The sequence below is a fragment of the Diplotaxodon limnothrissa genome, linkage group LG7 (assembly GCF_057381915.1).
Source record: "Diplotaxodon limnothrissa isolate DT_005_m linkage group LG7, D_limnothrissa_male_GT1.1, whole genome shotgun sequence".
NCBI classification, from domain to species: domain Eukaryota; kingdom Metazoa; phylum Chordata; class Actinopteri; order Cichliformes; family Cichlidae; genus Diplotaxodon; species Diplotaxodon limnothrissa.
The window spans coordinates 51,070,166-51,358,523 of record NC_140602.1 but is presented as its reverse complement, the minus strand read 5'-3'; the positions used below and the strand labels follow the sequence as shown (position 1 = coordinate 51,358,523).

The 288,358-nt window shown below is 39.6% G+C and overlaps 12 protein-coding genes and 1 pseudogene across 18 annotated transcripts; 5 read left to right on the top strand and 8 right to left on the bottom strand.

Annotated features, from left to right (window-relative positions):
- The first annotated feature begins 4,212 nt into the window (after positions 1 to 4,212).
- rxfp3 (relaxin family peptide receptor 3) lies at positions 4,213 to 5,457 on the top strand. The gene has a single exon (XM_085358372.1). The coding sequence runs from the start codon at positions 4,219 to 4,221 to the stop codon at positions 5,455 to 5,457; it is 1,239 nt and encodes a 412-aa protein (XP_085214498.1). The 5' UTR covers positions 4,213 to 4,218.
- Positions 5,458 to 13,204: 7,747 nt separating this feature from the next.
- slc45a2 (solute carrier family 45 member 2) lies at positions 13,205 to 36,420 on the bottom strand. Its single transcript, XM_085358371.1, has 7 exons — positions 35,796 to 36,420; positions 33,071 to 33,247; positions 21,839 to 22,200; positions 20,428 to 20,571; positions 18,373 to 18,496; positions 17,691 to 17,896; positions 13,205 to 13,426 (listed from the first exon to the last, which is right to left on the bottom strand). The coding sequence occupies exons 1-7, from the start codon at positions 36,265 to 36,267 to the stop codon at positions 13,205 to 13,207; spliced, it is 1,707 nt and encodes a 568-aa protein (XP_085214497.1). The 5' UTR covers positions 36,268 to 36,420.
- An 11,009-nt stretch (positions 36,421 to 47,429) lies between these two features.
- Positions 47,430 to 68,695, bottom strand: amacr (alpha-methylacyl-CoA racemase). Of its 2 annotated transcripts, none has more exons than XM_085358368.1 (6): positions 68,631 to 68,695; positions 65,059 to 65,315; positions 64,493 to 64,636; positions 62,023 to 62,183; positions 53,064 to 53,250; positions 47,430 to 48,847 (listed from the first exon to the last, which is right to left on the bottom strand). In XM_085358368.1, exons 2-6 carry the CDS (start codon positions 65,303 to 65,305, stop codon positions 48,438 to 48,440), a joined length of 1,149 nt encoding a protein of 382 aa, XP_085214494.1. In that variant the 5' UTR covers positions 65,306 to 65,315; positions 68,631 to 68,695; the 3' UTR covers positions 47,430 to 48,437. The 2 variants fall into 2 exon arrangements, with proteins under 2 accessions (XP_085214494.1, XP_085214495.1); XM_085358369.1 differs by lacking the exon at positions 68,631 to 68,695 and adding an exon at positions 68,031 to 68,091.
- Positions 68,696 to 104,688: 35,993 nt separating this feature from the next.
- Positions 104,689 to 132,456, top strand: LOC146629141 (lysosome membrane protein 2-like). 2 transcript variants are annotated; one of them, XM_085359882.1, is made up of 13 exons: positions 104,689 to 105,150; positions 118,616 to 118,773; positions 120,592 to 120,739; positions 120,922 to 121,113; positions 121,261 to 121,352; positions 121,858 to 121,977; positions 125,333 to 125,511; positions 127,355 to 127,473; positions 127,577 to 127,650; positions 127,744 to 127,795; positions 128,678 to 128,830; positions 128,975 to 129,016; positions 129,328 to 132,456. In XM_085359882.1, exons 1-13 carry the CDS (start codon positions 105,028 to 105,030, stop codon positions 129,436 to 129,438), a joined length of 1,563 nt encoding a protein of 520 aa, XP_085216008.1. In that variant the 5' UTR covers positions 104,689 to 105,027; the 3' UTR covers positions 129,439 to 132,456. The 2 variants fall into 2 exon arrangements, with proteins under 2 accessions (XP_085216008.1, XP_085216009.1); XM_085359883.1 differs by lacking the exon at positions 128,975 to 129,016 and having other exon boundaries at positions 104,690 to 105,150.
- Positions 132,457 to 135,528: 3,072 nt separating this feature from the next.
- nup54 (nucleoporin 54) lies at positions 135,529 to 145,706 on the top strand. 2 transcript variants are annotated; one of them, XM_085358366.1, is made up of 14 exons: positions 135,529 to 135,598; positions 135,981 to 136,088; positions 137,927 to 138,010; positions 138,695 to 138,775; positions 139,541 to 139,705; positions 140,021 to 140,238; positions 140,320 to 140,507; positions 140,607 to 140,803; positions 141,403 to 141,457; positions 142,056 to 142,149; positions 143,406 to 143,513; positions 143,779 to 143,898; positions 144,585 to 144,695; positions 145,168 to 145,706. In XM_085358366.1, exons 1-14 carry the CDS (start codon positions 135,556 to 135,558, stop codon positions 145,294 to 145,296), a joined length of 1,701 nt encoding a protein of 566 aa, XP_085214492.1. In that variant the 5' UTR covers positions 135,529 to 135,555; the 3' UTR covers positions 145,297 to 145,706. The 2 variants fall into 2 exon arrangements, with proteins under 2 accessions (XP_085214492.1, XP_085214493.1); XM_085358367.1 differs by lacking the exon at positions 135,981 to 136,088.
- Positions 145,707 to 149,151: 3,445 nt separating this feature from the next.
- On the bottom strand, positions 149,152 to 154,457 carry ppef2b (protein phosphatase with EF-hand domain 2b). 3 transcript variants are annotated; one of them, XM_085358363.1, is made up of 18 exons: positions 154,406 to 154,457; positions 154,300 to 154,317; positions 154,169 to 154,177; positions 153,954 to 154,081; positions 153,417 to 153,471; positions 153,062 to 153,237; positions 152,860 to 152,974; positions 152,214 to 152,260; positions 151,956 to 152,122; positions 151,740 to 151,776; positions 151,261 to 151,410; positions 150,799 to 151,149; positions 150,535 to 150,720; positions 150,315 to 150,457; positions 150,001 to 150,107; positions 149,722 to 149,885; positions 149,531 to 149,618; positions 149,152 to 149,336 (listed from the first exon to the last, which is right to left on the bottom strand). In XM_085358363.1, exons 1-18 carry the CDS (start codon positions 154,455 to 154,457, stop codon positions 149,152 to 149,154), a joined length of 2,178 nt encoding a protein of 725 aa, XP_085214489.1. The 3 variants fall into 3 exon arrangements, with proteins under 3 accessions (XP_085214489.1, XP_085214490.1, XP_085214491.1); XM_085358364.1 differs by lacking the exon at positions 154,169 to 154,177; XM_085358365.1 differs by lacking the exons at positions 154,169 to 154,177; positions 154,300 to 154,317.
- Positions 154,458 to 160,493: 6,036 nt separating this feature from the next.
- Positions 160,494 to 162,735, top strand: gsdf (gonadal somatic cell derived factor). The gene is made up of 5 exons (XM_085358362.1): positions 160,494 to 160,738; positions 161,203 to 161,360; positions 161,464 to 161,556; positions 161,646 to 161,749; positions 162,430 to 162,735. The coding sequence occupies exons 1-5, from the start codon at positions 160,629 to 160,631 to the stop codon at positions 162,577 to 162,579; spliced, it is 615 nt and encodes a 204-aa protein (XP_085214488.1). The 5' UTR covers positions 160,494 to 160,628; the 3' UTR covers positions 162,580 to 162,735.
- Positions 162,736 to 168,527: 5,792 nt separating this feature from the next.
- Positions 168,528 to 186,803, top strand: aff1 (AF4/FMR2 family, member 1). Its single transcript, XM_085359881.1, has 19 exons — positions 168,528 to 168,756; positions 173,143 to 173,263; positions 174,118 to 174,957; positions 176,846 to 176,887; positions 177,026 to 177,112; positions 177,767 to 177,800; positions 178,927 to 178,984; positions 179,418 to 179,559; positions 179,636 to 180,535; positions 180,626 to 180,714; positions 180,802 to 181,015; positions 181,137 to 181,231; positions 181,316 to 181,379; positions 181,475 to 181,611; positions 182,353 to 182,424; positions 182,756 to 182,849; positions 182,972 to 183,009; positions 183,108 to 183,322; positions 184,401 to 186,803. Exons 1-19 carry the CDS (start codon positions 168,740 to 168,742, stop codon positions 184,520 to 184,522), a joined length of 3,381 nt encoding a protein of 1,126 aa, XP_085216007.1. The 5' UTR covers positions 168,528 to 168,739; the 3' UTR covers positions 184,523 to 186,803.
- Positions 186,804 to 187,773: 970 nt separating this feature from the next.
- LOC146629136 (uncharacterized) lies at positions 187,774 to 206,361 on the bottom strand. Of its 2 annotated transcripts, none has more exons than XM_085358360.1 (50): positions 206,319 to 206,361; positions 205,323 to 205,468; positions 205,113 to 205,225; positions 204,705 to 204,838; positions 204,038 to 204,261; positions 203,854 to 203,960; positions 203,663 to 203,781; positions 203,415 to 203,550; positions 203,149 to 203,231; positions 202,916 to 203,035; positions 202,706 to 202,807; positions 202,472 to 202,630; positions 202,289 to 202,371; positions 201,952 to 202,096; positions 201,814 to 201,858; positions 201,561 to 201,728; positions 200,544 to 200,663; positions 200,333 to 200,443; positions 200,217 to 200,249; positions 198,739 to 198,876; positions 198,460 to 198,606; positions 198,203 to 198,337; positions 197,917 to 198,074; positions 197,617 to 197,761; positions 197,467 to 197,521; positions 197,270 to 197,336; positions 196,882 to 197,015; positions 196,750 to 196,793; positions 196,445 to 196,618; positions 196,169 to 196,323; positions 195,935 to 196,048; positions 195,711 to 195,826; positions 195,184 to 195,338; positions 193,690 to 193,895; positions 193,423 to 193,600; positions 193,108 to 193,332; positions 192,789 to 192,958; positions 192,640 to 192,710; positions 191,491 to 191,591; positions 191,260 to 191,379; positions 190,992 to 191,129; positions 190,744 to 190,898; positions 190,518 to 190,617; positions 190,151 to 190,386; positions 189,526 to 189,709; positions 189,157 to 189,405; positions 188,869 to 189,048; positions 188,671 to 188,727; positions 187,904 to 188,046; positions 187,774 to 187,818 (listed from the first exon to the last, which is right to left on the bottom strand). In XM_085358360.1, the coding sequence occupies exons 1-50, from the start codon at positions 206,359 to 206,361 to the stop codon at positions 187,774 to 187,776; spliced, it is 6,486 nt and encodes a 2,161-aa protein (XP_085214486.1). The 2 variants fall into 2 exon arrangements, with proteins under 2 accessions (XP_085214486.1, XP_085214487.1); XM_085358361.1 differs by having other exon boundaries at positions 198,742 to 198,876.
- A 2,729-nt stretch (positions 206,362 to 209,090) lies between these two features.
- Positions 209,091 to 222,233, bottom strand: klhl8 (kelch-like family member 8). Its single transcript, XM_085358359.1, has 12 exons — positions 222,176 to 222,233; positions 219,890 to 220,109; positions 217,382 to 217,443; positions 215,783 to 215,948; positions 215,283 to 215,603; positions 214,892 to 215,078; positions 212,737 to 212,880; positions 212,166 to 212,277; positions 211,813 to 211,981; positions 211,566 to 211,725; positions 210,700 to 210,901; positions 209,091 to 210,099 (listed from the first exon to the last, which is right to left on the bottom strand). The coding sequence occupies exons 2-12, from the start codon at positions 220,085 to 220,087 to the stop codon at positions 209,976 to 209,978; spliced, it is 1,845 nt and encodes a 614-aa protein (XP_085214485.1). The 5' UTR covers positions 220,088 to 220,109; positions 222,176 to 222,233; the 3' UTR covers positions 209,091 to 209,975.
- Positions 222,234 to 223,075: 842 nt separating this feature from the next.
- sdad1 (SDA1 domain containing 1) lies at positions 223,076 to 229,914 on the bottom strand. Its single transcript, XM_085358357.1, has 22 exons — positions 229,733 to 229,914; positions 229,525 to 229,629; positions 229,346 to 229,444; positions 229,137 to 229,247; positions 228,033 to 228,104; positions 227,841 to 227,941; positions 227,685 to 227,742; positions 227,349 to 227,423; positions 227,074 to 227,175; positions 226,863 to 226,932; positions 226,650 to 226,753; positions 226,345 to 226,402; positions 225,824 to 225,882; positions 225,656 to 225,732; positions 225,093 to 225,190; positions 224,930 to 225,006; positions 224,455 to 224,584; positions 224,275 to 224,366; positions 223,954 to 224,135; positions 223,691 to 223,775; positions 223,364 to 223,525; positions 223,076 to 223,268 (listed from the first exon to the last, which is right to left on the bottom strand). The coding sequence occupies exons 1-22, from the start codon at positions 229,820 to 229,822 to the stop codon at positions 223,221 to 223,223; spliced, it is 2,055 nt and encodes a 684-aa protein (XP_085214483.1). The 5' UTR covers positions 229,823 to 229,914; the 3' UTR covers positions 223,076 to 223,220.
- Positions 229,915 to 231,765: 1,851 nt separating this feature from the next.
- On the bottom strand, positions 231,766 to 236,583 carry LOC146629133 (uncharacterized; annotated as a pseudogene).
- A 2,954-nt stretch (positions 236,584 to 239,537) lies between these two features.
- ptpn13 (protein tyrosine phosphatase non-receptor type 13) lies at positions 239,538 to 287,869 on the bottom strand. Its single transcript, XM_085359866.1, has 49 exons — positions 287,807 to 287,869; positions 278,030 to 278,149; positions 274,403 to 274,569; positions 272,584 to 272,649; positions 270,196 to 270,381; positions 269,844 to 269,931; positions 267,223 to 267,855; positions 262,001 to 262,093; positions 260,287 to 260,386; positions 259,563 to 259,752; positions 257,741 to 257,815; positions 257,471 to 257,642; positions 256,954 to 257,104; positions 256,699 to 256,837; positions 256,395 to 256,547; positions 255,791 to 255,973; positions 255,476 to 255,638; positions 254,825 to 255,248; positions 254,160 to 254,266; positions 254,005 to 254,058; positions 253,465 to 253,554; positions 253,027 to 253,134; positions 252,735 to 252,866; positions 252,186 to 252,640; positions 251,648 to 251,779; positions 250,713 to 250,806; positions 250,525 to 250,610; positions 250,243 to 250,417; positions 248,076 to 248,290; positions 247,876 to 247,974; positions 247,422 to 247,792; positions 247,164 to 247,323; positions 246,899 to 247,054; positions 245,283 to 245,454; positions 244,922 to 245,132; positions 244,676 to 244,761; positions 244,403 to 244,464; positions 244,016 to 244,171; positions 243,584 to 243,749; positions 243,431 to 243,487; positions 243,228 to 243,331; positions 243,058 to 243,113; positions 242,867 to 242,964; positions 242,628 to 242,776; positions 242,450 to 242,540; positions 240,531 to 240,868; positions 239,920 to 240,135; positions 239,774 to 239,836; positions 239,538 to 239,673 (listed from the first exon to the last, which is right to left on the bottom strand). Exons 2-49 carry the CDS (start codon positions 278,142 to 278,144, stop codon positions 239,596 to 239,598), a joined length of 7,635 nt encoding a protein of 2,544 aa, XP_085215992.1. The 5' UTR covers positions 278,145 to 278,149; positions 287,807 to 287,869; the 3' UTR covers positions 239,538 to 239,595.
- Between the last annotated feature and the right edge of the window lie 489 nt (positions 287,870 to 288,358).

Sequence of the window (288,358 nt, the reverse complement as noted above, 5' to 3'; positions counted from 1 at the left end):
CTCTCTCTGTCTCTCTCTCTGTCTCTCTCTCTCGCTCTCGCTCTCTCTCTCTCTCGCTCTCTCTCTCGCTCTCTGTCTAGCCGTCCTCATCTGCCACCTCTGAGTTTCTCCCGCTGACCTTATGTCCCAAGTTTGTTTGTTAGTTTCACCCAGTTTAGGTTTATGTTCAGTTCTGCCCTCACCTCTGTTATTTTCAGTGTAAATAAACTTCCCCTCGCATCTCCACCGCCGTCTGCATTTTGGGTCCTCATTTATTCTACCACATGACTGCTGCCTCAGCCGCGACATAAAGTTAGCTTAAAAATGTAGAGCACTAATGTCAAGCAGTCCTAGTGCTCCTAAACTCCACATGAGGTTAAGAACTAAAAGCTGAATTGCCTTCAGATTTTGTTTTCTTGGAATAAGAGATTAAACTTGGGTTGCATTGGGTTTTCTGCATTAGCAGCGGGTAAGTTGCTGTTAGATCACATTAAAACCAATTTTATCAGGTGGTGCCCATCAAGCTAAATGGGAATGTGTCCAACGTAATGGAAAATGCTGGCAGTGAATTTGATTCATGGAACAATCTTAGTTTGGTTAATTCAAATCTTACCTTTATGAAACAAAAGTTAAACGAATAAAGAAAAAAGGAATAAACCCTAAACCAGATTAGCAATCTGCAGGTGTTTCACACCGAGAACAAACAAGTAAATGCAGGAAGAAGTTGCTGTGTTCTGGCATACTGGATTACAATTTACATTAATTTTATGGCTGACTGTTTGTGTACGCTGCACATCTGTGGCAACCTGCTACATCCCAGAATGCAAAGCATACCTGACATTGGGAAGGCATTTAGTCTTTTGGAATTGGACTGAGGCCACCTTCTCTAAAGGTCTTCTTGGCCCTGTGGTTTTGGTGCACACTTAAGTCCAATTACCGTCTTCACACCTGCCCACGTGAATCACACCAAGGTGGAAGACAAACCAGAGGTAGATTTAAATGAACCAGATAGTTACTACTACTAATGTAACACAGCCGTCGGTCCGTGAACTCCTATTATTAAACCTTAAGATGAACATTTTTTCATTATCGTTTTGATGTTTTAAAAACAGACATGGTGGAGCGAGGGATCTGCAGAAACCATATGCTCATTGGTTAATAACTTGTCAGTTAAGAGTCAGTGAGCATATCACTGACAATTAGGGTGATCAAAATATACAAAATGGATAATTTCTTAATCAGTATGACCAAAAATGAGTCACTGAAGCCATGAATTTGTGAGAGAATTCTGTTGCTATTGCCCCCTGGTGGCCTTTAAAAGGAATTCAGGCTTACAGGCACTTCTGCATTAGCTTCTCTTTTGAGACGCTGAAGCTACGCCCATCTTTTATATACAGTCTTGGTATTGAAACGCAAACTTGCTGGTAGAAACTTCTCAAGTATATATAGATTTTTTCTCAGCTGCTTTGTTTGATGAAGTTCGCCAAATAATATACTAAATATTTGCATACTTAGGCATTTATTAATGCTCTTTCTGCTGTGCCTGGATTGTGTCCAGTGCTATGTAATTTATTTATTTATTTTCATTTTCACAATTTACAGTGCACGCTACTCTGTTTTTTGTCAGACTTGAAATAGCCGAAATACCTTCACACTACGGAACTTCTATGGCTCTTCCGTTCGACAATCTCTCCGGCATTGGAACCATCATCTGTTTTCTCTTCGGTAACCTTCGGTCACGCTCGGTTGATTTTTCTAGTCGGCACACTCATTTCCTCCATTACCCGGGCGGTAGGGTGGCTGGCTGCTTCCCAAACAAATAAACATGTGCGGCTTGGCACTTGTGCTGTACGTAACAAGTCACGTGACGTGACGCTGCGGCTGTGATTGGTTCAGCTCTGCACTCCGATGCACAATAGCAGTCACTTCTACTCATAATACACATAATAGTCAGATACAGCAGGAATTTACTGTTAGTGAAAACCAGAGATGGGCAGTAACGCGTTACTTGTAACGCGTTACTGTAATGCGTTACTGTAATCTGATTACTTTTTTCAAGTAACAAGTAAAGTAAGGGATTACTATTGCAAAAACGGTAATTAGATTACCGTTACTTTCCCGTAGGAACACTGCGTTACTAAAACCGTGATTTTGTGCGAGAATGTCTCACGACAGTGACGTAAGCGAGTGCGCCGTTAGTGACAACAGCTGTGTGCAGATCAACAATGGATCACATATCGATTGTGGGAGAGAGTATGAGCGTGCAGCGTTTAAAGCGTGGAAGTACTGACCTTACTTTGAGTTTGATTCCATAAAAAGTGACAAAAACATTAGTGTCCATCGTGCGTGGGAAGAAAACTTCTTTTTACAGCGAAAAAACCCCTAAACTTCCAAGCAAGCACGGAGTGCAAAATGACGTAATGGGAAATTCACAGAGAAACTCGCGGATTCTTCAACTGACCGCGGCACACCTGCACCAGGGTAAACCTCCGCCTACCACAGTCCTGCTTTACTGGTGAAAATAGAGCAACAGGACCGCTAGTCTTTGACTTTATTTATTTTCTGCTGTGTTTTACTTGCATCTATTTGAAAGAGTGAGTGTAAACACTAAAAATATTTTATTTTATGTGCTGGAATGTGTAGAAAATAGGTTTAAATCTTAAACTAATTTATTCAAGTCAGACAATGTTGCATATAATTAAATTTTTGCTTGATGCATAAAGTTAAAAGATTAAAACTGATAAAACAAGTTTAAAAAAAGAGACTTTTCCATTTGATTACATTTTGTATGATGGATTATATAGAAAAAGTAGAATTGGGCTGAAAGATCTATCACTTTATCACCTCTTCAGGTTGTAAATCGTGTTTTAAAAAAGTAACTAAGTAATTAATTACTTTTGAAAATAAGTAATCAGTAAAGTAACGGGATTACTTTTTTGGGGAAGTAATCAGTAATTAGTTACTGAAACACGTAGGACGAGACTGTCAGCAGTAAGAAAGAGTCTGCTGCGTTCTGACAAAAGATCTAAAGATTCTTTACCACTGTGGATTACACAACTGAGGAAACGTGGCATGCAAGTGACACTGGCTTGTTCATTCCTAGAAAAAATTCATTTCGAAAGATTTTTGTGCAACTTTCTGAAGGTTAATTTTTGTTTTCTTTGAAGCTTCGATGAGCTGATGTGGGAACTTCAAAAATGTGCAAAAAATGAGTCAAAATTGAGACTACAAGGTGAACTCATAGAAGATCCTTTTTTCCATTTGTCTTTTGGAGTAATAGCTCACATTTTGAGTAATCTATTTTGTAGAAACGGGTACAGAATTGGTTGTTTATCCCCTCAGTGGCTACTTTTTGATGAACGGGAAAAGAAGAGGTGAATTTGATACACAAGTTGATCCAAAAAACTGGCAATTATATCGTAACTACTCTTTTTCTCGTTCAGCTGCATGTTGAATAGCTGTGAGGACCACTCTTGTGACTCTTAATGTAGTGCAGGAATAATAGCAGGTTCCAGTGATATTTAAAGTTTATGTTGCCAAGCGCGTGTCCTCGAAACCCCACACGATAGTGTGTCTTTGAAGGTTGTGCGACTGTATGATGAACGACATTGTCGTGTCACATGCATGCGGCATTAAGGCAGGTGACTCTCTGACTTTCAGGTTACTTGCGCACAAGGTTGTTCTGAAGTGGAATCAGTATAAGAGAAAAAAGATTCATAATAAAACACTGCCTTCAAGAAATCGTCTTTTATTGTGTCTGACAATCGGTGTTTATGTTTGTGTGTAGGGTTTGTGCATGATACAGAGAGTGCGATGTGAGGAAGAAAATGTTCCAGATGATCTGAAGAAATAAATACATTCATGCATAAAATAAAGACACTTCAGTTTTTTTTAACAATTTATTTCCATGCTCTGAATTTTCTTGTCCGTGGAACACCCCTCCACCCCCACCCTCTTCGTGGTATCTGCACCAAGGACCAGAACCAAAGACAGCGCCACGTTTATACGTGAGCTGCGTCAGGAAGCTTCTTGGAGAGATGAGGCGCACTGACAAAATCTCAAAGCAACACAACAAGCTCGTGAAGAACTGTGTCGCCTGTGCGCACAGAAACATTTTATTTGTTTTTGTTTCGCAGAAAACTCGCACATAGAGCCAAATACAAAGATTATTTCAGTGGTGCGAGTCATTTGGATTTGATCATGACTTAAACACTCTCGTGGATAAAAGTTAATTAAAAAATGTCTGGAGAATTTAGCGACACTGCTTATGAAGGCTCGCCAGGGATTGTCTATGCTGCTTCCTTTAACTTGAGCTATGTTTTCAACACGACCAACAGCTCGTACGAGGACTACCTCCACCTGCCAGACTCTGAGAAAGCGGACTCTGTGGGAGATGGAGCCGCTGTTGTAAGGATTATCATCTCGATCATTTACTCTCTGGTTTGCGCGCTGGGTCTGGTTGGAAACTTGCTGGTCTTGTACTTAATGAAGTCTAAACATGTGTGGAAAAAATCCTCCATCAACCTTTTCGTAACTAGTTTGGCGGTGACTGACTTCCAGTTCGTCCTGACTCTGCCCTTCTGGGCTGTGGAAAACGCTTTGGACTTCACTTGGCTTTTCGGCAAAGCGATGTGCAAGATAGTGTCCTATGTGACGGCAATGAACATGTACGCCAGCGTTTTTTTCCTGACCGCCATGAGCGTGGCGAGGTACTGGTCACTCGCGTCTGCCCTGAAAGGCAGGCGGAGGCGGGCTCACTGCTGTTCCGCGCGGTCCATCACCGTTATCATCTGGGTTTTCGCCGTCTCCGCCGCTCTGCCGCACGCGGTTTTCTCCACGACGGTGACAGTTTCCAACGAGGACCTGTGCCTCGTCAAATTCCCGGAAACCAACGGATCGGCGCAGTTTTGGCTCGCGCTCTATCACTCTCAAAAAGTGTTGCTTGGCTTCGTGGTGCCTCTGGGCATCATCTCAGCCTGCTACCTGCTCCTTTTGCGCTTCATCACCTCCAAAAACATCAACACCTCGAGCGCCAAGCGACGCGCCAAAGTCACAAAGTCCGTCACCATAGTGGTCTTGTCCTTCTTTCTGTGCTGGCTGCCCAACCAGGCTCTCACAGCCTGGGGCATCCTCGTGAAACTCAACGTGGTTCACTTCAGTTACGAGTACTACAGCATGCAAGTGTACGTGTTCCCCGTGTCCGTGTGCCTTGCGCACTCCAACAGCTGCCTGAATCCCATCCTGTACTGTCTTATGAGGCGGGAGTTCAGAAAAGCGCTGAAAAAACTCTTCTGGCGGATGACCTCGCCGACTCTGACCACCTTAAGACCGATCACAGCCACCACAAAGCCGGAGGCGGACGAGCAAGGGCAGGTCCTGGTCCCCGTGTGCGCACCCGAGGAGCCCGCAGTGGTGTTTTATCCTCCCGGGGAAGTGATTTACAATGACAGGCGAGACCTACCCCAGAACAGCGCTTAATCTAAGGCACGTTTTAAATCCTCTGTGATGTTGTATTCATACACATTTACATCAATCAGGTCAGTTTTGTTTGCCTCACAGCTGTCCAAGTTGGAGGAGGAAAAACGTCAAACAGAAGCGCTTATGACTCATGTTTGTTCACAGAAATGCTACTTTGGCTTCACCCTGGTTGAGATTTTAAAAAGCCAACTTACTGGCGTTCTTACCTATAAGAAAATACGCATATTTTAATAAGGTGTCAAAACATATATTAAATGTGCAGGTAAGGTGCATCAACAAAATGTGAGACATTTACTCATCTTCGCCCCGTCCTTATCTTGAATGACATTTAGTTGTTAAATGCCACTATAATGTTACAGAGAATGTTTCACAGACCTGTGCTGATTGTGTGTGTGTGTGTGTGTGTGTGTGTGTGTGTGTGTGTGTGTGTGTGTGTGTGTGTGTGTGTGTGTGTGTGTGTGTGTGTGTGTTGGGGGGGGGAGGGGGGTCCACGGAGGGCTGCATAGACTGATGTTTTGAACTGTGGGAGGCAAAGTTTGATTGATGCATATGGAGAAGAGGTGTTAAAATTAAGTATGACGGACACTGCATATATTTGTTGCTACTGCAGAATTTACTGAATTTTAAAAATAAATTAAATGGGAGATTCATTTTTATTTAGCTGCTTTTTGTTTTGATTTTCTTTTTTGCAATTTGATGAATTTAGAAAAACGTGCTTTTAAAAGTGTTTTCATTTCAAGCTCCATTATTTAGAAATCAAAATACAAACGTATACCTTTACATGCCAAAATGAGAGTGACCACAACCTATCACAGAATGAGTAATAATTCCTCTAAAAACACCACCCCACTCAACCCCACCACTTGTGACTGCTAGATGGGAGCACATAATCAGATCTCATTTACTCACATCCATTCGCTGAGAGGGCAGCGATGACTTTCAATAAACAGAGAGCAAAGTTCTCAGTAAATATAAATCGAATTTAAAAGCAGTCAAAAATGGCATTTCACTGACAGCTTCAGTCTCCTCCCTCTCCTCCCTTTCTCACGTGTTAATGATGCAGTGTGAGCAGAATAAAATCCTCCCTGAAAAGCTATTTATGTGTCCACATTGAACCCCCCCCCCCCCCCCCCCCCCCAAAAAAAAAATAATACAGTCAATTAAGTGCTTAAGACCATTTAAAGACTCATTTGGTTAATATGCCTCCAGAGCCTTCAGTTCGTCGTCTGTTCAAGCTGTGAGCCCATGACAGAAAACAGTGACAGAAAAAGAAACAAAAACACCGAAATACTAACAGGTGTCTTGCAAACCCACAAAAATAACCAACATTATGGAATGAAGAGAATATATATACACATGGCAACAGGCTAATCTAGTGAAGTGAATGCCAAACAGCTCCAGGACCTCGGTTTTAAATTAGTACACCAGAGAAATGATTCATGTGGGTGTTCAATCTGAAACCCACAGTGCACGCACACATATCATGGGACCTGTGGAAAGTAAGTAAAATCCCCTTTGATGGAAGTAATAAAAAATGACTTGAATTAAAATTATGATTAGAAATTTTAATGTAATATTCATTGCTCAGAAGGCGATCTAATATCTCCTCCTCACATGGGTCTGGATGTAAAGGACATTGATGCAAATATGATTAGATAATCTGCAAAGGCTTTTTTGTTGTGAACTCTATTTATCTTATTCACTCAATTGGCTATAAATGTGCAACACCAATTTCAAAAGTTGGGACATTGTGCAAAATGTAAATAACAGCAGAATGCAGTAATTTGTAGAGCCATATTTTATTCGCAGTAGAACGCAGAAGACATAATAAACTGAGGAAAACTTGTCTGCATCAAACACATGTCTAAAAAGTTGCCACAGTGTGGCATCCTCTCTTCTTTTCACATCAGTCTATAAACAGCTGGGAACTGAGGAGAGTAGTTGGGAGAGGGATGCTGCTCCATTCCTGGCTCTTCTTTGTCATATTTTCCATTTCATGTTGCATTAAATGTTCTCAACCGGTGAAAGGTCTGACTGCAGACAGCTCAGTTCAGTGTCTGGACTCTACTATGATCAATTCTGTTGTAATACATGCAGGGTGTGGTTTTACACTGTCTCGCTGAAATACATGAGAACCTCGCTGAAAAAGATGTCACCTGGATGGAACTCTAAAAGCTTTCATCAATGATGGTGTCTTTTCAGATCCGCCAATTTCATAGGTACTAATGCACCTTAATTCCATCAGAGATGCAGACTTTTTAAATGAGCACTGATGGGAGCACTGAACAGTTTTCCACTTTGCCTCAGTCTAATTCAAATCAACTTTTCTGATTTTATTAATCTTTTTGATGATATTATAGACCAGGAATGTCAAACTCATTTTGCATTCAAGGCCATGTACGGCCAGACCAGTGAAACCAGTAAATTTTAGTATAAGAAAAAGAAGTGCAATTTCACCAGTTTTTGTCCACGTGGAACTTTTCCTAAGACGCTCATTTTATACCCACTCAGGCTACAGACCTGTTGCAAATGAACCTAGTTAGTTTATTATGTTTCTCCAACCGTTTCTTTTTAGCACCAAATGTTTTTCAAGCGTTTTATTTTTATTGCCCAGCTTTTTTGAGACATGCTGTTGTTATCAAATCCCAAGATGAACTAATGTTTCGCTTGAATGTTTTCTCAGTTCAAACACTTGACATGTTTTCTATGTTCTATTGTGAATAAAATCTGGATTTATGGGATTTGCAGATCCTTTTTTATTTACATTCTTCCCAACTTTTTTGGAATTACCTCAAATCTGTGAAATACTGCGTTTGTGTAGGTTTCAGATGTAGCAACTTTCCAGTTATTATATTTCACTAGCTGGGCTCACGTCCTCATTTTTAGGTTTTAGTAGGTAAAGGTGAACGCTTGGACATGAATTGAGCTGCGGTCTGGGGAAGGCCCCGAAGGGGGTAACCTATATAGATGACAACCGGAAGACGCGGGTTTGGAGGCGTGGCCCCGCTCCTGAAATTCCAATACATAATCTCCAAATACATATAGGAAGTGGGTAAAATAAGTATTTAATATGTCACCAATTTGCCAAGTAAATATATTTCTAAAGATTCTCCCCAGATGTTGGTGACAATCCAATCCACACATGCAATGAAATTAAACCATAGATGTCGATAAATTATGTTTGATAATGAGAAATGACACAGAGAAAAAGTACTGAGCAAGCTTGATGAAATGTATTTAAAACTTTCTAGATGACAACCTAATTTTCTTTCTCGGAAACCATTTGAGAATTTCCTTGGCTGTGCTTTTGGGATTACTGTCTTGAAACGGGAGACGTCCACCTTCGTTTCATCTTCATCATCCTGCTAGATGGCAGCAGATTTTTATCAAGAACGTCTCAGTGCATTTTCCGTTCATTCGTCCAGTTCATTCACGTATGCTGAAAAACAGCCCCACACCGGGGATGTTCCCACCTCCAAACTACACTGTTGGCTAGAATCAGAGCTTTTGGGGGTGCTGAGCACCCAGAGAGCTGCCCATCCAGGCAAGAAAAACTTTACTCGTCATGATGAGCCTTCTTCCCTGTCTCTGTCAGTCCCTGCATCCTTAAATGTCTCCAGTTTCCTGAGTTCCCTCTGACTGTCTCCTTAGTGCATTTAAACCCCCGTTCCTCCCTGTCCTCATCGTCTGTTGTCTTCATCTCCATTATCAGTCATCATAATTTTACCATCTCTGTGCAAGTCTGCAAATTTCTTTATTAAATCATAAGATTCTTAAATTCATCAAGTCTCTCTGTGCCTGGGTCCTCGTCACAAAACATGACATCACTGTTTTGTACATTTTAACACAATTTAATCCCACATTTGTGCAAGAAAAGCTAAACACTTTTTTGACCAGTCTGTAACAAAACCATCAAATCTGATAAAGGTTATTTAAATGCTGCTAAAGAAGAAATTTGGAATTTAAAAACAAAAAAACAAAAACTGATGATGAAAATGATTCTTATAGTGAGTAAAAAGTAAACTGAGTGCATTTTTTGGACAGAGATTCACTTTTAAAGTGTATGTATGATATAATACAGATATATAAAAAATACAATCCAAAAATAGAGTCCTTGAAATGTACAAATGTACAAAATACTATTAAAAAATTAGAAAAATGAGACACCTTGGCCTTTGGTACAATGTATACAATGTATGAAAAGATGTTTAGTGCAGATGCTACTATGGCTCTGCAGATTTCTTTCTTTTCTTTTATCCTATGTCGCCTCACATTGAGGTTGGCAAATCTGTCTATCACATTTTGGTGGTCAAGTCTCTCAAGCATCTCTTTCTCAACTGACATCACAGCCAGGTGCTGGAGTCTGCTTTGACCCATGGTCCTTCTCAGCCAGGTATGGAGCTGAGTCAAGACACTAAAAGACCTTTCACAGCTACGGCTGCTAACTGGGTTTGTTAGGGCAACCTGAATAACAGTTTTCAGTGTGGGGAAGATCTGATTATCCAGAAGATTGTACAATGTTAACATATCTGGAATGGCACCAGCCTCACTCTTGAGATTCAAAAAGTTTTTGGCAACCGTGACTTCCTCTGACTGAAGTTCAACATGGTAATGCAGTGCTAGGGCTGACAACCCAGTTTGTTTTGCAGACTCTGTATAGCAGCTTTAATATAGGGAGAACACAACTTCCAGATTGTACGAGTAAAATTAGTTGTGTTTTTTTTTCTTTGGCAGTTTAACAGTTTCTGTTGTGCCTGTCACTGTTCCCTGTCTGTTTTCTTACCTGGTTCGTCCTGACCTTGTACTTTCTCCTCATGTTCTCCTCTTTCCTCTCTCCCTCTTTGGACTGACAATCATACACAAATAGATTGTATTCAATTAGATTAAAAAAATATATTTTTAAAATCACTAATAAAAAAGTCCTCTCTCAGTGTACTTTCAACCAAAAGGCAAATAACCAAACCACATGCACATCTAATAAAAGATATAAATATTGAAACACTGTTATCTATACACTGGGTTATCTATACTTTTGTTGTTAAAGTGTTCCATCTCAATTAAGTACTGTATGCTTTTTATATTTTTAGTAGTGTGTTTCACAAACAGCAAATATTGTCAAAAAAAGTAAGAAATCTTTGGGGTGCTTTCATTCATTTTTGGGGTGCTGAAGCACCCCAAAAATGGGCTAAAATCGCCCCTGACTGTTGGTATGGTGTTTTGGGGGTAATTTGCAGTGCCTCTTGACCTCCAAACGTGGTGTATTATGGCATCTAACGAGTTCAATTTTAGTGACATTTATAGTTTGATTTCTTTGCATGCTTGGATCGAGTTGTTACCGACATCAGGTGAAAATTTAATCTCAGCAGCACCTTTAGAAATATGTTTTCTGTAAATGGGCAAACATACGCGGGTCAAATTACATTCTCTTGAGTTTAGATTTTCTGTTTTATTTATCATGTAATTGGTGAACCACAATATAACAGAGCATTTGTCTCTACCCTTCTTGGGTGTGCACTAAATAAATAATAAAAACAATAACATAAACACGAGTTGGTTTGATTCAAAATGCTGTTACTTCTTTATTTGATCATTTTAGACAGTGGTGTGATATTTTGTCCTAATGTCCATATTTGTTGTTAAAAATTTTCACTGTGTTCTGTGTGGGAGTCACCTTGATAACTAACTAACTGTAATCAGTTCATCCTTGAGTCAAAAAAATTGTCTGTTAGATTCAAAAAATTAACCTGAGAGCCTTTGAGAAATATTTTAAATGGTAAATGGCCTGTATTTATATAGCGCTTTACTAGTCCCTAAGGACCCCAAAGCGCTTTACATATCCAGTCATCCACCCATTCACACACACATTCACACACTGGTGATGGCAAGCCACATTGTAGCCACAGCCACCCTGGGGCGTACTGACAGAGGCGAGGCTGCCGGACACTGGCGCCACCGGGCCCTCTGACCACCACCAGTAGGCTACGGGTGAAGTGTCTTGCCCAAGGACACAACGACCGAGACTGTCCAAGCCGGGGCAGTCTCGGTCGTTGTGTTACCAATTACCTAAATGGGACATAGCTTTGGACAGTAAATCGAAAATATGTCAAAATTTGACATGATTTCTAATGATGCAGCTGCAAATTTAACACTCCTTGCAACCCGAATAGAAGAAAAAAACAGCAGTCCATAAATGAATAGTTTGTCATGAAACTTGTTAACACTCTCTTTCTCAATTGTACAACACTGAAAGGGCTAAAGTCACCAGTTGTTCGGCTTAGCTGAACATGAACACTAGAAAAAAGGGATAAAGACAAGATCTCTAATTAAAATCAACTATGGTGAATTACAGGTATTTGTAGGTAGATTAAAATTAAATAGATGTTATTGGATAGTTTTACTGGGTAGTATTGTTTAGTATTGCTAACTGCAATTCATCTGTAAGTCCCAGATCTATTGTACGTCATTGGTGATTGATCAACTAACATGTTTTCAGGCACAAATTATTGTAATTTATGTGTGCTGATAATATAAAGCCTTGCTTGCTAATGTCTTAACCTTTTGCTGCCATGTCTTTGCTAGCGTATGCTAACTTCCAGGAGAGAGGCTCCAAGATCCGTCATTGCCGTAAAAACTCCTAGTGATAGTATTTACAACCATGTCGTGCATCAGTTTGCAGGATCCTCTGCTCTTATTGGCAATGCTTTATACTGTTGATCAGTACACCCACAAAACTCCTATACAGGAAGTTGATTTTGGCTCTCTGAAAAAAAAAAGTCTTAATCTATGAATCTTACCTTGTAGATAATACAGGGTTCTGGAGCTGATGTGGGCGAGCCTGACTTGACATCCAGGTGTCTTACCCTTTGTCCAAAAAGCTCTAATTGGTTGTTCTAGCCTTTAATATCTTCCATTGGGACCAATTGTACAAGCCTGTAAAACCAACCCACACTAACAAGTGCCACGATCTAGGAGACGGGAGCTGCATTAACAGGTGTGACTGATAAAATTTGACCTGCAAGGCTACTCTGGCTTTTTTGTAATACTGAATGAAATGAAATGAAATGAATGATATTATGGCTCAGACGTGGCAGAGCAGAGATGAGTGAAGTTATAGCATACAAAGAGCTGAAGCAGAGTTTTAAAAGTAATGAAGTCATCCACTGCAACCACTGTCTATACTTCTGCTGTGCTGTTGATTTTTTCGATCTTATTGATCTGTTCCTGTCCAATTCCTTCACTATTGGTCCCTTCACTATTCCGGGCCATTTGTCAACCAGTCATGCCGGCGCACAGATCATTCAGCAATGTGGATTTCAGTGAAAACCCCTCTTGGTTTGGTGTCTTCATGTCATGAACCCTTTGCAGATGGGTGGTGAAATGTCTCCAAGAAGCTAAAAGAGATCCAGATGCCTGCAAGCACTTTAGACTACTGCTGTGAAACTTTGTTGCTTAATGAACTAACAGTATCAATAGCTACATGAAATTGTTTATGTGCATTGTAATGTGGCAAATATCTGGCCTGCAGCACCACGAGACAAGAGCTGAAGAAGATATCAGTTGCTGTTTTAGCCAAAAAAGACCATTTTTAGGATCTATCAGACCAGAGAAACCTAAAAAAAATTGTCATAATTAGCAGTTAATTGGCCACTGAGGTAAGATTAAAAATTGCAGACGTTATGATGATATAATTAGCAATCATTGTTTATTTAAAACAATATCATTAAAATTTGTATTTGAGCAGAATCATTCATTCCACATATCTGATGAAGAGGACAATGAAGATGCAGCCGAGCAGAGACATGGTCGAAGCCGAGAGGACCACCACGATCACACTTCCTGCCGCGTTGACCAGAGCACCGAGCCCCACGCCCACGATGATCTGAGCCAACTGGACCATGCAAGTGAGGGCGGCACAGTCCATTCCCGAACCTCGAGGACTTTTATTGCTTCCGTGCAGCTTCAGTTGTTGCTGGAAGCACAGGAGGTTGTAGGTTTATTAGAGAAGAGGAGGATGGCGGGGAGGGGAAAACAAGAGAGCAATATATGGAAACATCAATTTCAGTTTAATCAGAGAGGCTGTGGCAAAAAACACAAACAAACAGCTGGATAAACAGACGGCTCTGAGAATATGAAGAAACAGCTTCTTAAAAAGATAGATTCTTTTCAGCCTCGCTTCAGTTGTTGCAAGTTGAATTCCATCAAACTCTCACCTGATTTAGTTCAATCAGGTATTGATTGACCGTGACAGAAAAAAATAAACAATTGATTTTTGAGGAAACCACTTATGAATGACATTGCAGTTTATCAGAATCAGAATACTTTATTGATCCCTGGGGGAAATTATTTTTTGTTACAGTGCTCCATTATAAACCAATGTTTTATAGATGAACTATATAAACTTTTTTGAGAATGTTGCAGCAATACTATAAGCGGTATTAAAACATTTATGTGGACACTTAAAAAAAGGGAAAAGAAGTTTAGTGTTATTCCAAACCTTTAAAATGAAAATCTGATCTTTTATTTTCCGTAATTGTCGGGCTATAAGCCGCTACTTTTTGCACAAGCTTTGAACCCTGCGGCTTTTAGTCAGGTGCGGCTTTTCTATGGATTGTCCATGATTTTTGTGATATCGTAAGACGATTTGTTTTGTTTGTTCCGCTGTTGTACGGCACTACGTTGCCTGGCGGAAGGGCATGTGATCAGACACACAGTATCGGGGTTCAAGAGTGGTATGTTGGTCACATGTCCATCCGCCAGGCAACATAGTGCCCTACAAGTAGCGCGAAAAACAAGCTTCAAAGTAGCGCTACGCGTTCAGCGGGAGGCGTGGATGACGAGCGGCAATAAACTTGCGAAAAGCAAGTTATGCTCAACTTCGGTGGAATCTGACAGCGTGGAAAAGTGTGAAAACATCCACGATCACCAACGGATTTCGAAGGGCTGGACTGCTGCATGATGGAGAGGAGGACACCGCCACGGCCCTTCAGAGGGTGTTCGACTCTGACACTGACAACGAGGATTTCTTTGGTTTTGAAAGTGACAACAAAGGAGAGAAGCGGAGAGTGGATGACGAAGCCACCCTGAGCCTGTTCATATCCGACACTGGAGAAGAGGACTTTGGTGGTTTTAGTGCGCAGGAAGATGGTGGTGAATGACTGACTTTTCTTGAGCCTAAAAGGTAGTCCGAATCTATTTTTCTGGTGTGCTGTAGGTTATTGTTATGTACTACATTTGTTACTCATTTATGAAGCACAGCACATGTTTCGTACTTGTAATTACCGCTACTTTTACATATACTTAAAAAGTTGTGCAAATATGTACCCATAACTTGTTTTTCAAAATATTAATAAAAGGGATGTGTCTCCAAACAGCCATCTCTTTCCTGACAATTCCCTTTGTGCATATTCTCTTACATATGATAAGTCAACATTGAAACACCTGCGGCTTTTAGTCAGGTGCGGCTAATGTATTGTAACGTTCACAAGAACCAGACGGTTGGGGTCTCAGTTTGTCCGTTTATTCGGCACATAAGCCAGCGGGTTGTTAACTCAGGGGGAAGCGCTCTCGAACTACACCTCTCTTCAGCCTGGCACCCACACAGAACAACCAGGTCCCCCCACCCCTTCCTGTACACCACCCTCACTACTTCCTGCAGCCCAACCAAACATGAATCTTAAAGGAACAACAACAGTGTGCAGAGAAAACCAACATGTCACTGTCCAGTAACACTTAACCATCGTTACAGTATGTACAAAACAGGATTTTCCCCTGATTTTAGCTTGTGCGGCTAATATTCAGGTGCGCTTTGTAGTCCGGGAAATACGGTTATTTTTTTGGTATTTAAATGCATAAATGTAACTTACATAAGTGGCAAAATCTTGCCAAAAATCTTGTTCTGCAGAACAGCCTCTAACAATGATGTAACACTGAATGATGCAATTTCAAATTCACAATAAAATATGAATGCCTGTGTACTTGACTGACAGATGATTGCTACTGTTTGATATATTTAAACCAATTAATTCCCCATTTAACAGGTATAAAAGGTGCATTACAACAATTTAACACAAAAACGTCAGTTCAGTCGTTCGTTCTATTGATGAATAAATAATGACATATATTTATGGTTTTGGAGAGCCTCGTGAATATCTCTGGTTTCCATTAGGACTTTAAATACTTCTACAGAAAACCGCCAGAAGGAGTAGAGTCAGTTGTGTTATGGGATTAATAGTTAGGATAGTTTTTTCGGGGGCTTTAAAGTGCCTCATTCTTGATCTGTCTTTTGTAAATACTTGAACTTTAAAGGAGTAAAATATGGGACTGTGCACAAGTCTTAAGCCACACCTCACTTCTTTATATGTTGCTTCCAAGGAGCCAGATTTTCCTGGAATAGTTCTTTAGACTTTCTGAAGATCTTTCAGAGTTTGTCTGTGCATGCTGGCTACCTTTTCACTCATTTTCAGTCCACATTTTTAGAAGATTGACTGACCTTGTTTAAGAATACAAAGAGACCTAACTCAAGAGATGAACCAGCGTCGTGTCTACACATATCAGACAAAAAAAGAACCAGTTTTTAACTTGTTACTTTAAACACTTTGTTACCAGCAGCCTGATGAAAAAACTTTGGATTGTTTTCCTCATTTCCTTAGTTGAATCTATGAAAAATGCCAAAGATAACACAGATACACAACATCCAAAGACTCAGAATATCTCACCATGGCGTGCAGTTTGTGCTTAAGAAAACTATACACCAAGTTGAGGACAAAAGTTGCAGGCCTAAAGGAAAAATAAAAAAAATCTGCAGCAGATGTACAGTATCTGAAAGTCATGTCCTTAAGAAATAAAAAAAAAAAAAAGAAACCAGCAGAGACCTGACATACCTGACAGATTTAGCAGCCTCAATGCAAATGTTCTCAGTCGAAGGTTAGCAGGAAGGGAAAAGGAGAAAAGGCAGAGGAATACCAAATTATAAAAACTGGAAAATCAGTGGCAGCAGGTCTTATGCAGTGATGGATCCATATTTGAAAATTTTGGTTCAAATCAGAATGTAAAGAGGAGGTCAGGAGGCATGGTCAACAGTGACTGGTACAGCCATCTGTAACAACACAGCGGAGGCTCTGTGATAGGTTGCATTTCTGCATGAGGTGTCTGGGTTCTTATCAAAATGAATGGAATTATTAATACAGAAAAGTACCCTCAGATTTTAATCCTCCATGGAATACCATCTGAAAAGTTGCTTATTTGCAGAGGCTTCATTTTCCAGCATCAAAATGATCCCAAAGACATTGCCAGTGCAGGGTAGAAAAATCGGATAGAAAAACACAAAATAAAATCAGCCACCAAGGACCCCCCTAAAGCCAAGACCTCAACATAAATGAAGCAGTGTGGGATCATCTCAACAGACCATGGAATAAAGGGCAGCCAACATCCAAAGAAGGGCTTTGAATGTCCTTCAAGGCGCCTGGAGAACTTGCCTGAAGACTAAGAAATGACAAGAAAGCCGCCTGAGAGAGCTCAGGCCCTATTGAAGCACCAAAGTGGTCGTACGAAACATTGACTTTCAAACGAATTAGAATCAGACACACTCTGTTTTTGCCTTACATACCGTGTTCCCATGTATATTGACATATTTTTGCACATTTTCTGACGAAAATATAAAGATTGAGGTGTGGCTTAAGATTTTGCACATCACTGCAATGCTTTATCTTAGTCTCCAATTTTGATCGGAAAGCATGATTAAAGGAAGTAGCTACGCTAAATGTTCCAGTCGTTATGTACCCTTTTAAATCGAAGTTTTCATTCACATCATTCAGAAATGTTCGATCATCTTAATTCTTACAGTATGCTTCTTAAAAAACACCAGAAATAATCATTTCTTTTTATGTTTTTACTGTAATCTGCAAATTATTTTCTTGATTGATTGCTTGTCAATCAATTTGTTCCTGTTACAGTTTCACATAAGGACACATTAGGGCTACATTTGATTCATTCCCAAAACCAAAAGTTATACTAGGAAAAAGATAATTATTTTGGAGTATGGGGTTATTATTTATCTGCAAACTGACAACAAAACATGTTTTACACTGTGGAAAAAACGGAAAATCAATACTATAGTTATGCAGTATCGTGTACAATATACAAATGTGCTCATTTAAGAACCATGTGATCCTTTTAAACTGAGGAAACCTGAACAATTCCTTAGCTAGTGAATGTTTCTACTGCCAGTTTATTACCTCCTCCTCACGTTGATACTCTGCTATCAGGTTGAATGGGATGGTGTAGAGTGTGCTCGACATGACACCAAACACACTGCAGAGGACGAGCGTTGCTATGATGTTGGGGAAAAGGCCAATCAGGCTGGTGCCCAATCCAAACACAAGGTAGCCCATAAAATATAATCCCTTCAGCCCGATGTATGAGAGGAGGAAGCGCTGCACATCTGAAAACACACAGACATGTACGTCACGGAAAGTTAAAATTACTGGTGGATCAACAAACCCGCATGAGGCGTGTGGAGTCAGGGTAGATAATTATGTGAACATTAGATTAGCGTACATTAGATGTACCAAAACCGTCTGTACATATAATTGGACATTTCCTAGAAGCCAAGACTCCTTCTCAACAGCAAAAGACTAAAAAAGCTGAGTTCATGCCAAGCCTTCATTATTTGGCTGAGCTTTACCCTGTATGTAGCACAACAGTTCTCTCAGGTTCACATGTGCTGTTTAACAGGGGATGTTTGAAGCATACATGTGGACTTACGTGTTCAGAATAACGCAGGTCAGGATGCCTTGGCAAAAGCATGCTAAGGGAGTTCCCTGCAATCCCAAAGCAAAAGCAGTAATTTCCCTTTGTTATCCATTTCCACCTGCCACTCTCTCACATAGCTTCCCCTCACACATTACTGCCACTTACATGAGTAGAGAGCAGAGGACACTGCATTAATGCACAATCCCCAGCAGCCAACTTCTACTCCCCTCTCATATGTGGCATAGGCGGTAGAGTTGTGATCGGCGTACGGATTCCCCTTATACACAATCTGAAACGAGAGGAGGGTCATTTAAAAAGGAAGGATTTGTATATCAGATACTGGCCAACTTCTTGTTAAAATCAGGCTTTTATTTTTTATTTTCCTTATGAACAAAACATCTGTAGCCCTGTTGCAGAACAGGGAGCCTGACTATGCATTTCTCATTGCAGATAAGAAATAAGCCTGCAATTTTAGATAAGTTGGTGCATCTGTGCTTAATGAAGCGAGGCAGAGTCATGGTGTGAAGAGCATCCTTTGATCAGCATTCACACTGTGACACTGAAAGCATTCATCATAATGGCGCATGTCAACAGAGGATTGCACACAACAATAACAACACGCCGCACCTTCCTTCACCCTCCATCTGCCCCCACACAAGCAGGCAGCTTAATGGAGCTTGAACGCAGATACATGTTGCAGTATGTTGCTTTTCCTCTCTAATGTTGTTGCTTTGAATTGCTTTGAACCTTACCTCATTTGAACGTAAGTCATTTTAAGGGATATCACATAAGTCTGATATGATTTTTGTTAATTGTTTCTGCCAAAGACTAAATTGCCATATTCAAACAAAGCAAACCAAACTAACTGAGTAAATTAGATAATTATATGTTATTTGTTTTTGTTTTGTTTGCTTGGATTATTGAGACGGTTTCCACATGCAAGGATTTTCTGTTTTTATTTGGAAAAATTATCGCTGTTCATATGAAAATTCAAAAAAAATCACCGTCAAGAACACACCAAGGCCATTGAACAGGTGGTGATTAAACCCTGACTCCTAGATCTGATGGCCAATCACAAAAATCATTGCTAATGACTACGTTGTTAGCCAATGAGTGTGAAGGAAGGAGTCTTCCAAAAGCCAATGGTCACCTATAGACAGACCACTAGCTGTAACAGACTGGAATAAAAGCAGCACCTTTATATTTTACTTGACACATTTAGATCACAACACACACACACACACACACACGCACACACACACACACACACACACACACACACAAATTGTAAAACAATTGATAAAATAGAGAAAATAACCTTATATTGGGGAAAAAAAACCCTCTATTGTTCAGATATTGTGCATATCTGTTTAAAAATTGACACTTGGATATGCAAAAAATAACAGTAGTTCTTTATAACACCACTTGAGTTTATCCACCAACAGGTACTCTGCAATTTCCTGTCGGGAAGACGTGTTCAGAACACCACGAACAACAAATGGTGTGTAATATCGTGAATAAATAAGTATTAATGTAAGGGGAATCTTTTTTAGGTTTCCTGTATCTAAAAGAAGAAAACAGCAATATATCAAAATATTTGATTTTTAATTCATCAAATATTGCATGTTGGCTGGGCTCTATTCATGACCTTTTTAAAAAATGATTTTCTTAACTTGCTTAAATTGCTTGTTGGTATGTAAATTGATTAAAGTAATGCATCATTAAGGGCTTTGAGATTGGTAGACCTTAGAAATCAGCTCAGTTAATTTGAGAAATTGAACTGGATCCATTTTTGTTAGTGCCTTTTGTAGCATTTTTAGTGCAAATATAACACTTGCAGTGTGGTTAATTGGACTAATATCCAGCTGAAGACATCTGCTCTGAAGTTTTATTGGTACAGTTTATAGTTGCAGCTGTCTAGCAACAGCTGGCATTTTAGCAGTCCTCATTCAAAAACGTTGTGGTGAGTTGGCTGTAATTCTAAACTCAAGGCTTTAGAAAAATAAACACTTTTTTCTCATCTATTCCACCAGACAAAGGCCTTGGCGAGAAACACAATCTGACAGCAACATGTGAAAGAAAGGACGCAGCGATGATAAATATCAAGTAGAATTGTAACCTTTATGAGGTCGCAAATGGCCCAGCTTTCTAAATAAGATTATTGATTGGTTACTATTTGAAATTCTAAAAAGCTCACTGGAGACACATGCAAATCAATACCTGTCCCATGAAATCGGTAAAGAAAAGCATATTGCAGAGGAACGCTGTCCATCCCAGCAGGTGGCTGACACACAGGCAGCGGTAGTGACTTGGCATATTGACAATAGCTTTTATCAGCAACCTGAACGTCATCTTCTTCTGGTCCTGCAAATACACAAAAACATCACAGACATCAGTGCCAGCAGCTAAAAAACTGACAGGAGGAAAAAAAACCCTCTCAGAGTGCTCATTAGTCTGCTGGTATTTCACGGCTAGTGGTGTTTTTAGCCCATGAGTGACAACACTTCAAAAGACTCTACAATTAAAAAAAACATGCATGCCCCATAAAAGGCTGTAATTAGATTGAATGAAGGGATTCAGCATAAAGGACTACTACTAAGGAGTTGGCTTTAGGATTAAGGATAGGAGATGATTAAAGCAAAAGGAAGACTTGAAAAAGAAAAAAACAACTACGCTCTTTGGAACAATCATCCCTTATTAATTTTCTAGTGTAGCAGATATATACAGAGCAATTCTTTTAGCATCTTTTTTCTTAAACCTTTCTAATATAACAGGCAAAAAACAAACAAATGTGAAGCATCAATGGAAAGCTGAATCTACAAAAGAAGGAGGAAGAATATTCAGGCAAAAAGTCGACATCATAGAGATAATTCATCAAACACTTAAATGAAAACTGTAAAGGTGATTTTGAGGAAGGTGATCACATCAATCCCTCTGAAATGTAAAAGACTGAGATCACATCAGTCAAATATATAAGTCTAGAAAATCTTTGGAAAGTTTGGATATACTTTTAATGCAGGAACTTATAAAGTTGGAAGTTGTATTGTCTGCACTGAAGCAGTTGTTGAGATGACACTCGGGCAGATGTGTTCTATTGGTCTTTCCTGAACACTCCGCTGACCCCAGCCTCACTCTGTACTTATAGGGGTTCTTGAAAGGCATTCCTGCATCTCAGCGGCCTTTGGGATACTCTGTGGAACCCTCTTAGATCCTGCTGGGATAGCATAGTTTTTCAGGATTTATACAAACTTGGAGAGTTCATGCCAGCTGCATGGCTGGTGTCAATATAGCAAAAAGGGGGGGGGGGGCAAATCAAGTACTAAGATATTCTGCAAAGCATTCAGCAAAGCAGGAGTAGTAAGATGAACTGGCAGGTGTATCAATAGTCTTGAAACTCCCTGAATACTGCATCTCACATCATTTACTACTGTAGAGAAAGTATTCAAACTCCTATAAGACTCAGTGTGTTATTTCCATAGTTGCCTCTGCCAAGCGTACCCTGACTAACCATTTGAATCTCAATATAGTCTGTGGCAACTTCAAGGTTTGACTAGTTTTATTGGCTCTCTGTATTGTGTAATTCACTTAATGCACTAAACTCTCTGAAAGACTTTTTATGCATGTTACATACCTCTTTGTTTGGCTGTTTGACACTTGAGGTCACTGAATTGGCTTCTCCCAGGGCTGAGAAAGATCTGGGCCTGAGATCTGTGACAGATGCAGAGACTACAGCAGAGACAGGCTCCTTAAGTGCTCCATAACTATTGCTATGAGAGCTCAGCAGGCGAAGAGGGCTGGATGGTGAATCAGATGGAGATGGTGCCTTGCCCAGAGGTTGCTCTGGAATACTGAAGAGGTGCACAGTGAGGAAGATGCCCCAGGTCAGCGCTGAGAAGAAATAGATGACCTGGTACTCGGATCCAAAGAGACGGCCCAACGCGGAGTGACCCCAGTCCATAGCTCCCACCAGGTAACCACATGCTCCGCCCAGGCCTGGTGCACACAGAATGAAAGATTAAAACAATGCGTAGATCCAAGAATTGTTCTAGAAGCATGGCTGAGAGCAGTGAGAGGTAAAGGGGAGGAATCAAATGCACTTGTTCTCTATTAGTTATATACATGGTGACTAGAGCGGTGACTGATGAAATAACTACTATTTTCAACTGCTTGGGGACAGCATCAAGAGTTGGGAAACCTCCTTTTGAACTGATATGGCGAAGTAGCTAGAAAACAGTTATTTGCACTGACATTTATTGTGTGTTGTGTTAAGACCAACTAAAGAATGCAAATCAAACATCTCCTTGATTCTAAGCTCTGTTTTTAGTCTCTATCGGGCTTTCTGTAGTTGCTTAAAGCTGTAATAATGTGGATAAATGACTCCATGACACCTTTGACAGTAACCAAAGCAGTTAAGGTGTAAACCAACTAGCTTAACTCAACTAGCTGTAACTAGTTTATCTCCTCTGATAAACCTATTTCACATTATTATCTAGTGCCTTTTGTTATGTAGGCAGTGGAGCCCATCTTTTTTAACCTCTGACATCCAGGGCCTACTGTTCTGGTAATGTCATCATACCAAGATCTAAAAATCTCTATCTGATCTTTTATCCAGGCTAAAAACATCAGAAAAAGTGGGCTTCTGCTTATTATTAAACCAGTTTATCCAAATTCAAATCAAGAGCATCCAGAAGAAGATTCATCCCAAAATCTTCCATCAGGTAATTCTTAAATCTGTATGTCATCAGGACTAGACTGGTTAAATTTGACCTCTATGGAAAGGGTGCAAAGAAAAAGAAAACATTTGGTGAACATGTCATTGAACATACAATTATGTGACTCAATGCCTTGACATTTCCTTTATAATGGTAGAAATGTTCTGGTTTGTTGTTGCTTCAGTGCCTGAGGGGCTGCTGTGTTTGCGATCTCTGAAACGACTATGAATTTTGCATCATATCAAAGAGTGAAGAGAGGAAGATGATTAGAGGCCATCTGCAGGAAAGTGTAAGGTGATGGATTTGAAACAGGCAGCACATGAAAGACATTCCCCTCCAAAAAACCCTGAAACCCTGGGAATTATGCATTGAAAAATAGTCAAAAGAAACAAGCTACAAAAGCTAGTTTTTGCTAACAGCTTCTGGTGCCGAGAATAAACGTACTTTTTCCCATAAAAGAAAATTAAATTATTAAATCAGTTGGATCAAATAACCGATTCAAAAGTGGATTTTATCTGAGATATTATTCAAGCAAACCGCATTTATCTGTTGACACTCTTTAAAAGAACCAAATGTGACTGTACATACAGTATGTTCCATAAATGAATAGAAAAGTAATTTTATTACTTTTACTGGCACACACCACTGGACAAGCACATTTCAAAACTCATGACAGAAAAAAATTGAATATTTTCAGATGTGGGAAAAGTAATATGTTGTTACTGTACTTACATAGAGTTTTTGGATACCTGTGCTTTATTTGAGTATTTAAACACTTGTTACTTTAGGTTTATTCAAACGGGAGCTATTTGACCTCACTCACCTTCCAGACATCAAACTGATTTCACTGTAAATGGAGAAACAGTAACATATAAAAGGGAATCCTTTTGGTGTATCCCACATCGGTTCTTATGACACATGACGAGATGAAATAGCGCTGCAGAAGAGGAGCGAGCACAAAGGGAGTAATATTTTTTTAAGTGGCAAGTCATTTTAAATGCATCTTTTAAAGAGCTCAACAAATGTCAGCAAACACAACAGTCTGTGCAGTTTGTCAGACAGTGTGAAGGATCACTGCTGTATTTCCCAGGGTGAGAAAAGAATGAGAGCGAAGTTTACTCAACGATGAGGAAAGAGGAGAGGGGGAGGAGAGATTGTTTTTAAGTGCTGCTCAGTGACATTTGATAGACTCAGAATTTAAAGCTTAAATGTCCTCAATTTCATAAGCTTTTGATATCAGCTTTATACCTGATGTGTTGATGAAATTAGTTGTTGTTTTTCATACTGTGAAATATCCTGCAAAACAACTTTAAGTATATCTTTGCGCTATTCAAAGATAACATGAAAATACTGGGCAATTTAGTGCAAGATACACTGGTTACTTTTCATTGCTGTGGTGAAGTTTACAGTGATGCACTGTTGAACTGGTGCAGAGAGTTTGGTTATACCAAGGGTAGTAGGCATCAATATAAATTTAAGATGATAATGCTTATTAGATTTACTCACTGAATCCCACCTTTATACAAGGTTTATGCTGTCTAGGGACTGGAAATCACCCACTGTGGATCGTGTGGTTATATCTTGTTAAATTCGGTGGGTTAAATCAGACCTAAGGCAGCGCTGCTCAACTGATCACGTCATGCACACAAACTCCACTGGGACTCACAAAAGAAATGAATGTGACTTACTTCTAGTGTTTTGTTTTGTTTTGTTTTTGTCCCAGGCTGTACCACTAACATTGATCTTTTAACGTTAGCTTAAAACTTTCATTTTTGCTAAAGCATATAGTTAGGGCTGGATCAGGCGACCCTGAATCCTCCCTTAGTTATGCTGCAATAGACGTAGGCTGCCGGGGGATTCCCATGATGCATCGAGTGTTTCTTCTTCTATTCTATGTGTTAATAGACCTCTCTGCATTGAATCATACTTGTTATTAATCTCTGTCTCTCTTCCTAGCACGTTTTTTACCCTGTCTTTCTTCTCGCACCCCAACCGGTCGCGGCAGATGGCCGCCCCTCCCTGAGCCTGGTTCTGCCGGAGGTTTCTTCCTGTTAAAATGGAGTTTTTCCTTCCCACTGTCGCCAAGGTGCTTGCTCATAGGGGGTCATATAATTGTTGGGTTATTCTCTGTATTTATTATTGTAGGGTCTGCCTTACAATATAAAGTGCATTGAGGTGACTGTTGTTGTGATTTGGTGCTGTATAAATAAAATTGAATTGAACTGAAAATTGATCTTAGTGTTCCCACAACTTCTGAATCCATTCCTAACTTTTTCTGTTTAGGCAAAGTGGCCCATCTATAATGTAGGTAACAGCAAATAGAGTTTTTTTTTTTTAATTCCCTTGTTTTCCTCTGCTTGCGTTCTACATAGCAGATGTTTAAGCAGAGTACATTCATTAGAGTCAAGGCTGAAAAAATATTCCCACGAATTAATATTTTTTTATTAACTCTGCCAAAGTGTTTATGTTTTTGGTAGCATGAGTCATGTTGTCTGTAAACACGATAGCTTTTCACAACAGCTTGAAAAGCTTTGAATGAATTCTGGTAAAACTGTGTAGGGGTGTAGAGTGGGGTCAGGCTAACAAATAAAAGGTCTTCAAGGTCAACTTAATGATTTGTTGGTCAAAAATTGACAAAAAAGCTTTACAACTTAGAAACTATGATTCTTGCAAGTGTGTACTACAGGTTTTAACTGTTTAAATACATTATACAGACTACAGTATAATGCTCCTGAATACATTTTAAATTTATTTTATTGTATTGTTTTTTTGGAAAACCAAATAAGCTGGTGAGCAAAAACTTTCACTTGGCATTTATTATTGCATATTAAAAAAATACTAAATGAATGCTACACATGTACTATATCCATAACAATAAAATTGATAAAAAAAAAAAAAAAAAAAAAAAATATATATATATATATATATATATATATATATATATATATATATATATATATATATATTCTAAATTTTGTCAAGTATATCAAAATAGGTTTCAACAAAACGAACAACAAAAGCCTGAACTTTGCAATTTTTTTCACTGCACTACAAACGTCTGAAAGTGTGTTTAAAAAACCCCAATGAAAACAAAATGAATTCATAAAAAATACAACACTGTTTTCTTAAATACAAATACTGCCCAGAGAGTGAACTGCCACGGTGAAGGTTTGCACTCTTGCAGTGTTGCTTGTTAAATGAAATTGGCAGGTGGAGGTTCAATGAGGTTTGCACAAAAGCTGTTTGTGGAGTTGAAAAAGAGTTACTTTTTAGTGTTTCACTTTTATTTGCATGAAGAACCTGAATCAATACTTCCATTTTTACCAGAGTATTTCTAACACAAGTGTTTGTGCTTAAGCTCAAATGTAGATTGTCTGTACTTTAATGTCAGTGTTAAGATTAGATGACATAAGCTAAGCTCAACATCCAGGCAATGGATATATCTCATCAGGAATCTGGATTTAGCCTGTCTGTCACCGTCGCAGCGTACTATTATGAAGCGAATTATCACCCGCACACAACGCTGGAGAGACATATCACACCAGTCTTTGATTAACGACACAGCCTCCACACTCGAGATGGACCGCGTCATTATCGAGCATTTTGCTTAATGGAGACAGCTGTCTCTTTATGTCAGCGTCATAATTTTGCTGAGCTATGGATAGCTCAGTGAACCTTCAGTGAACCCTCAGTGAATCACTGCCTCTCTATAACTTGGTGGCTTTTGCAACACATAAAAGTACACCACTAATAGTTTTTATAATGTGATGAAGTTATTCTTATAAAGCGCCTATTCTAAAATGGCAGGAAGAGACTGAGTTTTCTTTTTTAACGTGATTACGTGTTTAACTGACCACATGCCATAAGCAAAATAACCAAATAACAAAATTAAAAAGACAGAATTACACAGCAATTCAAAAAAAATGTAGGCAATCACTGTGTAACATGTTAATCAAAAAATAGATTTCAGTGATTTACAAATTTCATCAATTTTATTTTATTCACATTAGCACACAGAAAACTTGTTTAGAATGAGGACAAAGAAAGATGTAGGGGCCATCCTACATTAGAAAATCCCATGATTTTCTAATTTCCACTTTGCCCGTTTGAAATGAGCTTCGATCATGTTCATATATGGCTTTTTTGTGCGTTTCTGAGCCCCTGCAGTGATTTCAATGATCGCATCATGCCTGTTTTTAGTGTAGTGCAGTCTGAGGTCCAGACGTTCACGGGCAGACAGTATTGATTTTCAGCCTTGTCCTGTGCCCACAGAGATTTCTCCAGAGTTTCAAATCTTTTCAGGATGCTATGAACTGTAGATGATGTTCTCTAAGACACTTTTTTAAATACCCAATCGTGTTACTGACATATTTCCAAATAACCTAATTCATTGTAAAATGTTCATTCAGCTCTTTCTTTTTAGCACCTCTTACTTTGAACATTTTGAGATGTGTTCAAAATGAGCTCATATCTTATAGTAAAATGTTAAAATGTTCTTTGTGCTCTATTGTGAATAAACTTTATTAGACTTGCAGACTGTCTCATTTTGTTTTTACACAGCATCCAAACTTTTTATGAATTGGTGTTATAAAACTACTTGATTGTTTTTGTTGAATCACTAACTTTGTCCACTAACTCTTGCCTCTGCAGCCCTCTATAGTTGCTCACCTCAATAGAGGCTATTTTTCTACATTTTAGTCATTGGCAGGTACAGTAATAACCACTTCAGGAGTCACGCTTCACTTATGTCTGCATGACTTGAAGATTGATGTGGGATCAATTCCTGGTTCAAGAGAGTTCCTTTCTTTTCTTTCTGGTCTTTTCTACCACTGTAATAGTTGAGATTTCTATTGTCTGCACCTACAGTTTCACTCAAGTAAAAAGTAAAAAAAAAAGGCTGAAGTGGTTAGACTCAAGGCTGATTGTTCTCAGTCGTGATGGTGCTGCAAACAGCGCATAGATTTATTGTAAAAATGTAAACCCATGGTTATCAAACTTTTGTCATCATAAATACTGCATCCCAGCGTGAAGTATTTTATTAGGACAAATACCCCCTTGCCACCACAAAAAGTACAATAAAGGATTGAGCCATTGAGCTTTTTTAAACAACAAACCTGTTATGACAATCACTTACATACAATAGTTCAAAAAACATCTCCTTATTTATGACAAAGAATTGGCTGTATAATCTAAAAAACAGGGTTTATAAAGTCTTTGTCATTCTCTGCAATGATCACATGCTTTCTTAGGTCTTTTTCTTGGTCTCTTTTATTTCTTTGCTTTCTTTTGTCATTGCACAAAAAGGCCTCATACAATTGCGTTCTTTCACTATACTCTGAATACTGTTGTAACATTTAATCCTTCATTAAATATTAGAATCAAGGGTTCCTACTCACACATTGCCGTAGCAATGAAAACAAGAATGCTGAATATCAAATGCAGTTTATCAAAGCTACATTTAAAAAATAATCCTAATTCGTTTAGGAATAATGCAGGACTAACATTGTTATAAATAAGAAAAAAACCCAAGTTTCACACCTTTTCCAATTCTCCAAAGTACCCCTGGTGGTACCAACAACCTCATCTGAGCAAAACAGCAAGCTTTAAAAAGCACTGCTGCAAACAAAAGGCCACAGATAAAGTTCATCTCCTGACATTAATTACAACCCTAAAACTCATATCTTTGCACTAAATTATATCTTAACATGCAAATTTGTCCTTGCCTAACCCTCCCCTGTCTCCGATGGAGGGAGTCACAGCTCCACTGTGTCTATGTTTTGTTAAGTAGGAGAGGAAAACCCAGAGGTTCATTTGGAAATCAGGAGGTCTACACCCACAGAGAGCACGCTGTTCTGGTGATTCAGGGCACAGAAAAAGTCCGAAAACATTAGAAAACAAATCTTTATAGATTAATACTTAACATGCACATAGAGGTCTTAGCCTTCAGCTTGACTAATGACTCGTCAAACAGTTATTAGTATGTTGCTGATAAACTGGATTCATATGACCATCTCAGTCTTAGCTCAACCCTGCTATCGATGGAATTATTTTTTTACGAAATCCTGTTGTACAGTAATAATATGCATGTTATACTGATTAACATGGTTTAAAAACGTGACTTTCAGATGTAAAAGTATTCAGTACAGTACTAAAACTTCACATACCAGACATGGCAGTCATGTGCCTGGCTCCGGTCTCTCTCAGCTAAGACCCATGACTGTAACACATGACTAGCTCACGGCTGGATTACTGCCTCACTCAAATGCTCACACCACCCAGTGCCTGCTGACATTTGAGCTGAGCACACCACTACGCTCACACCGAAAACATCATCATCATGTCCATAAAGAAACTTCCTGTCTGTCTTTCTTTGTGAGTTACTTTGGGAAATATTCTTTAAGTTTATAATGCTTCATTAGTGCATCGGAAATAACAAAAATATACAAAGATATCACATTTACTGCACTACAATATGCTGCAGGTTTATCTGTTCATTGTGAACTCATCCAATGTGAAAATATTATGGGTATCGACATGGAAATTATATTCAAATTATATTCAGTTCAAATTATTAAAAAGAATTACACTGCCTTCCAGAAATGTTGGAAATGGAAATTGGGGGAAGCAGGGGGGATCTTAAAGTCTGCACATCAAACTATATTCAACTTTATATTTAACTTTAATCTTCAAGCAGGCTAGTATACATACTAACTTTTTAAAGGATATTTGAATTTATACCTCCAGCAACGTAAATAAAGTGATAATATTAATCTTTTACCCCTTTTCTTTGAGGTGCAAATGAATTTACCACACTGAAAAGCGTTTAACTCGCCCTCCTGCCAAAGAGTCTTGTCAAAAGCACAGCAGCAGCTTTGTGTGCCTAAACGTGTTATTTAATCAGAAGTAAGGATCAGACGGAAATGAAAACTGATAGGAGAAACTGATGTGCTGGTTGATGTCATGCTACATCCAATATGTGCCTGAGAACTTTTTGTAGTGCAAACCTGCTCAGCAAAAGGGAAAATATATTCATCAGTTCAACCATTTGGCCATAACATGAAGTGCTGGGTAAAAGCTAATGTAGTGAGCAAAGTTATGAAAGGCACGAGAGCACTCACACAAAAGCTCCTCTGCACTTCCATGCTCTGGCCTTGGACAAGAGGGTTATGCCCCAAAACTCAAAAATCCCACAACCTGCGCTGAGCACCTCACAGGTTACAGCGTTGCACCTGAGTGAACTACAAGACCTTTGAAACAGAGCAGTCCAAAGTGAAGATGTTTGGTCATAGTGTACATTGCAACATGCAGAAGTAGTGGAAGGCTGATGATTTGGGCTTGTTTTGTAGCCACAGGGCCTTTCAGTCATTGAGTCGACAGTGAACTCCTTTGTATACCAAAGTATTCCAGCGTCAAATGTCAAGCCATCTGTCCAACAGCGAAAGATTAATCAAAATTTGGTCATGAGACACTGCAACGTTTTCAAGCACAACAGCAAATCTACAACAAAATAGCCGAACAGCCCAGACCTCAATTTGATTAAAAATGCTGTAGTGGACCTTTAATAGAGATGTGTGTGAATGAAGGTCTGCAAACCTCAATAAACAGAAACAACTATAAAAAGAAGACTGGGCCCAAAACCCTCCATAATAATGTGAGAGACTGATAATGATCATCTCAATTTATTGCTCCTAAAAGTGGTTTTACAGGCTTTTGAATGATGGGTTGTGCTCAATTTTTCATTCACCTGTCCTGCATTTTGGTTTGGTGTTCGACTTTTTAACTGTAAAACTATACTGTAGAATTGAGCTCAAAAACACTAAAACCCTACAGTTTTCACAGTATTTGAGCAATCCCTTATGAATACACACAATCACCATCCTTTGTTAATGCTTAGACTTTTCTTATAGTAGTAATGAACAGTTTATATTGGCGTGTTTGCAATTTTTAAATTGAGCAGAGCATTTAAACTGTAAAGAGCATTATCCTCTCTACTAAACACAGATGTTATGCTTAACATGAGAAATATCATCAAATGAATATAAACAATAAAGCAAGATGCGCTGGAGACAGTTTTTTTATTTTGTTACTTTCAGATGCATTATATTGCCAAAAGTATTCATTCACCCATCCAAATCATTGAATTGCAGGTGTTCCAGTCACCGTGGTCACAGGTGATCAAGCAGTTATGCATGCAGACTGCTTCTAGAAACATTTGTGAAAGAATGGATTGCTCTCAGGAGCAAAATGAAGTCCAGTCGTGAAATTTCCTTGCTACATATTCCACAGTCTTTCCACCCAAGTGAATTGGAACAACAGCAAATGAGCCACAGAGAGGTAGGCTAGGTAAAAGAACAAGGATTTCAGTGTTGGGCTCTGCCCCTTAGTTTCAGTGAAAGGAACTGCTAACGCCATGTCAACACATTTTGGACAATTTCATGCTCCCAGCTTTGTTCCTCTTCCAACATGACTGTACGCCAGTACACAAAGCAAGATCTTAAAAATGGGATGTCACTTAAGTTCATATGCATGTGAAAACAGATTAACAAATGCTTTTGGCAGTAGATCCTGACTGATACAGAAAATTTGAGACCAACATTTGGTGATTTAAAAATTTAAAAAATTGGCTGATATTTCTTTTCTTCAGGCACATGACACAAACATTTGTGTAGATATTTATACATCTTATGTTTGGCTTTATATGAGTATTGACAGGTGTCCCAACCCTGTAGGAAAAACAGGGAGCAAACTGAAATTCATATGTGCCACCAACTGCATTTTGAAACATCCATCACATTGTATTCTTCTGATACGTCATGTGCGCATGGTTCTCACCAACAGCCTTCAAAGAGGGCAAAATACACCACAATTAAAACTAGAAGGCAAACAGTCAAGCAAGGACAGAAACACCAAGAGGCACTGTGGTGGTTCATGCCCTGACGACAAGAGCCAGGCAGTAAGCGCTGCAGTTTTTGCTGTTAGCCAGTAGCTCTAACTTTGTTAGAGCTCATACTATGTGGAAATATCATCACACTGTTAATCAAAGGGTGATTTTTAGAACACTCGAGCCTAAGATTAGCTGGCATAATGTTAGCTTATAACGAACTGTTGCTATTGTTGTTTAGCCAGCTCGCTGTCAGCTGTCCGGAGATGGGAGGGTAAATCTAATCTGCTGACAGCTAGCAATTATGACATTATCAGTAAAAAAAATAGCATGTGCATGCATGGTTCTGTTTGTCACAGCCCTGAGATGAGGCGTGAGGTAAGAAGAAAGAGGATTTTAAAATTGAAAGGAACTTATGGATGTATTATTTATGTGGTTGGTTTCTAGCAATATACATGAAGCATACAGTGATGGAATTAAAGATGACAGCGCAATATGATGGCAAACCGCATGTATTTTTAGTGAATTATTTCCAGAGTATGCATTACTTTATTGAAAGACAAAATTACACACAAATCAATGTATATTTATGAGTACAACATTCTTGTTTTCTATTAATTAACCTTAAAAAAATTTCTTTCTGTGTCATAAAGAGTGCCCGCTAGTGGGAAAAGGCCCAAACTCATAACATGGTTGAAGGACATTTATACCCATCTCTTCTTTACTTTTTTAAATTTTCATTTATTAGTTGATGAATGAAAATTATTTATCTATACCATTATATTGGCTAATATCATCAGCCAGCTGTTTTATCAGTTGTGCTCTTATATTCGTGCTTCATCCAAGCCTGACCTAACTTTTATTGTTACAGACAAATTTACTAAGAAAAGCATATATGTATATATCTGAAATTATCGAACATTTCCCAAGTGAACTCTTGTTTGCACTCACAAATAAAAAAAACAGACATAGCTTCCACCCACAGTTTAACACGCTGACAAACAGACACAGTTCACTGAAACTTTCACACTCCCTCTATATGTGCATCTCCGCCCACTCAGTCACAGCAGGAGAAGTTTTGGAGGCTTACTTCCATAAAGCGTTACTGTGAGTTGCTCAGATGCAGAATGAACATAAAATTATTGCCAAACTAAAGTCCAAATCCATCAAAAGGAAACAATCACCAACGTAACCGGCATTAATAAGTCTAAACAAAACACAAAAGCTGTGAGTATTGAAGCAAGAACCAAACAGTGTTTGTGCTACATACCTGTGAGGAGAGCATGGTAGTGTAAACCTCTTTCCTTGTCTTCATGTGAACATACATCAAACAGGTAGGCCTTGATGGGTCCATCGATGAAGTCTGCAGCAAAGTCAAACAGCACGACTCCAAACATCACCACCACGATGGCCCATATGCTCTTCAGAGACCTATCTCTGACGAGTGCTGGAAAACAACAGTACACATCAGCACTCAGCACGTACCACAGAGAAAGATTAAAATAATAATACACTGACTACATCAGTACACTAAGGAGCCTTATCTGTCACATTCACAAGTTTAATTAGGCTTGATACACATCACAAGAACCTCAGAGGACTAGCACGTCAGAAGGCACTTAAAATAACAATACAATAATTAAAAAAAGAAAACCTATTACAACTGACGCCATAGCAATTATATTTTAAAACCTGAATGCTTGAACACTAAGCTGCTCTTTTAGAGATATGAAAGATGTCAAATAACACCACAAGAGAAAGTGTAATTAGAAGTTATTAAAGACAATTTTACCATTTCATTAAGAGATACAAGTAAATACTGAAAGACAGGTTTATCATTCCATTAAAACTATAGGTAAAGGAAGGATTTTTAACTTGTCACTTCTTTAAAAAGAAAGTCTGAAGTCGCAAAAAAAAGAGAGTAAAAAAACAATTTAACACCAAAAGAGCAACTCTGGGAGATGCAGGCCAGCGTTAGGTTTTTCATCTTTAAGAAGAGGGCAGCTACGACAATAGAAAACATTATGTCACACGACCGCTTTGGCATTTACTACGGCCCCGGGGAACATGGAGAGATAATCAGCTTATCCAGCCTACGTCAGGAGACATACTTTATAGTTCATAAGAGCGCTATAAGAAAGCCAGGAGCCTTTATCTTTAATTCCTTGGCTGTTTATTTGTCTATTTTTGTAATTTTTGCCTGAAAACACGCACAAAAAATCCTCTAACAGCTTCAGGCTAAACTGAACCACCTTGAACACTTTGGATGATATTGAAGAAAAACAATTCTCTTTGTGTGTGTATATCAGAACAGAGTGGGTTTTTTACATTTATTTTTGCACCATCAAAATTATAAATGAAGAGGTAAAAAACCCAACAAACTCATAGCAGTGACTTGTGAATGTGATGTTCAGCATGGTATAAAAACTCTCAACATCTGCGCTACTAAGTTTGATTGAAAAGGAAATTAACCACGACAATACTGCATCTAGTTTAATTGTGTTTTGACAGCTGATATCCAGGCAAAGACGGCACAAGAGTGAAAAAGGTTCAAACTACACACAATTAAGACACTTAACGAATGTTACTGTTGAGCTGATTGCTGCATTTTAAATGTACAGCTTACAGCAAATAAAGCTGCCCATACACACCGATTTCCATTATTCCTCACAAAGCAAACCTCTGAATCTGAGTTTGTCACATTTTTGCAGAGTGTTGCTTTCATGATTTTTCAATCAAAAACAATGATTCGGGTTAAGTGGATGATGTGCTTCAAATCAGAGTGACTTCAATTATGGCCAAATGTGCATTTAATCTCTGAATGATTCCACAGGATGCTGAACAATCACACACACGCTGTCACTGCCAGCAGTGAATCAGTTAGTGTTTCTGTTTTTTAAGAGAAGGCTTTTTACCCAACCTAATATTGCTTTTAATGGTAACAGATTCTTTCGTGTGCAGACGCTCTTGTGATGCTGTTTGGAGTCTAATGCAGCGGTCTCCAACCTTTTTTGCGCCACGGACCGGTTTATGCCCGACAATATTTTCATGGACCGGCCTTTAAGGTGTCGCGGATAAATACAACAAAATAAAACTTATACCAGGCTTATACCCCAACCCCCGGGGGTTGGGGACCGCTGGTCTAATGGATTCAAATGGAGCATCTCTGGGCCCTACTTTTTCCTTTCATGATGAATGTATCATTTTATCCCCCAAAATCTGTGCACAAGTAGAAATTTGGATTCAGAGTCTTTAAAAGTCTTACAAAGAGGTTGAAACTTGCCCTTAACCTTGTCCTGAAGGTAAAAGAAGACAGCAAAACCTAAATCAGTTCAGTTCATATGTATTTATATCAAACCAATTCCTACAACAATCACCTCAATGCGTTTTATATAAGGTATGTAACGTAAAGAATCTACAATATTCGAAAGAAACCCAATGATCACAGGAGCATTTGGTGACAACGGGAAAGAAAAACTCCCTTTTAACAGGAGGCTCACACCAGGCTCAGTGAGGGGCAACCATCTGCCCTGACTGGTTGGGCGTGAGGGGAAAGAGACATTCATTTATTGTGGAAGAGAGCCATAGATTAATAATGGCTAATGATTAGATGCAGAGTGGTGTATAAACACAGAGAGTGAAACAAGGTGAATGAAGAAAAAATGCTAAGTGCATCACAGGAAGCCCCTCCCAGCAGCCTAAGCTTATTGCAGTGTAACTAAGAGAGTGCTTAGGGTCACCTGATTCAGCCCGAGCTTTATCAAAAAGGAAAGCTTTAAGCCTATTCTTCAAAGTAGAGAGGGTGCCTGTTTCCCGAATCCAAAGTGGGAGCTACAGGAGTGGAGCCTGATAGTAAATCTTTGGAATACTTTTAAATCAAAGCTAGCGTGGCCTCAAAGCATTTTCTGACATAACAAGATTACAGATAGCACACTACCTCCACTCTTGTTCTGTCTGAATTCCTCACCCTCAAGTTTTCTTCACTGATCCCTCACCTGAGATGACAGCATCTCCATTAAGGAACAGGGTGATTCCCACAAGCATGAGGATGCCCAGTGCCAGGATGTAAGGCCTCCGCCGGCCCCACGGCGAGCGGCAATAGTCGCTGGCTGAACCGATGATGGGCTGGAGCAGGAAGCCCAGGATGGGGCTGATCAACCACACCAAGCTGTACAGACTCTGGGGCAGGCCCACACTCAGGAGCACCGGCGTGACAAAAGCTGCCTCCACGGCATAGCAGAATTCCCTTCCAAACATGACCAGGCCGTGGAGAATAAGGCGCCCCCGAGAGCGCCTGTGAGGCTCCACAGCTCCAAAGACAGAGTCTTCCACACTGTCTACGTAGTCCACATTGCTGCCATTGCAGTCTGTTGAGTCCTGGTGCAGAGAAGTGCTGATGTGTTTGCCAGGCTCAGAGATCCGGCAGGGTTGGGGCCTCACAGACTGATCTTCTGATAACAGAGTCATAATTGAAAATGAGGGGGGTAAAGGACAGAAGGAGAAAAAGAGAACAGGAAGGGAGTAAAGAGGAGATTTAGATGAAGAGAGGCAAAGAGGTAGCTTTTGGTAGTCTCTCTCCGTCTGCCAAGGGATGGATGAAATGCCAAAACTGGCGCTTGGCTTGAGTTAATCCTCTTCACTACTGCATAGCTGAGCAAAGAGTTCAAGCGCCACACAGCTTTATTTTGCATGTGAAGGTCTGAGCAAGACTCGGCGAGGAGGAGAGAAAGACAAGGGAGGAGGAAAAAGAAGGGAGTGTTTTAAAGAGATTACAGAATGGCTTTTCCTATTCTGTCTAGTAAAGGCCTCGGGCAGCTCATGGGGCTGAGTTAGTTTTGGCAATGGGTGGCACTACTGGCCACTAATGACTGGCCAGTAGTGTTTACTTTAAAACAAGTAAAGATGACTGAATTCACAAAGCTAAATTCATGTTTTTCTATCCAAACGTGAGCCGGCACACTAGTGTGCTGTACAACTGAAACAACAGCTAAAACAATATTTATCTGTTTAGGAGTGCAAGTAAATATTTGTAATGTGTGATCTTAATCCAAAAGTGTACTTTACTGTTTTTTATCAGCATATTTGTAAAGCAATTAATTTGAACATTTGTGGACAACAACACTAATTATATTTTGGCATTAAAAATAATACATTTGAATAAACAGCTTGTGCATACTGATGAATGAACAATTACAGAATGATTCTGGTCATTCGAAATATTGTTAAAAAATTAAATACTGTTAATTTATGGCAGCTATGATGTAAACCTAATTGTTGCAAATCTAATTTAGGGGGTTAGTTTAATTGACTGATTTTTTTTATGCAACTCAAAACTGAATAAATGTCATTTTGTGCAGGTATTCAGTTTTTGGTTGGAGGCAGGGTAAGGAGAGGGGTGGTAATTGTACATTTAAGCAGCCTTCCTTTGTAACATTACCGGTTAACTCTTGCATTTTGGTTATATTTCATGCCTCCACAGTATTATTGCCTCTGTGTATGCCAAATTTTGAGCTACAGATCAATTTAGAATAAATAAACACAAAATGTATGACTTGACATCAATAAATGTCAAGTCATGGGGGTGGTTTTGAAACACTTGGAGAAAAAGGCCTATTATGACATGATATCATGTGCTGTTTTACTTAAGACATAGCAGCCGTGATAAATAGATTTGATTTCTTAAATCTTCAATAAGGGTTTTTTGTATAACCATTACAATCATTAAACACTGTCCTCACTACTATATCATAAAAAAAAATCCCTATAACTGCAATCCATAAGTATCAATATTAATTTAGCACTAATGGCAGCTCAGGTGCTTTTGTATTATTTTGACCCCCTCCCCAAACCTCTTGATTTTGTTTTAATCTCAGTTTAATCATAGTTAGGTCAGAATAAGTTAACTCTCTTTTTTGTTAGTTTATTTTGTTACAATATTGTTACATTTTTCATCACCCCTGTTGCTTTCATATCTACTATTTTAAGGAACATCTCCTTTTTTCTTTACCATTTAGTTTCAGTTCCATCCCTGCTTTAATTTAAGGTTATATAAATCACTTCTTGTGTAAACATTATAAATAACAATTGGGATTTTTACTTTGTTGTGTGGATCCACTGTCTCTCTTACTGTCACCATCTCATCATGTGCTTATTGGAGCCAAGTTTTTATTGGTGTTGTAGTAAAGAAGAAAAAGGCTGATTGTCAAGCTCTTCAAGTGTGGATGACGACATTAGATATAGCAGAATCTCTTAGAATGCTGTGACCTCTAAATACTTGGCAGTTACAGTTACCTAAGGCTGCTACCTAAAGGGCAGTCTCAAAGTTAAGCGTCTTTCTCAAAATTAGCATCTTGTGTGTATCATCAGAGGACATGAACCAGGAGACACGCAGTCTACATGCAAGTGACACACAAACCATCCTTTGTTCGTACTTCAACCATTCAGACTTCATCCTGAAAGTATATCTTCCAGCAGTTGTCCCCAGTATGTATAAGTCCCCATCTCTATAATAAAGGATTCATCTTTTAGGACAAATCAGTGCTAAGCAGCGTGACAGGACACCCTGCAGTGACATACCACTTCCCAGAGGTCCAGTCCAGAATAAAATGCTAACAATTACATCAAATGAAGTTAGGAAATCCTGAGCTATTTGTACTTGTTTCTTTTTTATGAGTTTAAATTCATTTGAAATAGTATTTCATGCCCCTTATCTCATAGCTGAACTTCTCTTGCAACATATTATATCATCAAGATTAAGCGGTTTCCAAACATCTTGAGTGATCAGAAGAAAAAAAACCAGCATAGCATTTGATTAACTAAACCGCTTGATTCAGATTTCTGTGAATTATTAGCATTTCCACGAAAAAGTCTTTCATGTGGTCTTAATCAAATCTCCATGACATCAGAACAGGCTCAGGAGAATTTACTTTGACCGCCTGTTTCTTTAATAGTCACCACTCCTTTAACCTAAAAACAAACAAATAAAAAAAAGGCAGTTTGGAAGCGCTGAACTCATATTGGTAGTCTTTAAAAGATTCATAAAGGACAAGTGCCAGTTAAAATACGCATCACGGGACAATGCTTTGAGCTAACAAGCTGACATTTATGTTTACCCAAGGATGCCATGTTAAGAGAACATTGTTTTTTCTCTAATTTACCCTCTAGACATAATAAAACATAGTTTAATTGTTGAGGTTGGAACAATTTACCCAGTGCAAAAAGACTTCCAGTCCTATGGAAGTATATGGGAAAACAGTCGTCACACGCTTGCCTGCATACACTCAAATGGTGAACCATGGCCTGAAATGTGCAAACTCTTTGCCGGCTGTGAATCCTGCAGTAGTGTGTTGGCCAGAATTGTGTTATATTTCCTCTCCTGTGTCTAAGAATAACAATGTCATCTTGTTAAGTTTATTCACCTTAAAAGAGGTCAGGGCCAAAGCTTCGGCTGCATGTGGTTATTTGGTGCTATTTTATAAAGTAAAAGTGTGGCTAGGCTATAACTGAAGCACTGCCAGTGTCATTCAGTAACATTTTGTTCAGACAGTTCAGGAAGACAGATGTAGGAGTAAATTTCTGCAATCTGTGACCTTTAAGTACGACTGTGCCCTTTAACGAGGACCATCTATTTCATCTTGGGGGGAAAAACATCCCCAAATTCATCAACAGCTTCACTACTACAAGGGTAAAACTTCAAAATTATGCTGATTGTGTTTAAAGTAAAAAAGCTCAAGGTGTCCGGGATATGTCCCAGTTAATAACAACCAATTATGAATTAGGATGAATATGCCTTTTTTTTAAGTCAAGATAAGAACTAATTTAAAAGAAAGGGGGGGGGGGGGAGGTTTTCTGTTGATGAAATAAATGTATGGAATAATACCAGTGATGACTTTAAGTGGCACAGTTTAAATATGTGTCAGTTAAGAAAACTACTTGATTTATTTCAAATGAATTTAATTGTGACATATTGTTTTCTGCATTGTCAGTTTCTGGTGGCGAAACATGGCATTATGTATGAGAGGTAGGCACAAATACGCTGTTGTTTAAGAACTAATGCCTATGTGCTTTCTGTCTGAAATATAGCTGCTCTTTTTTCCCCTCGATTTTGGAAAATACTCCTTGATGTGCTATAAGCAGACAGAAATAAAATGAATGGATGGAACAACCTTAGATGTATGGATAAGAGACACTTATAATAATTTTTAAGATAATAAATCTCTTTAGCCCCATCACCAATTTCTCAAAGATTCTTTAATTTAACTTTCACCTAATCAACACTGTAAATTACAGAGTAAGAGGTACTTTTATAATGATGAGTCAGTAAATACTGACAGCGGTGAATCTATAAGATAGTCTTTCTTGGAATCTGATGCATCTATGTGACCTTTATTTAAAAAGCCGTGCTCGACAGCCTTTGAAAAATGGAGACAGGCTTTAAGACTTCAGAACCTCCACTGGACAAATGATGCACTGAGTGAACTGGTTTGCTTTAAATGACTGCTGAAAACTAATTATGTCAGCATCTACTCAATCCTTTGTTTTACTCTTTTTGGAAATATTTTCCATATGATGTATCTATAAAAGTCTATATGTGTGACTACTGGAACACGTACACTTATATATAATGTGTGGTTTCATTTAAACTCTGAAGCACTTTGTACCTCCGTGTTTTAAAAAGGTGCTATACAAATAAAGCTATTGTTAATGCAAAGGCTCCTCAAAGCACATGCTATGATGGACGACTCGTACAATAAACCATGAAATCACAAGGGGCTTGTGGTTGACTACAGAAGTACTTTCAGTTAATCAAGTGATGGTGCATGTGATCCCTTGGGGTAAAGGTGGGAGCAGTCAGATGTAGGAAGTGAGAAGAAAAAGGTCATTTTCATTTTCTAATGAATGCTGCTCCCGGCAGCTCCCTTATGCACACAAGGGGTCATCATGGCAAGCAGCTCCACATGTTTGATTTGACAGATTTTTATTTTTTACACCAGATGCCCTTCTTGAGACAATGCCAAAGGGACTGGTTTCTCTTTGTGTGATCAAACTGGGGAGCTTTTATTATTTTAGGTGAAAATGTAAACCACTACACTGGAGAATCCACTTTCTTTGAGACTGCTCTACATTGTGCATATGATATCACTTTATAGATTAGTTTGTGTTTGTCATGTTCATATTTAGAATAGACAACCAATATATCCCAATATTCAGCTTTACGAATGCTGAAGTGATACTTAATAAAAAAAAGATTAAAAAAAAAAGATCTAGCCTATTAGAAAAAGAGACAGATCCACAAAGTAAAGCGTCAAGACTTCTAAAGCGTCTGAAGTCTGAGGAACAGCTCAAAATGTTGCAAGGCAATTAAAATCCTTATTAGAGACTTATTTTTCCTCTTCTTTAACTTTGAAAACCCAAGTCTAAAGTTACCTTGCTAAACCCCATTCCTGCTTTATAGTAGAGACATCCGATGTAAGCACTATGGAGTCTGTGGGCATTAAAAGAACTGTAAGAGACATTCTAAATACAAAGCAGTTTTCACATTATAGTTGTGGTCAGAGCTGCAGATGCACTCATCATGGGCATAAATGTCACGGTAATTTTGAGCTTTTAATGGTAAATGGTAAATGGCCTGTATTTGCGCTTTACTAGTCCCTAAGGACCCCAAAGCGCTTTACACATCCAGTCATGCACCCATTCACACACACATTCACAATGATTTCTTTGAACTGTTCTTTTCCCAGGATTGTACAGCATACATCTTGAATAGCTTTAAAAACAAGAATTAGATGTACAAGTTTGAATTTATTTTGGATTTTCTCCAATCCACGCGGGGTCAAGAGAGAGTTGGTGGGGCTTTGGGAAGGCCATTTCAGAAGTTTAATGTTAGCCTTTTTTTTATCTATTCCAAAACACGCTTTGATGTGTGTGCCTTGCTGGAGCCGTATCCAAGTTTTCACTATTAAGCCTAATAGCTGTTACAAAAACATCTTAAAAAAACGGTAATATTCCGGCAGCTGGGGCGCCAAAATACTAGCGTAAAATAACAGAAAATAACTTTCTCATGAAAATACAGTTATTTTCAGTAATGAAAATAGAGTTTGTTGCGCTAATTTCACATGGGATTCTGCCTTTTCCAAGTGATTTTAGACATTAAATTAGGAACATTTTAACGTAACAATGAAATTACCTATAAACAAGGTCAATGAATGTGGCAATATGAATCATAATACGTAAATGTACAAATATACAGTTAACAGTTGGTTTAAATAATAATGGATTGCATGCCCTGGGACAGACTGACAGAGGCGAGGCTGCCATATTGCACCAGGTGAAGAGTCTGGACCACGGACACAATAGCGAGAGTGTCCGAGCCAGGGCTCGAACCGGCAACCTTCTGATCACAAGGCGAACTGCCAACTCTTGAGCCACGATCGCCCTAAATAGCAACGATAATAATACTTATGTGATGTAACACAAGCTTATAGGAATCATGTTATATACTTTTCCATAGCATTACATTTGAATTCAACAGTTCGATCTTTCAAATAACGGACAGATATTTGTGAGATCATGATACATTTGTGAATGTATTTTTACAATCTAAATATGCATATGTACAAAAAATATATTTAAAAAACAAGTAAATTGTGTTTTACTATATTTACAGTGATGTTATGTTATTTTACCTTTGACATGTAAAATCACAGTCTACTTATGTAAATTTCATGATATTCTAGAAAGACAGTACAAAACAAAACAAATCAAATCACTTTTTATTGTCACATCACATGTGCAGGTACATTGGTACAGCACATGTGAGTGAAATTCTTGTGTGCGAGCTTCACAAGCAACAGAGTTGTGCAAAATACAATAATGTAAACAAGCAAAATACAAGAATGGCTACATCTGAAACTAATAAATATATGTACAATATATAATAGTATATGCATTTCTGGATGTGTATACTAAATATTTTTCTACGTGTGTGTGTGTGTGTGTGTATGTGTGTGTGTGTGTGTGTGTGTGTGTGTGTGTGTGTGTGTGTGTGTGTGTGTGTGTGCACATATTTTACAAATTAAATAGAGTAAACAATAAATAAAATATATAAAATAAAATATACAGAGTGAGACATGTGCAAAACAGTGGCGTTACTGTACAGTATGGAGTGCATAATATTGAAGTTCCAGTAGTGAAGCTGAGGTGTCTATGACGTGTTCAGCAGTCTGATGGCCTGATGGAAGAAGCTGTCTCTCAGTCTGCTGGTACGGGACCGGATGCTGCAGAACCTCCTTCCTGATGGAAGCAGTCTGAACAGTTTATGGCTGGGGTGACTGGAGTCCTTGATGATCCTCCCCGCTTTCCTCAGGCACCGCTTCCTGTAGATGTCTTGGAGGGAGGGAAGCTCACCTCCAATTATCCGTTCAGAGCACCGCACTACTCGCTGGAGAGCTTTGCAGTTGTAGGCGGTGCTGTTGCCATACCAGGTGGTGATGCATCCAGTGAGGATGCTCTCAATGGCACAGTGATAGAAGGTCCTGAGGATGCGGGGGCTCATGCCGAATCTTTTCAGTCTCCTGAGAAAGAAGAGGCGCTGCTGCGCCTTCTTCACTGTTTTGTTTGTGTGTACTGACCACGTAAGATCCTCAGCCAGATGTACACCAAGGAAGCGGAAGCTGCTCACTCTCTCCACAGCAGCGCCGTTGATGGTGATGGGGGTGTGTACTTCTCTGCACCTCCGGAAGTCCACTATCAACTCCTTTGTCTTTGCGACGTTGAGGGTGAGATGGTTGTCTTGACACCAGTGGGTCAGGGCGCTGACCTCCTCCCTGTAAGCTGTCTCATCACTGTTGGTGATAAGACCCACCACTGTAGTGTCGTCCGCAAACTTCACAATGATGTTGGAGTTGTTAGTGGCTGTGCAGTCGTAGGTGTAGAGTGAGTATAGGAGAGGGCTCAGTACACACCCCTGTGGAGCACCAGTGTTCAGTGTGATGGGGGATGAGGTGATGCTGCCCAGTCTGACCACTTGGCGTCTGTCAGACAGGAAGCTAAGGATCCAGCTGCAGAGGGAGCTGCTCAGTCCTAGATCCTGCAGTTTCCCGTCCAGCTTCGAGGGAACGATGGTATTGAATGCTGAGCTGTAATCTACAAACAGCATTCTCACATACGTGTCTCTCTTCTCCAGGTGTGACAGGGCAGTATGTAGTGTCAGGGCTATGGCTATGGCTATTTAAAACTGTAAAATATACAGTAAGATACTTTGACATTACTATTTTTTGGAACAGTGCTGTTGATATCAGGTGGAGCTAAAATTGGAGGTGTTTTTCCTTCATTGCTCCATCCAAATTGTGCAATGTACCAGTACTACCGGCAGCAAAACAGTCCCAGAGCATGATGCTACCACCACCATGCTTACAGTTGGTACAGTGTTCTTAGGTCTAACTTTTCTTCTTCTAAACATATCTCTTGTCATTGTGACCAGATAACTCAATCTTTGTCTCGTCTGACCAAAACACTTTTCTTCAGAAGGCATTTGGCTAATCCATATGCTGAAAATTTTAATCAAGCTTGACGGTGTTGACTTCAGAGCAGGAGCTTTGTTCTTGGTCAGCACCCTCTCGGTCTATGACGATGTAAAACTTGCTTCACTGTGGACAATGATGCTGGTTTTCCAGCAGTTTCATGGCAGGGTTAAGCTTTGGTGCTTCCTGGGTTGTTCCTGTGCATGCTAAACAATTTCCTTACATCTGAGGGTGACAGTTTATATACATCAGTGACATAACTGAATAACTTGTATTTATGTACAATTGTTTGCACTGATGGCCTGCAGTTATGTAAAAATGGCTCCATTAAGCTATTGGAACTGCCAAAGCCACGACATCAAGCCTACTGAAAATTTGTGGATTAAATTTTTGACATGTAAACAACTGTACTGACAACAACTGTACTTGGAACAGCTACAGCTCAAGCAAAGCATCCTCATAAAGCCTCCTCATAGCAGATCACTTGTTTTTCTCTGTACACCATAACAGCTATAGTTAAAAAATCACAGTATTATTTTTGAAGCCATTCTCGCTTTACATTATTCCTTAAAACTTCTGACAGTCGTTCACATGAAAGTGTGTTTAAAGGTAATCCCATGATGCAAGCTCACATTCAGTTGCCCTGTATTTGACCTGACATGATGAGAGTCAGATGTTTCAAGTCACAACGCAGACATTCCTCACATTCTTACATGTCTCAAGGTCTTACACTGCAGCACAATGTGTAATAGTAAATGCAGGAACAAGTAAAAACTGACCAGGTAAACAAAGCTGGCAACTCTGCTATTGCTAGATGGAGGGAAACACTCAGTTGTAAAGAGTCAAAGATGATGTTAGCTTTACTGGGAAGTAAATTTGATTTTGAATGCCACAAATTCCAGGTCATCATCATCTTAGAGGTAAACATTTCAGCTCTCTGTCTACGAAGAATAAAAAATGTCTGTCAATAAGGAGCAAATGAGAAATCTTGATTTCTGAAGGACTGACCTTAAATCTTTGCACACTTCTGCTCTCTCTCAATCAAATGACATTCGTCCTTGTTTACATGTATTCCCAACACAGCCAATTATTTTAAATATATGGTGAGTCATTAAAGCTTTGCTAGTTTTGCAGACATTAAAGCACACCGCTCGGCACACTGGGTCACTGTTACTGCTAGTACTTCCTGCTGTACTTCCCTGTTCTGTCTTTAAAGGATGCGATCACAGTGGAATGATATATACTGTACAGACAGACGTGTTGCAATACTCCAGGGAAGAGGAATATGTTTGCATTTTAAAAAGGCATTGTGGAGGTGTTTGCCAACTTTCGATGAAGTCGGGGGGGGGGGGGGGGGGGGGGGGGGGGGGGGGGGGGGAAAGACTGATTTACTTCAGGAGCAAAATCATTCGAACCTTTAGCGGCACCAGTGGGCTGCAGTGAAGCGATGCAAATATGCAGCAAGATGACTAAATAACTTGTGATGTACAAAATGTTACAGATGAGAAAAGAAATGAAAGCTCCTAAAGAATGCAATATCTCCTGTGAGGATTTCCTTACCCTCCTGTATGTGTATTTTAAAATTTTCAGCTTCTTAGGAAATACTTTAGGGAGCCATCTGTAATAAGACTGTAATATACGCACACCTACGCTATTTTTCTTTTACGTTTTAGACTGTTGTGAAACTATGTTTATATTTCATTTATGTTTTCAATCCTCTGGAAATTCGTTAGCACTTTTAATATGCACGACTAACAACATCTATGAGTGATTGCAAGTATTTATGAATACGTAGGGAGGGAAGTATCTCATTTGCACATCTTTTCTTTGCTTCACCATCTTCTCTGCTGAGCAGATTGGGGCTCTAAAATTTAAATTTAAAGGTCTGTATTTATTAGTAATGGGCTTTAAATAAATATTTAATAATATTTCTGAGATGTTACTGACTGTCTCGAGGCATACTAAACATAACTATGGTAATTTCTCATGTTCTTCCACATCATTTGTATTTAGGTAATGCAGTTTACTTGTTCTCTTCACATAACTACAAGGTTAGTCAATCAATCATACATACATGGTAAATGGTAAATGCCTGCATTTGTATAGCGCTTTTCTAGTCCCTAAGGACCCCAAAGCGCTTCACACTACATTCAGTCATTCACCCATTCACACACATTCACACACTGGCGATGGCAAGCTACATTGTAGCCACAGCTGCTCTGGGGCGCACTGACAGAGGCGAGGCTGCCGGACACTGGCGCCACCGGGCCCTCTGACATACATGCATGCATGTATCTATGTAACTCTTATCCAACACAGGGTCACAGAGGGGGTTGGGCCAGCTGGCATGGACACATTGGTATTTAAATGATGCTCAGTTGCTTCAGGGGTCCAGTGTGTCAAGAAAATATTCCCCACACCATTACACCGCCACAACGATGAACCATTGATACAAAGCAGAATTGTTTTTTACATCAATTTCTGACCATTTCCTGCAATTCGAGACTCATTGGAGCATGCAATGCGTTATCATTCTTTCACTGTCAAATTGCAGCCTTTTTCCTGTTCTTATCTAACAGGAACAGCACCCGGTGTGGTCTTCTGCTGCTGTAGCCCATCAGTTTCAAGATCTGAGGTGTTGTGAATTCACAAATGCTCTTCAGCATACACTGACTGCAATGAATGGTTATTCTAATCGGGGCTCTGGCATCAACCAAACATTTTCACCCAAATAAACTGCCATTCAGGGGATATTTTCTCTTTTTAGGACCATTACCTTTGAACTTTAGAGAGGGCTGAGCAGGCAGCCAGCCTGCCGGGTCAGCCGTTTCTGAAATATCAACATCTGTGCCCTGTTTAAAATCACTTAAATCAGCTTCCATCTCCATTCTGATGCTCAGTTTGAACTTCAGCAGGTGACTGGCTAATTGGATTAGGATTAACAAGCAGCTGAACATGTATACCCAATGAGCTACTGAGTAATTTATTTAGTCAATCTGAATCATCTTCAGAGCCTCCTAACTTGAGCTTGCAGAGTTGCATTAGTAGCTTGCAAGAGAGATATTGGTAAGTGACTTAAACTTCACTTACACGAAAAAGGACCAAGTTGCCTCCTGTCAACATAATCAATGCAGTAGTTTTACTTTCACTTTGTAGGCGTAACGTTTCCTGTCTCTGAAATGTGCAGTTAGTGCAACACGAAAGTCGGATCTACTGAATGTTAGACACAGGTCTCCATGTGGTTTTGAAAAGTTAAGCCCATGGAAGTCCCTCAGAACTTCATTCTTTCAATTAGCCAGCAGGGGGCAGCTCCTCTGGATATAAACAAGCCTAATGCTAATTGAAAACTTCAGTAAACAGTTTACCGATGAATCACGAACACTGGTTTCTGATCTCATTTAATACAGCTTGACATTCATCGTGTAAATTATGGCCTTCTTTAGAATAAAAAAACGCAGGGTGAGCTTTGAAACCCCAAGCCAACGTCTTGAAAAGATGATTTTAGTGGGTGACATCATGTCTGGCTACAACCATTTTTTCTAAACAACCTGTGTGTCAGAATTAGTGCACACAAATCAAAAGCTGTTGTGGGAGAGCAAAACAACAACAAAGTCTGATTAATTTAAAGTTATTGGTACTGCTGAGCTTTCAGGAGATATCCAATCCTCTTTTGCTATGTATGACCATTGCTCACCCTGAGCTGGATAATTTAGCAGATATCAGTAGTTTATGATTAATAGAGTAGGTGTGCTTTGCAAAAAAAAAAAATTCACTCACATATTCTGAGGGCGTCTTGTCCAATCAAGACACATAGGCAGAAGTGAATTAGTAAAAATCTTTGTTTACTTTGCACACAGCAGCCTCCTGTGAAATCCTAGCTTATGAAAAGAAAATAACTTTCTTAGTTTCTCTTTTGATTTGTTCGCAGTTATGTTAGACATAATCTTACTGTTAGTCACTCAAATGTGCTCTGCATGTAGCTTTGCTTTATCCAAACCAGTTGTTTATTTCCAGTATGTCAATCACATGTTTAATTACTGATTCCTTCAAATCTTAAAAGGTGGTGCCACTGTGTGATTTTCAAACATTTATAACTTGACTGTTTTGATTGTTTGTTTACAGCTTTGCCTTCACAGCATTGCACTCTATGACTCCTGCTGACAGCATCTGGTTTATCTGTGGGGATGTGAAGCCGTACTCCTGTAGGACCTCAGCCGTGTGCTCTCCAGTAACGGGGTCGGAGGTGAGGCAAGGCTCAGCAGGAGTGCGAGACAGAACCGGGGCTGGTCGGGGGCTTTCTTCCCCACTGGAGTCCTTCATGAAAGAGCCTCTTTCCCGGTTATGTGGGTGTGAGCTCACCTGGTCAAAAGACAACACAGGTGTAACACAAGCATCAGTCCCATCAAAAATCTCTGACCACTCCGCCTGGCTCTTTGAGGCAAAACGCTCTGTGAAGATTCGTCTGAGCTCTGGCCAATCATCAAAGCTCATCTGAGAAGGCAACTCTCCAGCATCCAACTCTAAGCCTAGAAAGAAAAAACAAAAAAACAAAACTTTTTATGACCCAAAAGTAATATCAAGTTAAATAAACTTCAGTATAACAAGCTGGTGCAGAAGCAGCCAACACTTTCATCTCAGTATGGGCTGCTGATCTTGCTGAAGGTCCAAGTTGGCCACATAATGTAATCATTTTAACCACTCGTTACTCTGCTCTACTAAATAATGAATAATGACTCCATGTGCAGGATTTAAGCACTGACTTTAATATAGCAGTTTTTTTCTGTAATTTCTTATGCACAATTTCTCTTTCAGCCAAATACGACAGACAGGAGTGATCAGCAGCGCAGTATTTTCATATAATGAATACATAAAAGGTATATATATATATATATATATATATATATATATTAGGGGTGCAACAATATTCGTATCGATATTGAACCGTTCGATACAGTGCTTTCGGTTCGGTACGCATATGTATCGAACAATACAACATTTGTAATTTATTTTATCAACTTTCCTTCTGACGATGCTGTCTGTGTTGAGCGCTCAGTGAATCTGCGTTCGACTACTCCGCCTAGGCTGCACTGTCGAGCGCAGATCCACTGAGTGCTCCACACAGACAGCATAGTCAGAAGGAAGAGCGCAGGGCACCTCCCCCACCCTCATTCAGATCTGGCGTTTGGAATTATTTTGGTTTTCATGTGACGTATGACCCTGAAGGTAAGCGAGTCATGGACTAAAGTAAAACAGTATGTTGGATGTGCCATGCAATGCTCAATTACATGGGTGGGAACTAGTGTGTTAGCGCAGTTAGCTCGTTAACGTGTTAGCCGTCTAGCCCCATGCACGGGGCGATCGGCGGTAGCTCGTTAACGGAGATTTGCCGTGTTGTGGTGTTAAGGTCATTTCAACGAGATTAACCTGAAAGCACTAGTAGGAACACAACGAATATGACTGCACATTTACACCGACATCATCCTAGTGCAAAGACAAAAACAACAAGCATGCTACTAACTTTAGCCGAGTCATTTAGACAGCTGTTAGCACATGATTCTCCTTATGCTGCTGAGAATATAGCCCAGAAGAAGCGGATAGTATAGCTTTTATTTTGGAAAGAGCCATTTCTCTGTAATAAACTCTCTTTTCCAAAGATGAGTGATTCCTCAATCAGATACAGGGCTTGCAATATCGCTAGCCCGACGTCCCGGAGCTAGCGATTTTTTCAGTCGGGCTACCAAAATCTATCTCTTCCCTGCCCGTCGGGCTATTGTAGGAAGGAAAAATATATGTCAATGCTTTTGCATTCTTTCAGAAATGTAGCTGGGTAATTATGTCATTGGCATCGGTGAGCCACTGTCAATATGTGACATATTGAAATCGCGTTTGAATTTGCGCTTGTTTTTTTGCTTTCACTTTGCAATCGTGCGAACTGTGTATAGAGAGCGACAGCACTGATCTGTGAGTGATGATAATTTGTGCACCAATTCCTCTGACATCGTCTTATTAATCGTTAGCTTACTATGCAAACATGACAAGTGAAATCTCCCGCAGCAAGCTTAAACATGTGAGAGGTTGATCGCGCAGAGAATCGCTGAGCTTATGTGAGTGCGTGTGTAAAAGCATTTCAGTTCTGCTGAGCCAAACAAGACAGGTCAGGGTGAAGAAGTGACAGCCAAAGAAAAGCTTACCACAAAACGGAGAAGTTATGACAAATCAGACTATAAGGCAAAAAGAAAGTGCAGCTTTATGGTTTCATGGACAAAATAATTTCTGTGGCTGCAATATGACGAGCTAAATAACCAGGGCTGCACATAAGTGGTCCGCAGGTGCGCATTCGCTGTCAAAATAAAAAACACGCACAAGGGTTAGGGTTAAATTTAAAAACTGTACTTTTGAGTTAAAATATATATTTATAATTTTAATAAATGACAAATTAAAAATGCATGAACATTTTTTTTGTATCGAAAAAATATCGAACCGTGACACCAAAGTATCGAACCGAACCGAACCGTGAATTTTGTGTATCGTTGCACCCCTAATATATATATATATATATATATATATATATATGTAAAATATGCTAATATATATAAAAGGTAACTCTATTTATAACAGTGAATGCAATCATTACTGTTACTGTGAGTAGAAAACTGAAATCGATACTGTCAGTTTTACTGTGTGGAGGCGTGGGGCAGTGAACTCAAGGGGGCTGGAGGGACATGCAGTGATTTGACTAAGGAGGTTTCTCCCTTTATACATAGTGAAGCCAGAGACCAGAGGAAGAGTGTGTGCTGTGCTGCCAACTGGCTGAAAAGTCGAGAAGCAGGTACCAAAATGTACAGCCATATATGTGTCGCTTAAAAAAACCCTCCCAAGCATAAAACATCACAGACTGTCAGGTCAATCTCTACAGTGGTGCCAAAACCAAGCTGGTATGTCGGACCCACAAGCCATGCCCAGCCATTGCAAATTTTGGCGCAGTTACTGGCTGAGATGAACCATGATCAGGTGGTCACTCATTTGGAGTAGCTGGAGAAGCTACAAGATCAGGTGGAACGGCAAACTCAGGTCCTGGAGCAGCTGGTCGGGGCTGCAACGTTGCCGCCCCCTCCTCCACTGTTGGTGGAAATGCATGGATGGGGGGCCGTGACGACCCTCAGGTCTTCCTGGAAACGTTCCAGGCCACGGCAGAGACATGGCAGTGGCGGAGTGGGCGCCACGGCTGCTTCCACTGCTGTCAAGGGAAGCTCAGATGGCAGCTCTGAGTCTGGCGCTGACCTCGCGCGGCAGCTTCACTGACATCTGCTGGGAAGTGCCGGACCGATTGGGCCTGGAGGCTGACTGGGGAGGACCATCCGTTTGTGTGGGCCCGGAAACTGCACAACGTGGTGGCACTGTGAATGCGGGGTCCTGGAAGTGCGGGTCCTTAGAATGAGGTCCCGCCAGCTCTGGAAATTCTTCCCACGGGACATTTCCCACTGGGGCAGTTTCATGATGACAAACTACTCTCAGGCATTGACCTAGAAATTGATGGTGACATGCTGCACCCTGAAGCCGTGCAGACCTACCAACGCTTCATATTACTGAGAGATAAGAGGCGGCTCGTCATTCTTTTTTGGCCATTTTTAGAGAAATGTTGTGCAACATAATACTGACCTATGAATCGCCCAAGCCTCAAAAAGGCACCGAACTCAGGGGATGACAGTTTGACAGGCCTTCAATAGCTTTTGCACCATTGAGCCATTAGCTGAAAACTTGACACATGTGCATGATGTACATTATGTAAAAAATATTGAGGAAACTGGACAGGTGGATAGGAAAAAAAAGTGACAGGACCAAAAAACTCTGCAGCAGATGAGCAGTATCTGAAAGTCACGTCCTTATGAAAAAGGTAAAAAAAAAATCCACACCTGACACAGAAGCTGAGAGATGCATCTGGCCCTTCAGTTGATTCATCCACTGAAGCCTCATCAGAACTAGTCTCAGTGGAAGCGTGGCTCTAAAAACGCTGTTGTTGAGGAAGGCAAACAGGGAGAGAAGGCTGAGGTATGCTAAATTTTCTGTTTCTGCCTGCATTTCCGCCAGTGGTGTTGGGCATGTTTTCAAAACCGATGGAATTACGAAAGTAGAAAACTACTGTCCGATTTTGATCCCCCATGTGATTCCACCCGGAAAGCATCTGATTGGCAACGGCTTCATTTTTCAGCATCAAAACACACTGTCAATGCAGTAAAAGAATACCTGGATAGAAAGAACCCAGACCTCAAGATTACTGAAAGAGTTATCACTGAAAAAGATATTACTGAAAGATCATCTTGACAGAGAACAAAACAAAAAGCAGCCAACATCCAAAGAAGGGCTTTGAATGATCTTCAACAAGTCAGGAGAAATATTCCTGACGACCACTTAAAAATGACAACAAAAAAAAAGCTTGTGTAGGAGAATCCAAGCTGTGTTGAAGAATAAAAGTTGTTATAAGAATTCAGTTTCAGTGTTTGCCTGTTTCAACAAATCGCTGCATTCATTTCCAATTTTCCAAGTAAAATATGAAGCAATGAGGGTTAGCTCGAGACTTTGGCAGTGTACTGTAATGCTTCACTTTGCTCAAATATTGATCAGAGTCATGATTGGATGGGTTACAGGCAGTTTTCTGATTCATTCATTTTTGGATTGAACCTTAAACTTGATTCTTAGCCACCATAAATGTTTCCTATTGTTGATTCAAATAAGTCAACAAACCTTTAAGCAGCTGTTTGTAGAACTGAGGTTCAATGGCACCAACAGCCATGAACTGTCCATCCGAAGTCTGGTAGGTATCGTAGAAGGGAGCTCCACTGTCCAACATATTTTCTCCTCTAGACCGGTTCCACAAACCAATACTACGAGATTTCCATAAAAACGAACCCATATATGCTGCTCCTTCCACCTGAAGAGTATGAGACAGGAAGACAGGGATTCATATTTCATGTCATTGAAAAAAAAGAAACAATTTTCTTTTCATTTTTATTTTTTCCTTTAATTCATTAGTGTGAGTGTAGATAACTGTCACACATATGACAGAGGATATTGTTTTTTTAAGCAGGTTGGCATGAAAATCTTTAGAGAACAGAAAATATAAAGCAAAGATGAAATGTGGTGTCAGTGCAACAACGACACGCACAAATCACATTCTAAATACTAACACAGCTTTCTGTATTCAGAGCTTATTTAAACTGGTGCCGCTTCCACTGCTGCTGAGTAAACAGAAAAAGCTTGATCAAAAAAATAATGAATGCATGACATAAAAAATGCAAATAATAACATTGCTGGGAGGGAATCAGTCAGCAATAGTCCTTCTGCAAAGGCAGTAAGAGAGTAACTACCATCACTCTCTTACTGCTGATTACAATCACTTTGTGTGACCTCTAATTGACAGCATGCTTATTATTAAGGGTTACATGAGCAAATACGTTTAACTGGATTTATCAATACATCAGCTAAACATACATACCACATAATTAACATTTAACTATGGCAGTGGCTGAAGTTTAAGCTTTGAGTCACATTAATCTTGTGCTTGGACTTTGTTTTTTCCCCTCACGTTTTTTTTGTTTTTTTTACTTGCCTGGCACTAGAAGGGTCAACGACAGCACTAAATTAGCACAAAGGCACTAGTACCGGCCAAATGGTTATCATAAAAACCAATGCTGGCATCAGCCCCGGATTTTACAAGCTGTGCATCTATATAATACAGCTCTGTGAGCCGTCAGAGACAAAGCAGAGTGGAGAAAGATCTCCAGCTAGTCGGGGCTTCAGTGATTTCACTGTTACTCGCTGCCAAAAAAACCCCCAAATTATTGTTTGAAGAATATTGCTTTCTCTTTTGATGATCTTCACTCATGAAAAATGCATTTCTGGTTTAGAACAATGAGACCATAAGTGTGGAGTGCAGTGTTAATAGTCTGTTTTCTTGTGTACCTCATACTGTATACAGCAGCTGAATCCACTCATCCCCTCAATAAGATCTCTAAGAGCAAGAGCTGACACAAAAATAGGAGAAAAATAGGAGCTCATTGTCTGTCTTTATTTAAAGCTATAAAACCTGCAATCATTGATGTCTTTAACCGCTTGGAAGCAACGCAAACAACTAAGGAACACAACACTGACATATCATAGATTTTTAAATCGATTTGGCAAACATTAGCAAGCAGCTGCTTATTGGACTTGTGTCTGTATCCACCTGCTGAACAAGCACCCAGTATTTATTATCTTGAGTTATATTTAGCTGTTTTTGTGGTTTCTATTATCATCTAAATACTGCCTGTCTGTTGTCTGCTGCCAAGTATAAAGTGTAGTGTTGAGCGAGCCTTCCAGAGTCGTTTCACTGAAAAGAGCTCGGAGGGCAGTGAGAATGAACACTGAAGCTTCAGAGTAGATTACTAAACAATGGGGGGAAAATCAGCAAAGCAAAGGAAGCTGCACACACAGGTAATCATACCTTCAAGTGACTCTTTCACAATCAATGTTTCTAAATTCCCTGAAATTGTCTGTAAAGTGCCCACAGGTGTGAATTTAAATATGTCCACGTATGTCAGAATGGCAGAAAAGCACACGAGCGTGTAATGCACCCTGCCTTCAGATACAGAGCGTGCTGGCACTGGCTGCAGCCCACCTAAGCATCAAAACGATAGGCATGTCAGGTACGGACGGACAGTAATGGACACTAATAATATAATTGATAGCAGACCAGTGATGTTGAGAGAAAAATTAGAAATCATGTCGAACATGTGTCACAGTTGGTAGTTGTGATGCAGTTGGTGTACTGCTGGGCATTTAATCAGCTCCTGCACTGACACATAGAACAGGCCACAACAGGTGTTTCTACAACCTCACGCTTCATTAAAGAGAATCCAAGGCAATATAATAAACTAATCAAATTGATGTTCTGTCTATGTAGTATCATTAACAACTTGAAAAACAACATCTGCATTATTCTACTTATAGAATAATGAAATTTTTATTATTTTTATGGTTTTTTGCCATTTTTTCTGCATAAAGCTTAACTTCAGTTCTTTTCATAAATATAAAATAGTTATTACTTTTAAAAATTTTAACCCTTTAAACACCAGTTTAATAGTAGAGTCTGGCGCATGTCATTGATTCACATCAACATTGATTATTGAATACCATTGAATACCAGTTAGATCACATAATCCTAGGAACTCATAAAAGGAAAACATCATAAAACCCCAATTTCTTTTCAAAATAATACATGCCATCTGATTTCTTTTCTAACCATGATGGAGGTTAGATGTGTAGCAATAATTAACAGTATCAATGAATTTTATGCGTCTTTGTTTTTTTGTGCAGTGACAGAAGAACAAAAAAACTCCCTCTCAGCTTGTTCGTGGCCAAAAATGGCCACCCCTGTTTATGTTACAAATGTCTATAAAATTCATATATATTAAAGCATTTTTCTACTTTCATTGACTTGATTTTTTAAATTAGCACCAGTCCTAGTCATGAAAACCAAAATATAATTCAAATTCAGATATTATACCCTTTGAATACCAGTCAGATTATGTATTATTACTACGCTTTTGGGGGAAAATAGTAATAGAGTTCACATTTTTTAGCATATGAATGATGAAACCTAATATTTTTTTTTATCATCATCGCAGGTCAGTAACAGTAACAATGTTACTGGGGGGGGGGGGGGTTGAATGAATGGCCAAGAAGAAAATCACAATTTTATATTCCAGTGTGTGCTTCTGTGTTCATCCTCATTAGCAGCAAGATGTACTAACCACAGTAGAGTGGTTTTTGTAGCACACTTTCTACACCTGGTGCAAGGGGCTGCTGCTGCAATCCTGGAGGTGCACCTTTTGCACCTTCTTCTCACTTCATTCACAGCAAAATCTCCAGTGTTAAATTAACACTGGAGAGTGTCTATATGGGTCCACACCTCTGAGTGTTAAATACAACACTGTTGAGTGTTAAATTAACACTTTTGACAGTGTTATATGTTTAAAAGTAACCTAGTCAGTTTTGAAGATTAACAATGGCAAACACTGAGCAGTGCTGATTTTCTAACACTGGAAAATAACTCAAAATGTTAGAAACAGTGCTGTTGTCGTTTGAGCTGCAGCTGCAGCTGCAGCTGCAGGTTTGAACAAAATGTCCTGTGATTGGGTTTTGGTTTTTTTTAGAGTTAACATTTTGGGTATGGTCTCTTTTTATGAAAAATACTGAGTAAAAGTGCTTTTAGCATGTGCTTCAAAGCTGAGTTTGACTGGGCTCAATAGCCTGCATCGACAGAAATTCACTGCAGCATCATTATTTATTCCAGTCTATCTTGCAAATACATGTTTGTGCTGCAATGTCATGCTCAAACACAAACTATTAGATCCTTAAGATCAAACCTATGTCAAAATTGTTTCATTATTTTTGGTCCATTGGAGTGTGGTAAGCCATCAAAGGCCGCTACTAGAAACTCGGAATATTACATGAAATCGCTTGCTTGGCCAAAAATGGGTAAATGATGTAATTTGGTAAAAAACATTAAGTCAAGTCAAGTCAAGTTGGCTTTATTGTCACTTCAACCATATACAGTTTAACAGTACACAGTGAGGCGAAACAACGTTCCTCCAGGAACCAAGGTGCTACATGCAACATAAATTTACAACATAATTTAACAGAAAAACTCTAAACTAGCTAACTAAGAGGCCTAGTTAGCTGGCTAGCTAGACAGACTAGACAGACTGACCTAACATAAATTACAACATAAATTAACAAAAAACTACAATTTTCATGTGTTGAGTTTAGAATGAAAGCATTTTTACCTAAATCGCATGATATAGTACTGTCAGTAACAAGGAATCAAAAAAGGTGGTTATAATGGGTTTCAATTGGCCAAAAATAGCCACGATATAATCAAGAGGAACAATTTGGTGTATAGTGAATATTATTGATATTATTAAGGAGCTGATGTTGAAAATTAAAAAATCCAAAAAAATACACACCTTTGGGAAGTTTCATTCCATTTGCATTAACAGAACGAAAATGGTTGAAAAAAGAATAGTGAAGTACAAAAAGAACAACAAAAAGACAGTAAGCTGGATAGTGGGGGAGAGAAAATGCCACATGCTGAAAGGTTAGTGAATAATCAGAAGCTTATCCAGGGACTAACGAGTGGATAGGATGCACTTCACCAGGACCAACAAAACTGCAGGAACTAACCTCAACCTTCAGCTTGCCTCAAAACTCAAGGCTGAAGAGCCGTGAGACTGAATCAGGTCATTTAAAGCAGCAGAGGAAGGAGATGAAAAACAGGTGGGCGAAGGAACTGATTGAGACTGCATAAAGAACAACAGGACAGAGCCACAGCTCTGGCACCACCCCACAGCTTCAAGCAGTCCACCTGCACCAACATAACATTCTCCTCTTGGAAGCCCAAATGAACAAATGCTCCTAGCAGCAATACTGACAGCCATATCAGGCACAAAATAAAGCTGTAAGTACTGGCACAAAATGCAAGAAGTTGCCACTCTGCCAGCCTCAAACCTTTGAAAATCAAGTTAGAAAGAATAACATAAATACTACAGTATCTTAATTTTGGGTTTTGATATGATATTTTCTATAAATTTGCACATCACAAATAATAACATTCAAAATTGCCTTTCAGTCGCAATTTATCACCATGCCTATTTAGGACATCTCAATAGTAGCTTATCAAAGTTGCTTATTCTTTTTGGTAGTTCAAAAAAACTAAACAACCCCCCACCCCAACAAAAAAAAACCCACTAGTAAATCTGGCCTTAAGAATTCTACAAGTAAAATAAAAATACGTTAAAATTAATTAAATACAATACGAAAGATGCAAGTTTTAGTGTGCAGTCTTACGTTGTGGTTATTAATGGTCTTTTCCCAACACCTCTACAATCTAATCAACTGTCTCTATTCTAATTGGAGGATAGATTTTTTTAAGCCATCATAAAAGTGCTGTACCTGACTGGATTATACTACAGTAAAATCCAGTCAACATATGTACTGATCATGTTTGTATAGGATAGGTAGGTAGGGTAAAACCATAATTATGTATGCATTAATAAAAAAAAATTATTTAACACACATATTATAAGTTTCATAAAAAGGCTGAATTTAAGCCAAAGATTTTATACTGAATTGTAATACTCTGCATTTCGCATCCCTCATTAAGTGGATGCTGACATGCATATGCTTATGCCACTAACAACCTGAGGGTGAGGACACTAAGTAACACAGCATGAAAATTGAAATTACACCAGACCAAACAAACATAAAATGCATTAAACAGTTCTATGAATTTGAATACAGCGCTAATACATACTCTATATTGCCAAAACTATTTGCTCCTCTGCCTTCACATGCACATAAACTTAAACATCCCATTCTTAATTCATAAGTTTAGTATGATGTTGGCCCACCCTTTCCACCTGTAACAGCTTCCACTGATCTGGGAAGGTTTCCCACAAGGTTTTAGTGTGTTTATGGGATTTTTATGGGGTTTGCTTTGTGCACTGGTGCACACAGTCATGTTGGAACGTGAAATTGTACAAAATATCTTGGTATGCTAGTAAGAGTACTAACAGTTGGTTTCACTGGAACTACGGTGCTGAGCCCAACTCACTCTGGTTGCAGCATGCTTTACACTAACGCTTGGATGCAGCTGAGAAAACTACTAGATGTAGTCAATCAACATCACTAACAAGAAGTTAAAAGGCCTTTGCCTTGTCAGGTTTGTTGAACTGCATAAGCAGGGTCTCTCGCAGTGCACCATCGCTGCTGGATGTGGGATGCAGTAAGACAGTCATTTGGAATTTCTTAAATGATCCTGAGGGTTATGGAACAAAAAAGACAAGTGGAAGACCCCAAAAGGTTTCACCAGCACTGAGCCAGAGGATCCAACTGGCTGTCCGTCAAGACACTGGACGATCCTCGACCCAAATTAAGGCCATTACTGATGCCAACTGCAGCCCCATAACAATCAGACGGCATCTGAGACTGAAGGGCTTCAAAGACCTCGTCTCCTTGAACACCACAGAACTGACCGTTTGGACTTTGTAAGAGAGCATCAAACATGGGACAATGAAAGGTGGGAGAAAGTTTTATTCTCTGATGAGAATGTTTTCTATGCGCCAAAGTGGAGGAGGCACCATAATGGGGTGCTTTTTCCTTCAGTGGAACAATGGAGCTTCAGGAGGTGCAGGGGCATCAAACGGCTGCTGGCTATGTCCAGATGCTGCAGAGAGCATCCCTCGTGGGCCCTTGTTTGCATGGTAACAACTGGGTTTTTCAACAAGACAATGCTACAGTGCACAATGCCCACAGGACAAGGCACTTCTTCCCGTGATCTAAATCCAAATGAGAACCTTTCGGGATGGATGGCAACGGAAGTTTACGAAAATGGACAACAGTTCCAGACAATAGATGCCTTTCGTGTGGACATCTTCATCACTTGGAGAAATGTTCCCAGTCACCTCATGGAAAGGCTTGCATCAAGCATGCCACAACAAATTTTTGAAGTGATCAAAAACAATAATGGTGGAGCTACTCACTACTGAGTTCATGTTTGGAACTTTCATTTATGTTTTGGGGGGGTTTACAGTTTTTTTGGAGGTGTGGTCCTAAACTTTTCATCTGCTGTAAAACGGCCTGTTTCAGCTTAAGCATTGTTTTCAAACAATTGTATGCTCAGAAAAATGTTTTGTCTCAGTCCCACTTCTTCTTGTTGCATGTTGAAGCTCTACTTGGAACATTTTTAAGGTCCAAACATGCAAAATATGATTTTTGCCCGTTTTCAAGTGGTGTTAAACTTTGAGCCTGTATTAATACCTTTTACCTTAAGTGGATCTGATAAAACCCCAAATAAATTCAAACTTGTGTACCCAAGTTAAAAATGTAAAAATATTAAACTTCAACCCCTCTCTGAGCTTTAGCACTGCATCTCAAATCTCTCTACAGCCAAAATAACTTTCACTTTCAGAACTTGTGATCAGTGAACAGTTCCCCACAGGGGTGAGATGTGCAGCTTCTTTCAACTTGCGAAACTGCAGCTATCTACTACAGCTGCTGTCTGGCACATCCTTCAGTTATGAAGGGCATCTCTGAAATTACATGTACAGTTTGTTGGCTTTGCAGCTGATGGCACAGCTGCTGTGCTGAGCTGATAGAGTGCGTGAAAAGACAGAGTGAAAAGATCATCTCTAACTTGACCGTCATTCCCGCCGTCAATTACCTGCGATCCATGAGTCTGTAAAACACATTACAGAGCTGCATCATTTTCACGTATTTATGACTTTTAATCTGAAAGGTTTGCTGCTGATCTCAGTAAACATGATCGAGTTTTATCCCTCCCTGTCCAGAGATTTGCAAATATGAGTTAAAGAGAAGCGGTGAAGTGCAGAGGATGCTATGTGGGAAAACAGAAAAAGTCCATCCTAAAAGCAGACTGTTGTCTTAGGAATGCAGAGGAATATCTATCTATCATTTTATAAATACACAGCATTTTATACCGTTGCATTTTTACATGATTTCACACACACACACACACACACATGCACGCACGCACGCACGCACGCACGTACACGCACACGCACACGCACACACACACACGTAACACATTACAACATACCTGTAAATGTTGTTATATGTTAAAGTTCTGAAGTCGTTTAGTTTAAGTTCATATTATTCTATAACATTACACTGACAGCAGCAACAAATAGATAAATAGTCTAATAGGCTTGAGAGTATACAGGACCGCTCAGTTAGTGAAGTATTTTATATAATTATTATTTAAAAGTATCCCACTTCTTGCCCTATGGCAGCTGCTATCTGCTGCTATCTGCTACCCGATCCTGAGTTGGATAGGCAGAAGAGAACAGAAGAATGGATGGATTATGTAAAAACTGTAGAACTGCTGCAACTTCAAGCCACACTGGTAGCTATTTTTTTCTAACAGGATAAAAGGGTTGCAAACGTATTGCACTAAACAAAAATCTCCAAAGGATGTTGTGATGTTCCTGTTTAAAGACAGACTCAACTCTGTTTATCTGAACAGTGCAGCGCATTTGACGTGAGGGCTGTCAGTCTGTAGCTGCACTTCAGAGCAAAGAATACTGCTCTTTTTTTTCAGCATTTTGACAAATCATTGTAAATACTTTAACACTTTCTATCACTTTAATTCAGCCGCCTGGTTCTAAACATTTTTCTGTCATAAGACAAGCTCAGAGCACACATTTATAACTGCTTCACACCCACTAGCATTTTTCTGTCTTTGCCTAATAAACCAGATGTTTGCAAGGAATCCACCTAATGACTTATCCTACTATCACAGGAAATACAATCACTTGAAGATACTCACACGGGCAGCGGAGTGGACATCGCACTGATTACTTTTTTATTATACTACAATAAGTACATTAAACTAATTTTTCATAGTGTGCTTAGTGTTTCCTATGCTCTTGCAGGGGGAAAGGTATAACAGCCACACAGTTTACCACAGTGCAGTGCAACATAAAACAGAACACATAGTCTTAAGTTTGCAGGGCTTCTGTAAGTCTGAATATGTGCCAAGCACTTTGTACCAAGCACCTTAAGCATGTTATGATAAAAACAAAAATTTCTAACTATTACATTTATACAGTTCATGATAGTAGTTGTTTACATCAGTGGTGCTTACCATGCTAGCATCAATGATCTGTCCTTTCCCTGACTTTGTCCTCTCCAGCAGCGCCAGGACAATCCCCAGAGCGCACGTAAGACCACCGCCTCCAAAGTCTGCTAACAGATTCAGTGGAGCGTAAGGCTTCTCGCCGCTGCGACCCAGCCGGGATAAAAGGCCTATGACAGGAATGAAAAAGTAGAAGCTTTACGCAGAAAAACAAGTATTGTTGAGCTCAGTGAAAACAAAAGAGCCACAACAAACAGCAATGCATGAAAGATATTTAGTGGTGCGCAAGTGAACAGAACTCCTTCAATGGGTTTATTTTTCTTCTAGTCTGTCAAATCCATTGCTGGCATTGCTAAAGCAGCATGTAACCTTTGCTTTGTATTTTTTCCCTCCTTTTGCTTTTCCTGTAACAAAGGAATAGCATAAAAGGACCTTGGGGCACCGACTTAGCTTACTGGGATGAGGCGACGACCATATGCTGTATAGCACAGCGTGGCCGGCCCGGGTTCATATCTGACCCGTGGCCCTATAATAAGGCCAAAAAAAATCGTTTCTGTTGTTTTCTCACAAAGTACCATATAAGACAATATTTTTGGCTCGGCTTACATTGATGTCATCATTCCCTTTAATCCTTTATAAACATGGATAGTTTGGCTTGGTGTGCTGCAAAATAAAGCCCAAACAGACTATCAAAACTTGTTATCTAGACCTTTAAAATGCATCCTTGTAAGTGTAAATGTATGTATAAAATATTTCACCTCCTTTGCTGAAACTAAAATGATATTATTAGGAAACCACTAATGGGCTAATTATAACAGAAATGTGTTCTTGAACAGAGTTTTAGGGTGACTGCAAAGACTCTCTGAAAAAAATAAAATAAAATAATGCTGCAGTTAGTGAGTACAATTTATTACCCAGCATATGGCCATGAAAGTGCAAGAGGCCATGCAGATGGCCTTTTTTCATTTCGTAAAGACACCAAACGTAGGTGAAAGAGAGGGGAATGTGTGTGGGGGGTTAAATGCTTTTTAATATATTTTCAAAAATCCATCAAGTTCATCTGGTATAACCGGTGCCAACTGATTGATATTAACAATATGAATAAAAGAAATATCTAGAACCTCTTCTAAAATTCTCATTAATGCTTTAACAAGACTGAAGAAGAACCCTTTAATAAAGCAGTAAATCCTGCTTTATTAAAGGTTTCTTGGGGCTTGTTTAATTGGAGGCACAACTAGAAAGTACGTTTACATTATCAGACCTCATTTGGGAGTTTGTAGTCATACGCCCACTTGTCCTTTTAATAGATAGACATGCTCAACTGCTCATTAACACAAATATCTGAGTGAGAGCACGTAAGAATGTATGTACGCTAGTCTGCTGAAATGCAAGCTCTGCTCTAATTACACCTTACGATGCCCAAGTATAGCGACAATAAAGGAATCTTTACCTTTATCTATCTGATCAGCCAATAACAATTGAGTGTATTTCGGCATGCAGACATGATCAACACAACCACCACGACATCAGAATGGGGAGGAAAAGTGATCAAAGTGGCTTTGAATGTGATATGATTTAGTTCCGAGATGTGCAAGTCTATATTTCAGAAACTCTTGATCTACTGGGATTTTCCCACACAACCATCTCTAGGCTTTACAGTGAATGGCCAGAAAAGGTCCCTGCCTCCGGTTCTTCTGGTGAGATGCCGACATCTTTATGAGTGACTTAAACCCATTCCCACTGTTCTCAGAGATTCACACATTACACTCTTGTTAAGATTTTAATTTTTTTAGGGTTATCCCAACCTCAAATTATCAAGTTCATGAAGGCTCCCTTGTCATTTCAAACCCTTTTATTCAAACCCTGTGTCAGTCTGCAGTCCTTCACACAGTTTATAGCGCTGCCATGAAGTTTTAAAATGGGAACTGGGAATGTGAGTACATACCTTTTTATATATGAATTTTAAGTTTGAAGAAATGGTTCTAACTACACTGTTTTGAAAAAAACGAAACAAGGAAACAGTTTAATCACAAAGCCAGAGAAGGATAAAAAAAAAAGCCTTTGTGGTTGTTAAGGTAACGCCACATGGTAGGTAAGAAAATGTTAACATTTCTATTTAAAGAATTTTGAAATGATGCTATTTAAATATGTTGGTGTTTAATGGATTGGCCCATATTCTCTCAGTGTATCCTGGTTCTGCTGCAAAACACCTCACCTTGGAAGTGACCAGGAAGCATCCTAGATCAGTGCTTAAACCACCTTAACTGGCTTCTTTTTTTAAACATGAAGGAGCATTGAGCTCATTTCTAACTGTGAGATGCAGACACCCTTAAAAGGGCCTGTTTTCACAGCTCATGTGCACACGTAAAAGAAGGATAAAATAAATGTCAATTAATAATAAATACATATAAATATTTGATGAAGTCTGCAGTCTTATGAGTCTAAAATTTTGATCTGAAAGCATTAACAGTTGTGTTACCTGACATGGCAGTGTAGTTGATGTCATGCCCAGCTACGGTGGCATAAGATCCACTCTGACCATATCCAGTCAAGCGAGCGTAGATCAGCCGAGGATTTTCCTTTAATAGCTCATGTGGACCAAGGTCAAGTTTCTCCATAACACCTGGGCAGTCAAAATTAAGTCCACATGTAAATTTAATCACACATTACCTTTTCTGTTTCTGCTACTGCTGATGTTGGTTTTCAAAGACTTTCATATTCCTACGTGGCTTGTCACCTTATGTAAACCCTTTGAAGACACATAAGAGTCAATGGCATTTAAAAATTAAGAATCTTCTATGTGTAAAAAAAATAGGAGTATAATAAAACACAAAGTTTTTTTATATAACTCAAAGAGCCATACTTCTGTGTTACATTAGGATATATAGTTTTCTTTCCCTAAATTGCCAACTTGTTATGTAAGTGAATTTATAAGAATTAAGTTGTTTTTAAACATTATAATTACTTAAGTAATTCTGTACATAAGTACAATAATGTTGTAGAGAGCAAGACACCTTGCTGGCACTATTGTGCTGCAGGTCTCACCTTTGCGATACGGCTCCAGGACCACATCAGACTTTATGCAGAGCTTCCTGAGCAAAGCTATACCCTCCGTGGTCTTCAAGTTGATGGCCACAGATCGTTTCCCCCGCGCTTGTGTGTCCAAAGACGTAGGAACTTTGGTCCGGTCCACACGGATCACCTTGGCACCAAAGTCTGCCAGGATCATGCCGCAGAAGGGTGCGGGTGCCAGGCCTGCCAGCTCAATAACTCTAACCCCAGCCAGTGCCATGATTAAAGGACTATAGGATCAAATAACAGAAACTTCTTTCAGTTTAATGCAATCCAATGCAACACCAATAGCAGTAGTTGGGGGGGATGGGGTGGGGAGGCTAATATCAGAGCCTGTGATGTTAGGAGAAATTTAAGTTTAGCTGACAAAAATCTGTTCAGACACACATACAGTCTAAAAGTCTGCCAGTCTATGTCAAAGTGTTTGCAAGAATATGTAGTTCATATAACAGTACGTGTCTCCAGAACAGCAGTTTTCCATGATGACTCACCGACAAACACCCTCAAACTGAGATGAAAACAATAACAGCAACACTGTACTGGCTGTAATGAGGAACCTTTAGCACTAACTGTAAGTGCAGCTTCATTTCTGGACTCAGTGCCAGAAATGGTACGGTCTGATTATGCCCTGCAGCTCAAAGTGGGTGTCACATTGTGACAGAGGAGAAAAAGCTGTTAATAACAGCACAGTAGCAGCCCCATTCCTGGACCGGTAACATCAGTTGATGTGATCTCATTTCTATGTTGCTCATGACCTGCAATCACATGATCTTTTATTATTGTGCCTACATTTTGTGGGAAAGACAGAGAAAGGGGGCCCATTTTATGCTTTGCACATCCGTCAAACATCTAAATTGATGCTGTGGTCATGCTGCAACACAGCAACATCATTTTTTTCTTTTTAAGATGGAAAGCTTTGCAGCGCATCAAAGGGAAACACACAGGCAACCGGGACAAATCTCTGAAAGTGCAATTTCGGGTGAAAAATCCTTGGGCGACAAACCTTCTGTTTAAGGGGAATGAGGTCGACCTTGGCAAGAGTGAGAAATCAAAAAACAGATTTCAAAGCCACATCGTATCAGAGGATCCTTAGAACACTACTCTCTGTGTGAATGCTATTGGCAATGGAGCCAGACTGTGTTAAGAGGCAATAACACACAGCTTCAACACTGTACCTGAGCTGTACTATAATGTGAATTTGCCTGAAGATAAACAAAATAGTGAGTTTTCTTATGGCAGACAGTTTATATATGAAATGAAAGAAACACGCATTTTGGTTTATATAAACATTGGTAATCCAAAGACGAAGACAAATTTGAAGAGAGTTCAGAGGGATGGATGATGCTCATTCAACAGAAACACTCATATTATGAGTGTTGATATTGCATCAACCAGAGCTCTGGAACTTCTCTATTGGGACAATAAAACAGTTTAATTTATACAGCACTGTCATATTAGCTTAATAAGGACTCATAAATAATTACATGTAGCTGCTATGTTTTCTGAAAGAAAAAAATGATCAGACTTTTACTAAATATCAGCTTCAATATTGGTCTTAAAAGTCCTATATTGGTTCTATTGCGTATCTGCGGACTTTCTTAAGTGACCTACCCAAGGTTAAGTGTAAAATTGGTGAGGTTTTAATGTGGTTGGTCTGCTGAAAACAAACCAAGAAAAACTGGATCTGCTACTATTAAGGACATTGCTGTTGTGAAAAAGCAATCAGTGCCAGAGTGACTCCCACAGTCGGTGGAAGTGGAAGTGATTGGGAGCAACAGCAACTCAGCAACAAAGTGGAAGGCCACCTAAAATCACAGAGAGCAGTCAGTGGATGCTGAGGTGCATAGAAGTAGCCAGGTTTCTCCAACTTCCTGAATCAATCACGACAGGCCTCCAAACTTCACATGGCCTTCAGATTAGCTCAACACCATTGCATAGAGAGCTTCATGGTATCGGTTTCCATGGCTGAGCAACTGTATCCAAGCCTTAAATCGCCAAGCGCAATCCAAAGCTTCAGTTAAAGCGGTGTAAAACATGCTGCACTGTGTGGGGACTTGGACTTAGCTCCTTCCTGTTCCAACAAAACTGTACATCAGTCCACAAAGCAGGTTCCACAATGCCATTGGAGGTACAAGTTATCATCTTCCGGTTGAGTGAACGCTGGCGCGACTTGCTGCCACTACTCACCGATATCCTTTTATCTTTTTATATATATTTTTCGATATATCTTTTTTTCGAATGAGTTTGGTGTGGACGAAATTGACTGGCCTGCAGAGACCTGACCTCAACCTGACAGAGCACCTTTATAGCTGCAAAAGGTGGGCCAACATATTTTAAACCCCATGGTTTTTGAATAAGATGTTACTCAACTTCATATGCATGTGAAGGCAGACAAGCAAATACTTTTGGCAAGTAGTGTAGAGTATACTGACAGACTATTTTCTGTTTCAATGTTTCCTATGCATACACCATGTATATAGTTCACTCACACATATATGTATAAAAATATATTGCTTTTTATTTATTTATTTATTTTCCCCTCATTGTATATTGTTTTCCCTTCTTTACTTTTGCACCTTGTGGTCCAGCTGCCCAATTTCACTGTGCAAGAAACTGCACAATGACAATAAAACTCTCTAAGTCTCTAAGTATAACATATACATGTAAATATGTATTATAGTAAAAACATAAGATGGATGTCTGTGCAGGTCCTCAGTCATGCAGGTCATAGTAGATGTTCATCTTTTTGACCAAGAGAAATTGTTTAAGAAAAGGATAAAGGAGGCTGTCTACATCCACTCTGAATGACCGTCACTAAGCAGACACTAACTATCACCCACCTACAATGCAGTCTTGAGATCCCTCCCCAGTCACAATTTGACCCATGCGCCCTTAATAGCTTACATTGTGGCAGAGGGTGGTAATGTTTAAAAAACAATTCACACCTTGAATTATCCTGGGGTATCCACAATAGTGAGTTAATGAACCAGGATCATTAAGAATCTCCAATAGTTGTTTCAGAACTAAAGAACAAGAAAGTCCCGTTGTCTTCTTTTCAAGCACCCAAGACTACCAGAAGAGGACAAACTAAACCACAGTTGAAATAGCCTCCCTGGTGGTCTGCAGCGACAGAGACGTTTAAACTTTAGACTTTGAAACTGGACCTGAGTATTTTATTCAAAGGTCAAAGTGACATCCATTATCAGTGAGTGCAACCATGCACACTACAGTACACAAATGTCCACAGACAGTATAAGATTCTACTTTTATACTGAAATCCTTTCTTTCCGTTACTTTATACTGTCTATGGCACCATGCACACGTAGCTCCGTTTAGTACCCAAGTAACGACACTACACTACCAACAAACTCAATGCTTTTGAGCCAATCACTGACTGCAGTTTGGCCCAAAACGGGCTATTTCTCGGTTACGTTATGCGTCATGAACAGTCGAAGCAACAAGGGGAGGCTACAGCACCACAAGTGGAGCACATCTTCACACTGCGTCCGACACTTTGTATAGCACTAAGGAGCAGTTTGACTTACTTTCAAGGAGAAGACAAGACACCTCTGCTGAAGCTGCGTGCACCGGGCGCCTGAGCAGACTGACGTTACAGTGACCGCTGGATATGTCTGAAACACTTTGGGGTGAATCACGTGTGTACTAAACAACAACTACATGCTTACGACATAACAGTAACAAACTTAAGAAAGAAACACACACGAAACAGTCATACCAAACCGCTCATAACTGTCATAGAGTTACTATCGTAGCTAAATGTATAAAAAGTAATTCTGGCCAAATTACACAGGTGCAACCAACAGGCTGTATAAAACCCAACTCTCACTCAAATATACCGTCCTCCAAGCCTCCTGCTCGTCCTCACCTGTTCAGCTGAAAAGATGTTTTTTTGTTCAGAAGAGGTTTATACGAAGTAAACAACTCCGAAGGAGTTCACTGGGGAGCTAGTTTTAATAGAGTGGTTAACTCCGCCTAGCTGGGCTGCTTGCGGTGTACGCCGGTGAATAATTAGCGAACACCGTCTGTTGTGAAGAAGCAGCTTCCTGGTGACCTCAGAGAGACAACTGCTAGGTTTTCTGGGAATTGTAGTTTCCACGTGTCGCTAACGTATAGGGTAATTTTAAGTGAGTGATTGAATGAAAGAGCATTCAACTCCACAAAATAAAATATGTAAAGACAAAATATTATTTATTTCCATCGTTAAAGGTTATTCTTAGTATATAACAACTTACTTTAGGTTTAAAGACAGTATTCTGAACAAGCTCAGAAAGAAAGCTCAGATTTAAAATGATTGATAATATAAGACAAACATCACACAAACAATGACTTTAGCATTTAGAAGCTGAAATTAATTAATTTTGCTGCATCACTTTGGGTAATTAGTATTGTTAATGTATTTAGGTTTTGCTGTTTTTTGTTTCGCATCATAATACACACGGTACACCAATCATTCATCCTTAATTTTGATCTAACTGTCTATCGATCTATCCTGTTGAATACTTTTTGTTTTGTTTTTGTTTTATTTTAAAAAGAAAGAATAAAACTCTTCTGGGAATTCTGATATGTTAAGCCTTGAACCAGATGGGCTACAGTACCAGAAGACCACACCAGGTACGGTATCAGCTAAATCAGCTAAACATAAAGATTGAGGCTATAAGTCACACAGGTTCACCAAAATTGGATAATCGAAGACTAGAAAATTGCCTGATAAGTCTCAAATTCACTAAATACCATGAAAGCCTGGATCCATCCTGCCTCATGTCAGAGGTTCAAGACAGGCTTGTTGTGGTGGCGATCGTGGTTCAGGGGGTTGGGAAGCTCATCTTGTAACCGGAAGGTTCCCAGTTCGATCCCCAGCTCTGTCTGTCTTGGTCGTTGTTTCCTTGGGCAAGCCCCAGGGTAGCTGTGGCTACAACTGTAGGTCGCTTCCACCATTGTGTGAATGAATAGTGGAATTTTAATGTAAAGCACTTTGAGGGTCTCAAAAAGTGCTATATAAATGCAATCCATTATGGTGTAATGATCTGGGGAGTATTTTCAACCAACTGAGCTATCATTTAAACACCAGAGCCTAGCTGTATATTGGTGCCCACCATGTTAATCATCCTTTTATAACCACAGTTTACCCATTTTCTGACAGCTGTATGTGTAGCATAACATGTTAATATGGACTAAAATCCCTGAGAAATGTTTCCGGATCTGTTGAATCTGTTCCACGAAGAGTTAAAGCAATTCTAAAGGCAAAAGTAAGCCTACCCTAGCACTACCAAGCTTTACCTAATTAGTGAGTGTACTTCATTTGTGGTCAGCTGTTGGCAGCAGTAAGGTAATAACCGGTCATCTTTTGAGTTGGTGTGCAAACATGCAAACATTTATTTGAATAAAGTAATTTTTCAAACTGTTGCTTATGGATTGATTATAGCATGATTGGTCATTTTTCAGCTCTCATCTTCAACATGAGCATTTTTGTGAGTAATTTTGTCATTTTCTATATAGTACAAAGTACAGCTTAGGTTTAAAGGCATTTTGACAAACAAGAAGAGTAAGCTAACAGCAATGCAAACAAACCACATGATGAGCTCAAACTTTAATTCAGAGTGAAAATAATAAAGGCCCTGTGTTAGAAGAAGTGATGGTGTGGTTTTCTTCCACTGCTCCTCTAGTATGACCCACTACCAGTAGTTAACAGTGAGGAAGGCCACACACACACCAGAGCAATTTTCTGAGCTCACATATAGTCTGTGCTGGCGAAATCCAGACATTACTTTCATTCTTTTTGTTGTCTCACTCCTTATTTTCCAATGGCATACTTAATCTACAGCATTTAAATTCAACACAAGAAAAAAGAAATCATAAAAGAAAAGTGCACCAGAGCAGCAAATAGTAGCTGAAAACCCTGTGAAATTATTTTGCATTTATTGTGTTTTGGAAAGGCCTTCATGGGAAATGGTTTGACTCAATTTAGCCACTTTTAATCAATTATTGGTCTGATATTTCACCACCTGCAGTTAATATCAGATGCATCAAACAACAAATGTGCTACTTTTGTTTATTAACCTGTTAAATTACATTCCCCAGAAGCCAGCACTTAAGTTATTCACTATTTCTCGTTCAATGAAAGAGAAGAAGTCATAATTTCTTTCAAATTATCTCTCAGACATACACCATACACCTTCAGGATGCACTTTGAGATGATGTTAAACATCCTGGTTTCAATGTCACTGACAGTGAGGTCATTAGTTTTTTTCTTTGATTCTTTTCCCATGTGTTTTCTGCTTTTATCGGTATATTCTGTTCATCTGTACTTTGTTTTTTCCCATTTTTTAAAATCTAAAACCTTTATATATCTTCAGCACATGTGCACCCCATACCATCAGTGATGAAGGCTTTTGACAGTTCATGGACAGTTCACTTAACCACAGAACAGTTTTACTTCTCAGTCTATTTAAAATTAGCTCTGGCTCAGAGAAGTCAGCTGTGTTTCTGGTTCACATATGGCTTCTTCCTTGCATCTCATTTCAGTCTTTTCCCTTGGACACAGAGATTTCTCCAAATTCTCTGACTCTTTTGAAATAATTTTGTGTTGAGGAAGATTATTCAGAAATTGTTCCACAATTTGTATACAGTTTTTGAAGATCAGTGGTGAAACTCAGCCCATTTTGGCTTCTGACAAACTGTTGCCTACCTAAGATGCTCTTTTTGTACCCGGTCATGTTACTGACATGTTGGCAGCTGACCTAGTTAGTTGCAAATTGTTCATATATCCGTCAATTTTTAATGTCACCTACTTTTCCAGCCTTTTGTTGCCACAGTCTCAGTGTTTTTAAGAGGTTGGTGCCATCAAATTCAAAATCAGCAAGTATTTTCCATCAAATACTGAAATTTCTCACTTTAAACATTTCATATGTTTTCCACGTTCCAGTTTGTGTTGTTTAAAGTTTCAGCAAAGCCTTTCGTTCCTCGTTTGGCTCTTGACAAAGGTGGTCACACTTTTCTCCCTCTCCCTTTCCCTTATCTTTCCTGCTTGGCTTCTCATGTCCTTGTCTATGTATCACAGATTTTTACTGCCCCTAATAATAGTTGTAGTTAACACAATATAACACACCTTTTAGCTATTATTATATTATTATATTTTCAAAATGTTTTTTCAGTACCTGTAATTTAAATGTGTCTGTCTTTAAACCATGAGTCAAATTCTGTTTTAAACATGTTATATAAATAAAACAGACTTCACAGCCAACAAAAAAGTATTCAGAGATTTTTCACAAATGAACTGGAATTATTTCCAATTAATTTCCAAGAAATAAATCAACAAAAATAGATAGCAAAGGAGTATGGAGTATCAGTGTTGGTGTCGATACTATCATATTTTGATCTATTCACCCGCTTTTACCCAACACATTTTACCAGCCAAGGAACAGACAGGGAGAGAAATAGGAATGGAGACAAGAGGAGGTCAGGTAACATGAAGTAAGAGTGAAAAAAAGGTTGAGCACCAAGTTACCAACGCACAGCTGACTGGTGAATAGTGAAGAGTTCAGCTGGCTTTTTATCCACAGAAGATAATAACCTAATGAGTACACCTCCTCAGCACCTCGTGGGTGAGGTGTTCCGGACATGTCCCACCGGGAGGAGGTCCTGGGGCAGGCCCAGGACATGCTGGAGAGATTATATCTCTCAGCTGGCCTGGAAATGCCTTGGTTTTCCGCCTGACAAGCTGAAAGGGGGAGGTGGCTGGGGAGAGGGAGGTCTGGGCTTCTCTGCTTAGGCTGCTGCCCCGCGACCCGGCCCCAGATAAGCGGAAGAAGATGGATGATGTCTTATTTAATTCCTTCTGTAATTTAGATCCAACGACTTAAGTGCTGAAACTGTACATTTCATTCCATTTTCCATTGCAGCCAGCAGTTCCAAATTCACAGTGGTCTGTTACTTCAGATTACCAGTATAAACTGCTCTTGCAAACCTAGACTCTGGTCCTAGCTATGTATCTACAATGTCTTCATGTTTCTGGTTTGTTTTTTTAAGACTATGTTCAATTGTTCTTTCATCTATTTAATTTTTTAATCCAAATGTGAATAAAATCTGTGCTTTTCACCAGTCTAAATAATGCATTTCTTTATTGGATGAGTCAAACCAGCAGATCACGACAGATACTATAAAATGTAAAACGTAAATATGCCGCCCCACCAACACACACAGCTATTACCCGTTTGCTGCTTTTATTCATAAGATGAATTATTCTTGAATGAAGAGACATTGATTTGACACGAGTAAAAATATGGTTGATTGTGTTTATTGTTAGTCAAGAATAAGTTAAGTGAGGGTGAAAAAAGAAAAGAAAAATGATGAAGAAGGGAGGGGAGAAAGAAAAAATGAAGAGTGATGGAGAGGATGAGGAGAGATGGTAGGAGAGAAGAGGGGAGGTGAAAAGAAAGGGATATAAGGAAGGAAAGAGAAAGGAGGAGAGAAAACCCCAACAATCCCCTCTGAGCAAGCACTCGGCGATGGTGGATAGGAAAAACTCCCTTTAAAGGAAGAAACCTATTGCAGAACCAGGCTCAGGGAGGGTCACCTGCCTTGACTAGTTGGGGGGGTGAGGGGGAAAAAAGAAAAGAAAAAGGATGAAGAAGGGAGGGGAGAAAGAAAAAATGGAGAATGATGGAGAGGTGGAAGGAGAGAAAGGGCAAGAGGGGAGGTATAGGGGTGAGGAGATGAGAAAAGCGGTGGAGGAAGACCAGGCTATGCCGCCTTATGATCCAGTGTCTTTCCCTGCATTTTTTACAGTTGCTCTTTTTCCTGAAGAAGCTCTTGGTTTTTGTTGAAGCTGGTAGCTGTTCTGCTTCTTTTCTGTAATCAGTCTTACAATGCGCTGCTTAGCTTGATTAAACATTATTCCCCAGCCCTCATTTATGTTGGGCTGCTTCTGTTGGTTCACCAGCATTTAGTGTCCAGTTGTTTCTTCTCATGAAGCACTTGTGCATTTCTGTGCAGTGCTTCATTAATCTTTATGTTACACCCCGGCCTAGGCAACCGGAGTGCAACACGAAAAAAGTAAAAATAAAGAAAAAAAAAAACCCCACAGAAAAAAACCCACTAAGGCTCTCCACCAAAATCCCAAAACGAAAGTATCGACAAATCTATTTACAGCTATTTACAACAAACTATTTATTTACAACAAAACACCGAACTATTTACAACACGGGGGAGATCGCAACCATGACACACTGAAACACAGGGTTTAAATACCTAGAGGGAGCAATCAGGAAAATGGACAACAAGAGGGAAACACAGCTGGGGCAACTCAGAACTGACGAGACAGGGAAACGTAAACTGAAAACACTAAGATAACACAGACTTTCAAAGTAAAACAGGAAACACATAACAGTCACGCCAAAAACAACACACTGACAACACCGAAACGTAACATTTATTTGCAAGACATTTTGTTTCTTCATGTTGTGAAGTTTGCATTCCATGTCTTTCTCCTTTATTGTCCTGCTGTTTCTTCTCTTGAAGAAGCTCTTGGTTTTTCTCCTGGGCTTCATCAAGCTGTACTTGCATCTCCTGCTTCTTTTTCTCAGCGTCTTGGAGATTCCCATGGAGCTCCTGATTAACAGCTTGTGCTTGTTGAAGCTGGCAGGACATTGTTCTTAACTTATGGCTGTTCTGCTTCTTTTCTGTCATCAGGCTTGCAATGCGCTGCTGAGCTTGATTAAACATTATTTCCCAGCCCTCATTTATGATGTCCACGTTGGGCTGCTTCTGTTGGTTCATGAGACTTTCCTTGTGCCTTTCTTCCAAGTCTTTATTTCGGCCTTCCAGTTCTCTGTATTTAGTGTCCAATTGTTTATTCTCATGAACCATTTCTGCATTTCTGTGCAGTGCTTCATTAAGCTTTACTTGAAAGACATGTTGAATGAATTAGGCTAACTATTCACTTTAGCTAAAGTTATTAAGTTAGCTAAAGAGTTGGGATGCTGTGTAAGACATAAATAAAGCTAAAATACAAAGGTTTGGACACCGTTTTGCATGTTTCCCTACTGTAGGGGTCTCTGCAAGCATACAGAGGGGGTACTCTGAGAGGGTACAAGATGACAACTTTGGAATTCTACTAGAAACAGTCGATCATATTAGGGCTGGGCCATATTATACCGTTCACGGTAATACCGGTATAATGTTAGGCAACGATAGGAAAATGAAATATCGCGATAGAATGGGAGTAAAACGCGCATGCGCAGTGCCTTTGTTTTCATACGCACATGGCCGATTGTTGAGTGAAACAGATGAACCAGAATTGGTTTGTAAAAATGGTGCAACTTCCGTGATGTGGAACTGGTTTGGTGTTTGTCCGTCAGATACACAACAAAGCACATTTTTTTGCAGAACATGCAAGCAGCCGTTGTTATTGTCGTATTTGTCGGACTAAGATGCTCTTAAATCTGGGAGTAATCTGGGTCCTAAACTCCGTATGTTTCAGGTCAAACAACACTGCAGCATCACTTAGAGTTAAAAACTGTCTAAATTCTTTCATCTTTAATAAAACGATCAGCATTGCTGCTTTACCAGGTGTAACTATAAAGTTTAACTTCCAGGCATCCATGAAAACAAAAGTTATTACATTTAACGGAGTTAGAAGTTAGCAGGAAGCTAGCGGAAGTTAGCTCGCTAGTTTCGCTAGTTACCTAAGCATGATATTGCATGTTCTGACTGAGAGATTTCTGAAAAAAATCAAACGTACAGCTCTGCTATCACTTCCAACATAAATGAAGACAGGAAACTAAACAGCAGTGACGTTTGTAGGGTTACTGAAGTTGGGCTAGCTGGTATATAATGATGTGCTACGTGATCGCTAGCGACACAGCTATGTTAGCATAACATAAACAGTGAAGCTGGAGGACGAACACTAACACTTTTCCACTTATAAAAGTTAACGTGAAGGTTCTTCATGGTTAGAGACAAATGCAATCGCATGGCAGGATGCTGTAAACGGACCAAACTTCAGTCAGGAGAACAACTGAGATAATCCATCCACAATACGAGGTTAGTCATTAATATACTGCAACAACATGGGAATAGAGCAGCTGCCAGAGAATTCAACATTAATGAATCAATGGTACAGAAGTGGAGGAAGCAAGAAGAATGAGTTTAATAAAGTTTGATTTATCTGACTGCTTTGTTTCGCTTAATGTGCCTTATAATCCCGTGCACCTTATGGTCCGAAAAATGCGTACTGCACACTGCAGTTTAATGTTGCAAAGCACCTCTTTTTAACTTCAGTGGATATTATACATGGTTATGCTCAGGATATGTCAGCCCATTTCTACTGGAAATGCCTTTTGGTTAAACTTTCAGCAAGGAATTTGCATTTGCACTGTTACATTTTTATAAAGCTTTAATGTACATAAAAACCAGCTTCTTGTTTAAGTGAAAATAAATGGAAGGTTGTCTTTTTGCGCTAGTAATGTTGTGGAGTTGTATTTTGTCTCGCATCAATTATATCGTCGGTTATATCGTTATCGCAAATTTTCAAATATATATCGTGATAAATATTTTTGGCCATATCGCCCTGCTCTAGATCATATTTGTTTGTCAAAGCTGAATTCAGGGCAAACTACGCTAAATTAGCGATTTTAGCTAACAGCTACAATAAGCATAAAAGTTACCTTACGGCTATCATTTGTTAACATGACGCTTGGTCTTATACATGTAATACATTTATTACCAACCTGAGAGTTCATCCGCTGGTCATTCGACATGACAAATGACTTCTGAAGTCTTAATTCAGCTCAAGACGCTGTAGATTCCCGTCAGTAACACTTTCGGTCCGCTAGTAAAACGTAGTTCTATTAATCTGCGCTTGAACTGGAACCGGATGTAAGTTCCAAAAAACTGAATTTTGGAACTGAAATTGAATTGTAGAACTGAAACTGAATGGTGAGAAGTGAAACTGAAATTATTCGAGAGCTGAATTTTTAAAGGATAAAATGCAGTTTCAAAGCAAATCAATTCATTTTCAAAATATAAAATTCAATTTCAATTTAGTGATGATCATTTTCAAACCATAAATTCAATTTCAAATTAGACTAATTCAAATTCAGTTTTCAAAAGCATTTATTCAAGTTACAATTCAGATTCAGTCTGAGCAATTCAAATTCAAATTTAACTTATTCAAATTCAGTTTCTGATGGCACAGATTTCTGCCCATACAAAACATCACTAGCACCAGTTGATATTTAGACTAATACTTGATAACTTAGCGCTAGCATGCTAGTTCAGCTGAAAAGCACGGGCAAACTTTTTAAATACTAAAAATGGTCACCTGCGTGTTTTGTAAAAGGATATTGGTCACATTAAGAGGGTGTGTACAGTGTTCTCTCGTTTATCGCGGGAGTTACGTTCTAAAAAATAACCCGCCATAGGTGAAACATAGCCAGCTTTATTTTTTACAATTATTATAGATGTTTTAAGGCTGTAAAACCATTCACTACACACTTTATACACTTTTCTCAGACAAGCATGGACATTTTCACACTTTTCTCTCTTGTTTAAACACCCTCAAAGTTCAAACCTTAGTAGAAAAATAAGTCCAGTATTATAGAATGGTTGTATGCATGTGTTTACAAAAAAGTAAGGAAAAAGTGTAGGAAGCATAAAGCATGTTCCCCAGATGGTATTGATGACATGTATAATCTCACCCTCAGCCCCCAAATGACAGTACAGATTATTAAGAAAACACACATAAAACCATGTTATCTGCTAGTTCATCCAGTGATACGCCAGAGAATGATGGTCAGTCTTATCTCAGAAACATGTGTCTCTTTTACCTTAAACTGCAAGGACAGCTGCTAATTCCTGCCTCTATTATATAGACTACTTGGATTTGAAGGGGAAAAGGTCTTTCTGGACTACATGACTACAGTTGGTGTCAGCAAAACCAAGACGTTCCTTCAGACTGATGCAAGGCTTAAGAGGATACGGGGACCGCAGAGTGGCTGCTCAGATGAGGTGAAAGAGGTGGTCCTGCTTCTGTTCAGCTACTTTGAAGAGAAGGAGGAGTTTTCCATGTAGAAGATACATGTCTGGCAGATGAGGTGCAACTGGAGCAAGTGTCTCTGATATCCACTATTATTGTCCTTAGTAAGTCTTTTTCATAGCTCTCTCTCTTTTTTTAATTGCACTGTTTATAGAATGTCATGTACTGCAGTGCTTATTAATATAACCTGTTAAATAATTGGTTCACAGGACAGTCCTGCTATTCCTTAAGAAGATACATGCTGAGTCTTGATCGGAACCTCGTCAGCACAAACATATCCTCATTCATTTCTGCATTGTGCATCATGTTCGAGAGCTACTACAATTTTGACATCCATTATCTGAGCTGGCTTTCACTCTGGAGGTTCTTCAAAGGTGGGCAAATATGTCTTTCTTATTTCTCAGACCTGAGAATCTCGCGTTACAACAATTGTGATTGAGACTCTGGGATCTGGAGTCTGGCTCTGAGGTGGCTGGAATCCAGGTCTGGCTCTGACTCTTGGCTGGGTTTGGACCCGGATTAAGACTGTTTTTATAAAATAACAGTCTGAATCTGGGTCCAAGCCTGGCTAAGACTCGGGGCCAGACGAAGACTCAGCTGACGTCTGACTATCTATAACCTTTGCGCTGGATTTTTAAAATGCAAAAGTGTGATTTATCACTGCAAAAAACACTTGTTGTGAAGGGTGCCAATACTTTTGACCATGCAGTGTTCACTTCCCAAAGCATTTTCGTTATATTTTGTCTTGAATTTGGGGAAACCAATTGTTGTTGCAGTTTGGCCATGACTGTGTATGTGTACAGGGAGTGCAGAATTATTAGGCAAATGAGTATTTTGTCCACATCATCCTCTTCATGCATGTTGTCTTACTCCAAGCTGTATAGGCTCGAAAGCCTACTACCAATTAAGCATATTAGGTGATGTGCATCTCTCTAATGAGAAGGGGTGTGGTCTAATGACATCAACACCCTATATCAGGTGTGCATAATTATTAGGCAACGTCCTTTCCTTTGGCAAAATGGGTCAAAAGAAGGACTTGACAGGCTCAGAAAAGTCAAAAATTGTGAGATATCTTGCAGAGGGATGCAGCAGTCTCAAAATGGCAAAGCTTCTGAAGCGTGATCATCGAACAATCAAGCGTTTCATTCAAAATAGTCAACAGGGTCGCAAGAAGCGTGTTGTCACGGTTCTGGGTCAGTTTCGACCCAGTATTTTGAGTTTTGATTGATTAGTTTATTTTTGAATGTTTGTTGTGGTTTTGGGCACTATGAGTATTATTATTATAATGTTTATTACTATTAGAATTCTATGTTTCTGTTTATTCATGTTTAAGGATTTGTTCTCGGTTGTATCTCACGTTTAGTTTAGTTCAGGTTCCATGTGTCATTCTGTCTGTCTCTCAGTGTCAGGTCTGCGTCTTGGTGTAGTGTTCTCATTTCCTGTTTTATTGTGAAGGTCTGCGTCTCATGTGAGTGTGTTCAGTTTTACTTCTGTCTCGTCTTGTTGATTAAGTTTTCTCCTGTTTTTCATGTAGAAAGTTAGGTAAGTGAATTGTCTTTTGTTTGGTTTTCATTTTGTGTAGGACAGCATAGGGACCATTAGGGAGTTTTGTTTGTTATTTTTGGCACTGCTCACTGCTGAAGCAAATAAATGGCTGCTTAGCATTTTAGAAGATACTATTGTTTGGGTTCTTGTTTTGGTGGAGCGGGAGTGGGCCAATTTTTTGTCGCGTTCAAGACACGTCTAGAAAAAGAAAGTAACAGTGTGGAAAAACCAAGGCGCAAAATAACTGCCCATGAACTGAGAAAAGTCAAGCGTGCAGCTGCCAAGATGCCACTTGCCACCAGTTTGGCCATATTTCAGAGCTGCAACATCACTGGAGTGCCCAAAAGCACAAGGTGTGCAATACTCAGAGACATGGCCAACGTAAGAAAGGCTGAAAGACGACCACCACTGAACAAGACACACAAACTGAAACGTCAAGACTGGGCCAAGAAATATCTCAAGACTGGTTTTTCTAAGGTTTTATGGACTGATGAAATGAGAGTGAGTCTTGATGGGCCAGATGGATGGGCCCGTGGCTGGATTGGTAAAGGGCAGAGAGCTCCAGTCCGACTCAGACGCCAGCAAGGTGGAGGTGGAGTACTGGTTTGGGCTGGTATCATCAAAGATGAGCTTGTGGGGCCTTTTCGGGTTGAGGATGGAGTCAAGCTCAACTCCCAGTCCTACTGCCAGTTTCTGGAAGACACCTTCTTCAAGCAGTGGTACAGGAAGAAGTCTGCATCCTTCAAGAAAAACATGATTTCCATGCAGAACAATGCTCCATCACACGCGTATATATTTGTTTTTTGTTAAGTTGCCTAATAATTATGCACAGTAATAGTCACCTGCACACACAGATATCCCCCTAAAATAGCTAAAACTAAAAACAAACTAAAAACTACTTCCAAAAACATTCAGCTTTGATATTAATGAGTTTTTTGGGTTCATTGAGAACATGGTTGTTGTTCAATAATAAAATTATTCCTCAAAAACACAACTTGCCTAATAATTCTGCACTCCCTGTATGTATATGCTTGTACTTATTTTTTAACTGATCAATTAAAATGCTTAATATGCTTTTATATGGTTTTATTCTACAGGTGTTTCTTCTCCATAAACCCAGAAAAAGGAACCAAAAAAGAAAACAAAAACTTGAAGCATCTTTCCAACAAGAACCCTCGAGTCCTCACCCTGTTTCAGGATCTCTCCGACCACGAGTGGCGTTAAGCCTGAATATTGACTCTTTGTGGACTGGTAGCTTTTACTTTGTTAAATCCACAATGTGTACTTGAAACTTTTTCTGGTCAAGAGTCCGCCACCTGCTTGTTTCATGAAAATGTTCTTGCTTTGAAGGAATGTTCCACAGTTTTGTTTGTTTGTTTGTTTTTCTATAGTGCTGTTACTGCAGTGTTTATAGGTTTGTTTCCCCACAGGTGGTTTCCTGATGTTTTGCTATGGTAACTACACATGTGTTTTCTATGACCAGGGCCATGGTTGTGACAGCAGAGTGCGTGTTGCGCGGGATGATGATTATGGTAATTTTCGCACTGTGGCCCTTTCTCAATATGCGTACTTGTGCGTACTTGCGTTCTCGTGTACTCGTGATACGTCATCAGTCGGAGACCAAGTACTGTTCCAATCCGAAGTACGCATCAAGCTGAGAACGCAAAAAATTCCCGGATGTGTTCTCACTCCGCCCGTTTAGCATGCATCGGTGGTGACTTGTGTGGACTTGGTACAGCTAAATATCCCAGAATGCATTTCGCAAGACCTCTGTGAAAATGGCAGAGGAGAAGACGCATAATTGTAAGTTAAATACTACTATTGTTGTAATATGCAGTGCATTTTCAATGCATTTTTATGTGAGAATATAGTTATTTAAATTTCAAATATTTAGTAAATTTAACAGCACAGACCCTAATTAAAAATTTCCTATGCTGTTTTCGAAAGGGGCCTTGCCCGCCAAATAGCGAGCACAACATTTTGTTTTGAAATTTCCGCTTTCTCTAAAGGCTCTGATTTAAATCACTTTGGCAATTTTAATAGCCAGTCGTTCACACAAATCTTGTACTATCCTGTATAATGTTTAAAAACCTTAAGTTATTTTTACGTTTGTATCAACAGTAAGTTTTAATAAAGCACCTGATTGTTTTGCTGTCATTTTTCCCTACTTTTATTTGCTTGGATTGTTAATATATTAATGCAATATTTGATATTTTAATCAAGGGACAAGCGAGGAAACACAGGCTCTCATTGAGTGGCGGACGGAAAATGACAGTCTTACAGGAAAGAGAAATTCCTGCAAGACTGGATGGGAGTAAGTATTGACTGCTTTTGCTGCTCCCTGTTTTCTAGGGAAGGATTAGAGGAGCAAATCTTATGATAACCAGCTATCGAAGTGACAGTGCAACATTCTTTTCCCTCAGGGACTTTGTTAGCTCTTCAGGCCTGGCCATAACAGTTAAGCAAGCACAAAAGAAATGGAACAATCTGACTTTGCCATTTGATAATAGAGTAATTGTATCTGTGATAATATAGACATTAATACATATTTTCAGGAGCTTAGGGACCCACCCACAGGCAAGGGAGTAGAGGAAGGTAGCCCAACTGCCGCCACCTGGCAGTGGTACAAAATGATGGATGCTGTGCTCCAGGGGCAGCACTCAATAAGTCCACCCCTGGTAGTTGCAGCAAACCTCACATCCACTGCAGGTGGTGCAGTCAGCACTCCAGCCTCGTCCCCTTCTACCGAAGTGTCGAGGAAGAGCCAGAGGAAGAGGCCCAGGGACAGCCAGGCTGTACTTCAGTTTCTAAAAGACCAGGCGGAAAGAACGGAAGAGAGAGAGAGAAAGGCGCTGGCTAGGGAGGAAGAGAGAGAGAGGGCAGCTACTGAAAGGGCAGACCGATCACTGCTGTTTGAAAAACTTGTCGAAAAATTTTAAATAAAGCAATTTAAATCTCAATAATGAAGTGAGGTTTTTGCTGCATGTGTAACAGAGAATCTCTTTAGTCAAAGTAAAACAGTTACAATAACTTTTAACATTGAATTCAACCTATACAACCGTGAGCACACAAGCAAATATACAAAAAAGAACACTAACTATTTACAAGCTGAACAAATAAAGATGTATTTTAACTAATTAACTTAACTAACTAACACTAATTTGAAAAAAAAAAAATGATTTGAATTTACTTTTTTTTTTAACCAACAGGAGGCTTTTTCTTTTGGCCTTAGCTGCCTACATATCTGTTTGAGCATGACTACATCTTACAAATGAAACCTTTACCTAGATGTAGTCATGTTCAAACAGATATGCAGGCAGCTGTTCAGGAGCAGACAGTCGTGCAGCAAGCCTGGCTCGGATACAAGCTCCAGAAAGCTCCCTGTCCACGCCTGTGCATTCTGTTTCAGCTTCTGGTCCTGCTTGTGCCGCCTCCTCCTCGTCTCCTTCTTCTTGGCAGACGTAATCTGTTGCCACACAGATGTTGTGGAGGATGCAGCAAGCTCCCACAACTTTGGGAGCAAACAGAGGCCGGATCTCAAGGGCTCGCAAGAAAATGGATCGCCAGCGTGTTTTGAGGATGCCAAAGGTACGCTCTATGATGTTTCTGGCCTTGGCGTGGTGCCGATTGAACCTTTCTTCAACTTGAGCTTTAAAAGAAAGACAGTACACACTTTTATTCAGTGCTTAGTAGACTTTCAATTAGTGTAGGACATGGGTGTCAAACTCTGGCCCGCGGGCCAAATTTGATATTATGATATTATGATATTATACACAGCAAATGCGACCTTTTCTCTAGATTTAGGAGTACATGCATAGAAACACCAGGATATTGATTGTTTTTTTAAAATGTACCGAGTCGAGAAGGCACGCCATCAAGGCACGTCTCCTCTCCCTCATCTTCATCCTGGCTCTTCTCTCCCAGATCCATCTTCTTAGTTGCGCTGCTTCGGTTTCAGCCTGAAGGTACAGAATGCCGGCAACAACTGCGACAACCACCCGATCCATTTTTCCTTTTTTCTCTTTTCCTTTCCTTATCTTTTTACTGACCAGATCAACCACTGATACCACAAACTATTCCCGCGATTATTTCCCGCCGGTGGCTCTTTATATAGGCGCACATCTTGCTATAGTGCAGGTAAAGTAGTTAATAAAAATATTTTTCATGTATTATTTTTTCAATGAAAACACAGAGTAACGTTTATATGTAATTTTATTTCATTCTTTATTGGTAGTGGAGCAGCCGATCCAGCCTGGTGATGTTAGCCTGACCTGTGACATCATCAACTACGCTGGTGTTCCAATTGTACAAATCACGAGTCCGTACTCCCGTGCGTTCTCGGCGAGTACCCAAGAACGCGAGTACATACTCGCGTACTTGAGAATTGAGAAAGGGCCAATATGTCATTTTTGTTTTAACAGGTTACTATGTAACTTTTTTTGGTAGAGGGTCTGCCACATGCTTGTTTCATGAAGATGGTTCTTGCTTTGCGGGAATGTTCCACAGTTTTATAACATTTCGATTGAATTGTGTGACTGTTGTGTAAGTTGGTTTTATTGATGATGGCTGCAAAATAAATTTCCCAAAAGTGATATTTTCCTCACTAGTCTTTTCTGAAGATGTATTTTTGCATGTTAGGTGTAGGCATAGCAGTAAGAAGTTTGCAGGTTTATGATTTAAACTTACACATTGAAACATGAAAATACAGCATAGTAATAGATTTTATGTATCATATGCAGAGCAGCTCCATTTAAAATGCACATTTCACAGTTGTTTTACCAGTTCAAATTAGTTTTTTGTTTGATATTTCCCTGTTAATTTTACAAATTATGGATCCCCAATAAGCAATTATTACATGTAAAAATACAGGAAATATTCTATGAATATACAACAATTGTTGTGTGAATTTATTTATTTATTTATTTTTGTAGATTTAACAGTTGTGAGTTTCCCAGCTGTGTGGTAACCCCAGCTGCCAGCTTTTTCCTGTAAAAACAGCACTTTAAAGAAGAAAAATAATGTTTTATTTCATGTATTTTGCGTTCATTTCATGCTAACTTGTAGCAACTTGTTTTTTGTTTTGTTTTTTAAAGAGGTGATATAGTATAATCTCCACAACAGTAACTTCCATTATTTTCTTTATTGTGATGGTAATATCAGGGTTAGAAAAGCTTTTCAGTAGGCTTATATCACTGGAAATATTGTGTATTAAATGAAACTATTACTGTTAATTTTAATGAAACACTTTTTTTCCAGTAATTCACATGTTGCATGTTGCAGTTTGGCTAGAAATGTTCTTTGTTCTTAACTATGAAGGATAAAGACCCGCTTTATCCATAATGTGAACGCTTGTTGACTCTGCCTAAATATAGCAGAACATACTGTGATTTTTCACTCTCAGAGCAAATACACAGAGAATGAAAGGTCCTTTATACAATGCAGATGGATGCAGCTGGACATGAGGTTTAGACAAGATTTATGGGGATTATTTGAAAAATGCCAATTTTTATTAAAATTCAGGGAACTGCTTTATTGCAATATCATCTGCAATATTTCTTAAAGAGAAAGCAGAGCGGGGAAGAGGAATATTCCTCAAAGGAAAATGATTTATTTGCATTCAGCAGCCATTTAATATATGATTATAGTTTGTTGCTAATTTACTACTCAAGAGTGAACATATTTATACAGTGCAAAACCTTTCACCCAATTGTGTAATATCGCATCCGCTCTTGTATTATTGCCTGGGGATGAAAAATACGACTTTCTCCAAGAAGGTGCGTCAGCAGTTAACAGAGAACAGCAATCTGCACGGTTTCTGAATAGTGTTTTCTTCTTATTCATGCAGGTGCTGTGCTGCAGCCTAAACATCTGTGATTAAAGAGAAGCAGGTCGGAACTCTTTGCAGTCAGTACTTCAGAGTGGATATGCTGCCACTGGAGAGACAGAGTGGGAGAAAAAAACATGTTTTGTTTAATAAATGTCTCCCTCTGGGGTTATCTAACCTTGTCATTGAACACCGCACCTACATTCACAATCCAACCACCTGTGTACTAATTAACAACATGCATACATAGCATTGAACCTGAATTCTGTTGTTTTCATGTCAAATAATTGAAACTTAACCTTAGAGCAGCTACACGTCTATTTACCGTACTTGTAATATTGTTATCATGTTACCTTCATTTACCACCTACATTTATTCACATTCACACAGATAAAAATCACTAATCCAAATTTATCAGCTGCATTAGTAGCTAATTACAAATTGCACTTAAGTGATCTCTTATTGTTATGCAAAATCTCAAACTCAAGCAGGGTTATCTGCGGCACAAAAGTAAAGCTTCAAATAAGGAAAGCCAAAGAGAAATAATGTGAATAAGATCTCTGATTGAGAGTTTGTGCTGCAATCAATGAAAACAAGTCAAAATAAAGAACTTCAAGTTGATGTTGCACTGTACATTCAGGCTATTGCTGCTCCTGGAGAAAGAAACCATGTTTTGTGCAATCTGTACTTTTTGGATTATAATACTCTTTTGCATCCATAACTGAGCTGCTCATCAATGCCATTACAAACCCTAACGAGGCTTTGCAGATTTCCATTTCAGAAAGCATGAAGCACGTGAGCCTGCAGCTGCTGCGGCCATGGATACAGTAATGGAAAGAGGAACCGGCACTTCCAAATTTTGACAGGTGACTCCAACAATAAGAATAAATTATCACCATAGTGCAGTAACCACTGTAACCAATGATTCATGTCTTAATGAAACTGGGTCTGAAAAAGACTTTTGCTTTTTCGTATGCTATGAAGGGGCCACAAACATGATTTTAATAAACAGCCTAATCTGCATTACAGGTCAGGCCAGCAGCGAGCAGAGACATGAATTCTGTTCAGTCACCGGGAGGCTTAAATTTTCAAATGTGTGTTATTTCATCCTTCACTGGGTGGAATACTTACAATGAGCTGCCTCAAGGATTTTCTGTGAATTATGGAGATATCTTGGGATATCTGCGGGGTGTTTCCACATATCATGGTTTAATTACCTCAAAAGAAACATTAAGATTGTTGAATTTGTTTGTGAGACAAATTATTGTAAGGTTCAGTAACACAAATCATCAATTTATCTAATTTTTCTGTTGATTTAAATGGAAATATTTATCGGGGAAAAATACAATCCTGAATGCTGAAGTGCCTTATTTTTGTTTTTAATGATCATGTAATAGACACACCTGGGTGCACTGTTGCCAATAGGGCCATTCTGCTAACAGCAGCTCTTTCGATTTGAAAGACTGAATAGTCTGGCTGCACTTTCTTGAGGAATGTTCATCCAATTATCGCCACAGACCCACACACCTCACACAAAGAGGTAAATAACACTCCCACAGAGCAAAATGTTGTAGATTTGAACTACAGCTCAACAGCAGCTCGGGCATCATCATTTTGTCTTTGTTGTGAACAGACGCAGCATAATAGTGACCTTTGTTCAGGGGCTGGCAAAAATTCTGTGAAAACCGGAGCAGATTTTGCAAAGAACGCCTCCCTGTCAGCCACCCTGCAAGTCAAGACGCTGGAGTTTAGATTCAGCTGATGTGATTATGTGACAGAAGAGTAAGTGATGCTGCAGAGCTCTGCCTCCCTCTGTTGGCTAGCCATTTAAAACAAGTTGTGTTGACAATGTGTTGGATTAACTGTGGAGCAAAACTGCTAATGATTTAGTGCTTTGTCCAGGGAGAAAAACTATAAGAGAATGAACTGTTTCTTGTGTGTGTGTGTGTGTGTGTGTGTGTGTGTGTGTGTGTGTGTGTGTGTGTGTGTGTGTGTGTGTCCCTTTACATGTGTTCATGCAGAAAATGATCTCTGCAACACCTCTAGGTGTGCAGGCGAGTTTCAAAGCTCTCTGTCAAGCAGCATGCAGGAGATTTCGAATGTTCGGATTTAACTTTGATGAAACGTTTTTTTTCCTAGAAGCATTTCTGCTAATTCAGAATTTTGATTAAAGATTAGGGAAAAATGTAACCGATATATTGTGTTTGTATCCATTGATAGTCACCAGACTTCCAATTAAACTATAAAACCCTCCTCGGCCGTGCATTCACTTGAGGATGCAAAGAAAGTCACGTTTCACATTCAACAGCTGGCAACCATTTTTATTCAATACATATAGGAAATTGTCTTCTTTTCTTAGCATTCAAGCACAATTACTTACAGATAAGTGTCAGTAATCCAGTTAATATCTAACTAGACTAAATGGAATTACATTTGCACAATGCAGTTTCTTATTGACATGGATCACTAGAGGTGGAGGCTTGACAGCATACCCTGTTGTTTGGCTGTGTTCAGATGGATTTTAACAGTTTATAGCCAATCTACATGCCTAAAAACACCTTAAAAGCACAGTAGGTTTGAATTGCACAACTATGAAATGTACTGTAATTGATTTTTTAAATTTACAAATAATCCACAAACCATTGTTTCTGGTTCACATAGATAGACAGATAGTTCCAACATTAACATGCAGCGATGTGGCTTTTCAGTATTTGTGTTTCAGGTGTTTTTTTGAAGTACTCCTGTGTGCACAGAGCAAAAATTATCCCACTGTCATTCTGCGGAGATGAAGGGATGACAGCATTTCTGAAAGCGCTGACACCTGCTGACAGATAGATGAGACAACAAGGAAGCGCATCAATCTGAAACAAGAAATGCAGAGAAGGAAGTTCTAATCTGTGCATGTATTTCTTTTCTTTTTTCTTTATTTAGCAGGTTTCAGTTGAGCTTCTTGTTGTTGTTGTTTAGTTATCTCTGATTTGATTATATCCCCACACGCCAATACGTGCATGGGCATAAGCATTTGGACACATGCAGAGAGAGAGGGCAGCGCAGGCCCCTTTAAAGATAGAGTATGCTCAGAGGGCTAAATGTTTTTCACGACCACGTTTGAAGACGAATGATAAGACAAACAGGATACAATGTGCTAAAGTGAAGATTAGGACCTAATCTTCAGATGGTTGAATGTGAGAGTAGTGGGGGGAAAAAGCACATCAAAAAAATATATACTTGATTTATTCAATGTGTCTATTTTTTGGAGACAGTTTGAGGAATTCCTTTTCCTGTTTCATCAAGCCAGCGCCTCAGCGCTCCAGAAACAGGGTCTGTAAAGAAAAGGCTAAGCTTTGATCTCAAAGCTTGATCTTTTTTCAAACCAATACGATACCGAGACTTGGATCTGAGTACTTGCCGATACAGAGTACAAAAACCGATACTTCTACCACAAACACACAAGTGCATTGAATTGGAAGACAGATCTTATTTTATTCTCTGCCGATAAAAAATAAAATCTTAATAAAAATGACCACAAACAAACAAACAAACTCCTCGTCAATCCACTGCGCCGTTAAACTGAGGACTGACATTGCGCACACACTGCTTGTCTTTACCTCTTCAGAAAGTTTTAGCACCATTATCTCCCTGATGTATGGCCGGCTGGGAACTTTATATCGCGGCTCGAGTATGCTGAGAAGACGGTGCAATCCTATGTTTTCCACGACCGACAGTGGCTGTCATCCAGAGCAATAAAATGAGTCAGAGCCTCTGTTATTTTAACTGCCCGTGGATTTTTTGTTGCTTTTCCAAAGCCTGAGTTTAAGTTGGCTGTTCTGGTCCACACTGCTGACATTTTGTTTAGCCTAGCTACAGCAGCCTCCAGTTTCTCTTTTTTATCTGGAGCCGCCAGCCTCACTCGCCTAAGTCTGTGCGGTATGTCCCCCTAGTGGCCAATCTAAAAAATTACAACAGAAATGACCAGCCACCCTCTGATAAATGAAATAAGTTGGTATCGGTTCATGGTATCGGTTAACTTTTACGAGTATGAGTACACACACATTTTACAGTATCGACCCCGAAACCAGTATCGGTATCGGTGCATACGTGTCAAGTATGTAATTTATTGGTTCTGCTGTTCCTAAAAAGTACCTGTTGTTTAAAAAAAATAGCATTAGTCTATATTTATTAATACTAGTAATAGCTTATAATATATGCATAAGTAATATATATTAAAATTGAACAAAGAACATTTTTGTTTTCCTTGTTACTTTTTTATTAGCTTTTCAAAACTATACTTGCAATTAGTTATATTTCCTGTTTAGCTCTAAAAAAAACAAAAAACAAGTCTATTTCACTGGATTTGAAGTTCCTGTTTGATGTTGCTTCAAACTTAAAACCTATTCTTAGTCTATATTTTAGCTCAACAGTAGAAATCAGGGATCTGTGAGTTTGAGCATGGTGCATGACAAAAGTCGATAAAGGCAAGGATCTTTATTCGTTGCACAAACACACAAATGCAATTACTGCCGCGTGATGGTTACTGTCAACACGGACTTTGCACCGAGGAAGACTGAAGGGAGAGGGAGAGCATGTGCAATAAATCTAATAATAGCCAGCAGATGAGTCTATAGGAATGCATTTATCTTATATGTTTAAAATGCTACGTACTTAGTCATTTTCAAGTAAGACCTCCTTATAAATGATAAGGCCTGGATTATGAAAACTTTGGTCACTTAGTGTCAATTTAAGCGGCCAGCACATAAACAAGGGTTGGAGAACAAAACGAAAGCCAAAAAAAAGCAAAAACTACTATTTTAGTGTTTGCGTGTCCGATGAGAGTTGGAATTTTGTGCTAATTTACTGTAACATGATGTCAGAAGTACTGGAAACTGGAGGTTAGAGTTAGAAATGTATTGTTTACCTGCTCTGTCTGTGGCCTGAATTAATGGTATGAAGGGCCATCGATGGACGTTTGCAATGATTTATGATCCCATTAGTTTTGTTTTACAAAATGATCATATGTGCACAAAACAATAGGTTCAGAGTTGGCTTACCTGCATGTTAAGACAGTAATATATTTTTTCCTTGCTGCCGTAAAAGAGATCGGATGCCAAGACAATTCCAGGATGTCGGTGAGTCTGGTTTTCTCTCTGTTTAGATTTCTGTTTGAGAGAGAGGGAGACACATCAACAAATACTAGCACAAGAGAAGGAAACCAAGGATGGACTAGTCGCGGCTCTACGTGACTTCCAGATAATTCCTCCAAAGGTCACTCTGGTTATTTGATCAGAGCTATAAACAACTTATTTATCAGTAAAGTTGTGGCCCAGTATTAACTATGTGCATTATTTGCTAATTATGTTATCTCTTTTTTAGCACTTTATGGCTGTAGTTTGTAAAATCTTTGGGGGAAATCTTGAAGAGACATACACAAGAAGCATTTACAAAATTTAATGCTCAGAGCACAAACTCAACTGTCATTCAGCGTTTTCTGTTTAACGGATACAGATGTGCACATAGCGATAAAAAGGTCCTGAAAGCACAGTGAGCAGCAAAGAAAGCTAATGATTAACATGTATAAATAAAGGGTCACTGTACTGAAATAACACCTGTACTTACTTAAAAAAAAATAAGACAGAACCTGACTTTTTGCAGGCACATCTAGTTTCAGCCATCCACAGCGAAAAACATGAACCCTAATTTAAATGTAAAATTTGTCATAAACATAGGAAATGCACTGTAACTGACAGAAGAAAAGTCACTTTTGGCTACAGCTGTGTATTAAGAAATACAGCTCACACACTGAGTCAGTTGTGTCCTGCTGTGTAAATATGAATTCACAGTGTGTTGGCATTTTAAAAAAGTGAAATAACACACATTTTTACTAATACTGCTAATATTCCTCTAGCAGAGGAGCTTCTGTCTGTGTACAGTCTGTAGACCTTCTAACCTGCATCTATGACTTGAGGCTGAATCAGTAATGTCTTTATCAAATGATGAATTTTTACTTTATCTTAAGAAACTGTTCCTGATGCCAATTCATAGAGTTGCCCGCTGTACCATAATCATTTACTTTAACTTAGTATTTAAAAAAAAAAAAAATTAAAAGCTGATAAAATGTATAACATTGCTATTCACAAGAAACTGCAGTGCACATTTTTGCCTTTTAGAGAAGAAACAAATACATATACTTTTACGTGAATATTACATATTTTGCACAGAGCTCTGTTCCTGTTAAGTAAATGCGCCTATCTATTGTTTTCATTTGTTTCATCATCTTTGAAGAAATCCCCTGTCTACGACCTTGGCGAAGAGCACAGGATAGGTGTCCCCATCAGTCATGCAACCATATGTTTGTAAGCACTGTCTGGACAACAACTCTCTAAAATAGACTTTTCCATTGAGACATTGTGTTCACTCATTTGGCCTTATTTGGCGGCTTCCACATATAGGCACGTATCAACATCCACAGATTTGTGATAGTTTTATTGCACTGCATTTAATGACATTTGTGTTTGTGTTGTTTTTGTGTTGTTCTTTATGATGTTATTAACGCACACACGCACACACGCGTGCGTGTGTGCGTGCGTGCGTGTGTGTGTGGGTGTGTGTGTGTGTTAGACAACCTGCCCTTCACAGAGAACATGCTAACTTTATTGCTCCTATGATTGCTATTATGTAAGCCGATGGCAGTTCAGATAAAAATCTTTTAGCTTTTAAGCTGTGAAAAAAAACAATTGGTAATAAATCATACAAAGAACATGCTGTAACACACGTTTAATTGGAAATGCAGACAGAATGTAACAATGGTTCCAGCTATTTTGGGGTTCCTCTGTATCATCTCAGCCAAATTGAGGGAAAGGTCATCTGGAGAAATTATCAGTAACTAAATGCAAAGTGATAAATTCAGAAACAAAATACAACATGTGTCAGTGAATGTCATTATTTTTAAAGGGAAACCCCCTCCAACCTTAAATCTCATTTAAAAATGTAACAGGGTATTGCATCAACCTGTTACTCCTTTGTTTGTGTTGGGTGGGGTGTTCTATAGTCCTTCAATACTTCCTACTCTGTATCCTCAAACTGCACAGAAAAACATTGGGAAATGAGATAAACATGCATGCTATGTCCAAGGACACGATACATCCTGTGCAGTGGACGGTAAGGATCTCAAAGTTGAACGGAGGTGATGCTTGGAAAATTCCTTCGGTTCACTGGAAAAAAAAGGAAAAAATTCAAATTATAAAAGGTGTGAGGCACACGTGAAGGGCCACGAGTGAATTTTTCCAAAAAATATGAGGCTCATAAAGTTACCTTTCATATATTACTTTTTTTTTTTTAATCGAAATGGTTCACTGTTAATTTTTTTGGTCAGTACATCTTGACAGGTTCTTGGATAGTAAACTCAAACTACTTGTATGCCAAGATAAATAATGTTAAAATAAACTCTGGATCATTTCACTGACAAAACCTTATTCAGAAAGTGTTGCCTTGAATATATTTTCCTTGAGAAAGTGTCACTGTGTTGGAGTTCTGCCTTAATCAGTACAGGAAGAGCAAGGCCACCAAGTTTTTCTTTCCCCCCAAGACAGACAAAAAATTGATTTCAGATGTTTTGACTGTCCTGTTTGAGATCTTTTCCCAAAGTCGGAACACAATGAGAAGTGACAGCGATGATGTGTGAAAGAGAGAAGGCGCCTTCAGCGGAAAAGGAATTGGAAGAATGAGCATGTTTTATTCATTGTAACCGTGCCACCAAACATACAGGCTTAATCATCCAGAGTACACGGATTGTTTTTCAAACCAATGCAATTTAGATTTTACTCTGGCCTGTTTGATGAGGCTGACTTGTAGTCATAAGAAAATTAAATAACAGCAGGGAGTTTGTGGCAATGTTGTTTCCTGTAATCGTGCCATAGCCAAGATGCATATGATATGCTTTTGGCAGGCTTACATGGCAGCAAGACCTGCAATTACGCATTTGTGATGACCAGTGTTGGTCAAGTTACTTGAAAAAAGTAATCAGTAACTAATTACTGATTACTTCCCCAAAAAAGTAATCCCGCTACTTTACTGATTACTTATTTTAAAAAGTAATTAATTACTTAGTTACTTTTTAAAAACACGATTTACAACCTGAAAAGGTGATAAAGCGATAGATCTTTCAGCCCAATTCTACTCTTTCTACATAATCCATCATAAAATATGTAATCAAATGGAAAAGTCCCTTTTTAAAACTTGTTTTATTAGTTTTAATCTTTTAACTTTATGCATCAAGCAAAAATGTAATTATATGCAACATTCTCTGACTGGAAGAAATTTGTTTAATATTTAAATCTATTTTCTGCACATTCCAGCACATAACTTTTTTGTGTGTGTGTTTACACTCACTCTTTCAAATAGATGCAAGTAAAACACAGCAGAAAATAAATAAAATCAAATACTAGCGGTTTGTAAAGACTAGCGTTACAAGTAACGCGTTACTGCCCATCTCTGGTGATGACTGGCGAAGACTCTTTCACATCTTTGTGGAAGAATTTTGGCCCATTCCTCTTTGCAGAAACATTTTAATACAGCCACGCCGGAGGGTTTCAGAGGTTGAACGGCCTGTTTAAGGTCCTGCCAAAGCATCTCAATCAGATTTAAGCCTGGACTTTGGCTAGATCACTCCAAAACCCTAACTTTTATTATTTTAGCCATTCAGAGGTGGACTTAGTGGTGTGTTTCAGATCAGTTATTTTCCACACAGATCGAGGTAGGTTTGGCTAGGCTAAAGCAATATTTTAAAAAAACAGCTACTGCCAGTGCTACTCTTCAGCCCAGCAAACGCACCTACTGTATTCATTTGTAAATCCAACGTCACTCGTTCTAAAGTTATTGAGAAGTAAAATTTGAACTTTGCAGAAACATAAGCAGTAAAAGAATGCTGTGTTAACATCTAAGCTAAAGCACAGCCTGCAATATAACAGTTGTTAGTAATAAAGTCATCAGCAACAAGAAACTCATTACCTCCCCTGACTCACCTTAACATGTAATTGTAATGACTGTATTTTCTGAGAACACGATGGATGCATCGGCATAGCACCTTGATGTTCAGCAGTTCTGTGGGTTTAAATGAACAGGTTTGGGTGCTGTGAGAACGTCAACAAATCTGAGCACACAGCTGGACCTTGAAGTGAAACAATACAAATTCTGGATCAAAGGGGGGGGGAGCCATGGCAACTATTTACTGTTGCCTACATTGTAGCTGGGTGACTTTACCAGGTTGCAGTGGTGCAGCGCGGGAAAGGAACATTTAGACAAAGATTTTTTTCACAGTCACAAAACTAACACTGTGCCTTTTTTTGGCTTTTTCATGCCAAAAGAGGCTTTCAGTCCAGCAACCCTATATGTCATGATGAGAGAACCAATCATTTTATCTTTGTTAATTTCTTGCATAAAATACTCTTGGAGTGACAACTGAGCTCAAATTGGTTAGGCTGAGCATGAGTAATTTATGTCCTTTCTTGGAAAGTCATTGCTCCCTTGCTCTCCAGCGGCACTACACCTCTGTGTATGATTAAACAGAATTATAAATGACAATTGCAGTGGGAATGAGTGGAGTCACGTGGGGATCCACAGGTAGGGTCAACAACTTTGCACATTGTCATTGTAAAATAATTAAAATAAAAAATAAAAAATCATGTTAGAGAGCCCAGAGTTCCCTCCTATGGAAAATAGTATGGTCTGTGTGCAAAAAAAAAAAAAAAACTGTACAAGAGCACAATATAAATTGCAATGAACAGCTAAAATATTGTTGCACAACTCAACTAATATGAGTAAATGAAACTACTACTTACTTACATAGTTAAAGTAATGCAAAATAGACTGAGATAGCATGTTTTTGTTAAACAACACAATCAGCAGTTCGAAGGCCAACGGGGAATCCAACTGAAATCAAAGCTTAAAAAGAAATGGTCATGTTCTTTCTTTTAAACAACCAGTCATCAGACCAGAGGACCTGGGGGGCCTCAAGGGTATAAGATGACATCTGTCTATTCAAAGCCCTCAGTCATAAATCATAGCTGCTTTTTTGAGATCGTACAATATAATAAGGTGTACTCCTACTTCTCTTAGTAAGAAGGCCTGATATAATTATCAAAACATTATCACAGAGTCTCTGATCCCCCTCACTAACGAGAGCTCTTTAGAGTTGGATATCTCTAAGATCAAAGAGCTGTGCAATGGGAGAGCTGACATCTGGTGCTGCTACCCACCCACTTTTTCAGCTGCTGGGAAAAGGGGGAAAGGTCAGGTTGAGAAGCAGGTGGGAGGAACCGCAGATATCTGGGCACCGGAGTAGAAAGAAATACAGATGTTTGAGCTCTTCTGAGCACACAGACTGTTTGTAGCTAAAGTGGCTTTTGTTCATAAGAGCATGTTAATACAAGAACTAAAACTCAAACACAATTGAGATTGCTTAACAACTAAATGTTACTCAAGGCCACATTTCCTGCCTTCCAGAAATCCCATTCCTATAAAACTAAATTGCCTTTGCTAATTATACTGCGCTACCATTGTGATCAGAGGCAGCACTTTATTTTGAATGAAGCAGGGTTTACATTTCAAAACAAAATATCAAGAAAACTGCATGACTACAGGCCATCACAAGCTACAGTACACCTAGTAGTGGTTCCAAGGCTGGGTAAAGGGTTGGGCTGCATCAAGAAGGGCATGCGGTGTAAAATCTGTACCAAGTCTGAACACAGATGGATCCATCTGTTATGGCAACCCCATGGGAATTAAGGGAGAAGTTATGCATGTCAGAGGAGGTGGACGGTGTGCCTACAGAGCACTCAATTTTCACATGAACTTTTTAAAAAAATGTTAGCTTCTACAACAAAAAAAGGGGGGTCGCAATCAGTGATGGGAATAACGGCAATAACGACGGCATGTTCTACAAAAAAAATGTGCTTTGGTGGGTATCTGACGGACAAACACCAAACCAGTTCCACATCACTGAAGTGGCACCATTTTTACAAACCTATTCTGGTTCATCCGTTTCACTCAACGATCTGCTTTCTCCCTTCTCATTCTCCGTTACCGCCATGCTTTTTCGGCCATGTGCGTATGAAAACAAAGGCACTGTGCATGCGCCTTTTACCCATATTCTATCACGATATTTCATTTTCTTATCGTTGCCTAACATTGTACCGGTATTACCGTGAACGGCATGATATGGTCCTGCCCTAGTGTTGTGACTAGTTTCGTGTTGTGTGTCAGAACAATGAGGTAACTGCTGTCTCCAGGTAGAAAACATGAGTGATACACCTGCTGCTGTCAGACCTGCAGGCTGTGATGTTCTCCTTTATAGTGGACAGAAATTTTTGGAGTGGCACAAATATTTTGTGCGGAATCTTATTGATGCAGAACAGCTGACTGTTCTGTAAATAGTTTGAAATGGTTATTTAAAAAAGGGGTAAAAGGTAAATGGCTGCAAATAACTTTGTTGTTTGCAAAGCTTGTGCATATGATTTTAAAATTGACAATTTATATTTGCATTTAAAGTTATAAAATATGATTCATTAAACATGTTTGTGGCTGTTACAGTAAAAAAATATAACTTTTTCTACTCGGATTATATGTTTTTTGTCTGATTTAAGATCAATTGTGTTAATACAGTATGTCAAAATGAAAACATAAATGTAAATTCAGACATGTGAGGTTGTGCTGAAAAGAATGATACCAAACAAGGCAAAGTAAATAGTTTTTAAAGGTGAATTATAGAGGTTTAATCAAAAGTAGTTAAAAATGGCCAATTATACCCTGGACCCCAGAGGGTTAAACATTTTTTTTTAAAGTAATACAATAGTTACTTTTCAAGTAATTAATTACTTTTAGAATCTTGTAACTCAGTTACTAACTCATTTGTTTTTTGAAGAAGTAACTAGTAACTATAATTAATTACTTTTTCAAAGTAACTTGCCCAACACTGGTCGTGATTGAAAATGTAAATGAAAGTGATATGCAATTAATTTGAATTTATAAAAATGTATTAATTTAATACGTTCATTTATTAAAATCATATATATTCATTCAAACTAGTAAAGAGATTCTCATTTCCTTTAATTGATATGTGATCTTTTTTAAACCCTTAAAAGTATAAATCTTTTTCAAAAGTTTTGAATTCCTTTCGTAAAAGTAAATAACTTCTCGCAGGGTTTTAGCTAGGAGGCTGAGCACACAATGGACAGCTTCTGTATAGCTTCATGATTAGCGAGCTATGATTGCATTAGTACCCACACGTCCAGCTGCGGCTGTTTCAGAGAGAAAGAATCTGCTTCTTGCATCAGATGATAACAGCTAATTAAATGAATGACTAACACAGAAATTTGCTTGTTTGAGTGGGAGGGATGTTTCTACATTTCTCCAGCCTCTCGCTGTATACATATAGGAAACATGCTGCTTTTTTCATACATTTCTGGGGGGGTTTTTCAACGTCTCCCAGAAGAGAAAAGTAAAGAAAGTCTCAAGCAAAAGTAATTGTTTTCACACTTCCTAAATGCCAATGTGACTAATAAACCGTTAAGTTTCTTCAAACATTGACATGTTTATGTAACTACTGTCTAATAAACTTGACATTGTCTTCCTGTTGTTGTTAAACTGTAAATCTATATATCCTGTTATGTCTGTCAATGTTTCTATGTACAGTGGCATTTCAAAAGGGGGAGCATGCTATTACAGCTGAGGGTTCTGCTGATGCGTTTTCCTGTTATGTGTAACATGCTTGATGTTTAAACATAGCTGGTTCTAAGACTTTCATCACGTTGTAGCCTATACAATGAAAACCACAGGAGGCCAATATAAGACAATGGATATATTTCCTAATGCCTATTTATAAAATTAGGCCAACACATGAAAAGGGTTCTCCTTTGAAGTTGTATGTATATTATGACTGTGTTTGCATTTGGACCTGTTTTCCAGGCATGTTATTTGCATTCTCAAAGCGCTTATTCCTGAATGACAACACACCCTGTGGATTTACAAAGTTGCAGACGAATAATGGATAATGGCAAAGGCATGTGCCTTTCAAGGCTAAGCAAAGTGTCTCAGCACAAAAGCAAGATAGTAAGACTGCAGATTTACTTCTGTGAGAGAGAAAACCAGAGCGATGGAAAGGTCTGCAAGAGTCTGTGATAATGAGTTTTCACATTAAAGACATGCAAAGAAGAAGCCACCAGTCAATGTGATCCAGACCAATTCGGTCACCTTCTTTGGTCAAAGCCCATTTAAAATGCAGTGAGGCTAAGTGGAAAATTGTTCTGTGGGCAGACAAATCAGTTTGAATTCTTTGTGGAAAGCACAGATGTTGCAATTTCCAGCATCCTCAGCAGAGAAATCCAGACATCCCTCTTCACAGCCACCTCTTCTAGCTTATTCAGGGGAACACCGAGGTGTTCACAGGCTAGCCAAAAAATATAATCTCTCCAGCTGGTCCTGGATCTACCACAAAGCCTCCTCCTGTGTGGACATGCTCAGAACACCCCACCCAGGAGGTGCCCAGAAAGCATCCTAGACAGATCCACCTCAACTTGCTCCTTTTGATATGGAGGAGCAGCAGCTGTACTCTGAGCCCTTCTCAAACACTATTGAATGGTACAAGCACTTTATTATAACAATGCATCAAGTGATAATATGAAAATAGTTCACAAGGGCAAAAGCAAATTTCAGCTTATAGATGAGCTAAATGCAACTTTATTGTTTAAACTGCCAGGCACAATTTTCAGTATAAAAAAACTATTTCTCATTTCATAATGTGGGAGATCCAGTAAAAGAACAATTGCACAGCAACAAAACTTTTAACATTTACGTTACACCATACTAAATTACACTTACTAAGATGTCTGCAACTTTAATTTCTAGTTATTACAAATTCAAGAAACTGCTTTTATGAATCAATAAACACACAATAAACACAGCCTAAAGACTTCAGCTTAACCGCCCCACCACACACAAAAAAACCTCAAGATGATTCGCCCAGAGAGAGCCTAAAAAGGCAGAATATACATTAAGACTGTAATACTGAGAAGGCTGACTGCACTTCCTAATATAACTTGATTACAGAAGCTTCCTCTGGCACAAAAAATGCATCACATATAAAGTGGTAGGTTAGATCAGTGGAAGTATTTCCATTTTCCTCAAAAGAGCAACTTCAAAGGCTTTTATTGTTATCTACATCCTCTATATGATGTATTTGAACTTCTACACTCAGGGAGGAGATTTGGTATAGTTCCATTTTCCATTTTAAAGGTCTCAGCATGTGGCCCAGGTGAAGTCATTCAGTGAAGTGGAAGCCTCCTTCCAATATCATCAGAATGGGCACAGCATCTTTTCATGGGTTTTATCATTAATAAACCAAATGTGGATGTTCTCATGAAACTGTTATTTACACTCTGATTTACAGTTGATGGAAGTTTTCAAATCTCACAGAGAAACAGAGAGATATACAGTAATCACTGTGTTTCCTCCAGTATCTCTCACCCATGGAGCAACTAAAACAAACATCTGACTTCACATCCAAAATCCATAATCCGAGATCCCCAGAGAAGAGCTGTTGCTGAGAAAAAGTCGTATTTATATGAATTAATGATAATTTTAGGGTGCTTCAACACATCTACTCTGTCCTGTACTTTAGTATATTTGGGGCTAAAGTCTACTGCATTTTTATGAGTATGAACTTGGAGCACTGTTGCAAAGCAGAGTATAACAATGCAGACCTGCATAAAAGCTAATATCTGGTGTAGTTAATGTTAAATGTGAAATGTACTCTAGTTCTCCAAATGCTGACTGGTTGGACAAAAACTTTCAAAATCACCAAGAAATGGGGAAAGAAATATGCAAGTGTGTTGAGTGTCACACCGTGAGGAAATAACTATGCTGCAAAAAGCTTTAGCAATCAGATTAATGTGTCTTAAAAAGTGTGTCTAATGCAGTGGTGCTGCTGTGGCCCACATCAGAAGCAAAAAGAAAAGCTATTGCCCCACATACTACAATTATTATGGAGTATAGGAGTATTATGACTCAGCAACAACCATGAAAATATCTGAATGCATCAGCATGTCACAGCACCAACCATATTACTGATATATAATGGGGATAGGAAGGCTCTAACCTTCCTTGCTATTAAGATCATGATGATCTAACAGGAAACAAGTATGTGTTAGTGTTAGTGTTAGTGGGTGAAATAGCATTTCACCCACTAACAAGTCACTCTATGTGACAAAACATTTTTAGGTTATTACATATTTTGGTATTTAGTATATTACACAGTTTGAAACCATGTCATATTATTTTTGGTTATTTTTGGGTCCTACAGAAACACTAGACACTAGAAACACTACTTCTTGTATCAAAGCGAATGAAGAAGAGAAGTCAAACGTCATCTATCTCTGGTAAACAGGTTAGCACAAGAGCGTTTGCAGGAGAGGCTGTACACGAGAAATACCTGAAGCATTTTAACCAATTTAATGAAAGTAACAGGGATCAAAGCAATACATGTATTGCCTGGAGGTCTGATTTTTACGACAAATACAGGCTTACAGGGTAATTACACCAATGAATTACAGATTAGGCCAAAAAAAAACAACAACATATATATATATGTCTAAGCAACCATTAGATGTATCAGACTGAGAGGGTTACTGATTGACCTTAATATATGCACATGATCAAATCACAAAAACCAGGGAGTGATGAAAAATGACCACTCTTTATCAATATGTAAAGTTACAAGACAGCTCTCAGGACTACTTGACCTTACAATTCATAAGGGGCTGTATCATGTAAACAGACTGCAATAAAGAGCAGTTTGTATTTCAAAGTTGGTTTAATTCAGTATTTGGAAAACATTGTAATTGTGGGGCAGGACACAGAGATCCTATAACCTTAAAGAAGTGCTTAAAAGCCTAAAACTAATGCTTACAGAGGGAATATACTTTCACCCAATAACACAGTGTGTCATGCTTGAGAAATGTCACTGGCGCAAAGGGAATTCACATGATCTCAAAGCGGCAGCACCCACTGCCACCACTAATAGCTGTTACTAGTAAACTACATTCAGTTCTCCATTTGATCAGTCACTATAGTGAGTCCATGTCTAATTTTGCCACTCCAATAACCCGATGACAGGATTACTGCAGAGACTGGGAGTCGTTATGCGTCATGTGATAAATGCTCCTGATTTTAGCTGGATTTATTGTGCCTGTGAGATTTAGTATAAAACAAGTGAACAGCACGGAAATCCTGATGCGTTATCCTGACTTCCATTAGCAGATCACAGATTTCCTAAACCAAACTCAGCGCTCTTGGTGTCTTGCATTCCTACCGCTGCATATGAAAAGCAGAAGAAACCCAAAAAGATTTTGCACAGCATATGTTGTCTGAAAAATCAAAGTATACACAGCAGAGGATGCTTGCATTTGTGAAACTTCGATTTGACCTCACATGAAAACTGTGTTCTCAGGAGTTTCAGGGTCATCCTATAAAAAAACACCTGGCAGGTTTTTTTCACAGATAGATTTCAGCCACTGTGGGAGTGAATGAATACGCTCTCCAAAGGCCTTCTACGGCGGTGTACACATACGGTAATTGAAAAGCAGCAGAATCTGTGTAATATGCAGCAACGTATAGAAAACGCATTTCACATACTGTGATTTCTGCATCTGGGAGAGGACACACCTTCAATTTTCAAGGGATGTTAAACAGATGCCTGTTATGGATGGATATGCACGCTGGCCTGACGTTATTCAAAGGCAGAGCACCGCAGCCAGCAAAACAAATGCCCAAAGGGATAGTGACAGATGATGGACCTCAATTTATATCAGGTGAATTTGAGCTATTGCTAAAGTTGAAAGCAGTCAGACATCAATAATTCATTCCACTGCCCAGCCTCAAATGTGTTGGCAGGAAAACTGCAGTAGCAAAAAAACATCTCTAAAAAGCAAATAGACCAGCTGGTGGTTTGTGTTATTACAGCACTGTGTTTCTAATTTGTTGTTATGTACACAAACATATAGAGCACAACTACCAAGAAAAGAATAGCCGTTTCTGATAAAAGAGGCCTATGCTAGACCGTCTCTAGTAAAAGCAGAGGTATCTCAAACTGATCTCATCACTGCCGGTAAAGGAAACGGGAACATGTGATGATATGTAAAATGGGCTTTGTATACAAAAAGAAAAATCTGGGTTCATGAACACACTGGAACAAATGCTGGAACAGACTCAGATAACCATGAGATTATCATTGAGGAGCATACACCAGAGGACTGTCAGAACTCTGTGAAAGCTTTCAGGGGGAATGTGTGCCTTCTTCAGTAATCGGAATTATTGGATTAAAGTCTCACCATATGGACACAAGGCTGATAAATGGAATAACCTGAGTGTCTGAGCCAGCCTCGAGCCATTCATTGGTTTCCTTGTAATTTTTTTTCCAATATGGCATGGTGTCACTGAGTTTGCATCACTCGTCTGACTGTGAACATCCCCTTTACAGAGAATTGGATGAATGATGTGTGGCCCAAAAGACAAAAACTACTCATCCTGATTCATTGTTTCCTCATTATGCTAACTCCATAAGGTTTTTTTCATAAAATTTTAGTTTACTTTTTTTAAATAATGTATATGTATATTTATGTATATATAAATATATATTTACTGCTCAAAAAAAAAAAGGAGGCACTTTTTAATTCGAGTGAAGCATAAGTCAGTTAAACATCAGGGATGTTGATGTAGCAGAGTGGGCTGTTAATCACTTTCAGCTGCTTCACCAAATTAGACTGAAGGAACAGTTGGAGCAGATATGGAAGGAAATTTCAATGTGATCCCAGTGGTACAAGGAGCATTAGGACCTTTAACCCCAAAACTGGAAAAGTGGTTTCAGGAAATTCAAAGCACAACATGGTAAATGGTCTGTATTTGTATAGCGCTTTAGTCCCTAAGGACCCTAAAGCGCTTTACACATCCAGTCATCCACCCATTCACACACACACATTCACACACTGTTGATGGCAAGCTACATCACCAACATCAGAGGTCTCAGTCAAGAAGAGTGCAGTGCTAATAATGGCTAAGATACTGCGCAGGACCCTCAAACTCCCAGAGCTCGAGGATCATATATATGAAGCTAAATTCCATCTTATTTTTTAACAATTATATTTTTTTGTCAATTTTAGGTTATTCACTAGAATTTGGAGTCACAAATGTGTCTTTTTCTAATTTTGACGTTTCATTTGACCTTTGTCTTTTATTAGGTGTTTCTAGGAAGCACTTTGGAACACTGGCTTTGAAAAGTAACGGTTTTTTAAATGGTTTAAACCAGGAAATGTGTCTGATATCACACATATTTCCTGGTTTAAACCATTTAAAAAACATATGCAAGCATATGCATATGCAAGCTTTTATTCTTAACAACTTTTAAGAGCAACCTACTTTGCTCTGTAGGCCAGACAAGTGGAATTCCCCTTTTTGTCAGTGTAAAAAAGTTCAATTACTCATTTAATCCTTGAGATATCGTAACATAAGAAAAAGAAGTCCAAGCAAGCATTGGTTTAAAAAGTCACCTAGATAATGGAAAAAAAAAGCTATCCATTTTAGTTTAATTTTTGCCTCAGCCTGTAGTTAGGCTGTCTTCCCACAACTGTAGTGGAAAGTAAGGCATGTTTATGGAAAGTAGTCCAGCAGCCTTTAGCTCACGGTTTAATTAAATAGAAACAAATTTCTTTGGGTTAACCACTTCCAGCTCACTGCGGAAACTACTATCTTATCTGCCCTTGAGCAAGGTGAAGGGCTTTTGACATAAAGCAGTAGCCGGAAGTGTTGCGCGTGTATATGAGTGAAATGATATCCATCTGGCTCTGAGCTTTTTGAATCAGAGCACGAGAAAGTGGACGACTTATTGACTCGCCACGTGTTCTGGTGTCACAGATAGCGCTCAGATTACACATAACCACCTTCAGTCACATAGAGTGAAACCGCGTTTCAGTTTTGGAGCAGTTGCGCTAACAGTGATACGTTTAGGGTTGCTCAGCATGTGGTGGTGCGTTCACGGGGCGCACGCCCGCGCACACACCCTTGCTGGCTCGTAAACCGTATCAACCAATCGGCGCTCCCTCGTGAGGAGGGAGGGAGAGTTTTTACAGCCTGCTACAAATACTCGTGGCACATGTTTTATTTTAAGGTCGCCGCTTCAGACCGACTGAGAGGAATGGGGACCTCGTGGTAGTCAATAAATAAAACTTTCACTATCACCAGCAAGTCACAAAAAACTTCCTCGCAGCTCTCTGTAATTTTGGAAAACTAAACGCTCAGCACCTTTGAGATATAGCCGTGAAGAAACTTTTCTGCAACTTTTTTCAGTAAGCCAAAGAGGGGAAAAAATTCTGTGTCTGCAGTGGGGAAACGTGGGGACATTAAAGTGTCCATCCATCCATCCATCCATTCATCCTTCAAGAGTCCCGCTCGCATCTCTCTCTTCCTGCCACTTGCCAACATGACACGGAGATCGTGTACCATTTACGTGGTTGGGATCACCTGCGCCGTCCTGCTCGCGGTTGGGATTGGCTTGTTTGCAGGGCAAGTTTTCCGCACATTAATGAACAACCGCCTGAAAAAGGTAAAGGGAAAACACACACACCGTTATATTCTTCTACCTTTTAAAGCTCACGTGCATGCATGGCTGCTTGAATGAGTGATGACGTGCATTTTCCCCCCTGTGAATGGGCTAATTGTTTACAAGGAGAGTGTTGAGAATGATGAACACTAAAATGATGCCATTGTCTGTGTGCCTGTGTGTGAGACCCTTACTCATTTGCATACCCTCCAATTCTCTTCACACTTTTCAACATGAGCTGTTTTTTCCTGTTGGTTTTATTGCATTCATTGTTTTATTGGTCATTAAAATAAAGTAATGTTTTATTTATCCACATCAGAAACCTAAGTGGATTGCGCTGAATAGAAACAAGAGTAAAATAGTTGTTCAGCGACTGTTCAAACAGACAGTGATGGGCTATGTGTCTCAGAAGGAGTGGCCGCGTGAGGTGGAGGGGGATGGGCCAAAAATGGGCTGTTATGGGTTAAGTAGCCTGTACTATGCAATCAGCACTTTCTCTTCTCTACAGTTACATAGCCTCAGTCCCAGTTCCATGAGCACACACATGACTATAAATACTTCTTCCTAGGAAATGACTGATCTAAAGAAATTCCTATTGATCTCTTATATTGTGATATGTATATCTTGTCCCAAGAAGTCACTCCTCTTGTGCAAACAAGTTACTTTCTTGTCCACACAAGATAAGAAGTCAACTCAAACGTAACAACATAACTTTTCATTGACTTTAAATTAAGTGTAACAAGTTAAGATGCCGCAGCCACTCTAAACTAAAATATTAGCTGTGTAAACTCTGTTTCAACATCCCACACCAGTGCAATGGGTAAGATAGAGCAAGTTTGGATAACTTGCAATTAATATGCTAATATGGAACTGCCATGCAAAGCTAATGGACGTCATGGCGCTAATTCTTCAGAATTAGTTATGTGCTGTGGACTGGCCTACAAAGTTTTACTATCCGCCTTTGTGTGTTTGCCGAGTAAAATCAGTCCCACCTTTGGCCATCAACGACTGTTGCCAGTGATGATTAATGCCCTTAGTGGGGATATTAAAGATTAAATTAGTAATATGTGGAAAAATAATAATGAATACCTTTTGTAGTTCCCGGTATCATTTTTAGCATTCTGTTTTTAATGTTAAATCTTCCTACTTTGTTTGTCATGGCAGTGACAAATGTGGAATTCATGGAGTTGGTTCTGATATTAGCTAATCTAACTATGCTAACTACAGTTTACGCTGGTCAAAAAAGTTAAAGGAAAATGTTTAAGTCAGAGTATAGCAATCAGTTAAGTAGCAAAGGGGGTTGTTAATCAGTTTCAGCTGCTTTGGTGTTCATGAAATTAACAACAGATGCACTAGAGGGGTAACAATGAGACAACCTCCAAAACAGGAATGGTTTCACACGTGGAGGAAACAGACATTTACCTCCTCATCTTTTCTGACAGTTTTTTCACTACTTTGGCATTTGGCTAGAGTCAGTGTCACTACTGGTAGCTTGAGGTGATATGATGACCCTACAGATGTTGCACAGCTAGTCAAACTCCTCCAGGATGGCACATCAATACGTACCATTGCCAGAAGGTTTGCTGTGTCTCCCAGCACACTCTCAAGAGCATTAGGAGTAGGCGATTCCAGGAGACAGGCTGTTACTGTAGATAAGCTGGAAGGTCCTTAACCCATCAGCAGGACCAGTATCTGCTCCTTCGTGCAAGGAGGGACAGTTTCAGCACTGCCAGATTACCTACAATATGACCACCAGCAGGCCACTGGTGTGACTGTCTCTGACAAAACAATCAGCAACAGACTTTATGAAGGTGGGTCCTTTTAGTGGGTCCTGTGCTCACCACCTGGCACTGTGGTGCCTGATCATTACCAGAATTGGCAGGTCCATCACTGGTACTGTCTGATTTCCACAGTTGAGAGCAGGTTCACCTTCAGTACATGTGAGAAGGAGGAGAAGCTGCACAGAACATTCAGCATCTCTAGTTTGGTGGTGGGATAGTTATGGTCTGGGGAGACATATCCATGGGGGGAAGTGTTACATAATTAATTTACTTATTTATAGAACTTTCTATAAATGCAGTGTATGTGTTGTCAGTGCTGAGAGGACGTTTTCCACCTGTGTTTGTGGGTTCCTGTGAAGTTTAATAAACTCCTTGCTATCTAAAATATAATGGGACACTGGAGTATATTCTCGAGCATCTCACACTTCTGATAATCAGCTGTCTGCTTGACGTTTATTCAGCTGTGTAAAAAATATAACTTTGATCTCAGCCAAACCGATTTACTCAGGAACAAATAAAATACAAAAAAAAAGCCAAACAATAACATTTTTAAGTTATCTAAGTGACTTATATATGTTTAACCTGAGTAGCGAAAGACGGCGGTGGGTTTGAAAACGATTTGCACCGAGTCCGGTGTTCTCACGGGCTCTAGTGAGCCTTGCCCCCGGCTAGCTATCGAGCTAGTGGGTAACAGACGTCTCCGAAAACGTCAGAGCACTTTTGAAAATATGTGGTGTCTTGATAAACTGAGCAGATATTTGAGGCTTACACAGCTACATTCTCGCCTAAAAATATGTTAAAAGTTTATTTTGTGACCCAGAAAGAATAATAAGAGTATTATTAAAACTAACTAGCTGCCGCCATTGGCTGTATCCCAATTCAGGGTCTGCAGCCTTAAAGTACGCATTTCAAGGCCGATTACGTCACAGCAGCGCGCCGAAGGCTATCCCAATTCAAAGGCTGCTCGAAATGCGGCCCTGAAATGCGTCCTTCATTTCCCCGAATTTTAAGGCTGTGGCAGTGTAGACTTCATGGCCCAGAATGCATAGCGCGGCGGTGGGTGTGGATAATTTTGCCGAAAAAAAACGGTGGATGAGGGGCGCCCGAAGAGTAAACTTTAAGTAAGTACTGAATATTATGTCACTTATTTATGTGCAAATGTTTAATAACGACGAACATTAAAACATTACTGTTGGCCACATGTCGGCAAAGTTATGTGACATTAGTGACGTTTGTACTAACTTGGTTTTATAGCCTTTACTTTAAAATATACAGCGTTCAATAGCTGAGCTTAATCTTACAGAGAATGATCAAAGCTCATGTAGAAACAAACAAACAAATGAACAAAAGATTTTCTCCTTCATTTCTGTCAAACAAAGCTGTATGACATGTTTCCAGTTGTTAGTATCATGGTTGCTAGGCAACCTGGACAGCGCAACAGAGGCTAGACCGTCCCATTTCACAAGCCTCGCACTTCCGGCCTTAGCGGTCTTTGAGTACGCGGCCCTTGAGGATCGTTGAGGCTGCGTACTTTAAGGCTGCAGACCCTGAATTGGGATACAGCCATTGTTGGAAACTGAGCTGGGCTGCGCTATGAATTCTGGGACAGAGCTACTTCTTCTTCTTCGGGGTTTAAGGGCAGCTGGCATCCTTGTACATGCAGTGCTGCCATCTTCTGTTTCAGTCTGTTATTACACTCTTAAATCCTACTACTCATTCCTGCGTCTTTTGGGATCTTACAAAGCTTTAAACGACGCGTCGACGATTTTGACAGTCGACGTAATCGTGACTAGTCGACTAATCATGGTAGCCCTAATGCTTTTTTACTGTTGCTTATGGGAAACTCATACTTAGAGCAATGTTAACATCAAAATTGTCACCCACACAGACCCCAGTCAAGTCATCCCGTTTCAAGAGTTTTGTGGGTTTAGAGGATTCTCAGATGGATTATCTTGAGAACCAAAGGTGAAAAGGTCAGAGGGACACAACTACAAATAAACACACTGTCAGGGCGTCGTGCATTCAGTGAATTTATGCTTATTCAGTGAATTTATGCTTATTCAGCTGCCAGTCATAGTTCCTAGAAAAGAAAATCAGAATTAGCAGGTCATGCGTTTAAAAATAATCTGTATTGGCCAAGAACAGTGCCATCTGTGCATCTTCAAAAGAAAGTTTGCATTCTCAACATGTAGAATAGCTACTGTTTTCACTTCCTTTAACTCTTGTTTTTTTAGCCATTGTGTTTCGTAGTACATTGAACAAGGATCATTGATTTCTAAATGTTTTAATTAATTAAAGCTAACTGAAGCGCTTAGTCTTGCTGCATAAGCTTAAAAATGGGTCAGAAACTTATCAAATTGGACGGGTGCATTGAATGCAACAGTTTTGCGATCAATGTTTGATCCAGCATCTGCCCAACATTGAAAACATTTGTAGTAATGTTCATCATATCTTTAGTCACTGAGGTCCAGACATTTCGATGATTTCCAACATTTCAGATGGTAGAAAGTAGTGGAGCTTTCCCAAAAGGTTCACTTTTCCTTAATAATAGTGCGGACATGAAAGACCCATTGGCCCACAGTCAGTATTCTCATATGGCACACCTTCATGCTTGTTTTCATATCAAGACTTCATAACAGGTATCAGATTATTCTTCGCAGACTTTAGAGGTCGACAACCATATGCAAGACTTTCTATTGATGATGTGAAAATTTTCATTTTCTTTGACCGTTAGGCTTGGTGTGGAAACAGTATGTTTGCACTGAAGCACCGCAGCAATTTCCTAATTTTGTAAACCCGCTCAACATTTGGCAATAAAACCCTTTCTGATTCTGATTCTGAAAATGGAGAAAAAAACAAAAAGGTAATGAGCTGAAGATGAGCTTCTGCAGTTAGTATATTTTGATCACAGATGTCACAGAACTGATTAATGTCATTAAATTATTTTCACGCTTGAACAAGAAAGTTGTCAGAATTTTTAGTCGTCTGTAACAGAATAGTCTTTAGTCGCTAAATAACACAATTATGTGACATTTATATTAATCAGTAGCACGTCACTTACAGTGATAAATATACTTTTGACTCAAAGTCTGGAGCCTTAAGAAAATCTCTATGTAAGTGGATTGCACAGTAGCTCTTTCTAAAAGAGGTTTAGGTACTTTAATGCCCATTAGTAAAACTCAAGTACAGTCAGTTTCTAGTCCAGAACAAAACAAGAACATACAGGCCATTAAGTTATTGAGGTCAAGAGACAAGGTGGAGGGTTGGTGGTTACCGTTATTCTGAAGAGGGGGGTCTGGGGGTCCTACTACATGCCTTGTAGTTAGGGCTGCCACAAACGATTATTTTGATAGTCGACTAGTCACCGATTATTTTTGCGATTAGTCGACTAATCAGATCATCATCCATTGGACGTAAAGCGTACAGCTTATTGCACCAGCAGCATCTGCTCTTATATAACTATCATTAGCTTACAGCTTTAAGTGTTTAAGGTATGTGGTAACTAAAAATAAAGACAAGATGATAGTTTATTAAATTTTAATGGAATTTGCAGATTGTTTCAGTGAAGTTTAATAAACTCCTTGCTATCTAAAATATAACGGGACACCGGAGTAAATTCTCGAGCATCTCACACTTCTGATAATCATTTGTCTGCTTGACGTTTATTCAGCTGTGCAAAAACTATAACTTTAATCTCAGCCAAACCAATTTACTCAGGAATAAATAAAATACTAAAAAAAGCCAAACAATAACATTTTTAAGTTATCTAAGTGACTTATATATGTTTAACCTGAGTAGCGAAAGACGGCGGTGGGTTTGAAAACGATTTGCACCGAGTCCGGTGTTCTCACGGCGCTAGTGAGCCTTGCCCCCGGCTCGCTAACGAGCTAGTGGGGTAACAGGCGTCGGAGCGATTTTGAAAATATGTGGTGTCCTGATAAACTGAGCAGATATTTGAGGTTTACACAGCTACATTCTCGCCTGAAAATATGTTAAACGTTTATTTTGTGACCCAGAAAGAATAATAAGGGTAATATTAAAACTAACTAGCTGCTGCCATTGTTGGAAACTGAGCAGGGCTGCGCTATGAATTCTGGGACACAGCTTCTTCTTCTTCTTCGGGGTTTAACGGCAGCTGGCATCCTTGTACATGCAGTGCTGCCATCTTCTGTTTCAGTCCGTTATTACACTCTTAAATCCTACTACTCATTCCTGCGTCTTTTGTGATCTTACAAAGCTTCAAACGACGCATCGACTATTAAATCAGTCGTCGACGATTTTGATAGTCGACGTAATCGTGACTAGTCGACTAATCGTGGCAGCCCTACTTGTAGTGTGTACTATAGTTTAAATATTCTTGTTTTATTGTCAGAATACAATTTGGGTTACTCCTTTACACAGTGCACAACTCTGCTTGGATCAGCTGAGTTTTGTGATTGTGCTCTATCAAGCATGTTTTCCAAACAGAGAAGTTGCAGAGTATGCTGGTTAACAAGGTACAAGGTCAACACACATAACATAATGTTGCTACTCAGATATTAATTGATACTAAAAACAATTACTGATGCACCAGTCATTTCCAGCAATATTGATGCCAACAGTGTCATCATCACCTCCTTTATCTGACACATAACTTGACAACCACAACCAGACAAGCAGGGGCACAGCCCTCGCTTTCGCTAGCAGATAAATACATGAAGAGCAGCAAAAAAAACTTGGTGAAGCATCATAAACATTAGCTATTATTTATCATTAATATAGCAGCGAGCAGAAATGATGAAAAATAAAACCACTCTATTAAACTGGGAGAGAAGTAGGCAGCAAATGTTAATGGTCCTGTCCGTATATAATATAAATAGTTATTTGTCTTAAATGTGATATCGTTGTCTTAAAGTTCCTGATTAAAGTTAAGAAAACTCTACCAGCAGCCAGATAGAAAGGGTAGAAGTCTACCTTAAAAATATTTAATCTGCAACAAAAATGTGATGCAAATTAACCAGAAGCACATGAGGTAACAGAGGTTATTCCTACAAACATTTGCACAGATCAGTATTCGTTATCAATATCAATACTAAGCTTGAGATGATAGCATTTTGACAACCCTAGTCTTTGGTTACAATCTTTAGAGTTCAGATTAGTTTCCATTTGAAAGACCCGTTTACAACAAGCTTCATCTCTCTGGTTCATGGTTTGTAGCTTCCACTTATATACCCATATTTTAGCCTGCATAAGAAAAAAAGTATTTAGTGAAGTGTGAAGTATTTTTTTCTGTAAAGTAATGTGATATTTTTCTTGTAAACTTGTAAACTTCGCTTGGGTTGGGGTTGTGCATGACCAAACAGTTTCGTCATACCCAAGGACATTTCTCAAGAACAGGAAATCTTTATCGGGGGTATTTTTGGCAGTTTTGGAGCAGTGGCTTCTTCTTTTGGATTAGCCTTTTTGTTTATGTCTGCAATATCTGTTTGTTTGTTTGTTTGACTGTATGCTTTTCATACAAGTTTCACACAAGACAGATACAAACTTAAAGCAAGATTTATATATATATATAAAAGATGTATCGAGGTGACATAACTCAAGTGAGCTTCTTACCCTCTGGCATTACTGGACTGAAAGTGAAGTAATCTGTCTGTAAAAAGTAGTTGAAAAAATGTCTTTGTGTCTTGCATAAAGTAGATGTCCAAATCAACTATGGTTTGCTAAGATGAAATATGTGTAGAGGTTGGAGCAGTAATTTTTATAACTTATCCGGTTGTTCAGTCTGACGTCACTAGCCGTGTCTGGGCCTGAACTCCGCTGCAGGTCCATATATCAAACGATCACTGTGGCATTACTGAGAGTTGAAAAACAGTCTAAAGTCTTTCATCTTTAATAAAATGATCAGCGTTCTGCTCTACCAGGTGTAACAATTGAGTTTAACATCCAGGCATCCATGAAAACGGAATTTATGACATTTAACGGAGTTAGAAGTTAACAGGAAGTTAGCTCGCTAGCTTCTATCTAAATACAATATAGCATGTCCTGACTGCGGGGTTTTGGAAACAAATTAAACAAATTAAAATTAATTAATCCGGTTTTGGACCGGATTGTTTATGTAAACACATGTTCATATGTAAGTGTTCAAGCTCAAAATGAAAATGTTTGCATTTTCCCAGATGAACACTCTGGAATTTACCCAGGAGTTGCTATATATGATCATTGTTGTGGCTTTAATGGTCACATTAATTCATATCAAGTCCTGTTAAAACAAGAAATGAAAGTTTTGCAAAGTACACCATGTTTCATAAAAGAATTCTTCTTCACTTGTTCAAGCAAGTAGATAGATGTTTGTTAATAAAATGGCTGGAGAAGATATCAAGTTTCATTTTTAAGTGGAAACTGGAAAGAAGAATGTATCTGTGGGAGTGACACAAGCATTTAACTCACATGGAGACATACTCAGTTATCTGCTAGTTTGGCAATATGATATATTTCAGCTGTGTCAAGTTACTGCCTTTTCCACATTGCACCAGCATGAAGGGTCTCTTCCCATGGATACCCTCCCAGCAGTAGACTCTCTTTGTGTGCTAAGCCTCTTTCAGGTTGAAAGATTTATTGGGAAACTGGCTGGCAGTCTCTCAGCTCATATGTGAGTCAACCAGGGTCAGTATAAGTGACCCACTGGTGAAGTGATAATGAAAAATGACTGATTCCTGAAAGGAAATTTCACCATCATTACCATCTTCACTATAGTTTCTGACTACTGTCTCGTCTCTGGACTTTCTTTTGCTTAGTGGTTTTATTTTGAAAATGTTAACCTGCTTAATAAAGCTGGTGAAGGTGCACAACTTGCAAGTAAAATAAGCTTATTTGTATATTAACTTAGGGAAATGTTGTGGCCAACTTGTTAGTCATGCTCATGTAAACCTCGTCAACCTCTTTGCAGTGTGAGGGGAAAATCTTTCACTTAAGAATTTAAACATAAATATTTAATTCTGCACCACCACGATGCTTCCTTCCACAAGTTTTACATAAAATTTAGAGGTACGTGTTGCACGGTCATCAAAAATGTCTTCAGCTTTACTGGAATGAATTGTCGCCCTTTAAGCTTTACGCCTGTGATCACTGCTTTATTTTGAATTCTTAATTCGATATATTTAGTGTTGAGCTTTGGCTCAACACTAAATTTTGTTTGCAAAATTCTGTCCCGGATAGAAATATTTGTGAGTATAAAGCTATGTACGTGACACGTGAAATGAATGTAAACGGTGAATGTAACATTGAATTCGCAGTGGGATGATGAAATTAATTAATATATACAAAAATATAATTTAAATTTAATTTATGAATATAAATTTAAAATGCATGGATGTTAGTAATTGCTGTATGTGTGATGATGTCTGTGCAATAGTGATGGGTCGGTAGCGAATGAAATGGCTGTTAGAGCAGCCGGCTCCTTATCACGAGCCGTTTTTTTTTTTTTTTTTTTTTCTCTCACCCGCTCGCACTTTTTTCCGCTTCACTCGTGCGAGCCTTGTGCTTTACGCTGGGAAGAGGGGGGAGGGGCGGTAGTTACACTCAGTAGCACAGGAACAGAGCAGGAGCAGTGTTGCCAACTTAGCGACTTTGTCGCTATATTTAGCGAGTTTTCAGACACCTTAGCGACTTTTTTTTTTAAAAGTCGCGACTTTTTAAAAAAAAGTCGCTAAGGTCATACTCATACTTTTTTTAAAAAAAAGTCGCTAAAAAAAGACGTGAAAACGTGTATCGCTTTTACTCTCAACAAGCAGCGGGTGCTGTAACACAGTCAGTTCTTCTTTTACTCTTTTACTCATATGCTGTTTTGTGGATCACAAGGTTTAAAACTACTTATAAACACACACACACAAAGTAACTTCACCAGAGTGCTTATTTCGGGTCACTTTTGCCAGTCCAGGCCCGGGTAAAGGAGCAGGGTTGGAATTGTGACATTAAAAAAACAATAATTGCTAAAAGAAATTTAATTTGTAGTTCTAAATAAACTCTAAATGCATTTAGGACGTTTTTTACTCACTTTATGTCTCTTCCACGATGTTATTTCTCTCTCCAACAACATAGGTTACAATTAGATTAGCATGACCAATTATGCAAATTAGGCGATGACGTCATTTAGCGACTTCTAGCGACTTTTAGGACAACCAATAGCGATTTTCCTTACTGAGGAGTTGGCAACACTGAGCAGGAGGGAGCCAGGGATAACAACAGCACATTAGAAAGGTATAGTACTCATCCACAACTATTTTCAGTTGCGGATGATAAAGGATACAGAAAGTTTATTCATGCAAGCCTATATGACAGAGAATGTGCATGTTCTTTTTGTTTTCATATTTTAATTTATATTTAATTGTGTTGTGGTTTGCAGTGTTTTGTGTTGTTTCACTTTAAATTTGTAAAAGGAAAAAGCTGAAAATTTAAATAGTTAAAAGTTGAAATGTGAATAGTTGATTTTTGTATTATATGATTTATTTATTACATTTTATGTGGAGTGAATAAATAAAAGTATATTTACGGTGGCCCCTACAGACAAATCACGTACAAACCCTGAAGCACGTACAAACTCCAAAACACGTAAAAACACGTAAAAACTCCAAAACACGTAAAAACTCAGAAGCACATAAAAACTAAAACACGTACAAAAGACAACAGAAGTGCTCCAGGATGCTAGGGCACAGTGTTGAGCGTTTGTTACCTAGTGGCTACACAAGCCAGCAAGTACCAACGACCGGATTTGGTGTGTGGTAATAACAGGTAAATGAACTTTTTTTATTTTTATTATTTGACTATATATGAATGCTTGTGTATAAATACACAAACAATACACATATGCTTTCATGCTTTTAATTGTGTAATTTAAGTGATCTAGGTAGCTCTGTTTTGGAAGTTCAGTTCATGCTAGAAATGTGTTTTGGAGTTTGTATGTGCTTTCTGGAGTTTGTACGTGCTTTGTCTCTAGGGGCCACCGCATATATTTATATATAAACATATATAAATAAAACCACTTTCTTTTTTTACATTAGTAATTCCTTTTGTGCATAATTTTATATTATTGTTACTAATAAATTAATTAAAGCAACAAAACAACCTGAAGAGCCGGTTCAGAGCCGAAAGAGCCGGCTCTTTTTAGTGAGCCAAGCCGAAAGAGCCGGTTCTCTAAAAAGAGCTGGAAATCCCATCACTACTGTGCAAAGTTTTGCTCAGATTGGCCCACCCATTCAGAAGAAAATATATAGATATGTATACACACATATACTGAAATCATTATACTAAGATTTAAGTTGCAGGATTGTCCCAAAGTCAAACTTCCATCCTTTGGTTGTGTTTGTGCCAAACCATAATTCTTCACTTCTGCAGTTTGATTGCAAGTGGGTTTTATGGACAATAGAAAACTAAATGGACCTTGATACTGCACAGAGACCTGCCATCTTCAGAAGTTTTCTGATGACTCTGCGGTGGTTGGATGCATCAGCAGGGATGATGAGACAGAGTACCGGGCTGTGGTCGACTCCTTTGTCACGTGGTGTGAGCAGAATCATCTGCAGCTCAACGTGGCAAAGACCAAGGAACTGATCGTGGACTTCAGGAAGACCAGGAAACACTTGACCCCTGTTTCAATCCAGGGGGTCAGTGTTGACATTGTGGAGGACTATAAATACCTTGGAGTACACATTGACAATAAACTGGACTGGGCTAAAAACACCACAGCACTTTACAGGAAGGGCCAGAGTCGTCTCTATTTTTTGAGGCGACTGAGGTCCTTCAACATCTGCCAGAAAATGCTGAGGATTTTCTATGAGTCTGTGGTGGCCAGTGCGATCCTCTATGCTGTTGCATGCTGGGGGAGCAGGCTGAGGGTCGCAGATGCCAACAGACTTAATAAACTGATCCGTAAGGCCAGCAATGTTGTGGGGATGGAGCTGGACTCCCTCAAGGTGGTGTCGGAGAGGCGGATGCTGTCCAAGATAAAGACAATGTTGGATAACACCTCCCACCCACTCCATGACATGTTGGTCAGTCACAGGAGCTCGTTCAGTGAGAGACTGAGATTACCGAAAAGCACCACTGAACGACACAGGAAATCATTCCTGCCTGTGGCCATCTCCCTGTACAACGCATCCACTTAACACACTGTTTGCTGCTACAACTACACATGTTTCTTTTCCAAATATTTATTTATAAGTGACTTATGTATGTATGTATGTATATATATGTATATATTGTACTATTCTTAGTTAGCGTATTGTCTGTCTTGTCTTAATGTTGGTTTAAAATGGAGCACTGTAACAAAAAATAATTTCCCCCAGGGATCAATAAAGTATTCTGATTCTGATTCTGATATAGTCTCGATGGTTTAAATAATATCAGGGCTGGTCTACAGTTCTTTGTTTGGCTTTGTTGAATCTTTTAACCACTACTGAGGCAAACCCATTTAGAGCCTACAAAGCCTGTGCACCATGACTGGAGGACTTAATGAATACTGTGGCCTCTTGCTGTGCCCAGTGTTGTTCACATCTATGTATGTGAATGTCTGCACATCAAAGCACTAGCTTTAAGTGTATTTATGTAATCACCTGCTGCATGTGTTTTCATATGGGGAGTGGTGTAAGGAAAGCAGTGGTAGATACTGAGATAAGAGGGTTTTTTCTGTTCCTGTTTTCCATGTATTTTAAGTGCCATGCTGGGAGGTTTACCCTATTGATTGTTCAAAGCATGAAATAAGATCACAGAAAGACCACGCTCTCCCTTCCTCAATCTAAGGTGACAGCTTTATTGTCCTTGGCCACTCAGCTAAACCTTTGTCTCTGATCAAGTAGAGGGGACCGCAGAGGAAGAGGGGGGAGGAGTAAGAGGGGTGAGTATTCCCCTAAAGCATCGAGCAGTTCTGGACCTATTTCTCCAGCTATTAACTTAAGATAAATCTGACACAATTAGGCCAGAGTGAGATTTTCTCTTAATGTTCTCTTGAAAGAAATGCTAATCCTCTCAGAGCCTTCAGTTTTTTGCCTCTTTCTTTGCCAGTATCTCAAAATGTTCCTGCTACCAGCCAGAGCATCGTTGTCCGCAGGCAATGACGTTTGCTGTGAGAATGAAGCAGGATAGTTGCCTGTGTTCCACCTCCAGGGCCTCATAAGGGCTCAGTACTGAGGAATGTGGCTCAGTTCATTAAGGCTGGAGTTCTGCATAAACAGTGTGCATCCAGCTTTCTGCATCACATGATCGGTTAGCGGCTCTCCCCCAACTGCCTGTTGCCACAGGCAACCGCTAACAATTGGAGCAGTGGAAGGGCCTCCCCTCATACCATTCATGTGTGCAGTCAGTGTTCTTGTTTTTGCCGCTCAGACAGCATCTCCCCTCCACGACCCCCTACGGATGATTTGTTGTTACTATTTGTTTTTACTAGGAGCACATTGTGGAAACTTCATGTTCAAAATGTGTTGGCTGTTGCAAAAGTTTCCACTTTGTGCAGGAAATCACCTGAAAACCACATAAAAAAAATGATGTCAAACTCCATATTGAATAGAAAAATGTTTTAATGCAGTATGTAAAATGTGCAGTCAGCGTTTTTATATTAATTACTCCCAAAAGATTTGCTTTTCACAACCATATTTGTGAGTTTGAATTATATATGATGATGAGTTTTCAACTAAAAAGTGTTTCTTATGTCTCAACAGGAGATTGTGTTGGTAGAGGGCAGCCGCGTGTTTGACTCATGGAAAAAACCTCCCCCTCCTGTCTACATGCAGTTTTACTTCTTCAATATGACCAATCCAAAAGAGTTTCTTGCAGGGACAAAGCCAGAAGTTAAACAGATTGGACCCTATACGTACAGGTAAGAAGCAGGAGCAGAACTTGTCAACTTCTTGTTGACATGAATGTTAGCAAACAGATGTTTATGGTGAGTGTAAAAAAAAAAAGTCTTCTAAGAAATCACTGAAATCACACAATCTGGTAAATGTGCTCTGGGTAGAGACTGTAAATAAAAGATGGATGTAGCCACGGGGACATGACAAGTACCTTTTTGACTCAGGCTACGTCCACACGTACACGGGTATTTTTGAAAACGGAGATTTTTCGCTAACGGAGATTTTCCGTGTTGTGGCGTTAACGTCATTTCAGATTAACGCTGACAGCACTAGTGGGAACAAAATGAATATGACTGCACATTTACGCCGACATCATTCTAGTGCAAAGACAAGTGGAAGCAGACAAAAACAACAAGCACGCATGCTACAAACTTTACCCGAGTTAGACAGCTGTTAGCACGTGATTCTCCTTATGGGGACCTGATATGTTTAATATGCTGCTGAGAGTATACCCCAGAAGAAGCGTATAGTATAGCTTTTAATTTGGAAAGAGCCATTTCTCTGTAATAAACTCTCTTTTCCAAAGATGAGTGATTTCTTGATCAGATAGATTAATTTTTTTTATTACTTTGTTGTTTCAGCAACATTAAATTTAAAAACTGTACTTTTGAGTTAAAATATATATTTATAATTTTAATAAATGACAAATTAAAAAGGCGTAAACATTTTTTTTCTATATCGAAAAAATATCGAACCGTGACACCAAAGTACCTAACCTAACCGTGAATTTTGTGTATCGTTGCACCCCTAGTATTCTGTATTATTCAAAATGATTGTGTGAGTCCGTAACCTTACCATGAAAGTGTTTATAGAGGTTTGTCTTATCTGGGACTGTAAATCTTTTTGCAATTACAGCTATCGCCATCTGGAGGGCTACAGTTTGAATTCAGATTTTTAGGCACTTCTATAAAGGCTTATTTTTTCTGGCTATAAACATGGTTTATTAATGCTGTAAAATTTGGCAATTGTGATAGTATAAAACATATTAAATATATATAATACCACTACTACTGTGTTGCCATATACTGTGCATGTTGAATTTTTGCTTAGGTTTTCTAGGCTGGGCCACAGGTCATAACCCTCAGGCTGTGTCATGTGGCCTTCTGCTTTTCTGCTTCCTCTTTGCGATATATTACTTTCGTCTTGTCTTTTCCTCAGGAGGCCTTTTTAATTTTTTTGTGTGGGTTGCTAGTTTTTAATCACTAGTCATCAAAATCCTGCACTCAATTAAGCCCTAAATGATGATAACTGCTAAAGCACCGGAAACGTTGCAACAGCCAACATTGCGTATCAAGATAATCTATTCCTAGAATGTCATTTTAACAGTTTTGGGTTGGTTAATTTCAATACGATGAATGATAAAACTGTTGCTTCACAGCAAGAAGGTCCTGAGTTTGACTCCCCAAACTGTCTGGAGCCTTTCTATGTGGAGTTTGCATGTTCTCCCTGTAACTGTGTGGGTTCTCTCTGGGTCTCTCTCCCACTGTCTAAAGACATGCACTTAATGTACTTAGGTTAACTGGGGATTCTAAATTGCCCATAGGTGTGAATATAAGTGTTAGTCCTGCGTCGCACTGGCAACCTGTCCAGGGTGTTCCCCGCTTCTCGCCCTATGATAGCTACAATAGGCTCCAGTACCCTCCACGACCCTGATAAGTGGAAGAGAATGGATGCAGGGATGGATGAATGGTTGCAATGTTGTGCTAAAATACAAATGCAGTGCTACGTTTATGTGGTCTGCGTTTGGGGATTTTAAATGACACTCTTTTCCTGCGTTTGCACAGGGAGTACAGGTACAAGGACAACGTAAGTATGGTGGAAAATGGCAAAATGGTCTCGGCGTATAACACGAAAAGCTTTGTGTTCCTGAGGGAGAAATCTGTGGGTGATCCAGCTGAGGATAACATCACCACTGTCAACATCCCTGCCTGGGTGAGTCATGAACTGAAAAAGTAGAGGAAAGTGGAAATCCAAGTGGGTTAAAGAGGACTTTGTGTTCTCTTTGTTACTGAACATTGTTTATTGTGTCCTCATTTCCATCTCATTGTCCACCTTATCCCGTATTATTAGTTCAAATTTTTTTTCCTCACAACTGCTTCCGTTCCTGTCTCCAGGCTGTCATGAACAATGTGAAAGATAGTTTCTGGAAGGCCTCCATGGTTTCAATCTGGATGAACTCTCTCAAGAGTGATCTGTTCACTACACGCACTGTGGATGAACTGCTTTGGGGCTACAAAGATCCTCTGCTGGTTCGCGTTGCTGGCACCAAACCTGAGGTGGAGACGGTGTTTGGACTCATGTACAAGGCATGTAACAGCTCTTTACAAGTAATATAAAGCTATGAAAAGAAAGTTGTCAGAGCAGATCCTCCATGAAGTCTTGAAGATTTTTTGTTTCTCCAGAAATAACATTTGAAAAACACGTTTTGAATGTTTGTTTGTTTTTTTATTTAGAAAAATGGAAGCAACGACGGTGAATTTATCTACCACACTGGAGAGCAGAACTACATGGATTATGGCCGGATCGAAACATGGAAAGGCCAAAGGTAGTGCTGATACAGTCTCACGCAAACACACTCTCCCTCTCTGTCTTCATCCAGAGTGATGAAATTTTATTGGGTAACCTTTGTATTAACAAGCCTGTGAAATCCTTTTTTTTCTACTTTTTTTGGCAGTAATAGAGATACTGTCTGCCTGCCTTCATCCTGATCTTTGCCCTTAACACAGAGCACAGAGCAGGATATCCTGATGCCTTAAAAATGGCCTTTACTGAACCTTCTTATCCAGTTTTATTGTCTTAGGTCCCCTGGAGCCTCTAATTACGCTTGTGCTCCTGGGTGTTTTTTTTTTAACCGTGACTTTCAGATAAAAACACATTTGATCATCAAAACGTACCACTGCAATTTATGGTTATTAAGATGAAAACGATAAATTTGTTTTCACTGGACGGGATTGTTTTGAAAATGAGATTTGTTTTCTTTTTTCTTTTCTTTTTTTCGATTTTAAATACAAGCCTGCACATTCCAAAAGCCTTTTTTGGTTGTTTTGTAGGGAGTTGACTTTCTGGAGATCTAACTATAGCAACAGCATCGTTGGATCAGATGGAAGTGCTTTCCACCCCCTGCTTGACAAGGATGAGCGCATTCACATCTTTACTCCAGACCTGTGCAGGTACGGTTCATCACCACAGTGCACTCCAGCCCTTTTGGTGGTATGCCAACCACATTTTATCCACTGTGGTGAAGTTTTGTGCACCAGTTTTTATTTTTTCTGTACTAATGTTTAGTTTAGTTTTTAGCTACTATATACATAGCAAAACCCAGACCTTTTTAAAAAAAAATTCCATTCTGTGACCATGTTTTTTTTCCTGTAAAGTTGGTCTTTTTTTATCACAAGTCTGTGGGGAAAAGCTAATTTTTGGAGAGAACCTCAAGTGGCCATTAGAGGAACTGCAGTTTTGACTTTATTTTCCTGCTCTTGGAGCTTGGCTATAGCTAAAAATTACTGTAGCTGGCAAAGGAGGGAAAGGGCATCAGCTTTGACGTTAATTTTATTAGTCATGTGGTAAAAATAAAGTGTTATTTCAATTAAAGAGTTTTTCAGTAAAACACATGTAATGTGGTTACCATGGGGACCTGTGTGCCCCTATCTGTTTACACTTGGTGTCCCATTTAGGACATTTTACATGGGGATTGCATGTTCTATTTCTGGTACATGACAAGCAGACCAGTGTGGAGGCTTTCACATCTAGTATGGAAATAATGTCCACAGCCTGTGGATCACATGGTATGTTATTTTAACATCCTGATCACTTACTAACAGCTCAGTGGGTGACCTCTCTTTGCTGTTGACTTTTCTGCTTAAAGCACGAGGACTGTTTGAAACACTTAAGTGGCATTTTCCAGAAAACACCATGAAAAGGCTTCCTTATTAGGAGAGTTTCCGTCTGGAACATCAGGGACAGGGTGAGAGAGGGAATGCAAGGACAATTGTGGAATAACAGAAAATAAGGAGAGAGAGAGAGAGAGAAAGAAAATGCTTTTAATGATTGATGGTAAGTGTTACTTTGTGCTAAGCACAGGACAAGTATTTCCTCTTGGAAGTGTTTGTGAGAAATGTTCTCAACTAATGCTTTTGGGGAAATTTATTATGGTTCCTCCAGGATTTCCAGGATGTCTTTAGAGACAGTTTGACGACTGCTGAGAATTGCAACGAGTACCAAATTTAATCCCAAACCTTGTTTGTTGCAAAACAGACGTGCTGCTTCCCTAGTCTTCATAGCAAGAGTTTGTCCTTTAGAGAGCACAAGCTGTTTCGGACGTCTTCCTCATGTTGTTGAGCGTGGAAACAATCTGGAAAGTCAGAGTGGAATGGTTGCACCTTTGACTTTGATTGGACGTGTGTCAAAAACCCTTGCACCAAATATTTACAAAGCACTTTCACCTACTTGTTCTTGGCCTGGTTGTGTCATCATGGCGTCTGTGTAACTGTGACTAAAGGGAATACGCCCCCTCCCCCCTTTATTGTACTTACTACAATCATTTGAAGTGGAAGTGCTCCATTAATACATGACGACCTTTCACACAGATCCTCAGCCCTATGTATAAGTCACTCGCTTAACATAACTTTGTGTTTAAAACGCATGTTTAGTTAAAAGAGAACACCTGGGACTGCATAGCAGCAGAATTCCCATCTGTGAGCTAAACGGGTGGTGGCCTCTCGGTCCAGAAACTGGCAGCTGAGCTACAAAGAAAAAGAATTGGTAACATGTGTCATTGTTCGAATACCAGCTTCACCATCCTTTTGCTCATCATCATTACTGACTTCATTAGAGGGTTTTATTTCATTTAAAAAATGTTGAAAAAAGAAAGTCAAAAATACACGAATATTAAATGACAGAAATAATAGACTCTCTCATATCATTTTAATTTAACCAGCCCTGTGACACTTTTTCAAAGCCTTCATTCTGTATTTAGTGGTCACTCAAACAAAATTGCATCGCAAATACATTTTGGTGAAGTTACGTACGAGCAAGAACCCTACAGAGCGCTGAGTTTAAAGACACCCTAAAAATGAAAGCAAAGAAATTATGTACAGCTTATGTACAACTACGCAGCAACTCAGAGGTTTACTTAGTAGTAGCCTGACAACATCGGGGCGTGCTCCTAATGAGATGACAGATGGTGCCCTGGGGGATGTCCTCCTAGATCTGAACCTGGGCGTCACTGACCTCCTGTGCAATCTGAGGTGCGTAGGATGGAAACATAATCTCACAGAAGTTTTCTGTGGGATTTAGATCAGGTGAGCTTGGGGTCCAGTCAGTGGTAACAAATTCTTCAACCTTCAAGACCTGCCTCCATAGTCTCTGCACATGAGATCGGACATTGTCTTTCACAAGGAAGAACCCAGGAACCACTGCACCAGAGTGGTGGCTCCAAGGATTCATCCCGACACCTAATGGCATTGCCTGGTCAGTAGATGTTTGTATGTACCTCCATGGATATGCCTCCACCTGCTGTGATCTGTGAAAAGCACAGATCTCATGTGATAGACCTGCCAATTCTGGTATGCTATGGCAAATGCTAATCAGGCTCCACAATGCTGGGCAATGAACGCAGGGCCTACTAGAGGATTTCAGGCCCTTAGACTGCCCTCATGAAGTCTGTTTCTGATGTTTGGTCAAAGACATTCAAAATCTAGGTCATTTTGTAGCAACCCGTTCCTCTGTGCACAAAGGAGCAGATACTGGTCCTGCTGATGGGTTAAGGACCTTCTACTGCCCTGTCGAGCTCTTCTATGGTAACACTGTAATAGTTCTCATTCCTAGCAGTATAAGGCCAAGGATTTTCACTTGGCTTTTCCCAGGAAGGTCAAGGGAAAGGTCTGTACAGTATTGTTGCACGATTGGTGGGCTGCACCCTCCCAACCAGCTGGCAGACACTGTATAGAGTGCTTTGTTCTCACTAAGACTGGTTGGGATTCCCTCGACAAGACAAAGCTGCAGATATGCAGGGCAAGGATGAACTGCTCTCAGTTCTCTTGGATGTTGGGGAAAAAACCACACACACATTTAAAGATTTCACAGTGTCTTTGCTCCCAGTACTAACAGAAGGTTAACACCACAATATATTATTTGTCTTCCCTGCTCCCCTTACAAGTCTAGATTTACTGATGAAGGAGCCCCAGCAGGATTTTAGCATATTGTTGAAATCAATGTCAGTCATCTGGTTTCCTCTTTGTGTCTCTGCTGAAAGTCAGTCTGCAGTGTTTTTTTTCTTTTACTTAGTTCAAACAGTCTTTCTTAAATAACATAACAGAACATTTCTCATGATCGCATTGCTTGTTATGAAGTTCCTCACCAAAGGTACAGTCCTTAAAAATATTAGTTTGAAGTATTCAGCATTCACACTCGATCATGCTGAGAATTTCCAGCAAAGTTCCAGCAGTCATGTGTCACTATGAAATGCTGTGCTCTGAGTGAAGTTAATTGTTTTTGTGCAATGTGACTGTTCGCTTTATTCTCCAGGACCATCTACATGGAGTTTGAGAAAGACGTCGAGGTGAAAGGGATCCCAGCCTACCGCTTCACACCTCCACCCTCTGTCCTGGCCAGCAAAGAGGAGAACCCGGACAATGAGGGTTTCTGCGTCACCCCAAAGGAGTGCCTGGGAACTGGCGTCCTTAAAGTCAGCCCCTGTCGGAAAGGTAATCGACGCAGCACAGTTTCTCTCAGAAACTTTCCATGCATCGGTCATGATTCAGCACCAACATAACCCATTTTATTCTTTTCTCCAATTTCTTTAATAATGACACAAAAGCTTTGCTTAGACTCAATGTCCAATGTAGTAGCCATTAAATACTAATGGCTACTACACTGATATCAATAAAGTCCTTCTTTTGTTTGTAATGCTAATACCCCCCTAAAATACCCATGTGACACAGCTCTCCCCACACCTCAGGCGTCATCTGACATGACTGACCCAGTAGCAGAGTGGGCGGTAAGCCCTGTCACCTGATTCTGCCCTTGAATATGACCGGGCATTACCTCAGTGTTCATAGCTCAGCTGTGCCTCATCTTTCCATCCTGTAAAATCACAGTACTTGTGGTTTCAACATTTCTTTTACATATTTAAAGTAAAAAATATGGAATTTTTTACATGGTCAATGCAGTTGATGGCCCGTACTGCACCTTTCTGTCACAGCATGCAGCCATTTCTAACTAGTTTCACAGAGTTATTCCAGCAAGTGAACGTCGAGCCCTGTTTTTTCTCACGTCAAGGTTTTATTGTTGTGAAGCGATACATTTGAAAAACTCCGTGCTTTGCTTCAGAATAATGTAACTGTGCCAAAGATTAAAACAGACGTCACAGATTGGCGTTCTCAAAAGGATTTTCGTTGTCCACTAAAACAAATGGAACAACTGCAGTTCACTTCAAAGGTAAAAGTATTTTTGAATGTTGTTTAGCCATAAAGAGAAATTTGATTGCGTGTTTATGGCCCGGAGTTAAAGAACAAGCGCAGTAAATAAAGGCCTCTATAAGTATACCAGTATGTGTGTGTGTTAGCACGCCCGCATTGACCTTGCCAGTTGTCATGTGAACAGCCTCTCAGGTGACTGCGTGTGTCCAATGTTTTTGTCAAACGTCTGTTGCTAAACAGGAGAGCAGGAAAACTCTCACCTCTGCCCCACTTTATCAGCACCTCTAACTGCCCCCCTCCTCTCATAACTGTCTGGCTTTGTCGCTGCTGCTGCGGGGACACATGGTTTTTCCACCGTTGGACCATTTGTGTTTGCTTGAACGTGAAGTCCTCCATTGACAATATAAGGAAGGAACTCAGAAAGACTAACAAGAAATTTTATCTGGATATCAGCTGCCGCCTTTAATTGCTCACACAACAGGGGTTATTGTCCATTTGTGATGATTTATTGTTTGTTTTTGTTTTTCTTGGACCCCAAGTAACATGTTGCGTCCCTGTCAGATCGTATCTCACCACCTTCTTCGCCTTTTGATCTGTTTTGTTATTGTTGTCATGCCTTGATTAGATCAGACTTCAAACATGAAGGAAATGGGGCATTAAAATGTTTTCTGTGCTGCCGCTTTAATGGCAACAGTTATGTCATCTTTGTGGCGCTTTGCTTAACGTGTGTAGATTCGCCATAGTCGTGTGAAAGAGGTTCGAAGGTTTTACATAGGAGACATAAAACATGATCTGAACAACAGCACGTGACTTTTCTACTCTGCTTGAGCACTCAAAGTGCTTTATACTACAAGCCTCGTATCTATATAGCATTGAGACAGTCACGCTCAATTCAGGGTTCAAAATTTTGCCCGAGGATGTCTTGGCATGCAGATGGGAGCTGCCAGGGCTCGAGCCACTAACCTTCCAAGCAGTGGACAACATGATCTAGATCCTGATCTCTCTTCTTTTGAAGAGAAGAGGCTTTCTCCTTTTCTAGATTGGGTCAGTTTAGTGTGAAATGATGGCCTTGCAGCAGAGGCGTGCGGGAGCTCGAGTCTTATTAAACATTTTTCATTTCTTCTCTCAGGTGCGCCAGTGGTTGCCTCCTTTCCTCATTTCTACCTGGCAGATAACAAATATGTGGCTGCCATTGAAGGACTGTCACCTGAAAGGACGCATCACCAAACTTTTCTAGACCTAAACCCGGTAAGTCTTCAGGCTTAGGGTCAAACATTAAGATGTACTGCTACGCCACCTAGTGGTGGAGTTCTGAAGTGTATCTATGTTTATATGCATTATTTTCTGACAGACCACTGGAGTGATTGTACGCGCTCACAAAAGAGCGCAGGTGAACATCTTGATGCAGCGAATCCCTGGATTCCCGTGAGTAACACACACTTCTGTTGTTGTTTTAAACGTATGCGTGTAGGTGCTGTTTTTGATTACCAACCATATTTTTTGCTGCACTTTTAACAGGACCACTAGATCCCTGAATGAAACAGTATTTCCTGTAATGTTCCTCAATGAGGTAAGTGATATTACACATGCTGAAACACAGGAAACTCCTAGATCCTTATTATGAGGTGCAATAAAGAAATTAAACAGTATGTCAACATTTTGAAAAAGACACGTGTTACTGAGAGTTAGATGATTATGTCGGTCCAGCTTAGCTTTACTGAGCTGAGTGTGACTTGGAGCAAAGATAGAAAACAGCTGGAAACAAGCGACCTGGCTCTGAACTAATGTAACTGGCACAAGGGTGCGATGAGCAGAGAGTCCAAGTAGTAACTGTCTCCCAGCCAGGAAATAGTCCTGCCCGATAACCTCCCTAAAGACACAGCTTTGTGTTTTTTCACATGGGCCTCACAGCAAGAATGTCCTGTTTTAGAATCCACCAGCCTGCTGGGGCTCTTCTGTGTGGAGTTTGCATGTTTGCTTGCCTGCATGGGTTCCTCCCTCGGGACTCCTCCCCTCACACTGATTGAGCAGTTAGAAAAAGACAGACAGATGGGTTTTGCATTGATTAAGCACTAAACACAGTGCTTAGTAACACAATTAAGTTGTGTTTTTCTGGTGATATTACAGCAACTAGTGCAGATTTCCAGTTAAGATAAGAAGAAGCCCAGCTGATTCAAATTAGGCATTGCCAAGCAAATTTGGTGTTTTCCACTGAACATGTATCTCTCAGCTGTGTATCCAGTCTCAAAAGGATTTCTTTTCAAGAGATTTAGACAAGGCCAACATAATCAAAAGTAGATTTGGTTCCCAAAAGTCAAAGCCTGGCTAGATTTTCCCACATTTTCAGCCTTGATGCATTAGTACTGATTGGTTTCTTCATCTTCTGTATGCTCAGCTGAATTCCCCTCTTCCTCTGATGGATCTTTTACTCTCTCTCTCTCTGAATAAACAGAGCGTGGAAATTGACGATGCGTCTTCAGAGAGATTAAAGAAGCTTCTGCTGATTAGCAATTTGGTGTCCAACTTCCCTCTCGTCATTGTGGGACTGGGTGTTATTCTGCTCATGGTCTTTGTCATCGTCCTGTGCCGGGCTCGCAAACAGAAGGTATGAGACTGCTTCTTGCTGAGTCCTAACAACTTACAATTTGCCTGCTCCTAATAAGTCATAATTTTTGCACAATTCATTGAGTTGCTTAATTGCACACTAATAACACCGAGCTTGTGTTTCTCACTGTGTGTTCCTGGGAAGAATGAAGTTAAGCGCATTGTGTTTACCAAGCCTCTTTATGCTGTAAGTGTTGCTGCTTTATTTTATCTGCTTTATTTATTCATTTGTCTTACTTTGGTTATTATTTATCACCTAAGTGCCTTTTTTCATTTAATCTTTCATTGCACAGCTAGACCAGTTTCACCTGACTTAAAATAACTCTGCTAATGTACACTTAATGCATTGCATATTAATACTGCCTGTCTTTTTAATTGTTGTGAGATGGCATGATTAAGGGGAAGCAACCACTTTCCATTACAGGTATAACTTTACAAATTGTAATAAGACCTGATTAGTTTGTAATGCTGCTTTATGTCCTTAATGTCCCTCTACAGTCGTCCGCTGAAGACGACACCGCTTACTCTCCAGTTAATGATAAAGAGAAGGAGGATCCCCAGAATGGAACCTACATTGGTCTGACACCTAAGGCTAACGTGGAAGCTTGAGGATGTGCAAGGGGTCTGTCATAGAGGGCTCAGGTGAAGAGGATATGTTTTTAGTCTCAGATGTCTTGTATTATATGCTCTTAGGTTTCCTTAGAGAGCGCTAAACTCTATTCCCAGACAAACAGTGTTTAGAACACAACAGTGGCTTCTTCTAGCTGCTGCTAATTATGTAAAAATAGTTGTAAACAGTCATCCAGTAAGCAGAGATGACGAGTGTGCTCTGTGGTGGTTCTAAAACAGGGGTCCCCAATCCCAGTCCGCGAGGGCCGGTGTCCCTGCTTTTAGATGTGTCCTTGATTGATCACAGCTGATTTAAATGGATAAATTACCTTCTCAACATGTCCTGAAGTTCTCCAGAGGCCTGGTAATGAACTAATCATGTGATTCAGGTGTGTTGACCCTGGGTGAGATCTAAAACCTGCAGGGACACCGGCCCTCGTGGACTGGGATTGGGGACCCCTGTTCTAAAACAATCACACCCTTTAAATGACGGAGGATCAAAACTGCCAAAATTAAGAAGACATGGAAAAAAATGAGTAAATTAAGGTTAATGGAATTTATTACATTATTTACAATGCATTTGTAAATGATTGTGTTTGCTTTTGTATTATTTACCTTTGTACTATGGCTCCATAGTAGAGTTGTTGTGATTGACACCTCAGTCACACTCGGGCCAGAAACTGGTCAGCGACCCCCTGCCGACCTCCCATATTATTTACATTTGTCATAATTATTCTGTTTATCTACAATCAGATTTAATTTCATCTCTCTGTTGGCATTTTTGTGTTTTTTGAGTGGGTTGGGGTTACATGTAGATTTCCTGTTTTGGTCCCAACTAGCCAAACAACAAAGAACCACTCACTGCTTAAGGAATGGAGAGTGAAAGTGGACATTATATTCTGGTTGTTTTTGTTTTTTAACGAAACATTCATTGTTGCAGCCAAAGAGACTGCTTTTCCCAGACTGTCTTTATTAGACTGTTTTAAGTGTCCTTGTTGTCCACTGAGTTACTGAGTGTCACTAGTTAGCTAACATAAGCTAATGTAAGTCTATTAGCAGCAACCAGTCCAGTAATGTCATATTCTGTACTGGCGCAATATAGCACTAAGCATGTTATAAAAACACATATTTTTTTAAATCCAGCTTCACACACAGTTTATAGAGGTTCATTTGGAAAAGCAAATATGTTTGGCACAACAGTGCATTTAAATCATAATTATGATTTTTTTTTTCTTAATTTGGCAGTCTTGGTCCTCCATACATAGTTAACTTCCTTTCATTATGGCTAAACTCATTTGTCTTGCTTTAGACTTCAGATTTTTGGAATGATTACTTGTACAAGCGCACCGAAGTCATTTGGGGAGCAATGTGATGAAATCCTTAAACTAATGATTTTTTGGGGTGTTATATTTCACTCTCAGGGGGTCTCATCTTAGAAGCTGTAAAGCAGTTATTAAAGCAGGAGAAAGCACAATATACCGGATGATAAATCAGTGTTACTATGTCTCATTTGCATTTCATGTTACAAAAAAATGTCACATAATATTTTCTGCTCATCCATGGCGCATAGAGGGATATCTAACAAAACCAGCATACCTGAGAATCTTCAGAGTATGGCATTTGTTTGTAAATACATACAGTGTAAGAAGTGACGAACTGCTTACATTCCTCTCAGCGTGTGATGGGGATGAGTATCGGACAAAACACTGTATATTTTGGAAATTTTAATTTGTAAAGTAAGACCAACCTTGCTTTATGGTTTTTTGTGTTGTTGTTTTTTAAATGTGTCATTGTAGAAATGTTTGAATTAAAGACATTTCATGTAAGAACTTTATAAATATTTATAAAGCTCTAAAGCCTTAACCACGGCAGATTTCTTTGGTTGAAACCATTGTTACGTCCCTCTGCAGCCTCGAATCTGCTCAGTGTGTTCAGCTGGTGCTAATTGGCCACACCTAATCAGGTGTGGATAAAAGCATACCTGAGGCAAGCTTCCCAGGGAGCTCACTAGTCTTTGCCTTGGTGGCACCAGCAATTTTAGCCAACCTGATAGTCCATTTTAAGATAAACCTCTTTTTACCTACACTCTGGTATTCGTCTCCTTTTTTATGTTGCGGCTTTTGAGCCGGGTCGTAACACCATGATTCAGACAGTACAGAATTTATGTGTTGACAGTATTTTGCCCTGTGTAACTGTTTATGACTAAGTGATATACTTAAATGTCTTTTAGATGCTGTAGTAGTGTCTTTAAAGTTACTGGATTTCTTGTTCCTTTTAAAGATTTTTGTTGCGTGAACATAACACTGTGCCATATCAACAAATCTACTCGTGACTTTTTTTCCTTCTTCTTCTTTCAGCTACCAAAAAATAATTAAATAAATAACAAAACCTTTTGATATTTCTAATATCAAACAGTAGGGTCAAACTGCACTTTGCAAACTCTCTGCCTGACTAGCAGGTTGTTGTGCAGGGTCACAGTTTTCTCACTCGATGCTGGTGATGAAAATGTGCCGTCATAATGTGATCTGGAAAATGCTGCAGAATTCCGGCTTTTATTACTGCTCATGTAACATTTTAATTAAAGGCTTATATGCACTGTGATAATCGTAATGACTATATCAGATATTAGTGGATTCATTTGATTTTAGTAAAGTGTTTAACACGTACACTATAATAAGGAAAAAATGATTGCATTTTAGAAACTTTGTGCACAGCGTTTTATATAAGAGTTACAAACTCACAAGGAGATGAAAGACAGGATTCATCTGAATCCCTTTGAAAAATACACAATATACAGTATAAAAACACAGTTGTGGCTAAAGAGAATAAATTATTTTGCTGTGTCGATAAAACCAAAACACATAAAGCAATGCGTGGACTGTTCGCTGAGCTACGCAGTGCCATACTTTGATTGTAGATGTTTCCTGAAAGTATTGTTACTGCCATAAAACACATACTTGTTTTGAAAATGTTGAATGTTTTTATTCTGTATACAAAAAATAAAAAGTAGTTTCAGTACAGGTCTTGTTGACTGGTGTTTGTCTCTTTTTATTTCCTTTCTTTTTTTGTGAAGAAGTCCGATTCTGCGCCAAGCGACGGGGAGATAGTTGGCAATAAAATATTATCACAATAAGTACATCGCTGACATTCTTTGTTTAAATTACTGGATCTAGTTTTTGGCTTTTGTACAGTGAGCTGTGCCCAGATAGTGATGATATAACTCGGTCCCCAGAAAAGCCAGAAAATTGTGCTGCTTCGAATTATGTTTAATTTCACCTTTTCAAATATCAGTTAGCAGATGTTTCAGCTGGCATCCCTGAAAGTAGACATGAAACATGCAGCTTAAAGTTGCAGCTATGCTAAACATATATAGATGAGTTATTGGACTGTTATTGGACGTTTTCCACAAAGAAAAGGTTTGTTTGTTTTTTATGTAAAACCCAAATTGCAGAAAGTTGGGATGTTCTTTAAATTTGAACAAAATGAAAACTAAAAGACTTTCAGATCACATGAGCCAACATTGTATTCACATCAGAGCATAAATAAATGAGCTCGTTTCAAATTTGATGTTTCCTACAGGTCTCAAAATATTTGGGACAGCAACGTGTTCACCCTGATGTAGCATCTCCTTTCCTTTTCAAAACAGTTTGAAGCACGTCTGGGCCTCGAGGTTATGAGATTCTTGAGTTTTGTTGTTGGAATTTGGTCCCATTCTTACCCGATATAGGTTTCCAGCCACTGAAGAGTTTGTGGTCATTTTTCGTTTAATGATGTGCCAAATGTTCTCTATAGGTGAAAGATCTATACTCCAGGCAGGACAATTCAGCACCCAGGCTCTTCTCCAACTAAGCCATGCTTTTGTAATCGCTGCAGTATGTGGTTTTGCATTGTCCTGCAGAAATACACAAGGCCTTCCCTGAAATAGATGTCATCTGGAGGGGAGCACACGTCGCTCTAAAACCTTTATATACAATATTGGCTCATGTGATTTGAACGTTTTTAAAAAGGCATGTAGAGATGGTCAAGATGACTTGGGAAGAAAGATGATTTAAGTGAATTTGAATGAGGCAGGATTGTTTGTGCCATGTGGGCTGGTCTAAATTTTTCAGAAACTGTTGATCTACTGGGATTTTTCCAACACAAGTATTTTTAGGGTTTACAGAAAAAGGTCTAAAAACTATCCAGTGAGCTGTAAAGGTCAGAGGAGAATGCCCAGACAGCTTTTAGGAGAAGATTATCTCTGAACCCATAACACATCAAACCTTAATGCAGATCTGCAGCAGAAGACCACACCGATGCCACCCCTTCACACAGGCTCACCAAAATTGGACAATAGAAGGTTGGAAAATGTTTGCCAGTCTCAGTTTCTGCTGAAACATTTGAATGGTGCTGTTGTAAACATCCTGACTTGTATCAGCTGGGCAGGCTGTTGGTGGTGCTGGTGTAGTGTTGCAGGGCATATCTTCTTGGTACATTTCGGCACCTCTTAATACCGATTGAGCATTGTTTAAACATGACAGGCTACCTGAGTATTGCTGCTGACCATGTCCATCCCTTCTAACAGTGTACCTATTTTATGATGGTTCCAGCAGAACAATGCATCATCTCACAAATCTCAAATGATTTCAAGCTATTTTTTTTAACATATAGAGTTTATTGTATTCAAATGGCCTCTACAGTCTCCAGATCTCAATAAATAGAGATGCAATGCGCTAATTTCCATCATGCATGTGTAGAAAATAAATCTGCAGTGTGCCCAAAACTTGATTCCCAGGATTTAAACAGCTGTAAATGACACACTGGTTTAAAATCTGTCGAGAATTTGCCAAACGTATCTGTTCTGGTCATTCTGAGCCAGAAGGAAGATTCCTATTACAATGCAAAAAGCTAAAATAAATTTTTTTTTTTAAAAACCGATATAATTATATAACATATATTTTATAATGTTGGTACAGTATTGCACAGTAATAATCATACTTGCAAAGCAGGTCATTTCTTTATTTACATATATGGTCATGCAACACAGAGCACCTGTATAAAAAAGCCCAAAGCCAACTGTACTTCCTCAGGAGGCTGAGGTCTTTTAACATCTGCAGGAAGCTCCTGAGGATGTTTTACCAGTCAGTGGTTGCTGGAGTACTTTTCTATGCTGTGGTGTGCTGGGGGAGCAGCACAGCAAAGAAGGACTCATCCAGGCTGGAGAAACTGATCAGGAAGGCTGGCTCTGTGGTCGGCATGAAGCTGGACACTCTGGTGACAGTGGCAGAGAAAAGGACACTAAAGAAACTGCTGGACATTATGAACAATGCTGGGCATCCTCTGCACACGGCCATTAACAACCAGAAGAGTCTGTTCAGTGACAGGTTGCTTCTCCCCAAGACAAGAACTAACAGACTTAAAAACTCCTTTGTCCCACACGCCATCAAACTGTTTAACTCCTCTCTGGAGGGGAGAGGGAGGGGAGACAGGAGGACAAAGGAGGGGGGAACAACTAAGCTGTAGTGCCTCTTCACCTCACTGTACAATACCTTGTGCAATACTTTTTGTAAATAGTCAACAGTGCAATAGACCTCAATACTTGAAATGTGCAATTCACTTGTATTTTTATTTTTATTCCTATTTATTCTATTTATCCCCTTCGTATATTTTATTTATATTTGTCTCTGTATTTATATATGTGTGTGTATGTGTGTGTGTGTGTGTGTGTATATATATATATATATATAATATTCTGTAACTGTAACTTCTGTCAGTGATGTGCTTTTTGGAAATCGAATTTCCCAGAGGAACCCACCCGAGGGATTAATAAAGTTCTATCTTATCTTAAAACCCCTTCATACCCCCCTCTTGATTGCAATCTATTTACCAATATAATCAAATATATTGCACATAGAAAACACACGGAAACATCTCACTTTTTGGCACAACACCGGTCATGTTCCTTTCCACAAATATTTTTCATAAAAGTAACCTACTGTTTTTGTACCGGCGGCTGTTCAATTATTATTTTGGGACAGCAGGTGGCGGTAGTGCACCACCCAGTTGGACCAGAGTCAGACGAAGAAGCAGCAGCAGCAGAAGACGAAGAAGAAGGTGTCCGTGGTGACAGCACTCAACATGGCGTTCAATTTTGGCGGTGCCACGAGCAACCCAGCAGCAAGTATGGACATTTTTAGTTAATTATGAAATACTTGTAAGAGCTGGTGATGTGTCACATATTTCGTGTCGAAGCTAAAGCTGTGTTAATGCTTGTACATGAGTAATACATAGAAATGGTCGGCTAATGGTTCACCCTCAGTTGTTACGGTGGGTTCGTCTACCGGCTAACGACAGACATCACGTGAAAACAGAGAGCGCTTTTACACTTGAGTCAGTGCAACTAATGAATTGCAGTCGGATTTGTGTTCGCGTGTTTCGGTGCTAAACTGGGCTCCAGTGAGACCTAGCTCTTGTGGCTAACTGTTTTGGATGCCCGTGTGGAAGCTAATACAAGCTTACCCAGTACTTACAGCGCTCTCTCGTTGTTTGTTTGTTTCTAAAAGGCACGTCCGGGTTTTCATTCGGTTCATTTGGAGCCAAAACTACGCCATCGACAACATTTGGCTTCGGCACCCCAGCCACCACAACCACAGCCTCATCCGGATTCGGTAGTAAGTCCAAAGCTTAGACCCAGATTCACTCCTTACGGGGTTTATCCTGTACATGGGGCATTATCATCACGTAACCGCCACCAATGTGATCAAACCCTTCTTCTCGGAGCATAACTGAGCCCACTAGGTTCCCTCAGTCTAGGGCTCAAAGCTTCTGGGTGTTTTTGTTTTGTTTTGTTAGTAAGTTTGTTTTAAATTGAGCATTTCTTCACCTCTTGATGCACTTTCAACATATCTACCAGTTGGTTTCTTGGGTTTAAATCCTTAACATGGGCAATTTGGATGACGGGGCTCAACCAACTAACTAAGCACTCACTATATGGTGCACCTCACAGATACAGATAGCTGCTAATCAGTCCTAAATAACAAACTAATTAAATACTCAAATGTCACTCATAAACCTGAACTGCTTGGATGGGTAGTATCACACAACAAGCCATATTGTTTGTCAAAAAGTGCTCTAATAGGGTGATATGGTACTATAAGGTCATTAAGATAAGATGGGGCCTGATTATTTAAGACCTTGTATGTGAGGAGCAGGATTTTGAATTCAATTCCGGATTTACCAGGAAGCCAATACAGGAGAAATCTGCTCTCTCTTTCTAGTCCCTGTCAGCACTCTTGCTGCAGCATTTTGGATTAGCTGAAGGCTTTTCAGCAAGTTTTACGGACATCCTGATAATAATGAATTGCGGTACTCCAGCCTGGAAGTAATAAATGCATGAACTAGTTTTTCAGCTTCACTCTGAGACAGGATACTTCTAAATGCTCAAAAAGGCACCAACGCTATAAACATTGTCAGGGTGTCCAGTTCGTGATGAGCTTGATAAAGACCACCACCTGAAAGGTATTGGTCGTTAAGCAAGCATTCCTGGAGCTTCCCCAAGAGGTCTGGTTATTTGGATGGTCTTTAGTCATATAGGCCTAGAGACCGGTTGGCAACCATTCAGCAACCAAATGTGCATTTTCTCACTGTTTAGCGAGTAGTTGTTGGCTGTTGTTGCTGTGAAATTGGTGTCAAAAAAAAAGAATGCAGTGCTGCATTGAAGAGCCTCCTTGTGATTGCTAGCAGATTAGTGGTTGCCTAGTTTGCATGGAAGATACACCAGCTGCTCTCCATGCACTAGTAAAACTGTGAAAAGTGTGACACAAACTGTAAACTGAGAGTGTTCACCTTCAGAGTAAAAGTTGTATGTTTTGAAATATATTGGTTGGAATACTGAAGCATAATTTGTAATTTGATGGCTACAGAACTCCGTTTCTGGTTTGTCGCACTTTTTCCAAATTTCACTACGACTCCGCAAGTAGTTGGTGTTTGCAGACAAGTCATCATCTTCCATAAGATGCAATCATAAAGGAGGCTTTTGATGCAGCATTTTCAACCGATTTCACTCAGTGACAGCCAGCTGTCTTTTGTAACCAATCGCCAACCAGGGAATGTGTTGTTTTTTTTTGTTTTTTTTCCCTTGCAACCAGTGGTTGCCACTTAGTTGCCAGCTAGCCTCAAAGCCTGTGTGACTGCTGTATAACTAGGACCTTACTAGTATTCAGCACAGATAGTTGCATACAGTCCAAAACTGTCTGTACTAGGCTGTTAATGTGGTTTTCATAGCTAAAGTTGAGCATTTTATCATGGGAATGTGGGATTCACTCACATCTGGGAACTGCAATTGTGGGGACTTAAGTAAACGGTCCCTTTGTAAAAGAAAATTCCTTCAGGGGTTGCTACATAGAAGATAAAGACCTTCTTCTTGTGCTTGCTGTTAACGTTTTGTTTTACTAACTAATGCAAAATAAAGCCAATAATGTATTATTTTTGTGTGCTTTGCCTCCATTAGCTCTAACAGCCCCTGGTTTTGGGGCAGCCACCACCACCACTGCTGCACCAGCCACAGGCTTTAGCTTTGGCTCCACCAACACTGGTAAGACGCTCATTGTTCAGACTTTTCTTTTAAGACACTTGAAGACTGTTTTTACAATAAATGAGCCTGTGCTAAATCTGGCGTTGTGTCATTTAATTCCATGTCATTCTCTCTTTCTCGCTGCCTGCCTGCTTTGGCTGCAGGATTTGGGGGGCTGGGAGCTGGAAACACCACGGCTGGTGGGTTTAGTTTTGGGGGGTTCGGTTTAAATGCAAACCCGGCAGCAGTCAGCTTTAATGTGGGGTGCTTTGGTACAGCAACCACCACTGGCACAATTTTCAATTTTGGTAATAGCCTGGCTAGCACAGGTAGATGACCTTTGTGAATCAGTACACTCTGTCTGTAAACTTACATTTCTATCCATTGTTTGATATCTGTGTGGATCAAGGATCGTTTTCTCCTCACCTGGTGATTCATTTCATGAACACAATGCATCGCTGTGATTGCATGAAGAGATAAAATGTTGAATTTTTAGTCATTTCATTTGATTGCTGTCAAGAGTCACTACACTTTCACCTTTGTGTAGAGGTAAATCGCTATATTGTAGTGAAATTTTCATTCTCTTCTTATTAATCGTAGCAGTTGTGATTTCATTCTGTCATTCTCTCACCTGTTTTGTTTTTTGTTTTGCTTTTGGGGGGGTTTGTCACCTCATTGAGCACATTTCTTTTCTCTTCTTCTTAGGCGCCTTCGGTGGCTTCGGAACAACGACGACAACTGTTGCTGCACCAGGGGCAACATTTAGCTTTGCTCCCCCCGCAACAGGTTAGTTATAGAGCTGGTTTGAACCCCCACTCTGCTTTATTACAGTTAACATTTCTGTGCAAGCCAGGAAAGGTACATGAAGATAATGCTAGGTTTTTGAAGAACATCTTGCATTTCTGGCCAAATTGCAATGCACTGGAAGAGAAAAAAATGGGCTTTAATTCATTTCACATTTATTGATATAATGCAACTAAAGACCCTACCATAATAGAGATAAAACCCCAATAATCTAAGAGCAAGCACTTGGCGACAGTGAGAAGGAAAAAAAATTAACAGCACAAAATCTCAGGCAAAAGCAGGGCCAGCCATCTGAGCCTAGGTGGTAAACATCACCTAGGCTACTTTTGTGCTTATTTTTGACTCGTGCTGTGTCGCTCTACGTAATGCTTGTTTCAGTGGATTCAAACTTCAAAGTAGGAAGTGTGTCATGAGTGGCAGTAGCTCACTGGAAAAGGATAGAAAATTTCATTCATTTACTTACACCTAAAAACGCTGCCACACTGCAGATAACAATGAAATGTTCACAATTTTATTTATTTAGATTGTTACCACAAATTTATTTGGAACTATTGTATCACTTTTAAGGCTTCCGTTGTAAAATAACAAATGCTAAAACTGCCAAAAGTCCTTTTATTTTCTGCGGTGTCTCTCCAGCAAAGCTGGAAGCATATTTCCCAAACATTGTTTTCTAAACTGGTTTTTCATGAGCACTCGTACTTCCTCAATCATACTTCCTCCCTGTGTTTGCACGTTGTTTTGTTTTAGGAAGCCTGTTTGGTAACATGCAGAACAAAGGGTTTGGATTCCCGACTGGGCTTAGCACAGGGACTGCTGCAGGAACATCGGGATTTGGAACTGGAACTGGACTAGGAGCAACTAGCCTGGGTGGCTTTGGAGGCTTTAATATCCAGCAGACTCAGCAGCAGCAAGGTAAGAACCTCAATTTCCCTGCAAATAGGGGAAAAATACAAATAAAATGGATATCTGTTGAACAGAGTTAAAGCCAACCACAGCTATTCAGACTGATATTCTGTTAGAAACAAATCTTTTACAAAGTTCAAAACTGGTGCCAATACCTTGTTGTTATAATTATGCAACTTTGGGTATCATGAAATTGGAGACATTTCACTAAATTCCACATGATTTTCTGGCATCTTTCTTTTCTAGTAAAATGTTTTTTGAATACATTTGAAGAATAAGATAAAATGAGCTGTGAAATGTTTTACCTCTGGTTCCCGTGGCCAGGAGGCTTGTTCGGTCAGCAGGCGGGTCAGAATCAGTCCACCCAGCTTTACCAGCAGGTCACCGCTCTGTCAGCTCCCACCTTGTTAGGAGATGAGCGTGACTCCATACTTGCCAAATGGAACCAGCTGCAGGCATACTGGGGCACAGGGAAGGGCTACTACAGCAACAACAACCCACCTGTGGAGTTCAATCAGGAGAACCCATTCTGCAGGTTCAAGGTAAAGACAGAAAGCTCAGCACAGTGTGTTTGGTTTGTTTTGAATTTTACATTGTAGTCATGTGTATCTTGTGGTTCCTAGGCGGTGGGGTACAGCTGCATCCCGATGAGTAAGGATGAAGATGGTTTAGTAGTCTTGATTCTTAATAAAAAAGAAGCTGATGTGAGAGCTCAGCAGCAGCAACTGGTCGAGTCCCTCCACAAGATCCTAGGAAGCAACCAGACCCTCACTGTCAATGTAGAGGGTGTCAAAGCCCTGTCGAATGACCAGTAAGTCATAAATATGTGATTATTTTTCTTTTTTTGTTTTTGTTGTAGTAGTAGTAGTAGATCATGTAGAAACACTCTTGTATCTCCTGTCCTTTTTAGAACAGAGGTGATCATTTATTTGGTTGAGCGCTCTCCCAACGGCACCTCCAAGCGAATCCCAGCGAGTACCCTCTTCAACTACCTGGAGCAGGCTAACATAAAGGTCCAGCTCACTCAGATTGGAGTGGTCATGTCAGTGACGCGCACAGAGCTGTCCCCAGCACAGCTCAAACAGCTGCTGCAAAATGCTCCTGCAGGTAAATGTGCTTTGGTGTGTTCTTTTCTTGTGTACAGTGGTCCCTCGTTTATCGCGGGAGTTACGTTCCAAAAATAACCTGCAATAGGTGAAATCCGTGAAGTAGCCAACTTTATTTTTCACAATTATTATAGATGTTTTAAGGCTGTAAAAAGTTTAAACCTTCGTAGAAGAATACGTCCAGTATTATAGAATGAAACCAAAGGCACCCGCGGTTGCCTTTGACGGTGCAAAACGTTTCGTCGACGTTGTTGTTTGTTGGGGAGGAAACTTACAAACATACAGCACAGCACTTCAGAGTCACACTGCTAGCAATCGAAGATTTATGTAAATATGAAAAGCTGAATGCGCTCTGTACTGTACAGGGGAGATGGCACGATATTGATTGACAATGCTCTGCAGCCAATCAGGACGCAGAATATAAAGTGCTGTTTAAAAAAAAAAAAAAAAAACATGCAAAATTGCACACACAAAAAATCCGCAAAACAGCGAGGCCATGAAAGGTGAAACACGTTATAGCGAGAGACCACTGTAATAGAAGAAAGTGTCATTCAAGTTGGTTGTTTTGAATAGTTGCCAATAATGTTTCTTCCTGAACAGGAGTGGATCCTATTATCTGGGAACAGGCCAAGGTGGACAACCCCGATCCAGAGAAGTGAGTTGGTTGTGTTGTTATAAGTTTTTATTATAATTAACGCAAAGTTACCCGAGTTTATAAAAAGCAAGACATCTGGCTAAATAATACAATTTTATTTAACTTAGTTGAACCAATATGGAAAATGACAGATAAACATGAATCGACTCCAAGTGTTCATCAGTCTATAACAAACAGTCTGAATTATTTATCTGTTATGATAAATAATTCAAAACCTAGTCTACTACATGACCCATAGAGGGCGCTAAAGCATAAGCATAAAGTCTGGGCTGACGATAAGATAACTGTTCTATATTGCAAACCATTGAGGGACCAGCAAACACTAATAAACAGCAAGTAAGCAAGCAACATACAAGAATAGAAATAGCACACTAGCATAAACATCCATGACCCCTTTTCACACATTTTTAATAAATTAGTTCATATTAGGAGAAATGTTTTTCTGAAAGCCTGAGTAGGAAAAGCCGAGGCACCAATTCCCCAGATTTGATCTAGTTCCGATAATAAATAGTTTCTAAAGGTTTTTTTGTGAGTTGTTACCGTTAACTACAAGTTCAACAAAAATTCAATAAAAGCTGCTGCTTCATTTTGTGTCCAGGTTGATCCCAGTGCCCATGGTAGGATTTAAGGAGCTGCTCCGCAGGCTGCAGATCCAGGAGCAGATGACTAAACAGCACCAGACCAGAGTGGATGTGAGTGTAGTAGTCACTGTTCCTGCTGTTTGTGGTTTTAATTTTCCAGATTTTTTTTCTTCTTTTTCTTAAAGGATTCAACATGGGTGCAGTGCATGTAAGCACAGGTGTTAGTAATGACATGAAGGTTCAGCTTTAATGTGATTAGAAACACCCGTGTTTACCTGCTATTTCAGGTAGAAATGTTCTGTTAACAACAAAATCAGTTTGGAAGCAAGTATATTTATATTGTAACACTTTGTTACGCTGATCCCAGCACGAGACGCACACAGTTCTCAGTTGCACTTTCAGGGGACGTTTATTTAAACACTGTCCAGATCGCTCAGTTCTGCTTTGGATCTCTCTCCTGCTCAGCCCAGCTCTGCTCCACTGTGCACTCTGTCTGCACTGCTATCCCCAGGCCCCAGCAGCTACTGCAATGGGAGAAAGTGTGATTAGTATGGTGAAAATCAGCTGTGTCGGCCAGCCTCCCTTGGCACGGTCTGCTGATCATTGCTCCACCCCTCCCTGCAGCTGAGCCACAAACCACACCCCACCACACACATATGTATATCATAGGACATTTCAAACTAAACTAGAACATGAGACCTGGTAGCTGTGTGGGTTCTCATCTGCTTTTTTCTACTTTTTAATATTGTCACTTGAGTCCAGTTCTAAGGCTGTTGGTCTTGAACTGTGTGTGTTTCAGCATAATGTTATAAATGTCAAAGTTCTCGTCACTCTGTTAAACGCTGCTTCAAAATGAGTCACAGTATCTGTTGTAGCGAGTGGACCTTTAAGTTGTATAGAGGTATTAGCCACACTGCTTTAATCAGGAAGAGGAAAGAGCAACAGAAACACCTGGATCTTTTTAACCTAAATTTCCTGGCAAAGGCGGTTAGTCAAAGTCACGGCCAAGCACAGGAGAGACGGCTACATAACTCTAAAGAAGTATTACATTTAAGCTACCTTGTGATTTACAGTCAGCTCTAATATCTGTGCAGATTGAGCATCCTTGCCAGATCAGGTTTGGCATTTTTCTCTGTTGTCCATGGCCCCTGCATTCAAATAATAAATTAATTTTGCTCCAGGTGAAACTTTTTCCAAGTCTTTTTGCATTCGGGCATGAAATTTTGGATGTGTGAAGACCTCTAATATCAAACATATGCTTGTTATCAGTTTTAAAAAAGCATAAAGTACTTGCAATCAAAGGAATTCTGGAAATGTCACAAAGGTTCATCCTCACTGTTTTCAACCATGCATGTGTGGACTTGCAGATTATCTCCAATGACATCAGTGAACTGCAAAAGAACCAAGCAACCACAGTGGCAAAGATCGCCCAGTACAAGAGGAAGTTGATGGATCTATCTCACCGAGTGCTGCAGGTTGCTGTCTCACTTTTTTTTTTTTTTTTTAAATAAGCCATTCAGACATCCCTACATCTCTGTTAAACTTAGAGTAACTGTAGGAGCTCAAAATTCACTGTTTACATAAATAAAAATAATGTGTGGGAATTGAAAAGTAGAACTGTTTTGCATGAAATAAACTGTCATATCTGAATGACATCAGTCTAGAGCTTTCCCTTCACTACTTTATAAGTTTTCTTTTTCCCTTCCATATTTATCTCTCCTCCTTTGTTTCCCTTGGAAGGTGTTGATCAAACAGGAGATCCAGCGAAAAAGTGGCTACGCTATCCAAGTGGACGAGGAGCACCTCAGAGTGCAGCTGGATACCATTCAGTCTGAACTCAATGCCCCCACACAGTTCAAGGCAAGTGTGTTGAAACTGTGGCTGCACAGTGCTATGTTCTTTCAAACAATTAGAGTCGCTATGAAATATTTTTGTAATCAGGTATTCTATCAATTCTCCATTGACTAATTGAGTAATCGCATAAATACGTTTGCCTTAATGAGGAAATAGAAATTATTCAAAAAGGGGGGGGGGGGAGATGGGCACCATCAGCAGGGAAATAACCTGGTGCCTGTCCATGAAGAGCTCTCAAAGAATCTTAAATTGCACTCTGAAATAAACTGGAAGCCAGTGTAGCTGCATCAAGATTGGAGTCGCATGTGAAAACTTGGAGGATTTCGTCAGAAGCCTGGCAACAGCATTTTGAACAATTTGCAACCGTTCTAGGGAGGTTTTGCTAAGACGTGTGTGTGTATAGTGCATTGCTGTATTCCAATCGTGACGAAACAAAAGCATGAATAATCATTTCGAGTTTGGGACATGACACAATGGAGCTTCGTTTGTTAGCTTAGTTTCTCTTAGCTGAGTGCTACAAAGAAACAATGCGAAGACTTTTCATTGAGGATATTTTTGTAATAGTTTTTCGAGTTACTTGATGAATCATTGCAGCCCTAAAATGAATGAACAGTTCGTACAGTTCTTAGCAGCTATTAGACGTCAAACGTGTGTTTGTTTTTTACAGTATTTGTTCTGTCTTTGTCTTACAGGGTCGGTTAAATGAATTAATGTCCCAAATCCGGATGCAGAACCACTTTGGAGCTGTGAGATCAGAAGAGCGCTACAGTGTGGACGCAGACCTCCTCAGAGAAATCAGACAGGTGAGTCGGAACTTTAGCACCTCTGACCTGCAGTTGTTGTGCAGGCATTCACAACATGTGTTCAGTGATTTCTGAAAGTCGGCCCAGGACTTAAAAAACACTAAGAAGGAGAACATTAAAGTAACATTTGAGTCTTCCGATACTAAGTTGCAAAAAGCTGAAAGATTATCATGATGTTAACATCCAGTCAGGGTTCTCACCCAGCTTCCTTCACGCGGGTAATCTCTGAGGTGCTGACAGTGAACGACAGAAGTAATCACTCTTGCACAGGTGCATTTTCCTTATTGCAAATAAGTGTAACATTGTAAAAACATTAGCTTCAAGGTCGGTCTCAGAGCTTCTGTGTTGTTTACTGGTGGCTCTAATCTGAGGAAGACTGCTCTAAACTTGTGGATGAAGGCGGAGACAGCTGAATGTTTAAGTCGTCTTCTCCCGGTAACTGAAACACTGTCTCCTTTTCTCTCTCTTTCAGCACTTAAAACAACAGCAGGAAGGTTTAAGTCATTTGATCAGTGTCATCAAAGATGACTTGGAAGACATCAAACTTATAGAGCACGGGCTGAGCGACAGCGGACACATGAGAGGAGGCATCCTCAGCTGAGTCTGCCCCACCAACCCGCACATGCTCAGACACACAATCCTCCCAAAAAAATGGTGCATCAGCCATTTAATTTAGAGGTAATCTGCACTGTAGTTCCCTGATAACCCCAGTGATATCTGAACCTGTCTGCTCAGATGATCATTTTGACTAGAATGTGCCTTTAAGTCCCCACATGGACAGGTTTATCATTTGCCCCACTTTCTGTACCAGGTAAACACTGACTGGTTAATCTGTGCTTTCTCAACTGACACAGCCCTAATGGAAAAGACTCAACAAAGTCTAATAATAGCTGGGATCCCTTATGTCAAATCAGATTATAATTATAAGACTACAAATGTGACTGGCATGTAAACAAGTTGTGTATGTCACCAGTGAAGACATTGTAAATACATGTTTGTTTTTCTTTTTTATCCTCCTAGAATGTTAATAAATTTCATTTGTTGAAAAAAGCACAGTGACCTTGCATCTCTTGCACACATACTTTAAACAATGGCTAATTTCCCCAATAATCTATTCCTGTGTGGGAAAATGTATTCCTGTAAGTCCACCTATTTTGTGATCTGAGCATTTTCATTGTTTTGGTGCAAATATAGAAACACCCGACGGTCCTTCTTTAGCTCTTCAGGCCAGCCCTTTCCAACATCTCATCAAAGCAGGGCTTGAGTTGATAGGATTTATGTCTCGGATTCACATCCCGGTGGAGATGAAAGACTGATTGGCAGTTGAACTTATTAGGCAGCTTTCATGCAGATTACATCCCCTCATCTAACTTCTACTTCAGTACCTGGCAAAGAGCTAAACATCTGAATTCTCCAGACCCGGCAGCCTTTGCCTCCTTACTTTCGTCTTATTGTAAATATTTAATACCCATTATTTGTTATTATCTGTTCATCTGCCTGTAAATATTTGGGGGAAAAGTCCACATAGACTACGTTGCCAAAACTATGTGAGCTACCTACACATTACACATAACAGCCACAGGAGCTTTTTATGATATCCCATTCTAAATGGAGTTCCCCACCATTGCAGCTATGAAAACCATTCCCATTCTTCTGGGAATTCTTTTTGCAAGATTTTCACCCAGAAGAACATTTGAGGCCGGACACTGAGGGCTTGGATTGCAGTCTCCATTCTACTTTCTCCCAAAGGTGTTCAGTGGGGTTGAAGTCAAAGATCTATGTGGACAAGTCAAATTCTTTCATATCTAATTTTTTTTTTTTTTTTTTTTTGTGTGTGTCCCGTTTGGATCTTTAGCCATCAGAATTGTTGTCTTAAGGCCAAGAAAGATGCCAAGCGGATTTATTTTACCAAGTGGATCATCATGGCCTTGCCATATTGGTCCATTTGATTGACCTTTATTATAATTGTGAATTTATTTTATTTTCAGTTGCTACAAACGGGACAGACATGACTGGGGGATAGGACAGGGAGAAAGAATGAAAGAAAGAGAGGGAGAGAAAGAAAACCAAAGGGGAGAAGAGACGGTGAGAAGGGGGGGAAGAAAGAGAAAAAAAAAAAAAAAACACCTGGGTCACCTGTATGGAGAAAAAAAACAGAAGAGAAAGCAAACAACAAAGAGCAACATATTAAAAAAAAAACAGCACCATCACAATAAACTAGCTAGCAGTAGATATCAGTAGATACTAAATAATAAACGATATTGTGCAGCACGCAAGATAGACAGCGCACAATGTGCTTTGAGGCAGCAGCCAAGAAAGCTGTAGTCTGCGTCTGTGAATACCCGTGTGTACACCTGTGTGCATACCTGTGTGGATCAGCATGCTTGCATTCCAAAGGTTCCTTCATGTAATGATCTGTTAGAGGGTGTGGGGGGGCCACAGCCCCGTCCTCCAGGGCATGAAGCAGGTATGGAGGAGATCAAGACTCCAGACATCCAGAGGCCCCCAGAACACAAGAGACCAAGGAAGACCAACAGAGGGGCAGCCGCGCCACTGTCCCAGAAAGAGCTGAGGAGAGTCCCAGATGAGGGGTCGCGGAGCAGAAGCCAGGGGGGGTTGCAGTGACGCGCCCGTGAGCTCCGCCGGCAGCCAGCTGTGCCAGAGTGACCGAGCCCCAGGCCGAGAGGCCGGGGGCACCCCACCTCCGAAGTGGCCCGAGCGAGCCCCAGGCCCCAGGCCCCGATAAGCGGCCGCCAAGGAGTGAGCAGGTGTGTACCTGGACGCCCACCCCCAGACACAAAGAACCACCAACACACCGATACCTGAGGGAGTCCGCCACTGGCAGGGGAAGTGGTGGTGGGTGGAGATAGGCCTCCAAACCTTGGAGGGCCTGAGATGTCCCCAGAGAGGTGGCGTCTGATACCCAACCTGACATATAGACACAGACATACAGGCACACACAGACACAAACATCCATTCCCCCCCTCATGCCCTCATATGCACTTACTCCACACTCACCCAACGTGGAGACAGACATAGAGAGGCGCTGTACACACGATCACACTCCCCAAGCGTACTCTACAAACCGGATCTAGGTACCCTTGCCCCTGGAGGGGGGAACTGCACCCAGACCCAGGTGGTGTTACCCTTTTCCCTGCGGTGGGGAGAGGCAGACCGCCCCGACTCCGTAGCAGCAGGGAGGCCCCACACTCCAGACCGCAGTCGGACGGCCAACTCCTCCTAGCCCCCCCACACCAGCAGGCCGCAGAGAATTTCATATCTAATTTATCAAACCAGGCCTTTATGGACCTTATTTTGTGCACTGAAGCATAGTCATACCCAAGTCATTCCATGGCTAAGCAGCTGCGAGCTAGTCTTACACTCCAAGAAGTAGCATACAGCTTTTATACTGATGTTAATCCAAGAGGAGATTTGAAATTGTGCAGTTATTGAGTCCATAGAGTGATGGTAGCATTTACACTTGTAGCAATGAGACTGAATTCAGGTGTTTGTTTGTTTTTAAAGATTAAGAGGTGCAATTAAGCAGCTTTCATGCAGGTTACATCCCCACATCTAACTTCTACTTTAGTAACCTGGCAAAGAGCCTGCGTCTGTATGGTGTATCACAGCTATTATCACTAACAGAAACTGAGGTCAAGAAAATCATGACACAAGCTGTGAGCTGCATCTGCAGTATGCCCTCCTACATCCACTCATGCAGCTCACTATGGAACCACGAAAGACATCATACTGTATCTATTTTCCATTAACACTTTATAATACAGACTAAAGGCACAATTCCCCAATGATTAAATGGTGTTTCAGTGTATTTTATTTGAAATTGCAATTAAAATGTATTTACCTACAAATACTTAAATGTATGTACACTAGAAAAAGGGAGTAATAACTAATGTTTTTATTAGTAACAAACAATTATATTGTACAGTACATTGTGAAGTACATTTAATTATGGGGAAATTGTTTTTTTTAATCAGTTGGTAGTAAAATACATTGAAATTAAACTTAACTACAGGGGAGTCACGCCCTTATTCACCAGCTGTATTAAAAAGTGTTACCATTTTTCCCTCTCCTGTAGTCTCGAGGAACTGTGAATAAACTACGATGTGTATCTGTAACAGTATCTGCTCCAAAGATGTTAATAGTGCACTGAGTACAAATAGACAAGCCAGTATTGCACCTGTTTGATGTTTTTATTCACCAACTAAACAGGTGAACTTTCAGTTAGATAAAAACTTTAAAAATACATAGAAAGTTTTTTAAAAAGTGGTGAAAAAGATCTACGTTGCAATGGAAAAATAATCTTTTTAGTTCATGATGTAAAATACTACTAGTACCCCCAACTATTAAACTTTTCATGATTGTGCATCAAGGTAAAACGTAAACACAGCCCTTCCAGCATTTCAGCTGGTGCAGCTCCAGCTCCCGGTCCATCCTCTCAGGAATGTGCAGAGAGGTCCACCAGACGGAAAGCCTCCATGAACTCATTAATATCGATGCTTCCGTCCTTGTTAAAATCGATGCTCTGGGCCAGGTTTGCAATGACATCATCACTGATCTCTGTCTTGAGATGAGAGCTCAGGAGTTTCCAGGTTTGGCGAAATTCCTCGTAAGAGATCAAACCTTTAGGAGGGAGAGGAAAATTCACAAACCTGTGCTATATTGTGTTGGTGACCTTGGAGGTGATCTCAGAAGGTCTTTCACCCATTCACAGAAATAACAGAGCATATAAAAAAAAAACAGTCAAGCTGAGTAGTAGGACATGGGTCCAACACTGCTTATAAACACTAAAACTGAGAGTTTGGTTGTTAACTAACCTGAGTGATCTGTGTCTATGATCCGAAAGATAGTTTCCAGGTTGGAGTGGTTTTTGTACATCGTCTCCAGTAGGCTGGTATCTGATATCTGTCAGGACAAGATGCATGTTTTGTATTTTGGGGTGCCATACATTTTTCATGGTTTTACAGCTCTGAGCAGAAGGGAAGTAAGTTAAGAACAAATGAGTCACCTCTAGTTTGGGCTCAGTGATGGAGAGCTCCTTCATCCACTCCTGGTAGTCCACCATACCATTCTTGGTGCTGCTTACAAGCTGTGGGCGCAGCACTCTCCAAGGCAAACCCAGCTTCAGCACGCTCTCTGTGGCACTTGCCCAGTGACTTGGAGAGATTATCCCTACGAAAAGATGGGAAGAATGACGAGCCCTCACACTCTCATATGCTGCCGTTATGATGTGTTTTATGTTCTGAAAATTCTGAATGCTATTTAGTGTAAAGCAGTTACAGCTAACCTGTGTCGTTAGGATCAAACTCTCGGAAGGCACTGATGAGATCTGACTTGTGTACGAACAGCTGTCGCCTCAGAGCTTGTAGAGCTGATCTCTCCGTCCAGCCAACACTGCCGAAAAGCCAAGAAGGAAAAGAAAATCCTCAGGGATTTCATATTTATTAAAACAATGTGTACAGCCATCTTCAGCAAAGGTTTTCACTTGATTTTCCACTTTTCTTCCAACTCAAAAGAACTTTTTGTCAGAAAATCTCATGAAAAACTCTTTGAATTGTTAATGTTAAAATAATGCTTGACTATTTCTCTGTGCTCCTTTACCTTTGTCTCAGTGTGAGCTCTCTGCAAGTCCTGCTGGCCTGATACTGAACAAAGTGAGGGACCAGATCAGCTCCCATTCTTATATAGGCTCCTCTATTGCTGCCCACCTCGTAGTAATTTGAAGCCGAAAAAATTGTTAGTACCTGGATACAAGAGAAGAGATGATGGGAAAAATAAAGGTTTCTTCTGTCACTCAGAAACCTGTGCTTTATGTGCTCACCCTGCGGTTGTGGCAGAACTCATAGCCATCCTGTTTGCATTCATGGGAGCGGATGAGGAGCTGCAGGTTGTGTCTTCCGAGAACCTCCTCCGTGACATCTGGGCCCCAGTAGCAGCCTCCCCCTCTCACTTCATTGGGAATGCAGCCATTTTGGGGCATAGGATCACTCCACAACAGGTCTACCATCTGGACAGAGGGTATCAATGAACTGTATGAGCACTCTGAAGAATTGGTCTATGTTTGACGATCCTCACTACCACTTACTTGTTCCCACTCGTGCTCGTAGGTCTCTGTTCCTTCTTCACACTCTGGGTCTGAGTCAGAGTCTGGCTTCTTCCTTTCTCCATACGACTGGTCAAACCCAGCCAACCTACGTCTTTTCTTCAGCTCGTCATCCACGGACCAGTTCATGTGCTGATGGCTGGTGTGGAGGTTATGCAGTGAACGTCGTGGGAGGCCTTGAGGTGGGGTTGAGCTGTGGTGAGTCAGAGATCGCACCCGACGTCGAAAGTCCACTGGAACGCCGGCGTCTCCGTTCCTTCTGTTCGTTGTCTGGCTGTTGCTGCCGTTCACGGCTAGCTTAGTCATCTTTGGAGGTCTGAGGGTTGACGCATACTGTGCATGTTGAAAAAACAAAACACAGATGAAGTATGCAGACATTTCTGTTTTCTTAGAACAAAATTCAGCTTAAAACACAACGAACTGAAAGTGAAAGGTCGTTCTTACTTTGTGTCTGTCCACTCTGGCTATTACGTTCAGGTCTGTTGTGTCAGAGATCCCTCCATGCGCAATCAGCACCTTGTGATCAATCACAGTAGCCAGAGGTAGCCAGCTGAAGATCTTTTGGAGAAGCTTAAGGATCTTCTTGCCGTGCACCTGCAGATCAAGTCATCTTTATCATACCTTGTATATAGTCACGGTCATTATTATCATAATCCATCCTCTTCTGCAGGGCTAACACAAACATAGATATAGACAAATATTCACTCCTAAGGTAATTTTTTTCTGGCAGTAACTTTTTTTACAGATGTAAAAACAGTAAAATTCAATGCATGTTTAAAAAAATACTTGAAAATTCTTTCTTTTTAATATTGTACATTCTAATGTATTTTTATGCATTTAGGTTTTTTTAATATTATTTGTTTATTTGTTTACTGTTTGGGTGTCAAACTGAATGCTAATATTAAAGTAAGTTTAAGCCTTACCCTATATTTTCCCAAAACTTCTTTAGTAAAGCCATATCTGGGAAAACACACAATGAATGACAAAATTAGTAAACACATCACATGTTGGATCGATATAAAAATGATTTCTTTAAGCTAGACTATGACTGCATTCTGACTGAAGATGTAAAACAAAACAACAGAAAGAAAAAATGAGAGCGAGATTGAGAGAAGGAAGAGTTCTGAAGACTGGCTTACCTTAGGTTAACAATGTGGTCCTCATGGTTCCCTCTGTTTAAATGAACATCATTGGGGTAGACTAGCAGGAACCCAAACAGGATGAGCAGAATCTCCAAGGAGTTTTTGCCACGATCCACAAAGTCCCCATTGAACACATACGGTTTCTCAGTAGATGGCAAACCATTCTGGACAGTTTTAAGAGGAAAGTTTGATCAAATTGAACATCTAGGAGTGGCAAGCCTGTTTGAAATGTGTGGATTGTGTAGCCTAGCCTACTTTATAGAATATCAATAGCAGATCTTCTAGCTGCCCATGGAGGTCTCCTGGAAAAGAAAACAGAAAACCTGTTTATTTCATCATATGACTGCTGTGACTACAGTAGACTGAAACTGACAAAAATGATCAAATAAATCATGTGGTAATGATCATATCAACAAAAACAATACAAACTATAAATATGAGGTTTAATTATTTATAAAGCGTTACATAAATCAATATATCTGTAGGTGTTTGCCACCATAATAATTTATCCATCAAATAATTTCACAATTTGTCTTACTTTCCCATTTTATTTTATTTTGTTACACATTTTCTTATATTTCTTCCCAGGGCATATTTATTTGTTTAATTTGTTGCAGAAAGTCACGTCACATTTATTTTTTGTTTCATTGTGCAAAAAAAGACAATACCGGTAACAACAAAGCAAATAGGTAAGTAATTAATTAAATAAAAAATAAAATAACATGGAAAAATAAATGGAACTGAAAAGTAAAACCAATAATAACAAATAATACTTAGTATGTATTATTCTTGATTTTGATTTTGACGGTTTCAGTCCTCCATAGCTGGGTGCATGCTCAAATAGTAGGAAATAAAAAAGGCACAGTTTGGGGATCAAATCTAGGAAAGGCCTGTTGTGTACCACATATTGTAATCTCCTTGGTGTGACAGGAGGAAAGATGACTGATGTTTGGAAGAATTCTTAGAAGTCTCCAAGTCTCCCCAAGAATCTGCAGAACATATCGTGCATGGAGCTGCTACTGGGGGAAAGAAATCATGTATGAATAATCCGAGTGTGGAAGAATAAGGCAAAAAAAGACTATATCTGCCTCCACTGTACCTACTTGCTTGTGCTTAAAAGCCTCGACAAGCTTTGACACTCCGCAGAACGTCATGGGGAAGGTCAAGTGGGGCCCCGTGTAGCTGTCTGGTACATCTATGCTCTTGTAGCAAAAATATCTTTCCCATTCTACATCACGGCAGATTTCGTTCTCACGAAAGATGTGAGAAATTAGATTTCCTTCATTAGAGACAGAGGAGAAAAGAAACGGACGTGGATCAGTGCAGTGAGGAAAAGCTACTTTCGTGCTTCTCAGCAGGGAGCAGGCTGGGTGAGCTCGGATTAGCTCACTGCCTGTAATCTAATGAAACCTATAATACCGCGAATGAAACTGTGTGTGATAAGAGTCACTGTCTTACTTTCACTGCTGGCTGGGGTGAAGTGGTCCATCAAGAAGCCAAAAAAACTGTACAGCTGCAGGAAGTGAAAAAAGTAACCATAAAAATGACAGTTTGTGAAATCATACAACTAGTCCGGTAAAACTGTGCTTAAGCAGAGTGGACACCGGACCCCTTGTCAGTGCAGGTATCATAGTTAGCTGATACTGATGTCATGTTTTCAGATGTCTGTTATTCATATATCAAAGTATAGGACACATTAAAATTATGACCTATGGCTAAAAGAAAAGTGAAAATAAAAATAGCATGGCAGACAATTAGTGTCTGTATTAAATTCAATAGTAGAAAGCGATGTGATGACCTGTCTTATAGTTAAAGCAAATATGTCAGCTTCATAGTGATGCTATCCAAAACGGGCAATACATCCACTAGCTGTGCAGGTATTCCAGTCTCTACCAGAAAATTGCATGACCAACATTATAAAACACCGGAAGATGGCTAAAAATTACTTTCATAATGCATATATGACACCGACTTACATTAATTGCGTGAGCTCACCTTGATCTGATCTTGCTGTCCTGCATATTCAATAGACTGGAAGATGTTCCACGTGCACCTGCGTCTGATCTCCAGCCGGGCAACATACTGCCGATACCAGCGCTGAATCAACAGAGCCGCTCTGATTGCTGAAGATTTGGAGAGAAACAAGAAAGCACTCATCTTCCATTACCAGTATTTTACACTCTTAGTCAGATCCAGGTTGAAACACTTACCAGTGGCAGCTTTACCGCATGCATAAAAGTGGGGTTACATTTACAAAAGTTAAACTTACTGAGAATTTTTCCAGAGAATAGTTTGAACTATACACTATGAAAGGTACAGCTGATGAAGTAAATAAACTTACCTGGGACTGAGAGGCTCACTAAAATGGGAGAAGACACTGAGTTGTAGTTTTACAATTTCAAAAAAGCATTTCTTTAAAGAAGAAAAAAATTGGAAAGTAGCTGCACCTCTGTCACATTTCTTCTGCTGTACTTCTGATTTTCTCAGGCCACAGCCCATGACCTCTTTGCTGTTGTCACTGTCAGAAACAAAGACAAAGATACTTTCACGCAGAAGTCTGAAATTTCTGAGCTTGTGTTTTGCAACCTGGGAATAGTGCAATAATAGATCTCTAGATACAAAATAACATGCTATACTTATTTTTACAGTTTAACTGACACTTGATTTATGAAATGTTCCCAATAAATCCAAAATAGCATTCACAACACAAGTAACGTAAATGTAAATAACTTGGAAAAACAAATTATTCCTTAAAATGACTGAATTCATGATGTTAACCATTAACAGAATAAGAACCTTGGCATTTAATATTAATATAAAAATGAAGAATATACAGCAAAATCCAAACAAAAGCCCACACTGAACATTAATAACTTACCTGGCCACGTCCCCTTCCGTTCATTACCTCCTCTCTTACACCTTGTAAAAAGTAAAAGGAAAAAAGTATAGGTTATAACTTTATGACTATTTTGTTTCCCTTGTGTAGCAGCATGGGAAACCGCACGTCCTCTCTCCACAGCTACAGCACCCCAGTCATCACAACAACACACCAGCAAGTGTCTCAGACAGGCTCCTGCGATTGCTTAAACAAAACAAGATGCAAGTGGATTAGGATTAAACCTTACTACAGCTGGCATCTGCGCTGAATAAACAGATGACAGCTCTAATAAAGGGCAGCAAGTGTTTTGAAAGGAGGCTTAGCTGCAGTAAATACAGATTTATTCATGAATGAAGTTACAAGTACAGCACAGCATGTACTCTAATTTGCTCTCTTTCTGTTCCTTCAGTAAGTTTTTGCTCACACCTCAGTGTTTCCAGGCCTCTCACCCTGAAAGAAAACGTTTTTTAATTTTTAGTTTTGTAACACTATTAATGTCTCTCAGGTGCTTCATAGTATGACTGGCAGCAAGACTATTGGATTGCATAACATTGTTGCACCTTTATTAAGTGCCACCTGCAATGCACTTCACATGTTGTTGCGTTTTGATACAGTTTACTGTACTAATATTTGTCTTTATTAAAATGCTACCACTGAAGTTTCCCCGTCTTGCTGTGTTAAATGCTGCCACACCTCCCGTGCCCTGTTAAGCACCAATGAAAATTGTTCATTGAACTCAGCTTGTTTTCAGCGTCCTCAAGAAAGTCGTCTGTGATGTCTGCTTCTAAACGTTTGTCCGTGTATAAAGTCTCTGTGTGATCCCAGCCAGCAGCACCTGTTGGTGCTGTGACTTTCTACGACGAGGAAGTGGTGGGAGACGTCTGCTACTCAAGGACTCTCATTCATACATAGCTGCAAGCTGTCTAAAGCTGGAGAATCCCACAGTGACACACACACGCCCACCATCAGTGCGCTGGACTTATTACTCACACTTTGGGGAAATGGTTGACTAAATGGTTGAAGGCTAAAACAAGGGCAACTACAGAGCACACTAGTCCGCGAACACACGGAAAAATCCATTACTGAGAGATGTTACAAAGAAGAACAAAAAGGGGGTGACACACCAGGCACGAGACTGGATGCGCCGCCATGTGGCAATACACTGCGTTACAACAGCAACTGTTACAACACCCACACACAGAGCAACAAGCACACAAAAGAGAGAAAGCAAAGGGGGAGAGAGAGAAATGGCAGAGACCCACAGGAGGACTGGAGCTCCATGACTATTCACCACCCAAAAACCAAAAATGGCTATGTCCATCTTTTATATACAGTCTTCTACACCCCAAAAAACTGCGCGTGTCGTGTAAAATCACTTTTCTCTGTCTTTTGGCTTCCTTCTCATTAATTCGCCTCTTGATGTCTCAAAAGTGTCCTGTGACCATTTGATGAGTCTGATCTCCATGCCAGATACCACTGGATTAAAATCATTCAAGTAAGCTGAATGTAAAAACTAGCATACAAAAATGCTTCTCGTGTATTTTCAGTCTGAAGTTGTTCATATTACAGATTTTCTTTAAAAAAAAAAAAAGCACTACATCAGACTTCATCTGCACAGAAAGTACTTGTTTGCACATGTTTATATTTAATTACTGGTTTGGGGTTTCCAAAGGGTTGGATGACATTAACAGATTTATATAGAATAGCATTACATAACTATGTTTTGTGTGTGTGTGTGCATGCGTGTGTGTTTGTGTGTGTGTGTGTGTTTTTGCATGTGGTAACAATATACAAATTAAAGCATTCCAGCCCTGAGAGGCTGATTCATGGAAAATTTAAGACCTGAGGTTAAGATCTTTGCAGTGTTGTTGAGACCCATACAGCATCTTACGCAAGACTATTTTCCATATGTGAATTATGTGGGTTTAAAAGGCTATAAAATATTATTGTAATAATATGAAGCAGTTACATTCTGACAGAAGTATTTGTACTTTTACATAAGCAAAGTAGACCTACAATATGTTCATAATTAAACCTTTTCAAAAAATAAGTGTTTAAATAAATTATGTTCACAGACCTTTGGTAACATTGTGTCAATTTGCCCCAACAAATTAAAATACTATATTCTGTAAGCTTATCACATTATTTTGATCACAATATGACTTTCTATTTTGAAATTAAATTTAAGAAAAAAATAGTACAAGATACTGAAGAATAGAGAAGGGGTATCTTTCTGGTAGTACAACCCTGAGTGAATGTATAATATTTTACAAAACTGTGAACTGAGGTAAAAACACATATTTCTTTTCCATATAATACATAGATATTTACATGCATACATACATGTAAATATATTGAACAGACAGCCATTTAACTTTGTGCAGGTCTTTATCTAAGGTGAAAGACAGACTTGTTATATCACCTCCAAAGGAAAGTATTGCAAGCAACAGCTTGCAGCATGAATTCCTTTGGCAGCGTGGAAGAATTCTTGTTTGGTATCCGCAGGCTGCAGATAAGAGAACCAATTTGGCCTCATGAGAAAGTTTGGCTGCTGCAAATTTAGTTGTTAGTTGAGGAATCTGAAGAGACGGAGGTCAGCTAAGGACGCAGAACTTGTAGCTGCCATTCCATACAAGTCTGTGGCCTCGCATGACCCACAGAACTGTGAAAGGTTTTTTTTTTCAGATATTAACATCACCTGCAGCAATCATTGTTGCTTTGTATTACATTTCTTCCCTCAGGATCCTGTCCTTGAAAAACAGCTGCAGAGAAATAATATAGTTTTTTTGTTTATCTGGGGAGATTTCCACCTTTCATGTGATGCCCGAAAATGTGAGGTGTGATACAAACTGATAATCACCCATATGCAGAAATAAATGCTAGTTTGTTGCAGTTTGTTGAAACCAACTGTATTTTTCCCATGATTATAAACTGGGGTCTGTCAATGGGTCATCCGTTGCCGTCTTTCACTGTTCAAACCCAAATGTGTAGTGCAAAAAACCCAAAACACATATATGATATAAATGGTTTATTCAAAGAGTTTTAGTCAGGTTTTGAACCTCATCACAGTACAGAAACAGTGTCAGGAAAGGTTACAAGTGATCTTATGGCCTCGGGCATTACTTATTTCTGGTACTGTCCTACTAGACTTCAGTGCAGCAGTTGATACTGATGACCAAACTATTTTATTACAGACATAAGAGCATGCCTTGGGAATTAAAGTTACTGCAGAGTAGTGGTTTGAAGCATATCTATCAAATAGACTCCCGTTTGTTTATGTAAATGAGGCATCTTCTTCACACACAAATGTTAGTTATGGAGTTCCAGATAAACACACACAACAGTTAAACTGCAGGAATGTCTTAAAGACATAAAGATTGGGATGACGTCTATTTTTAGTTTCTAAATTCAAATGAAAGGTTATTGTACCCACCCCTGAAATTCTTAGAAAAATGACATCCAACCAGAGACTTACTCTGGATGTCATTATCTTGGCCTCCAATCACACTGTGAATAATCATGGAGTAATTTTTGACCAGGATGTCGTTCAGTGAACATATTAAACAAACATGTAGGACCGCTTTCTTGCATTTGTGCAATATCTCTAAAATTGGAAACATCCTGAATGGTGCTTAAAAACGACTTCATGCATTTATTACTTTTATTATCTGCTTTTGTAATATATTATTTTCAGGCTGTCCTCAAAACTCCCCGAAAAGCCATCATTTGATCCAAAATGATGCAGTAACTGTATTATTGTACTGGAAATGGAGAGCATATTTCTCCCATATTGGCTTCTCTTCATCGGTTCCCTGTTAAATTCAGAATTCAATTTAAAATGCTTCTCCTCACATACAAGGTCTTAAATCATCAGCCCCCATCTTATCTGAATAATAATGATCATACACGTCACCCTAAAGGAGCACTTCACTCAGACTGCAGGCTTACCTGTGTTTCCTAGGATATTTAAAAGCAGAATGGGAAGCAGAGCCTTTAGCTTTCAAGCTTTGGGACTAGTTCTCAGTTTGTATTCGGAAGACAGACACCTCTACTTTTATAATTAGGCTTAAACCTTTCCTTTTTTATAAATGTAGAGCTGGAGTTGGGGTGATCCTGAATCCTCCCTGAGTGATGCTGCAATAGCCTAGCCTGCTGGGGGCTTCCCATCATGCACTGAGTGTTTCTTCTTTACTCACCCTTTTCACTAACTTGGTGCTTACGCACCATTCTGCATTTAATGAGTAGTCACTATTTATCTCTGACTCTCTTCCACATACTTTTGTCCTGTCTGTCTTCCCTCACCCCGACTGTTGCCGTTACCCCTCTATGAGTCTGGTTGTTACAGAGATTTCTTCCTGTTAAAAGGGAGGTTTTCCTACCCACTGTTTCCAAGTGCTTGCTCAAAGAGGATCATTTGATTGTTGGGGGTTTCTCACTATTATTGTAGGTTCTTTACCTTACAATATAAAATGCCTTTTGAATGAATTGTGATAAAACATTATAGGGGTGCAGACTGGGGCCTGATTAACTATTAATTAAAATCTGACTTACAGCCATCCCGATCTTCAAGGTAAAAAATTTACTAAACCTTTATAACCTAATATATTGTGTAGAAAGTATTAAAATTTAAAAGATCATGTCACATTTTAAAAGTTATATTAATGGAATATAGAGCTATTTAAAACTGTTTTCTACTTCAATTTGTTTGTACTGACAACATATAGGAAATGATATATGGATATTCCAAGTATGACGCCACTTTGGACCTCTGATCTCTTCTTCAAGGTCAAAAAACTTTCATAAAATTGTGCTTAAAATTCTGCTGCCTTTGGTTTTTTTTGCAACATTCAGGATATGACATCACATTATAGTTTGCATCTAAATATCATGATGCCTGATCTCAAATTTTCCTTTTTTAATTTTACTTACTTTCTTTCAAGTTGACTGCAAAGTGCATTAAGACTTTAATGAAAGTATTGTACAGAGAAAGATAAATAACTGCCTAGTTAGTTAGAAATATAGTAGTTTTTATATAATAAGCTCAAGTTATTCTTTTCCAGTTTTTTAAAAATCAGTGCCTATTATTCATTACCTATTGTGATATAATGTTTGTATAATCAAATGAAACATCTGTCACGCAACCCTTACAGGAGTTTCAGTGCACTACAAACTGCTTAAAGTATGTTTTAACAAACAAAGAAAACTAAGTAATTATATAAATGCAATACTGCCCTCAGAGTGAGCTGCCTTGGTGAAGGACAGTCTCAGAGTGCCTCTTGTTACATTAGGTATTTCACTGATAAGGTCATTTAGTCAGGATGTTTAATGGACTGCATTACATCGAGACGTGTTCATAATTTTCCTTCACCTATGGAAATAGCAAAAATACATAAGTAATAATAATAGAAACAACAACTTTAAATATAAATTCAAACTTTTTGTCAAAGTGTTGTGCCCAGGCAGGCATACTATAACATGAGTACATGTTTTTTACAACATATGTGTACCTCTTGTTCCTAAGTTTTTTTTTTGCCTGCATTTGTGACCTCTCTTTCTCCACCCATTAATCTTCGTTCATTTATTCTTTCACACAGAACAGGGGAAAAGTCTACAGTGTTAACTATCTCAAGGCCACGTTGGGGTACAAGCAGATAAAAACCGTGGTTCCCAGACCCTGACAAACAATACCCAGCGCAGCATCCCAGTTTTGTCGCTCCTATCTCCTCCTCCGACCAGACGTTCGAAACCAACCGCAGCCTTTGTCTGCAGCCAGTCTTACGTGTTCATCCACGATGGCCTTTGCATTCATTGTCATGACAATGCTTTTGGGCTCTTCCATGATGATGGCATTTGTCTTGGATCCATCCAGGAAAGAACCTGAAGCTGCTGTCTTAGGTCACAGGTCAGTATCAATACCAAATCAGAACCTCTGCAATAACCACACCACAATTTTGCGTGCCTATGTAGTTTTTGTTAGTACAGCCATCTATTTGTATGATGTTTTAATTATGTTTTGGGAATGTTTCAAGGAAATCTTTCTCTATTGTTCAGAAATCAGAGTGAGCTGATGCACGTGCGGTGAGGTCACATGGGTTAAATAGTAAATTCAGTGTGTGATTCAGGGTCATGTTGCCCAAATGGTTTTCAGGGAGAGCTGCACAGAGACATAACAGACTGTTCTGTTCAAGCTGCAGTAATGAAATCAGTCACACTTGTCTCACTTCAGCCAAACATCTGCAAACCACTAGTCCACGAGGGTATTTGAGGGTATCTAGAAACCAACTACTTTTTCTTTTAATGCTGTAAAAACAACAAAGATTACTTTCTTTTATTTTTTTCCAACACAACATTGTACGTGATGTTCAGGTGCCAAGGTGAGTCATGGCAGTCCATCAAAAAGAACCTCCTTGGGGTTCTGAACTTGCAGACTGAGCCGCAGCTACCTGCCGGTGCACTGGACAGTGTCAGAGAGCAGTGGAACCGAACCTTCAGCATCATTTCTCACACAGCCAAGCATACTGCAAGTATGTGAAATCAAAAGATACACAGAAAAATGTACCACCCTCAACCTAGCGCTTAGTGGCAGTCAACTCTAAAGTCTTACAGTGCCTCTGTATCTCCTTCCAGCCCCAGCAGTCCCAGGCTACTCTGCATCAGCTGATAATCAAAACAGAGCGAGTCTGAACTGTTGCTCCATTGCCTCAGAGATCTTTATGAAAGGTGTGTAACAATACATTGTTATTTATGTGTAACAATAATACTGGTATGCAGCATTTTTCAGTACAGTAATCAAGTGTTTAATTTCCCAGATCTGGGCTGGGACAGCTGGGTGATCCAGCCCTTGAGTCTTACCTATGTTCAATGCGCAACCTGCAACTCTGCCATGACCACTGTGCAATGCCCACCATCCCAAGTAAATATCCAGGATGCCAACACACAGTTAGTTAACAAAGACATTATTACAAGAGAATAATTCACTGATTTATATGTTTTTGACTCACATTTACATCCATAGATATTTATATGTTGTGCTTTAGTCCCCCAAAAAACAAAACCTGGCATAGGAAATTCTCAGAGGTGTGTGGGAACAGCACGATGCTTAGATTTATGATGTACTTTGTTATTTTCTACTATGCTGCCTAAGAACAGCACGTATCTTACCTTGGTGTGCTCTGGAGGCGAAACAGCTGCATGTAGATAAGCATGTGTACTTCTTCTTCCTGCCAACATAAATGAACTTGACCAAAAACAAGCCAAGGCATTCCACAAAGTTCATCGACCAGAAAAAGCGTGACAGCAGGAGAGTATTGTGGAAACAGAACAGTAAATAAAAATCAAAACTAGAAGCTGAAGTGTTTGTTATTTTGTTTAAATCATTTCTATTTAAACAAAATAAAAATGTAAATCATTTCTTGACACCTTGCTTTATTTGGTGTGGAGCAGAGCAAGTCCTGCACACTCTAAATGTTTATGGGGGTTTTTTTTTTCACTGAAATATGACAACAATACAATTTTTAAAATGCTTAAGCGTCAGCTCTATAATCATGAAAATATGCACCGTGTCTGATTCCTGCTCTCTTTATCTTTTCCCAGGACCAGGTGCCATGCTGTCAGCCCATCTCCCATGAAGTGGTGCCCATTGTCTATATGGATGAATCCAGCACCATTGTCATTTCCTCCATGCAGCTGACCCGCAGCTGTGGCTGTGGGCTGGGCAACTCTGAGGATCCTGGCAAGGAGTAGGCTGTCTTGAGTGTGTGGTATGAACCGTTTGGCTTTTATACACACATAAAAAGAACAAAAAATCATATCCACAATTCTGTTCTCATACAAACGCTGCTTTTGTAGGTTGTCTTTCCCTTTTAAAATAGAAAGTGCATTCACCACTGGCCCTAGAAACCAAAGCAAGTCTGGGCTTTCCATTCCTGCAGCTGCACTGTAATAAAACAGGAGTTTTGGAAAGCTGGACAATTATTGTTCAACTGATTTAACAGTAATTACACAATCTTTATGTCTTTGTCTGTAAACGTTGAACCAAAGAAAGCTCCAGCCAACACATGTATGGTAAATCCTCACAGTCTGTCTTTAAATAAATCTCATGTGGACAGGCTACTATTAATAGCTGTTAACTATTACTGAGAAGAAATGTTCCCTGAAGAAATGTAAGACTTGAGCCAGACCCTCTCACAAGAGGATCAGGCTCTACTCTTAAAGCAGATTGTCTCTGATATGTCATCTTCACAGATTATGTTTCATGCTCACAAGATAAATTTAGCAATCTATTAATTTCTCTGGGACATGGGCATGACTTTCCATTGGTTATACTCTATATTTTCATGTTTCAACTGAGGAAAAAGAAAAACAATTTTGGCCCACAAACCCAAAAACTGCAACTTTAAAAGTTCATAATTAAACTATTTACTGGTGATATGACTGACATGCTTTAACAGAGGAGAACAAACAATCTTCTGTTCACATTTAATTTTCATTCTGATTTGTCATATGTATATAAATTCTGCCAGTTGCAACAGTTCAAAATTCAGATTCTTATTTTTGAGATTGGCTGCTTCAGTTTTATGTTTTTGTGGCGTAATTTACATTACATTATCTGACTGCTTTTATATACATTTACACAGAAGAATTCTTGTTTTTTTGTTTGTTTGTTTTCAAATGTATGCTTTTTTAATTAAGACTGGTGACAGCTCTTGGTTGTAATTTTATTTTGTTGTATACGGCTTATTTTACAAAATTACCACCATGTTTTAAGTAATGTTTCACAAGTGTAATACTGCTTACAGTGCTATACAATAAAGCAATTTAACATATTTAGATAAACCTTTTTTTTTTTACTGTGCTCAAGACATTGTTTTCCCATCTTAATCACTTGTACCATTCAATAAATTCTTGCTTATTCCAATAAAAGATTATAAATGATTGAAATCAGCTAATTTTTTTAATACTTCTCAGTTGCTATTGTGTAAGTATAATTCACAAATTAAACAAAATGCTTCACAATAAAACACAAGAAATACAAGTATAACATATCACAACAATGCATTGTAACAGTCACAATTGTGTGGTGTCTCTTTAAGACCACCCAAGTTAATGTTTAGTGATGTCACAAGTATGCGCCACTGCCCCCTGTAGAGTGTGTGAGAAGCGTGCTGGCACATGAACACATGGACTCAGATGGACCTCATATCTTTACCTCCTTAACTCAAAGTAACGTTACGAGTTGTATGAACACTGCTTGCTTCATGATAAGACAGCAGCCGTTCAACAGGGCCTTGTAAGGTTAGTGAATAGTGTGTTTATTAAAGGACAAGCTCTGTGGAATTCCCAGTACCAGTGTTGTTGTGGGCTGAGTGGTCCTCTCAACCACTGAATACAACCCACGTTACAGTATTCTTTATGTTATTCTCTGAACTGACATTTTTAAATAAAACTTTCCTTATACCAGCCCCTCGTGGCTTACTGCCAGCCACAGACTTGCTGTTAATTCAAGTGGGAGGGAAAAAGTAGATGATGAGGAAAAGTTGGCACAGTACTGTATAAAACTAGGTGTTGGTGTGAGGGAGAGCAACATGTTGCGTACTTCTGAGGAGCCTCTAATGTTTTTTTAGCTGCTGTACATGTAATCCTTTCCTGGCTGCAGTGAAATCCTTACATATAGTTCTAAGTTTAAAGTCTGTGAAGTTTCAGGTCTAGCTCAACATTGGCAGCTGCCTCGGTTTTTGATTAATGCTGGACAGAATGCCAGGACATATCGGCATATGGTTGTCTTTTGGCATACTGTGGCCACTTCTGCTGGCTGTCGGCGCAATTGAATGTTCAGAAAAAGAAACACTGATCAACCCGCTTCCCAGGAGGGTGATACAACCAAGTGACTGTTTAATGGAGTGTACTGGGATGACATACATCAAAAAATTGCAGCTTCAGGACAATCATAATATTCGGCTGTCAGACTCAACTGAAGGTAAGGAGACACAACATGACACCATCAACTCTGGGTTGGAGGCGTGCGGGGTGTTTGTTGCAAAATCAAATCTCAGGCTGTGTTCTGAAAATAATTCCTGAGAGACATCATCGCTAATTAAAGGGGTTCTGCTGCATCTATCTCCACCTGACTGACCTGTTTTATATTGCGCATGTGTATAGGCCTTCACAAACTAGTTTACTTTCCTAGGAGACCTCGGGGAATACTGTTGGCCTACTGACCTCAAGTGCAACATTGGTGAGAGCTTTTTGCATGCCTACGCGGTATTGCCTGTGGATATATCTGCTGTGGGACATGAGCAACTGGAGGTCAAAGCCACTGCTCCAGCTGCCACTACACTACACGCACATAACAGCCCTACAACAATCGCAGAGAGCTGCGGCCTTCGTTACGACGTCACACAGCATTTCAGCACACAGAACGCTGGGACATCGCTCTGCATCCAGGTTTCTACCCAGGAAGATGCTCTGGGGGACACGGTTCTTAAATGTCCTCCATATCTGGTCACCTTTTGGCAAAGAAGTCCAAATCAGCGCCAACAACAAAGTGCTGGATAAAATATCAGAGGTAGAGGTATCCAGATCTTTTAAGTAAAACCACCAATTAGGATATTAAATAATATGAAAGGTCCTGCATTTTTAGACATTTTAATGGAAGTATTAGATGCAAATGTACAGAATGAATAAAAAAAAAAGAACAGTCCCTTTGTCAGAAAGGAGATGGAGCTCTCTCTATAACTTATGGTGATTTTCTTTAAAAATTGGCATCGTTTGCTTTTCATTAATTTAAAGCTGCCACATACCCACAGGGGTTAGTATAAAATTGTCACACAGCTTGTTTTTTTTTATCTAGCTAATTTGATCATACCTGGAAGCTGGAAGTGTTACATTCTTATTGCTTATATAAACGCTTTAGACATTTTACTTTATTTGTTCTTTCCATACTTTGTATGTTAAAAGCTTACTTTCTAAGGTATCTAGTAAGTAAACCTTTCAGACTCATAGAATAGAATACAATGTTCACTATTTCCTTGTGAGCTATTTTGAAGCAACAAGTAACAAGTGTGTTTGGAAGTGGTTGTAATTTATACTTAAGTCGCCAACAGCAATAAGGAAAATCTATTGTGGGTCTCCAAGGTCCAATAATAAAATAGGGTATCAGAGATGCTAGTAATGGATGGTTATGCTTGGATTGTAATTCAGGGGTAAGGCTGGGGCAGAAAAGATTAATAACTGTAATTTCTCTATATTCTTAAGCAAGTTTAGATTTATTCTCTAGTGCTCTCAGTGTGCTTTTAAATCCCTTACCTGAGTGAACAGAAAATGACAGTGAGGTCCACAAGTTCACTAAACTTGGAAAGCCATGTGAGTGATAGTAACGATATTATTTACTATTCTGACAAAATGCATTTAATGCACTTGCTATGATCAGTGAAGCTGTATACTACATTCTTTCAGAAATATGTGTTAAGATGATGATCAAGCATATGAGCATGATGACGTGGGTATTATGAACATTATATGGCACATATACTTGTATTATCCACAATAATATTCTTTTGATATATTTTTGGTTTATGTGACTTCAGTTGTAAGGGTGTTTCGTGGCACTTTGGCTAAAAGGAGCAGATGGGGAATGATTTTAGATGTGTCAAGCACTCTGAAACTTTCAGGGCAAACTTGTTGCTCTGCTGACTTACTGAAAGGCAAAAAGCTATGTAAATGTTCTCTCTAAATGAAGAATGCAATGATGTTAATGTTGTGTTATAAGGGTTGATAGTTTAATATTAAACCATTTCATTTTCCTTTCACTCTCACATCTTTATTGAGTTTAACTATTTAAGAAAGCTATGATAAGATGTGATTGTAAACATATTTTTGCTCTTTTTCCCACTTCCATTTTGTCTGTTTGTTTATTTTATTCAGTTGTTATGCATAAAATCCTCACAAACAAATATCTTATTGCATTTCATTACTACACAAGGACATAATATACTGCCACCTCCTGGGTATGGTGTAAACTAATGGAAGTACTGGAATTAAGTCCCGTTTACTGTGCATCCACTGGATGGCAGACTTCTTACAGGGTAGTACTGCACCAGAATTACAATCAGTATAAATAAATAATTTACTGCCATAAAAAAACTACAAGTAGGGTGAAACACCAGTTTCTCTGTGAAATGTTGAGCATTATTCCTGTCTTTTAACAAACACCATATTTCACATATTCCTCCAAAATGTGGACAAGAAAATCCACAAAGGTGCTTCAAGTAGGCTCCTGTTCCATTGCAGTTTTTGTGATCTGTCTCAAAATAATAATCAGTTGTTTAAAATAATTAGTGGAATTATTCCTAATGATCAAAATATATACTAAAAGATCCATTCCAACTGCATGTTTAAATGATAAGCCTAGTATAAAAGAAAATCTGTTTGAATTGACTAATCAATCACAGCGTTAGTTTGGTCATGACAAAAAGTCATCCTAAGCAAACCTTGGCAAATCTCAGTGCCAGAATACATCAGCTGATGGCTGAGCTGATACTCTTTAATACACAAAATTGGAAAATTTCATGTAGTCTGTCTACATTTACTGAACATCTGCAAGTGGTTTTGCAAACCACCCCATCCCAGCTCTCTTCTCTGCATAACATAATCAATGCCATATCTGTTGTTATTGATGTACTGTTTTGTATGGATTGAAGGGGTTTGGGTGGGCAGTGGGGGAAACCTTTTTTCTGTTACAGTGTAGACACACTATTAAGCCTAAGCACTATTAAGGCTTAAATGAAGGAGGGTTTTTGTTGGTGTGCTCTGCTGGCAGGCGACCAGGGGCAGCATAACATAACCCTCCTATTGGGCCTCCAGACAGACCTTTCTCCGAAATGTCATGAAAGGTGTGACAAAGGTGAAGAGTGAGTCAGGACATTCTGCCTGTCTTAATCACCACCAACAAACAAATCACAAGAAAGTGTGAAAAGAAAAAAAGGTATCTTGTGTGTTTAAAAGCCAGTCATACTTGCCTTTAAGCTGTCTGCTTTCTTACTGAGTCATTTTTTAAGTTCAATGGATACATATTGCCAAGAACAATTTATTCATGTGTCCCCTCAAATGATCTTATTTATGAATGGATATTAGTCAAATATATCAAACAGGACCACACAGGACAAAGGGGATGATTTCCCTAAATCAGATTTTTTAAATCTCTCTTTTTCCATTACATATAATCATGAGATCAAATGATTATTTGCTGTAGGGTTTTCAATACTAAAATTATGGCAAGAGCTCACTGTAAATAATAAATATTATAAAATAAAGCATTGTTTTTGTTTATGTACATTTTACATGTTTTGTTATATCATATTATAATAAAATTACTTACTTATTCTCTATCTTTTCTTGTTTTACGTAATCATTCTATTCATTCTATTCTTCAGGTACCGTCAACCAAGTTAAATCACGATGGAGCACGTAACGTAAATATAAACACAGGTGGCTGTACCATGTGTCTCAGGCAGGGGTAATTGTGAAAAGTTTGCGCAAACCCCTCTAAAGGAGAAAAAACGATTAATAATGTTGCCCCTATTGGACTCTTTCGACACATTTATTTTCGATATATACTTAGAAAAGCAAATCGACAGCTTTAGCAATCTTTTTTAACAAATTTGAGTGTATAAAACTGAGGTTGGTCCCCGGATGGCTAAGAAGAGTAGAACAATCCACTAGGCAGACAGAGTGGAAAGCCCAAACACGTAGTGGCAGCAGACAACTATTAAACAACGTCGTCCTGACAGTTTTCAAACTAACAACCCACCTTCACCGGTAAACAATGTGACCAAGTGAGAAGAAGACCTCGGCGAGGACTGTGAGAGACGCATGACAACCAACTTTGGTTGTTGTGAGACGCACCATGACATCTCAGCCGAGGTAGGCAGACACAGCCGACGCTAGCAGCTACTAGCTGAACGCTAGCTTCCCAGTCCGACCCGTCGGAGTAAGTTAATTAGTTGGATAAGGTCAGCCTGCTCGGTGGCAGCGCTCCGAAGGGTTTATCTGAGGCCAGGTTTAGCTTGAAACTTTGTTGAAATGTTAGAGTTAATTGTTATTTTGTTTACAGGTTAAACTAAAAGCCGTGCAGGGTTTTAGCTCTGTAAGCATTTCGAGGAAGAGGTGGAATCAGCTGGAAACTGCAGGGTCGTGTGAGTTTTAGCAGCTGGGTTAACGGGGCTTGTGTGTTTATAGCAGCTGTTTTGTGTTTTCAGACTGCACATTTTACGTTCATGTTTGGAGAAAACGTACCGCTTAATAACTCACGGATTATCAAACCTCAGCCGTCGTTTCTTAAAAACTTGGATTTAGTTGGAAAACAGCTGGAGTCGGAAGTATGTGGGCGTCCAAAGCTCTTAAAAAAACGCCGTGTATATATGTGTGTGTGTGAGTGTGACTATATCTGAATATATCTGCCGCGACCAGTTGTGGGTGAGGGGAGGGAGACGAGATAAAAGACACACTATTAAGGAAGAGCTTAATAATAACTGATGATGGAGTGCAAAATGCAGTGAGAGAATGAAAAGGGGTGAGTCTAGAAGAAATGCTCAGTGAATCATGGTAAGCCCCCAGCAGCCTAGGCCTATTGCAGCAAATCTAAGGGAGGGTCCAGGGTCACCCGATTTGCTCAAACTATAAACTTTATCAAAATGTTAAGTTTTAAACCTAATCTTAAAAGTATTGAGAGACAGGGAGTCTGTCTCCCAAACTCAGAGCTGGTTCCACGGAAGAGGGTCCTGAAAGCTGAAGGATTTGCATCCCATTTTACTTTTAAATATCCTGGGAACTACAAGCAAGTAGTCTATGAAAATGTTTGCTATGCCTTCTAAGGATACTGCCCTAGTGAAGCTTTTATAATGTATGAAAGCACTGGTCCCAGCACAGAACCCTGTGGAACGCCTTTTATATGATTCATTTATATGAACAAACTGTTTGATAGATTTGCTTTGAACCACTGCAGCACAGTACCTTTAATACCTGTGTCATGTTCTTATCTGTATAGTAAAATATTGTGGTCTATGGCAGTGAATGCTGCACTGAGGTCTAGCAGGGCAATCATAGAGAGGAGTCCACTGTTGCCACAAGATGATGAAGTGTAAATCCTGACTGCAACTCTTCAAATAAACCATTCCTCTGCAGATGACCATTTAGCTGGGGTTTTTTCCCCTTTCAATAATTTCTGAAATAAGAGGAATATTGTTGAATAGTCTGTAAATTGGCTGAGACAGCTGGGTTAAGTGAGTATTCAGTATCAGGTTGATGGGTTTTGAAATATATCTGCCCTGCTTGGCAGCTCAAGTTCTCTATATGTCCCAAGTCTCTTTATAGAGGTCATTAATCATTTCAAAACGGCAAGAGAAAGTTGTTCACTAATGTCGCAAGTACTGCCTATTTTGTAGAATAATTGATTTATCTAGAAAATAAAAGCCATGGGTTCATTCTTAAAGACAAAAGTGAAAAGCTAGACTTCTGCAGTGAAGGAATCCTTTGGTTCTGCTGGGGGCACTTCTGTTGGCAACCCCCGTGCCAATAGAAGTGATGTGAATGGCTTTTAAATTCACAAATCTCAAACCACTTATAATGACTTTGACGAAGGAATGATTTTAAAATGGGGAGACCTGTCGGTGACATCTTCCAATTACTTGATTTGTCTCACCAAAATTAAAAAGTGAATATAAAATCAATCTAAGAAATATATAACCATGAGTAGTAATCCTCTTCCCACATTTTTAGACAATACAGTAAGAAATAAGTAATCATTTTTTACCCTTTATTTATTTACCCTTTTTTTTTTCCAACCCCTCAGTTGTAAAAGGCTGATAAGGTATTGTTAACACACTGCTGGATGGGAGGGCAGGGGGCGGGGACCCTAAGTTTCTAAATGCAATAGGACCATACAGGAGCTCCAAATTCATACCATAGGTCTATCTACTAAAAATCTCAGGCAAGTTTGAGTCTCGGTGATCTTGACATCTAAACTTGAGGTCAAGATGACTTTTTCTGAGAACCTTGTGAATGCTATAAATCTAGAATTAGGCAAAAGTGCTTCAAAGGCAAAGCAGTGTGGTCAGTCATGGCACTGACTGTCAGCCATTTTCAACAAAGTTTCAAGATGTAATTTTACCTCATACTATCTTTGGAAACTTGAGTATCTTTGCCATAGAGGTGGCTCTGCATTCTCTTAAATTTGAGACAGATTAGAAGTATGTGTAACATTTGACAGGATAACTTGATAAAACTGAGTCGCTTTCTAGGTTGGATTGTTGTCTTTCTATATTTATCTGATTTGAGCCCTCAGATTTTGTGACCGCTGTCTCAAATTGATTTGAATTTGTGTTACCACTGACACTGCAAGATCTTTCATCGAACTGTGTATGTGTGCGTGTGCATGCATGTGTGCGTGTGCATGCATGTGTGCACGCGCGTGTGTGTACTGTAGGTGGAATTTGCGTCCTTTTGCCGTTTCAGTATCGGTACTGCTTTCTTGTGGGTAATTATGCAAGGTTGTTATTTTGCTGTTTTGTCCTGCAGTCACCTAGTTTGTGGTATTTTGTCTTCTGTGACTGGCATTTGTATGCTAGAGCTTTCTCATTCTTCTGTCTCCCAAATTCAAAGGAGTCAGCCAGACTCATAGTTGACATGATCCCACAGAGGGTTATCTGTATTTTATTTATTTATTTATTTTCTGTGACCCCCTCCACCCCCCTTGCTGTCAGTATGCTAAGGGACACGTCAAGTTCAGTCACTGCTAAACAGCCCTGGTCCCTCACATCTCTTATTTTCTGCCAGCTGGCTCCCTAGTTAGGTCTTTGTTGTTGTGGCCTTCGGCATCATTCAGCTGCCTGAGTGTCTACTCCCACAGTCTGACAGACTCCAAAACCCCTGTCTTGGACTGAAGACACTGGACATATAAACCTGGACACCGCAGTGTGGAGGGTGGACAGTGGTGCTGTCCTTGCTCCTGTCGCCTCATAACGAGGAGGTTTAGGGTTCAAACCTGCTTGCTGGCTGCAGTCTTTCTGTGTGGAGTCTGCATTCCCCCACCATGTTAGTTGAACTTGTGATTCTAAATCAGCTATAGGCTTGGAATATGCCAATTTATCTCTTCTGTGTTAGCACTGTGACCTGTCTCAGGTGTAACCCACCTGTCACCTTTTGACTGATGGAATATTCTAACTACATTCTCAAATCTAAGCTGGATTAGCAGAAAAGAAAGTGTATAAAAAGACAGTTAATAGAATCTTTTTAATGGTAATTTTTATTGTAGATGTGCTATCAATAAAAATTAAATTCAAGTCTGTGGAAAACAGGCTCTGTTGTCTTTGATTATTCGGTATTTAACATTTCTGTATGCCTTTTACTTTCTATAAGATACTTGGGTTGTTTCACTTGTGCATCATTGTTATCACCATATACAATCTTCAGAACAAAAGCTTTCATGACTGTTTTGAAAGACTAGCCTGTAATTTTAATATAATCAGCTGTATTGTTTACCCCTTACTGTTTCTGAGGAAGAGCCTGTTACTGGTTTGAGCTTTCAGAGGTGTTTGGCCTTATGCATTTGGCTTAGTCCCAAATTTTTGCTGCTCCACTTGTTGCCATGGAGGCATTCCACTGGGGCCGCTCTCAGCGAGGACGATAACACTGTTTTGGGAAGAAAACAGAAATTTCAAAAGGTACATTAAATGCTTAGTTTGCGTGAGTATATCCAAAGTATGTAGCATGTATTGATTTTCCTCGGAAATGCTTCCATTACACTGTTTTTCTACAGTATAATTTATTATTGTAAACAAGCTTTCTGCCAGTGACAGAATATCCAGACTATTAGTTATAATCATCTATTTTATGTCTGAAGAGCTGCATGTTATCTTTGGGGACTAGAAAGAACAGATGTGAATGTTTTTGGTGAATCCTCAGGGCACCTGTGAGTCTAATTACAAATGTCTGTTGATATGACGGATGGCACCTTCTCCCATTAGACCTTGTTGCTCTGCCTCTGGGGTAAATAAGAGTATGATATGATGCCCTAAAATTGCAGTCACTAAATTTTAGGATCTCTTAAGCCAAACCCAGTTTCAGCAATAATGTCAGAAAACAAATAAGGGCTGCATTACAGTCTTAAACCATTTAGTTAACCATGTCTCCATAGTTTGATGGTAAGCTTTCCATTTTATTGTCAATCTCTGTGTCTGGCTATTTTGTTAAGCTAGTATACTTGTAAAAGCAGTTCAGTTAACATCTGTCTTTCTTTGTAATCCTCTGCAGTGCACACGATGGAGAGAGGCACCTCCTTCGCCTCCGAGCATGGCAACAGAGGGTCCAAGAAGCCAGCCAAACCCAAGAACCTAAGCCTGAGAATGTACCCCTTTTTGGGGAGCCATACAAGGTAAAGCATGCACCTGCAAGTTTTAATTCTTGTGGTTATGTATAGCAAGGTTTTCTTTTTTCTTTTTTTTTCTTTTTTCTTTTTTTTTTTTTTTTATGTTAATGACTGCAACAGAGTGACATTGTGACAGTATGTGCAGAACAGGTTTAGGCAGTTTTTACATCGTGAATACAATATCTGGTGTATTTGATACGCATTTAAAGAGTCCTGCCAGATATTCCTTCTTTAGTCTTTGCATCCCAGTCTTTACCACTCTGTGGTCTCCTGGAAAGTGAACATTACTGATCATGCTAACTCACTATAAAGAGGATTTAAAAGAGTTTTTTCCATTGCCTTATTTTTAATTGATGGCTAATTGTAGCAACTTTTAGAAAACTATTGAATAAGAATAAAGTTTTGTTTTGTTTTTTTGGTTGTTGTTTTTTTTTTCCGAATGTGAAAAGAGAAGGACTGTATGTAGCCTGATAAAAGCCAAGGCCTTGTGGTCAGCTTTTTATTTATTTATTTTCATTCAAAATACTCCCTCTCCTGTGTGGCTGAAGACTTTTTTTTTTTTTTTTGAATATCTATTTGTTAATTTCCCTTTATTGGTTTGTATGTATTTGGGTGTGAGCACCTATGCAGCTTTTCTTAGTCCATTTTAGAGGATATCATATGCCAGGACTTTGGTGCCTGAGGGGTTTTGTGTTTGCTAGAACACAAAACCCCTCACTCTTTCACACTCAGCTGTGTATGGATTATGTTTGTGAACTAGACGCAACCAGACAGACTTTGAGTTTGGGGCAGTTATGTTTGGAAAAATGCTTTATAGGCTGAATATAGGCCTTCTATTAACATGTTGATCCTTTTTGTAGACAAACAAAGGAGATGAACTTTCCAATAGAATCCAGAGGATGCTGGGCAATTATGAAGATGTGGATACTCCCTCACCACTTTCCATTGAGATGATACCCACTCCCGCTTATGCAAACCTCTCACAGTCGGATCAGGGTCAGTTAAACACAGATAAATCAACCAAACCTCCAATTCAGAACCAGGTCCTTTCCATGTCCACACAAAGCCAGAAGGAGCCTTCTAGTAACTCCTTGCACCCCATGAGAGGAGTTACTACCACTTCCCCGACTCACCATGGACATTCATCCACTTTCTCAAAGCCACCTTTAAACCACAGTCAGGGCAGTCAGCTTAACCACTCAGCACATCATCAACAACAACAAAAGAAGAACGAAGTCTTCTCAGACCTCAGGGACCGTGCCAGTCTTTACCACGAAATGTCTGATCAGTCTGACGATGTTAAGCCGCTACCCTTCCTACATTCCAGTGACCATAATCACATGGACACGGACACTGTTGATGAATATCAAGGGTCCACAGACCATGCCTCTGAGTCTTCCAGCAATGTAGATGTTTCCATATTGAAAATTAAACAATCCCCTAAGGATGTATCACTGCCTGAAGCTAACAAAACTAACGCACTACCCTCCCAGACGTTTCCTCTCCTGTTGTCATCTAAGCAGCCCAGTGTGGTCATGACCCAGAAGCCAACAGCATACGTGCGGCCCATGGATGGGCAGGACCAGTTGGTCACAGAGTCACCTGAGCTAAAGCCTTCACCAGAACCATATGCACCACTGCCAGAGTTGATAGGCAAGTCTGACCTGGGTAAAACAAAGAAAGCGCCACAATTTTTGGAGGTGAGTTAATTGTCTTAGATATTACAGCTTAGCAACTGTGAAATGTGCAGGGTTTTTTTTGAGTAAAATAACAATGACAAAGTACTTTAATTTATTTGAAAAAACACAAATGGAATGCATTTATAGCACTTTATCCAATTTTGCCTCCTATACTCTTGTTACTAACTGCTAGCAGTGGGCTACCATGTTGCTAGCCCAACTGTCAAAACTTTGTTGGGGTTAAGGGTTAACAACACTCTCTCTTCCAGAACAACAATGCCTAAACAAGTTGATGATGGTGCTATGATAAATGCACTTTTCGGGATGCATTATAAATAATAAATAGGTTTGAGTGTATCGAGCCAGGAGAAGGTTAACTTGGCATAGATGCCACACAGCCAGTAAAAGTTAAGCTTTTTTTTTTTTTTGCCTTATCACTTGTACCTGTGTAAAGCAAACAAGATGAAACCTACCAGTTAGCGATAGAAAGAACAAGGTTATTTGTTTTTCACTCTCAATGCCAAGCTAAGATTTCTAGTTCATTCATTCATCATCAAGTGGTAATGTTGCCAGAAAACAAATGTCAAAGTATTAATTTAAAAGAAAAGTCAGAAATGGTAGTAAAAGATGAAAGAAAAAAAAAAAGTCTTACCATTTCAAGGTTAGCTACTGCCACTTAAAGCTATTCATTCTGTCAAGCTTGTGATATTAAGCCCACAACAGTCCAGAGCTGGAGGGAATTTGGTTTTGTTAATAATGTGCATTATTACAAATACAGTTGTATTACTGGCAAATTATCTTTAATGTCTCCACAATTTGCGGTGATTCTACTTGATTGTTCACTACGTTGAAAACATCTTGTTCGTTTTTTTGTTTTTTGAGAATTTGGCAGAACTCCAGCTGAACTCTATTCATCTGTTCTCTATCACACGCACAAACATACACCCAACCCTTGCACCTGCACTGCTCCGCACCTCCCCCTTACCCTCCTGCAGCAGCAAATCTGTGTGAATAAGCTGCTGTATTTGCTGCTGGGACAAATCCAGTGCAAGATAACTTCGCAGTGACTCACTTGGATTTCTTACTAACGCCTCATCTGTATACGGCTATAGATGTCTTATGAACTGTTCTGTTGTTAGAAACACAATGTAATCACTGTTTCATTTTACAATCGGATGAGTTCTACATTATTTATCACAAGAGTATGGAAACTCCTGAAAACGATGCGTCTTGAAAGTTTACTGTGTAAATATTACATAATGTCTTTTGAGCACGTGCTCATGTCTTTCTCAGGTGGACAGTATGATGTTGCAAGCAGTCTGTGTTTTGTGACCTGTGATAAATTCACCCCTAGGCTCAGCAGAACAATAAATGAGCTTTGTCACCAACTTGCATAACTGCTCTGGGGCCCATTCAGTCTGACCTTATCTCAAACACTATCCATTCAGAAGGAAAAACTGGGAGAGACTCCTGAAAACAAACAGAAATGTACCATGTGGACTTATGTGTTTGTAGTATTTATCTAATGTAGCCTGATATAGAGTATTGACAGTTGTTGCTTATTTTAAATGTTTAATCAGAAACACACACCTCAACCTACTGTTTAGTCAAATGTCATACATACAAAATACGATTTTCCACCCTCTTATGCAGAAGTCTTTCTGTATCTAGCACAGAGATGAAATTCTTTTTTTTCTTATTATCTTATAACAATATTAATTACTATTACTTTTGAAAACTATACAATTTTCAGTGCTGATGAGGGACAGCTATTGCATTATCGCTGTCTCTTGGCTATAAATTTTGGAGTTAATGATGTGAGATGTTGAAGACAGATTTGCTGATCTTTATTTTGTTTAAAGATCTTTGGGTACTTTCAGAAATGAATACGTTTTGTTTTTCTCCGTAGACAAAGACAGATGAAGCTCAATGTGTGGAGGACATCTTAAGGGTAAAAATACCTGCTTGCATTCTTATTTTCAATTCAAAGGCAAAGGATGAAATTAACAAATGTGTTGGGACTCCAGTGAGAGTGTATGCAGCATGCATTACACTACAATAAATATCCCTTTGTTTTTTCTCTCTATAGGAAATGGCTCATGCTTGGCCACCTCTCCTAAAAACTATATGCACACCAAGCACAGATGAGCCCCCCAAGTCCCCTTTCCTAGCCAAGGTAAAAAATCTGATTTTATGTTTCACGTGTCTATATAAGTGCAGGGGTCTTGGTAGCCTCATTATTTCCTTCTGTCAAACTTGAAATTATTGAGCAGAGGTCAGTCACTGTAGGAGACAGAATAAATCTTAATTCTTCTAAGGTGCTATAAAGTATTTTGTATCTTATAGTCTTCAATGAAGTCCAGATTGGCCAAGTTATTTTCTTTTAAACTATAGTCGTGCAAAAGCTCCCTCAAATTTTGACAAATTCACATCAAGTACTGTGGTGTGACTGAGTCACACGCTGGCAATAAGTCCATGCAGCTGTGCAGTGGCCTTAGACATTAGGAGATAATTTACACATCACTTTTATGCTTCCCCAAGGATGGATATTTTTGTCTTTCACTAGTGTCAGCCATAGGTCAACTTCTCAGTTACACAAGTCAAGTTAGATTACATCTGTGATTAAATTAGCTTTGCTTTTGTGTTTCTCAGAATAATCTTTTCATGACCGCTAAAATCAGCACAAGAAAGCTTTAAAAGCTGTAACATAGGTCTTGTTGCTAAAGCGTTTATCAGTTGAGCCTAAACGTGGGCATAAATGTGCAGATATAGATCAAGTACAAGTATGACCTTGATTAACACTAGCATGTTTCTTTATCTGTCTTTACAGGAAGCAAAGCATGCCTCTTCATGTCCAGGACAGAGTGAGTGAAGCGAAGAAGTATTCAGTCATAGATCAAGCAACCTTAGTTAGAAATGCTGTATTCTATACTATCTTGAAAAATCGGCAGTGAATGCAAAGCAGGTGCTAGTCTGTTATGTTTGTGGTTGATGGTGGTAGCAGGCGACTCTGTCATGTGATCTATTAAACAGGCTCTGTTCTGTGGCCACAGATCTGAGAAACCACCCACAGTTTTATTTCATCTTATCTAAATGAGAGAAGTAGTGAATGGTGTTTTACTTCTTAGTTTCCACTTAGTATTGTTTTCACTATGATGCCTTTCATTTAAGCAACAGCTCTGACCTATCAAGGCATGGATGGAGGACCTGTGAGGGTCTACTATTGTGTCTGGCACTTGAACATTGGCATCAAGTCCCTTGGGGTCCGGTGGTTTGAGGTTGCTCAGTTAGAGTGGGATCTGGAGAGCTTGATGACTGCATCATTGCCTTGCACCCTTTGTAATGTTCCTAAAGCGGTTTCTGAGCTGTTTTACAGTGTAGTCTGGCATATGGTAATGCAGGAGTAGGCTCCTGCCTGGAGAGTGCCATGCGCATGTACACCCTGCTTTGGGTAGTTTGTAGATGTCAGTGTATAAATGCTTAAATGGTAGGAATCCCAGGACAACAGGGCATGATCAGTATCATTTATGTAACATTTCTGGATATCAGTGGATTTTTCCGTCAACTTTTTTACATGAAATGAATTAAGTACAACTCTGGTGCTCTCTCAAAGATGGAAAAATGTTCTATAGGGAAAGTGAGTGGAGGCAGTGTATTAAGTCTTCCTTTAGCTAGACATATTGGTTAAATGTCACCAACTTTCAGGTCCTACTGGCAAAGGCGGATGTGCAGTTACTCAGTAACTCCCAGTGACTCCCAGCTGTTGAAGTACCTGCCATCAAATATGGGGGGGGGGGGGGGTGCCGTGTTTTACCAACACAAGTTAAAAGTACACACATCCCAACGATCCATATAGTGCATGAATTCCATGATATGAGACATAACCTTTAAAATCCAAACTCTGCCAGTAGATTTCAGTGCAAAGGCTTAAAACCACTTTAAACTTCTGTTGTTTATTTTGTTGTACTAATTCTTGTTTACTTTTTCCAGGAAACCATGACTCCTCACCTCCTGAGTCATCTCATCCCAGCCAACAGATGTCCTCATCGTAAGTGCCGTGGCAGTTAGCTGAAATGTAAATTGCCAGCCAAAGAACCATGCTAAACTCAAAAGGAAATCACTGGTTTTCTCCTATTTATTGAATTATTTTTCTAAACAGACTTCACTTGCATCACTCCATATTTAAGTAGTCCTATTTAATTTAAATATTATTATTATTATTACTATTACTACTACTACAAAGGGGAAAAAGCAGCAAACAAAAATTGTTAATTGCTGAAGTGGTTTATTATCAAAAAAGTAGCAGATTAATTTAAACAACTAATGATTTAATTCAGTCTTTGTGGCTTTAAATTTATTTTAAAACGGTGCACTTATCGAATTGTTTATCTCATCAATTATTTTTCTGGTACATATTTGCCGAATGTATTAACTAGCGAAAAACTGAATATTGATCCGGTGTTTGTGTGTTTTTGATGAAGTTCATTTGAAGGGGCACATTCCAGCGGGGTAGAGTCTATGAGCTCCAGTGAATCGGAGAGTAGCTCGGGATCAGATTCGGAGAGTGAAAACTCTACTGTGGAGCCACCTCAGCCCCCAGCTGGCACCTCAATTAAAACTGCGGTAACCGTTCACTTTTATATGTACATGTACAGAATCTTTATGTTCGTCCTTTTCTGAAATCAACTTGTGTTTGCAGGCTGACGCCCCAGCAGTGAGCCATGAGGACTGGCAGTTGGGAAACTGGATCAGGTCCAGCCAACCAAATTCTGGCAGTGAAAGTCAAAGCGCGGTACTTGTTCCTGAGAACACATCTCATAAAGAACAACAGTTCACTCAAGACTTCAAACACTCCAGCGTTCAAGTGGTTGACTCTACTGGGGAGTCTCAGCCTCAGCTTTCTTCTCACCACACAGACAGCACCGCAGTTTCTCAGCAAAGCAGTGAAAGCTCTCAGGACAACTGTTGTCTGCAAAGTCGCCAAAAATCTCTCTCTGCTAATGTGAACAGCTCAAAGAAATTCTCAAAATCGGTGAAAGGAGGTTGTCCAGACCGCACTGATGCAGCAACCCCTGTGAAATGTGAGGAAGCGGTAACAGCTCAAACAAAATACCCGTGTTTCACAGATAGACCCAAGGTAAAGACGAAAGTAGGACACTGCAAAAAAAGTAAGGAAGGCAGTAATGGTAAAAGAGACATTAAAAGGACTAAACTCAGTTCACAGCATTTTCCTAACTCCTGCCCCGCCCAAAGCCCTGTTCAGCCTGCCCCACCAGTCAGCATCAGTTGTAGCAAATCCAACACAGAGACCATCTCCCAGACGGGCACCAAGATGCCTCACAAAACGACCCACAAGCACTTAAAGAAGCCTGGGCGTATTGCCAAGGCTTCTCTGGACCTCGAGAGGACTCCCAGATCCCTAATGGTGAAGATAGAGCTAAGTCTGCTCTCAAGAGTGCCCCAGACCTCTGGCATTCACCAAGGAATTCCCAGCACTGCAAAACAATCTGCACCGGTCACGGATCCAGATAAAGTAGGCGGTGGTACTTCTGCAACACACAGCCACACTAAAACCAGCAGGAAGAGTAAACCACAAAATGTGAGAAGCACGAGGTTTGGTGCTCTTCTAGTAAACATACATGTGCACGGAAAGTTTTTATTTTATTGCCTGGTTTGTCCTCTTCTCTAGGCTGAGGTAGACAACAAAGGTCTTCCCAGGAAGAAACAGAAGCTGGAAAACAAGAACGCTTCATTGACAAAAGTTTCTGTGAAACTGAAGTAGGTCCCCTAAATTGGTCAGATCTTTATCATTTAACCATCTTACACTGTACCTTGAACCGTCCTCAATGATCTTGTCACCTGTAGGTGTTCAAGCAGTCTAGCAGAGGCCCAGCAGCGGAAGAAGGCCAAGAAAGATTGTCAGCACCCTGAACCATCTGAAGATGCTGCTAAAAAGTCAAAGCTTCACAAGAGCCAGGTGAAAACACAAGAATCGAGTAAGAAAACAGAAAAGAAAAAGGTGTCTCATAAACACAAGAAGAGCAATGGAAAATCCACAGAGCACCCAAAGTCTGAAACGGTAATTATCCTTCTTTTCCTTTAACCAGTAATTTGATTAAGTGATTTCTAATTTAATCAGAAAACTTGGCTCTTAATAAGCAGAATTCAAATTTTAACCAAGATGTGCCCTGCAATCCTAGAATAAGTCCCCAAAGGTCAGCTTTGCTGTAACATCATCATCACAGCCCCTCAGCGAAGCTGTGGCTAACAGATCCTTGCTCAAATTTGAAGAGAAGTAAGATTCATTGCTTGTAATGTCAGCTAATATCCTGCTTATGCATTTTTGGTGCTCCTCTCACACTAGTACATTATCTCACAGACAACATCCAGTGAAACATTACATAAAAGAGGCCAAAAGACTAAAGCATAAAGCAGATGCAGAGGTAGGTTTTCTTTAACTTGATTTTATAAAGTTTTATCCAGTTCAGAGTCATACAACTAACTAATGACCAATATGTACATGTTTCTCTCTCCGTAGTCGGATAAGCTCAGTAAAGCTTTCAACTACCTTGATGCTGCCATGTTCTTTGTTGAGAGTGGCATTGCCATGGAAAAAGATCCACAGACGTTGTTGTCTTCCTACACAATGTTTGCAGAGACTGTGGAACTCCTCAAGTACGAAACTGCATGTATCAGAGCTTGTTTGCACTATTATAACTTTTGTTGTTGTAATGGCAAAGCTACAGAGTAAAAGTGCTCCAGGTTTTGGATACATTTAACAGTTCTGATAAGTTTATTCTGAAATGTTAACATTTTAAATGGAGCCTGTCTGATATAGGAATTTTATCTGATATAGGGTTTGAACAAAGCTGCAACACACGGTCCTGTTGTGGGCAAACTATGTAACAATGTAACAGTGTAACTCTTTTTAAAAATTAGATTTATCCACTGTTATAATCAGCTACATAAAACATAGATAAATGACTGATATCAGCCAGTAATGTGAGATCACAAGTAAGTTGGACTCTAAATACTTTCAAAGTAAATAATTTTTAATGTGATGCAGAAGCGGTCTATCATAGTGTGATATAAAATTGTAATGTTCCAATGAGAGCCTTATAGAAAAACAAAAGCATCTTATAACGCTGTTTTAGTTAGCACAGTAAAAATTGCCTGTAATAAGCCTGACACCAGGATAGATTCATGAGTGAATTAATAGTGGAAGCAGACGCATGCCTGTAAATCATGTTGCCAAGTACAGAGCAGAGAAAATGTGCCTTTTAACTTTCAAGACACTCAAGCAAGTAATTTATATTTCTCTAGAAGAAGACAAACATTTGTCACAGTGTATCTATGGTATTTGTATTTTGGTTCTGAGTTTGATCCATGACTTGATCTGATTTTCTAATTTCACAGGTTTGTGCTGAAACTTAAAAACTCAGTGGACCTTTCTGCTCCACCCCCAGAGAAAGACTTTCTAGTTTTATGGTAAGGTTTGAATCATGATTAATGTGCTGTTTTCTCCATTTATTACAATGTCTGAGACCCTATTAACCTGTGAAGGTTTGTCTTGATGCCTCCTCATGTAACGTTAGTTCAGGAAGTTAGGCTGTATCACTGGAAACTGACTGATATGTAGCAGCATAAAGTTCTTATTAAACAATTCCTCACATGTCTAAATATGTTGTCAAAGAAAGCGTAAGCAAATAGAAATAAGAAATTAGGAGTTGTAGAATAGATGGATGATAATATTCACTATTATTCTGTTGTTTGTTTGTAGTCATGTGACCTATAAGTAACAGTCATGTGTGTCCTGTAGTTTGAAGTGCCAGTCTCTCCTGCAAATGGCCATGTTTCGACACAAACACAAAGCTGCACTAAAGTATTCAAAGACCCTCACTGAACACTTCAGTGTAAGTATTTAAAGGAGATGGCTTGTAATGGCAGATTGCCTTATTACTTGTAGAAAATGGCATTGATGTATGAGCACAGGAGCTGGTCAATATTTGTTTTGCTGATTAAATTTCTCTTACAGAGCTCTGCTCAGGCAACACACAATCCTCAAACATCTAGGCAAGTCATTTTCTTTCTATATTACAGTAACGAGTACATTGCTCTCAACTGTGTAAAGACATTCTGTATTTTTTTTTTTTTTAACAATTCTCCTTTAGAGTGGGAGACAACCTGTCCACCTGCCTGCCATCTCCAGCCACCACCTCAGGTCCTAGCTCTAACCACAGTGCCAGTGGGTTGGTTGTGGGCAGTACTGTGGCAGTTCCTCAAGCCATTGAACAAATGACTTTCACCTATGTCAACATCACATCATTGTTTTTGAGTGCTCATGACATCTGGGAGCAGGCAGAAGAGTTGGCACGTAAAGGCAGCGGTAAGAACAAAGGAAAAGAGACCAAAGGTTAAAGAAGGTTAAAACGACCTGGAAAGCTTAGTGAATGTTTGTAGTGTGGAGGGACTTAAAGACATTGGTTGTGCTTTTCTAACCACACAGGACACTTTAATTATTGTGCTTTAATAATGATGCAAATAGTCACTTGTCGGATGTTCATAAGCAATTAATCTGTTGATTTTATAAACTCCACTAGGTTTACAAGAAACATTTTATCAATCATAATGCGCCATCACCAAAGGCAAAGGATGCAAAGTTGGTCAGCCAGTAAAATTTAGTTGTGTGCAGCTGCAGTGAGAAGGGTTTTCCCCTCATAGCTGGCATCTGCTTGACAAGGATTTAGGACATAACAAAAAATTGTATTTTTTATTTGCAGTTTATGCATAGGAAATTGTGTGCGAAACTAAGGTAATATTGAGAGAAACTGCAAAGTAAAGATGACAAACTAAGGAAATATTGAAAGATCCAGTTGTTTTGCTTGCCCTGTTGCTTTGCTGTTCCTGTGGGCAGCTGACATTCTCAGTATGCATCACTGACTAACTTGTACCGTGCTACATCACATTTATTTTAAAAAAAAACAAACAAACAAACAAAAAAACGAATTAACAAATTAAAATTGTTTGACTGATTTGTTTTTGGCAGCACGGTGGTTAGCACTGTTGCCGCACAGCAAGAAGGTCCTGAGTTCAATTCCACCATCAGGCCGGGGTCTTTCTGTGTGGAGTTTGCATGTTCTCCCCGTGTTTGCGTGGGTTCCCTCCGGGTACTCCGGCTTCCTCCCACCGTCCAAAGACATGCAGCTTGTGGGGATAGGTTAATTGGATAATCCAAATTGCCACTAGGTGCGAATGTTGGTGCGACTGGTTGTCTGTCCCTGTGTGTTGGCCCTGCGACAGACTGGCGACCTGTCCAGGGTGTACCCCGCCTCTTGCCCTATGACAGCTGGGATAGGCTCCAGCGCCCCCCCGCGACCCTGAAAAGGATGAGCGGAAGCGAATGGATGGATGGACTTGTTTTTGTTTGTGGAGCTTTACCGTGCTTTTGTTTCCATGTGTTTCAGGTATGTTGGCAGAGCTGGACACTGTTATGGGGCCCTTAAACCTGTCTTCAGATATGACCTCCATGGTCCGCTACACAAGACAAGGTGTTTACTGGCTGAGGCTGGACAGCCAAAAGGTATGACACCGAAGGCCTGTGAACCTTCAAGCTGCCTCTCACTGACTTAAAATCACGTTGGTATGTTTACCCTGATCACAACCTCAGCTTACCCTCAGGCTTGTGCCATTTTTGGCATGGACATTGACTAATCTCGTCAACAGTATCGATGCGGATGCATGCTCTAAAGGCTAGATTTTGGATTCCCCATCAAGAAGACGACACACACTGATGCTCTTGTTCTTCCTGTCGCCTTGTTTTCCTGACACTTTAAAAAACATGGACGTATGCTGAAAACCACACCTTCAGATGATGTCAGAAAATACTTACAAATCGGGGCTTAGTGGCATTTGAATGGAAGCACATCGGATATTTTTGAAAATGGACTTTGGTCCTACTTGGCTGATAAACACAGTTGTGGTGGAAGTACTCACAAAGGTGTTACTTTTTTATGCTGATTATGCCAACTTTTGTTATTGATGTCAGGAAACGCAGCACTTAAATGATATTTAGTCTCAACTTTTCCTGGTTGATTTTATTTCATATCTGTTTCATTCTGAAAGTTAAACTTAGGCTTTTGTATTTTGATTTTTTTTTTCTGCTAAAGACCATGAAGTGTGTTGCAGAAGTGCCAGATGGTTACATTAAATTGGCATTTAATTTATTCATTTTAAATCCTCCATATTGGAATCTGTTTTCTGTTGTTTCAAATTGGCTTTGTCAGATTGACAACACAGTGCAGGTGCAATAAGAAGGCTAAATGATGAGCACATGCATTAATCACAATCAGATGAATGAAGGTATGTTGGGGTACAACTAACATATGAACAAAGCTGAGAGGCAGAGTTGGAAAAACCTTTATTTCAGAGGGGCTGTATCTGCACAGGCATTTTCAGAAGCCATTGTGTATCAGGTGCAAGTGTAGTCTTGTTGATTTCAAGCTATAAACATTTCATTTTGTGTCTTACCTTTCTGCTCCTGTGAGGAATGCTGTTTTTGTGTGAATGATGATTGGGAAGTACCTGACTCACTGGTGAATCGTGTTTAATGGTTTTTGGAATAATGGTGAAGTTGTGGTATGAGGTGATCTGGCTGCAGGACCGTTTAATTGTAGTGCCTAATTTGTTAGACCAAAGCAGACTTCATTTTATTCCTGTCATCAAGTCAAAGAAGATTGCACTTTTGGCCTCCTCCTCGTGGAAACTATAGCGTTCAAGTGTCAAATAAAAGCAACGCACACGTTGAGTTTCTGGTCCCTGTGATCATTCCTGCTGTCCATGCTGGCTGTGAAAAGGTACACAATTCACAGTGCTCTTCTTGTGTAACCAAATTCTTGCTTGTGACTCTACAGACGTACTGTAGTTGCACATGGTTGGCACAGACAACCAGGTATGAAAATATCTTGCAACCTGATCTCATCTCAATTTGTGCAGTTATGAGGTGCAGCTGGCCAAACATGGTACATCCTCAGGACAAAGGAAGCACAGTGCTACTGTTATACCACTGCTAATGCCTAAAGCTTTTGTTGAGCTTGCTTAAAAGAACAGGAAGGTAGAGTCAGGTGACCTGGCTGAAATCTGTCATTACAAGCCAATACGGTCAGATTCAGTGGACACGTCACTGCTTTTAACTTGTATTTTTCCTTATATGCGCTTGATGCAGATCAAATGTAAACACAGGTCACTGGATCTGCTTCCAGAGATGCAGCTGAACAGAAAAAGGGAATTTTGAATAAAAAGATCAGATTGAGTTTGGCTTGCAAAAGCATTTTTATGCAAAATGAGGACTGTGGATTTTGTCCCCTAACACTTTCATTTTTATTGCTTCATGAACAGAAAGAAACATTTCAATATCCAGTGATCATTTCCATGCATGCAAAATGTGAACCTGGCCTTTAACCAAAGGCGTGTCTTCAAGTCCTTGTGTAAACAAAAGAAAAAGGTCTTTCTTTGGCTGTGATGGTGGATGTAGTGGTTCACTTTGAGCCTGTTTGTCAGTCTGTGTTGCCTTTAAACTAGATTGTTGTAGTCATTAACAAAGGTGATGCTATTTAATGTTTCCTTCAGTTTTTGCACCAGTAAGCTTGATCTGTGTTCCCACACTTTGGTTGGCAAACTTTAACTTAATCAGTGGGAAACTATGGCTTACTAATGAGAGTTTTGAGTATTTTGTACTTAATTTCAGAGCATTATTGTGCAGAAGGGCTGTTTCCAAGACCAACGTGACTGTGTTAGTCGTTATTGTTTACTCCAAGTTTGGCTCTCAGCAATACAGTTTGGGTTGGTAACATTGGTTACACAAGTTTTATTTGGGGGGGGTTTCCTACACAGGGAGGGGGATACAGAAATGATCAGTGAGTAATTATTGAAGCAGAAAAAGAAACTTTGGTTTAGACTAGTGCCATATGTGCCACTGGGTTTTGGAAGTTTCACTTTTTAAATTGGTCGTTTCGGTGTAGTTACAAGATTTAAATAAGGGCTGAAAAACGATCAAAGTATTCTGAATTTTATTTTCTCATAAATAAAATTATTATTCTTTGTACGTAAGGACCACTGGTGCCATGGAATGTGGGATTACATTTTATGTACAGATCCTCAGCAGTTTCTTACCTTGGATGCCTCCATGAATGGAAACTGCAAAATTTGTCATTCAGGATTTATAAATTGTGCAACTTTATCGGTTTTCTGAATTCCTGGGTTCTTGTACTTTCTCATCTGTGGCTTTATTCTCATTATCTTTGGTTGTTGGTGCTTCATTTATGAGTTGCTCCGCAACAGATTTGTCCAAATGATTATTTACTGGAAACATGTCTAAAAAGGGTTTTTGAAGGATGTTTGTTTTTCATTTTGTAAAATATGTTTAAAAATAAAATAAAATAAAATTTTTGTGTTGCAGTGTACAGACATGAATAAACACTGGAAATAAAAACACGGTTGTTTGTTTTATTTAAAAAAAAAAAAAAAAGAGAATAATTTGGCACTTTGCTATAAAATCTGCAAAACAGCAACTGGCTATATATCGACATTACTGCTGCATGTGGAAAAATGGGGAAATGTTATCTCACTATATTTTAATGGTATTAGCGTATCACAACATGTTGACTGGCAGCACTGATGTTTCTGGGTTCAAATCCACCAGCCAACTGAGGCTTTTCTGTGTGGAGTTTGCATGTTCTGTCTTGCCCTTTGAGAGCAGGGATAGTCTGCATTGTATAAAAATAACAAACTATGTTATTGATTTGCAAAAAATATCAGTGTTAATGTGAAAAGCTCGACGATTTATGTGTCCGATTCTCCTACGAAGTTGGGGTTGGTAAAGGCAGGCTGCAACACAAGAATGACATGAGTTTTTAGCACTGACATCAATACATTTGTTTATCCAACCATGACAGGCTAATTAAAAACTTACCACATCAATTCTACTGGTGCTTTTTGCTGGCAAGCTCAAGGTGCTCAGTTTATATCCACGCACACTGAAGACGTAGAACAGTCCAACTATTATGGCTACGACCACAATGACTGCAACGACGATGCCGGCTATCAGCCCTACGTCTGAGACAAACCAGCTCAGGTGAGATATTAACCTGCTAGAATCACTCCAATGTCTTACTTTGCTTATACCTATGCGATTGTATTTCAGTGACGCTTTACACTAAACCCTATTATTAGTATTCTAACATGTTCAATACTTGTGTAATAGTTGTGTCTGGATGTTAAATTGGCAACAAAGACAACATAAGGTTAAGGCAGATGGGGAAATTTTAGAGGAAATAAAACTTTAGTCTGTGTGTGGTACTAAATAAAATAAGTGGATCAGTACACTTGTTAATGATTGTGGCAGGGGACATTATTAACGGTTGCCATGAACAATGACCAACTTAGTAACTGAAATCCACACTTAAACCTGTAAGGCTGCAACAGGTGAAAAGTTGGGGAATTTCCAAAGTAGTTTTTTTTTTTTTTTGTCATCTGGGGACCACAAATGTCCCCAAAGTCTCAGAAATCCAAATGGGCGATTTTGCTCTACAAGGACTAGCTGATTTAGATCTGTTATTGTTGGGGTTTTTTTTTTTTTTTTTTTTTTTTGTTTTGTTTATTATTAAATGCATGGCTTAATTATTATTTGCTGACATGAAAACCAAGTTATATTGTAAAGCAACCATATTTGTCACTTACTGTTAGCTGGAGCTTCAGTGGGATAAATTGGATTTTTGTTCTCATCTGTTTGATAAACTGAAAGACAGATTTACAAAGAGCCTGTTATTCCACTGCTTATCATTACCAAATTCAATAAGCGTTATTAAAGCTGCAGAAATTGCCTTACATCTGTGCTGCAATAAAATATCTAAAAAGGGAAATGGGAAAAATGCTTACACTGAGGGTGGCGGCAAGCAAAACTTTTCTTCTCCATGCAGTTGTTGTCATTCCAGCGTCCGTCTTTGTACATCTCCACACAGTTCTCGGCCATGTTCCCTGGGTGAAACGCTGAATTGGGCTCATTGGGAGCCCAGTTGAGGAAGCTTACAGAGGTCTCATCTGTCCAGGCCCAGCCAACTGCAGGTTTAAAAGAAAAGTTGATTCATTTTACTGAATTAAGCCCTGGTACAATAGCCCTGTGAAAGCAACGAGTCTCTCTCTTTTTCTTTCCATTTGTAAACTCACAGTTGTTATCCCTGGTAAGGCCAATCCAGAGGTTCATATTTTTGCTGTAGTTGAAGCTCTTGAGGAATTCTACCTCTGCTCTGCTGTGAATGGAGACCAGCTCCATCCTGCCTGCCTGGCAGTAGTGTTCAGAGTCCGGCCAAGAGAAGCCGACATCACCACTGTACACATAGTAACAGTACTTGCCATAGGGTATCGCAAAGCGCTGACACATCCCATCACCAGGGGCGGGAGTGGTTGGAGGTTTCTCTGAGACACAAGTGTTATTATTAAAGGTTATATAAATGAAAGCATATATAATTAGTCAGAAACTGACTAAAAGCAATTAAAAAGAAAGGAAAAAAAGTTCAATTCTGATTGAGTTTGTACCTGAGGTTTTCTTGCAGATGTATGGTTTCTCTAGGTCACACTTGGTGTCATTCCAGGTCCCGTGGAACATCCTCGAAGCATGCATACTCACACAGCCCTCATCCTTAATGTTAGTGGGCTCTCCTGGTCCCCACTGAGTGAAAAAAACTGGCCAACCATCTGTCCACATGTAGGAGCCATCATCCTGCATCACAAGGCAACAACATATGATTAAATGTTTAGATTGTCATGGATCACACAGTGCCGTTAGACAAGCATCAAGGAAGTGACTCCAAGAGTGCAGAAAAAAACAAATACCAGTGAGAGAAGACAGAAGGTTTAAATCCACAACTGATTACTCAGTTGTTGTTGTTTTTAGTAGCTCTGGTAGTTTTTATATTAGAGATGTCTGCCTTTGATTCCTAGTTTAATTGAAATGCGTCTACTTTTTTAAAAGTAAATCTTCCTAGTAAAATTTTCTCAATACTTTTTATTAATGTAGGATCTTTACTTGCAATAAGGTGTTTTCACCTTCTATAATTAGTGCCTTTCCTGGAGTATTTTTCTTCTATTTGTAGCATATTTAATGCGAATTCTTCTGAATTCTACTTGGAACTAAACTTTTCTGTTTCTCTCTAAACAGCACCTTGCGCTTCAGTCCAATCCAGGCATCAGCTTTTCCCTGCAGGACCGCTCCAGCCACAAAGGCCTGGTCGTAGCTCATGTCGATGCTGGCCAGATTGCCTCCCTGATCCTTGCAGGCTGCCTGAGCTGCATCCCAGGTCGCTGGCTCCTCCACCAGTTTGTAACAGTTCAGGTACCATGAGATGTAGCCTGCTGGGCAGGGGCTCTTTGTGGGTGGAGGCGGCTGGATACTGCTTGCTAATATTTAGGGAGATTGACAAATACTTAATAAGAAGGTTTAAGCTAGCATGCATTTAAAATGTTTTTTGTAGTCTGTGAAATGCAATTGCATCTGAGCAGGAAGAATTATCTCTGGAGTGTTTACTAACATTTCTTTCTGGAGCAGACGAAGCTGTGATTGTTGTCGCAGTTGTCATCGTTCCATTTGCCAGTTAATAGGGGGCTATGAGTAATCGTCACACAGTTTTCCTGTTGAGCAAACCAAGAATAGTCAAGGCTAAATGTATCCTTTCCCTGTTTATGAGCCCACAACTTTACAGTACTTTCCCATCTGCTTCACTCGATTAGTGATAATCTGAAGCAAAGTGTCCTCACCACTCCGTTCGCATTGTTGGGCTCTTTGTCATTCCAGTTGGTGTACAGAACTGGACTGACCCCATCACTCCAGGCGTACTGATTCTCCACCAAGAGATCTGACAGACCGATCCATGTGGGGAGCTCCAGGTCCCTCAGGTAACTAGCAACAAAGTCTGTAGGAGAGAACGGAAATGTAAAGAGCCGTCTCTGTGGAGGAAACCTCTGTTCTAATAATGTTTTGTTTAATGGTTATATGCTGAGCTTACCATTCTCATACTGGTCATCAATGACTGCCAAGTCTCCTCCTTGCTCCCTGCACCAACTTCGAGCATATGACCAGTTTCCTTTAATATCATTCTTTTTTCCTTTGAACATGAAGCACTTATTGTTGAAACGCAGCCAACCTACAGGGGAGGAGGAAAATCGTAATGAGTAATAAACAGAGAAAAAATACTCCAGCTGATGTGAAAGAACCAGCAGCATTAGTCAGCCTGTGTGATTTAACCAAATTTGTATTTAAACTGTGTATGTTACCTGCAGGACAGTTGCCCTCCCAGGGCTGTGTTGGTGGAGGCGGAGTGTGAATATCTCCGGGGAACTTCTTACATACGTAACCTGCTGAAGCCCGACCACAGTTGGCATCGTTCCATCCACCTTAGCAAGTCAGAGTATATTGCACGCATCATTATAGTTAAGTCATAAAGACACATTAGTTAAAAAATAGCGTATTTGATCTAAATTGTCAGTTGACAGAAGGTGCAGTACCTTGATGTCTGTTCATCTGCACGCACTGCTCCTCCCCGTTAGCATTGTTGGGCTCACCAGGAGCCCAGTGAGTGTATGTCATAGGGGAGTGGTCGACCCACCTGAGCACATAAAACAGAAATTTTACAGTTTTACATTAAAAGAAAAGATTTTCCTCATCTTCAAATCTGTTAAAGTATGTTGAATGTTTTTAACCAGTAGTAAATTAGTGAATTTGGTCTAAATTTACTAACCAGAGCAATGATAACAATGGTCACATATATGAACTCATAATCATCAGTGCGATATACCGACAGCAAAGCAAATTAGGTCAAACATAAGGGTACTAACAAAAATAACACAGCACAGATTGAATGCAAGTTTTTCTCTTTGTAATCAGTATGGCATTGTAGATAAGTGAGATAAAGATGAGTCAACATGTTCCGGTATGAGGGCAAACCTTTCCTTCATAATTTGATTCAAACTGTGGGATCTTTGAGGTTAGGGCAGCTGTTCTCTAAATAAATCAGGCGTTTCACGTGGTGTTCATCTAAGTTCATCTAATCAACGTCAATTGATGTTGATGAAGTTACTCCTGCTGTCCCACACGTGTAAATATGTGCATCATTCTCATTTTTTTTCTGCATACTGTGTGAGGTTGCAAATATTTATTGAAGTCAGATGATATAATCTGACTTATAGTCAGCTGTGGGCAACTTATAGTTTTTCCAATTTTATAGTACATAAAAGGAGAAAAAGTAAAATATATGAAAATCAATTTGTGAATTTGTAGGGCTCTGTGAGTGCCCAGCGCTGAATAAAGACACAAAGATGTTTTCTGTGGCAATTCTCATTGTGGGCTGATTTTTGTGTATAAATGTGACCAAAAAAACTAAAACATAGCAAACCAAAGACGGTAAAACTTTGCTATTTGTAATACAGCCCTGGCTTATGCAAATTTTGTTCTGACATTTTCTCTCCCCCTCCCCTGGACCCTCAGCATGAAGTCCTGATCTGTTACATTAAATATCAGTTTTAAGGACATGAAATATCCCTAAATATTGTGAAATGGAAACTCTGCTGATCAGAACTATGAAAAAAGAAAATGACACAAAAAAGATTTGTTTAACATTTCTTTGCTTTGGTGCAATTGCTTAGAAACATACTTACACGTATTGTCCATCTACTGTGCCAAACATCCTCATGCCAATCCAGGCTGCAGTAACCTTTCCTGTCCCCACCTGAAACAGCAGCAAGACTTATCACTCATTTTTCCACAGTAAATAATCTCTAATGAAGTTAAAGATGAAAAAGCATACCATGCTGTTAACATATGCTTGTTCTTCTCTGTTTAGGATGGACACAAGTCTGGCTTTCTCTGCATAGCACCGTGTGAAAGCTGTGTGGAAGTCCACTATGTCAGTGTCATTGTAGTAATAGCAGATGTTTTTGTTCTTCCTCCAGCCGGGGTTCGAGCCACAATCGGGAGCTGAAGTTTGAAACGTTAGGAAAAAACAAACACTCAGACATTGTGAGGGTTTGTGAGGGTCTGAATTCATATAAAAATTGCTCTATCCTTAAGGGAAGCAAATTCATGACTTGATCCCTCTGTAGAGAAACGACAGGTGCCTTAGTTACCTGGTTCAGGTGATGGGGGCCTAGGGGGAAGGATGGGATCCTTTCCTTTAGTAATCTTGCATATCCAATCCTGATGAGCGTCACAGTTGAGATCATTCCACAACGAGTAGGTGCCATTCGCGTTGCTCACCATCTCTACACAGTCCTCCCGACCCTCGTGATTGTTTGGCTCCCCGTCACCCCAGTTGGTGTGGGACAGAGGCGTGCCATCGCTCCAAGAATATCCTGCAATAAGGGAGGAGTTGTTTTTAGGTTTATTCTTTATTTGGCTTCCATTTAACCGGGTCCAGTCTGCAATACATATATTTTGCTCACCTCCTTCTATTGGGTTGCTCCTGAGACCAATCCACTTGGTAGTGCCTTTGCTGTACAGAGCAAGAAACTCTTCTTCCTCCTGAGTGTGGATGCTGGCCAGATTACCACCTCTGGCGATACAGTCCTCAAGCGCTGCTTCCCAGCTCTTCTTCAAGGACCAGTCCACGTTGTGGAAGAGCTGCAATAAATCACCCCTGGAAAATGAATAACTGACCTTCTCTTGCAGATAATCACACTTTTAGATGTTTAACTTTGAGCTGTTATTACCTTATAACAGTGCCTGAAATGGGGTTTGGCTGTCCAGCCAGCAGCACAGCCCTGTGCAGGAGGAACAGTCGGGGCCTTGGTGGGCGGGCTGATGTCAGGTCTGTATTTTTCACATACGAAGGCATATTTGTCCAAGCACTGCTTGTCATCCCAGAAACCACCAACCTGACCCGTTGTCATAGCCACACAAGTACCACCACCGTTATCTAAAAACAGAAAGAGATTTTGGTTTCTTGTGTTTATTATTAATAATAATAACAATAAGAAAAAACTAAACTACACAATTCTGGAGAAATTGGGGTGGGATTGTTGTTACTGGCGGGCTCGTTTTGTAGTTTGCCTCTGGTGCAGCAAAAAAGTTGGAGGTAAAAGAGGTTGGCTAACAAAGCTGAAGTGAGATGGCTTATAAACCCATGGCTAGCTTTTTTAATAGCTACTCTGTACCTAATGGAATTGCTCAGTGTTTGGAAGAATTTCAGTCCTACAAGTTTGTTTGTTTGTTTTTCAAAGTGTAGTCACCTTCACCTCAGAGACATTTTATTTTTTTTAAATATTTTTTTGGCTTTATTCAGTAAAAGGACTAGATGTTACAATCCCTGACAATGCATTGCTTTTGATGGAGAAAATCTTGGGGGATGGCTGCTATGAGGAAAAGCAGCCCAGAAACTTTACCAGCGGCACATATTGTTGTGTGCCTCAAGTTTCGTTCTTTTTACCCAAGCTAATCTGCCATTTTTCCTTGGTTAGGTTTAGGGATTAGAGATCTGATCTAAATTATTAAAATTTGGGACACATCATCAGTAGTGGACCTTGGATTCATCGGGCGTTTTGGCCATTATCACTGGACACCCTCATCCAAGGAGGCCCTGCCAGGGCTGATCAGGCCCCAGAGTGTGTCACTGGTTTATGTTAAAATTGTTATTTCGCTTCTTCTTTTACCTGTTTAGTTTTCTACAGTTTATTCTATTTCTTCAAAGGGACAGAAAAGGTGATAGAGAGGAGTAAGAGAAGTAAGTAAGATAAGATTGGAGAGAGCAGAGAGGAGGGCCGGAAGGGGGGCGCCCGATCTGGCTTCCCACACTTCCCCACCAGATTGGGCTGTACTATCTATCAGCCTAACTATCAGCCGTGCAGCATATGGTCGCCTGCTCATCCAACTGAGCTAAACCAGCCCACCTCAGCGACATTTACCTTGTTGTTGTAAAGTTGTCCCTCTGAAATAATTTTGTAAACAGGAAAATGTTTACAGTTTTCTGTCTAAGATGAGGAGAAAAAAATCTGAAATATGTGTTGATGTGTATTACACAATATATACCAAAACAAATCATCGTGAAAAATGTCCCATGCTGTTCTCAAAGCCACAACCTTCAACATACAAAGCAGAGGTGAGAGAAAGCTGGTTCTCCATTCAAAGTCAATGGGACCAAAAAAAGTGAAATATTTCAGAAATGCAGCAGCTAGCCAGCTTTATGTAGGTCAGTGTTAGGTCAGTACCTGGCTGGTTCCTGTCCCAGTGAGTAAAGCTGAGAGATGAACCATCAACCCAAATGTAGTCCACCCCTCCACCTGCCCCCCCATGAGCACGCAGGCCAATCCACCAAAAACCAGTCTTTCCTGACAGCGCCGCTGTAAAATGTGACTGCTCATAGCTGCAGGAAAACGGAACAAAGAGATGATAATGACAAACAGACAATAATGTACAAAAAAGACTACTGGAGTGCACAACCTCAGCTGGAAAAATTGCCCCTATACAAGTGGAGCAATTTAAAAAAAAATCTAAAATTTTGAAATTATTTGGATTCCAGGGGGGGGGAATTATGAAATATTCTGTGAATCACAGGGGAGGAAAATTCTTCTTCATGAGTTTTTCAGAGATAAGAGTGTTGTTGAGTGACACTGGATTATAGCACCATAAGTATAGGCTAAGATTTTATGTATCATCCAGATACATAAAATCCAGAATCTGTAGTTTTGCAATAATAAGCATCCTTATATCACCCTCAGACAGACATGTGACTCACATGTCTCCAATATGCAGCAAGACGGCATCCTGCTCCTCACAGAAGGCCTTAGCATCAGACCAGCTCCTAGTCGTCTCCTCCATCCAGTAGCAGGAGTAGCGATATGCTTCCCAGCCCTGACACACACATTAAACACCTTATTACACATCTGGCATTGTCACTTCTGCAGTGTGAGGTTAAACTTGAAAAGGCAGAGAAATGTGACAAGTCGATGTTTGTCGCACCTGAGGACATCCGTACACAGTGGGCTGTACAGAAGGCAGTGGGTAATGTGCTTTGGGCATTTTGCAGATGTATGTATTGAGTTCTGTGCAGGTCACGTCGTTCCATCGGCCAGACTGAAGGAAAATTAGTATGATCAATCAATCAATCAATTATGATTGATGTCAAAAAGACCACAACTGACTACAAAGATCACTTTATTTGCTTTCACCAGTGAGGGTTTTCAGGTTTCTCACCTGGTGCAACATCTCGACACAGTCCTCACTGAACCCATCATGGTTGTTGGGTTCCCCTGGAGCCCAGTAGGTGAATGTTGTTATGTGTTGATCAGACCATGAGAACAAGCCAGCATAAAACAGGTCATTTAGACCAATCCAGACGTCACTGGTGGCTGTGAAGGACAAATAAATATCAAGTTTAAATCAAGTGTGACTTAAGAATGTAAAAGGCTTTTCTAAACCTTTAACATCTACTTTAGTTTAAACACAGAGAAAATAAGTGTAAATCCATACCCATGTACAGGTAGCCTTCCAGCCAGCTCTGCTCTGTCATGGAGAGGATGGAGACAAGTTCAGCACCCAGAGCCCTGCAGCTGCTCTGAGCATCATGCCACGTCTTTTTGTCTCCAAAAGGTTTGTAGCAGAAGTCCCCAAACTCAAACCAGTCAGGTCCGGAGCATCTCAGCTCTGTGGGAGAGAGTGGAAAGAGAAACGGCAGAATAACAACACAGAACAGATTAACTCATAAAATCATCATTACTTCTTCAAAAAGTGGAAGCTGAAAGAAATTAAGAGGTTCTAACTGCATGTCAACTTACCTCCATCTGCAAAAAAGTAAGACACAGCATAGTTTCCATCATATCTGTTGAAAGTAAAGGCATTGAATCAGCCTCTCGGGACTGCCCCGCTACTAAAAAACAAAACAAGAACTAAGAAACTCATCTACTCACTGCCGTGAGGTAATGCCATTCCTCGTGGATCCAGGGTAGAAGTTCTGTCCGTCAGCTTTTAGCAAAGTGCAGTCTCCTCCAATCTCATTCAGCACCACTCCAGCATGGATAGCTGCTGCACAGATGTTTGAGTCCTGTTTAAGAAAGAAGAGAGAGGTAATGCATGCACAGACACAAACATTCTGGCAATGGTACGTACTGATGTGCCGGCCTGCAGGAGTCGGACTAGTTGTGCAACCTCTGTTGGGTCTAGGTATCAATGGTGATACCGACACTAATTAACAACCTCTGTTACTTAACTGACCATATCAATATCCCAGAAGTTTAAGTGACGTGATGCTATACTCTAATTAAAAAGTGTTCTTTTATTTATTTATTTTTTACGTACCCCTCGATACAATGTAGTGCCATACACTGTGTAACCAGCTTTGGCACAGTCTGCTGGACAGTGGACACTGAAAGACATGAAAATTAGTGTAGAAATGTGTGACTAATAATCCAAAGAACAATGACACAAAGAGCTACAAATTCAACTTTATTACAGTATATTTGTTAAAAAAAGAGGAAAAATATATTTTTACTTACGTCATTTTATCATTAGCAAAGTTGAAGTTGGGCTTGCTGGCACATGTAACTGCATCTGTTGAACATCCGATATTTTATAATGACAAACCATATAAATTTAGATTTGTATTTGAAAAAAGGTTTAATCTGGAGTTAAGTCAGTTTCCTTACAGTCTGGCGTGCATCCTAACACCTCAAACCGAAGGCCTGCCTGACTGCTGAACTCCACTGGAAGGATGCGGATGAACTGAGCTGACACAGGCGTCCCCAGCAGCTGAGTCTCAGCAGTGTTTCTGTCTGTTGCTCCTGGTAAAATCTGGAACTGAATGAGAGAAATAGAAAATTGTTATCATGGATATTTAAACAGATAAACCTGTCCAAGAGCTCCCAAGTGTGGCTTTGAACAGTCTTGATGTCTGGCAGGTGGTAGACCACAAAGTCGCTATGCAGTTTCATGCAATTCTTACTCACATCCCCATCAGCTGGGTAGTCAGTCCAGGTCAATCCATTCATACTGTGCTGAATCTTAAATTTGGTCACCCAGTGGTCATTCTGTGGGCAACCCTGAATCACAATCCCCGTCACTTTTCTGGTCTCACCAAGGTTTACCTGAATCCAGCTTGAAGCAGCTGTAAGAGGACAGAGACAGGGTAGAAGATAGGACCTTTGTTGTGCCAAAACCCAGAACCCCAACCTCAAGTTTTAACTAACAATTCAAATATTATTACACATGTGTGATCCCTGGGTTGGTGCATACCATTTCCTGATGGCATCCAGCAGGAATTTCCATTCAGACGAGCTTTGTTTGGAGTGAAGGAGCCAATGGAAGAGGAAGCAGAGAGCATGGCATCTGAGATGTTGCCATGTTCAAGACCCAAGCCATGCAGGCACACTGAGCATTCAAAGCACAAAAGCATGAAGCCGGAATTGCACTAACTCAAGATAAATATGTAATACTACAGTAAACATTAGCACTGATTATAAAATGTTTAGAGAAACCGATGGAGAAGTTACCTTTTTGTTCACAGCTGTAGATGAGCTTAAGATATTTGGAAACAGTGGGGCAGGGGTCTGGGTCCACATTGGCATACGCAAAGCAGAACGGAAGGTTGTCACACATTTTTCTGTACTTAGGAAGGATGCCGCCTACTGTGCAGTTGCCTAGAATATAGTAATATCAATATTTACTTAATTAATTTGATTTACATTGATACATACCTGCAGATAAAGTTTTCAAAAAATCACTGAATCAAATACACATCATCAATATATGTTGTAACAAATGTGCAGCACCACTTTCTGAGCCATCGAAGTGTGGACAGATGTCGGCATTCTGTCGTCCGTAGAAAGCAGACCGGATGTTAATCACACTTTCCTGTGGACAATGAAGGACAGCAGTGGAGCCCTGGCATACCAGTGCAGTCAGAAAGCCTACAATAAAAAGTTGATGCGTTATTCCAGTGCAAAAATAATATATATTATAGATGAGGGTAGAATAATTAGCCTAAACATGAAAATTTCCCAAGTACCTTTAAACAGAGCAAGGAATTTTTAACACAGCTTTTCCAAATATTCTAGTATTAATTTGGAGACTTACAATTTTTTTACTTTGCACATAGAAAAAATTTTTTTCACCAAAGCCAAAAAATTATTAGCCTCCCTTATGCCAATAGTCAGTTTTGCTTTTTTTTTGTTTTCATTGGATAACAGCCTGCAGTCATTTGTTGTAGTTTTCAGCAGGTCTCACACGTCTCCTGAGTGATTCCAGTCCATTCTCTCAACCTCCCGCAGATTCGATGGTCTTCTTTCATGGCTCTTCAGTTCACCCCACAAATTTCCAAGATGTTCCAAGTCAGGGCTTTGTGAAGGGCAGTCAGTAACGTCCACTTTGGTCTTCTGGAGGTTGTTCTTCACCAGGAGTGATGTACGTTTTGAGTCATTGTCAGTGTTCTTAAGGTTGTAAACCTCTCCCTTCTTTCTCTAAATACAATCAGTGTCTCTGTGGGCAAAGAGCTCTAGTTTCATGTCATCTGACCAAAGGGTATGCGTCCAGTGTGCATAACCTTTCTCCAGGTTGTCTATAGTATACTTCAGTCCAGCTTAAACTTATCTTTTCTGCAGAAGAGGAGTTTTTCTTGGTCTGTAACCTCACAGTCCCTTCCTGTGTAGAGTTCTAGTGATTGTCCTTTTCAAGATTATAATTCCTGACTTGGCTGAGTTATTCATTAGTGTCTTTGCAGTTATTCTGGGGTAGACATATTTCTCATTCTTTGAAATCTTTCACTTTCTACATCTGCCAGGTGTGGCTCTCTTTGATTTTCTTTATACTAGTTCTCACTCCAGTTCTTGAAACTTTAGAAATGCTGTGATAACTATATCCATCTCCTGCTTTGTGAGCAGTGACAATTCTTTTTCTCAAGTCTGAACTGATTTCTTTTTTTTTTCCAGGTGACAACTGAGACAGCAGTTTTTTATATTGTGTGTAAATTGGAAGATAAACCTCAGTTTTTACTTGATTTTACAAACTTTAAGCATTGAAATTTTACAGCACATCATTGCACGGCAGTGGTTTGTGCTATTAGTCAGTAAAGGGGTTAGTTTTTCCACTGCGGTCATTTTTGGTTTTTCTGTAATAATTCTGTTATTATGTGCAAACTGAAATTATTTATGCTTTTTAAAGAAAACTAGTATGTTTAGATCTCAATCTCTTGCTCTGTTAACCAACTGTATCTTTTTATTGTTTCAAATTAACACTGAGGTATCACTGTTACCATCATGAGGTGGAGGTGGCTCAGGTGTTCTTCCTGGAAAAAGTAAACATCTATCAGAAATCTGAAAATTGTCAAATTCTTATTTTCCAAGCATCATCTGGAGCATCATTTCTCACCTCTCCGCTTGCAGATATATCCTCTCTTGTACTCACAGTTGTCATCATTCCAGTAGCCATTGTTTATGAGCATACTCAGACAGTCTTCGCCATAATAGTCATCTGGGTTCCCTGTGAGAAAAGACGAGCATATTTTTCACTTTAGTTTTTGTTTTTAGTCTTTAGTTTTAAGTCTGTAAGTATTTATAAAGCATCAGATTTGGCCTTTAACCTGCATTCCAGTGGATGAATCTGAACGGAGAGCCGTCTGTCCATTCCCAACCACCTTCAGTCATGGAGTCATGACCCCCCATCCACATAGAGATCCCAGTGGGACTCTGCTGGATTAAAGCTGAGAGGATATTTTAAAAAAGCAGCAAATTATAGCAGGTTGAGATTATTAATAGATCTAAAGAAATAAGAAACAGTCAAATGTGAAGATAAAGATAAAACACCAGACTAATGAGCAAAGTTCTAGGCCCTTTTCACTCCTTGGTTGCAGTTATGTGTGCTTTGTTGCACCGGCCACACCCAAAAGTGGGAGTGTACCTGTATACCTAGTCAGTCTTTGAAGATGATTTACAGTATTTAGGGGAGAAAAAGTCTCCAGTGCCCACTAGTGGTAGCATTGAAAAAGACATCACTAGTTACACCGCTCCAAAATTCTACAATACATGAAAGCGACACAATCTCCAAACTGCAAAATTTTTCAAGCATAAATTTCAAGCAAATATCTGCACATATCAGCTCTGAAACACCTACAAACTGAAAAGTGAGAAGTTGACTGAGAAATTGAGAAAAGCAGTTAAAATATGTCGTCTAAAATAAAAATAAAAAAATCACATTTAGCATATTATTACACTGAAATATGATTAAAAATGTCATATTTTCATATTTAGGAGCAACAGCACGATTCAATAGAATCCTTTAGCCCTCAAGGTATCAACCTATTTTAGCAACTTATATGAAAGAATGGGATCATTCACAGCCCCTTTTTATTTCATACAGTTACAGTTCATTCAGTTTTTTATCTGTAACATGCGTTCTGTAATCTTCCTATGTAATGTATTGTAATGTATGTAATGTTTTTTAATCGTGTTAAAGCAGTTATGATATGTTAATGATGTATTATAGTATGATATGATTCTAATACCCAAATATTAATGAAGCAGGGCCTCTGTAACACTGTTTAACAACAAATGACCATCTTTTTCATCTGAACAGTGAAATAAAGATGTAAGGATCATACCCTGTATGAAGGTCTGTTCAAAGGGCTCAGTGATACTGAGTAGATCTCCTCCCTGATTGACGCAGTCAGCTCGAGCCTCTGCCCATGTCCTCATCGACAGGTAGTTAAACAGGTAGCAGTAGTCATTGAAAGGATCAGCGGTCCAAGAACCGCATTTATCGTTCCAGCCTGTAACAAACACAGCTGCTCACACATTTGCATATTGAGATAAATGTATTTAATCATCATTTGTCAGTGTAGCTTAAAGCCTGACCTGGTCCAGATGTTGGAGGCTGGGGAGGAGGCCCTTGTCCCTTGGCTACAGAAATACGAAACAAGGAATAACTCTAAATATAAACTCAGTATATAAAATTAATTCAGGAAGAGGCAAAAATGAATGCATTTATCACACCTTTTTTGCAGATATAATCCCTTGTGGCTGTGCAGAAGTCATCATTGAGTTTTCCAGGATCATTGTGAGTCGTTCCTGTGATGTGCATACAGTCTTCATTATTCTCCCAGTTGTCAGGCTGGTGTGCCGCCCATGGGAGAAAATCCTGAGATCAGAAGAAACCGTGAGTATTTTCAAGTGTAATATTTTGACACCGTAAAATATTATGAAGGATAGAGGATAGTCTCAAGTTTTTTAGGTTTGTGATGAATGTTTTCACACTTTTACACAGTATAAGAAAATAGGTTAGAAATACAAGTTTTGGTGCCATATAGGTTGCTCTGGCTTTGCCACTTACTGCAGGTGTTCCATCGGTGTATACGAACTGGTTTTCAACATTAATGTCATTCAAACCCACCCAGGCTGCCCCTGGCATGTGAGCTATCAAAATGTCAAGACAAAAGCACATCAGCATTGATAGAGTGTGTTAATGAAATACTTCACTTTAGTCATAGTTTGATTTGTACTCTTAGTAACTCACCAATCAGGAAACTCAGCTCTTCCTCTGTGTGGAAGCTGGCCAAGTGACCCTGCTCTCTGGTACAGTGTGCTTCAGCATCTTGCCAGTTTTTCACCATCTTGGTCTCAAAGTAATAGCAGAAGTCCCCATACAACAAGTATCCAGTGTCACAGTGGGAATCTAAAGCAAATCAACAGTTATCAGTAAAGGTGTGGTCTGACCGCAAGGAAAGAGAGAATGTGAAGTTTGACTGACCAGGAGCTGAAGTTGGTTTCGGGTTCTGTCCCCCGGTCATCTCACAGATGTATCCCAGGCTCTTAAAGCAGTTGGTTGTTTCCCATTTGCCGTCATAATTTCCTGGATAAGAATGTTGAGAACGTTAATCGGTCTTGTAATAGCAGCCTCAATCTAATGACACGCGAAACGATTAGCTTAGGAACAGAGCAACAGAGCACCGATCCTTACCCGTAAAGATCTGTCCACAGTCCCAGAAGTTCTCAGTGTTTCTGGGCCAACCGGCACCATAGTTTGAGAAGGTTATTTCGGTTTTATCCACCCATTTGAAGTGGCCATCCTGGTCCTTATCTGGTAATGTTACATACATAAATAACTTTAGATTTTAGACAGCTTTCTCATTAATCGTGTATAAAATGGCAATGTCTTTTTCACATTTTCACGAGCACGAAATCATAGAGGACCTGATAAACCAATCCACATGTCAGGTATGTCCACTTGATGAAAGTCTGGGAGCTTCCCATTAATGAAATACTGTTCCTCTTGACTACACATGAAGAATGGAACAAACATGGCAAATGAGAATCACTGTGTGTAATCAAATACCTGAACTCACGAAGGCTAAATTCTTAACACAAGACTATGCACCTTATTATTATTTAGGAAGTTGGTAACACTATCATTGGTCAGAATAGTCTCACTTTGATTGGGAAATTTTCTTTTTCTTTACCTGTTTATAATCAGGAGGTGAGCCCCTATATCAGAACACTTTGTAAAAGCCTCGTGCCAGGTGGTCAAGAGATTGATATTACTGACCATCCAGTAACAACTGCCACCAAAGCTCTGCCAGCCAGCAGGGCAGATGGCTGCAGGTGAGAAGGGAAAACAAGAGTCGGAAATAGTGAGAGAAAAAAACAGAAACCAAATAAAATGCTTTCACAATGGTAAACCTTGTGTTTCCAAAACAATCAGTCTTACTATTCAGTGGACGTTTGCACATGTAAGGACGCTCGTGTCTGCAGACGTGGGACCTCCAGTCTCCAAATGAACTGGTTTCATCCTTGATCATTGCAATACAGCTGCCAACCTGAGTGTCACTGTTGGAAAATGCAAGATTTAGTCAATTAATATTGACTTTGAGAGTCTGTTTCAACAGTATGAAACCTTACATTGTGGGTTGACCTTCAGCCCAATTTGTGTAGCCCACTTGTGTAGCATCAGACCAGGCAAGCTGACTGTTCCCCACTTCCACTTGACATGAAATCTTGTTGCATTTCTGGAGAAAAAAAGGTCAAATTATCCATTTAGAAAGAAGTAAGTCTGTTTACTAATCCTACACTATGCCTCTCTTACCAGTGTAGAAAGCCCAATCCAGAGGTCAAGATGTGTTTCACCCATGTTTGACGTGACAAACTGGTTTTCTCCTGCTGAAGTAATGGACACCAGGTCTGCTCCATCCGCCACGCAGTCATGCCTAGCTGATGTCCAGCTCTTTCTTGTGTCTGATTTAAACTTGTAGCAGTTGGAGCCGTACGTCATCCACCCGTTAGCTAAGTCACACTGTGGGCTAGGATTTGCTGAGGAGGAAGGAAGAAAATATGTTTAAGCTGCTATAGCGAAGAATGATTTACGACGTGTCCTTAGGCACAGACCAAGCTCTGGCCACATCACACAGCCAGTGGTATGACATGTTTGGGGTGTTGCGCTCATGCTCATAGAATCAGGGTTACATTTAGTAACTACTGTTTTTTCAAGCCAATGGATGTTCAACACTCAGATTTTATTATGGTTACAACATACATGGTGACTAGGGAGATGTGAAGCAATTTTTTATATTGTATCGTTGGCCTGGTGTATAAACAACAATGTTAATACATCACGTAAATTTTGCACCACAATCCATTATATCAAATGATCACTGCATGCGATGTGTGCAAACCTTGTATAAATAAAACTGGATTGAACTGCGTGGCTAAAGAGGTGATCAAACCAATTCCCCCACTGTACTCTTTTCACTTACAGTTGATGTGTTTGCAGATGTATTTCCTCGTGTTATCGCAGTTTTCATCATTCCACTCTCCAAAGTTATAGCCTACCACCTGACCACAATCCTCATTATCATTCCAGTCATCAGGCTGGCCTGACATCCAGTGTCTGAAATAGGAGCGTAATGGATAATTATTATGGATAAAATTAAGAAAGATACCTTACATATCTTTCATTTATTTCTTAATGATCAGGTATTATGCTAATGACTTTCACGGCTTTCTGATATGCCCAACCATGGCGTTGACCCTCAAGTCCGATAAGGAAAAGCTCACCCACAAAGATGAGCACACGTGCAATGGAAGTTGTGTGAAAAAGAACCATGGTTACTAAATAAAATAAATAAGTTGGGCTTCACTAGAGTAGTAAACGCATTACATACGACAGATATTGTATAAAAGGACTCCCATCACTCCACTCCCAGACACCTTCCACGGTGCGGTCATTCAGGCCGAACCAGTAGATCTCTGAGCTGATTTGTGTCCTCACCCATAACTAGAAACAGGACATGAAAATATAAAACCAGAGAGTGAGAAATGATACAACATTATTTATGTAATCTCTGTAATGTCCCCCGTTTTTTGTTTCTCACCCGCTCATGAATGTCCTGAATGCTCATCAGGTTGCTGTTATGCTCCAGACAAAATTCATTTGCCTCCAACCATGACTTTGTATCAGTTGAAAAGAAGTAACATTTGTTCTCATACTCCCTCCAGCCTGACTGGCACTGGCTATGAGCTGAAAATATTGAAAGTTAGCATGTGAGGCAGCACATTTCCAGCCACATAGATATAATATGCTCCTTTTCGGTTTTGATGTAATACTACTTATGGGAGAAAATGATCTCTTCACTATGATCTCTCTCTGCATAGTCTGATGTTTAGATATTTACATTACTTCTCCACTTCAGGTGAATTTCTATAACGGCTTTTATTATAGAGACTGTGACTACTTTGCTGGGTTGATAAGTACACAACTTCCCCAGCTGATGAGCTGAACGCTGAATGCTCATCAATCATAAAAGTCGCATGACAGAGCTACAGTCTAGCCATGTCAGTCAGTTTGCACAAATCTTTGGGTAAATGTTTCACTTTAACAACTTTGCGCGTGATTTCCACGAATCCTTAATTAGTCAAGCAATCATAAAAAAGCACCGAATTCTAACCTAAACCTAACCATCAATTAATAAAGACTAAAAATTAAAAAAATAAATCAAGCTTCTGTGATATCTGCAGTTAAATATACTGCGCTAATGGAAGTAATTATTACATTTAGATTCGTAAGTGTCTTCCTGAGACTTCGGGTCACATGATCTTCTGCGCATCATGTTCTTCCAAAAGCTTTTTTTTAAACCAATGTTGCAAAACGTAATTATTATTCCTGCAGCCAGGTTACATCAGAAAACAGCAGTCCATATTTCTGATGTTTTGCTTTTTAAGATTATTTAAAAAAATCTCTGTTTTTCAAAATAAAAAACTGAATCATTACTTTCTGTGATTGGCTCATTTTTGGGGGTGAAAAGAGGAAAAATAAAAATAAGATTGTCAAACATACAATTTAAAAATGTAATTATAAGAGCCTGACTTACCTCCAGTAAGAACAGCAGCAAAGCTCAACAGCTTCAGAAGCATTCTTTGTCTGTTTGCTTTTTTAATTAATATTTTTGGTGTCTTAAGGAGTGCTTATGCACATCCTACTATTGCAAAGTCGTTTCTCTAACGTCCCCTGAGCCTGGCAGTGTATGTGTGAGTGAGTGATGTGAGTGATGTGCTCTAGCTCCAAGTATTGGCCCCTCTGAGAAGCTTTTCGTTGGTTTTCCTCTTTTCAGCAGTCTTCCAGGGTCCAAAGACTGAAAGTAGTAAAACAGATGTGACGGTCATTTAAAAACTGCAGCAGTCTGCTACTGTGTGTCAATAAAACCCAAGCCAATAAAAATGAATAAAAAATAAAGATGGGATTGATTTCACCATGTGGTATTAACCCCAACAACAACTATCAGTAATAAACAATGTTTTTCAATTGAAAAACGAGATTTTTTTTCTAAGCCTATTTTTACATTATTTCATTTCAGACTGTTGTTAACTAAACTTTTTTTCTTGAATATTTTTAAAACATAAAACCCTGATTGCTCTTGTATGAGTAAAATGTCCTTGCTACTCAAATATCAAAAGTTTATCAGCAATTAATTTGATGTAACGGATTTGTGACATTGTCACAAAATAATTGGTCCAAACAGCATGTCAGGTAGGTTTCTCATAGTATATAAAAATGCAAACACATCAGTTTTGAGGTGTTTTTTTGTTTTGTTTTTTTACACAGAAAATCCAAAGTTTAGTGTGTAACCAGTACATTTGGGGAAAGAGTGCATGCTCACATTCCTCTCCAGAATACACAGGTTATAAACAACCACATGTCGACTGTCAATAAACGTATATGTACTGCCAAACCTCTGCCTTGAACTGTTACTTTTTAACATGGTTTATAAGGATGTTACAAAACAATAAACTCAAATTTGCAGTTAAATTCTCATTTATTCTTTCATTGCTACAATTATGTATCATATTTTTAAAAAGTGTTATGAAATGCTAAAAAATAAAAAAGCTGTAACAAAATTTTCTAAGAAGCTGAATTTCCACACTAAACACAATAAATAGAAATGCAATCAGGAATAAAATGGAAACAACATTTGATTTAAAAAAGAAAAAAAGGACATGTATTTAAAACAAATTCCACAATTATGAAAAAAATAAGTCACACAAAAGTGGGTGAAATTAAGGCCACTAAATTAAGAATATTCATTAGTGATCTGCTAGAGAATCTCAAGCAGTGGTGAGGTTCACATAAAGTTAGGGGACCGCAGATACTAGAACTAGACCTTTTATTTAATGAAAGAAAAGGAGTAAATCTTAAAATCAGTTTAGCACAATTTAACAGGTAGCCCGTGAATCTGAACAATTCTGTTGTCCCTAGCCTGCAGCAGCATTACTCATCTGCAGTCTCTAGATGTTTCACATGCTAGAAACTAGAGGGGACATAGATCATAGGAAACAGATTTCTTTTTACATTTTAAATTTTAAATGACCTTTTAAGGAAAAATACGGGGTCATTTTGAGTCTGTAAATATCTGGCAACTGAGGACACCAGTTACTCTGACAGGATTATACATAGTAATTAAAGGAGACCCAAGATAGATCCTTGGGCAATACCACAGATTAAAGAGAGGACACACCAGGTATCAAGCTATATAGCATCACTTCTTCTTGCTACTTGCTGCTAAATATCAACAAGCAAGGCCCATAAACAGCTTCTCCATTTTACCAAAGTCACTGTGTCAGGACTTCTGATAGTGGTGCTCATAAAATGAATGAGTAGAATAGAATAGAATAGAATTCAACTTTATTGTCATTGCACATGCACAGGTACAGGGCAACGAAATGCAGTAAAGAGAACAGAACAACCTCATAGGAGGATAGTGGCTGACAGCGGGGGTAAAACAGACAGCTGGTTAACTCAAGTTAACATATCATTAAAATGAATAATAATGATGAACAACACAGTGAATACATTCCAGTTTTTTTATTATTTTTGCTTCTTCAGAAAACCAGATATTGCATCTATTAGAGCGTATCTTGCAGAAGTCTTGTACTGTCTATGAGGTAAATGTACCAACTTTGTAATAGCCACTGTTGTTTCCATGATTGTTGTTTTTGTTTTAACATTTTAAGCCAGAAGACAAACATCAGATTATCCAGAAATAAAGAGGAATCTCACCAAGTAACATTTACATATATCTTTATTGTGCCAACTGATACCATGTAAATAAACCACCAAATGGAAGCAGTCAAAAGGAGGAAGAACACCAAGCTTACACAGCAAAGTTTACAAAAGACTCATTTACTAATAAAGTTGGCTTTAATTTTAGTGTAAAAATGATATCAATAATACCAGAGAGAAATCTGCAATAATATGTATTTTACTCATACAAACATTATCAGAAATAATATTTTCTTTCTTCATATGGCAGAAATAAGCATGTATTGATGAACAACTTGAAACTTTAAATTCTCCATTTCTGACAAAAATATACTCAAGACTTCACATCTAGTCTAGGAAAATAGTGCACAGCAATGGATTAGTCAGTAAAGAATAATGCCAAAGAGACGGCTATATTGGTATACAAAAGTGTTCATATATTAAAATATAACAGAACAACCATCCACAGACACAATCTTTTAAAAATCTGAAAGCACTGACAGTGTTTTCAAAGTCAGCTTCTGTCAGTTCTGACCAGATCTCGATGCAATAATGGAAAAGAACCAAAGAGGTGCACCATATTGCTTTAATGATTTAGTGATGACTATAACAGAGATGAGCAGTGACCTCATCTCTCAGTTATAGTCATCACACTTTTCTCAGCTCTAAAGTCGACGTAAATGAGTCGACTTTCAGCAGATTGTTACACCGGACTGGCATTTACAGTTTTTGTGTGTTTGGCACTTGCAGCAGCGTAATTCACCAGTCAGTCGCTAATCAACGATTTAGATCAGTGAGCTCTAAATGATTATCAAAACACAATAATGGAGAAAAAAATACCTATAAATATTCAAGTAAGCGCTGCCTTACTTCAGCTGTTCTAAACCTTTAAACGTTTGTTTTCACTAATCTGGAAATGCGAGGGCAACAGTCTTGGACATTTCGTGGCGTTTTCACATCACATTTCAGATTCATGGGAATAATTTAAATGAACTGGTGCACAGGCAAGTGTTGAAGCCAGTATGAATACCTTCAAACTACTAATGTGTCACATCTCTCTGAAAGATTACGATGGAGGACAGAGAGACCGATTAGGACTGATGGTTAGAATGCTTTCATACTGGCCAACTAAAACATTCTTGTTCACGATATGAATCAAAGCACCCCTCTCATTCTCATGTGGTCTGTATATGTACATGGCTCAGCTACTATTTTCCCTTAAACAGTCAAAACTCAGTCAAAGCAGGGAAACAAGGAAAAGTACAGTACAAAATACAACATCAATGATTGTACAGAACACCTGCAGGAGTCACAAATGTCTTCAAAGTGTCTTTTTGTCACAGAAGACTTCAGATTTGTCAAATGTGCACTTCAAGTCATTAAAATCTCACTGAAAAAACTGAACATCGGGTGAAATTTCTCCGATTTTGTGCAGTTATCGGATGTGACGGTGGCCTGGCAGTCAGTCGCCTGATAGTGCGTGTAGTGGAGCTCACATGCAGTTGACCACGTTGCTGGAGCCTTGTCCGACGTCTCTGATCTGGCTGACGTGAGACGAACAGACAGCGACTCCAGCTCCAGCACGGCAGTGAGACACTGAGCCCACCAGCTCCCACCTGAACAGCAAAGATACACAAATCAATAGACAATTAACAACAAGAACACTTTGGACTTTTAGAGGTCATTTTAAAATTCCATTATTTAGAAAACTACTCAAGTCCTTCAAATGTTTTAGGCTAAATATATGGTACATATATAATGTACAAATAATCTATAATTATGGACTTATGAGTGTAGCTCAAAAAAACCAATCAAATTACAATGATAGATGGTTCAAGTCCCTATATTTTAATATTAATTTTAATTTTCAAATCAAGTGAATGGTTTATCGGTATCCAAGCTAGGAATGATACCAGGAGCCAAATCAGCAGTTGACATAATGTATTCTTGTAAAAAGATGATTAATGATGTTGGATCAATTTGCCCACTGCCAGTAACCCTACTTTCATCAGACTCTTATTAAGAATCATCTAATAAATACCTAATTTTTGCTTTTTTATGTATATACATATTCTTGAAGAATAATAGTGGGGAAAAAACATTTGAAACAGGAATGCATCCAGAACATTTGCTGCTCAGTTTTACGCCTACTGAAAAAAGTTATTCTCTCACACCTCTGTACATGTAGAAACAACCCTCATGCTTCTCCTACTGACCTGTTCATTCGTGGCTCAAAAGCCTCCACTGTGTTCAGGTAAATGTTCCCATTGTGTCCCCCGACTGCAAACACTCTTCCCATTACAGTGGCGACCCCGACCCCTCCACGTGGGGTGGTGAGCTCTGACACGTACTCCCAGCGGTGCATTCGTGGGTCAAAGCGCTCTACGGAGCTCAGTGGCGAGTTGTCATCAAAACCACCTTTGGAAAATTATAAGATAAGACAGTCATAAAAATTTTATTTTGGGGGGATTTTTAGGATGTTGTTATAAATGTGAAACTCCCATGCGAAATAAAAAAATGCGTGAAATGCTGAGAATATTAGTAAAACCTCACACTCAGGTTTAACACCTGTTTTTAACACTGTCTCCCATAAAGACGGCATTTAACGACCTCCCCTGTACACTTCATGATGAGGTTTGACACCTCAGTATAGATATCAACACTAGGACGACTATTCGAATACTTTCTTTGGGGATTTCAAGGGTAGCTGCAAATCCTCACTAATTACTCAAACAAATGTAGTTATTTTGTTCTATAAGCAGCTCTACAAGTAGCTATACAACAGCATTACATGTTTTTACCTGAAGCTGGTGAACCTCAAACAACTCTTTAAATTGAGGTGATGCAATAAAATCCTCTTTCTGTGAATCAGTTACCAAATAGCTTTACAAACAATGAACTTTCAGCTTTCTGGATTGAGCATTTGTTTGGTTCACCAAAGAAGCACGCATGAAAGAGGAAGCAAACATTGACAAACTGCATCATATAAATTCCGTGCAGTAAATTCCAACATTATTGGACTATCCAACGAATCAGCCTGTAGAGAAGAATATGACAAGTGTTCTCCTACAATTCCTCTTACCCACTACATAGAGGCAGCCATTGAGTTTGCTGACTCCATTTCCAGCCCGACGCTGTCCCATCTCGCAGACCTCTGTCCACTTGTTGAGATGAGGATTAAACCGTTCCACACTGGACAGTGACGCCACGCCGTCGTTGCCTCCCACAGCATACACAAAATTCTGAAAATGGGAGAGCATAAAGTAGTTAAGTGCTGAGTACATATCGCAGATCAGATAGATGTTTTTGACCTTTCTCTTCAGTTTTACCCCCAGTGCCACGGATCCAACTCCTCCCCTGGGGGTGTTCATCGGCGCCACGGCACTCCAGCAGTCACTTTCAATGTCATAACGCTCCACGTCGTTGAAACAGGAGTTGTCGTCCAGACCTCCAATAGCATATATAGGACCACCAAGGGCTGCCAGGGCTATCCCCCTCCTGAAATACATATGTTCATGAAACTAGCCATACAGTTAATGCTTCACAGAAAGAAACGTACATTCCTTACTATGGAACAGGATCAAAACTTGTAATTTTTTTCTTTCTGTGTGATCATTAAATATTTTTAAATCACTCCAACTTTTCTTCAGGAGTTGCACTGGAGCAAATTTTCGATTGATACCTTTTGGTATTCATCGACGCTTTCATCATCCACTTGTTAGTGAAGGGGTCAAACATCTCCATGTTTCCCAAGTGTTCATTACCATCATGGCCCCCAACAGCATAAACTTTGCCTGAAGAAAACAAATTGTAATTCCCTGTTTGTTTACCATCACATGACCAGAATATGAACTGATACCATTAATATTGACATACTGCACACTAATCAGAAAATCACTGATTGGCCACAATCCTATTAGTATCAAGCATTAGCAGCAGATCCTTAATGTCCAGTTAATTGGAAGGTGCAGCTCTCCTGGATCAGACTCATCTGTTCATTTCTTTCATGGTTATGATTTCTTTCTCCTCAAGAACACTTGCACCAGTGAACAGCAGCATCCGACTGAGAACCATATTGGTATGAGACAATTTAACTGTGTGATCAGGAGGATCTGGCTCATCTGTGCCCACTTTTGACTTTACTGAGTATGTTGTACTCTACTCCCTCAGCTTCCATAGCTCAACATTTCATCGTTCAGGTGAAAATGTTCTTGTTTACATTCTGTAACGCAATCATACGACATCTTTCTTACCTCCTACAGATATTACGCCCACGTGACGCCGTCTGCTGTTCATTTCAGGGCCAAAAAACCAGCTGTTCTTAGTGATGGAGTAACACTCAATGCTGCGAAACGGGTCACCAGAACCGCCCCGGCCACCCACGCAGAACAAAACTCCTGAAGAAACAATTGGACAGAACAAATGCCTGGCACTCTGAGGTCTTCAGAAAGAAGATGAAAAACACTTTAGCCAACATGGAAAAGTTAATATAAATTACAAGTTATTAAAAGTTTTGAAAGATCTATTTGAGCATGAGATTCAGGGCCCTTATTTTTCATGGCATGGCAGCAACTTTTAAACTCAGTGCAGTGTTTTTGTTACAATCCCAGAGAACAATCCACAGGTGGACAGAGCAACCCACACATATTAAAATTACTCGCCAGAAGCAGGAGAAAGCTATTTGTTAGCATCCGAGTGAAAATTAGGTCTTGAATTTCTTTATTAAGAGAAGTCTGGAAAAATCAAGCAGAGCATTGCTTTCATTTATACACTGTCCTACATTTCTTTTAATAAAAACCAATGCAGTGTGACATCAGTGCATCTTCTAGAAGCAAAATATAAAGTCTTTCACTCCATTCATTGTATCTGACATGACACAAACTTGTAGCAAAATACTTGGAACCCCTGAGACACCCCCGCCTTTTCCCCTGTCATGGTGTGACAGTGTAGGTTTTTTGTCACTTTTGCAAAATAACTGCAGAAAGGCATAACTGATCAGTGGTCTTTGATCAGTGGTCATGAGTATTTGCATAATTATGATTAAGGAACTGACCTCCCAGCCCATTGTTCCTTCACTGGGCTGGTTTCAGTCATTATGCAAATGTACTGTTTATAAGATTTGGGGAAACCTGCAGTCAGCTGAGACTGAAGAAGTCACTTGGATGAGTGACAAAACGTTTCTCCCACAAAACGCTACGTCCAGATGAACAGAATCAACTTTTGGAGAAAGGCATAATATGTTTACCATTTTCCCATGGCCTTTGTCCATTAAACACTGTGAGTAACACAGCTTTGGCCAAATGGAATAGGACTGCAATTGTGATTTTAGTGTATTTTGGTGAGCTGACACACTCTACAGGCTCACTTTATGGACATTTGAGATTAGCAAACATTGCACTGTTTCTCTTGACCTTCGTGCATGAATTACATTTTAGGTTGAGGTGTTTTCAGGTGGCTGAAGTATAGCCCATTAAATGTCCAGTACCTTCTATTGTAGCAGATGTCATCTGATTTTTGTTGTACATCTTCCTTTTAACATTAATCCAGGAAACCTCAAGCTGCATGGTACAAGGAACAGCTGTGATTGGCTCATGTAGTCAGGCACTGATTCAAATCTTTCCCTCCTAAACGCCTACTAGGGGTAACCCGAGTTTCTCTTTTCTGAACAGAGTATTTTCTGTCCTATTTCAGGCCTGCTTCAAAAGTTATTGGTGATGGTTTCTGTCTATATAGCTTACTATGGCTACCCTCAGAACAACCTGGAACCTATTCTAAATTGTCATCAAACCTCGTCTTTGTTGATATTTACTGAGGAGTAAAACCTGGTCATTAAGGGTACAGGAGAGGTCATTAAATGTCCTTTTTATATGGGAAGGATTCAAGGAGCCCTTGAGTTCAATTAACAGAGCACGCATTTTCGATATTGCTCAATCATGTGTACATTTAATGAATTCAATTAATTGCGCAACCATACTTTAGACTGCTATAATATGCCTCTGCAGCTCAGCAACGATGTCTCACTGCCACCTTTTCAATTTTATTATGTTTAATTCTTAAAATGCAAGCACAGTTACACGTTACAGTGACTATTTGAAGTGAGGAGCATTAGGAATGAAGAGATAGTTTGGGTTGTTTCAGTGATATTCATCAGCACTGTGCTACTTATCTCTAGCTTGACTATAATTAAAACCCCCAAACCATCTGCCTATAACAGCAGATTTAAGGTACTAATGTAATGTGATGTAAATAGGTCCGTAACTGCACATGAACTTGCAAAAAGCGACTTGGTTTTATGTCTGCAAATGTGCTTTTATAAAGATAAGAAAATGTGCTGTAATGACTTTCTAAATGCCATAAAACAAAAGACTTGTTACATGCTCACAGCAGAGCACCACCATATAAAGGTACCTGCAGTGTGCTTCCTGGGTATGGTACGGACTGAATACTCAAAGTCTGGAACCACCTTGTTGTTGAGGTGCAGGTGGTAGTTTCTGGCTTCATCCATCAAGTCACGACAGCTCAGGTTACCTTTGATCATCTCATCTTTTGCCACGGTTCCAGTCAGAAACTCTACTGGTAGTAGGGGCAGGCGCACCTAAAGGAGAGACAAACATACATGCGGGTGTCATGCGGATGCTAAAGTGATTATATAACACTCCTTTTACTCACAGTTATTCCCCTAAACATTCAGGTAATCAGTAAACCAGGTGATAAACTCTGACTTCTGACACACATTCAAGAATACAACACTAATATAAAAAAGAAAAGAAAAAAAAAACTTTCCAGGCCATTCTCAAACCTGAGACATGATCTGGTCCAGCCAGGCCTCGTGATGCTGTGGGTTTGCGTTTAGCCATTTCACTGCTGCATTGTACACCTGTGTCTCCGAGTGAATATTGAGGTCGCTGGAGGACAGTAATGTACGCAAGTGCTGGGGAGACACACATGTGAAGTCCTCACACTCCACTACCTCTGTGAAGTGCTCGCAGGCGTAGCGGTCAGCCATGTCCATCAGGTCCACCCGATTGTGGCTCTCGGCAAAGGTTCGAACTGCCAGGCAGTTGGTGGGGTGAAAGTGTGCCTTCATGTATTCACAGCAGGCTCTCGCCACCAACTCAACCTATTTGAAAGAGGCAATAAATCAACTTCAAAAATTATGAGTTGGATTATATAGTTCAGTGTTTTTCTAGATTAAAACTGTCATTATGCATTAATGTGGTAAATCAAAACTATACTTGAAACGCAGGACACCTCTGTTCATGTTATAATCAGATGCTAGTGCTTGTTGTGCTTGTCTACCTGAAGGATGCAGGCAGCATAAAGCAGTGGCTGGACATTATCCACAGTTAAGGTGAGCTTGGAGGAATAAGCAAAATGCACCAGGTCCTGAATGGCATCACCATCAAAGTCTTTAATTTCTATCAGTTCCTGCTTGGCTTCAGACATCTCTGACAGGAACATGGCCCTGATGAAATGAAAAAGTCACTTGAACACAAAGATTCAAAACAAGGCACCAACTAATGTTTAAAAATGCAACCATGGTTCACATTACAAGTTGCCAAAAATCGATACTTTGACAGCAGTAACCTTTTAGTCTATGAAAACTGATTTTAGCTGAAAATAAACTTTAAACACTAATAAGAGTTTGGATTTTTAAATAAATTATTGTAATGTAAATATTAAAAAATTTTCAAATACTGTTCATCTGCAGTACAGTGGTCCCTCATTTATTGCGGGTGTTACGTTCCAAAAATAATCCGCAATAGGTGAAATCCGCGAAGTTTATTTCTTACAATTATTATAGATGTTTTAAGGCTGTAAAACCCTTCACTACACACTTTATACATTTTTCTCAGACGGGCATGAACATTTTGACACGTTTCTCTCTTGTTTAAACTCTCTCAAAGTTCAAACCTTCGTAGAAAAACAAGTCCAGTATTATAGAATGAAACCAAAGTCAAACCATGTTTTCAGGTCCAGAACATGGGAATAGAGCAGATGTGAGAGAATTCAACATTAATGAATTAATGGTACGGAAGTGGAGGAAGCAAGAAGAATGAGTTGAGTAAAGTTTGATTGGTTTCACTTAATGCGCCTTATAATCCTTTGACGTCGACACTGTTGTGTTTGTTGTCTTCTGCTAGTGATGATTAATGTAAATTTGACAAGCTGAACGCATTCTGTACTGTACAGGAGACACGGCACGAGATTTATTGAAAATTGTCTACAGCCGATCAGGATGCAGAACACAATGCGCTGTAAAAAAACAAAAAGCCAAACATGCAAAATTGCACACAAAAAAATCCGCGAAACAGCGAGGCCACGAAAAGTGAACCGCGATATAACGAGGGACCACTGTATGTTTTTTGTTTTTGGGCTTGCCGCTTCTTTTGTCTTTTTTTTGTGAAAACACACTGCACACCATGCTGTTGCAGGTTTTGAGCTGATAGATCTTCGGGAATCATCTTGTTGTTGCAAAAATACCAATTTATGCATTTCTCTGAAAACTGTCAGCTACAAGGACTGAAAATGATTGAAAAAGCAGCCAACATCATAAATAAAAACTAAAGAAAAAGTAAAACTTAACAAATAAAAGGTGGAAAAGTCACTGGTTTGCCACTTTTGACCATTGTTATCTTATTTATTTGCAAACTGGATATGATGAGGGAGTTGTGGACCGTTCTTAGAACACAATATACAAAATCAAACCATACTGTGTTAGATAAGGCTTAAAACTAACAACTGAGACAATAAACCCGTTAGTAAAACTTTGTGTCCTTAGGTCGTACATTTTTCTGTACATACAGATATCTTTTTTTTTTTTAATCCAAGAAGTCTCCCCCCTATGGCTGTTAGAAAAAAACCCAGGGTTAAGACACCGATACAGGCAAAACATACCTGAAGTAAGGGATAACACAGGCCAGCACCAACTTGTGACAGTGTATCAACCTGCTGCCAACCTAGAAAAAGAAAAACAGAAAATACATGATACAAGCACACTTTGACATCATTAAATTAGGGCTACACGATTAATCAAATTTTAATCTCAATCAAAACTAGTTTCCTTCAGTGATACTGAAAAATTCATGGAGCTTACAAACACTGACTGAAATCACAGACACAACTGTATTCTTTTTGGCTAAAGTGCGTCCACTAAACATGATGAGTAAATGGATGTTTCAGGAAAATAATCAACTTTACTACAAAACATATTTTATCCCCTCATAGTTATGTGTGGCGATAGCTGCACTATATACAAAATGAGGGACCTCACTGCTGTCAAATGCTTTGCTACAAGTTTTATTCACATCATGAAAATCCAATAAATAGAGTGAAACGTTAGCTCCTAGGGGATGCACTTGAGCCAGGTGAATAAACATCTTTCACAATGTAAAAGAGAAAGCAGTGCCTTGTGGATTTATCTTTGTCTTTTCTTTGCATTACAGTTTTCCTGTAAGGGCTGCACCCAAATCAGGTGGATAAGGGGGACCAATTTTATTTCGATACACAGATTTGTGTATTATTAAGAATGTAATATGGATTATATATTATAGTATTATACTTCCATGAAAGAGCAATAAAAATGTCTATTGCCATGGAAATCAATAAATTATCCTGACAAATAATCACGATCTCAATATTGATCAAAAATAACTGTATAGCCCTAATGTACAGGGTGGGCCATTTATATGGATACACCGTAATAACATGGGAATGGTTGGTGATATTAAAGTCCTGTTTGTGGCATATTAGTATATGTGAGGGGGCAAACTCCTCAAGATGGGTGGTAACCATGGTGGCCATTTAGAAGTCGGCCATCTTGGATACAACTTTTGTTTTTTCAATAGGAAGAGGGCCATGTGACACATCAAACTTATTGGTAATGTCACAAGAAAAACAATGGTGTGCTTGGTTTCAGCGTAACTTTATTCTTTCATGAGTTATTTACAAGTTTCTCTTTGTTCACAGCCATTGACATGTCGAAGAGGTAAACACGTGAAGAGCGGATTGAAATTGTGTTGATATCTGGTGAACGCAGTAACCGGGTCATTGCAGCAGATTTCAATGCACGACACCCTACAAGACCACCCATCTCCCACGCTACAGTTAGCAAACTGCTTGCTAAGTTTCGTGAAACTGGTTCAGTGTTGGATTTGCCAAAATGTGGACGCAAAAACACTGTCACTAATGAAGAAACATCAGTGGCTGTCCTAGCTTCATTCAGCCAGAGCCCACAGTGTAGCACTCGCCACATATCACTGGAGAGTGGCATTAGTTAGTGGCATTATTATCCCCTTCGGCGGATATTAGCTACTCACAAACGGCACCCTTACAAACTCCAGCGACTGCAGCATCTCAACGAGGATGACCCAGATCGGCGCACAGTGATGAGGCAAACTTTTATGTGAATGGTGACGTTAAACAAAACCACCGCTATAGGTCTGACACTAACCCACATTGGATGGATCCCTCCAAGACTCTTGGCACAACAAAAGTGATGGTTTGGTGTGGTATATGGGGTACAACGATAGTGGGTCCATTCTTCATCAATGGAAACCTCAAGGCCACTGGATATTTAAAATTGCTACATGATGATGTGTTTCCCTCTTCATGCACTGAAGCTGGCACGTTCCCTGAGTTTTTCCAGCAAGATGGTGCACCACCACATTATGGGTGCCCGGTCCGAGCATTCCTAGATGAACAGTTTCCTGGAAAGTGGATTGGTCGTCGTGGGCCAGTTGAATGGCCCCCAAGGTCCCCCGATTTGACCCCCTTAGACTTTTATCTTTGGGGTCATCTGAAGGCAATTGTCTATGGTGTGAAGATATGAGATGTGCAGCACCTGAAACTACGGATACTGGATGCCTGTGCTGGCATTTCTCCTGCGGTGTTGCTATCAGTGTGTGAAGAGTGGGAGAAGAGGGTTGCATTGACAATCCAACACAATGGGCAGCACATTGAATACATTTTATAAGTGGTCAGAAACTTATAAATAACTCATGAAAGAATAAAGTTACGTTGAAACCAAGCACACCATTGTTTTTCTTGTGACATTACCAATAAGTTTGATGTGTCACATGGCCCTCTTCCTATTGAAAAAACAAAAGTTGTATCCAAGATGGCCGACTTCTAAATGGCCACCATGGTTACCACCCATCTTGAGGAGTTTGCCCTCTCACATATACTAATGCGCCACAAACAGGACTTTAATATCACCAACCATTCCCATGTTATTACGGTGTATCCATATAAATGGCCCACCCTGTATATAAGTTACTCCTTAATGTTCACCATGTGATGTGATTTTGGCATTAGTTCTGAAATTGTGAATAGGCCAATCTAAAAACCAAAAATCAAAAAGTAAAAAGGAACAAATTTTTCTCGAGTCCAGGTGCATAGGCCCACCTTCAGCGTGACGTCACAGAGTTCACCCACTTCATAGAAATGCCGGAGGGAGTTATGGAAGTCCTTCCAGGCTTCATGAGCCTCAAAGACAAAGGACCCGTCAGGTTCACATTCTGATTTCAATGCCCTGCTTGCAGGTCGCTTCTCCTTGGACTTCAGCTGTTTGGCATGGTCTGGCACCACATCCCCCGGTGCCATAGTGGGCTACAGGAAACAACACCTAGATGGTAAAAATAGAAGCCAGTAAATACATAAAATCATATTCTTTCCACTTAGGTATTTTTTGTTTTGCAGTGTTTTAACAATACAGCTGCTTTAATTCTATTTAAATCAGGTTATTTTATGTTAAAATAACTGCAAATGTTCACACATAAGTGTCTGCTACAAGGAAAGCAGTGGAATAGCGAATCTCTTCTCCCGTCTCTATATTCATGGCTCATTCATAAGGCTCTATCGCTGTTCATCTTTTCTCAGTTTTATTGGATTGTAGTGTAAGACTGTAAAACAACAAAAAACCCAACTCAACAATACTAACAGTCTAATCACAGCCTGTAATCAATAATAAGTGCAATTTTTAAATTCCACTGAATTCAACTGCATCCAACAACTGCAACCGCACAAATAACAGCAACCTTCAAGAGGCAACGAAGAGGAAGTGAGGGGTGGGGGACACGACCTGTCAGCTGAGCAAGTTAAGTCAGTATTCCTCCCCCGTTTTAGTGTCACTTCTTCACTACTTTAGCAAAACACAGGAAAAGCAGTTCCCTCAAACACACAAATCACACTTTAAAAATGAAAAAACTCAACAATCTAATCCATTAAAAAAACCTACCGATCGATGAATCTGATGAACAATTTCCAAAATTGATACGTCTTTATTTAAGAACAGAAAGTGAGAGTAACAGCTGAAGCTTTAAGCTCCACCTACGCTTTACAGATGATGTACTGTCTCGCTTTTTTTAAGCTATGCCCCTGATACTGAATAGCCTCAGTGTATCGCCCCCTCATCACTAGTCCTCTCAGCTAAAAGAGCAGAAAACATCAAGTCCCATCATATGCACTTATGATCAAAGCCAATTGCCACTTCTCTTCTACTTTGTAGGCTTGTGGATAGGCTTCAACATATGTAGGGATGCAGCAATATCCATTTTATTTAAAAGGCAAAAGCTGGGTTGGCCTAAGCAACCGTTGGAGGTGGTTTTAAGATGCTAAGATGATCAGACTGTGTTATTTTATTTATAAAGAGGAAGTGGAGTGAGAGAGAGTCAATAATTTAACGACAGATGCAGTGCACAACTACTGCTCAAAGTGCACACAGAAGGATGATAACAATCACATTTTCTCATGTGACACAAAAATCAAGACTCCCACTGATGAACTAACGGGATCAATGTGAGGCACTTTAGCATACAAAGAGAGTCACGCTCTTCCAAAGACCTACAGTTGTCATGTCAAATTACTTCACCTACTTCCAAGGGAGCACTGCAAGTGCCCTTAATGAGGTCAAATGTTGTTCTTTGTCATTAACTGACTAATAAAACTGACAAGTGAATGCACACTGAGTTAAGGGTCAGGCAGCTCTTGAAAGTGTCTGATAAATGTCAAAGGGCCAATCTGCAATACAGTTATCTGCACAGAGTTTGCATTTACATCATCTTCTCTGCCATGGATAGCATTTAGCACACTTCATCTACACCTATAGATTATTGTCGCATTTATCAGATATTATATCTTGTACAGGTCTCATGCTTTAAGTAGCCCTCAGTGCACTAAATAATCTGCACCAACTTAAATATTGCATCTAGCTGTTCTGCGTAAAGAACATTAAGGACAGGTTTCATCCAAGATTGTTTTACTGCATGTAGGTAGGTTGTTAAACTCGGTCAAAACGGTCAACAAAACAACTGAACTAAAATCTCTGTCGACATACATTCATCCAAAGGTCAACAATTTGTGAATCGAGACGCAATTATGGTTTAGTCTCCACAGTATAGCACCACTAGTTAGTTACACATAGTATGCTCGTTTGTGTCTTAAAAACCAGGGAAATGAAATTACTGCTCTGCATTATAAATCTAGACAGCCATGCTAGCAGCAGATTATTGGCTAGCTTGTTTGCTAAAAGCAGCTACTAGGCAGATTAGCATTCGCATGACAGCTAACGTTGTCTGACAGGAAACGGACAAGATGAGGACACAAATTTAGCCCCCCAAAAAGTTACAGCAGAACTGCGATAAATAAAAAAGTTAATTTTCATAAGCGTTCAAATGAATTATAAAGAAATACCTCATGTCGCAGCGAGAATTAAGATGCCGGCTTCATTGAGGGGAATGCTTTGCTGCTTGGCAGTGGCACGTTTGTTGTGATTCCAGGTGCTTCACGGGTAATGTAGTTTCAAAGAAGTACAGAAAAAGAAGCCGAAGTAACAAAATGTAAGCTAAATAAAGCGGTCTCTGTGACACCCTGAAATATCCCCCACACACCTGCCTCTCGGTTCTGAGATACTGACACTTTAACGTTGATGTCTGACATCTAAGACATTAAATTTGATACCGATAAAAATACCAATATCAAATCTGTTACAGTGTAATGGTGCCAGCTTAAAAGTTAAAGCATCTAAAAAGCAGTACAACAGTACTATGGTGTGTGTGTGTGTGTGTGTATAAATAAAACATAAGAAGCTAAAGAAGTGGGTACAGTAGATAACACTTGGGACAAATAAAGCCCTAAAGTGGGGAGAAATGTGCAAAGTAAGGACATTTAAGATTGTAATTACAATTACACAACTCTATTCTCCAATAAAATCTTACATAAGATCGCACATTAACACCTTTGTACCCTGAGGAGTTCTCTTTACTGAACAGTAGTGTATGGCTGGCATTTCTATAGCACCCTGCAAACAACACTGAAAACAAGTCGTGGAAGTTCATACACAAGCAAACATGGAGAGGCATGGCTTAAAAAAATGCAACAGTGTTCCAGCAGATAGTATCAAAACTAAGAGCGCTGTGTTTAATGTAGTTAAATAGAACAGTACAAAAACAGAGAACACTCAGTCAGCGCTTGTATTCTGACATACCAGATATTTACATTTAACTTAATATTAAAAGTATATAGTGAATAAAAATGACAACCAACTCAAGTAAAACACATCACACAATTATCAAAGATCATTTATTTCGGAAAATGAGTAAATTATGCTGTTTATCCACAGAAAAAAAATACATGTTAAAGTGTGTTTTACAGTCCAATTAAAGGATCTACGTTTTTTATTTAGATTTTTTTTAAACACAAAGTTTAGCAAGCAACTACAACACAATGTCCTTTTCTGCTACTTGTACTGCTTCTTCTTCTTCAGGAGAGCCTCTCGTAAAGCAATCTAGATTAAAAGACACATAAAAAACATTTCCAGGTGAAATGCCAAAGTAGTTTCTTGTTTATATACACATTTGTAAAAAGGCATGTGTGACTTACCTGTTTCTCTCTGAAGGAGCGTTTGCCTTTAGTCCTGACGTTCTGACTGTGCCTCATCATCATGAAGTTCTTATTTCTCCTCTTCTCCTTGTTGCTGCTGCTAGCGTGTGGGTTTAGCTTGGTCCGCTTCTTGACAAACTCCTTCCTGTCCGTCCGTCCCGCCTAGAAAATCAAACACATCATTAGGCCAGAATGCTAACAATAAATCAGGCTTACACTTCTGAAATGCACTGAGAGTTTCTTAAACTCCCCAGAGTCAGTGTTTCATATGCATGAACTGATTTTTCATTTAAACAAATGTGCACATTTCCATCACAATTTATTCACCATTGCTGTTGCCAGTCGTGTTTCCTTGTCCGCTTTTGGTTTCTTGTGCAGTCTCTCAATATCTCTCAACGTCAGCAGCTCTCCTCTGGGAAAAAAATAAATAAGATGACCGTCATTCTCAACAAGCTAATCAGCACAAAGGCCCACATGCTAAATTCAAGAGACCGTGAACCTGAGAGTAAAACTGTTTTGCACAAACTATTAAGATTTCAATAAAATACATTTCATTTTATGAATGTTTAAGGTTCATTTCATGCCCTTACTTGTCTCGCTCGTCATCACTGTCCACATTTTTCCTCTTCTTGCCTGGTGCAGCATTGACCTCTTTGGCCATCTGGACCAGACAGATCTTCTTGAAGTCATCTTGGGTGAGGAGCCTGCTGGCGCTGACCGCCGCTGCCTTGGCTTTTCTTTCCTCAGCTGTCATGCTTTGAAGCTTCTCTGCCTGATTAACAACAAAAAACAAACATGAAAAACCAGAACAGTTTTATAAATATATACCTTTTTTTCCTACCATGAAATAGTATGAATAATGAGGTTTTAGCAATCTGTCAAGCTATGTTTGTTCATTTTTTTAAACTCACCACTTCTCCTGTATCTTCATCAGATGAGTGGTGAACGTCCACCCACTCCCCATCTTCATCATCATCACTAATACTGGCACTCTCCCAGCCGTCTGTTATATAAAACAATACAAATATATTATTCACACATTCTGTACGTACGCAGAGAGCGCGCAGGCGGATGTTACAACAGTGGCCGACCTTCATCGTCCTCTCCCTCTTTGTTCTCCTCCTCCACCTCCAGGACCTCGGCTCCGGGGATATAGTCTTTAGCCTCCAGCTGTCCGTAGTCTTTGATCTTGGCCTCTGCCGATGCCTCAGTGGGTCTCCCCTGAATGACGAGTAGGGTTTATACTTACAGACGTGTAGCTTCAACTATTCTAGGAACTGGAAAACATTTATATTGACCCAGGTAACAAGAATGGGCTGATCTCCATCTTTTATCTCCTTTGTACTTCTTGAACGTTCAGAACAATTTTATGGTTTATTAACATTCATTTTACATTAGATTTTCAAATGTGCTGCCACTACTTGACTACTTAAGAAAACATAGCACCCCACAATTCACTCAAATGTTCATAAAATAGATTTTTTTCCTCATTTTACTGCAAATCGGAAGGCAAATCATCATTTTTGAAAATGTTTTGAAGTTCATATAGAGTTCTATGAAGCTCACCCTATCCTTTCTGTGCAGCATCTGTGGATTAAGACTCCTGAACAACTGGATAAGTCCTCTGGCAGACATCATTACATCTGAAAATGAAGGCAGTGTACATCATGTGAACATGAATACAGACTTCAACACAATCACAAAAACCTGAAATAGACCAATTACTTACTCTTGTCTTTGTGGGTCTTGTATTGGGACAGGTCCTGCAGAAGGTCCTCGTTGATGGCGAGCGGACAGCGTGCTGCCACCTCCCTGATGGCATTGAGACTGAAACATAAACGAAAAAGTCAGTTTTATTATAAAAGTATAGAGTAAAACTAAAGAGGTAGCTACAAAAACCCTGTATGAACACTTGCTGGGCACCTAACAGACTTCTCATTGATGAAAATATCTAATCAACCGATCACATGTCTGCAACTCAACTCATTTAAGCACATCGTCATGACAATGAGTTCACTGTATTGAAATGGCACCAGATCTCATTCCAACAGAGCACCTTTGGAGTGTGGCGGAACAGGAGATTTGCTTAACTGATGTGCAGCTGATAAATCTGCAGCAACCATTTGATGCTGTCGTGTCAGGTAGGAAAATCTAGAGCTCCTTCCTGAATCTGTGCCACGATTACACAGAGGTGTACCTAATAAAATGGCTGGTCGGTGTATGTTATAGGTTTAGCTTGACTCATTTTTCAATTCACCACATCTTTTGAGTATCGTATAAAGACCTACTTACCCCACAGTCATGACCTCTCCAGAGTTTCTCTCTGTCACAAAGTTGTTGGCGATTGTCATGATCACAGGTTCAATGATCTGCAGCAGAACAGTGTTAAACAGGAAGAGCAGTGTGAAACTACTGTGTTAAACCAGCTTAAAACGACTGAGTAAATAGGAGTAAATGTACCTCAGGGGGAACGAGCTGGTGGGAGGCCTGAGCAGCACAGAGAAGAATCTTTGTCACATCTGCAAAGATGCTGGTTAGAAAAGTCTCATGGACAAATGATTTCTCATGAAAATTCTAATTTAAATGTAAATAATAATAATAGCTTAGTTAGTACTGCTATGTATCAATTTAGATTGTTTTGAGGTGGGTTGCTGAGTTTTGGAGATATCAGGAATGTTTTTTTTAAAACTAAACTACACCACCACACCAGAAGGACCCAGTTAAGAAAGTTCCACTAAGAAAGGACACTGATGTTTATATCCCATCTAGCTGGTGGACACTGGGAGATGAACTTTTTGCTCTCAGGTAACACAGTACAAAGAGACACTGCTGATGAGGTATCACTCACTAAAACAAGAGCCAATTATTTCCATTTTATTCAAGAGAAGGCAGCAGACATCCCCAAAACTGGGTCTAGATGAATAAACAGCAGTACAGGACAGAAAAGAGCATCTGTTTCTTTAGCTGTGAGTTCTTTTTACCTCTCTGGTGAGGCTGAAGAAACCTCTGGATGAAAGGGTAGAAATTAAAGAGGAAGAGCTGTAAAAGAAAAAGAACACCAAGTGTTTACTCGCCAGAAGAAGAAGAAAGAAGAAAAAACAATGCATACGTCACTCATGCCTCAACAGCTGCGATTTAAATGTGGAGTTCAATAAAAGCCAGTACATGTTTTACCAGACCCGACACACAGGACTGAAGGGTGCATTTAAAACTGCGTTAATCTGACTTGAATAAACTCATTTACGAAAGAACAAAAAAACCCCCAAAAAACAGATGAGTCACCGACCTCGTGGATTCCAACCAGTCGGGATATGAGCTCCATCATCATGATCTTAACCTCGAAGCGCTCCTTTGAGTCTTCCAGCTGCTTTAAGAGCTTCTCTGAGAAATCTAAAGAAAAAAAATAGATTTTATACAGTTCTATGAACGGAAGCCTAAATGACCTCGAGGCAAATTCTGTGTGTTCCATTTGCTGCAGTGATGCTGAACAATTAGATACCTTGAGGGTCGTGAATAAGGTGAACTGCAGAGAAATTAAAAACTTCTGCTTTCTTCTTCTTTTTATGTTTCTAAGAGAAAATGCGAGGATAAAGAGTTAAAACAATTCATCCTAGCACAGCAGTAAATCATCTCTCAGTACTGTCCTGTTAACCATCTTAAAGTTACACAATTGGAATTAGAAACAGTCCCTTCAGGTAAAACAGTGGCACCTTGAGGACTTTCATAGCCTTTTCCAGCTTCTTCTTGTTCTTGGAGGTTTTCTTGCCAGTGGAGAATTTCGCCATCAAGTCTCTCGCTGATGGCCCTTCATTCTTCACACACACACACACACACACACACACACACACACTTACTGAATACTGCACAACAAATCTAAACCATATTTGTCTGTTTCAAATGCATTCTACCTTAGCATGAAAGAAAAAAAATTTCTATATTGTATCATAACATATCATACATCAAACTGTCCATCTTTGATGCTTACCTCTGATTCTGAGTCACTCTCATTTTTCTCATTTTCATCTGTTCCCAGGAAGAATTTAAGGCCTGCAACAAGGATCTAAACAAGAAGATTGCCTGGTCATAAGCACTAATGTTTCCACTTAATCAATATCATAAACAACGTATTTTATATATATATATATATATATATATATATATATATATATATATATATATATATATATATATATATATATATATATATATATATATATATATATATATATATATATATATATACACCCAATTTTGCTGTGCAAGAAACCCCACAATGACAATAAAAGCTCTAGGTCTAAGTCTTAATACCCCCAAAATATACCTTTGTCACTTTGGAGAAGCACGTAGTTGTGATAACATTAACTGTTTTGGGATCATTCCTGCAACAAAACAAAAAAAGAAAAGATGTTCAAACAAAATAATTATACATTGGCTGTAAAATAGCCGCTTTAACGTTTCCATTTCACTTTGAACCCACCATATGTTCCTTTTGTACAGCTCCACCATCACATCTAATGAGATCTTTGCTGCTATCGGATTACTGTCTCTCAGCATGGTGTACATGAAGTTCTGTAACATCTGTAACAAATGACAGCACAACGCTGTGAGTGCACACCATTTTACAAAGACTATCAAACAATATCAGGGTGCACAACAGCTGTGTACTTACTGTGTTGACCTTGTTGTTTTTATGTTTTGCGTTGATGTTTTTGATGTCTGCTACAATGTGTGTGTACAAAGTCTGAAGAGAGAAAAACATTGTTTACATGAAAGCAAAACAAACAAACAAAAATAAACAGAAGCAATCAGAAGACTGTCCCATTGGTAGGTCTGCAGAAGCTCTAACAGCAGAAAACCAGGTCCACAGATCAAAGTTATTAACTCATCACTACATAAGGCATTCACCAGTTAGCAAAATTAAACTCACTGGCCACTTCGTTAGGTACACCGAGTGAATAGCAAGACTGCTTTAGGCAACAGGAGCTCAAATAACCACTCAGTACAACCAAGGTCTGCAGAAGAGCATCACTGACTGCAGAGTACATCAAATCTTAGTACCAAATGAGTATCACAGCAGGATAACACACCATTTCACAAAACTAAAATCATCGCAAACTGGTTCCTCAAACATGACAAGTTCAGTTCACTGTACTCAAATATCATGTACAGCCACCAAATCTCAATCCAACAGAATGCAGGCTTTTTTACATTTTAAATTCCTAAGTTTTAAAAGCTTAAAACCAACTAAAGCTATCAACAGAACATGAACAAGCAGCTTTATGACTAAAACAGCTGTACTGGATTGAGTCAACCAGCCAAGTCATTCAAAATCACACTCATGTTTACAACAGCAACCTGTGGAAAATTATGAGGTCGATATTTTATTTTTATTATTGCTCTAGCATATTGTACGAATATATATGTGTATATATAGAATAACGAATCTTGGCCAACAAATGGATAAGATGCCCCAGATGGCATGTTGGCTCTCGAAATTCTTAATGTCAAGAGTTTCACTTCCTGCTTAAATCTTAAGAAAAAAAACCCCAGCAACATAAAATAATTTCTATTATCCATATATCACGAATGGTCCTCATGCTCGGTATTGATCTAGTTTTTGGGCAAACTGTCTACATGTTTACACAGACAAAACTTTTGTTTATCTTTATAAATATCTAAACAACAGCTTCCCAGATTGCTCTCTCAAAATACTGGGAAAAAACTGTAATGTCCCTTAATTACGCTGCTGTTTGGGGAAAGAGCTTAGTCTTACCTTCCTAAGCAGCTTGTCATGACATCGCAGCAGCTCAAAGAAGAGCTCTAGGAGGCCTGAGGCATCAATCAAGTCTTTATTCCTCAGAAGGATCAGAGCTTTGCAGAAGGTCTGACAAAGACAGCAGAAATGCATATAAACCATTCAAGTCTTTAGCAAAACTAAAGTGACGGGTTCACATGAATCCTGGTGTATGAACCCAACCTCACCATTCGTAGGTCCGGCTCCAGGACTGTGTGGTAACTAAGTAATAACTCAGACAACTCTTTAGGAAACGTGGAGAGCTGCTGGGGGAAGCAGTGACCAACCTGAAGGGCAAAGAATAATTGTATTGAGACAACTTCTAAGATTCAGGACTATTCACTACACCAAAAACACACCGGGTTACCTGAGCGAGAAACATAACGAGGTCTGCAAGCTCCTTGCTCGGTTTGTCAGGCTGCAGCTTAAAGATCTGCACATTGGACTGATAGTGTCGGTACTGTTGCAGAAACTGCGGACGAAAACGAGAGGATTACATGAGCAAAAGAAGGCTCACACTTCCAAAACAACTCTACCAGCTAATGCGTTTAGCAGTCTTAGCTAACAACACTCACCTCCTCGACGTACGACTGCGGATCTCTTTTTATGAGATTCTGAAGTTGAGGCAGATTGTTTGGTAGTTTGTTGTTCTGTCGACCGGACATGGTTTAAGATTATATTATGTAAGTGTTACAGAATAATGAAAAGCAGCACTTCTTACAGGGCAAGCATGGCCAATGTGTACGCTGCCATTTAATTTGAGGGGATCCAAACGTCACATCCGGCCACACTGTCGTCACTTCTGTTTTCGTCTTCGAAGAAACGCTCGTGTACAAAAGTTAAAGGGGAGAAAAATCGTTGAATTCAAAGAATGTAAAACAATGCAGAGTTTTTGTGTGATAATATTTTGATTTTATATTCATAAGCGCTCTTTATATTTTGCACCAACTTTTCTTGCATTTAAAAATCATGTAAAAAATGTTTGTATACTTGAAGACAGTTCAATAATAATAAATAAATAAATAACGGTATGATGAAGAGAAATGTGTCCAGTAAAGTCAGAAAGCTTTCCAACGAGTTTATATGGTGGCCCTGAGAGGCCAAACGGACTGCAACTTAAGCAAACACCAGCAATAAGAAAAATGCTGCAAAAGCACACAAAATACAACGGAAATGGGAAAAAATAAAACAGAAATAAGAAAAACGAAAACAGAAATAGGTAAAAACAGATTTCCATAGCACAAGGGAAGTGCTTCTGGGGAGACAAGAACCAGATGGACCAGTTGCGGGAACCAAAATATGCTAAGAATTGCGGTGGGAGACACTTAAAAGAAGTGGAGGATCTATCCGTTTTGTGAAGGAAAAAAAGATGAGAGGTAAGTGTTAGCCTAACTATTAGCCTAAAAATCCATCATCAGTATTATATGAATCATGATAAAACACACCTACCATGTTTTGGGTTCCTGCAACTGGTCCTCCAGGTTTATGATGTACTTTCATTTATCTTTACTTAGTTGATTATTTCTTACCAGAATATGAATTCTAACAGTTGTCAAATGGGGCTGTAGGCTGTGGACCAAACTTCTTTTCTTTTCTTTTTTTGCCTGTCCCGATCAGAATTGGCAGTCTGAAGGCCAAGAAAGATGCCAAATGGATTTATTTTTCCAAGTGGGTCATTATGGCTTTGTCATATTGGTCCACTTGATTGATCTTTATTATCATTATTATTATTATTTATTTTATTTTAAGTTATTACAGACTGGACAGCCATGAGTGGGGGATAGGAAAGAGAGAAAGAAAGAAAGAAAGAAAAAAAGAAAGAAAGAAAGAAAGAAAGAAAGAAAGAAAGTAAGAAAGGGAAAGAAAAACAAAGGGGAAGAGGGACAGGAAGATATAGTGTGTGTCTGTGAACACACTTGTAATCATGTAACTATCTGCTAGAAGGTGTGGGGAGCCATAGCCCTGCCCCTCAGGGCCTGAAGCAGGTATGGAGGAGATTCAGGCCCCAGACATCCAACAGTGGCTTGTGTGTTCTTAACGGGGTCCGACCAATGACTTAATTTTAATATTTTTAAATAGCTGCCACATAAGTATGAATCTAAAATATACATGTGTATTATAGAAAAAAAGCAAAAACGGTTGTGCTGTTTGTTCATAATAAATGGGTAGGGGTGCATAGTCAGTAAAAGTCACCAAGGCTCTGCAGAGCTCCAAACCTCCTCTGCCACAGACAGAAGCATAACAAATGTGCACTGGGAGCTTCATGGCATGGAGTTCTACAGCCAGTAAATCTATATGTATGTGGCCAAGAACCTTAGTCCATGTAATGTATCTTAGCACAGTTTACTTGTGGCAGTTAGGTCAGCTAGTGGGATGGCAGAGAGGGTAACCTTTACATTATTTTATTGTAGAGTGACAGGAACTGCCTATGAGCTTCTAATCAAGCATAAATATTGACAGAAAATGTATCAAAGGAAATACATTGATGAAAATCAAAGAAGAGAAATATTTATGTGACGTTCCATTTTCCTGAGAACTGACTGGCTGTGATGCCTTCTTCAAGTACTACATGCTACTTCGTCCTGCTAGTTAAACCTGCTGTCTGTTGTCAGGTCTCCTCCTGTTTCACTGGCATGTATCCATCACCAGAGGGCTCCACTGACCTGCCTGTAGACATCAGAGCAAATTGTAGTGGCTGGAGTTGCAAAGCTGGACTCAGACCTGGCCAGGCCAGGCAAGTTCAAAGGCAGTTGTGGTAAGAGAGAGCAGGGAGTATAGTAAAGCACTGCTGCTCCTCTTCTCCACCGCTGGATCCACCTGAATCCAAGCTGGGAGGCTCCAGGCGGTTAGCCTGCTGCTTCATAATCAGAACAAACCTGAATAAACTTCCCAAACACACCTCTGCTCCTTCCAAACAGCCTCTGAAAAACTGCCTTTTGTTTATTTTCTCCCTCATTCTCGTCCTTGCCCTCAGGCTTTTCATCATGCCTATCAGTCATGTTGATGCTGTCTCCATGCTCTCTTTACTGGCCTCTTCACAACTGCACATGCCTGAATCTAGATTCGGGAGCCTAAATTGATCAGTGTTGAGCTTCTCAGATTTCACACTACCCTGGCTCACTGTAGCTGCTGCCTTTGAGAAGAAACTTTAACATCACTTTTTCTTTCTCCCTCGCTTCAGTCCCATCTTTACTTATTTACCCTTCATTTAATTATTAACGTCTGAATTCAAATCTTTTGCATATGACTGTCTGAGGTCTGGACCCCACTAAATGTCTTTGCTTTGCTCCAGCCTCTGCCCTGGCAAATAAATTAAATCACTTCTGAAAACTTCTCCTGTAGCTGTGATTTATTTGAATATTTAGGATAGGATTTAGAATTCAACTTTATTGTCATTACACATGTATACATACAGGGTAACGAAATAAAGTTTGCATCTAATCAGAAGTGCAAGAGCAGTAAGTGCAAAACAAGAGAAGACTGTATACAAGTAAGTTAAGTAGAGAGCAAATATACAGATGTACTGATATATACAGATACATGTAGTATAAATGGTGGAATAGTTATGAACAGATTATGTACAGAGAGACCAACAATACAGCTGAACTACAGACAAATGTACAGCATACAGATGTTCTATATTGCTATACAGACGGGGCAGATATAGAGGTTTACTATGAACAAATATACAGATGTGCTACATATATACAGATGTAGCGTGTGGATAAACAGATCTACAGAGCACTATGAATATATCTACAGTAGTGGAAGCGTAGCTCTCTGAACAGACTATAATAGTGAACAGTGTACGTACGCAGTATAAAGGAGACTATACTATGTCAGTGTCCTAAAACTATAGCATTAACCAATGTGAGCATACAGTGAATGTTGAGAATGAAATGATCATGGTCCCTGGGAGGAGGAGTGTAGAAGGGTTAAGTGAGTGTGGATGGAAAGGTTCAGCAGGAGACTGAGCTCAGTAGGGTGACAGCTGTGGGGAAGAAGCTGTTTCTAAACCTGCTGGTTTTAGTCTGAAGGGTCCTGTAGCACCTTCTGGAGGGGAGAAGCTGGAAGCGTTTATTGACAGGATGAGAGGAGTCCCTGAGAATGACATATCTTCTTATGGACCTCCGCAATGGCAGGAAGTGGAGTCCCTATGATGCATTGGGCGGTTTTCACCACCCACTGCAGTGCCTTGTGGTCAGCAACAGAGCAATTCCCATACCAGACTGTGACACAGTTGGTCAGGATGCTCTCTATTGCACAGCGGTAGAAGTTACTCAGTATGTCAGTATGTGGTTCTTCTTCAGTGCTCTCAAGAAAAAGAGGTGCTGATGGACCCTCTTGACTAGGCTGGAGATGTTAGTTGACCAGGTCAGATTCTCAGAGATGTGGGTCCCCAAGAACTTGAAGCTGGAGACCCGTCAACAGCTGTGCCATTTATGTAGATTTAGATGCCATTTATCTTCTCTCTCGTGAAGTCCTCAATGAGCTCTTTGGTTTTGCTGGTACTCAGAAGCAGGTTAATGTCAGCACCAAGCAGCTAGGTGCTTTACCTCTTCCCTCTAGCCCTGTGGAGTGCCAGTGTTGAGTGTGATGGTGGTAAAGCAGTTATGGCCTGACCTAACATGCTGGGGTCTGTTGGTCAGAAAGTCCATGATCCAGTTACAGATGGAGGTGCTGATTCCAAGATCCACAAGTTTGGTGATCGGCTTGGAGGGAATAGCTGTACTGAATGCTGAGCTGAAGTCAACAAACAGCATTCTTGCGTAAGTATTGTATAAATATTCTCAGATCACATCCAGTGGGTGATGGAAAATTTGCAACGATTCTACAAAAAGGTTCTACATGGTTAGTTTTTTTTTTCTCTCTTCCTACTGGTGATAATCCAGTGGGGCTCCAGTCACTCCAGGCTCCCTGGTAGTTCCACAAAACGGACTGCAAACAAACTGGTGCATCCATGACTGATCCTGCTGCTTCCACTGCACTTCACTTCTGTATGAATTGATCTTTTCACGACTGTTCACTTTGGACAAAAAGGAAACAGAGGTGACACTGACTTCTGGCTTCGCAGGATGATTCCTCTTAACAACAAGAGCACGCACACAGTTTGTTTTAGGCCACCATGAATAGCTCACATTGTAAATCACAGAGCCAGTATTTTATGCTGACGCTTACACTCACTGTGACAGGATGGCTCATAGGAGGTCATTACACTCTGCTTCATTTGGGTCCAGTTCAGATTAAGGGACAACACATGGAAAGACAGAAACTGGAAACAAATGTTTGAAAAATATTTACTGGTAGAAAACATTCAGTGAAAATAATATTCATTTTTCTGTTTGGCAAACTTCAAATCTGAGTCACCAAAAGCCAATCAGACAAGAGAGTTGGTATAAACAGAGAGAGGAGATGAAGCTTCTTTTAGACAGAGGAATGAAAATATTTAGATTCACTTTAAAGGACAATTCTCTATTTTTAGCACATTCCAGTTTCACTTTCTTGCCATTAGTAGGAAACTGTACAGAAGGTACAATTAGCTTAAAATACATTAACACAGAAAAGTAAGAGTGTGATTCTGGTAAAAGATAAAACCGAAAATTTAGCATTTTTAAAGGTCCCTGCTCACAGACCTCTCTGCCTCTTTTCTTAACTGCAGTATATATGCTTGATTATTTGCACTACATTGCAGTGTACAGTTAGACTATGATTGTATCCATGGGGCTTGAGAACAATTACATTTGTTCACACACTCACAGTGTATTCATTTTCAAAGATCAGTGAGCACTTCTTTAAGGCTGGTCTGGAGACATTAAACTGCTCTAGGTGACAGAAAGTGTTGTAACGACTAAGAAGACAGTATTAATCCCTAATTTTGGTACACATTATGACAGCTGTGATTTATGTATTGTGTATATTATATGTTGAGGTTTTCTCTTTGTGACCGAGGTCCTTACTGGCAGTGAGATTTGTATTGAGCATGCACATATGTGCTGTTCCAGAAACGTGATGTTTTTATTGTAGTCACTGTAGCAAGTGAGATCAGGGAGAAATAAAACAGGAGAGATGGAGTGAAAAGATCAACAACTGATCTTAAAGTCAATTATATCATATAAATTAAGAGAACAAAAGGCTAACTCTGTGGAAGGCTGAGATACTCATCACTTCTGCAGATGAGCAGCAGAGACAGCAGAATAAACAGAGAAAGTGTTTTCTTGTGTTCAAAGGAGCTTGCAAAGAAAAGCGTCTGGACTTCTTTAAGTTGCTTGAAGACGTTTCACCTCTCATCCGAGAAGCTTCTTCAGTTCTAAGGTCAAATGGTGGAGAGTCCCAGATATAAACCTAGTGGGAGTATCCCCCCACAGAGGGACAAAAGGACCCCCTGATGATCCTCTAATCGCCAGAGCCAAGGTGTGAAACTGGGCGTGGGTCCCAATCAGCCAGAGTTTCGGGTGAGTTCATTGTGAAACCTGGCCCCACCTTATCATGCGAATTCCTGAGGTCAGATGGCCCAGGATGTGAGTGGGCGTTAAGGCGTCTGGGAAGGGATCTCAAAACTGGATTATAGATGGCAGAGAGTTGGTGTCGTAAACCCCCGCCTCTGTTCAAAGATGGTCGCTCACAGTGGACATAGATGGCTTCTTTCACTCCTCTTTCAAACCATCTGTCCTCTCTGTCCAAAATGTGAACATTGGCATCCTCGAAAGAGTGTCCTTTATCCTTAAGATGCAGATGGACTGCTGAGTCTTGTCCTGTGGAGGTGGCTCTTCTGTGTTGTGCCATGCGCTTGTGAAGTGGCTGTTTGGTCTCTCCAATGTAGAGGTCTGGGCATTCCTCGCTGCACTGTACAGCATGCTGTACGATGACCTGGATGACTGAGAACCTTCACAGACGTGTTTTCTTGTTCTTACCATGTCCAAACTAATTTACAAATTCTACAAGACATGCTGTGTAAGTAAATACAAACAAGTTTGATCTGCATTTATTGAAAGATCATATCCCACAAACTTAGTTTAGAGGGTCCACACTGTCTACACTGTATTTAGTGAAGTCTGCAAGTTTTTGAACAGTGAAATTTGTTTTGTGCCCAAATCATTTTGCAGATCATCAGAACGAAAAGTTATTGGCCATGTTTGCATAGCCCTTTTCAAAAATATGCTTTCCTGACATTATTGTGTGTCGGATGGTGGTCAGGGCTATCCAGGCTGACAAGTGGGACATTGAATGTTACTTCTATGGTGGGGAGGGAGCCTGAGATTGTCTAAATTGGGGGTCTGTTCTATAGCAAATGTAGAAAAAATGTTTTAAGAAAGCAAATAAGTTGGTGTTCTTAATAAATATGATTGTTTTCTTGCAGGACACCAGGAGAGATGAGTCCTCCGTCACAGATGGTGTGGTCAGTGAAGATGGCCACCTTTAAGGTCATTGCATCTCCAGCCCACATCCACTGCCACTGTACTTAAGGGAAGGTAAAGACTTTCTTCACTTACATTTGGATAATCTAAATCCACGACAGTCATTCAGGCAGACTTTCTACAAAAAAGAATATAGATTATAATAGATTCAATAGATACAACAGCAGTAATGCTAAACATATAGCACCATTAGTAAAGACTAGGTCAACCTATTCGACTACAAAAACAATGACCCTAATAAAGGACCAAGGTAATTGTAAAAACAAAATAACAAAAAAAACAGAGAACTCCTCATTAAGACCAGGATAACTGGTGGGCTTAAGGGTACAAATCCAATATGCCTCTGTTCGTGTTACGCATGTGATTCCCCCACGTCTGGTATCAAGATAGTACGGTACTCTCAATACCAGACACTCTTTCAGTCACTCCCATGATGTGCTGCCATGTAGTATTTGGCTATATACTACTGTCTCTGTATTTATATATATGTGTGTGTGTATAACTCTGTAACTTCTGTCGGTGCTGTGCTTTTTTGGAAATCGAATTTCCCAGAGGAACCCACCCGAGGGATTAATAAAGTTCTATCTTATCTTATCTTATATAATCGCCAGTGTGAATGGCTTACCTACATTTATTAAGCCTGTCCTTGATTCATTTCATCAGATCTACAGAGAAACAAAAACACCTCTAGTGCATCTGAGATGGTATATGGGGTGAGTTATGACAAATGGGCAACTTCTGGTAAACGCCTGTGTACAACAACGACATACAATGAAACTACAGAAAATAAAATGTTGAAAACAAGTTAAATGTTTTGTTCTTGAAATATACAAAAGGGCAAAAAAGTAAAAGAATTTAACGCCTAAGTATTATTGTAATGCTTATAATCCCGCTCCCAAAGCAGCTGGTTAGTGTGCTCATGCGCAGGCTGGCTCTGATTTGCATAATTCACAATTGAGTAACCTTATCTTTCTTACACTGGGTATTGGTGGAGTTCCCTCAGTTCATACTCTGAAACAAGCCACTCTAGGTCATCTTCCTGGCTGGCTGCTCCTTGCAAACATAAGGTTTGAATACCAGGTGGGTGAGGGTTGTGTGCTCACACCCAGAGGACTCTAACAACATTATACTCTGCAGCTAGATGTGACACACTGGTCTGTCAGAGTTTACAAAATGAGCAGCAGAAGTAAAGTCGAAAGCTCTGGAACTCAACTTTGGTGATAGAGGATGAAGCTGTGTCTGAAGATGAAGGCCATAATGATATTAATTCTGAATCTGATGATTATATACCAAATGAGGGAACTGGAATTTCTCCATTAAACATAATAAAGACAGCGTCAGGGCCCACTAGAATGTCAGTGACTCGTTTGCTAAATATCAAGTCAGGTTTTGACTAATTTAGAATTAGATCGTCATTGAACCATGATCTGTGAGAGGTAAATAACACCACTGCACTTAATATTGACTGAAATAGTAACGGCATTAACAATGAGATATAAACAATATTTATTGGACACTTTTGGATAATTGCCCTGGGTCAACAACACAATGGGAAGCCTCTCTTTTACAGAATTACATGTGCCAATGAAACATTTTAACAGTATGCCTATAAGAAAAACCAGCCTTGAGGCAACCATAAAAATGCTGTCCAGTATGTATTGGGCAATATAAGCTTTATTTTGCATATCTGGGTAACTAAACAGCCATTTAAAACAATCATGAATATGTTTGAACACATAGCAATATTTCCAGAATTGTTTTACAATTATAAAACACTGAATTTTGGCACCACACGGTGGTTAAAAACTGGTAAAAGACAAGCCATCTCTGCTCCAATACCTCCTGCTTGAGCTGGATGTAGGCAAGTAGATTAAATCAGGGCATTTTAGATGAATCACTACATAAAGAGTATGGGCATACATTACATGAGAACCTGTAAGACAAACATTGCAATGGAGTCATCAGACAGTTAACACAATGTAAGGGCTCGAATGTGTAATCTCTGTTGAAGACCACTGAACTGTTGACTTACTTATACGGTTGATTTTGGAATCACAGTTTAAAGAGGTCTGCTCTCTGATCTCAAACTACCGCTTTAATTATCTCTTGAAAAGTCAATAGCCTCCATAGAGATTCAACATCAAGATCCTTATTATTCCGTAATTGTGCAGGAACTGTGTGGAGCGCAGATGTAGTCGTTCTAGTAACCCACAGTTATACAAGCTGTAATCTCTCCCTCCAGTGGTGTTTATTAATAAGCAAATAAGGAAAAGTCACGTTAGGTTAATGCTTCTACGGGTGATGTTTAGTATGTGATGGCATCTTTTTATAGACAGAACAAAATGCACACATTTAGGCTGACAAATATTCTCAAAAGTATGCTAAAATGATTTATGTACTTTAAAAAAAAAAAAAAAAAAAAAAAGACAAAAAAAAGGCAAAGTAAAATATTTCATTTTTTTACCCCCAAAAAAGAAATATTCCTCTACATGTTATTTAAAACGTATCCAGTTTAATTTTTCAGGAGATGAATATGTACACTTTTAATTTCATCATTTGCCTCAGGAAGTGAGCAGTTTACTGTATAATAGATTTACATAGCAAATACTGACATAGTATTCTGTCAAGGCATGTTCCAGCATCAAAATAGGCTTCAAAGTACATAATATTGTTCCACATAAAATAGAAAATCGCTGATCATATTATAATTATTTTAGGGTATCCAAAAATCTGAACACCCCCCCGCCCACATCAATGTACTCTCGTGCGTGATAATTACAATGACAATCAGCAGTTCTTATAGATGCACTAAAAGGAAATAGCAGCCAGAGGGGGAGGGGAGGGCGGACAGGTAAAAAATATACTTCTTCTAAAGGATTTACTCTTGAGCTATCAAATAGATTAAGGCAATAAAAAACAAAAGAAAAACAAAACTTGTAGTGTAATTTGGCAATTCTCATTTTTTATTTTGCTTTCATCAAAGAGTCATCCAGCCTCCACATGACAGCGATTCAGGGTTTCTACTATCCTGAGATGTTTTCTTCTGCTTGAAGGCATCGGAGGACATAGAGGATCACTTGATAGCAGAAAATATACTGCTCCTGAAAAAGGAAAAGAAAAAAAAAAAAGAGAGGGAAATGTAAGGGAAAGCTTGGGAGCTACTAAGATGTGTAAATGCTACTAAGCTTAAAACCAAGTCACCTCTGTTTGAACCATTCCTTGTCTCTGAAGCCTCATGTTCCTGACAACGTCTGAAATATCAAACTACCAAAAGAAAAAGAAAAAAGGAGATTAGAAGTGATACTGAAAAAAGTTATTATTAAATTTATAAGATGAAAAATACTGACATCTGCATCTTTACTGATGAGACCCAGAACCACATCAATGCAGATGAGGGTCCCTGAACGACCAATGCCTGCACTGCAGTGTGTGATTATAGGCCCCGACTGATGAACGTGCCGCATGTAGGATATGAACGTGAGCAGCTGCTCAGGTTGTGAAGGTGTCCCATGGTCGGGCCATCCAGTGTAGTTTAGATGAGTAACAATCTGGTTTTCATTAGTCTGGAAAGAAGGAAACTCATATGTCAATGTGGACAATTCAAGTAGAAACATCTTAAATTAGGGATGTCAAACATAAGGCCAGAGGGTGAGAAACAGTCCAGCAAAGAGTCCAATCCGGCCCACTGGTCTGCTTTGGAAAATTAGGAGTGTGTAGATTTTGGACTTTATCAATAGCGAAAGCTGTAAAACATAAGACCCATCACCCCTAAATTAGCATTCATATTACACCACAGTAATAGTCTGATATTAATAAAACTAAAAAATTAAACTTGATGTGAAAAAACATTTTAACTAAAATAAACCTACAAACTAAACTGCGATGTAAAGTTTGACATCCCCGTCTTAAATTATCTGCACAATCGATCTATACACCGATATACATGATACATATTTACCTGGACATCTTTGACCTCGATGACACGGATGACGAAGTTGTCCAGGTGCTGGTCTTTGATAAGTGTTATCTGTAATCTGTCATCCACCATCTCTGCCGTCCTCGGCGTGTCTGGCCAGTACCGCTGACATTTGACTTTCCCCCCCTCAACCTCCTGGGTCATCATTGCAATCACATTGGACTTCTGCTCCCACACCATCTGCCAGAAGTCCCCCAGAGTAGTGGGTAAGGGTCCTTGACAGGCAATGTACATGAAGTTCTCGTCCTTCACCGACATATTAATGAAGTTGGCGTTGATGTAGCCTCCGTCTTTGCCGAGGACAACACGAGTTGTGTCAACTAGAAGAGACGTCATGAAAAGTTTCAGGATTAAAATTTGAATTCAGAGAAAAAAGTACTAAAAAAAGCCATTAAAGTACAGTAGATGTACTGTAATAAAAGAGGATGTAGCCTCAGACCATGAGAAGAGACACAAGTGCTGTGGTTGGAGCATGAGGGGACAGTAAACATTTTATGGACAACTTTGTGGTTTCAGTGGTCAGTCTTATTTAATAGAGAAAGTTTATTTTAAGATGGGACTACTTTGCATATGACAAGTCTCTACATCTTAAAAGTGTGGAGTGTCTAGGTGTGGGGAAGAGGGAACTGATAAAGCATAGTATCATAATAATATATTTTCTTCCGCTTATCTGGGGCTGGGTCGCAGGGGCAGCAGCCCAAGCAGAGAAGCCCAGACCTCCCTCTCCCCAGCCACCTCCTCCAGTTTATCTGGGGGAACACCAAGACGTTCCTAAACCAGCCGAGAGATATAATCTCTCTAGTGTGTCCTGGGTCTGCCCGGGCCATCCTCCCGGTGGGACATGCCCGAAAATCTCGCCCAGGGGGCATCGTTGTCAGATGCCCAAACCACCTCAACTGGCTCCTTTCGATGTGGAGGAGCAGCGGCTCAGAGTAGAGCAATCCGTCTGTCGATCTTCTGCTTCCTTCTCCCATCGCTCTGAACAAGACCCCGAGATACTTAAACTCCTCCACTTGTATCGATATAGGGACACCAAATATTAGGATCTTATTATATAAAATGTCAATAAAATTATAACTCTTTAGTACTAGTATAATAAATCAATTACTTTTTCAATCCAAAATAGCATTCAGCATGCGGGACGAAGTTGGTAAAACTATAATGGAGGTATCAAAGAAAGAAATCAGGAAAGTGCTGTCTATATCTGAATATGGACCTATTTTGGAATTTCCTAAAAAAAAGAAAAAAAAAAAAAAGGATGGAATATTTAAAATGAGGTCCAGATCAAAGTAAAATACTCTTGAGATAATACGAGTATAAGGGCTCATGTCACAAACTGCCAAAGCCTGCTGAGAATAGCGAGGTAATCAGCTCAACCGAAAAACCAACCAACACTGGGCACACTTAGTTTGACAAATCTAGGTTCCAATTTAGAGGAAGTCAAGAAATCACCTATTTTATGTGAAAATATCTGCATCCACACAACACTGAGAAAAAAAATGAATAGGGAACTGCATGTTAAAAAAAAAAAGGAAGCCAAGTGTGCGACACTTCTCTACAGTGAAGTCAAGGGTGACGTTGAAGAAGGTTTGTGAAAGGGTTGCAATATTGCAATATATGCTATTGTAATGTGACAATATATTTGAAATTCAATACTATATGTTGGGTTAGTATCATTATCTGATTCCAATTACTCTGACAGGGACTTTGCTTTCAGATCCACACTTCGTTTGTCACACATGGACCAAGACAGGAACCGCTAAAATGCTCAAGCTGACATTTCACAACAGTAGTCTACAAACCAGTGGGTGATGTCACAGTGGCTACAACCATCGTTCATATACAGTTCATAGTCCATGTTATTAATAGTAATCACATAGGGAACTGCTAGTTTTTCTTACAGGGGACAATATTCTTATAGCGATTCTTCTTCTTGTTCTCCTTCGTCTGACCGATCAAGCAGTCGTCCAGCGGCTGGAGATTCTGAAGATTCTGCCAGAACGGAAAATGGATATTCAGAAAAATCTAATGAAAACTATTGTGATTTATTCTTTGGCAATGAAATTCAAAGAGTCATACTTCAAACTCCTGTAGAGGCACTTTCTGTTCCAAAAGTCCCCTCATCATGCGAACCACACTGTTGAGCTTTTGTCCCGTGTACTGGCCTTCAGGGACCACTCTGACAAGGGGCAAAGAGGTCAGCTCGTCCTCTGTGATGATTGGCCCGTCTGTGTGAAGACATAAACGAGGGAATTAAAAGTTTTGTAAGTAACTTATGACAATTATTTACATGTATTGTCTCAGACACTGACTCCTACCATCTTTTGACTTTGAGTTCATGTTTTCAATTGGCAGTTCATCGCTTCCCCACGTGATTTCATCATCGTCTGGCTGCCCAGCACTCATCTGCAGGTAGCTGTTGGTTCAACACAAACAGCCAAGAGGTCTTAATATAAATGATGTACAACCTTAAATCTGATGAGTGCACATCTAAAAAGTAAAATCGTACTTTTCATTGTGTGGATTGTCAACACTTTCCTCATTCCATCTCACCTTTCGGGAGTTCTGCAGTAAAAAAAACAAACAAACAAACAAAAATCAAATGACACAAACAAAACAACATCAGAAAAAGCAGACGGTTGTTTCTGTGGTTTCTCAAATGGCGAGTTTGATTTGTACCTCAGGAGAATCTTCTGGTAAAGAAGAGCCATCGCCGTCCGTGTCCTCCGAAAGCTCTGTGCCCTGCTCTGTCTCTCTCCTCTCTCCTAGTTCATCATCATAGTCTGTGAAATATGGGAATGTAGTTTATGTTGTTTTGTTGTTGTTGTTTTTTTACACATTTATAACTTTCCAGTTCATTCTGCAGCCTGTGTGTGCTATACCTATAGGTGGTATGACAGGACACAGCTTAGTCTTCATGCTACTGTCGCCACTCAGACCTGAAATAAACACGAGCAGGTTGCTTTAGAAAATATTCAGAAAGAAAAATACACTCATGAGACAAAAGTTTAAAAAATACAAGTGCATGATTTTACCAGTATTTCCATTGCACTTGTCGGAGTTGATGGGTAGAGAGGCCAGGTATGTGTTTGGGTTCTGGTCTGGTGGTCTGGATACAATAAGATGCACCAGGCCTTTAGTTTTACGGATGGTGGTGACAGCTTTGGTATGGGACACACCTGTCATTAGCTCTTCATTCACCTACAAGACGGAGAGCCAGTCAGTCAGGGCTGTATACAGTCTCAGAAAATCCACAGAAAATACTTTCTTTACTTTGTAGCCAATTATTTACAAAATATTCACAAAAAGAAAATGCTTTTTTAAATTATTTTAAATTCTGTGTTATTACAACACAGAATTTAAGAGATTCATGTTAAAAACAACAACAAAAAAAATAAATCTACAAGTAAATCACAATGTAATGTGTTTTGTTTAACAAAGCACATTCCAAGTCCAAAAACACTCACTTTAAGCAGCCTGTCTCCTACTTGCAGCTTGCCTGAGGACTCTGCTACTCCTCCTGGTGTGATGGATTTAACAAAGATCCCTCTCTCCCCTCCAATTACGGAAAACCCCAGACCTCCTGACGGCGGCTTCTCCAGATCTACCTTTATGATCTCTTCCTGCGTTTTCAGCAAACAAATGTGGAGTCACCTTTGATTTGTCATTCAACACTTCAGCAAGTTACTTTTTTTGTTGGTTGGGTAACTGTCTGCGTTCCATTAACAATAACACCTGATGAACTCCACCGACATATTTCATAGCTGTTTGCTTGGCAAAACATAACCAACACAAGAACATGTTTTCACCCCCAGGCACCAACATAATTAAAAAAACAAACAAAAAAAACTCACCTCTAAAGGACAAAGTGCTGCGAGACCTTCTGTATCTCTTAATTCTTCCCCTTTAAGGAACCCTTAAACAGAAAACAAAAGTTGCAGTTACGCTTATCCCATTATTACTTTGGTTTATCGAGTTTTTATTATCATCCCCTTTTTAAAATAAAGTTTTCACACCATCTTTAAATATTTGGCAAGTAAGAAACTTGATATGAGTAAATCTATTCTTATTTAGATCGATTTATCAGAGCACCTGTAAGTCACATTTCTTTAGATTATAAAGCATACCATTCATGGTGGATGAAACCGTCGTGCTAACATTGTTGTTGAGAAAAGAAAGCCTTTTCTGCATAGGACAAACTGGCTTTCCATCCCTGTTAGAGTAAATAAAAGAAAATAAAAGTTACCGAGATTATTGTTAAGATCTTGTATTTTCTGTAATGTGCAATGCTATTAAGACAAAAAACATAAAAACAAGCACCAAAAAAAAAAATTCACAAAGGATAGATGTTATTCTTTTTTAGTGTAGACTACCTTGTGGCTTTTAGCGTGAGTTCACTGGGGGAGTGCTCCAATAGCCTAGTGCTCTCACTGAGAGTCAGGTCCTGGGTAGGGGCCCCATTGATGTAGTGGATTAGGTCAAGTGGCATTAAGCTTCCTTCTTTAGAGGCTAATGAACCCGGAAGAATATCTTTCACATATAAGATCCCGTACAAACTGTCACTACCACCATCCAGTACCAAACCTGGGGAATGAATAAAGAATAAAAATATTAAGATTTGATTCTTAAGAACTAATTTCTGATGCAACCTTTGGGAAGATTTTCAAGACATTAGTGGCTTAATGTGAGACACACCAGTGATATTTTCTTTTCTTAATCAAGGTCGTTTCTTACCCAGTGGTTCTTGGTTCATCTTGAAGTAAATGTCAGGCAGCAGATGAGCTTCTATGGTGGGTTTAGGAACCTCCAAGACCCTTCCTACCACCAAGTCAACCACCCGAGGGGCAGCACGCACAAGATTGACCACCTCGGTGTGGCCCATATCGCTCACATCAGTGTTATTCACCTGTAGACAAAAAACATTCATTCAATGTATAATGGTTTGGGAAACACAAAGGAACAGAGAGCCAGACTGTTTCCAGTTTGTACTTGATAACCGCCTCTATATGTCTGTGTAGGTTCTCAGTCATCCAGGTCATAATAATCGAAGGAGCTTGGAAAGAAAAGCAACTGGACTTCTTTAAGTTTCCATAGTGTCCATTGATGTAGTTTCACTCTTTAGTTGCATACCTACAACTGAGGCAGTGGAGACTGTCAGAAAATCAACTACAGCAAGACAGCTTCTTAGAAAACAGAACTAGTTTTACCCCGATCAGATTTGCACACTATTAGACCTCTGCCTTAGCACCACATAATTTAAATACATTTAAATACAACAAGGGTTTCTGCAGACAAAAACATGGATGTGCCATGGCCTACCCAGTGTCTTCCAATGTAGCCAATCTTTACATGGAGCTAGTAGAAAGTAAAGTTCTTGGCTCTTTCAAAGGGACAGCACCTAGCCACTGGTACTGATACATGGTGCAGGCTGTTCACATCAACTCAGTGGAAACAAAGTCACCAGGGGAGACAAAGGATAACAGTTTGCCATTTCTGGGCCATGCTGTGCACATTGAGGAGAATGGAAACCTCAACATTAAAGTTTAGCCCCCACACAGAGACAAGTACCTGCTTTTTGACTCCCACAACCCTCTGGAACACAAACTTGGAGTAAACAGGACTCTGCAACACCGGGCAGAATACATTCCTTCTAAGCCAGATGGAAAAGAAAGGAACGCACACATGTAGAGAAAACTCTTAAAACATGCGGTTATCCCAACTGGGCTTTCATCAAATCAGCAAAGATGCACAGTAAAGAAGGTCACCAACTAGGGAGAAACAGAAGGACAAACGGACAATCCCTTATGTAGCAGGTTTGTCAGAGAAGCTCAGGAAAATTATCTTCGAGCACGAAAACCCAGCCACACACTCAGACAAAAACTGGCTCATGCCAAGGACAAAACTCCCAAACACATACTAAACAACAGGAAAACCAAACAGCCACCTCATAAACACATGGCACAAGACAGAAGAGCCACCTCAACAGGACAAGACTCTGCATCTAAAAGAAAAAAGGTCAATCTTTCAATGATGCTAATGTACACATTTTAGACAGAAAAGGCAGATAGATGGCTTTTTTCACTCCTCTTGCAAACTATGTCCATGTGAATGACCATCCTTGAACAGAGGGGGTGGCCTGCGACACCAGCTGTCTGCCATCTATAATCCAGTTTTGAAATCCCTTCCCAGGTGTGTTAACGCCCTCTTACATCTTGCGTCAGCTGATCTCAATACGTCACACAATAGGGTGAGGCAAGGTCTCACAATGATTTCACCTGAAACCTCTGCTGATAATGATAATCCACACGCTTTTCACACCTTGGCACATAGTGAATAATGGGAATTTATACCGTGATCATTCGGTCCCCGGGCCTGAGCCTTCCATCTCCTTTGGCTGGATCCTGGATGATGTCATGGATGTAACATCCATGATCATTGCCTTCAGTGAGGGTGAAGCCAAGGCTGCCCTTTTCTGACTTCACCAAAGAGACCTGTAGCTCTACTTCCTAGCAACAACAAAAACACATAACCTCAGTAACAGGAATAACATCTTGATCCACATTTTAGTGGAAACCCTAAAATGATTAGATTATGATTCCCTTCCTCAGTTCTTACTGGGACGAATTCATCTCCATCCTGTCCATTGCCAGGTGCAGTGAGGTTCAAGGGCAGAGGTAGTGGAGGAGGCAGGGGATCTGGGCTTGGGGAAGACAGGGAGGACACCTTCGGAAAAGTGGATGACTCCAGATCAGTTCCCACTGGGGATGAAAGTCCCCTGACCAAACATCCACAAAGCCAAAATTTAGCAAAAACACTAATAATCACATTTATAACTGATAATGCTAATCGAGTATTTAACATTAGATGAATTACCGGTTGCTGAGGTCTGATCTTGTCATTGATAGATTTGAGGAATAAAAAGCTGAGTGCATGTCATCCAGATGACCACTGCTGTCGTAGCGTCCCAGTCCCGGGTTGCTACCGGAGGTCTGGTAAACACTCCGCTCCCAGTTCTGCCTGCTGTTCTCCACAGAGCCTGCGCTGAAAGCTTCTTCCACCTCCTCATCCCCATCGGTGCTGTCGCTGTAGCTGTTGCGTCGGCCAGGGGTTCTGTGTAGCAGCCTCTCCAGGGCGTCTTCCACAGGGCCCTGTTTCTTACTCCCTGGAGCAGACGTGAGCCTTTCTAAGTTCAAGCTGGGCTCTCCAAATGTCCCTGGTGTCTTTCTAGGCGATGGCTTAGGTGTCTAGGAAGAAATTTGGTTCAATTTAAGTTTTCAACTAATGCTTGAAAGACTCTCAGTGATGAGGAAAATATTAAGTGACTCACCAAAGCTGCAGTGTCCATCTCAGGAAGAATGCCATGCTCAGGTCTACAGAGAAGCAAAGTCACCTCTTGACCAGTTCCTCTCAGAGCGGATATCACCTCCTACACAAAATGTAAAGGAACCACAATTTCAAACACATTATGACATCAAATAACTTTGATGTGATTCTTGAATGGGAACTGAGACAAAGTGTATTACATACATGTTGCGAGAGTCCTTTGAGTGGGGTTTGATTGACACGCAAGATGACATCACCAACTTTGATACGACCGCTTTCTGCGGCTGGCTGGCCAGGAAACAGTTTTTTAACCCTCACCATGCTGGAGCCAGGGGGTTCGTTGGGGATGTTCTCCTCTCGGCTAAAACTGAAACCCAGCCCTGATGTGTTTTTCAGCAGGCACACCTCAAACATATTATCTGTGAAACAGAACACATGAATTTGCAGTTATTGCCATAGATGGTCAAGTCAAGTCAAGTCAAGTTTATTTATAGAGCACATTTAAAAACAACCAAGGCTGACCAAAGTGCTGTACAGTAAATACAGATAAAAATACAATAGAACACAATTTCGTAAAACACCTCGCTGATCAAATAAAAAATAAATAAACAAATAAATTAAACCTTTCTAAAAGCCAATGAAAAGAGGTGAGTTTTAAGAGCAGTTTTAAAAGTTTCTAGGCTTTTGGAGAATCTGACGTGAGGAGATGAATGGTCACACAGAATAAGATAAAATATAAAACCAGAATGAATTATAGCTTATTATAATAACAGCCATATAATACACTAACAACCTGTAGACGGTGTACCCAACCTCTTAAAATTACATGCAAATAAATATAAGGAAAGGATGTTCTTTTGGGGGTGTGGGGGGCTCAAAACTGGATTTTATAGTCTGATTTGGTAAAACATTTAGTATATTGTATATTAGGAACCTGACTAAAAACATACAACTTCAGGACACGCCTGATACACAAAACAAAAAGTGCATTCCCAACTTGTATTTATAACCAGTTAGGGAGAGCACAAAACTAAAGGATAGTCCAGCTCTTGTTGCAGAAGAGCAATTTATGTAGATTCTGCCCATCTACTCAGCTCTAATACAACAGCAGTGTGCAAACGATGGGTTGTACACACATGCTCATTTGATCTTGATGTAAGTCTTGGTGTAACACTGCTAAAAAAAAAAAAAATACATTGTATGACCAAATTTGATTGTTTACAGGTGGACACAAGTATCAAAAAGAAATGGTGCATATATCTTAAAAAGTCTGTTAGCCTTTTTAAAACTCAAGATGGCTGTTGGCAAAAGAAGACAATATAATTTGTTATTCAGAGTAACTATAAAGTAAATGTCAAATCACATATGTTCAATAATGTAGAAATTTACTTTAGAAGTCTGAAACTACTCTTTTTTTTCTTTTTAAATCATTTGCAAACAGTCTCCAGTAGTACAGGAATTACTATTCATTTCCATTACATCTGCTGGATGGACCCTTACATTCTCACCTGCAGAAAAGCAAACTCGTATTGCTTATGGTTGCAAAAGAGTTAGAGGAGGTTGTCTACTATTCCTAAGATCAGTGGCTTGATCTACTGCGTCCGTATGTGGAAGCATCCTTGGACAAAATACTGTAAAACGCCTCTTAAGCATCTATCTGGGCTTTAAAAAGTGGCTGCAGGTTGCAGTATAAAAGTAATTCGTGTGCTAGGTGAGGGTAAAAAAAAAAAAAAAACAAAAAACACAGAAAAACCGCATTATAGAAACTACAGTCGTTTTACAATGACTAAACTAGGAGAGGGTGGAACATTAACCAACTAACCTAACTTACTTGATGGTGCAGTTAGATTAGTTATGCAGGTAAGTTAATACATCAAAGAGCTGGGCAGCGGAGTGGGGCATGTGTTGCCTTGGAGCAAGAAGGTATGAACCTGCGAAAAGACCTGCCTGTCAGGTTATTCTAAAGTCCCTTTTTGGTGCCATAGTAAGTGGTTATCTGTCTCTCTGCAACTGCCTGTTGAAAAGATAAGTGGCTATTTTAAAAAAAAACAAAAAAACCTTAAAATTAAAATAATAGCATGGTGTGCCCTGAGAGCCTGGGTAAAAGAGTCTTTATGCATTTAACACGTGAAATTCACTGAATTGCACAGGAAAAAAAAAAAAGGCACCTAATGAATATTAAATGTCTGAACCTAGCTTTGTTGCAGTGCTACGAAAGAGGTCAAAGGATAATCCCTCAACCTGCACTTTGCTGTGCATTTTCAATGATAATTAGACCACTGAAATTAGACCACAGAAAACAGGAAAACGCATTACAGGGTGCGTTAAAATGGATCTCCAATCCCAAAATAAACCACACCACATCCTTTACCTTGTGTGATGAAGCTGTACTCTGGTTTTTCTTTGGCTTCGAGTGTCTGCTCCTTGTTCTTGGTCGGACTTCTGTCGTAGCCAGTGCTGGCAGATGGTGGAGTGTTCTTAGGTGTGAGGGGAGCGTGGATGCTGTTTGCAGGTACGTGACCCCTCTCCAGCAACAAGTGCACTGTCTGAGCCACGCAGGAAGTAAAACTAAGTGTTAAGATGCCAGCTAGGCAGCAACATAATTTAAAGATACTGCTCACATGGTGGCTCATGGGAACTGCCATCCCCTCACCTGTCCGGTGTCTCTGAGAGCCTCTACCGCTTGCTGATGAGTGGCCCCCTCCAGGCTCTTTCCATTGACAGCCACCACACGATCACCTAAGCCGCAGACAGACAGGTATTGCCCAAAGACGAAAGAGTCTAAATTTCATCCAATTTCATTTTTTCCTTTGTGCTACATATTTGTTACACCGTGTCTACCTTTCTGTATCCTTCCATCAAGCTCTGCAGCACCTTTTGGTATAAGACCTTTCACATAGATGCCTCCATGTCGGACAGCAGTGCCAGCTCCTCCCTAAGATAATGACAGAACTCTTAGTGAAATGAGCCAAAGAGAAAATGCATAATTCTTTATTTGTCTGTGGGGGTTGATGGCAGGGTTGGATGTGTTTTATATGATAACTGCTTTATCTTTATTGTGGCTTCAGAACTGTGAAGAGAATATCAAACTGTACAAGAGAAGTATTTTAAAGTAATTTTAACAGAAAATTCAAGACCAGAAGTTTATATTTCAGTTTTTTTGGACCGGGGGTTGAATGAAGCTTATACTTTGGTGCATAAGAACTGTCACAGGTGGAGTAGATGATGATTTTGAAGTTTAGCAAGTTTTGTCAAAGACCAAGTTAAAACTTGGTTTTAGACACTATGAATCATGACCATATGACACAAGCTCCTTTTCCTCTTGTTCAAATGACCTTTTAGGTGGATTTTGTGATTCTGGAGTTTGCTTAGGTATTAAACAAAGCTCTTATTATTTTTAAATCTTCTAAAAATTTAAAAAGACCAACAACACAAGTTCATGTGTGACAGCAGTCTGAAGACATAATAAAGTGATTTGTTAAAATGGTTTAGTGGTTTAATTAACCCAAGTCAATCATATTCAAAATTCCAGAGAGACTAATTAGAGCAGTGATTACTCACATCATTTAAAGTCCCTACTGTAAGAGATACTGTGACATTTCTTTCTTTCAAATCCTTCTTGATTAAAAAAATAAAGTTGACATGCATGAGGGTTAGTATTACCACAAGAACGTCCAACACACGGCAATAAGAAATGAAACCAAACCAAACAACATGTGAACTGGATGAGTCGGGGGGGGGAAAAAAAGGTGCAAAACAAAGAAAAGGGTGAAAACCTTGCCGAACAGTACCGTGACACTTAAGCCCAGGCTGCTGTCTTTTTTGGACAGCTCAATGTCATATAGTTCTCCTGGATGGAGACTATTGACCCCTGAGGCATTACCATTTAAATTTTCCATGATGTTTTCCTGCAAACAGAGAATAGGGCATTACAGTGAATTATCACAAGCCTGAACATGCAGAAAGAAATCAAGGTGAGTGAGTAGACTGACTAAACAAGCCGATACAGTGAAAAAACACAAGGAATATCATGCAGCATACAGTTGCAATGCAGCCTTTCATTGACAGTGTAAATGCAATGACAGGCAAATGTTATAAAGAACAGGCAGTTAGTTGTGCCAAGCATCAGGTTATATGTAATGCTTGTGTATAGAAAACAAACAATCATATTCTGTTCCATTAACGTAAGAAAATTTCTACTAGAAGACACAATTCTGTGTATTATACTTAACGGAGCTCCTAATTGAGAGCCTAGGGCAATGTATAAAAGCAGGGAATCCATTAAAATGAGTCCATTTTAAAAAATAAACAAACCTTTTTGACCTTTTGTTTCTCTTGACTACTTGAATAAGTTTCCTCGTCCATGTCTGAATCTCCACGGTCAGAATGCTCAGAGACTTTGGGAGCTTCCAGCACTTTAGATTTTCTAGTTTTGGGAGGTAGAGCTGGTGGTGTAGGATCAGGACCTACATTTGGATGTTGGGCAGTGGGTGCAGCACTCCTTTCTAGGTATTGCTGAACTCCACCAGGGGCTTGGTTGGTTTTAGCCACAATGCTCGTCTTAGAGTCTTGAGAACTGAGGGCAGTGTCCTGTTGAGCTGGTGATGAGTTAGATGACTGTATGCCAGCACTTTGCTGTAGAGGGCTGGGGCTTCTTGTTCCTGCATGCTCTTCTGAGGAGGTATCAAAGTCCAGTTCTTGTTTCTGAGCAGAGTTAAGGGACTTAAATGAAGACCCGTGCTGGTAGGGTGAATATCCTCCAGGAGATTCTGTTGGAACAAAAAAGGTTTTGGATAAAAGTCAGGATCAATCCTGACAAGGTGCACATGAAAACAAAAATTATACCTGTAACCCTGATTTTACCTTTGTAGAGCCTCTCTTTGGGCTGTGATACGACGAGAGTAACGTCATCAGGAGAATTCTGAAGTATATCAACCACGGTCGTGTGAGAAAGTCCTTCTAGGCTTTTCTCATTTACAGAGATCAGCCGGTCACCTGAATCAACAAGACCACCGTTGCTCACACAGACAACAACTACTCATATTCACAGCAAGAATGAAACAACCTTAAGAGCTAACCATCAGCACAAGCAGACAACAAGAACACCATCATCTGAATACGGAAGGTAGAAAGTGGCAACAAAAAAGTAGCATACCGGGTTTGAGGCAGCCATTGATATCAGCGGGACCACCGGGAGTGACGGAGCTAATGATGGTGCCAAGGTCTGCGCGGCCAGAGTTCTCTCCTGCTACAACTTGAAACCCTACAGGACAAACACACACCGCAAATGTATGAACCCAAAACTATAAACTGTTGCATGCAAATGTAGAGGCAGCCTCTGGCAAACACCATTTTTGTTTATTCAGCTGAAAGATTTGCATACAGCAAAATTACTGGTTATCTAAGTCCTTAAAATAGAAAAGCAACAGGTTGCCTAAGGGGGAGTTATTCACTTCTTTTAACTCAGAAATCTGTCAAGTATACAGCATGTCCAGGGTCCCCCCAGCATTTCAAGCAGTTTAAAGCAGTTGTCAAAACAGCAGAGACTGTGTAAAATAAAACTAATTTTATGAATAGATTCATTCACTCTTACCTAGTCCGTATTTCACATCTTTCTTCAAGTTTACAGTTGTGATCTCTCTCTCTGGAGATGGTAACGCATTAACCTTTTTCTTTAGGGAATCTGTCCAAAGAAAAAACATATTAAATACATGACATCTTCTGTAACACAGTTACGTCCTTTTTGAGTTTGGTAAGCAGGGAAGAAAACGCAGCCCACTCTGAAAGCACTACACTGTAACTACTAATCAGTTCAAGAGGACATACAGTGTAGCTGAAGGGCTCCCTCTTTAGTAGAATTGAATAACAAGCCTGAAAAGCTTGGCTAAGCTGGGATGAAAGTTGAGTTCAGTGCCAAGAATTAAGCTATTAAATGGTGGGAGCGGGGCCAAAGCCAAGGTCCACAGGCATCGAGCACTGAGAGAAAAGAGACTGGACTATTTTTTTGTATATATTCATGGTTTGCTAAATCTCAGAGAGATATTGGTGAACAGACTAGAGTTGTAGAGACAGAATGCTAAAAATGAGTAATAATTGGTATCTGTGGGAACAAGAATCACATTTCCTTACGTACCATTCACAGATGCTGGGGTTGAAGGTGGTCCAGAGGAATTGTGCATGCTAACACCTGTGAAAGAATGCAACGCATTAATAAGAGCATTCTTTCAGTATTTCAGGTATGACCTCTACACCTCTGATGCTCCGCTCTTCACAGGTCAGCATTCTTACCTACTACATATGCTTGGCCGGTATCCTCTATGGAAGAGGAGTCAGATTCTTTTTTGGACATGCTGGTGCTCCAGGCTGCGCTGCTGAGGGGTGGTATGCCAAATGATCTGAGAAAGCAAAACACAGATGAGAAAAATTAGGTGTCTTCTACAACGCTGAAGACACTCTCTTAATAACATTAGGCCCCTGAAATTTCTAAGCTAAAAATCACAGGTCATCTGTGAAGCTGACACAAGGGGGAGCAGCTGACACAAAACAGACTTGTTGCTTACTAAAAAAGGCACAATGACACAAACACACACTAAGGCGCATGTACACCCACACACAGACCCCCGGGGGTCAATTACAGGCTGGAGGTAGAGTTTTATATGTCTCTGTAGTGCAGAGTAGTCTCAGCAACAGATCCTCAGTAACTTTAGTCTGCCCTGAAGAAACTGACAGTGAAACCTAAACACATGTACAGGACCCCATACTGGAGGAAAAAGGCATTGAATAAAAAGATAAGAAACACATAGTTTTCTTATTTATTTTTCTTATTTATTCTTATTTCTTATTATAAAGTTAAATTCAGCATTTGCTCATAATTTCCTTTCATTACGTTTCATCAATCTTATGGGAAATAATCCGGGTCTTGCTTTTGACATGTTTTGCTTTTCTCAACTCACTTGTCCTGTTGGTGTAGGATGGAGTCTGTGTCTGAGCTGGCTCGCTGATGTTGCTGGAAGTGAGAGGCCAGTTGGTTGGCTTGTGGCTGACTAAGTCCGCTGTGCGACTGACCACGATACAACTCTGCCAGCCTGTCCTCCGGAGACTCTGGCATTTGCCCGAGGTTGTGGTGGGAACGACTCATTGCTCGGGGATTGGAAAGGACCGTGGAGGCCGCTGGATTGAACCCTGGAAAGTGAAGCTCATCTTGGACTAATACTGAGCCAGACAGTGCCTTATTGAGGGCTGCCTCTGAGTATGAGATTCTCTTCAGTTGGTCTGGGTTGGAGCGTGTCGATAAACTTGGGGCCAGGCTGCCCGAACTCGCTCTCATACCAACGGCATCTCCACTCCGAGAGTCGAGGGAGTACTGCAAACTGTTTTCTGGTGAGCGGGAACATGAAAGACATAAAAGTCTGTCATTCTATAGTAATAATAATCATTAGTGCTTATTAACATGAGGCAGGTAATTCCAAAGAGCTGATTCGTTGATTTATTCCAATTAGTGTTGCCTGTGACAGATGCATCAAGTTAACCCTCATCTCTATTAAAAAACAAGCAGCGCTTAGCTGGCTATATATTTACATCATTCTAAATAATATCTTGCTTACCTAGGTCTTGCTGCTCCTGGTTGTTTTGGCGAGCCTTCATCTGCAGGTGGAACTTATGCTGATCCGAACACAGCTGTAGCAAATACTGACATGTCTTGTTGCTGTCTGTCTGAAACAGGTGCTTAATGCCATCTGATGTGTTCTGAAGGCAAATCTTCTTTTTCTGGAGGATTACAGACAAAAAAGAAACAAAAAAATGCTAATAATAATAAACAAAGTGAAAATGGCCATCAATTGGATTACACTATAGTGGAAAACAAATACTGGTATACTGTAATACAGGTTTATTTCGAATAATAAGAGTCAAGCGCATACCGCAAAGGAAATCTTCTTTGTCTCCCTCCAGGGGAACCTTAGCACTGGGGTACGATTTCCATTAAGGACTTCAAAAATGAGCACCCCCTTGGAGTAAACACCCAGCATGATCCCTGTCTGAGATCTCTTCTCAGGAAGCACTCGATGGAAGTGGACTCCATATTCTGTCAGCTTCTGGCTCATCTTTAAAGACAAGAGAGATGGTACTAAGATACTCAAATAATAATCAAATTAACATAGAAAACAGGAACTTTCCAAATGAGAACCAGGGGTTAGTTTTTTGGGTTTTTTTTTTCAAATTAAGGTTGATGAGGAAGCAAACATCCGTTTTTGTAGTCTCCAATGAGACAAAAAATACAACAAAATGAAATTTAAACAGACATTTTGCTCTTGTTACGGTACTTATTTTTTGTCAAACATACACTGCATGTCAGTCCTTCTGCCGAAGTAAACTGTTTGGTATAAAATAATCATTTACATCACAAAATAAAAACCTTGAGTTGCAATTTATTACTGAAAAAAATAACTTCAGCCATAACTGAATATATTTTTGATATCGACATGAAAACGGAATTTAAACGCAGTCTACTTTATTATTGCCAACCTTAAGGAACTCAAACTCCGCCTCAGATTCTGTTGCTCCGTAGTAGTTGCTGTGAAGCTTTGGCAGATCCTCCCTGATGGTGGTCTGGCCCACTTTGTCCAAGACAGACATCGAGAGATAGTGCTCCATTCGGAAATAAGTCTTCCCATGGAGCTGCAGGATCGGGATTAATGAGATTATTTTTAAGATACTTTTATTGTTTTATATATACAAGAGTCAAATGAAATACTTTTTTTTAAAAGTCATACGAGAAAAGAAACTTTTAGTTGACTGATAACAAACAGATAAACAGCTGAGTGGGTACCTCAGGTTGATAGTCACCAAATTCAGCCTGCAATGCCAGAGAAGCCAGCAGCATGGCATCTTCTGTGCCGCAGCGCACTCTTTCCTCCAAGATGTCCTTCCTCAGCTGTAGGTAGTACTGATGTTTGGTCAATGCGTGCCTAGAATCCACAGAAAATCACTTTAAGCGGTTAATATGCCAACATGAACACACTGTTATTTTTTTTATGTAACGACAGCACACATTTGGCTTTTCCAGCTAATTGTGTGCACTTACTGTATTAAGTTGATATCTTCAAGGAAGAATTTGATGCGGAAAAAAAGGTTAAAAAGCATGTCAGATCTCCTTTTCTTGGACTCCTCCTTCCATCCCTCTGGGGCCACTTTGGATAATTTGGCATCAAGATCAACGAAGAAAAACTCATTTTCTGTGTGTGATTTTCAGGATGAAAGGGTTAGAAAGTCAAGTTAGGCTGTCTTAAGCTTTGCATCTTTACAGGAAATTGATCAAAATGAACAACTAAAACCAACCAAACCGATATTTGTTTATGTGCATTTATACACTTTTAAACTTTCCACTTCAAAAATGAAAACATTTATTTCGAATACAATTTGAGTTAATTTTAAAGAACTTTTAAAATGCTTTTTTCTTATGTGAGAATTAAGACCTCTGGGGGCAACTACTAAAGACTAAACAAACAAAGAACAACTGTGAAACACTTATCAAAATAACACAAGATCACATCCATTCTCTCACACACACACACACACCTCAAACCACAAACACACAATACCTTTGAGGTATGCGAGGCCGAAGAGATGATGCTCCACAAGTCCAGTGTGAGCAACCACCATGTCAAAAACGTCTTTACACACTGCCTTGATGTCACAGCTCAGCTCCAGCTTTTGGCCATTGAGCAGTACCACACCCACCTTCCTCTGCACTTCTTCCACCTTCCCACGTTTCTTGAGTTAAAGAATACAAAGCATGGAGTAATGGTTTACAAACAGATATAAAAATATGAACTCTTTGGCTTCAAGATGGCATAACTTTACATTCTCACCATTATTGACGAGGGAACAGATAAGGGCACGCAGGGCTCGCTGGCCATCTTCACAAACTCGGGTCCGTGAAAGTTCTACCACATAATAAAAAAGTCACTGTTAGACTTAAGTTTTATTTTACCAGCACACTAAAGGGTCTTTTGAAAATTACAACTGCCCATGATATAAAATATGCATAACACAAATACTTCACACTAAGCTGCCACTTTATTAGGTATACCTACTCAGTTGCTTGTTAATGCAAATATCTAATCAGCCAGTAATTTGGCAACAACCCAGTGCATTTAGGCATGGAGACATGGTGTAAACGACCTGCTTAAGTTCAAGCTGAAAATCAGAATGGGGAAAGAAAGGGGGATTCATGTCACTCTGAATGTGGCACGGTTGTTGGTGCCAGATGTGCTGGACTGAATATTTCAGAACAGGAAACGAAGGCCAAAATTCACACAGGCTCACTATAAAAATTGCACAACAGAAGATTGGAAAACATTCCCTGGTTCAGTGATTCTTGATTTCTTCTGACTCAGACTCAGATGGAAGGGTCAGAATTTGGCCTTAACAACATGAAAGGATCCATCCATCATGCATCCATCCCACCTTGTATCAAGGCAACTGGTAATGTTGTAATAATGTGGGAGATATTTTTTCTGGAAAACCTTGGGCCTCTTAGTACCAAACAACATAACCACCTTCAGTATTGCTGCTAATTACGTTTATCCCTTTATGACCACAGTATGCCCATTTTGTGATGGTTACTTCCAGCAGGATAGCATGCCACAAAGCTCAGATCATCTCAAACTGGTTTCCTGAACATGACAATGAGCTCACTGTACTCAAATGGTCTGCACAGTGACCAGATCACAATCTAATGGAGCCCCTTTGGGATGTGGTGGAATGGCAGATAGGCATCATGGATGTGCAGCTGAGCAATCTGAAGCAACTCTCTGATGCCATCATGTTAATATCCACCAAAATCTCTGAATAATGTTTCCAGCACCTTGTTGAATCTGTGACACAAAGAATTAAGATACTCTGAAAGCAGAATGGGTACAACCAGGTTCTAAAAAAGGTATAACTCATAAAGTGACCAATTGCGATGCTTTATAGTGTTGTACACATTTCCTTGTTGATTTTTTTGTTTTGTGTTTTTGCTATAATTGAATCTCACATGAGTCAGAAGAGCAGGACTCCTCTTCCTTAACTCACATGCTGTAGGTTTTTCCAACTGGAAACCTTTATTTCCTAAATTCCACCAATTATAATCAACCACAAACACACTAAAAAGTCTAGTCCTAGCAAGGGTGCTTAATTTATTGGCAATATAATATTCTATAGTATTTATGGTATACTGGGAACAGCAACACAATTGTTACCATGCTTACCAACTGTGTTGATAAGCATGGTAACTATTATTTGGTATTTGGTAAATACTGCCAAATTAGACCATCCCACAAGGGAAAAAAGGGAGGGGAAAAAATCCACACGTCCCACAATCCTACATACTTTTAATTACTATAAGGAGGCTGAAATGAATTATGTACTCCAGTCAGCAGTTCATCTTTAGAGCATCAACAAGTTTGCTGCCAATGAGCTCATGTGAGTCTAAATTATACATCCATCATCAAATATTGCAATGCAAACACGCTTCAAGGCCACAAATGCTCAGAACTTGGATGCCGTTCTAGAGTTAGTGTGCTCCATAGTGATTAAAGAGCCTTTCTATTTAAATAAGAATGTTTTTTGTAAAGAAAAAAAAAAGTCCAAAACTGCAAGAAAGATTATAATTAACAGAACATCAGTAATACTGCTACATGTGCAAACCTTGAGTTTGCGTGGAGGTACAGAAGAGGTATAGAGAGACTCTTGAAGGGCCAAGGGGTCGTCTGTGGGGTAGAGGTTGGCCCTGGACAGCCTGTGGGCCATGTGGGCCTGAAGCCGCTGCACTTCCTCCTCTTGCCTCTGCAGCAGCAACTCTGCTCCAACCAGAGTGTCAGCTCCCCCCTCATTGTGCCTGCAGGGAAAAGAAGAGAAGAGGATGGGTGTCAGAAGAGTCTGATGCTGTCTATAAGCAAAAAGGAAGCTATTCTCTCTGTGTGAGTGTGTGGTGGGGTTTATGTGAAGATACGTCTTCTATTTGGACACTTTGTTTCATTTTTTATGTAATGGACAAGTTTAAAGCTAGCAGCAAAATGGCTTTTTGTGTACAGCTGATGTTTTCGCTTTAGCATTCTGGGGAAAAAGGGAAGAAAAAGGGGCTCTGCTGTGGGACAAATTGTTGAGCAGGCTGAACAACAGCAGGCAGTTCTGATCTATAATGCCAGAGATTAGAGAGAGACAGAGAATGTTGAATGTGGATGTCACATTAGATGACCTCACTAGTGAAGCATGGAGCTGACCCTGCCAAGCCACACCAGCTGTATGTTTGTGGCTTAGAGTACCAAACAGGATAGCTTCCTCATTCACCAGGATATTTGTGAGGTGGGGGTGGGATGGGTGAGGGGCACGTGAGGGGGGGGGGGGGGGGGAGAGAGAGACTGGGCATTACCTGTGTCTGTTTGCATTGTGGCTTGCCAGCGCCAACGCGTCATGTTCGGTTAGAAGTGCCAGCTGGGAGCCATACCTGCCAATTTCACCAGGTTTCTTAGCTAGAAAAGACAGCAGAATGTCAGTACAATAAACAAAAACAAAGGAAAATACACATCAATTAACATGAATACTTAGGTCCATCATGTAAGTATGCCAAAATTAGCTATACAGGCTAATTTTCCTCTGCAGTCACCAGTAGGCTAGTGGCATTTTTTTTTTTTTTTTAAACATAAAGAGAACCCCCCCCCCCCCAAAAAAAGATGCAAAAGCATCCAAGCATAGAGGTGCACAAAAAAGCCAAAGGGCTAAATGCTGTTTTTACATTTTTATAGTAAAACAGACACGCACACATGGTGCTGCAAATATACCTGTCAAAGGTGCAATTATAGAAGAGTAAAATCAGCACAACAAATGGCATCTCTGTTGCCTTGCAATAAAGTGTGCTGCATTACAGCAACGGTAGGTGTAATAAAGTAATGACATACAGCTTTTCTGTCTTATAAGTTATTACTGAATGCATGTTTAAAAACAGGTTTGGATTTAGTAACACAAACTATGTTAGAGATGCTTTAGAATTCCACTACATTCTAGTGAATAATATAGATCCACAAGTTTCTTTTTCAGTGTTAAACTTTGGTGCAGGGTTACATTAGAATGGGCTTCAAGTCTTTTTGGCCTTTAACTAAATTTTGCAGCAGGGATTTGTTTTTAGTGATATGGATGGAAAAAGTTAGCCAGTTAATGTCTTAACTTTTAGGCTGATCTTAACTGAACTCCTCATTGACTAGCTCAGCCTTCTGTTGTGTTGACAATTTTAAGTGAATTAATCTTGAGTAGTCCTAGTGTGGAAATGGTAAATGGTCTGTATTTATATAGCGCTTTACTAGTCCCCAAGGACCCCAAAGCGCTTTACATATCCAGTCATCCACCCATTCACACACACATTCACACACTGGTGATGGCAGCTACATTGTAGCCACAGCCACCCTGGGGCGCACTGACAGAGGCGAGGCTGCTGGACACTGGCGCCACCGGGCCCTCTGACCACCACCAGTAGGCAACGGGTGAAGTGTCTTGCCCAAGGACACAACGACCGAGACTGTCCAAGCCGGGGCTCGAACCGGCAACCTTCGATTACAAGGCGAACTCCCAACTCTTGAGCCACGATCGCCCTTACATTATGCACACTACTACTACAATAACAATAAGGTGCATTGCACAATTTCATTTTTCACTGACAGTGGAAAGGAATTCTTACCTTATGCAATCTTACATAGTGAAAGGCAACATGCAATTTGTTTAGCGGCATCAGACAATCAAATAACAGCAGTTGATTGGAAGTTACCTCAACATGGGAAACTGCCAGGTCTGCTGCTGTGCTTCTAAATCAAGCAAAAGCAGCGGCACTTCGCTTTAAGCCTAAAAAGTGCACTATGAAGTCACCGTAAGCCACTGCGGAAACTGAGTATTAGCAGAACAGCCACAGCTCAGTATGGCTCTCTCATGTTATTATTAAGTGACTGATTTATTCTCTTGCATGCACATAGCCAAGATGAGTTACATGTGTGCGGCACCTATCACCTGTTAGTTACATTTCATAGTATGCTATGTGTGGGTGGGATCGCCATTAAAAGCGTAATAGCAGTAAAGGATTTGTCAGTGGCGTCTTTTACCTTGCCTGTAATCTGGATCAGAGGAGGCGAGTGAGGGGCTTTCACTGGATGAACTGTAATCACTGTGGTACCTGTGGTGGGTGTGGACTGGATCTGGCAACAGAGAAATTCATTTGAAAATTATGTATTATACAAACCACACAGTAGTATAGTAATAACAATAATAACATCAATAACAACAAAAGGGATAACTTCATGCACTTAATACAAATTAAGGTGTTAAGGTGAAGCCGTGTATTTGTCAATGTTACATAAAACAGAGGTTTACAATAAGTTGTATGAGACTTTATGGGGCTAGGACAACATATGAATTGATGGGCGCATGTTTTCATTTACTCCACAATCTACTGAAACCAAACGGTGACACTAAGCCTGTAAAATAATACACACAAAGCAGGATTTAGTCATGCTGTGGGTAAACACTCCTAATGAAAGGCATATGTACCTACAAGGAAAAGCAGATTTAGCAAGTGTATGCAGGCATGCCTCCAGTCAGGTTAGAATGCTTTTTTTTTTTTTTTTTAATTTAAGGCGTAAACTTTTGTCTTGCTAGACTGGGTGAACCACAGCACCACAGCAAGTACAGACCAGTTCCCCACACTTAAATGTTTCTCAAAGCAAAGCCCAATTAACTTAATAATAACCTAAAAATCTGTGGTAACTGAGAAAAAACAAACAAACAATATGATTCAATCTGAAACCTACCCTAATGTATCATGTGCTCTTTGCATTGTACACAGAACTTGAAAATCCTGCTCCTCAGTACCAACTACATAGCTTGAATGAATGGGATTCCCAAGTCACTGCTAAGGCATTTTATTTTACAGTTTCACAAAACAACAGAGTTCAACTTGTACTGATCTCTGTCTTTCGTAAACATGTTAAGCAAAAAAGCATTGTGGCCCGACAGCCACTATAATGTTACTTAGAGGAAGGAGGACTGGTTGGACTATCACCCAAAATAGTTTTCCATCTTCCAGTGGACGGTGACTCATTTCCTTTAACACAAAAAGGTGCACAGAGGAGCAGTCTTGTGTAATTTACAGTAAGTTACCCATGCAGTCACAATGACTTGCATTTCTGCTTCAAAGCCCTCACTGAGACATACATACGTGCAGTCACCTGCCTTTATACTTAGGTGAGTTTTAGAAACACTGAGGTGAAGAATACAATGCAGAGAAAAATTATCATCATGAAAAAGCTTTTTCAAAGAAGAGGAGCTTACAACAGCTAATAAAAAAAAAAACATATTTATCAATATGGATTACTTAACAACACTTTACTGAGCTTCACAGAAAGGAGGAAACATGATAAAAAGCAATAAAGCATTTGATTTTAAAGGAATCTACTTCTACTATTTCAACTACGATGTTTTGCTATAAGTCAGAATGATACTGGAGGTTATTTCAGTTTTATCAACCTTGTCAAGGAAGGAAAAAAAAATAAAAAAAGAATTGTAACCCCACTGTTAAAAAAAACAACAAAAAAACAACAACAAAACAACCCCTACCCTGACTCCCTAAGTCTGGTGAGGTCCTGGAGGTGCTAAAAATAACAGAAAAAAGCTTGGAGCCTATCCCAGATAAATTTCATCCAGGGCGGGGCACCCATTTTGACAGGTCGTTGGTCAATCCCGACAACCACACTTACGAGTTTCCTCCTCATCTAACCCGATTGTCTTTGGACTATGGAAGCAACCGAAGCACCTGGAAAAACCCATGCAGAAAAGTTTGAGCCCAGCTGTGAGATTACCACACTGTGCTGACCCACGCAAAATATAAATATATTTTTATGAATGTGGCAACCTGAATCTGGATACAGATTTAAGATGATTCATGTGCCACACACTCTTTTTGGTCATGGAAACAGCACTAAATGAGTTAGTTGTAACAAAGACAAGAAAAAACAAATCACCCCAAAAAAACCCAAAAAACAAATAATCCCTAGGACCAGTGTGTCAGTCGGTGCTTTTAGGTAATTTCAAAAAGTAACAGAGATGATAACAGCTGAGTGGAGAGTGAGATTTCCCTCATAATGTAAATGTTTATAAGTAAGCAAGGGAACAGAAGGGTTAGAAAAATGCAGAGTTCAAAAAAGATGTAGTGCAAAGCTCATTCTCAGTGCCACCAATTATACCAGCTTCATTCACAGGAAAATATAAAGGAAACCGTAAAGGTAAATAAATAATGCAATAAAATCCTTCTTTTTCTTAAAGATTGTAATGACAGAAAAAAAGATGAGTACTTCTGTTGTTCGTATGTTTTGTTTTCTGGAAATACTTTGCAGGAGAGAGAGCACTCCACACAAACTTGCTGGAAAAGCAGCCTCTACATAACAGTCTCTACATACTTTAAGGCAAAGAGCATCAATTCTAGGAAAGAATTATCAAAGCATGCATTCACCACCAAGCTTTCTCCAGGCTGCACTTCATCTTTCATTTGTCCTCACATACATGTTTATCTCCATGATCTGACTTTATGTAGGTGACACCTCTGCATGTACTACAAGTGTCTACAGTCCTTCAGTCTTTAAGTATTTTACACTGAGAAAAAGACCCTACTCTGACTGTGCTCTGAGGTTATTTAGTCCCTCGGAGCACTAAATAATTGGACATTGGACATTATTCATAATGTGAAGAGGAAATAAGTTAGGTAGCTCAAATGGTTTAGAAATAACAAACAGTCAACAGCTTTCCACAAAAAAAAACAAACACTCAGCAATCTCATCTCCTGCTGACTCAAATAGAATAATTAAGACAATTTCAAAAGGCTGTGATTTACAGACACACCTCCCCTTCCTCTGGAGCAGCAGCGTTCTGTACCGCTGTCCAACATGGACCCACCCCGGCAGAAACCCACATAATCTGCTGCCAAGTGCCGGAAAAGTCCAATAATGTTAGGAATTCCCTCATCTGCTACGCATGACTCCTATTACAGCCTCCAGTTCGACAAGGAAAGCTTTGACTTATTTAAGACTGACACCAAAAATGGTGTGTGGGGGTTGTTTGAGACAGAAGAGCCCAGGTACAGACATGCCCATGCACACAAAGGCATGCACACAAGCACACAAACGTGAGCGTTGCAATACATTTAGACAAGACTTGTAAATGCACGCACACACAGAAGGGCAGTCAAGGGCTGTTTAACCCTGTAAAACCTGAGACCACTGACCACTGCTGTGCCATCACTTTCCTGCAGAAAAGAACAGAAAGAAGTGAGAGAGAGAAAAAAAAAGAAAAGGAAAAGAGGTCTCTGCCAAGAAACACATCCAACAAGGCCCCCTCCAAATGGTTTGTACTCAATTAGGCCCATTCATGGTGTAGCCAAAGAACAGTTGGCTCACCCTTTGCAGACACCCTCAGTCACTTCTGACGGCAGGCAGTAAACAAAGCTTCTCTCCAGGATGCTTTGTAATATCCATCATTTAATATTAATGAATAGTTCAACCCACTCAGTCTTCGTTGCACATTCACAAGCAATCACAAACACAACAGTAATGCCATTTTTCCCCACAATTCCTTGCTAAAAATCTCATTTTTAAAAAAATATTTACCACAGTGTTAAAGCCTGCAGCGTGTGGCAGTCATCCCAAAGCTTTAGTTTAAGTTTCTTTCAGTTTGTGGATCTTAAATTGGAAATATCTGCTGGACTTTTTTTAGTGACTCTTTAAATCTGGACCTTGTTTTTGTGTCATCTTAGCAGTTATATGAAGGTGTTGCTCATGCTACCCATAAGGTGTGAAGTGACAAAGTCTTGCACTTTCATGAGATGAAGAAATAAAAAAAAACAACCAAACAAACCCTTAAATCCTCTAAATTACAATCGATACAAAGCAAAGGGGAGTGAAAGAAAAGAAGGCAAGAAGGTACTTGCTGGGGGATGAAAAGCCACAGTCGAGGAAAAGAATGCTTGGTTGGTGGTTCAGTCAGCATCAAAAATAGCTGCGAGAAAAGCAGGGAGGCTGAAGGCTGGACGGAGCACAGAGTGGGGATGTTGCAAGAACAGCAAGAGAGCAAGAGGTAGAAGACAGTGGTTTATTGTATGAAATCGTTCAAGCCTCATGCGCCTTAAACGGCTCTCAGCTGGCCAAGAGACATGTGACTCACTGCATAAACTTACTTTACTAAGAATTTCATAATCTCCAACAGGAAACTTAAAGCTCTTATAACAGATGACTGACGTGTTAAACAGTTCTGCTTGATGTCCTTGATTTAAGCATTGTGCTATTATTTTAAGACTATTTTCCTTTCAGTCTGTACACACTGAAAGTATGTAACTAGTTTGCATCTATCCTTTATATGCATGTTTATAGCCATGATAATTTTTTTTTTTTTTTTTTAAAGGGATTTTGTATATAACATCTCTGACAGTCAGCAGCAGGCTAGAATTAAGCCAACCTATAATTACTGGTCACTGTAGCAATGAGTCATTCTGTCTAAACCTTGCTGCCCAGCCACCACCAAGCCAGCACCCGGTTCCCCATACTTCACAACACTTAGGTGGTAGTTACTACAGATGGATACGCAACTTGTAACTAGTCCAACTGTCTTGGTTGCTCACTTGATCCCGTTGCTTTCACTTTATTTTTGTCTTTCAGATCAGGTCAGCTGATGACTCCATGCTGTGCCTGATAAATCCATGCACTACAGAGTCTGACACTTAACTTACATCAAGTGACCCTGAACTGGTCTGTTTTACTTAAGACTTCCTTCCTTGCCACAGTTGCAGACTAAACCCAAGAAATTTGTTGTGGCCAACCACACACATAACAGCAATCTTACATTTTTACACACTATAGGCCACATGTTGTATGCTCCGACAAAGGACTCCTAAGCACACATGACCAAAAGCAACCAGGTGCTTGTTGTTTGTGATGTGTTGAAATAAGGAAAGGCTTACATTGAAAAAACATCCCATGGAATGAAAACAACAGCTTGTTAGTCATTCTGTTTATATTAAATCAGCGCCAGCTTCCAAGAAAAGGCCAAAACTGCCATGTTGGTTTTTTTTCCTAAAAGTGAAAATCATTCACAACACGTTGTCCACAGTAGGCGTCACAACCACAACGTGATACCACTTTGAATTACATGATTCTGGTTCGTATTTTGTTTTGAAAATTTGTCAAGGAATTTAACAAACACACAACAACACAAACTTAACCCTGAAAACATTCATTTGTACAAATTCTCTATTAAATTAAACCCCTAGCTTCAGCATACTCACCATCCACTGCTTGTCTTAGCGCCTGAAGTTTCCTCTGTTTTTCCTTGATCTTGTCATAGGCACCGGTGATGCCCGAGCCTACAGACAAGGCTGAGTGGTGATGAGGCTTCCGACTGTTCAGCCCACCAAACTCAAGGTATTGAGAATCCCTTTCTCTTAAAGCTTGCAAAGGTGATTTGCGCCTGCCACTGGAGTGTGTACTTAAGGCACTACTGCCTCTTCTTGCATCCTCCAAAGCCCCAAAGCGAAGAGCCTCTGGGTCAATGCAAGCCAAGTCCACAGAGGAAGCCCAGGTCTTCCTGGGCTGACTTAGCTTCAGTTCCCCACTGGAGAAAGGCAGAGATCTACGGTCCAGTTCCACAGGCCGGCCTTTTTGCTGGGGGTGAAAGGGGTGCAGATAGGGATAAGAACGCTGGGAATGGAGCGAGGGGGGCTTTGGGTAGAGTTCACTGGGTAAGTCAGAATTGGTGTGATAATCAGACAGGGAATACTGTAAAGCTGCCCCGTCATCCCCCTTCAAAAGATCCTGGATTGGCAGTGAGCCCATGGAACGACTAAGGCCTCGGTTTAGAGAGGTTTGTTCCTGAGTCTTCGCTCTGTAGCGCTCCAGAACCCGAGGGGCAGCACTCCTCCCTAAGAGCAGGGGAGAACCAAAATTTTAAACACCAAGCAGATACAGAGGCTGACAAGTGTTAAAATAGCTGCTTTGTGTCCAATAGTATATGACTGTTACACTTTTGCATGTAAAACAAACAACAGCAGCCCAAGGAATAAAAAGCTAATATTACTACAGTTCCTCAGTTTGTTGAGAAACTATTTTTCCATTGTTTTAAAAGGAAACCAAATTGTGGCCCAATAACTAACAATTTCTGCCACAAGCATCTTACAATCTAGCACTGCCTTTCCCCGAATAAGAACTTTTGCTTTCACCATCCATAAATTTTAAGTTTGCCTTTCCAGGCATATAAACAATACTAGTAAAGTCTATTTTTTAGTGAGAAATAAACCAGTGAAGTATGCAGGAACAAAACAAAGGGAAGAAATACAGAAACAAGAGGGTAAACGGGCAGATGTTGAGGCCTGTAAAAAAATAAAAATCCTGCATGTGGGTTGGTTTTAATCTAGAAAGCATATGTTTGGAAATGCATTAAAGATAGCCAGATTCCAGTCTTCCAGGAACTCAGGAGGAAACTTGAAAAAACTTGACTGAGTAAAACTGGAAAAAAAAAAAAATTTATGCTGCATGTCTTTGATTTGTCAAAGAGGTGAGTTACACTCCCAGACACGCTGCCAGTCGATCACAATGATGACATGCACAGCATGTGTAAAAGGAACAAAGACAATATCTAAATTCCCTAAGCAGCAATAAGAACTTGGAGCCACTGGGTTAAGGGTGACACAGAGAGAGAGAGCTGGTCCTTTCAGAGGAAAGATGCTTAAGAACTGAGTAATACTCTTTGCATGTACTTTCCCTAGGGCTGGCTGGGGATCAACCAGGGAAACAAAGCACTGATACAAACAGGAGACCAGCAGCTACACTGATGACTCCAAAATATGCATCTGTAATCAATGCCATGCCGTGCTTACATAATGGAGATGGAAGCCATGTTTGTGCTCTGCTCTCCTCTTCATGGCCTGGAAAAATGCCCGAGTTCTCTCAGAAACCACTGGGAAGATTTGTTCATATTTTCCTGAATTAAATCAGACTCGAGGTTGTAACTTGGTGTTCCTCTCTCTGACTACTTTCACTTCTTTCCCACAGACTGCAGACTGAGTATGTCACTGATAAATGGTTAGAAAACAAGGTGAGCAATTTACATTTGATACTTTCTTCATTAAAATATATTTTTAATAAACATGTGGGCAACCAGCATAAACTGTTAAGCCCTCACAGCTTAAAGATTAGGGGTGAGTAAAACCACCAGGCCAGCATATTACGATGACCCCATGAGCTGCCGTTCTTTCGTGTTTTGCCAAACATTTTAACCGACTTATGGACCTCTGAAGGTGTCCCGTGGTTTCTGGCACCACAGAAGGAGCTCAGTAAGTTGTGAGAACCCCTAACACCCTTTCGCAATTTGATTGTTTTTCTTTCCATGAATAACTTTATACCGACAACAACAAGCACCCTGCATAGTTGGCTGTTTCAGAGATGAAGACTTGGCTACTGTCAATATAATCTTCAACACAATGGCAATTCACTATTCATCCAACATATACCAGATTGTTATTTAATCTTCCATGTCACAATGTTATTCTCTGTATCTATCAGTGGACACATGTTTTGGGTCATCTCTGGACTCGCTTGACAAATTGAATTTCAAAGTGTTCCCAAACGTTCTAAACAAAGCCTGCTTATCTAAGATCTGGTGATTTGTTTTAGAGAGAGGCTGAACTTGTGACCCTCATATGAAGATTACACAGAATGTAGGTAAACAAAACATTTAAGTGCAACGGACTAATATTTGCTGAGTTCGACACTAAAAATAAATAAAAACCTTATCGCGTTGGCAGCCTTTTATCCGCCTGCAGCCAATAGATACGACTCAGTGTGGAAATTAATGATTTTGAGCACACCACTGCAACGTTACTGTGTGTCACTTAGGTGCAGCTCATCTTACCTGAGGGCAACCCTTTGCCCCTCAGCCTCTCCCGAATCTCTTTGCTCCGCTCCGGAAGAGATTCTCTGTCAGTCAGCAAACCGTCCAGCTGTGAAAAAGACAGAAAATGAAAAACAAAGAGTGAGGGTGAAAGAAGGAAGACGTCCTGAAACATGTTCTATCAGCATGACCACATCACCTGTTGTATAATTCAAACCTAGCGTGCTTTTGGAAGAGCTTGTTATAGGTCTTTAACATACACTTAGCTAAGAAGCATTCTTCCTATAAAGGCTTCCTGACAGTTTCGCAAATATGGACTCTTAGACAGGAATGCTGGAATTTCATTATATATACACATCATCACATGTTATACCTGAGAAAGGCTGCCCAGCACTGTCCTGACGAGTCTTCTGATATAACTGAAAGGAGGGTCACAGCTGGAGTTTCGGATGTGTTTGCTGGAGATGTCCAGGACTGTGCGCAGTGATATTCGACTCAATGTAATGTCATCACACATGTTGAGGAGTAAACTGTTTATGTGTTCTCCCAGCTCCATAGGCTGCATAGGGGTGGGGGTGTGGGGGGAAATAACACAGTTAAGATACAAACAGTGAAAAGAGCGTCTTGTTCTCAAGCATCCTGGCAAAAGGTTGGTCTAGATTTTAATTAGCGTCACAGTCACTACATGACATCAAATTAAACTTTATTAAATAATATCAGAATTCATCTCTCTGTTAAACGGAGAAAAGTTTGGCTGCTTTTGGACCGAACACTTTAGCAGTTGGGAGGGCTCAGCAGATACATTACAAGCAGTTGTTTTGATCAACAGTAGATGCACATTCACAAACAGGAACTGAAGCAAGGCTAGGACACCACCTAATGTTTTCATTCTTTAGTTTCTGTTAATCCTGTTTTCAGCTTCTTCATTTTCTCTGTTTTTAAAAATGGGAAATTTTGGTGGTGGATTCCTGTGTTTAATCAAACAAGGTACACTTTCATCTGCACATATCTTAAAACCTTTGTCTTATGATAAGAAAGTACCCAGTCCATGATGGAAGCTTAAAACAAAAAGACCCTAAAAACAGATTTCTGAGAGATGTGATGGTCCCCAATTCAGTGGTTTGTAGAAGTAAAAACACGTATACTACCTCCAACAGGTATTACATTATGAAAATAGTTTCTGTTATCCAAAAGTGCCTTCTTTACATGCATTTCTGTTCATTCTTCATGTTTTTCAACAAGTCGGATCATTTTACATCATGCAGGTGTATTGCCGGGGTATCACAGAAGTACTGTGTTGAGTTTTAGGTCACTTGGATGAAAAATTTTCCTACTTTAGATAAAGAATTGGGTAATTGATAAGATTTTAATGATATCAACTCCAGTACTGACTGTGCTTGTATCCCTGATTCTTTATCGATTTTCTGGGTAGTTTAAGAAAAAGAAAAATAAGACGACTCTGGTATGCCAAAGCAGTACTATTGTGATTTTTGCCTTGTTTTGCAATACATGACTGTCAGAAAAACATACCAGCAGCGATAACAGGTACTGATAAGACTGTTGGCATGTTGGAAGCTTTTCTTAGTGCCCATCACCAGTACAAAATATTTTTTATGCACTCGATCATCTTTTATTTTTTCATATTTTTTGGTACTGTAGCATTTGGCTGTGGGCAGTGAGCTAGCAACTGATTTCCAACATTTACCTTATCTTAGAAATAAAGGGGAGTTTTTCAACAGAGCGAATGTTGCAATCCACCCATTCCACAGACAAAATGCTTTGATTTTGTTTTTTCCTCCATATATCATGGGATTTTTCAAAATACGGGATGAACAAAGTATTTCTTTACCTATTCTACTGGAGAGTTGAGTAGAATGACATAGCGTTATGTGTTTTAAGTGCGCGCAGCAGCACTTTTAAGGGTGACAGGAAAGGCTGATGAGATGTGGATGGATGAGAGTGGATGGAGCCTCAGCCTTTCAGTGAAGCCGAGCAGATGGCAAACTTGAGTGTGAGATGCCTCTAAACTGTGGGTGGTATTTTCTCACAATAGTGAGCACGCTGTGCAGATTATCTTTTATACCTGACTGACTCTGGTCGAGATATGAGCATGTCTTCAAACCATCTCTGTAAATTCCAGAGTGCCTTTACCTTTTCTTCCATTTCTTATCTAGATGTGAAGATCATAGTTTGGAAAAAGCCAGATATGCCTGAAACCTCATTGGTACAGGTATCTGTGGAAGTATTTGGTACAACAATAGAGGGACATGCGCTACTTTCTCCTACTCCACTGTTCTCCACCATTTCGGCAGCATGCCTGTGCAGGTTTGACAGCTGAATTTTAAGTAATTCCACAATGCTCAACATGATAGATACTATTAAACCTTGACAAACACAGGTGTGTCTCTTCCAGTAAAACCCGTTCAACACTTGCTGTATTTGCCAAGTGTGCCATTTAAACACCTGATGTCATATCTTTAGTCCAGTCTCACACAGGCAACAATGTATCACTTCTACACTTTAAAATGTGCTGCTATCTAAACTCTAAGATTTTTTTTAATGTATATTCACTTCACTGAATATAAATATATATATACTTTTAGTTTATAAGACTTTGTTAAAGTGTACACAGAATTCCACATCCAAAGCTGTCCAGGTGGCCGGATTGGAGCCTTTGGTGGGCCATTCTGGACCCCCAGGCCATATGTTTGACACCCTTGCTCTGCACATTTGGAAGGAAGCATCTGTGTTAAAGATTTACCTGACTATGGGGGATCTCATAGTCCGCCCCCCAGAATAAGGTCATCCCCAGAGAGTACATGTGCATCTGTGAAAAATAACACCACATTATATTTCATTCACTCAAGACAAAATGCATGCAACAGTAAATAATAATAACAATATATGTATAAAGATGAGGCACAAAACCTGAAAGCAAGTGAAAGATAAATGGACTAAGGCTCAACAACTGCTAAGAGTTTTTAGGGGAGGCGGGGGAGGGAAAAAAAGGACAGGGGCTCTCAACCTAAATCCAGAAACATTTTTCCATTTTCCCCTCCTTACTCCTCTCCGCTCGTTGCGTGGAAGAGAAATTACTTCCCCTGAATGTTGGGCTTGGTAGAGGAAAGAATAATTCAGCGCCTGCCAAAGAATGCAACGTTGCCTTCAAGGTCTTTTAGGAACACATCACAGAGTACAAATTTAAAGAAACACTAACACTTTCAGAAAACGTGTAACCTTAGACGTTGTCGATTAAAAGTGACAATATGACCTCTATATGTCAAAAAAGCAAGAGGAAAACTTGCACATGACGTATGTTTATCCCCAGTATGATTATGAAGGAAACAGATCATATTCTCTACACTGAAATAACTGAGCTGGGGAGACAGGCCCAGGGTTGGAAAACTGACTCAGCAAAAAACCATGTTGAGGTCTGTGGGTCTGTGCCAGAGACGGGAATCCAGTCATGCAAGGTTTTTGCTCTTCACCAGAGAGGCAGAGTTAAAATGAGGGGGTGTGGGTGTGCTGTGATCGCTCACAACTTCAAATCTGAATCATCTACATGCTGTCTCTGCTTTTTCAGTGAAGAAATGCTCTAACCATACACACTGACTAATAGTATCATCTATACCCAACATTTAACACGAAACGTTGCAAAACAGACTAAATGTACTAAATACAGAAAATGTACAAAACTTTAAAAACGCAAGACATCTAAAAAAAACAAAGACAAAAAACCGTGATCGACAATACAGACAGAACAAAAATAGCTCCGCCTTATTTGTTCGTTTTCCATTGAGCATGTCATTTGCGTGTCTTTTGAAACTTTGGATGCTAAGGAAAACAATGACTAGCATCAGCAAAATGACGTAAGCAGGATCTTAAAGAAACAGAAAAAGAAAGCACGACACACAGCTATGCACGTAAGGAAGATCTGTCTGCCAGTAAAGACGCAAAGTATATGTAAACCTTTCACAGTAATGTGACCTTTTCACAGCATTTCTAACCATTTAATGAACAATTATTCATCATGCTTGAGTACGTGAAACCGATAAACAAAGCAAGTTATAAACATTTTTCTTACAATCATGGTGATTTTCTTTTGGATTCTGCTAAAACATCTTTGGGAAAGATAATTTAAAAATTCCTTTGTGCAGGAAACCCCCCGATGAGCACACAGGTGTTGACACATATTTCTCTAGCCAGTGTCAGGCTATTAAACTAATGGTTTTGTGCCAACAAACCACCAAAAGGCAGAAAAGTTAAGCATGTCTGACAAAAAAAAAAAAAAAAATCTCCATTTAAGGGAGAAAATGCACCTATGTCATTAGTTAGGATACAACCGACATGACTTGGTAAGAAAGAGCGAATGTAAACATGGCTATGTTTAGAACAAGGGGTACTCAACAGTCACTGACTGGTTAGATGACACCAAGTGATGGTTCGAAATGAATGTTTAGTTTAAACACAAGATTTCACTTAAAAATATGGGCAACAACAAAAGATTAGAGCACAGACACACGTAGACTAAACAATTTGGCAGATGCTGTCGCCACGTGGTGTATTATCATGGTTTATACCTTTTCTATGTCAGAAACAGAAGTCAAGGAGTTCCCCTTCAGGACCTCTGGTGCTGTGAAGGCCCTTAAGTCCTGCTGGGTGACATACTCGTCTGTGAATGAGATGTTGCCAGATGGCATGAGCAGGAGGGACCAGGGAGATATAATGAAGCCCATGGCTGAAGGGTCTGGAAATGGAAATAACATTTCAATGATTAGTTTGCCATCACGGTTGAACAGCAGAAAAAAATAAAAATAAATCATAGTTTCTTCACATAAATTCTTAGCCATTCCCACATATTCACACAAGGACAGCGTTAAAGTCAAGATCTGTGTTTTTAAGCTTCATACTAGCATCAAATTTTGTCTAAGCATTTACAGCCTGGATCCAGTGACTACACATATCCAACCACAGTGGATGTTTCTCGCTATGGCTTTGGCGTTTATGGAAATTCAAGATTATTGAAGTAAACAAAAACACATGTTGCTTTCTTAGTCGGCAAGAAAATAACAGTTGGGGCATGGTTGCAGAAAGGAATGGCCACACAGCGTAATTCTCTTTTCCTAAAAAACCACAGCCAGTGCGATGGTGGGAGGTGGTTTTAAAAATACACAAAGGAATGTTTAAGCAGCGCTGCAAAATTCTTTTCTTTGACTGATAGTTAACTCTGAGAGGAGCAGGGAGACGAACACAGGAATTTGATTTGAGGCAAAGCTGGTTTTTACTAAGTAAATACAAGTTTCCTGTTTAAAAACTCATGTGACCAAGATCTTACTCAAAAGTAACTGGTTTAGTAGTAAGTCTATCCCATGCGAAGCTTTTGCTGACCAGACTGACTCAGCCTGAGCACATGCATTTCATGACAAATTTTAATACATTGCAGATATATGCAGAAATCATGCTAGAAGGATAGTGCTTGTCAAGCCAACAGAACACCATGCAATGCAACATCACATAACCTACCATCTTCAAATGTACGTTTTTAGCCTTTTGAACTGCTAACTAAGCTTAAGGAACAGGAAATAATTTTAAACAGCTATATTTATAGCCCATTCAGCTAGGAATGAGAACTAAGCAACTTATCCAGTTGAGAGCTGGTACCAAATTATCCAATTCATCAGAATCGTATGCCTCTAAGCTAAACAATGCCTTTTTATCAGTGCTGGCATGTTTTTTTGACAAGCAAGCATTACAAAATGAGACTCATGGTAGGTGATATTTTGAACACACATGTGCAAGCTTTTTTCCCCTTAACCATTCCTACAATGAGTCCAGAGATGAAGAAGAACTGCTTTTGAAGATACAGCGACTGGAATTTTCTTGGCCATCTGAGTGTCCATCCTGATTTTTTCTGAATCCAATTTTGTTTCTAGGAACTGAAATTGATAGCATGTGCTCTCATTCATTTATTTCTTCTTTAATAGAAAACTGAATTTGTGTTCTTAATAAGAACACTGACCACTTAACTTTTTCCCCCAAAGAGGCCCCAGGTCCTCAAGTCACTCTTACTCAAATAAAATCTCAAAGTGAAGTGTTTTACATAGTAGTAAAAGAAAATTAATGAAAATTAACTGGAGTATAAACTACTTTCTCTGATATGCATTATATGTCTGTGTAAATCTGCAATTACTTATCCGAAAAACTTGGCCATTGGGTACTTTGCAACATGACTTTAGCTGTACTACAAACACTGCTTACTCAGCTGAGCTCACAACTTTGCAGTCGGAGGTAGTACTTTGACTAAAATAAAATAAATAATAATTTATATTTTGTTACCACCTAGCCCTATATAAAAAAAGGAAATGGCAGATTACTGGTTACATTTTGGGTAGTAATCAGCCAATCACGTGGCAGTAACTCGGTGCATTTACGCATGCAGATATGGTCAAGACCCATAGGAGATCATCAGAATATGTAAGAAAGGTGAGTGACTCTGAATGTTACATGGTTGTTGGTGCCACACAGGATGGTCTGAGGATGTCAGAAACTGCTGATCTACTGGGATTTTCCCCACACAGCCATCTCTATGCTTCACAGAGAAAGGTTCAAGAAAGAGAAAATATCCAGTGAGAAGTACAGGTCAGACAAAAATGCTCCCCTACATATTAGCTGAGCATCATTTGGTTCTCACAGCCTATTTTTAGTATTACTGAACGGCTGATCTGGTGACTCAATCTATCACCGTTGATTGAGTCACCAGAACTCAATCCATGGTGGTGGAACGAGAGACTCACGTCAGAGATGTGCAGCAGAGAAATCGACAGCAACTGTGTTATGCTATCATGTTATATCAGACCAAATCTCTGAGGCACTCCTCTAATATATAAATGGGACCGTGAAGAGAAATTCCTACAACAAATTAGAAACACTCACCCAGCACGTATTCAAACAAATCATTCTTATACAAATATACAAACCACTACTGTTTACACAAGAGAAAAAAAAAACCTGTGCTAGTGGTGTTTGACCACATTAGCACACTCAGAGTGGTGGAAAATCTTCACCCTACATTTAACCACAAAGACAATGACAAATCTGGTGCAAAAAGCACATATCCAACACACTTCACCAAAAAAACCAAACCAAAACCTATTGTTTTCTCTTCGTTTAAAGTGTTTCTAGTCATAAATGGCCAACTTCATCTAAGAGAACATCCAACACAAATATTAAAGTTAAATGGTTACTAATATTAATCCACTCTGTCATAAACTGTCTTACATAGCTTTTAACTATATAACAGCTGGCTTCAACATTTGCTAGTTAAATTGTAGCTTCTCTATGCAGTCTAAAACTATCCAACTAAAAATATACTCAGCATAGCAACACAACTACACAATAGCAAAACAAAAATTATGGTGCATTCATATCATTATTCTCCTACAAGTCTTGCCACCTAGCTAGTTCACCTTTTGAACTATTATATAAATTAACCACAATTTCAGTGGTCATGAGACAGAAACTACATGTATAGAGTCACAAGTCAGCTTTGATAGAACTGGTTAAAAGGTATGTTGACATGCCCCAAATGTTCTTCCCACGGGAAGAGATGCTTCCATCAGGACTTCTGAAAGAAAAGACTTTAAACCAGGATTCACTCTGTGTCTCTCCTAAAATGTCTCTGATTAGAAGAGAATATCATAAATAACTGGTACATCAATGCCATGTCAAGACTACTTTTATCGAAAATATTCCAAATATCAGTCTTTCATTCCTGTCCTTAATATCTTCAGAGCTTTATCTCATAAGACAATACATTTCTGTATAAGAGTATTTGAGCATAGATTGCTTGTAATTAATGTTAAATATTTGCAGGCTACGCTGATAAGAGAGGGTTATTACAGCATTACCAGTACTGTCTGGAAATGAAACCAATCAGAAAAACTAGAAGTTGAACTCAAGCTGGTTCATGCAGACTGTAGAAATGCACAAAGTCAGTGGTTGACAGTTTATTTGACACAGTCCTGCCCTATGTAATCAGGTGCAATGAAATTTTGTCTTAACACCCAGGGACTGCAATGTCTGCTGACTCACTTCCTCTGACTCATATGTTGTTTAAATTTTTCTTAAGTTACAAACTGATATGATTGCATAGTAATGCATGATGATGACAGAATAAGTCCTCTACCTTTGATTCCATGTTCACCTACCTTTGTGAAAAAGTTCTTGGAGGCTCTCTGCACTCTGACTCAGCACTGCCCAGACCTCCTCTTCCTGGAGAGGACCTCCTCGAACCTCCAAGGCTTCTGCCAGAGACACATGCATGTTCCCTGCAGAAATACAGCAAGACGAACATTAAAAATTTAATTTACACAAAAAGACCTTCTGAAATCTAAAGAAATACGTATTTATGCCAGAATTAAGATTGCTGTCTTGAAATTTTAATGCTTCCATCCAAGTTTTATTTATTTTTTGAAACGACTGCAAAAACTTTAAATATTGTTTTCTGCAAACTTCCCCCATAAAGACAACATTGAAGCCTGCCCGTACCCTTTAATTTAATTGTTTTGACACCTCAGTAAATATCAATAAACATGTTTTTAACACCAATTACAATAGTTTCTGCGTTTTTCCAAGGGTAGTTGCATAAACAGAGATCATCCTCACTAACTTCTAATGCACACTATAAGTAGGCCTGAAATACGACATGATTTGCTCAGGTCAGAAAAGAGCTTCAAGAGTTACTCCTAGTAGTCTTTCAGATGGTGAAGTATAAAATATAGCAGACCTTTAATTCAGTCCATTCCATCAAATTTACTGATTACCCATCCACTGATGTTGGACGAGAATGCCTAGCTTGCAGTCTCCGCTCTAATTCATCCCAAAGGTGTAGAGGTCAGGACTCTGTGGAGGCCAGTCAAGTTCTTCCACACCAAACTCGCTCATCCATGTCTATATGGGCGTTGTGTTGTGTCCTGGTGCGCAGTTATGTTGGAACAGGACAGGGCCATTCCGAACATGTTCCCATAAAATACTCCAAAATGTTTTGGTATGCTGAATATTAAGAGTTCCTTTCACTGGAAGTAAAGGGTCAAGCCCAGCTCCTGTAAAACACAATACTACACCACAATTCCCGCCCAAACTTTACTTGGCACAATGCAATCAGACAATTACCGTTTTCCTGGCAACCGCCAAACCCATACTCATCTAGTCTAGTGGAGAGGTGTAAATTGTCGCTCCAGAGAACACGTCTCCACTGCCATAGGGTCCAGTGGTGGCCTGTTTTACACAACACCATGCAATAATTTGCATTTCGCTAGGTGATGTAAGGCTTGGATTTAGCTGCACAGCCATGGAAACCCACCCCATGAAGCTCTCTACGGACTGTCCTTGAGCTAATCTCAATGCCACATGAAGTTTGGAGGTCTGTAGTTATTGACACTGCAGAAAGTTGGTGACCTTTGTGCACTATGATTTTACGTCTTCAAGTGCTTGATTTTATACACCTGTGACTATGGAAGTGATTAAACAGCAGAATTCAGAATGGGTGAGTGAATACTCAGCAAACAGAGATTTCTTGATTAGAAAAAAAACAAAAAAACAATCAGGCTCATGAGTGCAGACATTAATTCAATTGTCAAGCTTTGCAATGCAACAAGAATATTTTAATATCTCCATTTAACACATTCCTGGAGCATGACTACTTCATGACAAATGCATGATTGCGCTGAGTTTTGTTTTAGGCCAAGTATTTGACTAAATCAGACTTAAAATTATACAGATATGTTTCTGTCTGGTGACAGCACTTAAAATCAACTCCCCTCCTGCATGGAAATCACTTTCAATTAATTCTAGGGCCATACACACAAAAAAATGCATTTTTTTAAATGTAAACTTTTAATTGGCTGGGATTTCAATACTTGCTTTATTAAACCACAAACACCTACAATAGCGCCTGACAAAATACTCTCAAAATGCTTTCAGAGGCACAGAAGTCATTTCACAAAAAATGCTAAGTATTTTTAGGTTAAACCCACACAGGAAGTCAACACAACAGGTAAGACAGGATAATAAAGAAGGAGCCTGCACAAATCCACAAGATGACACATATAGTTCAATCTAATTCATCTAAAATGGATTTGGTGCTCTCAAATTCAACGTTATCAAAACTCAGTGACTAAATACATGAGTAACTAAATAATCTACCTTAAAGGCAAGTCCCATAGTGAGACATTTCACTCATGCTACTCTGAGAGCTGATGTTATGCAAGAACCAAAGGTTACAAAGCAAGGACACTTTCTATACTTCTAACAAAACAAAAATCCTAAATGTTGCAAATGAGCATCTTAGTTTGCCACCAATCTACTTTAGGAAGTCTTTCACAGTCAACTGGACGGTCTATGGTCCCTGTGTGTATGTTTTATTCCTTTATTCCTTTTCCTTTGTGTCAACAAGTGTGTGCCTTAAGATGTTTTTCTGCACGGTATGCAGAGGGGGAATGTGCATTTTAGCAGTTCCTCTGGCTTTTTATAATGAGCCAGCTAATACTTGCTAACACAACTAAACCATGAAAAGTACTTTGTGTATACACTACTCAAAACACCAACTACTAAGTGCACTGGCCTGGCTTCTCTGTGTGTGTAAAAAAAAAAAAAAAAAAAAAAAAAAAATCTGTTTGTATTTGATTACAAATACTACTAAAAGTCAGAAATCATTTTTATTCATGCACTAAAACTTCACTAGATTCCCTGTCATATAAAAATCACCTACAAAGACTATTTTAAATAGGAAAATAAAAAAATATTTGCTGGAAGATCACATTTTAACCACTTATTATTATTTATGTTTTTTACTGTCTCCACTGTGCAGCTGTTTACTGTTTTTGGACTGTTTTGGTTTTATGTACTGTAATGTGATTCTAACCTTTGTTCTAAGCTGTACAACAGGGGCTTGTTGTGAACCAGTATTAACTTAGGTGGGACAATTAAATGTATTTAATGTTGCATTTTATTTTTCCTGCATCATAAAAGGAATCAGTCATCTGTTTTACAAGAGCATCCGCCATAAGTTTTTGTTACTCCATATTTCTGCCAATGCAAGACAAAAGACAACTTGCATTTCTTGCAAGTCAGCAGCTTCCAGAAAAGTCATTTTTCACATTCCCAGAGGACGACTTCATGTTCCAACAATTTAAAGACTTCAAGGACCTTTTAATACATTTTTAATAAATTTAAGATGTAACTGTTGTAACTTAAATACGTTTGGGTTTTTGACTGTTTACCCAGCTATAATAATTCTTAAAACGTTAATCGGAGCTCTTTTACCTGAAGATTAAAATTTGTTATCATTTGCTAGATTTTAGAAAATTATTTCAAAAGACTAACCTACATATTGTCAAGATCATAAGCTGAGAACGGACTGAAACAATCGATAGATTATGTAAACATACAGAATAATTAGACTTTTACTCACCTGTTGAGACTTCACACCACAGTATCTCACACACTATACAACAACATACAGGCTGGTACAAGGTGCATAGTTAGCATTACTGGTTGTTAGCAGGATTCTTCTTGAATGAAGTAATTGCACTTTTTGGCACTTCTAAGATGCCTTACAAGAGGCAAATGAAAGTGAGTTTTAATTTTTAATTCACGCTTTTTAAATTTAGGCATAATTTAAATTTTTTGTATTGAAAAATCCAATCCATAATACAAAATGTTCCTTTCTCTTGTAGTATGCTAATAAATATATAAAAAAGGACATTGGGGAAAAAACCAAAAACGTCATGTTCAGAGAAAGCTAAAATATTATTGGATATGTGGATAACTTCGACATTCCACCAAATTCTATGATACTGTTTTAAAGGATCCATCTGTGAATAACTTTGCATGTACAGCTTTCTTTTACACAAGCCAGCAACAACACAACATGTTAATTTACTAGCTATGGCTGCAATTGCCTTTTATGGAATTTTAAAAAATAAATAAATAAACCCAAATCTGCCAAGGGCTGTATATCCTTTTCCATTTGGCACTTAAAAACATGTGTTAGCCATCTTGTTAGATGACCTTAAACACTGACCACCAAAATTCTAATCAGTTCAGCCTTGTGTCCAAGTGAGTTTTGCGTCACATTTAAATATATTTCCTCAAAGCTTTCAAGAGATATAACATGAACATAATAGGATGTGCAGACATGCTATCAAACTGTAGCGGCATCCATATCTGCCCAGTGTTGGCGGATGTCTGCGTGTCAGCAAAAAGATTACAGTTAGTGATGTCACTGGCTGACGTTATCATGTCAATTTTCTAAATTTAAAAAAATAAATAAATAAAACAGTGCACTTATTTTTTTTTAACAATTTAAATGCCAAAGAAAATCTAAGAAATGCTAAATAAACAAAGAGAACAATTATTTGCACTGACACTGACTATTCACCATGTTGGTATTATAAAACATTGGTATTAACCCAGAATTTCACATCTATATAGCACACAGACTAAATAAATAAATACTAATAGAGCTTAACAATAAATGTGGAAAAAGGGGGAACATATTTCCCACTTATGATATACAATAGGAATAATATACGGTCAAATCAGCCCATGAAACAGAGCATCTGAAAATTACACTTTCTGTTTTAGTCAAAGCTATATTTACCTTAGACTTTTAGCTTCCCCACCCAATTACTGAGTCATTAATCAAACATATTGCTTCAAAGTGAAATAATGCTTTAATTTATTTAAGAATTATAGTCCTACATTTATTCATGTAAGAAATGCACAGATTTGTTCTCCTTGCTGACCGGACACAGAAAGAAAGCAAATATTTACAAACACGAAATATTACAACAATACAAGACAATGTATTTAACCACTGTATTTACCCCTGCTTAAACCTGCGTACATGATTTACATTAAATCTACCCTACAAACCAATGAATGAGAAAATGGCACAAGGAATATCTTCTTTTATCTGTAGGTTTTCTTTGTTTGATTTTTCTCTCCAGCTACTGTGCTGCACTGACAACTCTAGCTAATCTTCCCAATCGAGTGATGGAATGATACCAATGTAAGCAAAACAGGAAGCTCCAGTTTTACAGACTAATTTACCCTGAGCAGAAACTGTGAACTCATTTCACTTAGTTCAAACATAAACAACCATATTTGCAACTTCGTGCGCATGTGTGTCACATATAAATGGCTCTGTTGTGTTGGTTTGTAGTGCAATTTCTCCAGGATATAAAAATGTCACTGTAAAGCTGTAAAGCATTGTTGCTTTACAGCATATTTCCTGATATGCAAATATCGAGGGCAAAGCAACAGATTCAGGTGTGGCAGGTGTACTTGGTTAAAAATATGCATTACTGTGTTGCATTTATATAATAATAATGTGCATTTGTAGTGAGGATTTAAAGATGTAAAATTCAGATAACAAAAAAAAAAAGGGGGGGGGGGGGCTTTCACACAGAGGGCACAACAGCAAGAAGGAATAACCTGCCAATATCAAGCATCAGCCTTAATGCACACTATGCCTGTTACCTTGTTCTGGCATCAATGTACAACTAGCATTTAAATATGCAGCAAATGTAAAACCTTGTGTAAAGTAGCCCATGTCCTTTCTCACAAAACTGAAAAAAGTCCACACTAAAAACAGGACAACTATACACTCAGCCAGTTCAGCCAGTGTGGTAAAGACAACCTGATAAAATCTTATCATTTCAGAAACTGCACAGATTCTCCCACACAACCATCTCCACAACCCACAGAGAATGGTGTGAGAAACAGAAAATAATCCAGTGAGCAGCAGTTCTCTGGAAGAAAATGCCTTGTTGATGTCAGAGGCGAATGCACAGATTGCTTTGAGCAGATAGTAAGGCTTGGTCTGATGAGTCTTGAACTCTATTGCAACACTGAGAAATTCGGGTTAGAATTTGGCATAAACAACATGGATCTCAAGACAAAGGGTGTCCAGCTCAGTACCAATCAGTGTACCTAATGAAGTGGAAGTGAGTGAATGTATGTAGATGTGCTTGATCACAGCTTTGAGACAAGATTTCATTAATCAGAACTCAACACAAAAGTCCCACCAAAAAAGTCAAGAAATGAAATCCAAACAGGAAAACAAGCATAACTGCAATAAAAGATCAACCAAACAGCAGCCACTTAAAACATGTACTAGACTGTGTAATGTCACATTAAATTAATTTTCATCTTCTGTTGAAAAACTGTACTTAAAACATTTTTCCAAAGAGCTTAAAATCTTTCATATTTGGATCAGATATCGGTCTGACACGGACTCAAAGAAGTAGCTCGGGTATCTGTGGAAGCACTGAGCACTGGTAGCGATCTGTTCAGTTCCATATTGTTCTGAATTTATTTTGCACTCGTTGCTCAAAGGACAACTCAGCATACCACTGATTGTGTGAGAGGAGAGGTCTTTAAGGCAATCATAAATTCAGGCACAGTTAAGCCAATCACAATGAACTAAAATGAAATGGAAGCAAATAAATCAGGTAAACAACGTAAACAGGTGAACAAAAAGTTTATCTTATATATCTTGGCCCTGTTAAGTATTTATTTTTTTTAACCAAACAATGCCAATATAAAACAAATGTAGACTTTCAACCAGTTCCAGGTATTAGCATACAACCAAAACGCATCTGTATCAGAACCGCCAGCCGAGATAGTGTCCCTGCCTCGTAAGTTGGCAGCCAATCAGATGTGGCAAAGACACAAAAAGGAGCTTAACAGCAACCATGTCCACACCTAATGTTTCATTTGAAATTTGACTGCATTACATGATATTACTGCTCTGAAGTGTTGCCAGTACCAAGCACCTGTGTTTTCCTCTTTCCCTTGGACCACACCTTTGGCCTCATTTGGTCTAATGACACTCAGTTCTTTTGTAAATTGCAAATTTCACAACTGAGAAAAAAGAAAGAAAAAAAAAATCACAAGAACATGATAGGAAATATCCAAATATCAGTACTGGTGACTGGCAAAAACATGGCATTTACCAGGGTCACTGGCTGATATATCATATTACATAATATCATCAGTAGCAGAAAGCATCTGAAAATCCATTTTCCCACCTTTTTGTCACCAGGAAACTGAGAGACCTTGGACTAAAACTTTCATGACAACTGAGGGAGTGTTGTTGGGTGACTATGTGTGAGGATGAGAGAGAGTAAAAAGGGTTTTACTTAATCTCTTAGGTCAGCTGGAGAAATGTCAAAGACCATCGGTCTAAAACCGCACCAAATTGTGAGCAAATCCCATTTAAGTGGATAATATGAAAAATCCAACATGCTTGTGGTTCTATGAAACTCTCTGGGGATAGAAGTGTTACAGAACCCATTACCATCCCCTAAGAAGATATCACAAAAGAAAAGCCATGTACCAGTGTTGTTATGTCTGGCACTATGAACTCATATGCTATAAACTGGGTCACCAGCCTGTTCTAGCGCTGTATTTTATTTCTGAAAATAATACGTGAAACAGTTTCCTTTCAGTGAATCTTAGCCTGGAGAAGAGGGTTAATGAGTAAGCAGGCCAAAATTCTTATGCAGGAATGCAGGTTAACCATTCTAGCCATCAGGAGGCGTGAAGTTGGAGGCGAAGTGGGATACTACCCATCTTGCTCATTACCCATGAGAATGGGGAGAGTGGGTGCTGTGAAGCCCGATTGTTTTGTGGCCCTTGTTATTTTAACAGAGACCTACAGTGGAATGTTTTTTATCCTCACTCAGGCTACTGTGCAGGCCAGCTCCTCTCTCTCATTGGACTATGGTCCTGCTCATTATTGAGGGTGCTTAGAAGGCAGCGGGCCAAATCAGCGAGAGCAGACAGCCTTCACCACTTCAGCGCCCCATTCTCTGTTTTCCAAAGTGTAGAAATGTTTGTTCCCAGAAATTCCTCTGAATTCCCATACCATAGCTAGAAAAAAAGGGGGAAACTAAACAAAGATTAGTCTGCTGCTTTTCGTGTTTAAAAGCCTAGGCTACAGTCACAAGGATTTTAAAGAAAATAATCCTGGAAACGTGATAATGTTCTTTACTCTGCACTTTTCCTTTCCTCCCACCTTCCTCTGTCACGGCTACCAGTCCACAAAATGGATTTGAAAACAATCACCTGCAGCTAAATAACAGAAGCACACATAATTCCAGTTTCTCCTGCTGTCTTCCAAGTTCATCCCTCAGCAATAAACAAAAATCTAACCCTGCTCAAAATCATCTGAAAACAAGCCTAGCCACACTTTGGGGGCAATGTGGCATAAAAGCACCAGATTCCACTCTTGCGTCCAAAAGCACAAACTAATAAAGATATGAGAAGGAATGTGTTCATATCCTCCAAACATCAGACCTGTGGTCTCAGCTGGCAAGCACATCTGGAACAGAAGCTGGTAAGAGGTGGTAGGGAGGGGAGAGGGGTTACCCTGCGCCAGGACTGAGGTGAAAATCGTCCTGAAGGTTTTGCGTGCCAGGAAAATTCAGTACCAAACTCTGAGTGAACCTCTATTCCCCGAATCTTACTGTACAGTGCAGCCTGCAAGCACATGATTCAAATTTAAAAAACACACCCGTGTGTGTGTGTGTCTTGAATTTGAAGAAAGGCTTGATCAAGATATCTTTCGCGAACACGCCTTATGACACAAGCAATGAGAATTCATACATAGCTAACTAGGCTGCACACTACTGAGGTGATAAAATGCAACTTTAAGCCAGAATTATGGTTTGAAAACCTCAACCTTCACTACCTGTTAAAGTAGCTGATGTGGTGCTCCTTACTGCGAAAATTAATCTGCTGTTGTATTCACAGCTGTGTCCCGCTCATGCTTGCTTATGAAAGAAACTGAGCAGAGCAGGAGTGACTCAACTAAATAAAATGGGAAAACCCAGTGGTGAGTTTTCATTATTTTTGACTGACGTACAATCAGTAGACATGCTTTTCCACATTACTTATGAATGTCTAAACAGGGATGCTTATAATTACAGCAATGGGACCAGTACCTTCCAAGTACGTCCTGTTAATCATCTCTTAGCGTTGGTGTTTGTCTTGTTTTTTGGTTGTTTTTGTTTTGAACAAAGCTTGGGTAGGAACCAGAAAAGAGAGCTTAGACTATTTTGTTGAATATCAGCCCAGCTCTGGACCAACAGCCCTCACTTCTCATTTTGGTCTCTACCTCATCCGTTCCATTTCTGTTAATCACAGGGTTGCTGTGAGTACAGTGACATGCAGAGCTTGGTTTTGCAAAAAAACCTCACTCCAGCTCCCCCCCACCTCTTCCCAGCACACACACACACAAACCCAACCCACTGTCTATATTCCTATTTTTTCCTCTTTTTCTTGACGGTGCCCCATTACAGCCACTTTAAACCTGGTCAGGCACACAGCCTAACCTGATCGTTATATTGTCTGCAAATTGACCTCTGACCTTAGGTTAATTACCACAGAAAAGCGGTGAAGTTAAGGGGGAGGGGGGCCAAGCTGCCTTTCCCGATAACACTATACCGCTTCACCTTTTGTTAGGGTTTGGAAGGAGCGTATATGCTAAAATGTTATTCGGATTTCTCATAATTATCCAAAAATTTCCAGGTAGAATCACTTGAAATGAGTCAGTCTGCCAGTCTTGTGCTATTCTTGAGGTGGTGTTTCCACCCTCGCAAGATTACAATACGATGTGATTAGCTTAGAGATGCCCCATTTGTCATGGGTTCTGGACTAAGTTAACAAGACATGACGCATAACTTTTAAGGTCGAGACGTATTAGTTAAATATCAACAGTGCAGCCTGCTATTAGTTCTGACGATGTTAGTTTTGTTATTAGTTTAAAAAAAAGGTGGAAAAGACATAAAACCTCCGGTATTTGAGGCTCCTCACGAGTTACTCAATCCCTCGGTTATCCCGGTTTGGCTAAAGTTAGCTAGGACACTATAAAGTTTGTTTACATCACTTTCTGAGCGGTTCATAAAAAAGCTTACCGGCCGAGACGAGCTACAAAATCAGCTGTGAGGGAAATGTTGGTGCTCGGACGAGGTTATGAGTGGGCATACAAACGGCACCAGACGCCATCCCATCCACAAAGCAACATCTTGGATCGTAACTGTCGGCGAGGCAGGCGGAGAGGCAACAGGTTTACCTTTCCGCGGAGCAGTCACCTATAAAAATCCACTTCCACTGAAGCTGGCCACAACGAATGAAAAAAAAAAAAAAAGTAAAACTGTTCTTCTGAAACTCCTCAGAAGCTGCGCTTGTTGGCCACTAAACAGTACTGCTCTCACCACCAGAGAAGCCAAGTTACCATTACTGCTGAGGAGTGGAACAGCCCCTCCCTTTGCGCGTGGGCTGACTGGAAGTAACCAGACACCTTACTGTGGCTGTCTATTGGCTCTCCGCGAGGGGACTGTCATTTAGCCGTTCCTATAGTAACACAGTACCAAGTCATGGAAGCAGAGTATGTATCCAGATCGCCGACGTTTCTTTAAAAAATGCTCTTATAAAATTAAATATTGTCCACTGAGATACATTTAATA

Bases quoted from the DNA above. Each gene is read 5' to 3' on its own strand.
- sdad1 (XM_085358357.1), bottom strand. From the start codon at position 229,822: ATGTCCGGTCGACAGAACAACAAACTACCAAACAATCTGCCTCAACTT. The intron at 229,445-229,524 runs GTAACCCGGTGT...TTTGCCCTTCAG, and splicing joins TCGTTATGTTTCTCGCTCAG to GTTGGTCACTGCTTCCCCCA. The intron at 223,776-223,953 runs GTAAGGGCATGA...TTTTTTTCCCAG, and splicing joins AGTGATGACGAGCGAGACAA to AGGAGAGCTGCTGACGTTGA.
- klhl8 (XM_085358359.1), bottom strand. From the start codon at position 220,087: ATGGCACCGGGGGATGTGGTGCCAGACCATGCCAAACAGCTGAAGTCC. The intron at 215,604-215,782 runs GTAGACAAGCAC...TCTTTCAAATAG, and splicing joins ATGCTGCCTGCATCCTTCAG to GTTGAGTTGGTGGCGAGAGC. The intron at 210,902-211,565 runs GTAAGAGGAATT...AATTTTCCAAAG, and splicing joins TGGCTGCCTCTATGTAGTGG to GTGGTTTTGATGACAACTCG.
- amacr (XM_085358368.1), bottom strand. From the start codon at position 65,305: ATGGCACTGGCTGGGGTTAGAGTTATTGAGCTGGCAGGCCTGGCACCC. The intron at 64,637-65,058 runs GTGAGACCTGCA...TTGACTGCCCAG, and splicing joins CCTGGAGCCGTATCGCAAAG to GTGTTATGGAGAAACTTGAC. The intron at 62,184-64,492 runs GTAACACAACTG...TTCCTGTCATAG, and splicing joins CAACTACACTGCCATGTCAG to GCCTTTTATCCCGGCTGGGT.
- LOC146629136 (XM_085358360.1), bottom strand. From the start codon at position 206,361: ATGCTTCTGAAGCTGTTGAGCTTTGCTGCTGTTCTTACTGGAG. The intron at 195,827-195,934 runs GTGCGACAAACA...TGTGTGTGTCAG, and splicing joins CTGTGTACGGATGTCCTCAG to GGCTGGGAAGCATATCGCTA. The intron at 191,592-192,639 runs GTAAGTATGTTT...TTATGTGCTCAG, and splicing joins ACAGTAGATGGACAATACGT to GTGGGTCGACCACTCCCCTA.
- nup54 (XM_085358366.1), top strand. From the start codon at position 135,556: ATGGCGTTCAATTTTGGCGGTGCCACGAGCAACCCAGCAGCAA. The intron at 139,706-140,020 runs GTAAGAACCTCA...TCCCGTGGCCAG, and splicing joins GCAGACTCAGCAGCAGCAAG to GAGGCTTGTTCGGTCAGCAG. The intron at 143,899-144,584 runs GCAAGTGTGTTG...TTTGTCTTACAG, and splicing joins ATGCCCCCACACAGTTCAAG to GGTCGGTTAAATGAATTAAT.
- slc45a2 (XM_085358371.1), bottom strand. From the start codon at position 36,267: ATGACTCTGTTATCAGAAGATCAGTCTGTGAGGCCCCAACCCTGCCGG. The intron at 22,201-33,070 runs GTATGTAGCACA...TGTGTGCACCAG, and splicing joins CTACCATGCTCTCCTCACAG to GCCTGGGCGGAGCATGTGGT. The intron at 17,897-18,372 runs GTAAGTGGCAGT...GTGTGTTTTCAG, and splicing joins GTCCTCTGCTCTCTACTCAT to ATGTGCAGCGCTTCCTCCTC.
- ptpn13 (XM_085359866.1), bottom strand. From the start codon at position 278,144: ATGCATGTGTCTCTGGCAGAAGCCTTGGAGGTTCGAGGAGGTCCTCTC. The intron at 257,105-257,470 runs GTATTGTGTGTT...AATCACACACAG, and splicing joins CGGCCTCGCATACCTCAAAG to AAAATGAGTTTTTCTTCGTT. The intron at 240,869-242,449 runs GTAAGAAAAACT...CGTCTCTTCTAG, and splicing joins CTATAAGAATATTGTCCCCT to TTGACACAACTCGTGTTGTC.
- rxfp3 (XM_085358372.1), top strand. From the start codon at position 4,219: ATGTCTGGAGAATTTAGCGACACTGCTTATGAAGGCTCGCCAGGGATT.
- aff1 (XM_085359881.1), top strand. The intron at 182,425-182,755 runs GTAAGGTTTGAA...TGTGTCCTGTAG, and splicing joins AAAGACTTTCTAGTTTTATG to TTTGAAGTGCCAGTCTCTCC. The intron at 183,323-184,400 runs GTAAGAACAAAG...CATGTGTTTCAG, and splicing joins GTTGGCACGTAAAGGCAGCG to GTATGTTGGCAGAGCTGGAC.
- ppef2b (XM_085358363.1), bottom strand. From the start codon at position 154,457: ATGGGCTGTGGCCTGAGAAAATCAGAAGTACAGCAGAAGAAATGTGAC. The intron at 150,458-150,534 runs GTGAGCACATAA...TCTTGTATCCAG, and splicing joins AGTTCTGCCACAACCGCAGG to GTACTAACAATTTTTTCGGC. The intron at 149,886-150,000 runs GTTAGCTGTAAC...ATCTTTTCGTAG, and splicing joins GTTTGATCCTAACGACACAG to GGATAATCTCTCCAAGTCAC.
- gsdf (XM_085358362.1), top strand. From the start codon at position 160,629: ATGGCCTTTGCATTCATTGTCATGACAATGCTTTTGGGCTCTTCCATG. The intron at 160,739-161,202 runs GTCAGTATCAAT...CGTGATGTTCAG, and splicing joins GCTGCTGTCTTAGGTCACAG to GTGCCAAGGTGAGTCATGGC. The intron at 161,750-162,429 runs GTAAATATCCAG...ATCTTTTCCCAG, and splicing joins TGCAATGCCCACCATCCCAA to GACCAGGTGCCATGCTGTCA.
- LOC146629141 (XM_085359882.1), top strand. From the start codon at position 105,028: ATGACACGGAGATCGTGTACCATTTACGTGGTTGGGATCACCTGCGCC. The intron at 127,651-127,743 runs GTGAGTAACACA...CACTTTTAACAG, and splicing joins CAGCGAATCCCTGGATTCCC to GACCACTAGATCCCTGAATG. The intron at 127,796-128,677 runs GTAAGTGATATT...CTGAATAAACAG, and splicing joins CTGTAATGTTCCTCAATGAG to AGCGTGGAAATTGACGATGC.